Raw genomic sequence first — 217,920 nt, forward strand, 5'->3', positions numbered from 1 at the left:
ATGCCTCTCAAGTCGGTTATTTTTACACTAATTAAACACCCAGGGTATCTCACCCTTTTGAAAAACCAATCAGTTCTGCTGTTTTCAAAACTGTGGCTCCAGCCAGACGGGCACCCACAATAAACCTTTTATTGAACTCCGAATGATCCTTTGTTTTTCCCCCAAGTGATGAACACTGTTGACGATCATTGACCAGAAACATTCTTAAATAGTTCCGTAGAACACATCACTAAGTATTATGCATATATACTCTACGGAAGTGATTACGTATATCTGCATAAAGGTTTCTAATTCAGTGGTCAGTGTGTATATATTTCTCATAAAATATTGCTAGATTACAAAGGTAATATAGTAATGATAACTAAAAAAACCTGTAGTAACTCGTAACTCTCAAAATAACCTAGAACAGAGCAAAACTATGTCAGTCAGATAGCATATCTACATGTGTTAATTAACCTGTTGTCTGTACTTACTAAGACCTTGAAATTTCACAAGTATTAATAAATTATTATTATAAAATAAGTCATGTACTATAAATTCCCTATTATAAAGTAGCAACAAATCAGCTACTAAATAATAATAATAATAATAATATATTATTAAATATAATAATTAGATAATTAAATAAAATTAGAACATCTAATCAGTGCCTACAGCAAGATAGCCTAAACTGAGATCAAAATGCCAAAATTTTGATCTCAGTTTAGATCAAAATAATTGATCTAAACTGAGTGCCAAAATAATTCATTTGGCATGTATTGCAAAAAATATGATTTTCCTACTTCTGATAACTGGTGGCATCATAAAATAGAGACTATATTGGAAAACGAAACAGCAAAAATTCTCTGGCACTTTAGAATACAAACTGATTGGCATTTGGAACACAATAGACCTGATATCATAATTATTAAACATCAACAAGTTTGGATTATTGACATCGCGGTACCCAGTGATAACAATTGATATAAAAAATAATTGGAAGAAATGGCTAAATATCGAGATCTGGCAATTGAAGTTGGCCGGCTGTGGCTTAAACACACCAAAGTCATCCCAATTGTTATCGGTGCACTTGGTGCAATTTCAATTTGGAACAGTCCATATTTTACGACTCTGCCTGACAGATTATGCTTAGATTCTTGGGTAGAATCTGAATTGTTCTGTTTCACCAGTCAAATTTTGTTTATATGATATCTTGTTTTGACTGTGTATCAGTTGTATGAATAAAGTAATAATAATAATAATTGTTATTTATTTATTTATTTTTTAATAATTTGAATAATTTATTGATCTCTCAAATATTTACATATATACAATGATCATCTTGAGTAACATTAAGTATATTATTTTACAAGGTTCTGCACTAAGTGCTACATATAATGAGATTTCAATAATAATGATGATAACATAGTTTTTTTGCTATTTTTTAAAATAACAATTACAGTAATAATTTACAATTATATAGTTCAGAGTTACACAAGTTATATAATATTACATGTAGTTTACTATTATTATTATTTTTTTTCTTTCAAAGTTTGAGAAAGAGTCATTTTACAACAGTATTTACACATATGCAATAAAAATATTATATTTCCTATTTCTCACAAACATACAGTATAAACTCATTATTTACATAATTTTTTAATAATAAGAATAATTTATTGCATTATTTTTTTCATGTTACATAGTAATATTATATTAATGATATTATCACATGGTAATCAGTAACTTCAGAATCTTCTTTATTGTTATTTACTTTATCGACTGTTTTGTTACATTTCTGCATTTGATTATAAGGGTTACGTGTAATAATAATAATAATAATAATAATAATAATAATAATTTTTTTTTAACATTTATTATTTCTCAGATAAATTACATACATTATATGAACACAATTATGCATAACAAATACTTTCTCGTACATAAAGTTTTTTAAATAATAATAACAATAACTGTTTACAATGTATATTATTATAATATTCATAATGATGATCATTACAGATGTTTCTTTGCAATTTTACACTCTATATATACAATATCAATCGATATAATCACTCTATATTGCATACTTTTGTTACAGTTATTACATACATTTGCTTACATATGATACATTACTTACATTTGTTTACATATGATACTTACATTACATACATTGGTTTACAATTTGGTTACATATGATACAACTTGGAAGAGAACTAATTTCTCAGCTTTCATCCTCGAAGCTTATATGTAAGCTTATCTGAGGATGACACCAGTTGGTTATTATTTATTGGGAAGCTACTAAATCTATGATTGAGAAATTCGCGCGCGCGCAACCACGCACGCACGCGCGCGCACACACACACACACACTTACCGTAATATATACATATATATATATATATAGAAATACATACCGTATAACAGACCTGAGGTCTTGTTATACGGTATGTATTTCTAACTGTCCTGTAGTTGGCATCGAAATAATGTCTTAGCAAAGCTGCATAGTGACACAAAGGTTTTGCTGTCAGTATTTTGTGTTCTGACATTGCAATGTACATATGGTCGTTATTTTCTCTTTGTTCCCAAAAGATCAGTTTTATCATTTTGTACTGTAGCGACATTAATCTATTTAATTTGTAGGGTGCACAGAAAGCATACGTTGTTATAGCGTATCTTAGTATATTTTGACATGGTGCTTTGTATATTAGTGTTTTTAGGCGTATGGGAACTATGTCTTTTAACCTGTAGAGTTTGCCACTTATTGTTCGGAGTTTGTTGTGTAGATGGTTTATGTGGCTATTCCAGTTCATATCTGCATCGAAGTAAATTCCAAGGTATCGTATTGTTTCAACCTGAGTGATTGTAGTGGTTTTGCTGTTCTGTGTGTTTTTTATGTTGGAAAGTGGATGTTGGATGGTTATATAATTGTTATCAACTAGTCGAGTCAGTGGATTTCTGAATATCATTAATTTTGTCTTTTCTGGGTTTAGGTGTAATGAGTTTTTCGTGAGCCAGTCTATGATCAGATTTATGTCATGCTGCATATTTATTTGGGCTATGCTTGCGTTATTCTGGATGGATATTATTGATGTATCGTCTGCGTATTGGAATATCTTACCTTTGAGTGGTAGCTGATTAATATCGTGCGTGTAAATGTTGAATAGAGTTGGGGAGAGTACAGCTCCCTGTGGTACTCCACAGATTACTGGTAGCTCTCTGCTTCGGTTTGACCAGATACGTGTGAAGTGCTTTCTATTTTGAAAGTAGTTTGTAAACCACCTGTGAAGAGGCCCGTCTATTCCAACATACCTCAGCTTTTCTAACAAGGTTTGAAGGTTTGATGTGTGAATGTATCGAATGCTTTAGTTGGATCAATAAAGACTACCATGGAAATTTTGTTTTTGTCTAAGGCGGTATTAATTACGTCTGTAAAGTCTTCCAAGAGAGAGAGAGAGAGAGAGATGCTGTTCCCTTTTTCTGAAAACCATATTGTGTTTTGGAGATAATATGAAAGGTCGCTTTGTATACTGTGAGTTTCTTCAGTATGATCCGCTCCATAATTTGATTGATAATTGGTAATGTTGCTATGGGTCTGTAATTGCTGATTAAAATTTCTTTTTCCATGTTTGTATATGGGTGTGATTATGGCGGTCTTTAGCATACTTGGTATCTGTCCTGTTTTAAATATTTTATTTATTAATTTTAGTACTTAAACTAGTTGCATGTTGCTTTATATCTTTAGGTCTTATACCATCAATTCCTGGGCCTTTGTTTGGTTTGATTTGATGTATTGCAGAGAGAAGTTCTGCTTCTTTTATGGTTGGGAACCATAATGTCTGTTTTGATTGTGGTCCAAGTGGAGGGTCTCGTTTTGTGATTGGGGGAAAATTTCTGTGCAGTTCTTGGATGGAGTCTGCAAAGTATTTGTTAAAGTCATTTGCTAGTTGTTGGATAGGTTTTGCGTCTTTCATGAAGCTGTGTTTTATGGTTTCGGAGGCGGTGGTGTTGGGAATACAATTTAGCATCTCATTGATCAGATGCCAGGTTTGTTTCATATTGTTTTGTGCAGAGGTTAGTTTGTCTCTGTAGAAGCTTCTTTTTGCATTTCTGATTTGTGTTGTATGGCAATTTCTTGTTATCTTATATTCAGTTTTTAAAGCTGTGTTATTTGGATATCGCTTTAATTCTTTCCATAAAGCGTCCTTTCTGTGTATTTCTAGGATTAAGTTTTGTGTTATCCGAGGATTTTGTGTTGTTTTTGAACGAATTCTGACTTTCTTTGCAGCTTTCTTATATATTTCCTCCAGTGTGAGTATAATGTTGTTGTATAATATATCTGCTGAATCTGATGTCAGGTGTTCCCAATCTGTTTTTCTTATTTCGTGGTTGACTATTTCTTCGTCTATTATTGTTTTCTGTCGCTTTTATTCTGTGGGATATTGCATGGATATTGTCTTTGTGTGCAGGTTTAGAGCGATGAAGTAATGGTCTGCTACTTTGCACTTTATGACTGATGCAGTGTAACTGTTTGGTGGTGCTCGGACTTTTATATGGTCTAGACAGGAGGCAGTGATAGTATTTCCGAATATTTCTTCTCTAGTACATTATGTTATTGTTGGTATTAGATTATACATGGATAGCGTGTCTAGGTATTGTACAGTATTGTTCTGGTTTTCGTTTGCAATATTTATGTTTATGTCGCCAATTATCATTAGGTATTCGGTTGAGCATATTTCTTGGCCTGAAAGCCAGCAATTGAATTCGTGCAAGAATTTTATCATGTTTAGGTTTGGTGGCCTGCAAATAGCATTTAGTATTATGGGATGTTGTCTATTTGTGATATTAGTGATTTCGAGGCAAAGGGTTTCGGCATGCTGAAACTGATAGGCCGTTTCTTTTGCTATTGATTTTTTTTATTTATAAATTTTAATAATCCACCCCCTTTTTGTTTGGCAGCATGATCTATATTGTTGGAAGCCTGGAATTTGGAAAGCAGTCGCTTCGTCATTAGTTATGGATACTTCTGTTAGAATCAATATATCAATAATATCAGTGTAATTCCTCAGATAAGCCTGTAACAATAACCAATGTTTTCGGATGGTTCTGATGTTAATATTGAAGATTGAGAGACCTCTCGCATGTACTGTGTGTTGTTTTCATACATCAAGCGATTCGAAAGTACAATTACTGATGTATTCTGGTGTAATTACATCTATCTGATGGTTCACATTTATTTTTGTTGTGTTGAGATCTTCTTATTGAACTTAGTTGGAGTCTTTTGTTTCACTCTGGCAACCTATCTATATCTTCCGAGCTTTTTATTTGTATAGACTTTGAAGTCGGTGACTTTCTCAAGAATATTTTGCCGTCTTTGATCCATAATAAGTGATACTTTTTTTATGTTTTTTCTTTTCTTACTTGGTTCAAAACATTCTGATTGAAAGGTGTTAAATACTCAGATAGAAAGATTGGCGTATTGTCTTGCGATGCATTTAAATCCTTGACTACTGGTTTTTTCAGCCTGCTGGCTTTTATGAGATTGTCTCTTGTAGCCTTACTTGTCAGGCGGATTATTACTGGTGCGGGTCGTGGCAAGCCTTGTTTTTTTGTTCTTCCTGGGAATCCGATTTATGGTCTAAATATCATTATGCTGTAGGGGGATGTTAATTGCATGGCCTAACTTTAAAACTACGTCTCTGAGATTTTCTGTGGATTCAGTTTCTGGAAGACCGATTTATAATAATAATAATAATAATAATAATAATAATAATAATAATAATAATAATAATAATAATAAACCCATTAGGATTTTTATACGAGGACGCTAACTCCACCATAGGTGGAGTTAGTGTCCTAGTTAGTTGGAGTCCTAGTTAGCTTGAAGGCCTATTTATCATCAGTGAGAATATGCAAACAATTGCCGTCATCTCGTGCCCCTAAACCCCAGCACTCATATTACTGTCTGTAATAGTGTGAGTTCTATGGTCAATTCTGAAATGCAGGGTTAAAATTTTAATTTCCTGGAGGGAAAAACTTTACTTGCAGGTTATGCCAAAGACCTACTAACCAGGGATCCGGATGAAGAGGGTCCTAGAACAAATTCCTTTAGTCAGTGATTAAAATCGAGTCTATAATTTTTTGGGGGAGGGAGGGGAGAGGAGCCTTAGTTCTATGGTAGTAAACCATTTCCACACGGATACACAAGGGCCCTATATACTTATAGAAGAAGTAAATAAAATACTTGCACAAGCATCGTGGAATAGATATTTTCATTTATTTATGTATTATAAACATAATTCGAAAAAAAATCCTCTATATTGATAACCAGAAATATGGATTTACTTGGGAAAAAAGTAAAGTAAATTCGATCATTTCAAGTCATTCTAATAAGTGAGGTCATTTCTCTAGCCTATCTCAATTTGAACATTAAACACATGACTATATTGAATCAAGTTTTAATCATGTGAATATCCCTTAGCTCTTTATTATCTTCAGCCATTCTTTCGATTAGAAAAACCTGGCTACGAATTAGGATGTTGAATATGCTTTTCGACTGAAGGTGAGTTAGTCAGGATCATACGAAAGCGAACGGATCTCTCTCTCAGCAATACAGGTATACTAGTCGGATAATACACCCAATTAACAGATGTAATATCTGTACTCAGAGGCTTACTTGCTTCAGCTGTGTTTACAACCATACCAAATCGTCTGAAATTTTATAAAAGTGGAATTTGAATGTGTCTTAGGGATCATTCTAAATCCATGTTTATTAAGTTATTTTGCTTTTGAAGAAAACAACTCCACAAAAATTTTCAACTTATTTTCCATCGAAATATTCATGTCGAATTTTGATTATTGATAATGTGATGCTCAAAGTTCTGACGAATATGACAAAAACAGAACTACTTTTGTAAGATTTCTAAGATGGCTCGTGTTTATTTGATTAAAAATTCTCAATTTTCTTGCAATGTTGTTCTCGAATGTTCCGGTTGATAATAGTATTAGATTTTGACGGTGATAGGTATATTTGATCGAAACAGCTAAAATTAATTAATTAATTAATTAAACACGCAAATGCCTTCATCATTATTGCTGTATGTCTAAACGGATGTATCATTACTTGATAGTTCAATAGATTCGTATCTCATGGCCAATTCCCTATTATTAACTTTCTTCTTAACTGGTCCTTAATATGTAAGGTTTCTGATTTGAATGACTTTCGTTAGTTTTTGTAAAGAATCATTTACATGAAATGCTTTAGATCATAATTGTTCTCTAGATCTTTTTCCTGCTCTTCATCAAGGACTTATTCCTAATCTGTCATCTTCCATTCTATTTAAATGACCTTAGGTTAGCTCTGCTTACACATTCCAGAATATTAATAATGCCTATTTTATATATCCGTATATACACGTATACTTATATATACACGTAATCTTATATATACGCGTATATATAAGATTATACATGTATATACGTGTATATATACACATATAATCTTTTCAGACCACCTTCGTACATATGAAAGGGTGGTCTGATGACAAGCTCATATCTGTGGTTTCCAATCTTTGATCAATTGATTCATTTTTAACCTCAACTCATATATTAAAAATAGTTTAAACACTACTTTCTATACTGCTAGTATGATTTTCTCGCTGAGTTTTCTCTTATTCCCATACAACTTTATTTAGCAACTCCACCATACTAGCCTTACTTAATTTGTAATCTATTTCCATACGAAATTTGCTGTCCTCGCTGAAAATTATGCCTAAATACAAAAACAGAACAAGCACGCCTATTCGATAGCACCAATACCGAGGATGCAACTGATGTTGTCCATTTTACCTATTTTCATAGGCTTGTACCATATTTTCAAAACGACCATGGATGTTTACGTCTTAAGGGAAGATTGCACGTCCTCAAATGACTAATTTGAAATCATATCTAATTTCAAGATGACTTTATGTGTTTTTCTCCGTCGTTCTATGACTTGAAATTAAGAATGAGTTTCACGTGTGAGAAAAAAAAATAACTAAAACATTAGCATATATACAGGGAAAAAAAAAAGGTTTAAAATATCTACTATACTTGTCGCGTTCGTCCATGTGTGTGTGTGTGTGTGTGTGTGTGTGAGAGAGAGAGAGAGAGAGAGAGAGAGAGAGAGAGAGAGAGAGAGAGAGAGATTTGTTTGTTTTGTCCATTTGTCTGTTATTCTCCATTCTACAAATATTTATTAATAGGAAGTATTCTGATGGAGCAACAGTAGCTCAGAACGGTACTCCTCAGCTTCAAAGACCTGAGTTCCATTCCCATCTAGGACAAGAAGAACCTTTATCAGGGCTTTTCAATTGAAGCTCACTTGGCTGTGTTCATACGGAGATAGGTGTTTTTACTTTTCTTTCTTTTTCTCTCTTCCACCCGGAAACTCAAGTTTTTCGTCCATCAACCAGGTAATGTCAGGAAAAGGCATACAATTTACATTCAAACTTCAGTATACTTATAGACATATGGCTGACTATCTTATTCTCGAATCATGGTTACGAAATCCAAGGATACATGGAAGGTTTTGGCGCTTAAGTGCTTGTTACAATCACTGAAGATAATCAAGCATTCTAATGATCGACAAGAATTTACTAGGTTAGAAATGGAGTACTCTATTTCAGTCTAAAAATTTGGTATCTGCGAAGTTTATTCGTAAATTCCAAATTGGAACAAAAGAATGGTAGAGAAGTGATGACACGAGACAGGAAGCCAAATACGTGTATATTGCTTATTGAAAAGATGAAAATGATAATGAAATGCTCTAGTGGAACAATGGAAGAGTACAACTATTTTGTGGAAATAAATAGTTGTAATTTCTCCGTCACTTTTACTCGTATATTTGAAACTATTGAAATATTAAACTGTTGATTGGAAATTAGGATAATTCGTTTAGCATTTTCCTGTCATTTTAGTGTTCTTTACTTTAAACAGAGAAAGCACCTGTTTGCAATTTCTTTCTTTATTTCTGAATTAGTATAACGTTTAAACAAATATTGGTATTTAAAAATAAAAAAAATATATATATATATATATATATATATATTTATTTATTTATTTATTTATTTATTTTGCAGTAAACACCTTAGCCGGAAAATACTTTTACAGTCTTTGACATCACACGTATTTACGAGTAAAAGAAACTTCCCGAACGATTCTTCTTCTAAGAATACGACAAGATCCGCCCAGTGACCTAATTTGGTTCACACATTTAGAGATGCTTCATTAAACATAATGAGTTCACGACTATTTCATAACCCAACTGACGAAATCTAATTTCCATGTTGTAATTATCGTCACTGGTTTCAGGTAGTAAACAATGTTTGCTATAGCAAAACATGAGGGGGACAATTTATTTATTTATACCAGCGCAACACTGGAGTTGTCGAGTAAGGTAAGATCACTGGCATATTCGTGTGACATTCCTATATCTGTGAAATCCTATCAACAGTCCGAGCAAAAAAGAAAAGGATTCACAGAAACATAAGTTCCCTCACAGAACCTCAGGAAATCATCAACATAGGCTGTCTGTGGTTATAGGTAAATGTTAATCATTCATGTAGCACGTCGAGTTTAGTTAGCTTAAAAAAAAAAAAAGGCACATCTTCTGCACCAGGAAATGCAGTAATTTGTAAAGTATGAAGTAATCCAGAAGTGGGGATGCATCTGCGACCTCTGAATAATGAGTAGGTACTAGTTCTGCATAACTTGGGTATGAATCATCAATACGACAGAAATATGCAGTTCGGCTTTTAAGGTGCGGGTGTTATAAGAGTGATCGGTCAATTCCGATGGAATACGGAAGTAGTCTACAGGACGCTAGACGCCTGCTATTTGTCTTTTTTTTTCTACTCAGTTGTTCTTCCAAACTGAAGTCGGCTAAAGATTTTCAATTTGGACATACGATCTGGTTAATTATCCCATTGTGTAGTAACCCTTCAGTTATGAAGAAGATTTCACTGATTAGAAGACAGCTTTTCTTTCTCTTTTTATATTTCGAAGAAAGGAAAGAATTATATGTGGGAATATTCAGTGGAAACGTGGTAATCCGAAAAGTTTAAAAGACAAAATATGTTGGGTTAATGGATATTTCTACATACGGAAATGTCTTGTTTTCACACCATGCAAAAATCTTTTTTTCCCCCTTCAAACTTTGAGAAGAATAATCTTTATATGAATCCACACTAATCAAGGGCTTGAAGCTTGCATTTATTTGTATTAGTGCGTGGATGAACTAAATCAGATAATTCAGAAACTCCGCTTTAGGGACCAAACATGAAACTTCAGTGGCTCCAGTAATGAAGAAGATGGTGTTCTCACACGGTGCTGTGAATTTCAACTTCCATCTAAAGACATTGGTACCCATAGTGGGATTCGAACGCACAGCTTGTTGAGAGTGGATAAGCTGTGTACTCTGGCAATCAGTCCTGCAACAATCTAATGAAGTGCTTTATTTGTTTGTTTTTATTTATTTAATATAAATTATTTAAAAAACTTTTATTGTACTTTTGAAAAAAAATATTAGTTTGTTGCTATTTAAAAGTAACACTAAAACAGATATGCTCATGAGGCTAGTTTATTACAATTGCCATTTGGGTGTTTCCTTCGGAATGTTTGTTTGTAACCTTTCCGGATGGTAAAAAAAAAAAAATAATAATAGTAAATTCATACAGATTCTTAAGACTAATTTATCTTCTTTATTTATTATTATTTCAGACTCGAGTTATAATGTACGCCGTCAACAATCTGTCTGAGTTAGTAGTAATGCTTCCGCATACGTCTTTTGTGAAGGAAGTATTCCGTTTTCAAGTATCTAATATACAAATATTTCTCTCTCTTTTGTTTTTAATCTCAAACTTATGTTTTATAAACGAATGTCATTTAGAAGATCTGTTCAAGTAGTAGGCCGGCTTCGGGAATAACCTGCAAAAACCTTTCGCTTTTCCATCTACGGACAGACCATAGAAGATGAGGACGTCGGACATTAAACTGTGGAGTGTTGAATAGCCGCTGCTCATATTTTAAGACCCAGAGGGAAGTGGAAGAATTACAGATACCAGTCATGATGAACGATAATTATCGAAGTATTTGTTTAATATGCGACGAACAACAACAAAAAAAAAAAAACTGAATATCTCAGTGAATAAGTGTGAAATAAATTGACGAGAGGCGGGTCAATAATCAGCTTAATTATTCTGTTCTGTACGGAGTTAAGAATTACAGGAAGCTATTAGTAACACTAATATGAATATATATATAGTAGTTTTCAATTACTGCCGGTCTTGTAATTTGTATACAGTTAATACCTGTTCGAAAGCAAAGCAGTTTTTTGAGTGTAAAAAAAAAAAAAAAAAAAAAAAAAAAAAACTAATCTTTCGGATGCTGAGGCTGCGATACTTGTAATGTCCTTTGGCAAGAAACATTGCAGGTCATAATTATTCAAAGAAGAAAAGTCTCATCTTGTCTACAAAATTGCGTTGTCAAAAAAAAGAGACTGGAAAAAAAAATTATTTTTTGAGACATAAGGGTGGATTACATTTTACTAGCATTGAAATAATCAAAGTTATCAAAATCCGATTTATTTATTTATTCGTATGGAATTCCTGCCATTTTTCCACCGTCCCTTATGACTGTAGATCCGTGTGTGTGTTCACGGGATGGTTTGTCTGTTCTGAGGGGCGAAAAACCCGAGTTTCCAGGTGAACCCCCCCTACCCCCGTATGAGATCGGCTAACTCACCTTTAGGTAGAGACCAGAGAAAGGTTCCTCACTTCATGGACGGGAATATCGAACCCAGGTGTTTCCGACCAAAGGGCTTCGTCTAAACCGACCGAGCTACGGAGGCTCTACTCTATCAGAATCCGATTGAGAAAAAGTTTAGATATCAGAATTTACAGTTGCAAAAGTTGATGTCCTTGAGGTTTTGTTAATTTGTGTGGTGCAATAGTTGCCAAATGAGAAAGTGAGTGCTGTTTACTGTCATCAGAAAAATTAATAAAAAAAATAAATAAATTTGAAAATTCCTAAATATGACTTTAATGAATTTTTTTAGATTTAAAACACAAGCTTCAGGAGCTAAAGAAACTATACAAGTTTGTCCTGAGCAGGCAGTTACAGACATCCATATAGCCTCCGTAATTCAGTTAGTGTCGACGACACCCCTTAGTTTAAAAAATTTGAGTTTGAACCACGTCTATTTATTTATTTATTTTTCTCTTCATTTGGAGGTTAGTTATTTAGTTTTATACGGAGGTGAAAAGGTTCACCTTCCGAGAAAGTCGGATTTTACTTCTCCCAAAATAGGCAAATCGACCAGAAGAATTATATAATACGTGAAATGAATAGACATAATACATTGATTGACCTCATAGCCTAAGTTGCTACGACCGTAATTCAAAACAACAGATCTGTTTTACGTAGGTTCCACCCTGGGGTTTTGCAGTAAAACAGACAGTGATGCCAATTACTTTACTCTCTGCAGTTATTAATGTTACATGAAAAGTTTTTTCCCTTATTCTTCTAAATTGTTATTTATGAGTTTACTGGTGGAAAAATCCGGTAAAAAAGAGTGAATAAACTACCTGATAGGTTTAAACTGACCAATTCTTTTTTGATTACTGATATTCAACAAAACCTGAACCCAGTCAGTATTTGGGAGAATAAGTACGTGAACTCCCTCGACAAGCATTATGGCTGACCTAGCAGATGGCTCAATGAATAACTATTTCCTCTCTCTCTCTCTCTCCAACCTACAGATCGTCGTAAGTTGAAAACCCATTGTATGGTGGCTGAATATCTCTAAGTGACTGAGGATTTTCATCATCTTCGGTGAGACCTACCCTTTTTTTATCGGAAGCTTGAAGTGGATTGAGAAATGTTATGTTTGGTGTGAAGAGCATTATTTCCGATTTACCTACATGTTAGAACACCCACTTTTTCAAATGCGCTGTAGGTGTATTACTTTCCACGGATGGGAGTGTAAAAAAAAACTATTCCTTAAGGTCGATCGTTAAATATAAAATTATAATTAATATATTTTAATTAAATATTAAAACATTTTCATAAAATTGTCAATCTGATGCTCAAACATTAAAATGTTAGTAAATTTAGGTACTCCATCATAAAAATGCTGACCATACAGAATTGCAAGCCGAGACCACGCATATTCCTTGTTGGCATTTTCACCTAGATTAATTTTGATTTAAAAAAAAAATCAGCTAACACCTTTTTATTCCCGTATAGGGAGTAGGCGAGGCGTTTTAGCCCTATCTAACTTTTGGAGACTGAGTGGATAGTTCAATCTCCACTGGTACCCAATCACAAATAGCTGGCCCAAGTCTATCACTAATTAAGGGGCACGCAGTGAAGAGATGGCTAAACGAGTGCCGCTATCTCGTGGTCCCTAACCTTAACACAATATATTTAATGTCTGAAATAGTGTGAGTTCTACCCTGGAGTTTACGGGACGAAACATCCGAGTTTCCGGGAGAAAAAATCTGCTTGCTTGTGCCAGAGATCACTATCTCGGGATCTGGTCGAAAAAGGCTTAGAAAAAATTTTTCCTCTAGTCGCCGACTAGATTTTAAACCCAATCTTCCTTCGTGCGGCCAAGCGCTGTGGCATGCAAACGCCACATCCACTGAGTTGCACAGGCTCTAATTTATTTTTATTTCTTTATTGTTATTTTCTACAAAAGACGTGCATTATAGAAACGAAGGCAACATGCTGAGAATTAATTATGGTGTATGGTTAACTCATATCAATAGCGAAAGAGTTCCTGCAGGTTATCATTTATTCTACAGCGATTCTTCTAATCGGTTTTCTTAGGATTATCCTAATCCCCAAAGTCAACAACGACATGGACACCACTTACTATTGTCTGCAATATCTGTAGACTGTGGGTATTCTCAGGTTTACATGTTTTTCTGAGGACCAATATCCAGAGTTACGGGAGGGGAAAAAAAACAAACTCTATTTGATCTAAAGTCCAGTCCACATATCGATGCCGCCCCTGTTTACAAAATTATGCTTCTCCCTTTCGCCTTTAAGCCCGAAGCAAGTTCTGCAGTCGCCTCATTCTACTCCTATCGCTGTATGGAATCCAGGTTGGGTCCTTGTCTCACAAATAAATTTAAAAATGAAAAGAAAGAAAGAAATGCGAATGTAATACAAACCTCGAGCAGTAAGAGTGATTTCCTTGCACGGATATCCGGAATGTGTTTTAAAACCGAGCTTGTCAAAGACACTAATTAGTTCAGTTCCAGAATTTATGAGTACTTTGAACCTATACCTGACTAGACCACTCTCCTGATCATAATTGCACGCATATTCCAAGAAGTCTTTTAACAAGTACACTTTAATTCTATAAGTAGATATTAATGAAACGATAACTGTTGTATTTTGGGCCCTACGAATCATTTATTTATTACATTTTTTCACTTCGAAGGATTTTTTTTAAACTTTTATTAATTAATTTATTTGACACATTTGACGTTCCTATACTTAAACTCTTACATTTGCACGTGACAGGGCACTGTCCTAAGTAGGTACCGCTACGGGCAAACAAATCGACCCATGTCCTGTGGCGCTCTGAGCGGTACACGTTTTTCTAAAAAGGTTATTACGAAAACCTTGACGACTTGCACCCTTCGCGAGCCACCTCAGCTTAGCAGGCCTAGTCGGAGTAGTTCCGTAGGGAGTGGGAACACGCACCAGGAAATAACGTCGGCGAGTGAGTGAGAGAGAGAGAGAGAAGCAGCCCTTGAAACGCCTTAGAATGCTGATGAGACATGATAAACCAGACGTGAGGTTGAGAGTAGCCAGAGGAATTAAAAGAAACCAGGGCGCAGTATGTGCAAAGATCGGAACTGACGTTTATTAGGAATCTGGCTCACCTCTCGAGAAAACAACCAATTCAAACAGTCAGGAGAGTGTCTTCAGTTAAGTGCTCTTTGCTGTTACAGGTGTGCAAAACTATTTTGTTTATTTATTTATTTTTTTTTACACTTCTGTTTCACTGGAATATTTGAACGAGGTTGTCGTTAACATGATCGCTACACTTTTGATGTGAAGAATTTTTTTTTTTAGAAACCCACTATCCGGTAAGTCTTATTTCTCCAGTTATTCTTTTAGGGTGATCATCATTTTAAACGTGATGATTACTTTTAAAGTTAATGGTATAGTGAAAGTTATAATTCTGGAAATCAGTTAATATTTCTATTAAAAACAGAAGACATCCACCTCTTAGATGGCCTTCCCATTTCAAATTTTAAGGTATTTGGACTTTGCTATGAATTTTGAGATCGGAAACGTATGCAAATACTAATATGGTGAGACATTAAAACCGAATTAAATGTACTGTAATGATACTTTGATTAGAAATTACCTAGACGATATTTATTGGCATTCGGGAACTTTTATACTTGCATAAGAATGAGATGCAAAAAAGCACACTTACGTTGGCACTGGATAATAAAAAAAATACTCAAGTAATATTTGCTATTTTAACCTACATTTTGAGATGTATTATATTACATTAATCCATGTATTATATTAGAGCGATACATTTAGAGACCACCCAAGTTATGATCTTATCTGATGTGATATCGGCATACAGCTGAGTAGATGATGCAACTTATGAGTAGGCGATTTCGTTCCCACGGAATGCTCAAGCGTCCTTGGAATTATTTATAAACAATCGAGATATGTATATCGAATTATTGCGTACTTTGCAATCTTAGTTCTGTTTAAGTTATTCTTTTTATCTCTGATTCATGCAGTTTATTCTATTCTTTTTTCGACATACGTAAAAAAAAGAATCTCTCCCTTGAATATATCTGTTCTTTTCTGACGAATATTGCTTTATTTTGCCATTCATTTCTTTCATGTGTGAAAATAAACTCTTCTGCTATAGCGCTGTGGCAGAAACGTTATTCTCCTGTGTATGATTTGTAAAAAAAAAAAAAAAACAGCTGTAATTTGTTTCATTGAAAAATAAAAGTCAAATAAACTGCATCTTCTAAACAGGAAAGTCCCGATATTTGAATACGAAAATCCACATGAACATCCACAATCAACATGAACATCCACATCCACATCCTCCAATGTGGATGTGGATGTTCATGCCTTTAAGTGAATTTTCACCTATTAGGGATCTGAAGTAGCATTGACTTTTTCAGTATACATCAACAGCTTTCTGAGATCATGCAATGCTTTGTAACAAACTGGCAAGCAGTAGCTCTGAATTCACACTTTTATGAGATTCGGGTCCTCATTACTGTGAAATTTCAAGACCGGTTCATTCCAGATTCAACTGATTAATTACGAGCAGATTTTGTGCTTAATGACGTCTATTTATAAGTGGAACAAAACATGTATTCATTTATTTAGAAAAGGCTGAAAATGATCGTTCACTGATTCTCGAAATTTATATAGCGTCTTGTTGTTTAAAAAAATAAATGAATAAAACAAAGGAAGATTACAAGTCAGAAGCATAAAGTTAATTTTATCGATTGTGTGTGTTCACTACGAAAATTTCCAACTAGAACAAATGAAATCGTTTACGTTCAGAAATAGATAGTCTTTTTAATTGGATACGATCAACTGGATAAATAACTTTATGGCTTCCTATGAAGTATTTATTTTTTATTACGATAATTTACCGTTTCTCTTTCCTCACATGGATGTGTCTCTACGAATTATCGTAATTTAAATCTATTTCTTTCTTTCAGAAAGTTTTAATATTATTAAAATAATCAAAAACTGTTCAAAGCACATTTCTGGTATTAATAATGCTCATCTTCGATACAATACAATAATTCGATTTTGCTTTTTAATCCATTCATGTTACGCTTCATTCAAGCATGTACAGCATGTTTAAAGTAAGTTTATTGCCTATCATTCCGATAATGATATTATCGTGATTATTCGGTGATTCAATTAGGATCTATAGTAGACAATTTGTTTTTGATGTACGTTTGTTAGATTACCATAAGTAGTGTAGAAATAAATTCGAAGGAAATATTTAATACTCGTTAGCAATTGTTGAAGCATTTTTTTTTTCCATCTGAACAAATCTAATAAATTCTACACGTGCATGCGATATTTGGAAACGCACTAGGTGAATGGATGAAAACAAGACGAGGAGAGCTAAATTGGGTGTGGAGGAGGAATTTATTGCCCTAAATTACACGAATAGCTTGTCGATTATTGAATGACATTTTCAAAGCCTTCGAAAATGGATTTAATAACCGAATTCTGACAACAGCAAAACTAAAGTTTACCTGAGAACAATAATGTAAGCTTTCCAAGCACTAACAAAATTACAATACAATTACGGACTCAGTTAAGGACGCCAAACAACCTTTAAGGACTTTAATTGAAGGTCAAGTAGCCAGTCGCAAACAGAAATACACACAAATCGGTCAGAGAACACCCTCATACACAAATTAAGAGGCAAAAGTATATTTGTAAGGCAGATTATTGTGGAGAAGTGCACGAGGCAAATTGTGTAGCGCGGTCGTACGAAGTAAATCAGTATAGTGTGACATGGTGAACCAAGTTGTGGAATCATCACCTTCCCTGATGAGTCCTGGGACTTGATGGAAGTGTCCTGCAATAATAATAATAATAATAATAATAATAATAATAATAATAATAATAATACTGGAATGGAGTCGATATCGAAAACTTTTTAGCATGAAAGCTGATTGAGTTTGAGAATTTGAAGAGGTCTCTTGAATCCAACTTATCTCAGGAGGATTTATAAACCTTTCGGGGGGGGGTGAAGATGATTTTTATGAAATGAAGTTACACAAGCAGCGTTTTATACTTTATGTTACAAAAATTATTCTTCTGACTCCAAACTTTCCTCGAATACTGAGCATTAATGAAGTTGCACTGCAAAGTATAAAGGCAAGGAATGCACTAAAACGTTTTACTGTATTTATAATGAATAAAAATATGGATATTTTTACTCAATATAAACACCCACGCCTTTCACCAAGACGCATACTAATATGTCACCCGCAACACTGAAGTTTTGTGAGTATTTCATGAAATTAAGATTTTTTCCTTCTGTGTCATACTTCATATTTTCCTTCATATTTTCGTGCAAAATGTATTAGTATTTCATTACATAACTGACATAACGGTTTGCACATGTTTGTCATTTATTAGTGCTGTTTTTTGATAGTTTCGAACTATTGTATCTAATCACTGTCCCGAGCTCCTGGATTCTTCTTAAAATATGTTGATTATTAAAAATCTACATTCTACATCCCTATGACAATCCTCGAGCGGGAAAAGTAAGGAGGAGATACCATGTAATAGAATCCAAGGTCGATGAGCGATGTGGATGAGGAAAATGTTCTCTACTTTATACTAAGTACAGTACCGAACCTTTCACTCAACACAGAATAAAGGTTCTTTATTCTATACTGTATTACGCAGTTTGGTGCACCTACAAAAGCCATTTAAATGCAAATCATTGGACAATTCATAACTATGTTACTTTGAAAACGTGGAAACAGTGATATTTTATAGTGTGATAGGACTAATGCAAAAACTGCACACACACACACACACACACACACACACACACACACACACACACACACACACACACACACACACACACACACACACACACACACACACACACACACACACACACACTTTTTTTTTCTTTTCTCCTTTTAGTGACTCTTTCACGTGTTGAATAATAGCTAACAGCGTATTGAGAAACCGAAGAGAATGATATCCTCTTCGCATACATGAAATTATACAGCATATTTCAGTATTATAAATTATTATTAATAAGATCCTCTTGGGATCCACATTTATAACAGAGGTCAAGCTTAAATCTTATTATAAATATCAAGTCTATCCTTATTAAATAAATTCGGAATATCATCTGAATCAATCCAATTGACCACCCATTCATGGTCAATGTTTCCAAAAACGAACTATTGGAATTGGCGTTGTGGCTATCATGTTTTTATGTTCAAAACAGGCTTTTTTTCAAGATAGTATTTATTTACTTCTAATCTGAGTCCGTCCATAACAGTCGATAAGAGAACATTTCTGGCAAACCATCAATGAGTTCTTGCTAAAAAATAAAAGAAAAAAATCAGATAATTTCATCTTTTGTTGTATACGTGTATTGCTTGTCTTGTACTATTTCTTGTCGTTGGAAGAGTGTGAATTGCAATAATCACAACTGCGTATGATTACATTCAAGTTAAACAAATTAGTGACTCAAAGCGACGATCGTTGACTTTCCATGATGTATTTCTTTTGCTGGAATGTGTTGCTTTCCATGCAGTTTTAGAAAAGTTGCTGCGCACAAATATGTGGCCTTTAAAACGAAGGCCAGCAGTAAAGGATATTTTTGCTATTCCATCTAGCACACAATTCTATACTACGTAGTAGTCTGTACTACATTATTAGTATTATTTTTTATTTATTTTATTTTTTTACAATTAAAGTTCGTAATTGAAATTTTAACAGCCAGCATACTGCTTGCTAGCTATTAACGCTTGAATAATTGTGTGATAAAATATTATGATGATTTATTTAGTTCGCTGCTAAATAAACACATTTCTTATTATCCATTACCTTCTTTCAACCTAACATACTGGATATTAAAAAGAATTATTCAGTTCTATAAGATATCCCAGAATGGCATAAATGATTGAGCAAGAGACCCAATACTTCTCTCAAGGTAATGACAAGTACTTGCGTAGTGTATGTGTCGGCTTCTATCTACTACGGATGAAATGCAGCCATAGCCTGACCTACGCTTTCTACTTACATGTTTGTCGACACGCCTACTTACACAACGTTAACTAATTACCGCCCTTGTAAAGGTGAGTGTCGTATGACTTTCCCGCTGGCAAAATAAAAAAAAAAGGTATGTCCTGCTGTATTTCCTCATACTGTTTGTTCTTATAACAATTCATTTAAGAGATTTACATCTTTAGGCCTTGGCTAAAGAATTAAAACTGAGCTAATGAGGGATTTTATCATAACTTAGACTGGTTATATTATTCATTTCAATTAGCTAGAGTTGCTTAATCAAGATATCCGAAGTAGACAGACGCGAAACTTTACGTGTTTAGAAAGGGGTGGGAGAATGAATAAAATAGTGCATTTTATCATCGTAGGTCATAGGATAGCATTTCATAACAACTTTTGTCGGTTTGATTTAAAAGTCAACCTAATGTGTGTGTGTGTGTGTGTGTGTGTGTGTGTGTGTGTGTGTGTGTGTGTGTGTGTGTGTGTGTGTGTGTGTGTGTGTGTGTGTGTGTGTGTGTGTGTGTGTGTGTGTGTGTGTGTAATATATATATATATATATTACACACATAAACGTTTACAATGTTAATTTTAAACAATAATTTAATAGATCATACACTGCTTGGAAAGAAGCTAACGGACACCATAGAATAAAGCCCATCTCAATAAGTACTAGAATCTCCTTTCGCTGCGATGACTGCAGCAATCCTACGGGGGTATAATTTCCACAAGCGTACGATAACGACCAGTGGGGATTTTGGACCATTCCGTAGGCACGAAATGAGGTGTCCTGGACTGTTATGGGGTGGACGTCGCTTGACATCTCACGACGCTCCAATTCATCATACAGATGTTTAATAGGGTTGAGATGAGGCCTCTGTGGAAGCCAGTCCAGTGTGGTGTCCACATCTATAAACCACGCAGCTACAGCAGTCTTATGACACGCGGCATTCTCTTGCTGAAAGAGAATGGGCAGTTCCGTAGAAACGCCACAACAAACGTAGGAATCATTGCATTGGTCAGATACCTGTCGGAGTTCAATGTTCGTGGCACCTCCGAATTTCATAGTTAGGGTTACGCGCTCTGGTAAGAGACGTTCGCCGAGCATCCGCGACATCCACACTCGACCATCTGCTCGGAAAGGATGTAGCTTGATTCATCGTCCATAATACAGCTTTCCAAGCTTCCACGTCTCACTGTAACACACCGAATACGACGCTGCATGTTGGTCCAGGTAATGTGGAGCCTGCATATTGCGGTCCTACTATGCAAACCCGTATTGTCAGCGTCTCGTCTGGATGCTTTTGTACAGATTCGTGTTCCAGTCGATGCTGGACCTCCGCAATCAACCTTTCAGCCGACGAATGACAATGTTTACATATTATCCTTTGTAGCACCTTACGGTCATGTTTTTTTCGGTGAGAGTGGTGAGTCCAGTGCGGATAGCACTTGCAGTTGACTCCCTGCGTTTCCATCTCAGTATCGTATCACAGATTGTTGACCTTGGGTGGCCCAATTTGTCCCACAGATATGGCCTGCACATGGCATCCTATCACGACGTCCCTCTTTCAAACACTCTTGGATTCGCGCAAACATTATGTTAAATCGTGGCTTTATATATGTATACGATGAGTCACCTAACAATTCAACGTAGCTGTCTTGATACAGAGAATTATTTTCTTGAATGAAATGAGGACAAATATATTCAGCTTCCATATCTTTTCCTGCAACTCGTGCTAACAATTTTACTTTATTTTATTTTATTTTTTTTAACGCTGCTCTTCTCCAAGAATGCTGCTGATAAGCAAGATAAAAAGTTATCGCAGTAATTTTTTACAACTCTGTTTCATTTTGTTTAGCGTCATTACATACGAATATTACATTTTTTAAAACTCTTTGCGTGTAGAGGAAACTCGATAAAGTACAGAGATTAGAAACATTATTTCAGATAAGACTATCTGGCAATATTTAAATCCGTTTTGCAGACGTCATATGCCAGTCCGGTTAAGTAGTCCTTGTTTACCGTTACGGTGATGCATAGCATTGTTTGTTAAGAGCTTAGTATCGTTGCAAAACTTGGTTTCAGATATGTGATAAGCAAAATATTCTTAGCGGGTGACATGAAGAAACAGTCAATAACTTGGTTCAGCAATAAATCATTGTTTGTTTGTTCTTTATCATAATTCATTTATTCACAAATTAACCTTATCGCTTCATTAATATGAAAATTTCAATTTATGTCGTTGAAAATTGCGCCAACGTTATCACACCAGTCTTTCTGATACTGGAAAATTGTTTGGCAACGCATCATACGCTCATAAACAGTTCATTGATAATTTGTATTTTATTTGTAAGCTTCGATCATTTCTTAAATATTAAGGCATTTAATATTTTAGCCACTGATTTAAGTTATAGTCGGGATTTTAGCCGCTGCGGTGTGGACAAACCTTTGTTCGCTGTGCTGTACCAACCGTTAATATTACAAGGTTTGAGCAAAATCTTAAATGCCTTCTATTTAAATGCCTTGTCGTTTGAATATTTTAAAATATTTTTGAAAGGATTTGGTAATAATTACCCTAATTAGTGTTCACTAATCTGTCCTTGTCTAAATGGCAACGTTAAACTTATGTATGATTTATATAAGAAGTTAAAGAATTCAGTTTCATGTGTCAAACCTTTCTCGTTTCATGTTGCGAGGCATATTTGATATTTTGAATTAGTGCGTTGCTTATCCTTATGAAGGATAATGTTTACACGAATCTTCAAAGTTTTTTTAATGACAACATGCCATTACAAGATCATTGTACGTAAAATGATTTGATACAGCTGTGTTGCTAGCAAACACAGTTCACAAGAAATAAGATATGTGGGATCTCTGTAGCTCAGCAGTTAGAGCACTGGAAACAAAATTACGTACTGATTACTAAAACGATTATAAAATAGCTGTGGTAATTATTCTTAGCCATAAGTAATCCGTTTATTTTTTTTAATAACTTTGTCATTGACATACATTACAAGTATTTCCCTTACTTGGCCTCTCTCGCTAAATACTCGATAAATTTCATTCCTTCAGATGTGCAGCAATAACACATCAACGAAACCTTATAAAATATCTTTCACCAACATTTGAATGTGAACAGTCGCATGGCTTCGCTTTCCCCTAACTCGCGTGCCACGACTCACTGTGCAGTCGAGTAATACTTGAACTTTAATTTAGAACTAATTCAGCCGAAGAAAAACACGTCGATGTTTCAGCAAATTAATGCATCTGTTAGTATGTCATGTTGGCATTCCATTGTTCTTGGCGACAACGATACGAATGTGGATCGTATTGTCAAATGATGTCATTGTTCTTTACTTCGTCATAAGGATAATGAAACACGTACAATTCCTTTTTATTGTATTAGAAATGCCTACTTTAAAAAGCAGTGCAGACTAGGACATAAAAAGGCACACGATATTTTATTAATTGGTTAACTGTTTATTCTGCTTGAAAAAGGTGAACGCATGCATAATCACTGATATGAAATATTCTTTGTCGTTAGGATAATCTTATCCATAAAATGAACATTTTATGGATAAGATTCATATAGTGCTGTAGGTATGCTCGGGGGTTGGATACCTCGAGGTGATCCTGCTTTAGAAACTAAACATGAACCTTTGACAGGCTACTGCAAATCTCTAATAAATAACATGCTGGACTCACTCGGAGGGATGAAAATCATTTACTATCTAAAACTATCAAAAAGCAGACGCTTTTTTGAATGATCAGCATGACAACATGTCAACCTCTGAGCAAATTTTAGGAGGGAAGAAATCCAGCTGATATTTTGTCTTGAATTGGTAGAACACCTTGTGAGGAAATCTTTTCCTGAGAATAGACGCAAATGGAATGAAATAGGAGGAAAAGCCACAGGTTTGTCAGGTGAGCAGTTGTACTAAATGGATTGGACGGTTGCTGTTGCTGCTCGTGTTTTAAGAGGTTTAATGGAAAATGGAGGGATGGATCAGGATGCGAATTCAGTGGAACAGTGCCCACAGTAAGACAGAAACAGACTGTTTCTGGTATGCATAATCTTGTGAGAGAAAGAGCATCGATTTCGCGACGTTCAGAAAATAAACAAGTCGAAATAGCTGTGTGATGCAAATACCCATTAAAATGTGACAATTCAGCGTTGATACCCAGAAACAAATTACAGACGGATTGCGCTGTTCCAGAGCCAGATTCCAGGAATCCAGGTTGTTCATCGACCAGGTCTTGTCCGTACAAATGTCGGTTGGATTAATAATCCTTACATTATGAACTTCCATTTACAAAAACTGTTGCTGATTTGGTTTATGATGATGATTCCTGATAAATGAATGAATTCATCATTCAAAACTTTTGCAGTGTCCCTACCACAGTAGAAGTACTCTTTGCGATGACCTGGATAACTATCCGTTGTGTGCATCTAAATCTGTAGCATCTAAATTGCGTTTGGTATCTTTACTTGTATTAAATAATGTTTTACACCCACCACACCCACACGTCATACACTGGCCTCGTAGTCGCAGCTGCTTCAGCCATAATTCAAAGCAACCATGAAGTATTTAGAGATTGGAAAATCGGTATTCATTGAAATATTGTTAGTTTTTTTGTACCTTGCTATCTACCTGATAAATACTATAAACATAACAAGACCTTACATGAAGTTACTATGGCATATCATGAACACTCAGCAAATACCGTAGTTCTCCCTTATCCGCGGTCAACCCGCGTCCGAAAATATTAAATGGAAAATTCCAGAAATAAACAATTTACAATATTCCATCGGCAAAGTGGATATTAGATCCAACATTGTTTCAAAGCCGAATGTTTGGAGAAACTATGAAGGTTTCGTAAGTTGACCTGAGCGCTACGAGAATACAGTCGTCGGCATCCACGAGTTGCCTTAGCTTGCACTACTTGACTGAAGTAGCTAAGGCAACTCGGGGATGCTGAGAATTATATTCCGTAAGCTCTCTGGTCAACTTACGAAACTTTCATCGTTTCTACAACCATTCGGCTTTGAAACAATGTTGGATCTAATATCCACTTTGCCCATGTAATTTTACATCGCCGAAATGAAGCCGTGTGGCTCTTTCTTTTAGTAATAGACTTCATAAGTTTTAAACTGCGCGCGGTTCTGAGTAGTTCTCGGTTATCAGATGGACTATTGCCGGGTATCGCAGTGCTTGTGTTCAAGTAACCCTTATTTTATTCGAAGTGTAAGAGTAGTGATGCTGGCAATTCGGATATGTCAAAGAGAAGCCGTAAAGTGCTTCCTTTTAAGTAAAGAAAAAAGGTGAAAATTCTCCTTTTTTCTAATAATAACGTATGCTGAGGTTGCTAAGATTCCATTCACATTCAGATAACTTTTATTACAGTATGTTGTTATAATTGTTCTACTTTATTATTAGTTATTGTTGTTAATCTCTTACTGTGCCTGATTTATATATTAAACTTTATCATAGTTATGTATGTATACGGTTCGGTACTATCCGCGATTTCAGGTATTCTCGAGGTGTCTTGGAACGTATCCCCCCCCCCCCTGATCAGGGAGCACTACGGGTAGTTTATTCCAAAGCCTATACAGATGCGATTCTGTTATAAATAGAAAACGAAATAAAATAAAAAAATTCAGTTTATACCTGATTAGAATCATTTATAAATTGCATACCAGGATTATTTATTTTTTCTATTTATCCCTGAAAAAGCTGTCACATTGAATTTTTGTGGCGAAGAGAAGTAATAACGTATCCTAGATATGCTATTTTTAAAATAAATGAATATAATTAATAAAAATCATGCGCAATTATAAATGACTTTGACTCTTTTAAAATAATTATGATCTTTTTAAATTTTCTATCCTGTTTTTTTTTATTAATTTAGAGACACCAATAAAAAAATTATGTTAATTAGTCATAATTCTATACAAAGAGTACATTCTTGATTTCTTTTGTTAATGTTGACTTTGTCATATATTATTACTGTTACGTCATACCTCCAAGGATTCAATTTTGAAAAATATTTGCACGATTCATATTAATAATACCGCATCATTTTTGATGACACTATTATCAAAGGTGGTCCAACATCCTGGAAATCGAAATCTTTTGCTAAAGTTTCAAGAAACAAAAAACCAAGCAGCATCTGACGAATCGCACTTTCTTTCGCAGAAATATCTTTATGAACAACAAAGCTTCTTGCAAAGCTTGGTCCTTCAATCAATGCTCTGAAGGCAAATGTTTTTTCTGGCTGAGCCAAAATAATTACTGGAAATAGAGAAAATTACATTAATTTTTGAGAGAACAAATCAATTACTTTTCCATACTGATTGGGTGTTAACTTTAATTAGATCCCGAACAATAAACAGAATCTCGCTATAAAAGTTTTACTGTGGTTTTAAACAAATCACAGAATAATGTTTGTAAAAGGATTATCGTGTACACGGAACAGAACAGTTCGTAATGTATCCTTTCCGTATGGACAAGGAATACGATATAAAACAAAAGAAACGGTTTTAGATTTATTTTATATGAGAGCTAACTGGAGATATCGCAGTAAAAAAAATTCGAGGTTATTTTTCAAGTAGAGTAATCTAATTATAAATCTGATACCTGATGACAGTAATAATAATAACAATCCGAGGTCTTGCAGGCCTTTAAGCCCACGGCACCTGCCATTTAGTAACATATAAGTACGGTATTATGCAAAATAGGAAGAATTTTGTAAACATACGGTTAGTAATGTTCCAAAATTCCTTTCCTGCTAATAGCTACCACTTTAAGTTAAAAAGACTCCCAATATTACTATTAACTTTTTTTTTTTGTTATGGCGTACCAGCAGCATTATTAACAATGACACGTGACATGCGGTTTCGCAACGCAAGTCACGAGATACGGTATCGTTTTAATTTTCAACTTTTCCTGCTAGCAAAGGATGTATACCGATACTTATTGTATGACACACACACACACACACACACACACACACACACACACACACACACACACACACACACACACACACACACACACACACACACACACACACAAAAACGCGCAGACTGTTGGCGTGTAACAACTGGGATTCGTCGGACCAGATGATCTTTTCCCACTTCCCAGGTGGTCGAAGTATCCTCACTGTTACTCATAGGAGCTTATTTTTTCTCTCACAAAAGTGAAATTCGGTGAAATTTCGACTACACGACTCTTATAAGCCTCCATTAAACTTCGGATGTCAACAAACTGTCCACAGGCGCAAAACAGTCTAATTATGGTTTCTAGTTCGTAGGTCATTTTCTGTATTTTCTAGATAGTAAGTACACTTCTTGGAAAGAAGTTAACGGACTCCCGTCATGGGAAAGACGCATTGTGCCATGTAACGAGTCACGTGTTTATAGCCCTATAAATTGCAGGAATATGATGCTCCCAAGTCAGTGCATCTGTGTCCGCGTGAAATGGCCGCGAGAAGGGAACTGACGGAGTTTGAAAGAGACGTTGTAATAGGATGCCACGTTGCAGTCTCATCCTTTCTGAAAATTGTTGACAAATTGGACAATCCCACGTCAACAATCAATGATACCGTACTGAGATCGAAGCGCAGGGAGAACAACTGCAAGTGCTACCCGCAGTGAACGACTCACCGAACGTGATCTAACAAGAACTACGTGAACCCGTTAATTGAACATGTCCGCCGACCATTTGTTGGCCGACTTGAATGTTGATTTCCGGGAATTGACTGGAACACGAATCTGCACAAAAACATTCACTGAGGCTCACATGGGTTTCCCTGGTAGGACCTCAATATGCAAGCCGCACATTACCCGAATCAACATGCATCGTTGTCTTCCGTGGCGCAAAGAGCGTGTACAGTGGAACATGGAAGCTTTGAAAGCAGTGTCAATGAGCAACCAATCACGTATACTACTCCCTACTGAGCAGATGGATATGGCTATGGCGGATGCGCAGTTGGTCTTGCGTCTCTTACCCAGAGTGCGCAAGACCAACTATGAAATTCGGGAGTGGCGGTGTGATGGTATGGTTCTGTTTTTTCCTGCTTTGACTTCGGACTTTTGTTTGTGGTGCCACGAACATTGAATTCTTAGAGGTATCTGAACATTCGAGACAATGCAATGCTTCCTACTTTGTGGGTTTCTACGGAACTGACCATTCTTCCTTTCATCAAGACAATGCACCGTGTCATAAGGATGCTGCTATAACTGCATGGTTTGTGGACATGAACGTCACTATACTTAACCAACATCCACAGACCTCTAATCCCAATCCTATTGAACATTTGAGCGGAGGCCCCTTGACGGAGCGTCAAGGGGCCTCCGCTCCACAAGAGTCCAGAATCTCATTACATGCCTACAAGAAGAATGGTCCAAAATTCCCATTGATCGCTATCACACGTTTGTGGAAAGTATGCCCTGTAGGACTGCCTCAGTCATCGATAGCGAAAGATGTACTTTATCTTATTAATGTGGGCGTGTTTGTTCCTCGCACTATGGTGTCCGCTTATTTCTTTCCATAAACGTGTGATAGCGATCAATGGGAATTTTGGACCATTCTTCTTCAAAAAGGCATCAATATAAAATAAACGTCACTGCAAAATAGACAAAAATTCTTGTCCTTGTTCACATATTTCATAGTTGAACGAATATCAATATACTTCTGGCATAATTAATAACTAATTATTGTAGAGGAAAAAAGAATAAGCTAAATAAAACAAATCAATAGCTATGCGTTTAACTCCGCTCTGGGTGGATGGATTTCGTTCAAATTTTGGCATCTGGAAGTTTTAGCAAAATTTCTTTGTTTCTTTAACTCAGACTATCTGGAGGGAAAATTAGACCAAAAAAGTCTTTTTTTGAAACGATATTCCACTATAGCCAGATGAGTTTAATGAATTGTGGTAATGTGATGATAATAAATAAGATGTTTATAATATATTGCAGGAACCAAACATGGCTGTAGGTTCGATTACTGTAATAATGCACAGTGTCACTGTACAAGAACCGTATTGAGAAACTCATGTTTACGATACTATTGCTAATAGTATTTTTAACAGGATTAAGGATCGGTTTTGGAGACCGATCCTTAATCCTGTATTTTTATTTCAGCGAGAAAAATCTACAAATTCTACTTCGAACTTTATGAATAATTTCAGATAGCAGACAGACTGATACGGTGTCTCCATAAGGTATTGTCACTGCGAGCTTCGCTGTTATAAAGACCTAGGAAAGAAATAATAATAATAAAAGCTACCTTTTAATGTCCATGAAAAGTGGGTGTATTGAGAATTCGTTCTGGGCGCCATAACCTACATCCGCTTCGGGAGTTACTTACGGTTTTACGGAGACAGAATAAAGACAAGTGAATCTAATTAGAAGCGTGTTCTAATTCCCGTAAGATGTACAGGACAAGGGAGCTGTGAAAAAAAGCGAATAATTCTTTCCGAAATGCCGTGTCATCTCACGCATCGGTGCTCAACGCAGTATTGAGACACAGGATCAGTTCACAGGTACACAAATATTCTCCAGAATTCAGTAAACAGAGAGAGAGAGAAAGAGAGAGAGAGAGAGAGAGGCGAAGAAGGTAGGTTAGTGTTGGCTGGATGTACTTGCGTTTATGTAAGTTATATCTGATATTTCCTCTCATATGTATAAGAAATTATGAGCGTGAAGTATTCGGATTCATTCCCATTGGACTTGATACTCCAAGTATTCTTCGAATTATGCAGTGTGTGAGTTCCCCAAGAGTTAGGTACGTAGCTACAATTTTTTTCTATTAGCAATAGTATTGTAAACGAAGATTTGTTTAGCCAAACAATTACCCACTTTTTGTAGAGACTTCTGTCTCTCTTTCACTGTCTCTCTTTTTGATGCCCATTTCGCATTTTATACGAATATGTAATGACACCTGCGATACTGTTCATTTATTTAAATCAAAAATCTAAATGTTTCACTTGGCTATTTTTCTGACTGTGTGTGTGTGTGTGTGTGTGTGTGTGTGTGTGTGTGTGTGTGTGTGTGTGTGTGTGTGTGTGTGTGTGTGTGTGTGTGTGTGAATCAAGTCATGTTATATAAGAGCTAGGGAAGTAAATAGACGTGGCTGCATATGTCATGCAGCTCATTCTTCCGAATAGTTTGTTAGTATGCATTCGGTAAGAACTATTTGAAATAATTAAAAAGTTAGAAAGAAATACATTTACTATTGTTTTCACTTCAGTCCTAGATATTTTTATGTATCTAGGAGGGTATTAGCAAAGTGACATTCAAATTTAAAAGAACTGGTCTCCCTTCTTTCCATGTCAGTTAAAAGGTGATTGTGTTCGCACTTACAGGTAACTTTAACTGGGTGCATCTGACGTCATTACCGAATGACATCAGTCCCTAAGGTATTAATATCACATGCAGGCTAAAAATTGGTAGTCCTAAAAGGAGAAAATGTAAGCGTGAGAAAAAGGTATAAGTTTAAACAAAATCTTTTTATTTTTATTTTTTAACATTAGTGTTACTAGTAATGTAAAAATGAATCATATAAAATAGAAAAAAAGATGAAGAAATAGGAATCTTCCTTAAATGTTGTTGCCGTGGCAGATAGGCTGGTTAGTTGGTTGTAATTAGAAAATTTCAACTTAGTTGACGCTGCATAAGAAGATCAGCGTGCTATATATGTAATTTCGGATGTTCTTCTGGCCAGTTTATCTGTCTTGCGGGATGAAAATCCTTCCAGCTTCGTATGAAACTGACTAATTAGCCATCAGTATAAAGAACTTTAATAAAAGTTCCTTTGTTCGACATGGGATTTGAACTCAGATCTTTATAAGTATGCAGCATTATCTTTACCCCAAGCTAAAAAGCCTTGGCTGGAAGTGTGGGAGTGGAGAGGGGAGTTTACGGCAGTGTAACACTGTGTGAGAAGGAAGAGGTATATCTGGAATAATATTACAACCCATTTTCTTTTTCTTTTTCCTCTTCATCTTCTCTTCCGCTCATGGCGGATTCAATTTCTCAAAGACGAATTTTTGTTTCTTTCTGTCTGCTGTCTTTTTATGAAGTTCTATTATGGAGTTTAAGTGGGTGCTTTCTTTAATGCTGTCAATCCATTTCTTTCTTGGTCTTCCTCTGCTGGGCTGTTCTTCAATTCCACCATTTAATAGAATTCAATTTTACCATTTTCTTTTTAGATTTCTAAAAAACAGTATAAAAATACCGAATACAAATAGAATCCAGTTGCTTAAACTTCAATAGTTAAAATAATTTAATAATTCTATGAATATTCATATAATAATATAAACTTAATAATTCACTTATTGAATAAGTGAATTATTAAAATAAATAAATATATGCCCTGAAATTTTAAAGCAAAAGATTGTTTTTGATTTTTAATTTTTGACGTTATATAGAGTTCAGAAGGAAGGAATGTGAAACTATTTTGCAGCAAAGAGGGGTGGGGGGAAAGATTTGGAAAAAGTGTGACATCATTTGAGTATAACCATCTAATAGAATAAGTGGGAGGTTAATGTGGCAAAAGGACACTTAAATGATGATAAAGATTTTGAAAATACATTATTGAGAGAAAACTATGTTACTTTGTCCTGTATACACAATGAGCTCCCCCCCCCCCCTTCAATCCAGGGAACATAACGATTTACTCTCAAGTTCGCAGTGTCATGCAAAGGGTTCAAAGATCTTGCTATTTCCTCACGGCTGAGTTTATTTTTGTCTCTACGTGATTTTTACTTTCTCATAGAGTAATGTGTGTGTGTGTGTGTGTGTGTCCAGGGTGTTTCAAAAGAATATCATAAATTTTAAAGGCGTATTTCACACCTGAAAACTAACGAAACAGTCCCAAGTCTAAAAAATTTCGCATTTCCACAATACAGACTTTTAGTGATGAGAGCATGAATACCGAAAACCTCTAATGAAGATAAGGCAAAATGACAAGAAATAAACGAAAATCCCTCCGTAAGTAAGACGAAACACTATAGGATGAAATTATTTCACAGCAGGTGTTCAAAATGACCTCCGTTGCTAGCCACGTAGCCTTTGAATCGTCTGACTGTTGACATCATCAAAGACTTGAAATCCTGGCTTGAAATCTAGCTCCTGACTGATATCTCGTGCCAGCGCATACAAGTTCGACACGGTCCTGAAGTTCATCAACATTCTCCACTGGGGTAAGTATGTGGATGATTTCAAATTGTTCCACAAGGAAAAATCTATATTTAAGTCACGGAGGTCATGTAATTGGTCCAGCTAGACTAATCCGTCTTTCACGAAACCTTTGATCAAGATACCCTCTGGCCTCAAGACTGGAGTGTGTGGAGCTCCATCATTGATGACCCAAGTTTCTTCTCCAAGCCAAGAAAATTTATCTGGCTCAGCATGGAAGATGTTTTCTACCAGGTTTTGCAAGATTTCTACCACTTTGCAAAAAAAGTTGTCAACCTGTTTGGTCAAGACATATAACCCAGTTAATCTGCCTCTACTGATATCTATGCAAACGTGAGGGAATAATTGCTGAAGATGCGTTTGAATATGTGTGTGCGTGGATTTTGATATTTACTTGAGAATACCATTTCAAGTAAATATCGCCTCTTCTATGAAAAGAACACAAAAAAGAAATCTTTATTTTTTGTTATTTGTATATTATTATGTTTCAGTTCTGTACTGAAGATGCTTTTGATACATGGGCGAACATTTTACCATCATAGATTAAGTTATTTAACATGAGTTTTCCGTTTCTTTTATTTTTTAGTAGTACACCCACTTACGTTATCCCAATTTTAAAACCGTATGCCGATTATTACTACCGTGGTCCGACTATTCTGATATTCCTGATGCTTTCCTTTCCCTCTTCATAAGTTGTTATTTTGGAATTATGGCCGTAGCTATTAGATCCGCGAAAAAAACCTTGCCATATTCTTATAAGAATAACTAACTCACCTTCACCTGAAAAGTCCTTATAAAGTTCGTGACTTAGATGGCATTCGAACCAATCAAAGGGTATTGTCGATACTGACTGAGCCCATGGCTTCTGTGTTTGCTTTTTTTAGTCTTTATTTTTTTATATTTCACTAAAACAGAGCTAACTATCTATTAATTGTATACCTCGACGATTTTAATTATCTGTTAGTCGTATTTTTTATATAACGAAACCTGTGGTGAATTCATCACTAAAAACACACGTACTAACCACAGTAATGACTATTTAATTCGTCAATATTTGATCCCAAGTATCTTGGGACATCATCAGGACATCATCAGTACACTGTATTGATGATGTCCCAAGATACTTGGGATCAAATATTGACGAATTAAGTTGTCCTTACTGTGGGTTAGTACGTGTGTTTTTACTGTTAATCGTATAGCTTATACAATTAACAAAATAATAGGTATGTTAGCCAGTTTTAACCAGTATTATATTTCTAAACTCAATTTTTCCTTACTAAAACAGAAAAAAAAGTTGGAGAACACATGAAGGCAATATAAGTGGCTGTTAGTCACATTTCATAACACGAAAACAAACACGTTGTAACATTAAAATACTATTGTTCGTTGGAAAAGACGTCATCTAATTTTAACTTGAAATTTACTACAAAAAAAAAAATAAATAAATAAATAAAAATATATATATAAGCAACAAACCACGAGCAAGTTGACGTATCTTAAGGTGAGTTGAAAGAAAGGGAAATTTGCAAGAGATTTAGAGGCTACATAGTACAGTTACAAACCGGTGTTTACTGTCTTGCCTCGTGTTTAGATACAAGTAAATCAAGGACAACAAGAAGAAGAGGTTAACATAGAAACATTTCTCACGACCTCGTGTTTTCAATGCTGTGTGTAGTGAAATTATGCAAATTAAGCGAAGCGCGAGAAGAAAGTAAATCACTTTCTTTTCGAAAGCAACTTGAGACTTATCAAAGATAGTAACAACAGCTTTTATCTACCGAAGATCTACATCTTACTTTAAAAACTCGGTGCTTGGTCGAGGTTAATATTAAGAAGTGAAAGAACTGTTAGAAGCTGTTGTCACGTTAGAGCTTGAAGAATGCGTCATTGTACAGGGGTTATAAATAGTTGTTCAGCTTTCTGAAGCAGATAAGGTGGCTATTGTAAGGCTGTCAGTCAACTGAAATGAGCTGCTGTCAAAAAGAAAAGCTAGCAAGTTAAGAAGAAACACGAATTAGGGACAGTTAAAGAACTGTCTAGCCAAGATTCATTTCTTTTACAAGGAATGGTGATTTGTCTTGTAAAGAATACAGTGACATTAGAAATCATTTTAGAATACTTCTAATGGAAAAAAAAGATGATAGTGCAAATACTGTATTTGCTTTATTATTACTTTATTATTCTCATGTAATATTATTTGTTTTCTAATCCAATATTATTTCGAACTCCTTTATTACCATCATGTTTGTCTTGAATCATCTTCGATTAATATTTCATATATTTTTTTAAATGATTTAAATTGTTCTTTTTCATTTATGAATATAATATTCATAAGCTATTCAGAGAAAGTATTCAATTGATTATTTTAATTTTATGATTTATTATAATCATTTAAAATTATTATAAATTTTAAACTAAAATATTCTAAAAATGGAAAATTGATAATAAATCCATACTTATTTATAAATCATTTTTATTTATACGTTAATATGGATTTATCAGTTCTATAAAACCTAGTCATATCTTCGGTGGTTTCTATTTTTTGGGTTTGTTTGTGTGAACAGATCATTATCGATGATTTTCGAAACTTTGTATAGTTCCCAAGAGTATTCAAAAGGTTTTTTTTTTCCTTCTCACAAAAGTAACTCGAGTTTTTAATTATGTAATTCAGAAAAGTAGATCATAGAATCATACACGAGTACATAAAAAAAGAGCCTCCGTAGTTCAGTCGGAAAGAGCTGGATTCGATTCTCGTCAGTGACGTGAGAAACCTTTATCTGAACTCTTTCGATGAAAGGTGAGTTAGCCGGTCTCATACGGAAACTCGGGTTTTTCGTCCCCCAGAACAACACGAGGCAAACCGGCCCCGTGAACACACATGGATTACAGTCATGAATACGTCCCAGCCATATGCCAGTCTCGAGCCCGGATAAAATTGGGGGCGGGGGGAACGGATAAAAATAAATTGCAGTTTGTGACATCGTGTTCCATCTGGCGCTGCAGAACTGCACACTACATTTCGACATGATGAAAGAGGTATACCGGCTACCTACCGATTTCCTAAACTTTTGAACCAAAAGAATGCTACCTTTGAGAAATAAAATTTAAAATTTAAAATTTCGGTTAGGTTTTCGTAATCTCTCTTTTGTTTTATTTTATTTTTATTTACTTTTCGAGAACGCCAGTGTCGAACGTTTCGTAGTATTTGGAATAACTTCATAACATGCTATTCCGGTTATTCTCCCCTTCGCTCACTCACGGGCACATGCTCTTCCTCATTTACCTTCCCGTCTCAAGAAAGGTGCTACACCAGTGAAGGACGCAAAAACAATATTTCTGTTTGCGACAGGAAGTAGATGCTGGATGCGAGGTTAACTGTTAAATACCAAAGAACGGAACTAAGTAATTGTGATTGTCGTAAACATTGAGAGTGAAACACTTTACGATTAGAACAGGTTTGTCTCCATTGGTGATTTCGACGGTAAATGGAGGCAGCCAATCGAAATATCTCGAAAGCGCTGGAGGGGGAAGAGAGTGGAACGTAAGGAATGTTGCTGTGAAGTAAAAAAAAAAAGTCGTTTTGTACAACGAAACGAATGACCTCCATTGTCCCATGTTTGGCCCTGGGCAGCAAACATTTTTACCGGTTGGTGACAAGCAGTAACACGACACTTCCTACTGGTTTATTGGGTTCATATGACGAAGGGAAAAAAAATCGATCCTCGATGACTAAATAATAATAAAAGAAATACATTTTTAGCTGTGATTCACTAGATTTTACTGTTTGCAAAGGTTAGTAGGAAATTTAGAAATAAAAAAGGAGAGAATAACCTTGAACGGTTTGTATGCGTTACACTGCGTGCTTTAATACTAAGGCTGGAAGTTTCCCTTATAGTACAGGCGTATTTCTTGACACAAAAATAGAAGTGGATCATGGAGAATTTTTATATCTTTCGTTTTTCCTAATACAAGGTCATTCAATACAAAAAAGACCAATTTTCACTTGAAAACCGTATTCTTTGCTTTTGTTTTGGTATCTAATTTCTTTCTTTCCTCATTTCTATTTTCCCCATTTTTTTGTTCAAGGAAAATAACTAATAAATAATTATCTTTCGGAAAATATTCAATGATTTCTTTGGAAAAGCAACGTGACGTAATCGGTTGATAACTTGAACGAATTGCTTATTAATTTTAAAGCTACAGTAAGTGTAGAGCTTGATTCCGATTTACAAATCATGTACACGATGATTGGTTTTCATTTGATCGTAGCGAGATGTTTCTGTATGGTTAGGGGAATGTCGAATGCAGTGTTTCTCAACTCAAAAGCTGTTTTTATTTTATTTATTTTTATCGCAATTTGGCAATAATGTTAACATTAGATAGTTATGAATACAAATAACTTAGTCTATAATTCAAGCTGTTTGTTTATTCTCTTGGTTCTCTCCTGAAGTCCATACGACTATTATAACAATTACACATGATCATTCTAGGTTTCAAGGTAGGTGTACATGTCAATTATTCTTCCCCCCCCCCTCATTTATTGGTCGATTCTGAAATTGGAGGCGAAAAAAAAAATGTAATGCCGATGTGTTACAAAACTATAAAGAATAATAGAACGTGAAGCAACACGAATAGCGAAGTAATCTAAAAAGAATTTATTATTTGAATTATTCAAAAATGTTTACGATAAATTCATAACCTACAGAGAGGGACAATTGTATTCTCGTAGTAATGGAACTAGCGTTTTGCGTATTGAAGGATCATGTCATCTGCGCAGTACCACAAATACAATCCATGTCCACAATTATAGGCACATTATTAAGGTGAGCAATAAAGCCTAATATTCAGTTATCAAGGAGTATCCACTGGCTAGATGATTCGTACTTCTTCTGATCAATACATACATACATACAGAATTAATGGATGCAATACACGAACTTCTTGAATTGTTGGCTTTTATTACATTATAGCGGTTGTTTGAGAGGCACAAACTTCGATTGAATCGACATTAACCTACAAAAAAATACATTTTTACGGATTTTATATTTATAAAAGATTATTTGTATAAGATAATAATTTATATTCGAATTTCATTTTAATGTAAATTTAATTATAATTTAATTGCGATTATATTAAATTAACAAATATTAAATTAATATCTAAATTTCATCGGGTAGTTTGTAGAAACATGAAATTATTATAGTTCGTGATTCAATTAATTTCCAGGAAATAGCAAGCATCATCCACTGTAAAACGGCTCATTATGTTATAATAACTGCTTAATTTGAATGAATCAGATTTTATTTTTCCAATTTCCAGTGGGCTAATTTTAACTTGGTCAGTAGGTTGCAACTCTCTTGTAACTAATGGAAAATATTGCTGGGGAGAATAATTCATCAACCCACCAATTAGAGTTACTTTCTGATTGGTCGTTGTACTCCTTGCTCTCAATATTGTTGAATATATATTCGATGTTATTTTCATTGTATTAATAGTAATTGCCAGGCTAAAAAAATCCACTAAAAGAAACAATCCTTAAAGTATTGCTTGCAATAATTAACCTTAGTCTAGTATGTAGACTAAGGTTATACACCTGTTATATAAGGTTATATATAGAGTCATATACTACCTGTGATTCTGTGCTTCTCCACAAAAAATAAGATTCTGTAGCGAAATGAACGAGGACCGAACACTGCCCTCCTCTCTTTCCTAAGATCTAATTCATTGGCTCAATTAGCGTTTGTTTTTCCACCATCTTAATCCTGGTACCCTCTCCTCGGGCAGATTTCTAACATTCCACGACAGTCAATACTCCGGGAGATATTTATTCAAACCAAATGATGATTTTAATGATATTTGCTGCTGAAGGGCTTGAAATTATTCTTTTACTTCCTTGTTTTAACAGGGATAATTAATACTACGATAGCGAGCAAATTAATCCGAACACTCACATTATAAAGCAAAATTTTAATTTCTCCAGAAAATAAGTATAAAAATGAAACTCCAACTTTACCTAATAATTTATGGGAGCTCTTCTGTTCCTAATAAGTTCATTAATTCGCTTAGGCATTGACTCTACGAACGTAGAACACGTTTTTCTTATTTGTGCATCTCGAAACCATACTTTTATAATGGTTTGAAGTTATCTTTTGTATCACAATTTAATTTTCCAAGTCTCTTTTTCACTATGGCCCACAAATTTTCTATTGGGTTTATGTCAGGAGAGGAGAGTTACCTGGCCACTGAAGCAATCGGATGTGAATTTTGAGGAACCATTTCACTTCTTTTTTTTTTTTTTTTTTTGAAGTGTGGCGTGGAGTGAGATTTTGTTGAAAGATGAGTTCTTTGTCTTTCTGGATCTATGAGACCACTCTTTTCTCCAATATTTTTATGCTTTGGTGTTACTTTTCATCATACCATCAACAGACGCAAGCGATCCTGGATCGTCATGTGTAAAACAACCCCAGAACATATTTTTAACTGGGTGTTTAGGAGCTTGTTGAAGGTCTGCGTGAGAAGTCTACAGGGTACTCACTCTCCTTGGACAAAGAAATGGCTCTCTTCTGAGAATATAACCTTCTACTTCTCAACAGTCCAATTTTGGTACACTTTTTTCCACTGGAGCGTTTCTTTTTCTGCGTAGCCTAGTTTCTTTTTTGGTCTGTGGGCAGTCCTCCCTGCTTCCAACAATCTTCGACGGACTGTCATATCACAAACATTAATCCCATTAAACATTCAACTAGGGAGATCCATGAGGGTTGATTTATGAAACAGATTCATTGTAATCTGATTATGTGCACAGCAAGAAAAACCTGAAGACTAGCTGCCAAGTCTCTATTTAAGTCTACAGCAGACAATCCTGAATTTGTTTTGTTTTTCCTAACTAGTAAGTGTAGGTTTCCTTTTTTCGCCCACATTTTCCTTTACTGTCTGGAAAAAAAGTTACTTGTACCCCTAAACCTCTTTAAAATGGCATTAACAGCACCCGAACCCACAGTACACGGGTTGGTAATTTGTCTTTGAGTCATGAATGGGTGCTGAGAAAGAGTGCAGATTTTTGAACGCATTCTTGGAGATGTATCCATTTTATATTTACTCAAAATGAATAAACCACTATGAAGGTCAACTTATTGACACTATTAAAACGCACAATACTATTAATAAACATCGTAGAGTTTAAACAGTTTAAACACGCAGCACTCAACCAAAATAGTGAACTAAAACCAGAACTGAAACAAAAAAAAACTAAAACCTTGACAAAAATTCGGCTTGTTCGGATTAATTTGCTGGCTACTATAAGTTCTTTATTATCTGCGTTTGGTCCAAATAAAACTATTTCTTCTTCAAAGAAATAAGTTTTGTTTAGAAGAGTGTGCAAATGTTTTTTTATAGATTAGTTCTTTGTAAATTGGTAGTACAAAGACCCAATAGCAAATGAATATTTCTTTTTTAATTGGGGCTGTAATTTTGTGAATTTTTGTACCAAAATCAGAAACTCCCTAGTAGTAATTAGCACTTTCCTTATTTAAGGAATCAAAAAAAAAAAAAAAAAAGACTCCAAACTACCAAGAGTGGAACTTATACGCATGAACAGTTGTAAACAAACTAGGGAGATCCTTGAGGATTGATTTATGAAACGGATTCATAATAGCCGTGTAATCTGATTATGTGCACTGCAAGAAAACCTGTTCTCAATATCTTAATCTTCGGCTCTCTTCTTTGCTATTCAATATGCGATGTGATCGCAAATAATCCCTTGATGATTTCATTATTTATTAGAAAAACGGATTAAAGATCTTAAGATGGTTATGGCAGTTGTCTGTGAGAACGTTATTATCAGCATTATGTGAACGTTATTTGGGTCGATGTGGAACATCAATTAATTGATCTTTTTATTTCCATTTGAGATAAACCTACAAGAAACAAGTTCACTCTGCTGGGAAAGGAACATCACTGTGAATGTTATTATTTAGTTTTTCGCTCACTGGCGACCTGGTATTGTACTACTTGAAGGCTAATGCTCTCGTTCAGTGAAAACAAACGCCACTCAGAAAGCTATTGTGTCGAGCTATTGTGACACTTTTATTTTATTATTTTTATTGTATCCTTCGAATCGTGAAGTCAAAGAGAATTTTTTTTCCCCCACTGGCATATGTACCCAATTTCACTTATCCTTAACACAGTCAAGTTCTCCCATCTTGCAACTCATTTGGCTTAAGAAACCATGTCTGTTTTTGAGATTGTCATGAATCATAAAATTTTACTACAGAAGCAAAAACAAAAACATCTGCGTTGTGGTTATTATGTCGTCTTTTTCTGCTATTGTGAAAGGAAGAATAAAACACACACGAGAAGATCAAGCTCTAGGTGTATTGCTTACAATTAAAGTTTCGTCATGATTTTGGTTCAATATCACTGTCTCACCCTCTTCCGAATTCCAAATAGCGTTGAGTCATTTCGTTTTTCTAAGTTTTTGCTGTCATGTTTCGTAGAAATAAGTATGTGTTATCGTTATTCAAATACTGCTTTTGTTATCACTCAGAACCGTGTTTGATTTTAAAAAAACCTCAGAACCTTTAAGTTCAAAACAAAATGACATAATAAGGTTGTCTGATTTTGCTTATCGAAGAAATCACTTTTTTTTTTTTTTTTTTTTTTTACGGGTCTTATTGAAGGGGTAGCTTTTAAAATGCTTTTACAATCCCACTTTATAGCACTGCAGAGGCGGCAACATTGATAAGGTGGCATTTTATGTAGCTAATATCTAATTTGGATTATACAATGCAGTATTAGGGGCGACCGATAAAAGTTTACACCCGGGTGGCAAATACCCTTAGCGTTCCCCTGCTGCAGACAGAAAAAATTACTTTTCGATTTCCACATTTCATATATCTAATTGATGGAATATCTTCTTCTTCTTCTTCCTTTCCAGGCTTATAGGCCAAGTGGCCTGTTCCGGACTCAATTCCATCTTTTTAAGGGTCTTCCTCTGCATCGAGTACCTTTTGGGTGGTAATTTAGAATTTGTTTAGGTATTCTGCTTCTATTCATTCTTAGTATGTGTTCTTTCCATTTTTCTCTATAGCAAATAACTGTTTCATTTAGGGAGGTTGTAATTCTAAGTTTTTTTTCTGATTTCGCTGCTTTTCATTTTGTCCATTATTGTGACTCCTTCAGTTCTGCGCAGAAATTTCATTTCGGATGATTCAATTCTTCTTTCATTTGCTTTTTTCATTGTCCATATCTCACTGCCATAAAGTAAGGTTGGTTTAGCTACTCTATTGTAGATTCTAATTCGTGTGTGTTTTTGTACATAATTGGGTTTAAAAATTTTATTTATAATGCCTGGTACTTTTAAAAGTTTGATATCTTTGGTTCTATATCAGCTTCATTTTCAAATGACATTGTGCAACCTAAATATTTGAATGTATTTACTTGCTCTATTATTTTGTTATTTATTACTATTTTGCTTCTTATTGGATTAGTACCTTTGAAGGCCATGAGTTTTGTTTTGTTGGTTGATATTTCCATACCATATGTTTTTATCAGATTATTTAGACTCCATAATGATTTTTGTAGTTCATCTTCATTATTTCCAAGGATTGTTTGGTCATCAGCAAAAAGAAGAGTAGCTAATCTGTTGTTACGGTTTATCTTGAATCCTCCTTCATTAGTTATCTTCCATTATTTTATGATTTTATCTATGTATATATTAAATAAATTTGGTGAGAGAGGGTAACCCTGACGTACTCCTTGATTTATTGGTTTCCAGCTTGATGTTGAATTATTGTACTTCACAGATATTTTATTATCTTGATATATATTATATAAGGCTCTAAAGAGTTGGTTTGGTATTTCATATTCTTCTAGGATTTCCCATAGCTTTTCTCTGATAATTTTATCAAATGCTTTGGTGTAATCACTATTATTGAAGAAAAAGTAAAAAAATAATGAGTCGAGAATGCATAATTAAGCCTTGCGCATTTCTGAGTTCCGGCAGGATCTACCCAAGTAAAGGTGTCTTGCTGGCTAGCACTTGACACAAGTGACGAGGTAAAATCATTCGCCCGAAGATGACCTCATGGACTGAAGGTCACGTTCTATCACATAGGCATTAAAACTCTTGAAACGGCTGGACAAGTGTCTCAACCAGTTTGGAGTTATGTTGAAAAATACATTAAGGATTCCTCATTCATTTGCATATTCTGAATTGGTATTACAATATGACAAATAAAAACAAACAAAAGTTGACAAACATTTTTAGATTTAATCACACACACACACTTTTTCTTTTCTTTTTCTTTTTCTTTTTTTTTTTTTTTTTGAGAAAGAATAATCGCTTCTCAATCCAGTCGATCACTCTGTTGAATCTGTTCATGAAGATAATTCACTTATTGTATTCATGCTGTTAAAGTCTGCACTGAAATGAATTTACGATATTTGTTTAGAAAGACGCATGTCAGAGCAACTAAGCACCGTTACCCTGTCGATAAATAAGCCATTTGTCATTACTAAACACTTCCCTCAAAGATTCCTGACTTGAAAGTCATTTGAAAAAAGGAAGTAATTATACAGAAGATGTGTGTAAGAACTTATGTAGATAAGATTCCACGCCAGGCGGATGTTTTTGCTCTAATGGATTGTGAAACATTTTAGAATGTGACATTCTTGTACGGTACTCTTAATGGTAAACAACAACATTTGAAATGATGTGTGCAAGTGGCTAAGCCTGTCGCACGACAACTCATTCTGTAACTTCTTGTAAGGATGCGTCATAAGGAAGGCTACACGTGACCGACATGACTCATCTTTAACCTTCCTTCATTAAATGATCATAAAATAATCAATTACTTAAATACTATCAGAATGTGCTCCATCCTTTCGACTTACCTCGATAAATATTCCCGAGTATGTGGGGGAAGCACCCCCCACCTTTAAGAAATCAGAGCAAAAATAAATAAATAAACTGTTGTAAATTTTTATTATAATGGACGGGGAATTCCTGTCCAGGAATTCCACATTTCGAGACACAAAAATCCCTTTCTGAGTTATACGAATCAGCCACAATAAAGAAATTACAGGATATTTGCATGCTGTGCTGAGGTTGTACTTAAAGCGTGACCAGCAACCACTTCTTTCAGTCAAAATACGGTTACAAGTGTTCAATTAACCATCATCCCTTGTTAGGAGCGACTGTCCAGTCAACTACAATCTTCTTCTTAGGACTGTTGATGTCATAAAGACGTACAATTACTACAAGCTGTTAGGAGTGTATTTCACCGTGAACGAGTAGGCGGGCCGCATTCAACCGCCGAAGGTTATTTATACCAGTGCAGGTGATGTGATGAAAGACAGTCTGGAGCTGTAGGTGTGAGGATGTCTAACGAAACGACAGTCTAGAATCTTCTACTGTTTAGAACATGCGCCAATTAAAGATATAAGAAGCTAGCTTCGTGACCTTAGTTACCGGCTTGTCATTTCAGTCATAAAAGGACACAGAAGCAGTTCTCGATCAATTCACTTATCAGTTTGGATGTAACGGATCTATTTCTGGGTGGATAGTCACTGCGTACGCACAAGGAAAAACATTACACACCATAGCACAATATTTTTATATTCATGTTGGATATGTTGAAGAAACGTATGATAAAAACAAATAAGAACAAAAACTGTGTGTGTGGAAGGTTACTGGAAGGGCAAATATACATTGAATGCATTCGGGAAATCATCACTGCAGTTTTAGCTTTAATCAGAGGTATTGCTCTACAGTTGTAGAAGACCAGTACGATATACTGCAAATATATCATTGGTAAATATTCCACAATACAGTTTAATTTTACCGTTCACAAACCAACGACCAGACTTGTACAGATATCATGTTAAGTTTGCCTCTTTACAAGGTTTGATAAGACCGTGCCTACACTACACTACAGACTTGATTTTCAGGTTTCCGAAGGAATAAAGGCTACAAAAATAGAGTTACAAAGATGATATATCAGGATTATGGAATGTAGATTACGAGGATAGATTGAGAGTATGTGGACTGCAGACAGAAGAAAGAGGGGGGTGATATGATAGTCTATATACTTTTGAGAGGCCCTTATAGGAGAGCTGTTGATAAAAAATTTCATTATATGGAAGGTGAGATGAGGACAAAAGAGGGCATCTGTGGAAATTAAGTTTGTGTGAGGTTAAGAAATTCGAACCCAGGTCTATCCATGGAAAATGGCGATACTACGAGTGAAGAGGTCAAACAAAAATATCAGGCCTTATAATGGGTCTACCCTGTGTTTCCTGATTCAGGATGTTAGTTGGGTATCTAGATCTAAGGGACATGGGTCTGTGTTGAAGATTGCCTAAGTTATGGCTCGAATTAAATGACTAAAATAACGTGGTCTAGGAGGACAGAACAACGGAGATCTTCATCATCCTATGATATGCTACTATTCTACTTATTGTGGTGATTGAAAAAAAAAAAGTTCCGTTTTTGGTATTAGATCAAATTCCGGATTATCTTACTCTTATACCAGGATACTAACGTGCGATAGGCTTACAACCTTATCTTTATTCTATTAATCCAGATACAAAATTGTGCAATGGAGAAAACTATGTTTAATACATACATAATTAATACATAAGCGCCTCCGTAGAGAAAATTGGAAGAACGACGGTACGTTGCGCCCTTCGATAATAATCGAAGATAATAATTCGAAAAACCTAAGTTCGATTCTCGTCATGACAGGAGGAATCTTTATATGGACTGTTTTCAATCAAAGGTGAGTTAACCAATCTCATACGGAGGTAGCAGGGTTTTTTCTCCCTGAAACTTGGGTTTTTCATCCCGCATACAGACAAATCGGCCCTTCAGAACACACGCAATTTACAGACAAAAAAATACTAGTTGTGGTGGTGGTGGGCGGTAGATGGCGTTAATGTGGATGATTGGTAGTAGAGGTTCGGTGTAGTGGTGGAGACGGAGAGTTGTACAGTAGGTGTCCTCCCGCGATGAGGTGTCACGAATAATAATAATAATAATAATAATAATAATAATAATAATAATAATAATAATAATAATAATAATAATACATAGCAACTATTTCGACTGGTATTGGCAAGGACGAAGGTCTATCAATGCTGTTGTGTTGTGTTGTGTTGTGTTGTGTTGTGTTGTGTTGTGGTTTCCAACATATTTCATTTCTCCATTCGCCTAGAATTTGCTGTCAGTCAATAGCGTGTAATAGCAATCATTTACTGCCGACTTGAGATTTGATTGCTTTATCCATGGTCATCTCGTATGTGACGCTATGTCAGTTGTTAGCGTAGGAATTTGTTAATGCTTAAAAAATGTAAAATAACAGGTATAATGAATAATAAATAATAATAATTAATATACTAATAAATAAATAAAAAAAAACAAAATGTTGATGTACAGGCACTATTGTAACACAGATACGAACTTGGATATTAACTATGCTTAATATTCATGTTACAAATCAAACGCTTTGTTTTGTTGTATAAAAATCTTTTTTTTTTTTTCACTTTAATCTTGTATAAAACATTTAATAGTTATTTTTTTTATCCGAATCTTATTTTATTTTTTCCCGTAAAATTAGAAAATAAACAGAATTAAAGTGATAAAAATACGGATTTCAAAATAATCAAATACTTGGAATGTACGTTTCGAAATTTGAGGAATGAAGTTAAAAAAGAATTACTTCTTCGAAAATCGTCAGACTTTTCATTTAAAACCATAATAAATAAATAAATAAATAAACGAGAAACCCTGTCCAGTTTTGCTAGTTATGAATGCAACAATTATTGTTTTTTAAGCAATTTATCGGATTTATAATTTTATATATATATATATATATACATAGTTTTATGAAAAAAATTGAATGACTAGAACCGAGATTTAATTAAAAAGGTTTTAATGTAAACACACTACTAGTTTCGGCCTGTAACAGCCTTCTTCAGGTGACATTATAAAAGAAAAAACACTAAACATTGAGGGTTAAAAGACTATGAACAACATAGACAGTCATTTCCCTCTGCTGTTAGGTAGATTTCAGAGAAATATAATAACTTAAATAGGGTTAATGGATGGGATTTAAGTCTAGCGCAGACGTTTTGAGCACGACCAAGCGGAGAAATATCATCTAGACAAGGAGACTTATTAGCATCAAGCTTGAAATATATATTTTTTAAAGTCAGCTGATGATGTTTCAGTTATGCTTCATAGAATTCTCATATTTATGTTATGGAAGGGAGTTTGGTTTCGTTTGTTGAACTATTTGCTTTACAGCACAGTTTGTCTGGTCGAAGAAAGTTCAAAGTCTAGGATGATATTTCACTGCTTAAAGTAATCAAAATAATTCTAAACATCTACAAGCCGCCAATCCCAAAATCATTGTCCAATTTTTCAATGTAAAGTTCGTTAATATCGCTCTCAGTATCGTGTATTATTTAAGCTATTAATGTTACTTTGTGCTTATTAAAAAACAGTCACAATTTCTTCTTTCATTAAACCAAATAGAATTCGTTTTTCCCAATCTGTACCTGCACCCAACCCACGCAATGTACTATAGGCCCTACCTCTCGTGTACAGGATTGATATAAAAATCATATTTATTCTTTCCTTTTTCTGTTTCCTGTTGCCAGAATAAATCAGCTTATAATTATTATTTAGCAAGGACTAACCAATTCGGTCCTCTTCATCTCAGTAACACAATAATTATGTCAATAAGGAACTCGTACGATTTTTCTACATCATATCTTTCTTGTTATTACGTTACAACATCAAGAAAGATTAGATTATTCTCGAAGCTGACTTGTCACTACTGATCCACTTTCCTCTACGAAAAAAAACTTTCTTTAGCTCAATGAAGGCGTCACCAGCGACATTTTTTTTCTGATTAGTTTGTGCCATTACACTCAACATTCATGTTTGCCTCATTAAAGAATGCATTTCGGTTGGCCCAAAGTGTCACTGGTCCGCGTTCATTTAGTAACCAAGTGATTACCATGGGAAAATGAAGTCATAATTGGGATGAGAAATCTTGAGGCTTTTCATATTTTAAAAAGAAAATGCGATGTCCTTCAATTTACATTTGACTCTTAAGAGAGCTTTTATGAAATCGCAACTGACTGTAATTTTTATTGTATGGATCTTAAGATGACTAGAACTCAGCATCTCAAATTGTTTTAATTCAGCTGGTCATTTAAATTAAATTAATCAGCTGGTTGGTTAGATTACGACAAAGCAATTGAGGCGATAAGTCGAATATATCACATCTATATACCGAGTTTGTTCTCTGGCTTGTTTGTATATTAATAATTAATTTAAGGAAGTGATTTGTGTTATAGAAGCTACACGATCAGTTACGCGAAATTCCATCTTTTCACCTGATCAGTTTTATCATTTATAAAAATTAACTTATTAATAAAAGAAAAAGTAAATAAAAAGTTTAATGCATTTTTATTCCCAGATCTCAAGAAACATTTGGAAATCGGTGGGAAGCTGGCTATATTATATGAACTATCGATTTTTTTGTAAGTATGGACAATTGCAAACATCTGTGATCTTAAAACCTAACATTTGTATTGCCTGAAATATGTAAACTGAATGGGGTCCATTTTACAGAGATCAGGAGGTAAAAACCAAGCCGTTTCTGGAATTAAAAAAAGAGCTCTACTTGGCTGTGCCAGAGACAAAAAATTCTTCTAGAAGAGCCTATAATAGTTTTTCTGGTAATCTGCATTATAGTATACTATTAACTTTCTGATAGACCAGACTGCCATAATAGTACCATACTTCTATATGGTGTCAGAACTGCTACCACGAGACTACACGAATAATTTAAATTAACCTTGTTCGGAATAAATTAAGGTTCTAAGGTTCGCAACACGTCACCTTTGTTTTGTGGAGGATAATCCTACTGTTTCGATTCGAGAAGTTTAAGATTTGCTTTCCCTATTTTTAATAAAATTCTCGTTATGAGTTAAGGATAAAATTAATCAGAATACAAGCTTGAGAGAAACGGAGAAAAAGTTCGTCTCTCACACTAGATAAATATACACCGATGATAATTTGCTGTCTCGAATTTGTGATGCTGAAGCATTTATCTCACTGTAAAACAGGTTTTTGGATGACCTCAGTCATCTTCATACAATTATGGCGCAATTAAGTGAGTCATGCTCCATCCTCCGGCTTCATTATAAGAAATATCCCACAGACCATTAGGAAGGTTTGTCTTAGTTAATGCTCGCAAAACAGTAGAAATAAGATTAGATGATCCAAAGGAAACTACACATGATTTAACGTCAGGTGTTCATAAATATGATTCTTTTTAATCCACAATTTGTTGTGATGTTTGCAAATGACTTCCAAATAATAACTTATTCCTACATCATAAAATTGAAATTATCTCTGAACGTGGAGGTGAACATTAAAGAAACTATCTAATCTAGGACTGCCAGACGATAATTCTAAACTCCAGAAGCAATGGAGTATTTTGTATTCATGTCTGTAATTATCACATCCTTGGCACTCATTTATAAACGTGAATATAGTTTTGCTTGTAAACGCAATTAAGTGTCTGTATACAAGAGTAAATTGTAATTTCTTTAAATGTTTTGAAATTTTAATCGAGAAAATATATTTAATAAAAACTATATTTCTCTTCGCTTGTTCACTGCTTTTTTCTTTCGGTTCCCAATTTCGTGATCTCCTTAATATGAATAACAAAATTTCATTTCAGCTTGTATAGTTTTATGTGGCAACGCTTCCATAATATAGAACCACTAGACTGTTATAGTCACCATTAGAGAAACTTTTTCATAAGCATTTTTTTTTCGAATTAGTCGATCTTTGGCACAGACAAGAGTTAGGAATTATCCGGTGTTAAATCTCAGAAACATGATCCTGGAATTCACACATCTCAGCAGAAATCTTGAAATCGTCGGTAGTCCTGAACTCAACTACAGTGACGACGAGCGATAGAGATGAGCTGCCTACAGATTTCTAATAGTTACTTAGAGCTATAAGAGGTTCATCTATTCCCATTGGGAATAAAAGGGATAGAGGATTTAATTATTTATTGAATTGTATTTCATTAGCGCTATTAATTAATTGAATGCCTCTTGTAGTGCAGTTAAACGAATGTAGCTTCAGGTAGACTGAGAAAAATCTGGCGTCGAATCCCGTCTACGTTGAACAGAGTACCGTATTCATAATTGCTTTCCAACTGGATCTGAGCTAACCGGTCTCATGCGAAGGTGTATGATAAATTTTCTTCTCAATACTCTGATTTTTTTCCTCCTGAAAAACACGCATCAGCTGAATAACACACACGCAACTCAGAGCCGTTGTTCAATGCCTTAGCTACCTGGCATAACTTGTCAATCAACAAACCAACTGTCAATTAATTGATTTGTTGGGATTTCGCCCTTACCAATAATCCCATTTGGGTTTCTTTTGTTAGCGTGTGGCGTTATGGAAATGCCAACTCTATCAAGTGCTACTAGTAGTTTACAAAGTTGAGTGGTTGTTTGGTTTGCGGGATTACAGCAGTAACAACTACGGCTATTGCTGTAGTCGTAGCCGCTATAATTCCACTAAAGATTATGTCATAAAGGATTACGACAATAACAACTATTAATGTGTGTTCTTCTCGTCGGGTTGCATGTTTTTCTAAATTAAAACACTTGTTTTATAATGACACACCCGAGTTTCTGTGGAAAAAGCTACCAGTTCCATTCAGGTGAAAATCCTTTTGTTCTTTGCATACCACACAGGATTTCAACCCAGCTTACACAACTAGATTTAATAGTGGAGCTTCCTCTCACCACCTCCGAAATCGTAGGAAGTTTTCTATTTGCGTCTCCAAAATTACGAATATTTGCTTTTTATTAAGTAAGTCTCACAAATAACTACTACAATCAGTACTACATTAATATTCATTGAAAGTTTCATAAATTAGTAAGTACCGGATAATTAATTTCTTGACCATATCAAACATTGAATATTTAATAATTATATCAATAGTTATTAAACTTTAAAAAAAGTTTGTTAACTTTTTATAAACAAAAGTAATTTAGATAATTCTAATACATTTTGAGGTGATGACTAAAACTACAATCCGAAAAAATCCCATCACACAATATTTTTTGTTCAGATGTGTACAATTCAAAGATGATTGGAATATTTTATGTTGAATTAGTCAATAACAACAGCCTTCGTAGCAGTCGGTTTCCACAATGACCTACGGCTGAAAATGACCTTGGTTCGCGTCCAACACGGGAGGCAAAGTCTCGTGTTGGACGCGAAGTTTCTTTACACTGCGTGTGTTCTTCAAGCCAATTTTCCTGTTTTCGGGAAGTAGAAATACCAGAATTCTTCCTCAAGATAATAAGTGTGCTCTTCATTATTGCTGTACATCCTTTTAAAACTGGTTTGACTCAAGTGATTCAGGGAATTCAGAGAGAGTCTATAATTTTTGGAGTGCTATTAATTTGGAGAGAATTAAAAGATCGTGTAACAAACTGTTACTTCTATTTAAATCATATATCTGAATTGTTCAAAAAAAAAAAAGATTTGGCCAAAGCGTAGAATCTTCTTAACACCAATACGTCATTCTTTAAATTTCATCACTTACTCCAGCATTACCACACGATATTGCATCAAGCACGTGATGAACTTACTGTTTACAGTGCGAATGTCATTGCCATCGGTTGTACGCAATTACGAAGTTGTCAAAATACCTTGTAATCGAACAGAAAGAATAAAAAATATCGTGTCAAAGATCTGAATTTATCTAAAAAAAACAGTCTGAAGTATTTGAATAATCTCGGAACTTAGCAGCTCCAAGAACGACAATTTCTATTTTTAGAAGGAATAAAGAATATAAAACACAAGACCTTCCTAACCCCCGAGAAAATCCTTCAGTGGCGAGGGTGTTTGCAAGAGGGAACAAAATATTTTTAAGCACTTTTAAATTTTTTTGTATTTAAAAACAAACCTCAAGTTTAATGAGCAACTTACTTACTACTGTAGGTTGTAATCCTACCTACTGAAGTACGTAGGATTACAACGCATCCTACGTACTTCAGTCGGTCTTGACGATGCTCTTTGGTTGGAAATAACAATGTTCGAATCCCGTCTAGGATGCGAAGAACCTTTATCAGGACTTTTCAGCTGAAGGTAGATAAGCCGGTCTCATATGGAGGTGGAAAGGTTTTGACCAAAATGTTATGTAGATAACATAAGATGAGAATGGGATGTTTTATAATAATTTTAATATATTAATTTTAAATTTTAATATTTTAAAATTGATTTTAAAAATGAATGTGCCATTTTTAAAATCCCTGCGTCGAATCCTCCAATTCATCTATTTAATCCTAATTACAAAATCCTTGTTGACTAGTTAATCAACAAAATTTAATACAGTTATTAATAAATTGTTACTTAGATATTACATCTCTCGCCACCAGGGACACTTTCTCTGAAATTACTATTTTAGAAATACTCACCAAATCATGAAAGAGTGTGTGATAATTATCTTAAAAAAAAAAAAACAGTAGCCATTATTTTCAATTTCAAAGGAGATTAATTCAAAGAAAGGCATACTTTGAGACTGCTATAAATAAATATTTATAATAACTTTAACGGTTGAAATTTGAAGTTCGCATATGATCATTGATTGATCATATGCGAACTTCGGTTTGTTTGTTTTTAAAACAACCAAGAGGTTTTTTTTTTTGTCTAATTGCATGATTTTGAAAGCATTCGGGAAAGCCTAATCAAGTATATCATAGCATGATTTAACTTCTAGCACTGAATATTTTGACACAAGCAGTATAGCTGCACTTAAGTTCAAGCATTCTGTTTATCCGAGGATAACACTTAAAAAGAATGCACCAGGCGTTCCTAACATTCCTTATTAACGTGATCACACTTGGCACAATTTGTAAACAGGCTCCGAGAGGGATGTTGTTGCTACAGAATACAAATAACTTCATCCTCCCCTTCGTTTTTATAGGAGCATTTGGTTGCTGCTAGCAATAGCCTTGAAAGAAAGGACGCAGTCCCACATGATAACTCTGAGAGATGTTATCGAGTGTAATCTTATTAAAAGCCCGTGTTCAACACGAAAAGGAAATTGACAGATATAAAGGCATCCGGTACTGAAATAAAATATCTTCGCATACATTATATTTAATTAAACAGACATAAAAAAATGAGCAAGATACATGCCCATTTATTCACGACCACAGTGGACAAGTTCAATAAATTCTAAAATAAATAATAATAATAAAACGCAGTAAAAAAAAAAAAATATATATATATATATATATGACAGAATGATCATTGACTCGGTTAACATACATAGTTTTATGAAAAAAATTGAATGACTAGAACCGAGATTTAATTAAAAAGGTTTTAATATAAACACACTACTAGTTTCGGCCTGTAACAGCCTTCTTCAGGTGACATTATAAAAGAAAAAACACTAAACATTGAGGGTTAAAAGACTATGAACAACATAGACAGTCTTTATACATAATTAGCATGAAAACGTTGTAGTTGTATTTGAAGCTGTTCTTTCATTTGTTGCATTGTTGGGAGAGTGCGTGCTTGCTGCATCACGTGAACGCCAGTACATGATTACAGCTGAATGACTATCTGGGAGGTTGTAGCTTAAGTTGTTATTTAGATGAACAGGATTGAAGATGATTTCTCTCGATCCCACAATTTTTCTCTCTATTTCGTCACTGCAACGGAAGATGTTAGTAGATTTTTCCCAGCAGACTTTGTGACTTTGGTTATCATCATTAGGATTAGCCGAGAAGAGGATATGACTTGATAATGCACTTGCTCGCTGTCTCTTGTAAGTAATGTCTCTCATGTGTTCTTCCATACGCATTTCGACAGATTTGTCTGTCTGCCCGAAATAAGGAATATCGCAGTCACATAATATTTTATATACGCCAGGGTATTTGAGTTGATGATGACAAGGTTTTGGGTGGCTAATTAAGGAACGGATCTTTGGAAGTGGAGTGAACAAGGTTCTGATATTGTATTTTTTTAGAACTTTTGCTAATTTATGTGAAACAGTACTTATGTAAGGAATAGATATATTGCTTTTGAATCTATTTGTTTCTTCTGAGTGATGTCTAGGAGGATTAAGAAGGAATTTGTTAATGATATTCTTGGAATATCCATTAACTTCGAAAGAAGTTTTCAGATGGTTTATTTCTGTAAGCAGTTCATTTGGATCATCAAGAAGAGAACGGGCTCTATGTCCCAAGGTGGAAATTATTCCAAGCTTATGAGGAGGGAAATGATGGGACTGACTGTGCAGATATCTGTTGCACAGTCAGTCCCATCATTTCCCTCTGCCTGTATGTAGCCTACCCCAAATAGATTACTTCTTTCTCCCTAATCTTCACATGACACTTTTACGTTAGAGGTCTTGTGATCTCTTATGTCAGGGGTCAGTAAAAAGAAAAAAAAAACGTTCCTATAATGGACTGAACGATTATTGCATCAACGAACGACTAACTTCTACTCCTGCATCCAATTTAGAAAAAAGTTGAATTGATTACTTTCGATAACTGTGTCTTCCTGATAGGTAGTCAGTGAGTGATCGATTTAAACGTTTAGTAACTAGCATTGCGATGGCCGTTGAGAGGTGTTGACGCAATGTGATATCTGCCCAGGTGCTCTGAATGTCAAAGTGAAGAAATTCAATCAAGCGAGGGTAAACGGCGGGAATAACTATGACTCTCTCTCTTAACTCTCTGGGAATGAAGCCAAAGAACAGCAGTTTGTGATTAAAGCGTTGCATTGTTAAGGTATCATTTCGAATTAAGTGGCTTTCTTTTTTACTGTCTCTTGCTGTTTCGCTAATCGGTATGTATCCAGTTTACAGTTAATCCGATTTTTAATGTACACCTCATTGGCTCCTACTTTATTAAAAATGTACATCTTGATTCTCGCCACGCATGAGGTGCAGCTGACTGCCAAAGGTGTTAAAAACATTAACCAAACTCTGACCAAGGTTGTTCCTTCTCGGTCATTAGATGCCATTAAAAGTCATAGGCACAAAGCTGCATATAGGGGTCGAAGATCTTGCTGCTCAGATGTCATCTGGGGTGACGGGTAATATCTTTTTACCTCACGTTCCCTCCTTGTCATCTCCACCTCCATCTTCGAGCCTTTGTACAGCTGTTGAAGAAGTTGAAGTAATTGCTCGACTGACGTCATCATTAGAGCAACCACCGCATTCCGATTACCAGCATCACCGTCTCCAGTCTATAATCTTGTCCTTTTTGGGCAACTCAGATATTACTGATCAGTTGGACAACTATTTATATGCTGTATTTACAGAGGTTCGTCCGTCTCTTCAACGTGCTGTTACACCTAACTCTTCACAACCTGTGTCTCACAGGAAAGAAAGAAAGAAAGAATATGCAGCAATGCAGGCCCTCTTTCGCAAGAATAGAGGTGCTTACGCCAGACTCATCTTAGATGGTGCTTCTCCTCCACCTCCTGAAGAAAACCACCAAGACTTCGTGGAGTTTTGGAGTAAGGTCTTCTCCACTCCACCACCTGATTTTCTAGATGAAGATTTTTTTATACCAAGGAAGTTAATCTCCAATGCAGAACTATACAAACCAGTTTCAATCCAAGAAATTAAATCAGCTTTTCCTGCAGATTCCTCTGCCTTGGGGCCTGATGGTTTTCCAGCTTCTAGGCTTCGAAAAGTCCCTCTTCATCTACTTTGTGATCTAATGGACTCTTCTTAGCAGTAAGGTGATTCCCAGTTATCTACGAGTTTCTAAGACAATCTTTATTCCCAAGAAGGATAACTCAACTCATCCCTCTGACTTCCGTCCGATTACTATTTCCCCTCTCCTGCTCCGTCTGTATCACAAAATCCTGGTTAGAAGGCTTCAGAAATTTGTTGAACATGACCATAGGCAAAGTGCATTTGTCCCTTCGGATGGCTGCGCTGAGAATGTCTACCTTCTTTCCTCCCTTCTTTCTGATTCCCGATGCCATCTAAAGCCTCTATACATGGCATTCCTGGACCTCCAAAAGGCCTTTGATAGCGTCTCCCTTCCTGCTATCCGTAGAGCGCTATCTATTTTGTAGGATGTCCAGAATCTTTTCTTTCGTATATTATGGAGCTGTATTCAAATAGCTCCATTACTATTACAACAGGGTCTCGGGCGACCTCTATTCCTGCGGTGCGGGGTGTACGCCAAGGTGACCCTCTATCTCCCCTTTTCTTTAATTGCGTCATAGATGAGTTCCTTCACTCAATTCCTAAACATATAGGATACTCTATTGGTGCCTCGTTAGTTAATGCTATGGCCTTTGCCGACGACCTCATTCTTGTAGCCTCAACTGAAGTAGGCTTGCAGGAACTTCTCGCCCAAGCAGTTGACTTCTTCTCTGTTCGAGGCCTCTCTATTAATGTAGAGAAGTCCTGCTCCTTAGCTCTTGTCCCCTCTGGCCTTGACAAGAAACTTAAGGTTGAGGGTATACAGTTTTCCCTGCACGGAAGGCCCCTGCGTTCTTTGACCATCCTGGAGGAGCGGAGATACTTAGGTGTCATATTCACTCCAAAGGGGGAGGTCTTCTGTTCTTTCTACTTTAGATGCTGGGTTAGTTTCTTTGAGGAAAGCTCCTTTGAAACCCCAACAGAGATTATTTCTTCTTTCAAATTACCTCCTACCCCGCCTTTACCATAAGCTGGTGCTTGGTAGGACGTATCTCTCAGCGCTGTCCCGAATGGACAAAGCAGTCCGTGCAGCCGTGAGATTGTGGCTCCGAGTACCGCATGACACTCCTACATCATATTTTCATGCTGGTGTGAAGGAAGGTGGTCTCGGAATCTCATCGCTAAGGTGGTTGATCCCACGTGTCCGACTGTGCCGACTGCGTAAATTTGAAACATCTACCTCTCCTATTTGTAAAGAAGCCTTTTATAGTTCTCTAATTCAACAGGAATACAGACGTTGCAAGACGAGGGACTTGGATACTTATGTAGAAACAGCTGCATTAGAACGTAAAAGATGGGCATCCCTTCTACATAACTCCGTGGATGGTGCCTCTTTAAAGGAGTCATCTTCACTACCTCCCCAACACCAATGGGTGAGAGATGGTACCAGACTCCTCCCTGGATACGAATACATTGATCTCATAAAAACGAGAATAAATGCCCTGCCAACTAGGACACGTACAGCAAGGGGAGTGAGCGACGATAGGAACTGTAGAGCAGGATGCCAATATGTTGAGAATTTAGCACATGTTGCCCAATGTTGCTTCCGTACCCATAGAGTTCGGGTACGTAGACATGATGCCGTGATATCCATCCTTAATAACCGCTTTAAAAGCAAAGGATGGAGGACCGCGGTAGAGCCCCATTATCGGACTCATGTTGGGATTCGTAAGCCAGACCTCGTTATGGAAAAGAATGGCTAGGTCTGGGTTGTGGATGCCCAGATAGTTGACACAGGACGCCCACTCTCTTATTTCCATAGGAACAAAGTAAACTATTATCAGCAGAATGAAGATCTTGCAAGCCAGATTCAGAAAGAGTATGGAGTCGCTCCAAAATTTACTAGTGCAACTATTTCACTATATGGAGTCTGGAATGGTGAGACTTTTAGAGATCTACAGCAACTTGGACTATTATATAATGACATTAAAATACTCTCTTTAAGGGCCCTACAGGGCACACTTGTGGCGTTTCGATGTCACCAGAGAATGACGAATTCAATCGCGAGAACAGGCGTTGGATAAAACTTTCTGTACTAGGCTTTCGCCTACTATCTCATCCTTAGGGATTAGAATGAATAGCGTACTACTGCGCTGAATCAGTAAGAAGTTAAATAAATAAAAATAAAATAAAAATAAAAAACTATCTGGGAATGAAGCCAAAGAACAGCAGTTTGTGATTAAAGCGTTGCATTGTTGAAGCTGTTTCGCTAATCGGCATGTATCCACTTTACAGTTAATCCGATTTTTAATGTACACCTCATTGGCCCCTACTTTATTAATATAAATGCTAAGCACTGGGCAGTTGACCACACCTCATTAGACACGTTATATTTGACTATATATCGTTTTGTTCTCTTTTGAGATTTGAATGTTACAGCCATTGAACAGCTGGGTCATTCTTCGTACAGCTCAGTGAAACTTGCGTTCAGTTCAGTTGCACACAACTGGCTGACACCTAAGGCCTAAACATTTCATGCAGCACTGCCTGATCATCACGCCTCTTTTCCTCCCCCACCCTTAGGTTGTTACTTTAATGGAGACAGTTTATCTCATTACTAGCTTTGCTGTATGACATTCTATCTTAATATATCCACAATATTTCCTTTATTACAAGAATCGCCTTAATTCGAAGTTATTCGAATCTTTTTTGTCTCAATTCTCAATGTCTCGACTAGGCGGTTTTGACTTGGAAGAAGTTCCGCAACAGTTTAAGAATTATGAAGTATAAAACATTTATTTATTCGTAAGAACATCCATTTCATCCCAATGTCTTTTTGGTCATTTTCCGAATAATATTTCAAACATTACTGCATCCTCTGGTTTTCCACAATAGGCGCAAATCACGGATCCTAGTAAGATCATTTTTATAGTTCTGCTATCCTTTCATACGGTCTCGTAAAACAGCGTAAGAATACAAAACTGCCGGTGTGTATGGCAGAAAGGTTGCCATGCGTATGAGAACTGGAAGATTTCTTGACGTCAGACGGTAGTATTAACCTAAGTTTCTTTTACTTAACCGCTAGGTGAAAAGATTGGAATCGGTAGTGTAAGACGTGCCAAGAAAATCTTTTTTGCGCGTCAGTTGGGCACACGTGCTCATGATATGTGTATATGATATCTTTTTGATCTCAATCGGCATTTGGTTGTTTTTTAATATATGAATACGTGACGAAACATGAAACAGCTTTTTTAATTGTATTTTTCTATAAATTGTTACGTCCCCTCCTGTGCTGTACCGTAGGAGAACGCCCCTTGCTCCACCCTAGTTACTTCGCTATGTTTCTGCCTAGTATTCAAATTCTCTACATTCTTTTGCGAGGTAGGATGTGGGAGGAGGTTGCATTTGTTACTGAGAATAACGTCAACAACTCTCTCATATCCTTGTATATATTTACACAATTGGAAAGACGTTTAAATTCATACTCGTGCATCATTTTTACAGATCATCTTACACACACACACACATACTGTTTATGACGTTGCGTAATGTTATATAAATCTAATAAAGATATTTCATTTACTAATAAGGACGAGTATTTAAAATGAACTATACTAATACAAACACACCAGATGGCGTTGCTAATAAGCTCGGGGTGTGTATTTGGATGACCTGAATAAAAGTGAGTTATCACCGTGACAAACTATTTCCATTTCGTATTGAATTACTAACAACGAACGTTTACTCGGGGAAGTTTTTTCACTTAGCCGACATATTTAGGTTAAAATACCGCTCGTGCTAAATCTCTGCACGTCAATTTTGCCTTCGTCAAACGTACGTGATATTAATGGATGCTTGCCACATCGTAAGACGTCTCCGTTAGTTGAGTGATTATGATTGTTGGCGAACACTTCCCGCTTTTAATCCTTCTCTCTGTCGAAAACAAAATACCTCGTCATTGCTTATACATTCTTTTTTTTCGTTAAACTATGAATGTTTAACGAAATAAAACTTCATCTTGTGTCAACAAGATGAACCGTAGTAATGGTTGAAATACATATAACTTTCGCGTTGAAATCTGGGCGAAAATTGAAAATGTAAAGGTAATGTTCATATGAACATGTAGTAGGCCTAGTTACTGAGTAATAACATGCATGTGTTCTCCTTGCCATTTGCCTGTTTGCTGGTATAACAAGCAATAATTATATAAATTACAATAAATTCATAAAAATCTATGTACAGTTATTTTATGTATATATTCTATTGTCAATGATTTAGTAAGAATATTTTTTCAATAATAGGTTCATATCTTTCTTTTTCTTTCTAGCCAGCGCGCCTGTGAAATGATAAGGAAGAACTGCAAATCGTATCTCACTGGATAAAGCGAGAGAAATATTTGAAATAATCTTCCAGCACTCGTCCGTTAAGTGATCAAACGTTTCTATTTAACATGACCGATATAATGCAAATTAGTGTCGCCATGAACGTACAGCCTTCCGACGGAGACCCGAATTCAGTAATCCATTCAGAAAAAATTCTCTCCGAAGAATGCGCCGCTTTTGTGAAGCAGATGGTCGGAAGCAACGATCAGGAGGATGTGGTAAAAGAGGAGGGACTTTCTTCGGCACACGACCCGGAAAATACCGAAATACTTAATCCACCCAGTGACTCCATTCAAGATTCGGCTAGCGGAACATCAGCAGAGGCAGTCAAAGCAACCATTTCATCGAATATCGAGGAAATTGAAGTAGAACGGCGACGGGTCATCGACAGTCAGATCGTACGCAGCAAGAAGATTGACCGCTGGGCTTATTCCGAGGAAGTAGACTGTAGCGGTCTTGGCGGAAGTGGTGGCAGTGCATTCCAGCGCCTACGCCAGATGTCGCCACCTGAAGAACCTCCACCTCCTCCTCCAGCTGCTCATGAAAGCATGCAAAGGTACGCAGAACGCAAACGGCAACAGCACCACATCCCAGTCGAGATGTGTGAAAACGATGTGGATTTACGTGCTTCCTCGTCTTTACTGTCGACAGGTGAGATGCTTTAATCTGATAAGTCAGTGCTCTTAAGTCTTTCACTCATTTGTACGTTTGAAGAGTTGAAAATTATGAAGTAACAGTGAGAACTAGCTCATTGTACCTTAACCCCTTGCTCATTAAGGGAGACTTTTTTTATCATTAAAAAAATAGTTCACTTCAGTGAGCCCTTAGGAAGGTTAAATGGGGGGATGCGCATAGACTAGTTGACACGCGAGAGATAAAATCTAAAACAACTGGAAATCGTGTCAACGTTGTATTAACTATGTGTTAATGCATTTACAATATTGTTAACATATGAAGCGGTATTTTATTTAGTCTATAAAAATATATTGTTGTGCTTTGCTTCATTTTTGTATGTAAACGAATATAAGTTTCAGTCACTTTTTTTTTTTTTCAAAATATTGTTACTGTTTTTCTTATAATCACACAAGCTCTAGTTAATGAAGAAAGTGAAACTTTAAAACTAGAGCCATGTTCTTCCTTTACTAGTTTCATGAAAGAATTCTCTAAGGTAATTTTATCTTTTTCCAGTTATTATCATTTTCGAAAAGGATATATAAACGATCCAGCACATCAGACTTGAAGTTTCATAAATACTTATGAATCAACTCTTTTATGAAACTGATGAAAGGTCAAAGACTGGGTGCTGAATGATGTATTCAGATGTATTCTTGGATTTTAGTCTGCTGGGATCTGAAGCTGCTTTTCTGATAATTAAGTAGCTTTGCGGGCATCTAATCTGCTATTATTTTATGTTGCATGGTGCATTAAGCCTGACTTAGTACTGAATATCATGATGATGTTCTTCCATCCTTCTGATATCTTAATCCGCATATACCAGAGATTTTGTATGGGTAGAAGATCAACATCAACAGATCAGTTTTAAACCTATTTCTGCACCTTTTTATGTATATTATCAAGAGCGAATAAATATTTTGAATAAGAAATGTGAGAGGCGGTGCCATGTATTTATGATTAATCGAGAAAAAGTCAGTCCATTGTACTTATTATGGAAAAGCCGGATGATGATTTTGTTAGCTTCCAGAACATAACACAACACTTCAATCTCCAATTCTGTTTAAAACAAATCTTAAAAGAAAGTCATATGTGGAATACCGTTCCGATGTGCATGTATTTTGTTTTTTCTTCTCTGCTGAAAAATAAACCATGAACAAAGTCAAAATTTGTGTACATTGGTTTAAACCAGAATTCTGGTTTAAACCAATGACACAGCTTAAAATTCTGTAATTACAAGCAATTACATTGCCCTCTAGTGGCTAAACTAGTGGCGTGGAGTAGTCAGCTACATTTTGCATAGATGCACCGACACAATTAACGGTTTACTCAGTCGATCCGTTTAATTTCGGATTAATTTTAATCGCCTAGGATTATCACAATTTCCTAAAGTAATTTAAAATCACTTTCACATTTATAATGAAACAATTTGTTAACAAGGCGAAAAGTTTAATGCAGCTGCAAAAATTACTCCTTAATATGCGACATATTTAAATAATTTAACTGTACAAACGTACAGTTTGTACAGTTAATTTTAATTTAAACAGTTAAAAATTGTTACTGTTAATAGTACAACAGTAGCCATAAATGATTACGTTTGTTTTTCACTAACGTAAAACTTGTGTTACAAACTTGTGTACGTTTATCAAGATTCGAAAGATAGAAGTGATTTGTATATTCAAAAACAACGTGAAGATTGTATTTTTTTCGGAAGAATCCTCAATAATTTTGTTTCTTTTGTTTGGGAATCATCGCTTCTTATGTAACTTCAGAGAGAGAGAGAGAGAGATGCCGAGATAGGTACTGACCTAAAATGGTGATGTGTGTGTGATGTCAGAGATGCTTTTAAGGATAATTTTTCAGGACAGCCTTAGAAGAGGTAACGAGCACGGAGATAAAAATCTCCGCATTGAGAAGGCTACATTTAAGAATTAATCCTCGGCTCGAGAATAAAAAAGAAGCCCTTGCATCGCCAAACTTAGAAAAAGTAAGACGAAGGGTCCTGAGAAAGTTTTTTTTCATCAATGTCAATGTCATTGACATTGATGAAAAAGATAGAAATGTTCCATCTGATAGAACACTTGAATAGCTATAAGAAAAAAAAAGTTTTAAATGAGTTTAAGATTTTTACAGCTTTGAACATGTTTCCATGATGGCACTCAGTGGCCAAATACTTTCGGTGAAGCAAACATAATTCATTTCATTCCATTTAAGAAATTGGAGCCATCAAAGAATAAGGAGTTACTGATGAGAATTATTGTCGGAAGATTTTAAATGATGGTTCAATTTTTTTTTAAAATGGGTTTATTTAAAAAACGTCAAGTCACTTTAAGCATTAATTTAATTCTTTGGCGTGTACGGTCACATCTCGTGCTGTATTTAATCCTGTATAAGTGTTCAAGAAGGTTTTCATTTGCCTGTTTTAATACAAATTCTTCGCTTTCCAATAGAATTGGGTTTGTGAACAATTAAAAGTAGTCTGAAGTTCACTTTTTTTCTGAACGTAGTATAAAGTTCAGAAAAAAAATTCTAACAGAGATTAAAACTTTGAACTACGTATGTAGTGCAGTCTTCCTTTAACTTGTCAAATCTTGATTTAACACTTTCCTCTTTTTCTGATTTTTCCACAGAAATGATGAAACCTATCTATAAAATAACGGGGATTAACTTATCTAGGAATTAAGAAAAGATACAGTTTCTTAATCAGTTTATTCAGATAACAGTGCTTTTCCATTTTCAAGTTTCTATCGTTTTAAGATCGATTCTGGAATACGACTTTTGTGCTTAAGTCAAGTTGAAAACATACTTTCAGACCTTGTGACGTATGCCCGCTTTGCTTAACAAAGAGTCCTGAAAACGGTGACCTATCACAGTATTTTATTCCGCTACGATGGTCATTAACTCGATACACAGATCAACTTGCTTTATTTATTTCTAGAAAAAAATATATTAGCAACGGAAAAACTAAAAGTGAGGGGAGAAAAAAAAAGGAATATTTTTGTATAGCGCGCCTCATTTGAAACTCCTTCTCGCATCACCAGTGAGGCGTGCTTCACAGCTCGAGAGCACACCGTATAGGATTTCAGTCATCTAATGGAAATGTTTCTCAATCTCAACCCTATCGCGAACAGGTAAGAATTATAGTTTTTATTATAGACCGGTAGTTTCTAGGCTTCAATTTTTAGAAGCAAGCTCTCCTCAGCTCTAAACCAAGCCCGTTGCAACGTTTAAGATATCTTAGTTTAAGATAGCTAAGCTTTATAAATAAACAGTTTCTTAGCGTGTTTATAGAACACGTGATTCGCCCTTTAGTTAGAAAAAAGCCAAATAAGTCTTAAATGGTTTTTGTCACTGACTTAGGGGATATTTATGTGAAATTATGTTTCAGTAGAGGTCAGTTATCTAAGGAGATGAAAAGGTCTTCCCCCCCCCCAAGAATCCTCAGCTTGCAGCTTAAAGAATTGGAGAACTAAAGATACATTGGATTGCTCTCTAGGTATCTTAATTTAAAACTTCAAACACCTGAATAACTAGACAATACCTGGGCCGACTTGATGAGAGATCGGCTCTGCAGGCATTGTCTAGTTATACCTTTGGATATAGTAGTAAATATGGTTGAATCTTCATTTCAATTTAGGTGCGATGATGGACATATCTGTGGCATCTGGGATATATTATTACTATTTATTCGCACACATTTATTCAACTTTTAAAGATAAAAGTTGACTTTTTAAAAATATACTTCTCGGATGTCTTTTTCTTCTCTTCCGTTTACTAATTCTTCTGTAGTTTTATTTTATTTTTTTTTTAAATTATTCTATTTTATTTTTTATTTCATTTTTCTCCCCGAGAATTGTATGTTCAACTTTTGATGTATTTACGAACTACTTAAGAACATTCGTTCGAATGAATACTCTTTAAGACAAACTATCAAGTACGAATCAGCCATGATTCTGATTTATGTAACTATTTTATTTTTCTTCTTCTTCATTTTAAGTTAGCATAATATCCGTATTCTTTTTCACCGCTTGCAACTCCATTTAAGCATACAACAGAACACCAAGAAAAATTAAAGAAGAAAAAGAGGAAGTAACATTAGAGCTAATACTTGGCAGGAAACCATTTGTAATGTTTAATAATCATCACAGAGATACTGACAAATAGCAATACAAATTGTTTTCTTCTGTGTTTTCTTTTTACTTAGTTGTGGATCATTACAAAGGATGACTCTGTTTCCCACGCGAACTTGAAATTAGGACACTCAGGTTAATGGACCTTAATAATAATCTATTATAACAAAAACATTTCAGTTAAAGCCGTGTAGCCTATAGCCAAGGCTCTGGTGTAATTAATCCTTCATTACTTTACTTCGCCCATGGTCACAGTTTCAGTTAATAGTCTTAATAACCAACTACCGTTAATCAGCGTCATAGGAAAGGTTTCCATACCGTGCTACGAACAAAATAGAACTCCTTCGTTTAGTTGGGTCGATTACATGCTGTTTTTAAATGATTGTATTATTTCTTTGTTTTTAAGAGGTGCTCTGTAAGCTAAGAAAATGACTTCTGCTGTTCTTAATTACTGTGACTGTGTGAAAGCAAATACTGAACATGAAGCTGTGAATAAAACATTGTTAATTATGGTCCTCATCGTCATACTTTTGCACAGAGTTTAGTTGTGTTGAATATTAAATTTATAATCGACTTGTTTTGTAATCATTTCAATCATGGACTTATATGCGATAGCAGAGGGTCTGAACTTGAGGATTCAGAAGAAAGAACGAATTGAATGATATGGTGCTCATAAATTCGATATCTTCACGAAGGGTGGTCATTGCAGGTATTTGAGATTTGATATTTGATAAATGAAGAAAACGAACATCCAGTGCTTATTTCATTTCTCATTCTCACTTGAAAAACCTCCGGAATGAGTGAAATTCATTTGAATAATAAAAGGATAAGATTAGCGAAAATATAATCAATATTATATATATGGATTAGCAAGAAAGGAGATCATTAAGTAAAGGAATTTGCTCTTCTGATTCCTTCCAATAGACTGTCTGTGGCGTTTAATTCGTTTGAAGTGAGAATAAGGAAATTTTTTTTTTTCTTCAATAGTGTAACTACTAGTTTTAACTCGTTTAAGATTAAATAAATCACCAAGTAAATAAATTTACAGTATTTTATTTTTGTTGTTGTTTTTAATTCAAATTTTCGTTTTACAAGATTTAATTCCTTCATTATCACAATAAGTAATGTTAGAGATAAGCAGCAAATATCATTGCAGATCTTAAGGCAGTAAGTTATTTTCTATTTTTTTCTTGGAGTAACGGGGTAGATATTTCGCTGAAATATAATACTTTCATTGAATCTTATTCTGCACTTTCATACATCTGTGTGTCACCCTAGTCACTTCGGTAACCTTTCAAGGTTCCACCAATCTTCACAATAGAACTGAATTTGTTGAGAGAATCGCATTTTCACCATCATCACCACCACCACCACCACCGCCGTCTTGGTTGCATTTGACACGAACTAATGTCTTCTCAAATTTCAGTTTCGAGAAGAGACAAAAGTCACTCAGATGAAGTCAAGTCTGGGCTGTATGGTAAGTGGTCAACGACAGTGACACAATGGTGAAGCCACCACTGTGTCATATTAAGCTTTTGCTTGCCAGGATAAAGTACAATTTTTGCATTATTCCAAATGCAAAATCTGAGTACTGTTATTAATATACTATCAACTCAAGCGCTCAAAGAGATATTGATGATGCCAGAAGGCGCAAATTCTGAATGCATTACGTCACTAACCAGAAAATATTTCTATTTATCACACACAACTCATCGTTAAATAATACTGTTTTTACATTCTGTTTCTCGTCAACAACGGTAATCGTCAATCACTATCAATGACTCTTTCTGAGGTCAGAAATTCAATAGCTGTACATTGCTCCATCCACATTGTCTTCACTCTACTGTATTTCATTTTTAGTGCTATTCAGCGACGCCTAGTGGTAGAACTGTGAAATTTTACAACATAGTACAGGAAGGTCTAACAAATGAATGCCAGTTAGATTACACCCTCACATATTGTTTTGTAAAAAATAAGACAGACATTAGTATTTCAGCATTACGATATTTTTTCATCTTCGGTATTTAAATAATTCTTCCAGTGGTGCTCTAAATAATTTAGAATTAGTATTTTCTTGTTCTCTCTCTCTCTCTCTCTTAATAGGAAACCGATCACGTATAACACTGCAATGATGTGCACATACATGGATAAACTGTATTACAAAATCTTACGCCCAGATTCTTGAGTGTTTTTTTTTTTTTTTGAGAAAACATAAGAAAAGAATTTGAAAAACATTTGAGAAAAAGAGCTGGTTCTGGAGGTTGAAAAATATCAGGTTTATTGAAGTTAGTGACATATAGTTTGGTAGAATTTTCAAAGATAAATAATTTATACTCTTCTTCATTGAGTTCACAACATGTGTTGGATTGACAGAACCGGCGTGAATGGCCACTAGACTCACGGATACGCTAATCAGTGATGCCGTTTGGAAGATGATTAAAATGGTCACAGTTTGGCTCCCTAAAATCCTTTTGATTCTCCAAACTGCTAATATTCAAGACATGCATGATTCTGTTATTTTTAATAACCTCCTAAATTTTCTGCACTAGTGAATTAATCAATTGTGAATTCATCCATTAATTGGCCCGTGTAATTAATGGATTTGTGCGTGTGTGTGGCCAAATAACATATATTTACCAACAAGATTACCATTTGTTGCCTGGAGAAACTTGGAATTCTTCCATCCAGATTATGCGTTCTGATTACAGTGTAAACTGTAGAAAATTCGGTTTTATTTTTCATGCTGCTCTAAAGTGTTTTTCGCATTACTTTTTTCTTTTCCTTTCAGAGAACTGCTTATCTTTAGGGTGTGTCTCCATTACCTACATAAAGATATTTGTAAGCACACTACCATTTGTCAACTATACATTTTACGCTTCACTTCCCATAGAGGTTTTCGTTACGATAAGTGTGTGACATATTTCTTAGAGGCTTGAATATATCACAGTAAATTTCGCAATATGTTTGTCCATTATTCATGAATGTTTTCCTTAATTTAAGGTTTTCTCACTCTCATTATCCGTCTAGACGGGCTATTTGATACGCTACATTAGGACCCAGTACGCCAGGTGCACGTGATCACTTTAATGCGTTCCAACATCACGTCATAGACGTTAAGATCACCTTCATTTAAACCACGCTCTCCACTGATCTTTTCGAACTAATTTTTATGGAGTAGGTGAAAGGGAAATCGCCTTTACCCACAGCGGAATGCCAACTAGTCCACCTACTTCATCGCTTTGGCGAAGATGTTTTAATGTTCCACACTGATAATAAGCCGTACTGCGTGGAGCACAGACAGTTACTGCCGCCCTGTTCATCGCCTACCCTTTGTATCCCCATTGTGAAGGCTTTCTTGAAAAGGCATTCCGTTTTTCTTTTTAATTTTGTTTCGTTTTCTCCGTTTTTTTTTCGAATAAAACTATTGATGCAGGTTAGTTGAGCAGTTGCATTATGTATATTTCTCTAGCCGTACTGATGTTGTATATGTATTGGTTGAGATTCTGGCAAAATCAACTAAGATTGTGAGGCAAGTGTATTAAAACTGTTGTGTGTGTGGCAGGTATGGTTGGCCGAGTAGTTAGCGTATCCGCTCTCCAGCCAAAAGGCGGCGAGTTCCAATCCAACTATGCGTACAATCTTCCAATATGGAGTGTTATACAGAAGTAGATCCAACCCTTCCGCATGGAAGAGGCCTTTACCAGCAGTGGGTAAGATACATCTGAGTATCATCACTGCGTGTGTCTCTGACTGATTTGCTAGTTTCGCTGGATGGGGGAGAAAGAAATCGAGTGTCTGGAAGAACAATCATTTCTTTACTTATTAATTTATTATCAGTTAAAAAGCAATTATGAAGGTTCAATTATTCAAACATGGACGAGATTCGAACCATGTTTTCTCCATTGAAAGATTGGCTGTTTTGAGAAGATGATGAGCATGGTTTATCTCGTAATCCTCGTCTGTGTTAACAGTCTTAATCCTAAAATGAAAATGCAGAATTCATAGGTTTGCAAATAATTTATGCACGTTTACTCCCTTGATACTGATAGTTCCACGTTTGAATGCCAAATCTTATCCAAACATCGTTCCAACCATCCTCTGCTAATGTTTGTTTCAGAAGAAGAACACTGCGCAGCGTCACAAGGCACACATCATTCAAAATTATGCAGGAAGCACGAGGGAGAGCCACCGAATCCCAATCCATCTGAGCATCTGTGAGATTCGGCAGCTAGCTCTTCACGACAGGATCTGCGCAAGTCAGCATAGACTAATTTATCTGCGGAACGCTTTCAAAACGTCAGGGAGTCTCATGCTCGATGCATGTTTAATGAATTGGCCGCTCAGTGTTATAAGTTAATAAGATGGGTATTCAGTTGGCTGGAAGCCACGGTGCTGGTCATTCTTGCTTCTTTTTTTTTTTTTTTTCCACTGCGTTTTACTTTTATCCAGAGGTCTGGTTTCCTTCATTGCAATAGTGCTGCCACCTAGCGAAAATTAATTTCGATTATTATTTCTATTTTTTTTTTCCTCTAAATTTCTTCTTGCATCTAAGACGTTCACTATATTCATTGTTTTTAAAATATGCATGTAATTTTATCAAAACTTAGGCATAACATAAAACGAATAAAGAATTGATTGTCTTGATAGAAGTATATAAGGAATGAGATTTTTGTTGTTGTTGTTGTTGACAGCTAATGCACTGATTGTACCATGTTTCACTTCATGAAAGTTTCCTTCAGATCAAATCGTAAATCGTATTTGATTTTTCAAAAAGGGAACATAAGAAGGGTGACCGTCTCGATTGCAGAATGAAGGGGTTGCAGTTGGGGTGGGGGAATCAGGGAACGTAACAAATTCCTTTCTTAGTGATGTGCTAAGATTAAGTAATTAAAATACTAGAGGAAGACAATATTATAAAATAATAGTTTGTAGAACAGGAGGATGCAGCAGCAGAAACTTTAGATTTGTTAAAGTAGTTTAGCAGTGAGATTTCGTGATAGTCGTTTTGCTGTCTATAAAGGTACCGTACGAATTTCTAATTTAAAATCGAGACACTTCGAGTTATCTTTGATAACGTAAACTGTCTTAAAAGTATTTAAGCGATTAAAGTTTATTTTGCTTTGGAACAGGGTTGACATACTTTTTTGTACTTTTTCATACAAACCTGTTTTTTTTGTTTTTTTTTTGTTTGTTTTGTTTTGTTTCGAAAATGGTTCATATTTGCATCCGGCTTCATAAAGTGCGACGAACGACTAGCTATTAAAAAATTTATATAAAAAGACTTCGAAATAATTTTTGTCTTTTTCTTTTTATAGCAGCGATACTTTTTATACCTAATAATTTTTTAAGTATTAAAAAGTTTCAAAACCTATGCATTTAAAGTTGAACATTAATCGATGTACTAATCCGAATAATTTTTCACTGTATTCAGTAGAAACAAAATATTCAAATCCGTTAAATAAACCAGTTGGCAAATACACTGGCACATTTATGATTTAACAAAAGATCTCGGACGAACTACATTTCAGAATAGAAAACATCTCTAAGGTCACACGCCACTGCTTTTTCATTATGGAAGTCCACATGGTTTTAAGAACGTCTACATCAATTTTTAAAGGTCACATTACTACTAATCTCATAATTTTTTCCTAGTGTCACTTAGGCATTCCGATATTTATCATTGAAACCATACAAATCAGTGAGGGATGCGAACCAGTTCACTTCCTTGAGGCAAATATTTTCTCTTAGTTCGAGTAATTTTAGGACGTTAAACGCTCTGTTAGTAACATCCGGGGTTATTAGCATGATAACATTGAATAATTTTAGGCACATGCTTGAAAAAGTGGCATATTGCTGGCGGCAGACATGAACACCCTCTTATCTTTCCAATCCATCAAAAGCAAGGTAACATTACTCAGAGAGAGAGAGAGAGAGAGAGAGAGAGAGAGAGAGAGAGAAGATTTAAAATACCTTTCTAATTTAAGTTGATTACAATGTCAGAAATCACTGACGAGGATTCTTGAAGATATAAGACTGTGTCAAAGATTACGTCATATTTTTAGCGCTCTCCTTCAATCTGATGTAACTGTTTTTGAAATTATTATAAATCAGGTCTGGATTTAAAAAAAAAAGGCAACAATCTTTATTATGAATGTTTAAGGGCTTCCTTGGTGTGTGTATATATATATATATATGGTGGATGCGTTTCGCATCCACCATTTTTTATCTTTCCATCTGCATGCACATAACAACTCCGCTTTAATTCGGCATATTTTAACAAATAAAGTTTTGTCGAGTCATCTCAGTTTTAGTCTAACTCGGATGATCATCTTAGTGGCAAAATTATGCCAACTATTCAAAGTCATATCTTAGAAATGAAAACAAAAACCCGGTCTACAACGCATATGCCAAGAACGGCTTTAAATTTAATTGTGGTGATAATGAATGACGCCATTCTGAAAGAATACGATTCTGAAAGACACCTGTTCTTCTTCTTTGAGTATCATCTCCTATCCGGAGGTCGGCGACCACCTTAACAAATTTTGAGCGATCTTCAGCCGTTCTGAATACTCCCTCAGAGTTCATTGAGGTCCATTCTATTGTCTGCCAGCTAAGATGTTCTTCTTCTTTGTCTTCCTTGTCCTCTTCTTCCATTTATCATCCTTTTAATAATTATTAAAGGAGGATAATTAATCAATGAGTCTCCATAACTCAGTCGGTGTAGACGAAGCCCTTTGTTCAGGAAGACCTGGGTTCGATTCCCGTCCATGACGTCAGGAACCTTTATCTGGTCTCTTTCGATCTAAAGGTGAGTTAGCGGGTCTCATACGGAGGTAGAGGGTTTTTTCGTCCTGGAACTCGAGTTTTTCGTCCCTCAGAACAGACAAACCGGTCAGAAGAACACATTCAATGACAGACAAACAAAATACGTTATAAGCAATAGCTTCGTGTTGGTTTCATAAGATGATGCCATACTATCCATATAGGACTTACGGCCGCTGTATCATCATACGGTAATTAATTAATTATTAATAAATTGAAATATGGTATATTTTTCATTACGAAGTAGATGACCAAGATTTTTAAAGTTCCCGTGATTTCCCCATTTGTTCCAGTATTTCTTGATGACGTTTTTGCTGTTCATTGGATTTTTTAACATTCGTCTGTATAACCACATCTCAAAGGCTTCAAGTTTTTTTATTGATGTTGTTTTCAAGGTCCAAGTTTCTGCACTGTACAGCAGTGCAGACCATACACAGAATTTAACGATGCGTACTCTAAGCTCTAAATTTAAATTGCGTTTACGCAGTGTTGATTTCATCAGGAAAAAAATTTTTTTCTTGCATTTCAATTCTAGCTTTTATTTCCATTTCTGAGTTGCATCCTTCATTTAACCAGCATCCGAGATGTTTAAATTTTGTCACTTTTTCCTATTTGTTTCCCGTTTAAGGGAAGTATTGAATTATGAATTGGTTTCTTGCTTATGACCATGATTTTAATTTTGGTGATATTTATTCTTAATGTTATTTTTTTACTCTCTTCGTTCTGTAGTTCGAGAAGATTTTGAAGATCCTGAATATTGTCAGCCAGGAGAGCTGTGTTATCAGCATATCGGATGTTACTGACGATTTCATTTACACGAATGCCTTCCTCTCTTCCTTTTAAGGTTTTTTGAAATATGGCTTATTCGTATATATTAAAAAGGAGAGGCGACAGCACCCATCCTTGCCTTACTCCTCTTTTGATGTTAATGGAGTCTGTAATAAAGTCATCAACTTGAACAGATGTCGTTTGGTTTCAATATAAGTTTTCGATTAACCTGATGTCTTCATCATCTAATCCAATTCTTTTTTTTAAATAATTCAATCATTTTAGTGTTGGATTTGTCAAATGCTTTCTGGAAATAGATGAAGGAAATGAATCTTCCTTGTTTTTGATCATTGCGTTTTTAGAATAAGATTGAGAACAGAAAAGAGGTTCTCTCTCGTTCCCAAACCGCTTCTAAAACTAAGTTGAGTATCACATTTTCGCATTTTCTGTATATTCTTTCTTGAATTAAATTATTTTCAGAAACTCATTAACCTGATCATTCTATAGTCAATACAAGTTTTCGCATTTGCTTTTTTAGGTAGTATGATGTATGTCGACTGTAACCAGTCCTGGGGGATTATGCGTGTATCGTAGATCTTATTAAATAGTTTTACTAATATAGTACTGTTATCGCCTTCTAATAGCTTTGCTATTTCTGCTAGTATTCAATCAGGACCTAAAACTTTACCATTTTTAGCTGAGTTCAACTCACATCTTAGAATGCATGGGCCTTCTATCTGTTCACAAGTACATTCTGGTTTTGTCTGTTATCAGTAAAGAGTTCGTCTACATATTTCATCCATTCTTGTATTTTATCATCCTTTTCAGTTATTATTTCTCTCTTTTTGTTTCGAAGGATACATAGTTGTTTTTTCTTAAATATAACTGAGGGGTATTTCAGCTTTTTGTGTAGATTAAAATTGCCATGCTTTTTCTGTAGAAATTCAATTTCTTTACTTTTTTCATTCATCCAGATTTGTTTTGCTTCTTTGATGTTGTCTTTAATAATATTCTGAACCTCTTTATATTTTGTTGGAATATGATTTTAATAAAATAGTTTAACACTGATGCATGAGAGAAAGAATTTCGTCAGTTATCCAATCTTTCTTTTTTACTGCCCTATAAGGACACAAAATATTGGCACATTTCTCTATGAAGACAGGTTTTAATTTGTCCCATGATTCATCAACCCGCATGACATCATCATTCTTGATATGTGCTATTTCTTGATTCAGTTTTTTTTTTTTTTTTTTTTTGTATCTCTGGATTTTTGAACTCTCGTAGATCAAATCTTTTTTGTTGATGTTTCTTAAGTATAGCTTTCTGTCTGAGTTTTAACTCTATCACCATTAGATTAAGATCAGAAGCAATATCCGCACTAGGATAGGTTTTTGTGCGCTTTATGGAACTTCGAAATCGTTGATTAATTAGCAAGCAATCAGTTTGGTTTCTGACTGTATTTGAATCATTAACCTAGGTCATTGCCAAGTAAATAGCCTTCGGGGTTGTAGCTTAAACCATGTGTTTGTCATTATTAGAGAATAGAATAAGACGATCTCCTCTCTCATTTCTTGTTCCCAGTCCATGTTCACCAACTATATCTTCACTTTTACCTTTCCAAACTTTAGCATTGAAATCACCCATGACGATGCTAATATCATCTTTCTTTGTAATTTTCATTAGTTATTTTAAATGATCATAAAATTCTTCGATCTTGGTATCTTTCTTGTCAACAGTACGGGTGTAGACCTATATAAGATTGATATCTAATTGTTGATCTTTCAATTTTAATAACATCATCATCCTATTTGAGTAGGGGATGAAGGTCACCAGTGCCTTATTGGTATTTTTGTTTAATATTATTCCACCTCCGTTTTGATGGTTGTTTTCACTACTTCCAGAGTGGTACATTGTCATGTCATCAACTTGAGTGTTGCCTGATCCCGGCTACCTAATTTCGCACATTCCTAAAATCCCAATTCCTAGTCTTTTCATTTCTTGGATGGCGTTTCTTACAGCTTACCTGCTTCAAACAGGGTTCTGAACATTCCAGGTTCCTAGTTTTAGTAGACAAACCATTTTGAGCCTGGATATGCTTTGCACCCCTATCCCATTTAAGGTACGCCCGGCACTTTGTGTAGACTTGCTCACCATGCAAGAATACGATTCTGAAAGGCACCTGTTCATGATCGTCAACTTCATGTTCGTTATCACTCAGTTTCCTTACTGACTATAAAAGGTTTTAATATCACTGATATAATCCACATGAACACTGTGTATGATCCAAGTTTTAAAAAAGAAGCATTAAATGTGTATGTGTGTGTGTGTATATGTGTGTGTGGACACGCACGCACGCACGCACGCACGCACGCACACACACACACACACACACACACACACACACACACACACACACACACACACACACACACACACACACACACACACACACACACACACACACACACACACACACACACACACACAACACACACACACACACACACACACACACACACACACACACACACACATGGCCAAAAGTCCCGATAGTTAAATTTAATGAGTTTATTTTCAAGATATTTTATGGATATTTTGAAATGACTATATCTATGTGTGTATTATTAATACACACATAGATATAGTCATTTGAGTAGAAACTATTAAAAAATCTTCCAAGAAACGGATGAATGCAAATCCTAAGATACTAACACTGAAGAGTGAATAGAATAAGATTGATATTTACTCACTAAATTTTTATAAGAATTACAGTTTAAGCAACTAAAGCTAGGAGGTCAGTGTATTATATCCGCTAAATATATTGATTCTATTCATTCTTCTGCTCGGTTTGCTTGTTTTATGCAATGAAAAACCCTTTCACCACTGAATGAAACTGGTTAACTCGCCTTCAGTTGAAAATCCTCGAAAAAAAGTTCGTCGCATTCCATGAATTCGAACCCAGATTTTTTTTCCAGTCAAAGAGCATCGTCCTCGCCGATGCTCTTTGACTGAGCTACTAAGGTTATGCATATCGGCTGTTGGCGTTCGTTGTGGAACTGCATATGGAGATAATAATTATCTTTGCCTTTAAGGATATCATTCAGATCAAAATTAAATCAGTTTATAATTTTATCGCCAATGAAAATTGCTGCAAGATCCATTAAAGTTCGGTCATCAACATTTTGCGGAATTCAATTGCTCTATATTTCATGGGAAAATAATATGTAGGAAAAAATCTGGCACTGCTTTAAGCAGTTTGTTATCAGTAGTTTAATAAGCATTAATAAGGTATTTTTCCTTGAAAATAAAAAGATGGGTGAATGACTATACCTGATATCTGATCCGGTATTGCAATGAGCAGTTGGACTATATTTGGGGCCGTAAAAAATAGGACATTTGTAATTTTGAGTATTGAGCATGACCTATCCCAGAGGCTGAGAGAGTGGCAAATACACGGAGAATGAGTGCAGGGGATTTAAAGAACACCAAAACTGATGTGAGACTATCAGTTTTTTGAATAATTTGTAGAAGATGCGAGATTCCTTCTTTTTGCAGATGATGGCTGGATTCCATTGCACACAGAAATTTTAGATTTGAATCTTTTTAAACAAACATGTCCAAATGATATTATTATTATTATTATTATTATTATTATTATTATTATTATTATTATTATTATTATTATTATTATTATTATTATTACGTGACATCTGAAAAAAGATTAAGGTATTCATCGCAGGATGGCACTCTATTCCACTGTGCTACACATATCTCACTATCTTACTACTATTTAATTATCCAACAATATACGACACCACCACCATCGACGCCATCTACCGTCCATGACCATCAACAACAACAGTATCTTTTGTCTGTGAATTTCAAGTGTTCTCATGGACAATTTGTCTGTACGTCGGATGAAAAATCCGTATTTACGAGAGAAAGAACTCTACTACAACAAAATAAAAAAATAGTCTTTGAGCCTTACATTGAATTATTAATACCAAACGTCATCTAAGTATATTAAATTATATCATGAAACTATTTAATTATAAATTTTTAATCCTAAGATATCCAGATACTCTGTTTTGTTGTAACAGATTTAAAATAATTTCCACTTATATTCTTTGCTGGAAATCCATCCTAGATGGCAGCACAAACACATGAGATTTTATCGTTTATGTGATGGTCCACATGAAGTGGATTATCACAACACTAATTGCGCACATAAATCTTTTGATCGTTTCAGTTTCATTCTTTAATAGTAACTTTATATATATATATATATATATATATATATATATATATATATATATATATATATATATATATATATATATATATATATATATAAGCGCGAGCCTTTCGCGGATGTGAATGACATAAACAAAAAGTACAGATAGAATAGTTGTCACTTTTCCCTACATCAATATTATTATTAATATGTGATACTTCCAAGGAGTCCAAAGAACCCATTGCGGGAGGGCACTCCACACTATGCAGCCTACACCTGTCTACACTACGTAAACCTTCATCAACATACGCCAATATTCATCTACTTCTAACGCCATCTACCGCCCGCCATCAACAGTTTTATTTATTTATTTATCTGTAAATGTTTGTGTTTGCTGGCCGATTTGCCTGAACGCATGATGATAAACTTGAGTTTCCGGACGGAGGTAGCAGGGTTGAGTGGAAACCCTGCTACCTCCGTTGAAGATCGGCTATATATGTACTCTTTATTTCTAAAAAGATTATTGTGTTTTCATAAATTCATGCGAAGTTTGAGCAATGGAAGTGATGCAAAATGGATATGGAAATATGGGATATAATACAACCTTTTTTTTTTGTGTCTCTTAAGAGTAAAAGACTGTTGAATAGTATGCAAGCTCAACCCCGAGTTTGTTTTACATTTTCTTTTGCGTATGAAGTATTTTTGCGATAAGACATGCTTTAAATTATTGTTATTTCAATGTCGAAACTATTAATTGCAGATAAGCCTCTAATTATTGTGTTCAATAAACTCAGGATGACTGTAATTTTTGTTGGGTGGAGGGAGGATATGGCGATATTTAAAAAAAAATATTTAATAGAGATCTAATTCATTTTTAGGTCGGTTCATAATTACGAAAAACCAAGACTACTAATAGTTTACGAACGATTTAAATCAGATCCATTTTAAATCTAATATTATAAATTTTATGCAGTGTTTAAATCTTTTGACTTTTTATCAACATTTTTTTTTTTTTTTAAAGTGCGACCCTGTATAATTCAAACTAGATAATTTGACCTGCTTAAAATTTTCCTCGAAATAACTAGTCTTTGACCATGGGCAACCCGACATACTTATCTTTGTTGACGGAATTATAACTTAAAAAGTACGTGCGACCCAATATTTGTAATTTTTAGCCTTTATTTTTATTTATTTATTTATTTTTATTGTTATGAAATTGTTTACGAAATTTTTCGGTACACACACACGCGACAGTTATTTGATATAGGGCTTTTGGCCTTTCAATGTGTGGGAGTATTATATATATATATATATATATATATATATATATATATATATATATATATATATATATATATATATATATATATATATATATATATATATATATATATATATATATATATATATATATATATATATATATATATATAGATGCCTAAATTTTATCAATGTACATTAGTTACATTTGTACTGAATATGTCTGTAAAAGATAAGTGCATGTAATATAGAAAAGGTAGATTATTATTCTTCACCGAAATGAAGCCTATTGGCTCTTTATATTTAAGTAAAAAGGTAGATATTATTAAGATAATTCACGTTGTGGTCAAAAGATGGCGCCACGATTAGAATTTAATTTTTTCAAAATTCCATGCTGCTTTTGACTGTGATGATTACAAAATTGTTATTACAGAAAAGCACGTGTAGGAGGCGGATGTTGTTACATATGAATTTATTTTTGATTCACTCCGAGATCACATGCCATTTCTCGTTGGTTATTAGAATTATAATGTAGTGAAGATATAAACCTAGATCTTGGATTTTATGCTATATTTTTGGATTGAATCATATTATTAAATGTATTTATCTTCGAGATTAAAAAATTACTAATATCCAGTAGTTGACGCCTTTTGGGTAAATTATGTGTAAACATTTTATAGCGATATTTTTCCGACAACAGTTAACGTGAATGCATATCTGTGATACGATTTGGATGTGAGAGGTATTGCCCAATTTCTATTGTGAGTTTTGATAATTACTAGGGAAAAAATTCTGTACGCGTTCCAGAGTGGTCGTTAGGGTTTTTTTATCTGGAACGCAATCTATTTTATTTATGTATTTATTATTATTTTTTTCTCATTTATATCTCCAATAATCAGGTGCTGTATACGTCAGCTTAGGATGACATTAAATTCTCTTTAATTTTGCCCCTATTGCTCAGCTGAATTATTCAAAATAGAAGAGATTTCTTGCTACATTTACGGGTAACGATGACTGCGCTAATCTTTGTTAAAAATGATGTCTAAGTGGAAGTCGTAAGTTTTGTATAAAAATGTCTTTTGTTTGTTTGGAGAATTAAGAATGAATCAGTTCAGTGACTAAGAATATATTTATTTCAACGATTGGTTTACACAAGGGAAATTTTCATAAAAGTTTCCCGTGTGTAATTCTTCTCTCTGTATCAGAACTGTCGACGAATGCGTAATTCAATGAATATCATGCCAGTTTCTGGACGTATGAACATATGGCAGCCATATTCACCTCTCATAACTATATAAAATAAATAAATAAATATTAAATAAATGATAATAAATTAGTTTTTTTTTCTCCCTTTTTGTCAGCACGCACTGATGACAAAAGCATCTTCAGTTATCATGAAAAGTTGTTGTAATTAATAAAAAAAAAAGGCGTTTTGGTCTCGTTATGTAATAAAATAGTTTCGTTTTGTTGGTGACTAAAACGGATGTGACTCAAGACTTGCATGTGCGTATGCCACCAAGCCGAAATAGGTGAGCTGTCCATAGCTAAGTGGTAACGTGGTCGTTATTACTTCCAAATGTCCAGTTTTAGAATTCGACTTACGAAACTGATTGGGTGGGATTGTTCTGAATGAGTGCATTATGTCTGTAAACTGCGTTTGTTCTGATCGGTTTGCTTATTTTTTTTTACTTTTGAATGGGGGAGGGGGGGTAAAACGGATATAGGCGATTTTTTAGCGTCAATCTGATAGTACCGCATTTGTCTACTTATTCAGCTTTAAGAAATCCGTGTTGGGAGGGGGAGGGAATGTTACTTTTAATGTTTTATTATATTGTTATTAAATTGTCGCTGAGCAGCAAAAATATTTAATTTATATTTCTAATAAGTTTAAATTAAAAAAAAAAAATATTATATAAATAAATCCATTTTCGAACTTATAAAAATAAATTCATATTTAACAGGAAAAGGTGAAATTTCGTCATTGAAACTTAAGAATGCATTTCGCTGTTTACGTGATTGTTATTCGCATTATTATTCACGTGCTGAACTTTCCGAAGTTCATTTCGAAACAACATTAGGAAAGGTCGCCAAATATTTCAAAAACAAGTGATGTAAGTTAGCAAGTAAGAAAATCAGACGACACCTGATATCTTGAAGAGTCAACAATTGTTTGACTTGATCAAGCCAAGGCAATAAACATGATTACGAATTTTTACACGTTGAATAGACTAAATTTTCATTTAATTCTCAGTCATTCTTTACAATCTTTTTTTTTTTAAGGCACTGACAGAATATGTCGGTGAACCCATAAAATTCCTGTGCGTACAAGGAAGATAAATCGAAGATAGATAGTTTATATGCTAATTGGTTAAAGTAGGTTAATTATAGGACAGTCGAATGATTAATTATGTTCATTGGTTTCCGGTTTCCTTGAAAATGGCTACTTTTTTAATATTTGTCCAAGTCTAATAAACATTGGCATCTTTAAACCAATGGAAGTAAAATAAATGTTCGCACTAAGAACCCGAAGGTTGTGATAAAGCTTCAAGGTATCCGTAGACTCTTAAACACTTAAGTTCAACCCTTATCTCCGATGAAGGTCGAAATGGATCCCAAATGCTGTCATATTACAAAAACCTTAAAACGTGCTAATAAGAGGCGAAACGTGTTTTCAATGGTCGTCGTTGGCAGAGACATCTAGCGAGAAAAAAGGATGACAACAATGGAAGGAGGTTGGTTTGTTGTTATCAACAATGTTGTCAGAAAGTTTGGTTGCGTGCAAATATTTGATTCTCTTGTTTACACACAGATTACTTTTCGTTTCTTTTGTCTTCTTCTTCTTCCCCCCCCCTCCCCTAAAGATTATAATATTTACTAAAAACGAATTCTTCGTGGTGTCTCTACACATTATTTTTACTTTTGTGATATATTTATATAATTAACAACATATAAAACTTGCTATATACAGCATTGACCGAAGCATTTAATGAAGGCTGTTCCCGATCCATATCCCAATCCGAACTGTGCGCAGGGAATTGAAGAGGATTGATATTGGCAGTCGCAATGCCTAAACGAAAAGGAAAAGTTTCTAATTCAATGGCTTGTTTGTGTAGATATCCTTCACATTTAAGACATAAATGTTGTAGACAGTTGCTGAATCTGTTTACGGGTCACACTGCCATTCTTGTTACATAACAAGGTTTTTTCCTTTCACAATGGGGAAAGGAATGCAATGATAGTTCTCCCACGTATGTTCAGAATCTCCACAACTGGAAGTCCAATAGTCATTATGGTGATCGTGATGATTAGAAGACACATCTCCACCCTTGGTGGTGGGATGGAATGGTGCCTGCTGGTCCTTTGGTCACTGACAGTAGATAAACGTGGTGTTTTTCAATATACAACAAGCATAGGGGTAATTTCTCCCGCTATTTATTATCATTCCAGTTACATATAAGCAGTGTAATGCGTATTATCCATTTTATCAGAAAGAACACGAATGCCTCTTAAGGTGAGAGCAGTCGACTTCGTTATAAGTTGCTCTAAGCATCTATTACAGCCGACACGCGCCTTTGTAAACGATAGGTTGTCTTTCACAAACACGGTTCATCACTCACCCAATAGTATATTATAATTTTATAAGATACACTATAATATACTGCCGAACTAAGTGAAAAACTCTTCGCAGTTATCTTATACTCTAAAATTGTAACAGTTTCGCAATGGCAATAATAGACGAAATGCGATTGGAGATAGTTGAACGATTACAGTGTTTCGATATTGGAAAATGTTTCTTCTTAGTTAATGTTTGTCATATTTCCTAGAAAATGGCGACAACTACAATCTGTGTACGCAGAAAGAGGTAGACTAGTGATAAATGTTTTTATACTGTGAACTTCAATAATGTATTTAACTTCCAAAGATATCGCCTTTAATTTGAATTACAAGAATACTTATTTGGCTTAAATTCTTTAGTTAATTGAATAAAGGTTGAATTAAATTTAAAATAAATGTTGAAATGTTTGTGATTGTCTCCTTCATTCATACATAAATACGATTAGATATGCTCTTTGAAGATGGACCATGGGGGAAGTAAGCCCAATCATACGCACGGAGGAGCCTTCACACGCAGCAGATTTATAAGCTGAATATCTACCCTATATATATATATATATATAAAATGATAAGCCTTTTTATGTAACGTTTTTATGTCAGTTTTTTGTCAAGTTATTTGAAACGTTTTGAAACTCAGGGGCTACCCTGAGTGTCGGGTCTTCAAAATCCGAGTCATCAGAATTCAAGGAGAACCGGCCCACCAGTCCGGAACACAGGGGGTTGGGCGGTATGCGCCAGGGGGGTGTAGCCCCCCCTAGTATATAATATAATGTTCGAGATTGCTTCGAAACGTTCTGCATTCGAGTTTAATTACACCACAGATAAACAGACTTACTCACTACACTTACGCAATTAAAAACCCCAGTTTCCTGGGAAAATTAAAACTGTACAAACCCCGCATGAGATCACTTGAAAATACTTTATAAATATTCCTGAGTATTGCAATGGGAACTGAACCCAGGTCCTTCCAACTTTTGGCAACAAAAATCCTCATTTCTAATCCGAAAGTCTCATCTTGTGGACCACAATCTCTGCTAACACTTGGGAAGTAGCGCGATATAATGAAGCCCGATATTCGTTATGCTTCTGTGGATTGGCTGGCTAATGCTTGACACAACAAAGTTCGTAGTGGCTCTATGAAGGTAGTTTCCTTCGTCTTGCTCAATGTTAGCGATAAGTTAAGTCATAGATGGATGAAACCAGTCCTTTATTGACTAGCGGCAATAAATTGTTCCATTAAAAACGTCATCACCGTTTCCATGAAGTGCAATCGGACCACTAACGTGGAAATTTACTAAAACATAAAAGGATATAAAAGATGACTGGTGAACAATATGCTGAAGGTGAAGGAGAAGCTCACTCGTACCAAATAACCATAAATCTATGCAATAAGAAAGGTGTTTAGTTGCGATACTCAAAAAGATTTTATTATTAAAATTCCAATGAGTGCAGATGTCTATGTTTATTACTTCCTACTTCGTTAACTCATTAATATTTTAATGGCAACATAAAAAGTTTCAAATTATTTTCAGATCCAATGCTATAGATTAAATTTTCATTTTAAACGAAATTTTTAGCAATTCAATAATCGAAAAAATATGTAGCATACTCTAATATTCAGTTAATAATAATAATAATAATAATAATAATAATAATAATAATAATAATAATAATAATAATAATAATAATAATAATATAACATTATTATGCGTCACGAGCAACATAGAAACATTGCTAATACTAACCAAGAGGAAAAAATAAATAAATAAAATATTTCGCAGCTTGAAAGGAAATTATGTAAAATTAGTGACGTCAAATATTTCGCTTTCGTTTGTTTTGGGCGGAGCACTACCTTTTCAACTAAATACAGCCAGATATAGGTCGTTTGCTAGGGTGTGAAGTCAAAATGAATAGTTAATTCGTGCTGTTCTGTCTTGTTCAGCAAACTGGTAAGTCTAATTATGTCAGAATGCCGTCTATGTCGCTTTTCTTCATTGTCAAAAGTTTTCATTGTTTTATTCTTTCTGAAATTCTTCGAAGTTTCTTTATGTATTCTCCAAAATTTGGAACTAAGAATATGCATTTCAGTCATGATTTGGAAATCGCTTTTATAATTTAAGAAATACTCGAATTTCGTAATCCCAATATTTCGTAAATATCTGTCATGATTGCATTTCATTTCGTTTTGAAAACTGTCCATCGACTTCTGGAAGAGAATTTTCATTCTGACGTCTTTTACTTGGCTGCATTACCAATCATGTATGGGCGAGATATTACAAGATATAGAGCACGAATCCGTCCCCTCCCCTTTTTTTTTTAGATAGTTTGTTTTTCAGCAGAATCTAAATTGATTTATTATGATTTATGATTTATTATTCTGAGTACATTTGTTGAATACGATTTCTGTATGAAAAAGAAAAAAAAAAAAAGAAAAAAAAATTGGTTTTCGAAATGTTCTACTCTTATCAAAGCCACCATACTTGAAACTAGTACAACGAGTAGAACTATGGGAAACATAAAAAGTTACACGCGACTTAATGAATAGCATGGTCAGAATTTGAAAATATTTGCATTTCCTCAAATCTGTGGTCACTTCTAATATGTAAGATTATTACATGTTCAGCTGGGATCGGGTAGGAATGATTGGGATTAATATTCCTTCTGACGTTATCCATTACATTATTTCTTGTGACTATATCCATTACACAGTAAGATATTACACCTAAACACAGACTGCAACGCATTTTTCAGATGTCTCTTTAAAATGAAATGAATTTTTTTTTTTTTTTCCCCGCTCTAGGATGTTACTATGGCAATAATTAATTCTACTTATGTGGAAAAGTAGTGAGTGTATTTTCCATCTTAGGTAAGAAGATGTCGTCGTACAATAGTAAGATATGCGTTCTTACGTTCAAACTTTCTAAGCTGGAGTTCCATTTATTTTTTAAATATTCTTTGGAACTGGCAGTACACTTAAGGAAATAAATGTCTTTATATGTGTCAATAAAAAATTGACAGGTATTTTTAAAACTCTAAACGGCATTTTTTTCCCTTTTCTTTTGAAGGACTCTGACACCTGATTAAGAGTTTTAAATGTAATATTTCCCCTGTCAAACTGGTCTGCCTAGTTGTGTTGTTCATCGCAATCATATAAACTGGCCTTAAACTATACACATGCTGTTTAAAATTGAATGGATTTTTAGATATTTTTGAAGTACTAAAACGGTTAAAAATATAGTAATGAAAGAAAGATCGTTGTAAACATCCTTTCCTTTGGATAGCCTTTCATGGGAGGCAGAAAAAAGGAAGGGAAAATATTTGAGAAGCCTACAAACAGGAAAACTGCATCACGTACAGCAAGTCTGTTTCGAAATGCGCTCAGTACAGGTACAGCCATTAAAATTCAAAGGAAGACAATTGTGAATCTTGGTTTGCAAAAGATGCTCTGATTAAGTTTTTCAAAAACATCTGAAATTCCAGGAGAAATAAAGAAGAGGAAATTATTGAGTTATTATTTTTCAAGGAGCAAGTAATCAAGAATTACGCAATTAAAGTAATTATTATCCATTATCAAGGTCCATACATTTTTATAAATGCATAAATATTTCCTCATTCCAGATTTTGTGGACAGAATTTCAATTCAAGTGCACAGTTAGATGTATAATCAAGTTGTTTTGATAGGAATCCTACAACTACCTGTGAAGTCACTCAAGTTATATATTTATATTATTACGTAAGTTTGTCTCGTGTATTCTGCACTTAAAATCGTTAGGGGTTATCAAAGGTTTATAAAATGGCCGATATTCAGTTCCATTTAATGATGTTACAGGAAAAAAAAATTTTATGGAAGATGGAGAAAAGAGAAAAAAATATGGAAATGCAGAGAGAAAAGTTTTTTAATTTATTTTTTATTTTTTTTTATGAAAGACAAATAAAAAAAAAACTAACTAAAGGAATGAGGTCATATAAGTGGGCGGTGTGTGTGGAAGTCTCATGTTTATTTAAACGTGTAACACAAAGGTGAATACCTAATTAAGACAGGGAAAGCTCTTTAGCACGTGCGTGAATAGTGAACTACTTTTAAGCTATTGTTTAAAAAAATCTGAAGTGATAGTTGGGATAGCCGAGAAATACTAATCAAAACAACAACATTACAGTAATGCTGTAAACATCCTTTCTTAACTATTTCTTAGCTGTTTCTTAACTATCACCAGTTAAGAAACAGCGTTTCTTAACTGGTGATAGTTAAGAAACGTATACATTGCAAATATTTTAAGTTGCATTCTATAAATTGTACCTGTATTACAGCATTATCTAACTGTATTGGGACAATGACTCGAACTCGAGCAACAGCCTGGCGCACCCTCTGCTTGATGACTGAGAGGGAAAAACAACCTGATCACCGATATTTATCATTTGTCTTTGAATCGTGCTTTCAGAGAATAATCGTGTTCGAAGAAAGAATTTTTAAAAAAATAATCTCAAGGTTAATAAATGCATCAAGACATCATGTAGGGGGTTAATTGACACAATCATTTCATGGCTAAGACCGGATTTTCCAGTAATAAACCTTTTCCTGGAACTTGATGTAAATAAATCCATTCTGTTTCCTTCGATGTGAGCTCGACACAACGGAGAGTGGGACGATGATGTTTCACTAAGTTGATGTTCACAGTGTTTCGGTGCTAGAGTAAGGAAAATATTTCATGCCGACTCTTTCATGTATAAATAATGCAACATCCCACGTGTCCCACAAGAAGTGGAAGTAAATCATGTAAGAGCATGACTTACTTCGACGTAAATCATAGGATGGTTTCCCCTCAGTAGTCTTACGACTTAGAAAGAAGTCTGGTCGTTGAGATGTGTATAGGAAGATTAGCTATGATTAGTTCAATAGAACAATCTAGTAAGACGCAGGCTCAATCTATCAAGTATAGCAGCTGCTCATTATGGTTGGTTGATCACAGATATTAAATTTGGATAAATGCGCTAATGTTTTAAATTCTCTTTAGAGCATACAGTATATGAAACTATTGTCGTGAGGTGCTATGTGAATGAAAGCAAAACTATTACATCGAGTGAAGATGGGACTATTACATAAAAGTAAGGCAATATGGAGATGTTGCATCTCTCCACCTATTATGAGAATAAAAGTAAAAATTTCCCATCTTTGGGAAATTTTTCCTTTTAAAACTATTGTCGTGAGGTGCTATATGAATGAAAGCAAAACTATTACATCTAGTGAAGATGGGACTATTACATGAAAGTAAGGCAATATGGAGGTGTCGCATGGCTTTCCACCTATTATGAGAATAAAAGTAAAAATTTCTCATCTTTGTTAGTAGGTTGGGGGTATAGAAAAAGTGTCTCCAAGCGATGGTTGGCTGGAAGTAGTTTCATTAATGTGTGTCATCATTCCACGGTCTACAGAACGACAATTCTTTCACCTATCTCACGGGGTTGTTGAACATAACGTGTACGTTTATTGTGTGTATGTGTGTGTGTGTGTACTGGTACATTGTCCGAGTGGCGACCCACTATTTAGCCTCTGGTGACTTTTCTTACACGGAGAGACCTACACTGTGTTAAACACAATGGTGACCACTCTAATTGGTTGAAAACAGGTTTGACCATTGAAAATACTTTGATGGGGGGGGGGACGTACAAAACTTCTATAATGTTTTAATGATTTTTTTTCTTTAAAAATTCGTAACAAAATTATTTATATGCAAGTATTTGTAATGAAATCAAAATAACTGGACGAATATTTCTGTGTTTATTTTTGTAAGAAACACAGAAGTTTTATATCATCATCATCATCATCATCATCAAATTTCTGCCATGTACCCTCAAGGGGTGTACAGGATATGACAGTACTACATGAAAAATTTACATCATTACTAACTTCCTATCTACAATTTTCCTCCAAATCAGTCTGTTACTTCTCAAGGTTCCAACATTATCAGATCTTATATTTCTATCGTCTAAGGCACTTTGTACCGTATCAATCCACCTATATCTTGGTCTTCCTCTGGGTCGTTTTCCTGCCAAACTGGCAGAGAACACTTGTTTTGCTAATCTTTCCTCTCCCATTCTATTTAAGTGACCATACCACCTGAGATTAGCTCTGCTAACGCATTCCTGGATGCTGACAATGTCAAGTTCTTTCCTAATATCCTCATTTTTAATATGATATTGCCATTGATGCCATCTGTTCACGCCTGTAATCTTTCTCAGGACTCTCATATCTGCGGTCTCTAGTATTTGGTCAAGTGTTTTACTTCTGACCCAGCTCTCTGATCAATAAGTTAAAACTGGTTTGAACGCTGTCTTGTATACAGCTAATTTAGTGTTCTGACTAATTTCTCTCTTATTGCATATGAATTTATTCAATTGACTTCCCACCATACCAGCTTTGCTGATTCTGTTGTCTATTTCTATATTTAATTTACCATCTTCAGTAAAAATCGTGCCTAAGTAACTGAAATGTTTTGCTTGTTCCACAGGTTCTCCATTCACAACACAGTTGACATTTTCAATGATTCTGCCTATTTTCATTGTCTTTGTCTTTTTATTGCTGACCTTCATACCATATCTATTACAACAGCTATTCAATTTAGTCAGAGAATCTTGCAGACTTGTAGCGGATTTATTTAGAAGTATAACATCATCTGCTTAAAGCAAAGAGCTGACATTAACATCTCCAATTTTGATATCAGGTTTAATACCACATTCCTTCATAATGTGATCCATATAGATAATGAATAACAGAGTGGATAATGTACATCCTTGTCTCACACCAGATTTAACATTAAACCATCTTCCTGTACTTCCTTCAATTCTAACTGCTGACTTACAACTCAAATAAAGACTAAGTATTGCTTGATATAATGCCCCATTGACACCATATAACTGCAGCGTATTGAATAGCTTCTCTCTTGGCACCTTGTCATATGCCTTTTCCAAATCGACAAAAATTAAATACAGATCTTTGTTATATTCCCATGCTTTTTCAACTATTTGTCGTAAAGTGAAGATCTGATCCTGACAGCCTCTATTTGGCCTGAATCCAGCTTGTTCTTCACCAAGCTTTTCTTCCACAATTCTTCTCAACCGTTTCTCAAGTATACTTGCATAGATCTTCCCAGGAACACTCAGTAGGGAAATACCTCTGTAATTCTCACATTCAGTTTTATTTCCCTTTTTATATATGGGTACTATGAGAGCTCTAATCCAATCATCGGGAATTCGTCCCTCAGTTCAGGCTTTCTGAACTATGCAGTGCAGACACTGTAAGACTTTTATACCACCATACTTCAGCATTTCTGGTCGAATATCATCTACTCCTGCTGCCTTTCCACACTTCAAGCCTTTGATGGCTTTTTCTACTTCAAGTATGAATATGTATTCCTGACTGCATGCCTGGTCAGTGTTTTTTTATCACTGTACTGTCATCACTGCTTGTTTCATTTAGCAGTTTTTCAAAGTAATTACTCCATACTTCAAATATATCTTTTTCTCCTGTTTTCATGTCACCTTTATCATCTCTAACTCCTTTTACAGCACTCTTTCCTCCATTCCTAAGCTTCTTCAACAACCTCCAGAATATTTTGCCACCTTCTTGATATTTATTTTCTATATTCTTGCCAAAGTCCTCCCATGACTTTTGTTTAGCTAGTTTTACACACTGTTTAGCTTTCTTACATTTGTCTCTGTATTCTGTAAGAGTAAAAGCTGACTTATTTGCCATGAACTTTGATATGCTTTCTTCTTTTCCTTCACTGCCTCTTTAACTTCCTGTGTCCACCAGGGAGTTCTGATTTCTTTATCCTTGCAGACAACCTCGCCACATGCCTCTCTGGCAGAATCAATCAATGTTTTCTTCAGAGTTTGCCACTGAATCTCCAAGATTTGATTCCTGTTCTCAAATTCTTTCATTTTCTTTTCAATAATCTTTCTGTATTTTAGCCTACAGTTCACATCTGAGAGCTGCTCAACTTTTATTCGCTTTAAAACTTTCTTACATGTTATTCTTTTCAATATGAAATTCAATTTTATCCTGCTCAAGACTAAATAGTGATCGCTTCCAATTTCAAATCATCTGTATACTCTGGTGTCCTGCACCAGGGAGAAAACATCACTATCAACAATAACATAGTCAATGAGACTTTTCTTATTCCTAGCCTCTTCTCTCCATGTGAATTTGTGCACATTTTTATGTTGGAACATGATGTTAGTAATAACCAGCCCATGTCCTGAGCAGAAATCCAACAGATATTTGCCATTATTATTAGCTTTGCTCTTTTCTCCAAATTTTCCCAAAATATTTTTATATGTCTCACAATCATTTCCTACTCTGCTATTTAGATCCCCAACAAGGACCAACTTTTCCTTTTTCATTGTGTCAGTTGCTTTTTCTAAAGCGTCAAAAAATTCCTCCACTTCTACCTTAATAGAACCTTCTGTGGGACCATAGGCACAAATAAATCTCATTGTCCAGTTCCCCATTCTCATATTTGCCCACATTACTCTACTTGAGACTGACTGCCATTCAAGAAGATTGGCCTCATATTTTGTGTTGAATACTATGGCTACTCCTTCTTTTGCTCGATTGTCATTACCTGAATATAACATTTTGTATTTATTGCTCAGAAAGATCTCACCAGTTTTGGTCTTTTTTGTTTCAGTCACCCCTATTATGTCGATCTGGTACTTATCTAATTCCTCAGCTAGCTCCATTTCTTTGCCATTCAGGCTTCTTATGTTGATAGTACCGATCTTTAACTCTGGTGATGTTGAGTTGGGGTTTGTTTTCAGATTTGTTCCAGTAGCTGATTTTTCACTGTTCGCCCTGGTTCCCTGGCGAAAACAACGGGGGCCTTGTTTAACCGGGCGACGCCCCAGCCGGCATGAAATTTTGTCATGTTGTACCATAATTTTTTATTTTGGTTTAACTAATAAGAATACAATTTGGTCGGCTAAATCCCAAATTGCCAGCCCATCCTCGTTCGTTCAGTATCAAAGTAGATACCCAACAGGGTGCACCACGAGAAGGTGAGGATTGGACATCAGGTCAGAAGCCCTGGTCGGTTCTCCGCATTCCTTTAAAGGCTATGTGGAGGTCTCCTCTCAGTTATACAGCTTTGACCCTTAATCACCCCGAAGTTTTATATGGATGTGGTAAATCCTTAAGTACCTTTAAAAAAATCACTCGTTAGTTCGGGATATCCCAACTGTAATTTTTTTTAGCTGCTTTCGATTATTCATTCAATCTTGATGTAAATTTAAGGGGATGGGGGTTGAGCCGACCTTATATATAATGAGTAGAGGGGCCCTATTTTGTGGCTTCCTCTTACAAGAGGGTTGCAGCTGGTTTCAGCTGCAAGAGGGTTGTGATGATTATGAGCAAAGTGGTTCCCCGTTGCCTTCCTTGCCGTAAGTATACTTATATAGCCGTGTGTGTTCGGAGGACTAGCCTTTTTGAGGAATAAAAAAAACCCGAGTTACCGGGAGAAAAAACTCTCCACCACCTCATGAGACCGGTTAACTCACCTTTAGTCGAAAGAGACCACGTCATGGATGAGAAAATTAAAATAAACATATCTTTAATATTTTATTTACGATAATAATTTTGTTAACAATTCATTATTATTGTAAATAAAACACAATATCGTCTATATTAAAACGATTTTTTAAAATAATATAAAATTGATAATTAAAACATGCACAGTTGTCTACGCGTACCCGGATGTGTCATTGTTGAATATTATTATTCTATAGGATAACTATGATGATATTGACTTTTGTTTGGGCGGGGGGATTGAAGTCTACTAGAAGTGGTAGAGTCACAGTTTCCTTTTCACAAAAATTTAGTAAGACAACACACCCATAAACAACCATACCCACAGCGGTTTTCGAACTTGCAGCCTGTTGCAAGTTCGTTATGCTATTATTGACATAATGCCATTCTTTTAAGATATGTTCTACTAGTAGATAACTTTTTACACTTTTGGTTGCTATAATTAATACGGTTAACTTCGAAATTTGATTTTATAGAAATGTCGATTTTATGCAATGCCATTTTCATTTGTTTTGAGATGAGTACCTATCCATACATTACCAAGTCTGTTTTCCACCATCTTCTGCTTATTCTGGATACTTTTAGTTCAGAATACGTAAGAAAAACTTATAAATAATACCAAGCGAAAGAATGACGCTTATTTTTTAACATCCGTTGATAATTTGCATCTGAGCTGTTTTCTTTATAAATGATAAAATTTTAAGTGACTGATTGCTTGGAAATTTCCTTAAGTAGTCAGATAGATATGCTTCTTCAACTCATTCGTCCCTTAGGACAGATAGCACCCTCATTAGGGGTCACGACAAATTAATGCTACCTGCACGTCATTCTTCTAATGCATTTCCTAAGGGAAAGTATTTATGCCTATACTGTAGATCTGTGTGTTCACAGGGCCAGTTTTTTTGTTTTTTTTTAGGATCGAAAAACTCAATTTTCAGGGGAGAAAACCTTCCATCAATTTGTGACACCCGCTAACTCACTATTTGGCTGAAAAGATCCGATAAAGGTTCCTGATGTAGATAGGATTCGAACCGGGATGTTTCTAATCGAAAGCTTGTATCTACCATCTGAGACTCTCAGTTAATACTGACATTCTGCCATAGTCAGGCTGAAGTCTCTAAAACCGCACATGCAACTGTAACGTCATCAGTAATTTATTATCCTGATGTTGTATGTGTGTGTGTGTGTGTGCACAATTAGGATAACACACACACACACACACACACACACACACACACACACACACACACACACACACACACACACACACACACACACACACACACACACACACATTCAGAAACTGTTTAGGTTTTTTTTTTTTTTTAGTTTGTATGACCATAAAAAAAAAAACAAGAGGCATGAAGCCAGCAGGCATTACAGCCAGCAGTGTTTTGTGATGTGATCCGTATCCACCTACACATGCAACTATGGATAGAAGCCTCATTGTGGAAGATGGTACTAATAGTAGTATTTTTTTTTTTTTTCATTTTGATGATGACAGTATAAATAATATTAGTGTTGAAACCTCCGTGACCCTTACAATATAAAAGCAACTGAGACAATTTCACTATATGAGTCTGTTATATTTTTAAGAGGGAATGGGGAAAGGTTAATATTATTAGAAAATAATTCACTGAATGATTATTAATAGGCGTGTTTATTAAAAATAAACATAATTAAAGAAAAATATTAGAAATAATTTGTAAATAAAAAATAAACTTGGCAGAGGTCAGTGTTGGCGTCTTCTGCCGAAAATCATTCACCATAAATGAGGAGCATTAACAGGTTTATTACACACACACACACACACACACACACACACACACACACACACACACACACACACACACACACACACACACACACACACACACACACACACACTACGGAAGTCCAGCTAATGTCTCTTAATTGGTGATGCAGTTACTCTGCGATTATTTTTGTAGAGAATTAACGTCTATGACTCAGCTGCCCATTGCGATTTTGAAATTTTATATTTATTGACGTTGTTCATTCCCTTGTGTCAGTTTTACTGACATTACAGGTCAATGCTGCGGCTCTCCAGTTACACAATCCTCCGGTTGTATAAAAATGTCCATCATTTGAGTTCTTGCTTGCTCACGACCGGTCCGTATAAATAAAGCCTATTAGCCTAGTTCTGCTTTTCACTGTTTGTTTCTTCTCCATTATTTCCATGTGTCTGTCGCCAAGTGATGCGAGACTGTCTGTCCTCGTTCATTGTCACAGACTGATGATATTTCTCACAGGGGGAGGGGGAAGAGAATTTAAATCTAAGAAAAAAAAAAGGCCTACTTTGGTGATTCTCCTTATTTTGTGTTTCCATTTCGATTTGATATCCTGTAGTCGATGTCTATGAACATCGTTGAAATTAAAGAGGACGCAAAAGGGACAGAGCAAGGTGCAGCGGAATCCCTTTAATCATTATCTCTCATCAAACAAATTAGTGTCGGATGCTCTGTAACGTCCGTTGCTTTGTAGCGTTATGTGTAACCAATTCCTTTACATTTAGTGCGCGGCATTCGTCGCCTGATTGAATCTTTCACCAATTCTTATGGCTATTTTCGTAATAGGCTCTTCGCATCGCTGTACTTTTGTCTCTCTGATTGCGTGGTATTTTAAGAATCCATGGTCATTGTCCTTGATATTATAGTCTTTGTAGTCTCTATTCTTTGCTTATCTGCTATAAGGTAAATAATTGCCATAAGGGTCTGATCTTGTCACCTACTTTCTCTGTTATTACCCTTGTCTCGTGAACTAATTTTGTGCTTTTGGGGACTCCTCCTGGCAAGGCTTAGTTTAACATTTCATATTGTCAATGCTCGGATTGATTTAAACTGATGCAGATGCAAGCCATCAAATGATGTTTCTGAAATTCATATGTTACTGGTCCATTTTTATAATGAAATTTCATCCAAATGGCACTCAGGAGTTCTAACAGGCCTTTAAGTGCCCACAGTCTTCACAATTATTGTTACGAAGTCCAAGAATACCCGGATTTGTTAAATCCATCCCTGCTTCTTCATATATAGGGAACATGTTCGCAATAGTAGCTTTTCACACTTTTCCATTAAGTATGCAATCATACCTTCACAAAGAAAGAAGCATCTCTCTCTCTCTCTCTCTCTCTCTCTCTCTCTCTCTCTCTCTCTCTCTCTCTCTCTCTCTCTCTCTCTCTCTCTCTCTCTCTATATATATATATATATATATATATATATATATATATATATATATATATATATATATATATATATATATATATATATATATATATATATATATATATATATATATATATATGCCTATTCATTGCAAACCACCTTGCTGAACTGGTTTTAATCGCTTAACAGGTTTTAATGTCTCTTTACAGCCGTTTCATTCCAGGGGCGTCCGTAAGCTAGCGGAGGTTTCTTCTTCGGTTTTTACTCTCTAGTAAATCTGTTTTTAGTATACATCTCTGTGCACAACAATTGGAGCCTATGTTGCACGTTGGCTCATCCTGATCCTTTTTAGGAATTCTAATGCACGTCGATCAATCTAGGCATAAACATTTTCATTTATGTTTGCTGACATCATATCACTGTAATGTTGCTGAATTCCTAAATTAGGGTTAAAATTTTGGTTCTCTTTTCAAGGGCTATATGTTTATCCATGTTTATAATAAGCACATAATTACGAAGAAAATCAGCATTAAAGAGTCGTGTAATCATGATATCCGTTAACACTCTAAGGGTAAGTTACGTGTGAGGAGCGAGCCTTATTTGGTTCCCAACCTTTTTCCGCTTGTGTACCCCTTTTAAACCCATTTCTATAAATTGTACCCGTTGTTTTTAAAATAGCTGTTGAATTCTGACACTTTTGTTCAGTGTTTATCTTAATGTAAAATAGTGGAAATGAGGTTTTTCCGCCATTACTGATTATTTTTCTTGTGGCCCAGAACGTACCCCCGGGGGTACACGTACTACCAGTTGGGAACCGATGGCTTAGAGCAATAATGCACAGACTGTGAGATACGTTCTCCATGAGGAGAGGAAACGAGGGAAGAGAGGTTTTTTTTGGTCCTTATATCGAAATCTACACAGAGCCGGCGGAAGCGAGCATGCAGAGCATGCGGTACATGCGGGCGTCGCCGCCAGGGAACGGTTCATAAGTTAATTTTTAAGAAACAAAATTTTTATCATCAAAACAAAATAATTTTTAGAATGATCAATATTAAAATAAATGAGGCCGTATACACTGAATAAAAATTTTAAAAAAAAATGTATATTGCCGCCTCTTTGATCAGCCGGCTGTTTACAATTTTGCAGCTAGAGCAGGCTAAATGCTTGCCTGCAGAATGTTGTGTCTACTGCAGTCTATCTAAAGTGAAATGGTGAACAGTTTTTATGCGCAGAAACGAATTTTCGTACAAAACATTTGTTGCTAGTTAACCATCCATATGGTATGCATCTCAGTAGGCTACTGAGCGCAGTGTGGACTATTATTTCGTCTCTGTGTCGTGTTGTGTAATAATTTCTTGTGAGTATAAATTAGAAATGGAATCAAAAATTTAAAAAAAAGTTATCCGGTGCACAAAATCATAAGCGTCATGCTGCGAAAGAAGCAGATATTAAGAAACAAACTGGGGCTCTTAATAAATTTTTAAAATATTAAAATATTCTGATGCAGATTGTAACCAACTCGATACATCAGAAATCAGAGTTGAAGAATCGTGCACATCATCCAGTTTGCATGAAGGTATTATTGCAACTATTGAACAAGATAATTGAACATGATTTAAGTTTAAAATAGTTAGGATTTAGTAAACTACAACAAGATTTAGTTGTAATTGACCACGAAACTAACACATTGTTAGTCTCTGTGAATTTAGAAGATCCAGTGAACGGGGAAATATTGATGAAAAATTACGAGTTGTTTTAATTGAAATGGGGCCTGCTCAAAATAAAAATATAATATATCCCAGAGATACATATGGTCGTAAATTTGGCGACACGTATTATAATAGAAAAATGGAAAACAGGAGCTCGTGCCAAGAACATGGCTCATTTATTCCGAAACTTTAAATTCTGTTTTTTGGTTTTGTTGCAAATTGTCGCACCTACTGAATCAACTGAATCACCCACTGAGTCTTGTAGAAGGTTATAACGATTGGAGAAATGTAAGTACAACTTTACATAGACATGAGACTAGTTTAACTCACATGAAAAATTTATTAAAATGGAAGGAACTTGATAAAAATTTAAAAAAACAAAACTACTATTGATTTCCAGACTCAAAGCATGTATGAAATGGAAAAGAAACATTGGACGAGTGTTTTAGAACGCTTGATTGAAATTATAAAATTCGTTGGTAGCCGAAATTTAGCTTTTCGCGGAACATCTGATAAATTATATGAAAGAAATAACGGCAATTTTTTAAAATTAGTCGAACTGTTTGGGAAGTTTGATCCCGTCATGGAAAATCATGTTGAAAGGGTCCTACAACGAAACAATAGAGTACACTGTTTGAGTAAAGACAGTCAAAATGAAATATTGGAAACTTTAAGTAACGCAATCATGGATACAATTTTATTATCAATTCTGAAATCTAAATATTATTCCATAATTTTAGACTGCACACCTGATGCAAGTAAAACAGAATAAATGACCATTATTATTCGCTTTGTTTCCTGTGACAATGGAATTGTCAAAATCAGGGAAAACGTTTTAGGTTTTGCAGATATATCAGATTCCACAGGACGTGGTTTGTGTGCAACAATAATGGAACAACTGGAAAAATAGAACATTCCCATTGAAGACATGCGAGGTCAAGGGTATGGCAATGGGGCAAATATGGGCTCCAAAATTTGCTTTTCAACAAAAATCCTCTAGCTTTTTACGTGCCATATGCTTCTCATTAACGATGCAGCCAAAGTGAATGCAGATACAATTAGTTTCTTTGCAATTATTCGAGAAATATACAATTCTTTTCATTCTCTTACAAACGTTGGGCAATCCTTTTAAAGTTCGTAAAAAAAAATAACATTGAAACAGCCATCAGAAACGCGATAGGAAAGTAAAATTAATGCAATCCGCCCTCTACGATATCAGTTAGGAGAAATTTATGATGCACTTTTTGAAATTTTAAATTATGAAAATTTTAATAAAGAAACTCAGCATGAAGCACAAACATTATGTGCTAAAATAAAGGACTACAAATTTATTTGATGTCTTATAACTTGGTATGATTTACTTAACAGAATAAACCCTGTGAGTAAAATGCTTCAAGACAAAAATATGAACATTACATTTGCTTTAGAATCTATCGAAAACTTAAAAATATTCTTACAAGAGTATCGATCAGATACAAATTTTAAAGAAGTTCTAAAAACTGCAAAATAACTGAGTGAAGAGGTGGATGGAGAACAAGAATTTAAAACTGGTACGGAAGTTCAACGACGAAAGAAGAAACGGCAATTTGACTACGAGCTCCATGACGAAACGCCACAATCGCCAGAAGACAAATTTAGAGTGAATGTGTTTTATACACTTCTAGACGTTGCAATGTGTTCGTTAATAGAACGTTTTGAACAACTAAAAGATATGATAATTTCGATTTCTTGTATAGATTACTACAAATTAATAACGAAGATTTACGAAAAATTTGTGACGATTTAGAGATTCTCTTGAAGGACTGCGACAATAAAAACGTAAATGCAATAGAAACTATATGAAGTGTTATGTGCTTTCCGGGATATTTATCGGAAGGATAATTTAAATATTGAAAAGCCCTTTCGATATTCTTAATTTTATTGTGTCCAATAATTTATCTTTCCCTAACTTTTCAATTCCTTTAAGAATACTATTAACCTTAACTGTTAGTGTAGCGAGCGGTGAACGTTCCTTTTCCAAGTTGAAATTGATTAAAACCCACTTAAGAACAAGTATGTTACAAAAAAGGCTTGTTAGTTTGGCGTTAATAGCTATTGAAAATGATGTATGTGCGGAATTAGACGTTAAGATCATTATTTCTAATTTTGTGAATATGAAATCAAAAACCTTAAAATTTTAATTAAAAAAATGTCAAGTATATTTATGTAATTTAATTTATTTTCTGTTATTCTGTAAAGATATTATTTTTTGAATACTTATTAAATGTTCTAATTATTTCTGAATTCTTTTATTATTTTCTCATCTATCTTGAGTTTCTTTTAATTTCCTGAAAGATAGTTCCACTTATAAAAATTATTACAAGTTACTAAGAATTTAGTAACTTGTAAAATGCAAGAATTTTTTAAACTTTAGTTCAAATAAATTTTAACTTTAATTAAAATTCATTTTACTTTTGTTAGCGATTCGGGTCGGTGAGAAGGCTATAATCCCTGTATCATTATATTCAGCGATTAAAGTGAAGTGGCTTTATCAAAATTTGCTTTAACTTTTGAGAATTTTTTGAATATACGGGTTTTTAACGATTTTCCTGCCTAGTCAACACCCCCGGTTCGTTACATTTAGCGAACCAACGTGTGGCTGTTCTGTCAAAATTTATTTAAGAAATTTCAAATAATTTAAATTTTTATTATCGTAAAAGAACAACACACTCCCGGGTCGTTACAGGGGCGCTTAGATAGAAATTGCATGTGGGCGTCAAAGACCCCGCGCCGGCCATTAGGGAAATTGGTTTGAAAGCTATTTACTTATTTGTTTACAGAATATGGAATAACAAACTGTTTTAGTTTTCTACTATATCTCCTTTCTCCTGTCGAGATTCACATATACGTAAATAAAAATAATGGAGGAGCCTGACTATCTGCGAGTATCTAGATGAGAAAACTAAGTTAGAAGTAAGTTAAAATTATAAAAGTAACTCGATGTTTTAGCTTACATTTGAGATTTAGGAACTCTGAGCTGAAGCCTTTTACCAGTGTCACTGGTAAAATTCTACTTTTAGTGGTGTTTTTACTTGTGTGATAATTTTTAATATGATTTGTTTTCACTATATAAAGTTATTTATAGCTCTGGACGCTATCTACAGATTATCAATTACTTGCTCTTGTCTTTTAGTTTTGGTTCTGAGGCAAGTACGCTTCCGTGTTCCACTACTGTAGCCCAGATTCTTTGGTAAAAGAATATAATCCGTCTGATGCAGAAATATCATGCATTTGCGTTTCCGCTGGCTTAGTATTTCTTGATTTTTACATTTACATTTATTAGGAGGAAGTAAATAATATCTATTCCCTTGTTTTGTATTCTGTAATTTTTTTTTTTATTGATCTTTCAAACAGATTTTTTTTTTTTTTTTTTTTTTTTTTTTTTTTACAAGAAACATCCTTTCATTAATAATTATTGGCATACAGTCCGCGCGGTTAGCCTAGTGGCTATGCGCTTCGCAACTATATGCTTGGAGAAGGAGCGTCCTAGGTTCGATTCCCGTCGACGACGTGAGGAGCTTAAGGATTTTCCTCAGCCATAGCCAAGTTAGCCGGTCTTGGGCGTGGACAGCGGGATTTTTTCCATCAGTTTGTCTGGTGTTTTTCATCCCGCAAACCGGCCCCGTGAACACACACGGATCTACAGTCATAAATACTTTACCCCCCATGGGGAACTCAACTTTCCCCAGTTGGGACAAGGGAGAAATAGGGAGGAAACTCCATACGAATAAATAAATTGGCATACAGAAGCATATCTTGTTGACTATATTAAAACTTTTCGAACAGCTACTCAAGTGAGCTCAACCAAAACGGAGAGAACCAAACAAAAATCTTAACAGAAAGTTTGCTGTCTGTGTGGGGGTGGGGGAAAGCAATCATCCTTAGGCCAACATTGCTAGTATTGTTGGCCTAAGGATGATTTTAATTCATCACTATTCGGCACCAATATAGGAAAATACTGACTGTCTTTAGTATTGGGTTAAGACATTTTTCTACCGTTTGTAAGATTTCAGCTCATTAATATACAGAGAACATTAAGCGACTAAACCTAACTTAACGCTGATAATACAGCAAATCTTATTGAGTTATAGAGTTACCTATTTTTTGCTATTGTTTTGCTTAGGAAATTTCTATATTAAATCAGATTTGCTACGTCATAGTGTCTTAGTCAATTTGTTGATATGTTTATTCGTACAACAGCAATAAGATGATGCACTTTGCGAAAACATTAACTTATACGGTTCAGTGGATCTATTTTAGAAATGCTTTCTGATAATAATAATAAAATGTCCTTTCTGTTTATTTCTACAGTCCCTTGACTATTTGTGTCCGCATTCAGTTTTCATTATAATAGAGTTTAGAAATATATCAGGCTGTTTGACTGAGGCAGACTTCCAATATTTGAACGGGAAAGGCTAATGCTTTCGAAGCTTGGTCGATTACATACTTCAAATGATAGGAAACATTTGTTTCTTGAACCTTATTAGTATTTATGTATCTTAGAACGAGAAAGGTTTTCCTGTCAGCTTATATGCAACAGTAGTCTATAAGATCCTAATAAGACGTTATGGACTACTCTGTAACATTACGTAATTGTCACAAGAAACCAGCAGAAACCCAAAACAGTATTTTTATGAGTATGTCTGGGAAAAAAAAAGCTACAGTTGATACTTTGGGTGTGTTTGATTGCAAGCACTAGAAAGACAGATGTCCGAATACTTGGATGATTTCTATTAGTATTTCTATCAGTGCAAAATAGAGCTCAGTTCGGACCTTTGCTTGAAAAAAACCTGGGTTCGAATTCTATCCGAGGCTCGAAGAACCTTTATGATCATCTTTTCATCTCAAAGTGAGCTAGCCTGCCTTATACAAAGGTCACAGAGTTTTTTTTTTTCTTTCTTTCTTCCAGAAACTGGAAATTTTCATTCCCGAAATAGACGAAGATCCAGCATGCACAATTCATATACAGAGTACAGAATTCATAACCTTAAGTGCTTCGGTCATAAGTCCAAACAGTTCATTACAGCCAAAAGAGAGAAAAAGTATCTCCAAAACTAAAACTGAAAAAAAAATCGCCTGACTCAAAAAACATGGCTTCCCTTTCTACGTTGTTAGAAGAACCAGGATACGTAGGTTGTTATTGTTGTTGTCATTGTATGAATTTTGTTATGAGAATTATAGCCAAAGCAATTAAGGGCATGGGGGCTAAATACCATTCTTTAACTGCTTGTATTCCTGACCGGTTTGTCAGATTTGCAGTACGAAAAATTCTCATAAAAGTTCTTCGCGTGAGTTCGAGTCTCAGACGGGACACACGTTGATACCGAGCCACAAAGATATTTAGAAAGCACCACTGGGATCTGTGGTCTGTTGGGTGACTGTTATTTATTTAAACGATATCAAAGGAATTATTGTTTTAATGTGATTGCAACTCACAAAAAGCTTATAGTACATTAGTACCGTGAGTGAGCAAAGGTTTATTTCCTATTTTTAATTAATTTTATATTTTTTAAAAAGTTTTTTTTATTTTTACATAGTTCGGAAACCATCCTTTAGAGGGCAAACATGGAGTTTTTCAAGATACTTTAGCCCTCCAATGAACGAAGAAGTGGTCTCACATCGGGCAGCGCAATTCATCTCCCACCTAAACACAAACATCCATGCCCAAGGCGGAATTCGACACCTGCGTTGGTTGAAGAGCGGACACGCTAACCTCTCGGCCAACCAAACAAGCAAAATTAAAACTATGGAGGTGTGTAAATAAATGTTTTTAAATTGTGCATGCGCGCATTTTTTTATTTATTTTTTATTTTTTTTCATATGATACCGAATAACTGATTTCCCTTGAAACGTTTCTCTTTTATTAAAATTCCTCATGTCTTAAACGAGATTAGAAGCCCGATCTTCCCCCCAAAGCGCATTGTCACTCCCCGCTACAAAAAGTGCCTATAGATCCATAACGTATAGGAGAACATTGTAGACTGCGATATTCTAATGGTGTGGTGTGGTGTGGTGTACTGTTTTCCTGGAATGCATTTAATCCCTTGGCACCAGTCTGTCTCCAATATCCTACATAAACATTGTTGAAACCCAGGTGCATCTGTTTACTGACTGACACTGACTGTTTACTCGTCTCGTGATGGTTTGCTTCCAACCTGATAACGCGTCATGCCACAGGGCATCCTGTAGTGTGCAGGAGTGGTGCGAAGAATTCGAGAGTGGCTTCTTTCCGCTTCAGTGGGCTGCTTTTAGTTACCTGATCTGAACCAAGTTGACATCCTCCACTGGAAAACGTCATTAATTAACAACGAGAAGCCAATGAGTAGCATATTTTAAAGTTATTCAGTTAATGATATTAATATACTATTCAGTGAACGAATTATAAACCGGATGATATCATGGGAAGACTGCTATGTGACTCGTAACAGGAGAACTATTCAGAAGTTGTGGCGACTTTTATTCAGCTATAAATGCGGTACTCATTGCTTCAATTCAGATATTTTGGAAATGCACGAACACTTATTAGATTGATTGTTCTTCTGTCCGTTATAGATATAAAATATTCTACTTCTGATGGATGAATTTTCTCGAAATTTAATATTTATAAACCGAAATCGTTTCTAAGATCAATTGTTGTGATAATAATGTCGCTGTTCAAGAATGATATTACGAAAAGCTCCAAAAGGAGTTTTTACAATCCAAAAGGATTGTCTGGAGTCAGTTTGATACTTGTTATTTCTTTCTGAAGTCAAGTATGCCATATTGTGTGATTCAATCTCGTTCTTATCAATCCTCTTGACCTGTAAATATCTTAATCGGTATATTACTCCATAAGATTCATCCATGTGGATAATTATTTATTAATGATCTGACAGTCCAATTTTACACTTCGAACATCTTAAATTTCTGCAAGAAATTTTCAAATTTCAAATTTTCAGGAAAACGTAGATTAGTTATGAAATTACTTGAGAACATACGCAGTTGAGAAACATCACACATAAATGATTCTGCGGCTTTAGTTAATTCAGAACTAATCGTTCGCTAATTACTCGGAACGATTCACAGCTCCAAAAAAATGTAACTAATATCATTTAGACTGCTGCAGTCCAAGGGATTGAACCATCACTCTTTAATTGTATTAGCAAAGTGGATATTAGATCCAGCATTATTTCAAATCCGAATGTAAAAACTATGAAAATTTCGTAAGATAAGTTGACCAGAGAGTTTACGGGAATACACTCACCGGCATTCATGAGTTGCCTTAGTGTAGACTACTTAGAAGACATAGGCGCCGCCCAAGCGTCCATCCATTCGCCTTTTATTACTCCATTTTGATAAGGGCAGCTCTTATGTCTTCTAAGTAGTCTACGCTAAGGCAACTTGTGAATGCCTGGTGAGTATATTCGCGTAAGCTCTCTGGTCAACTTACTAAACTTTCATAGTTTCTACATTCGGCTTTTAAATAATGCCGGATCTAATATCCACTTTGCTTATATGATTTTGCATCGCCGAACTGAAGTTAATTACTCTTTAACTGATTATATTTAGAGGGACTGGTTCAAATGGAAGAATACATTTTTAAAGTAAATGAAATTTTTTTTTTAATTTGTATTTGTGTATTTTAGTTATTTTCAGTAAAACTAAACTTATTTTAATTACCTTATAAAGTCTCTGGTCAACAGGAGAGAATGCTGGTCTTGAAATTCACGCTTGCTCTTGTTATCATTCAGGGAGTGAGAGGTGTGATTGAAGTCTGATTAGCGGAATAATGAATTACTGACCATTTAAAACTATATATTTAGACATTTATGTACATTTAATCATACAAATACAACATTTATTTTACAAATGATATTCTATCTTTTTCAATTTAGCTACGTGAATACAAATTCTACCCTACGGTAGAATTTGTATTCAAGTTCTTCTTTATGAACTTGAATACAAATTCTACGGTTCTTCTTTATGAACTGGTCAATAACATCGTCATAAAAAGTTGGTTGTAACTTAATTTTCCCAAGCAACACGCACACTTGTAAAGGCTGGCTGAAGCTCACCGGTTAGAGCTACCTTTGACTGCGTATGGCCTTGTGTTTAAGACAACGTCAAGGAAGCGAAAATGGCCATGCGCGCGCATGAAATCACAGTGCTGCAGCGAGGACCTGGAAGCTCCTACAATCGAGCAAGCCAGGGTAGCTTTGACTAGACAAGCAAGCATCGGCCTTCGATGCACAACGCAAAGCTCAATTTTTACCTCGCAAGCTTAAGATGTCTTCTGTCTACAAAAATAAAAGCCTAAATGGAATGCTTATAAATGCATGCGTTTATTAACAAATAAATATTACTTCTTTCTCAATTAATGAGCTTGCGCAGCAAGCATAGCAAGAATGGAGAATTCGTCCCTGTTGGTCAATAATATCCTCTTCTAGATAAGTTGTTAGAAGCAAATAGCATGTTGACAAAAAATACATGACGAACTAATGAAGTGCAGTCTTTTAAAGGTGTTTTCAAAAACAATCTTGAGGAAATTGAAAAGATTTAGACGATTTTTTTTCCTTGCGTAGACAGGTAAATGGATAAGGAAACAAAAAGATGAAAATGTACTGATGACATTGGAATGTCCTAAAAGCTTTCATTTTGCGCAACATTTGGCACATCATCCCAATAACAGACAATCATTTCTAAAACCTGCTTTTGTAGCTTTTAAACTTTAACTTGAAAAAAAAAATAGTTCGAAACAATTTTCTTTTTTCTTTCAGTTTACTTTCCTCTTGATTTCTTATTTCTTTACTTAAAATCGCAGATTACTTGTAAATGCATTTCTGTAAATACAGAAATGTTCATGATTATGATTTTATTAAATGTAATAACGAATAAAAATCAGTATAATTTAATATTTTGGGAATTTTTTGATGTTGCATTTGAATAGAAGGAGCAATTATTTCTGATAATTCTCTTATTGCTTTTCAAATAGACTCTTGATTTCTGAAATGAATTTCGTACTAATTAATTGATTTGAATCATTTTAACATAGAATTCGATCAAACCTTTAATAATATACGTTCAGTGTATCCAAAAATAAAAAAGGATTAAACGAAAGATTCCCCGTACCCTAATTCCTGTCCACCTCAGACGTGTTGAGAAAAGTGGGTTTTATGTAGCTGATTCGACATTACTCTTCTAAGGGAAAGACCTTTTAAACCAGAGGGTTTCGTCAATACCGACTGAGTTACTTTTAAACTAAAGATTGTTGTTGTGGTTATAGCCTTTCGGCTGTTTAGGGTCAACTATATACACGCCACTATTTAGGGAAGTGACTATGAACAAGGTGGTTTCCTGTTGCCTTCCTTGCCGCACTACATCCTATGACTGTAGCCTGTGTGTTCGCGGGGTCGGTTTGTCTGCTTGCGGGATGAAAAACCCAGCAGATAAACTGGCGGAAAAAACACTGCTGTCCACGATCAAGACCGGCTAACTTGGCTATGGCTGAGGAAGATTCTTAAGCTCCACACGTCGTCGACGGGAATCGAACCTAGGCCACTCCTTTCCCAGGTATATGGTTGCGAAGCGCATAGCCACTAGGCTAACCGCGCCTGACAAACAAAAGATTAACCAACTCAATTAAACTTAGTTAATTTCAAAAACTCCGGGAGAATCTTAGTAGCGTAATGAAGAATGGCTGCATTCTTCCGTTGGAAACATCCTGGTTCGAACTCGTTTAGCACTCGAATGTCTCTTAAAGGACTTTCCAACTCAAGCTGAGTTAGCCGCTCTGATACAGATGTAGGAGAGTGTTTCCTTCTTCGAAAAAAATATTTTTAATGCCCCAAAACAGAGATACCGAATAGAAACACGTGCACTTAATAGAGATAAATACATCGTCTTACTTCCCTATAACATAACACGCCATAGTTTCAAACAACGACGATTTTTTAAAGGCTTCAGTTTTTCCTTCTACAAAAGAGACACACTGGCTTTAGAACATACAATTCTTCCCTCATAACCCTTAGTCTGACTTCCTCAAGGCCGTGAAGGTCAGACTGAAAATTAGTGGTTACATCACTGGAAGAACTTATGTTCGAAATCTGAGACCGCCAGTTATTAAAAGTTTAATAAGGGACCGTTTCAGATTTTGCTAAGAATAACAGGAAGTACTAGAACGTCACAACTGGTTAAAACATTGTAAGTAAAGAGCGTTGCTTCCTTGATTATTCTCTGTCTCTCTCACACACACACACACACAAAGCTGTCGTTAGTGATCACCACACACACATTTGTGTATCCGGGAGGAAAGCTGCAGTTCTGATTGATGTTTCACTTTGCATAGGAACCACCATCATTTTCATTGCTTCCGTCCGAACTCCAGCTGTTGCGTACATTCCTTTTCTACTTACTTGTTCTAGTAATCAAAATGTATCAAAGCAGCACCAGCTCCAATTCACAATTTTTTTCCCTGAAATCATTCTGCAAAATCCACACTTACACTTCATAAAATAAGACTGAATATTACAATAAACGATATCACCGATTTATCCGTTTGTTTTGAGGGAGAAAAAAAAAAATGAAGGTGTGAGAGGAAGAAATATCTCTTGGTGTTGATGGGGGAGGGAGGAATTGAGAAGAAAATAACCTCGTCACGCATGTAGGGTTGTGTATTACATTTCTTAACTGAAGACCCACAGGTTGCCGACTACGAAGACGTTAACTGACCTACTCTAGCACAGTGAAGGTTGTTCTCGAAGCACGAGGTACGGGTTATTTGAAGGTAAACAGCTCCGACCGAACGTTACGGCATGCTACACCAATGACGAAGTCAGAAAGTGCGTGCCTTAAGGTAGGAGGAGGTGGGGTAGACAGCTCTCAAACCCTCCCTACCTCACTTGCATGACATGTAAGAAGCAGTCGTGTAGGATTCGCCACAAACAGTTTTTAAGTCTTGAACAGAAGTCGGCCGCTTTTCATCGGCGTTTAGATCGGTAAGATTTCTGTTTGTTTTTATTTGTTGCGTCTGTTGATTCGAGTGTTGCGCAGTGTATACTTTTGAATTAATTAATAATAATCAGTGATGCGCAATCTTTTAGTTTGTTCTCGATTAAATTGCTCTATTAAATGCTTCAAGTAATTGCGAACTTCGCATTAGCTTGGACACATAGTATTTACTTCCGATATGGATGTTTTTTTTTTTTTGTTTTCTATCCCCTATTTATTCTTAAAAATAAATAAGTAGAAATCAAATAATATACAAGCTGGAAAACGAACTGAATAAATATAATATCTTCCTCATTAGCTTTATAGCATTGCGTGTACCAGGAAAAAAAGTCAAACAACTAAAAACCAAGAAAAAGTCAAAGAGAGAGAAAGATTACATTGCATGTAATCTTTCTCTTTTTGACTTTTTCTCCGTGTTTAATTATTTTTCGCCCTGATCTGTAACACCATCTTGTTAAGAAGTGCTGAAATATGTTAGAAAAGGATTACAGTAAAAGCGACGATTGAAATTCAACTAACTGATGAACAAAAATCTATCAACTGCTTCATTTAATGCGCATCTTGGACGAAATCTTAACGGGAAACGCTTCCTGTCAAGTAATAATACTAATAATGATAGTAAAGATAATCTTTGGAAACGTTATTGTTATTTCTGTTTCCTACACTACTCTGGATGCTGATTCACAGACTCCCGAGGGCTGGGTTATATCGGAAGCCACTTAGGTCATGCAAAACATTCCTTAGGGTGTGGTATTGAATATCTGGTGTTGCGTTGCATTGTCCAGTTGCCGTCGGGTTAAAAATCCTGATTGGAGACCCGGAACCTTCTGTCCTTGACATTATGACATGCTAAAAATAGGTCGTTAAATAATTTTAAAATTTACCGATCACAATGTCAAGTTAGGAGAAGTGCAGTTGTTATTATAATATTATTATAGCTTAACTAAGTATTATATTGTAGTTGGACTTCTAATATTTATTTATTTTTATGGAATACATGACCTACAATATGTAATCAGTATAATGACGATGTATAAACTATTGTATTAATGAACTGTTTGAAACTGGATTGGTTGTAATTATGTGCTTGCAATTCGAATTCAGAGTTCACTTCGATAGGAGATGATGTGCCATACTTGCACGAGCCTCGATCACAGTTAAGTTACAGTGATATGTAATTCTGAAAGAAATGTCTTCCTGTTTGAAACAGCTCGCTTCACTGAGTGATATAATCAACCTGTCATCGTAGTATTCTTTCATTTGTTTCGAAATAGTTTGCGGATGTCTCTTTGTAACGAGATAGAAGTATATTATTACAGGATTATACCGCATGGCCTAACAGAAAAGAAAGCTTATTACCTTGAATTTATGCCCAAAATAACTCTTGGGTCTTTTACTCACGAAAGTTAATGGGGAATTACCGAAGATGTCTCTCTTATTGGGAAAGTTTTGTCCGTTAAAAATCTGAAGGATTATCGATATTTTGTGCTTAATATCTTCTTCGTATTCGAAAAAAAAAAAAAACTTGAAACCTCCTGACACGGCCTTTTAATGAATATTTTACACTAGGAGAACTAGTGTAAAAGATGATTGTATTTCTGCGTGATAATTTTTTTTTTTCGTTTGTTCAGAGGAAGTTGCCATGACAACAACAGGTTCTGCCTAAGTTATAAAGAATAAAGAAGAGTGTTTTTCATTCTTTTGTGCAATAGTTTTTCTTTTGAACTTAAAAAAAAAAATCGTGGGTAAGAGGAACGAAATAAAAATTCTTTTAAGACTAAGGAAACGTTTAAAACTGTTTCACATCTTGCTTTTTTTCGTGCATCCTACTTTTAATCGGAGCTCTGTGCTTACAATTAGTAAAATAAACTAGTAGTTAATTCCGAATTCTAGACGAGAAGACTTTCTCATGGTCATCTTGTTGGTTTACGGTTTGTTTATAGTGAATAGGACACGTGTGGATTCGTTGAAATATGCTAATTTTCAATGAGGTAACTAGACAGAAAATTCTGAGTATTTTAGGAGGAGACAGAAGGTCACCACTTCTCAGATGAGACGACAATAAAATTACAACATACGAACAATAGGGATAGCTTTAATATGACGAGAATGTCCTTCATTGAAAAAATATACATCTTTTCCCCTTTCCAGGCAGAAAATTGAAAGAACGAAGAAGAAGAAAAGTATAGAAATAATACGATAGAGTAAAAAATGTTCGTTTCCCAAAAGTGACGTCATTAACTATCACAACAATTGAATCCACAAACGTTTGGTTTATGCATTGTAAGCAATGATTTTGATAATATTTTGATAATATGCAGTTTTGTATCATTTTTCCAGAATTTGTCACTGAAAATTGTCTACAAAAATAAGTACGTCATAAACTGAATGTCTGTTATAGTAATACAATTTCTTTGAATACTGTAGTTTTTTTTTTTTTTTTTTATTAATACAACGCAACATTTGATTCAGTTGAAACATCAGCTAAATCCTTGAAGTTAGATTAAAGAATATATATATTATTTTTTATCCTTCTGAGTATAATTTTCCGTGTGGGTTTTTGATTTTCGCTTAGGTGACCCTGAAAATGTTAAAATTACCACCTCGTCATTGCTGATTTTCCGACTGGCATGATTTCCTTATTTTTTAGACTTGCTCTGATGCCTGTTCGTTCGTTCAGAAATGTTTTTCACGTCACTGTGTTAAGTGTTCTGTTTAGGTAAATCTAAGGCGCAGTTCCGGTACTATATTCTTCTTTCCTTTTCCCATTCACAAGAATGAACTCCTTCCACCCCCCCCCATCTCACCCTACTAACTACTAGAAGGTTGTTGTGTGATGTATTCATATTGTACAGCATATTATATTTAAATTATTCATTTATTTGTTTCCATTCCGAAAAATGAGGCTGTTCTTCTTCACTACCTGCAGTATTTATTTAGTTGGGAAACTGAGCAAAGTAATAAAACATCAATAAATTTTCCCTTAGAATTTGCAGGGGGGGGGAAAGAACATTTTTGTTTATTGCAGTATACTAAACTTTAAATATTTTATGCTGCAGACTAAAGCTCCAAGGACTATTAAGCATCGCTTTATTCATTTCATTTCATTATTAAATTTAATTATACATAATTAAATTTAATTCAGGCTGAATAATTTAATCTACAGTTTTAATATATATTTTTTTCCCCATTCGCTGTTTCTTCTGCGATCGTTGTGCGTCTACCTTTCTTCTGGCATTATGCCAATAATAAAACATACAAGGCTTGCATCACGTGATTAATGTTCAATCAGTGATCAAAATTTTCGTCTGCTTTAATTAAATATTTGAACGTTGTAATTTGTGTACTTACATTCAAATATTACGTTAGGTGAAAATCGGTATCTTTAAGAGCTGTTTAAACTGAAATATTTTATTTATTGTGAGTGGCTGTTAATATTATTGTGCAGTACAGAAGGTTTTTCTTGGAAATTGCCTTTTAAAGGTGTGGTGCATGAAAGAATGCGGCATGACTTTATTTTTTTTTTGCACGGAGAGTGGTTGGTCAGTGGAATGTCGGATAAGGTAGTTAGTGCACAGGCATTGAATCAATTTAAGTTGAGTATGACAGATATTGTCCCTGTTAGATTGCTTCATACGGTTTACCTCTATTTCCTTTTTGGAGAACGACGCCTTGTTTTTGAATGTTTTATGGGTGAAGGAGAGAGTTTTTAAGTTATGAAAACTTGGCAAGCAGCTTTCCCTTTGCGCTTATATCATGTTGTGCCATTGTTAAGTACAAAGTCGCCAAAAGTGGTGAAACATAAAAAAAATGTCTAAATGCCGCTTTAAACCATTTTGAAGATGCAATGTATAACTAACTGGACGCATAATTTAGCGATAAAAATATTCATTAGGATTGCTGAAACCCATGATTAACTGAAAGTTTCCTAAAGATTTACGCATAAACTTGAAGGATGCAATATTTACGTTTTCAGTTAGGCTGAGGCAAGATTTACATCTCGTGGAATACAACGAAACATGAAATGCATACAACTAGGCAAATGATGCTAGATTAGAGGGAGTTCAAGCTATGCTAAGGTAAACATTAAAATATATCCTGTTAAAATGATTTAGATTTTACATTAAAGAAAGTGGTATTTAACGAATGTAACATAATGTAGTACTTATGCTTTTAATATTTTATAGAAATAATTTTCTGCAGTGCAATATGTATATTTAGCAACGTGCTAATTGTGTTCATATTTAGGAATTTTGCCACAAAACTTAAACCGGTTTTACCGTACTTAAAAATAGTTGGCCAGTTCTTCAGTCCATGAACTGACCAGTTCTTTATCTCCATCCCTCGCTTTCTTCCCTCTTATCTTCTCGATATCCTTCAAGTTATTTACGAGCAGGCATGTTGGCCTGCTAATGCATGTGCTTTGTCCGCCTCTGGATTTGAACGTGACTTTTGTTACCCGCGCCTTGACCATTGCACTACTTCGAAGAGATGTTTATTCGTTTTGGTAATGCGATTTGCATCCATTGAAGGATATTTCATCGTGGAATGATTCACCAAAATATTTCAATGACAAATCTATTATCAGGTTCGAACGATTAAGCTTTTATCATAGAAGCCGAAATAAAATGTTCACTACACGCATTAAGTTAACTATATTCCCTTGTTTTTCATGGAACGAATTGGTTAATGTGTCAAATTATAACAAAGTGTCTACTAAAAAAATAAATCATTTAAAAATCACCTTTCTGCGCTAACAAGAATGCATGATGTCTCTTTCCAATACAAAGAATAGAGACTGGTTCTCAGTGATTTGTTTCATAAGGAAAAAAAATGGACCCAAGTGATCATTGAGAATTACTGATCTCCACTGATAGCGAATATTGAAAATGCAATCTGTAATCCAAAGAAAATGTTTTATATTATAGTTTATCCTCGATTTAAAGGACTGTTACTGTGTAGAGGGCATATGTAAACTCAAAGAGTCTGTTAAATCTAAATCTCCATCAAAAATTTTTTTCATGAAGCCAGATGTTCGTTAAATAATCATTACATAGTTTGAAAAACAGCGCCAACCTTGTTCATGTGCAAAACAATAATTTCATTGAAAATATATAATACAAGCTTATTGCAATTGTCTTTAGATTATTTATTATTCTATTAGTAGCTGCTTCAACAGACTATACATATCAATTAAGTTACTCGCATACTTTTAACTTTTTATGTTAGGATCGTCAGCTTTGCTGAAGATCCTAACATAAAATTTGTTTTGTACTGATAATGTAAAATGACGGATGCTCCACATTTTACATGATCAGTCAGTACTAATTTTTATTTTACAGTCAGATGTGTTCTTTTTATCCATCTTAGATGGATTTAAAATAAAAATGTGACACGTAACAAACTTAAAAAAAAGCTTTAAATCCGCTATATGCATTACGATTGCCGTATCGTGCTCAATGGCAGCCATACATTCCGACATACGTAATAGAGAAAGAAGTATATAGAAGTAGTGCCAACCTATACGTGTTGCTCACTTCCGGTTTGCGAGTTCTCACAGTATTTCTTGTATTTTTATGATTCCTTTAAGCCAAAAAAAGCATAACTGTTCGCCTGATAACGTCCAACGGAAAATATCGTTCATTAAATCCAAAGTTGCGTTAATTTGGGGTCAGTTAGATCGAGGATATACTACTTTTCGGGGAGAGAAAAAAAAAAACACTCAAATAATTAATGATGTTGAACATAGGCATTTACACCTTCGTAACTCAGTTGGTAGTGATGACTTCCTATTGGTAGGATGGCCTAGGTTCGATTCTGTTGTAGCACTAGAGGAATAGAGAAATATGAAGTAAACAAAACGCTAAGTAGCGGGTCTATTAGAACGGTAGAGTTTCCCTCTTGGAAACAAAACAAGCAAACCTACCAGAAAATACCAGGAATTTATGGACGCAACATACTCGACTCATAGGCTAAGATGATCTATACAAACGAGGAAATTAGTCAGCGTTTTATTGAGAGAAATATAAAATCGCATTTGTGATGTTCTGTGGAGTTTCCATTACTAGCGAATATTTACTGCAGACCTACCATTTGAACTACATAAGAGCTCTTCATCTAAAGGTAAGCTTCCTCTCTCAAACAGAGATGGTAGGGTTTTTCCCTCCGAGAAACTTGACTTTTCAACACAGGCAGACCTGCCGAAAGAACACACAATTTAACAGATATACTGACATCATAGCTTTATTTGCTTTGGCCAGAATTTTAAACAACCAACTACTTGAAGTCATCTACTGCTATAGTCAGTGATTGTCCAGCTTCCATATCCTCTATCGCTCTCTAGTTGAAAAAGTAAGATTATGACGGCCTCTGGAACATCTTCAAGTTCTACACTATGGATTAAGTGCCAGTTGTCTGGGAATATTAATTGAAATTTGACATATCCTTGAAAGATTTCTAATGATGACTGCCTTTTTTGGGTTTAGTCGCATACGAAATAGCACTGATGTTTTCAACATCTTACTGAACTGTGAGATGGATTTAGATTACATTTAAATTAAAAAATATTAAAAAAATCAAAAACACCTAAACAAATCAATATGACATCAACTCAAGCAAACAAACTATTAAGCCTTGTCCATTTAGAATTAAAAATGTTGGTTATCCCCTCACCTCTAGCTGCAATATGTAAGATTCACGATTCATGTATTAAATAATCATTTCAAGAAGAGGCGTGTTCGAGGGCTTTTTTCTGTTTGTAGAAAATTTTCTTACCCAACGCGCGACCTTCATACTCTTCGGGTGTTCCGTTGACCCAATGCCTGGTTCTTTTACGCTTATTATGACATCATTTGCATACTTTTGTGTTTACGTATTCAAAATTGCATTCTTCAGTGATTTTCTGGAATTCATGACCGTGTTCGCTGCTGAAAATTGCATTACGAGGTTAACGCTGAGCGTTTGACAAACGGTTTCTATTTTTTTTTTTCAAAGAAACACTCGAATGCGTTGTAGATGTATTAATGTTTATAATGCTTAAAAGATTCTCGTTTCCGCTTCAGACACCAGTGTAATTGAGAAAACGATCATATAGGATGGCTTTAGTTATGTCGTTAACGAAACATTATTAATCTCCCTCGGGCTACTTTCCTTTCTGAGCAGCTTTATCGATGCAAAGGATCTATATTAATAGATTGCCCTTTTTCTGTGTCCCTAATATGTCACACAGTAGTGCACTTATTAGGAAACGGATAACAGTTAAATACGAAGCTACTAAGTAGTCAAGTTGTCGTTATTTAAAGTAACTTAGAGGTACGTGACAAAATTGACAGGAGATCCTGGCCCTGAAAGAATCACCTCTTTAAGCGCTGACACTCGCGAATCATATCTGTTAGCGCAGACAGTGTAATGTCTTAATTTACTTTCAGTTAGCAAACTTCAACAAGCCACTAAAATAAAATCTTTGGTATGACAGCAGAATCATATTGATTACCGTGCGCAGCAGAACTTTTTGTTACCATAGAAACATGAAGGTATGGCGTGAGGACAACCGAAGCTCTTTTATTATACAGAGAGAGCTTCCCATAGTGGCTGAAATTGGATATGAAGAGTTGTTTTTATGGTCCAGAAGAAAAGCAACAATTCATCGCGAGGTCAGAAAAACATTTTCTGTCCAAATTGAGAGCTACAATGTCCACCTACGTATCCTTACCATATTTTTCTCTTTAAATAAACTTATAACAAGAGAATATCTTTGATATTCTCTTGTTATAAGCCACAGAATGAAATTGCGCGATTCTTTTTGTGGCACTGTTTTCTGATGAGAAGTGTGTGTGTGTGTGTGTGTGTGTGTGTGTGTGTGTGTGTGTGTGTGTGTGTGTGTGTGTGTGTGTGTGTGTGTGTGTTCCAGTTATCCCCTTGCCATCCATTTAAAATTCTACAAGTGGATTTCCATCTGTCTTCTGGAAAGTGTTTTTATAAACATCTATGTCATAGTTATTTTTTGAAGCTCTGGACGTGAATAAACTATGAGTTAGTGCTCAGCGTGTTAAAAATAATAATAATAAACGGAAATGAAGCATGATGGAATCGCGTTTTAAGACAAAGTACTCTTTTTTTTGGGGGGGGGTCTCTGACGAGTAAGTTGCCCTGACTTTATGACCAAAAGAGTTGTAAATCTCAAAAAGGTAAATGCGTTCGAATTTTGAAAAGGAATGGATTGTTTGAGAATCTTCTTTGGATTCCTTAATTCAGTCAGATCACAAACCGAGTACTGTACTTTGGTTATGCGAGCTGTTGTGATTCCGCTGGTGAACTTGAGCCGCGTGAAAAGACTGGAGGAGGATGACATATTCCAAGTTTTGTGGTACAAAGATTCAGGAATGACATACTTTCAACATTTTCAAGCTATTACATAATTTTCGATTGTACACTTCAAGAATAGCATTCTTATTTCATTTTCCAGATATTTATCAAAACATACTTCTTTTCTCGAGAAATTTCACCCTACCATATGTTTCTAGAGTGGAGTTCGTGGTCATTCCCATCATTGTAAGCACCTACCCGGAAAAATGTGGAAACAGCCTTCACTGTAGCTAATCCTTGGAGGTGTTACATGTTGTCTGTTGGGTTGCTACTTCATGGACGACCAGTATACACGGGAAACTATGCCGTGCAGTGGTGTGTGCGTGTATATATATATATATATATATATATATATATATATATATATATATATATATATATATATATATATATATATATATATATATATATATATATATATATATATATACAGACGGACACTCCTGCAAAAGAGTAACAATAACTCGAAGATTAAGTACGCTTTCTTTAAGTGGTAGTACAAGTGCATTCCAAGAATCCTTCCAAGTGTGAAGTTGTTCGTTTCCTGGTGGTGATACGCAGCATAAGATGTTTTCACACTGTATTCTGTTCACGTCACCATAACTGTATATTTTCGCGTCTCCTTTCTTACCCTGCTAAGAAGTATGAGGGGATTTTTTTATTTCCTTAAAGTGGCTTCTGTAATGAGGTGTGTGAATGGGCAACAAGTAGTAAGTTTTTTTAGCAGTTCTGTTCTCTGAGTATCTTCACTGGTTCCAAGAAGTGCGGGATAGAATACAAAACTAGCCTTGTAATCACGTGATTCGGTCACGGAAGTCACGGAACGCCTATTAACCTACAAAGAGATGCTTGACGTGTTTTCTGTATATACTGATGAGGGATTTGGTCGGTAACCCCCTTCCCTCCCACCACGAGTATGCTATTGTTGGGGAAGGAGGAGGGGAGGGGGAGTATCGTCTTGGTCACTGTACTTTAATCACACTGAACGCTGTCCTACTCTCCTTACATTCACTCCTGTTTCGAATCATTTTCGCCAAGTGTTGATAGACTCTTCATACAAGTGTTTCTCGGGGTAAAAGCCAGTTCACGGAGAACTGACAAAAGATACTCAATATGGAAATATAATCAAGACCAGGGTCAGTCGTTTAAGATGCGTTTTGATTGAAATTGTGGCAATAATTAAAAATCTGCATCTTTAACTATCCACATGTATTAATTGAAGAAAGATATACGATTTGAGAAGTTTCAAATAATTTTTTTTCCGCAAGAATTACGAAAAGTTTTCTCGTTAAATAATAACAAAGCATAATTCGATTAATTATTGACACTATCATTTTAGTGTCATCAATAATGTGAATGCTTTGTGAACGACTTCACATAATGTTCACGCCCACGGTAAGGTTCGAATCTACAGCTCCTTAATTTGAAAGAGCAGAGAGGCTGACGAATATCCCTCGAATTTAGCTGTTTCATTATATTTTAACAGCTAACACTTTTATTTCTGCGTAAATGATACATTAGCAAGTACATATATTGTAGAAGTTTGTTTTAGACTGAAATAAGGTGTTGACCGTTGATTGACACAAAATAAGAACTCATATATATCGTGTTTGTTTTGAACTTTCTCTTTTTCGAATTAGTCTTTGACTGTGTCAAAAAGTAGAATAACAGTAATAAATAGAAATGCGTTCACGTATGTCTCTAGTATGTACTGTATATTATTCACTCTAATACATTCGAAGTACGCAGACCAAGTGACATAAGCCTCTTTTTTTGACAAAAAGAATGACATAAATAAGTGACATAAGTCTCTATGTTTTGATAAATCGAGCGTAAATTGCTAATAAGATAAATACGTTGTTTAATTAATGTTAATTTAGTTAATGGATAACAATTTCTTCTTTTTTATCCCAATCATCCTCTAATGCTGATGTACTAGACGATGGATGACCTCGTGTATACGATTACTGTTAAAGGAAAAGAATGAAAAACTTAATTACTCTATTTGGTGAAAGAAAAAGCTCTCTTTCCATATGTTCAATGAGAGTTGCAAGAAGCATGTATTATATCGACATTTTCTCTAACATGAAAATGAGATAAGATAAATAACATGAAGTTTATCCTCCTTCGTTGGTTTCTTTAACTGAATGTGATATTGTATCTCATGCGATTCATCTTTGCATAACTCAAATATTTAATTTCCAGCATTAAAGAGAATCACTGATTAAGAGCTAATTGGGTAATCTCAGAGTATGGATTGGATTATCTCGGTATAAGAATTGGCGGAGGAATGATAACATATATGGATTCCAGTAATAATAAGAATAACATGACCATCGATATTTCAGCAGGATAATGTTCTTCCATTGTTTGACATCTAAATGCAGAAGACTGCATTTGATCCAATCTGACTTTCTGCATAATCATCACTTAAGTAGATTTCTGTATGTGCTGGTTGGTCGTTCATGGTTGACTCGAAGATACCAATTTTACGTGTAGAGGTATAAAATGTCATAGCAATCATTGTAGTCTTTTTCCTGTAATTCTCCCATCTTTCGGAATGCAGGAAAAAAGATATAAATGCCTTAATTTACTGTTTACTGACAGATACATATGATAAGAGTTAATTATGAATATATGCATTGTTAGCTAGTACAAGGATATCCCCGTCAGATCTCTGATGAAGGTCATGCAGTTGTACATCTCAAGAGATTAGAGGTGATGTGTTATTTAAGTTTTTTTTTTTATATAAATAAGCAAATATAATTGGAATTAACTGAGTAGCAGTATTAATATATGTGTCTGATCATTTCAGTTGGCGTCAAGGAGTTTGCATTTAGAAGTGATTTTAAAATTTGAAAAAAAAATCATCAAAAATTTAGCTAATATTATTATTATTGATTTAATCACACTGTATGTATCTGATCATCATCATTGGTGTATACTTAATATCAAGAAGAAGGCGTCTTAAGCGCACATATAAGTATTACAATTTTCTTCTGTTTATCAACCCGATTTATTTAATAAAATTCAGCAAAAACAGAACACAACAAATGGAGCAATTTATGAAAAACAGGAACTTCTTTCTTTCTCGTTGAGTAAATGCTAAATTTTGTAGAACAGGTCGCAGGTCTCACCTTAATATGCAGGTCGGAAGTTCTGCACGTCTGAGGTTGAAATCCTACGCCACAAAGTACGTGGGTAGCACCTTAAGAGAACGACTGATCAGTCTTGTATTCGGATTACAAAGAGTAGTGATAATGGAGTTGGGGGGGGGACACTATCATTATCAATTAAGGACTGGAAAAAATCTAAATTTTCCTTGCATATGATCCGCCCATTGAACTCTGAGCAAAATAAGAGGTGTTTTACACAGAAACAATCAACGACCTCGTAAGGGAATAGTGAATGAAGGCCAAATTTTGGTTGTATTTTGCTTACTTTGCAAAATACAACTTAAAAGTAATAATCGTATATTAGTTTATATTCTATTGATATACTAATATTAATTAATTTAAATTACATTAATATACTATGATTCATTTCACCGTTTACTATATATATATATAATCAAGTACAACAGTGGCGAATTCTCCATGCTTGCTATGCTTGCTGCGCAAGCTCATTAATTGAGAAAGAAGTACTATTTATTTGTTAATAAATGCATGCATTTATAAGCATTTCATTTAGGCTTTTATTTTTGTAGACAGAAGACGTCTTAAGCTTGCGCGGCAATAATTGAGCTTTGCGTTGTGTATCGAAGACCGATGCTTGCTCGTCTAGTCAAAGCTACCTTGGCTTGCTCGGCTGTAGGAGCTTCTAGGTCCTCGCAGCAGCACTGTGTTTTCATGCGCGCGCATAACCATTTCACGTCGTCTCACTCTGTTGCTTAAACCACAGGCTATACGCAGTCAACATAGCTCTAGCCTGTGAGCTTCAGCCAGCCTTTAGTGTGCGTGTTGCTTGGGAAAATTAACTTACAACCAACTTTTTATGACGATCTCATTGACCAGTTCATAAAGAAGAACCGTAGGATAGAATTTGTATTCAAGTAACTAAATTGAAAAAGATACAACATTTATTTTACAAATGATATTCTATTTGTATGATTAAATGTACATAAATGTCTAAATATATAGTTTTAAATGGTCAGTACAAGTAACCCTCGTATAACGCGGTACTTATACAACGCGATTTCAATATAACGCGGTCTACAAATTGTAGTAACCCTTATTCAACGCTGTTTTGACAAAAACACAGTCTAGAAATTGTGCTAACCCTTTATCTTTTCATATATTTTTCATCACTCGGCTTAAAAATCAAATTTATCTTCGTTAAATTTGTGTCTGCCGTATCGCGCAGGTAGTAATATAAATTCGCTTATATTAATAATTTCCCATAATTTATATTAATGGAAACACCCTTTAGCACGCATGTACGTCAATTGTATACCGTATAAAGTGTTTATTGTTGAAAATTGTCTTCGTTTTCTGCCAGGAAAGCGCATTAAAAATCATAAGTGTGTTATCTCAAGCTGAGCACTTTATTTTTGGTGAGTTACATACATAATTAATATGGAATACTTTTTTATGTAAAAAAAATATTTTTATAGTAATGGCCACAAATTGCACTGAAAGGGGGGAAAATGAATATTGAGAAGAAAATTCGTCTCGAAGAAAAAAAATTAAAATCATGGATCGGTTGAAAAATGGAGAAAAACTAGTTGTTGTAAGGACTTTGAATTTAAATGAATTAACAATTCAAACAATCAAACACAATGAACATAAAATCCGAGAAAGTGTTTATTGCTGGGTCAACGGTAAGTGCAAAGCTCGTTGCTCGTGTAGGCAATTTTCTAAGAGAAAAATGAAGAAATCTCTAATGATTTGGAAAGAAGATGCACTCAAAAGAAAATTCCTTTGGCTGGAAATCTTATTAAACAAAAAACTCTCAACGTTTATAAACATTTATAATGCAGACCAGGTGTTCAATGCTGATGAATCCGGGTTATATTGGAAAAAAATGCCAAAACGCACCTATGTTTCGAAAAATGAAAGATCAGCTCATGGATTCAAAGTTTCCAAAGACAGAATTATTCTACTGTTTTGTAGTAATGCATCAGGTGATTACACGACAAAACTAATGTTTATTAACCGATCCTCAAATCCTCGTGCTATGAAAGATTAAAATATGCACTCATTTTTATTTTGCCTAAAACATTTATGCATTACGTGCAACGAAGCTTAATTACAATTTGTAATTTTTATAATTTTATACTATGTATTTGTGTCATAGTTTATATGTTTTCTTAACTTACATGAATTACCTGAATTAAATAAAAATATTTTTTTGTTGGATATGTCATTGTTTATATATATATATATTTAAAAAACCGATTTCGGAACATAAACCTACTTTTTGTAGGTGATCTGAGTCTCGTATTAACGCGATTTATATAACGCGGCATTTCTATGGAAACCTAACATCCGCGTTATATAGAGGGTTACCTGTAATTCATTATTCCGATAATCAGATTTCAATCGCACCTCTCACTCCCAGAATGATAACAAGAGCAAGCGTGAATTTCAACACCAGCATTCGCCCCTGAAGTACAAGTTCAACTCTGTACTACGTTTACTATTTCTGCATATCTTCGCAAGGTAGCAGCACTGTACTGTGTCCAATGCTAGTGATGTAATGAAACATCTGAAGATAGCAGCACTTACAAACCACAATAAGGTTGGTCGATTGGTAGAACCTCTGCTACTAATGGCTCACGCAAAAAAGTTAAGCAAGTTTGAGAGCGGTTAATAGTTGGACGGGTTCAATCGTTCGATGCTGTTGGCACACTCTCCGTCGATGAATCTCTGGACTCCCTGGAGGTGTCACATAATAATAATAATTATTATTATAACAATGCTGCCTTGGAATAATTGCATCTACATGGTGTCAGCAGCCTTATATCAATACTACACGATCTTATGAGGGGAAATACTGCCAACGAGATCCTATCTCTCCGATTATTCTCGGCCAGCAATATCATACGAATATGGCTTCCGTTCAACGGTTACTGAAGTTGTAAATTGGTGAGCACATATCCAATTATCATTTGTAAAGGCCGTACCTACAGCATTTCAGCTAGCAAACAGTTCACTCGAACGTATTGTATTAAAAGTAACTACGAATATGTCGTTTAGATTTTCCAATGAGGAATACTATGTGCATTTTGGATACTTGTTTAGTAACCGCAAACTCACAAGCTGCCGACGATTTACAACTAATCGCAGATTAGAATTTGTTCAGCAGTGGTCACCGACAGTCGCAAGAAAGATATCTTTAAAGGAAGATGTTATTAAAGTGATTCAGCAAATCCACTCGTTTCTCAAAAATTTCCTCCTACCTACGTATGGCAGGCTAGGAAGCGCCATAGCCAACACATTTAATATCTTTGGACCAAGTAGATACGGAAAGGCTGCTGGAATTCTAGTATTCCTTCTCTTAAGAGGGAACCAACAATATGAGTAATAGCTTTTTTAATGGCTTTATAACAATACACACAGAACAGTAGAAAGAATTTCCTGCATAGTTATCCGTAAACCCGTGATTTGGTTTTGCTAATGGCCAACTGATTAAATACTTCCTTCTGCAATCTGACAGGTGACACCTTGGATTTTTGAAAAATGAACTATCGGACCCCTTAGAGAATGGTCCTGGCGAACACGCTCTTTTTTTACACCAGGAATGGTCCTGCTGTACAATCAGTATCGATAATGCTTTTTGGTTAGTGGGCAAGAGTCAAATTTTTAAGTAGCTTGAAAGTCGAATGACTAGCAAATTTTCGATGAAAATAATGAGCGAGGCATTTGGAAACCAACTAAGATAGGAGGTGGTTCACCAGATTGTGATGAAGGATTAGGTGAGGTCGATCCATAAAGAGAAACAATGTCTTTTAATTCATAGGCCCGTAATTATAAGTATAAACAATTAACACCTTTAAAGTAATTTGAAATTGCCCGAGAGAGAGAGAGAGAGAGAGAGAGAGAGAGAGAGAGAGAGAGATTTATAAATCATATACAGTGTATCAAAGATGCAGTTCAGTGGCATAACTACCACACCGTGAAACCTCGAAGGAAGTGTAAAGCTAAGGTTGGCCCAACATAGGTTCTAACTTACGCCATCGATGTCCAGCCAGTTTCACCAGAAGACACTTTCTTTGTTTAAACGAAAGAAATAAACAGAAAATCGGGCTTATTCATCTTTTGCTTCATTTCTGGGGGGGATAGTGGTCATGTGATTCCCATTAATGGCCGAAATTCAACCCAAGTATAACGATTAACTTGCTTCCTTGCATCGACCAAATATCCACCTTTTGCTAAATGTAGAAAGATGCTATCGGCTGTAAAGAACTATTTATGCTCGTAATAGCATTACTGAAACTATGTTTTAGTAGATCAACAACGGCAATGCGTAGAAAAAAGGAAGTTTTTTTTTTTCCCAACTAGATGCTTAGATGAGAGATATGACTATAAGAATGTTAGTATCAATGTACTGTCGATATTTACTTTTATTTTTGAAACCGGAAAAGAATTTTGTTGAATTTTTATCTGTATTATCCTTATAGACCTAGTTCTGAGATTATCTCTGCATATTGGGAGGAGGAGGGGGGAGGAAAAACGCTGGTGTAGATGTACATAATATCACAAAACATAGTGGAGAATGTGTGTGTGTGTGTGTGTGTGTGTGTGTGTGTGTGTGTGTGTGTGTGTGTGTGTGTGTATATATATATATATATATATATATAGTACCAACTCCAAATCGTATTCTTCTTTCCCTCATGGCCAAAGGTGTTACAGCTTTATATATATATATATATATATATATATATATATATAAGGAAATTCTATGAAACCTTTTTTAAATTTAAAATTTTAATGGACTATACAGCCTATGCCATCACAATCTTCCGTAGTTAGTTTCGTACCCCCAAAAGTGTGATATCATTTAACAATGACGCATCGATATGGAAACATGATGTAATTCCAAAATAATGATATTAAAACAGGCTCATGTGACCTGTTAGTCCTACACTATATGGTAACTTCTATCAGAAATTAAGCTTCTCCTTCCCTCTTTTTGGCACTTTTAGACGCTTTAAAATATTGGCACGTAAAGCTAAGGGAGAAATTATACACATTTGAAACTGGCCTTGCTGGAATATTTGACCATAATTAAGGGTTTGGAGTACTTGGCTGAAGTGTAACCCAGAATGTTATATTGCTTCTGCTCCCCCTCCCCCCCATCCCGAAGGCGGACAGAAGAAAAAGAAGAATCAGAAAATCTCAGTACTCGTAAATTATACGTGCTAAGTTCCATCTTTTTACAGCTAGCATTTGTCACTATTACTGTTAACATATCTACTAATTTACTGCTTTCCATATAGAAACACAGATGCCTTTTTACATTTTGTGTTTTATTTACGACCATGCAATGAATGCCAGTTGAGTTTGTAATGTCTGATAACAAGTAAGGCATCTGATATAAGTTGCACTGTGACCTTTGGCCGTTAACCGCTTTCCTACTTGTTTTATTTTATTCATTCCTTCCCCCCCTTTTATTTTTTTTCCTTACCTGTACGTGTTGATTACATAAATTGCTTCTTCTACTTCCTAGCTATTTCTAGATGCACCTGTTAGATCTAATGGGTGAAACAAAACAGGATATTCACTCAACTGTGAATATATACACTAACTACCTATGACAGTACTTTATTTTTATACCTTGAGGGCAGTTTGAGGAGTAAGTGGCAGTGGAATTTTAAGTACTGGACAAAATGTGTTCTCGACTTGTTTTTGATGTTGTATAGCTGAAGATCACAAAATGACATTGTCGTTTTTCAGTATGGATACATAATCGGACAGAAATTCAACCCACAATCTCCTCGTCTTTCCATTTATAAGGTTGGTCGATCGCGCGTAACAGAACACCAAACTTGTATGGTATAAAAACAAAAGCAAAAATAAAATAAAATGAAAACTATCCTTGTTCCTTATGATATTATTATTTTATAGCTTGTAGCAAGTATTCGACTGCAGATGGCAGTAAGAGCATCATATCAGCTTTGTGATTTAGCCGCTTTTTTTTTTTATAGCGATTCGAGTTAAATGTTATTTAAAGACAGAAGACATGAATAGTGACAAAAGTCTCTCTAACCTACTATTTATTGTAAGCATTACAGGAAACGAAGTTTTAACTTGAACAGGAATTATCTGCGAGACATAACAAAGGCTGACTTCTTTCACTAATTGCTCCTTTGTGCATTCTTGACTTCCAGTGCACTTTATGATGGTGATTGTAATCTCTTAATTATCCTATTATTATAACTCCCCCTTGTCTATTATTTACTATTCCTACCACGCACTTTATCATTGATCATTTTTAGCAGCGCACACACATTGTTTAATTTTTTCGTAGTCGTTAACTAACCACGTCATGTTCTCTGTACTATTGTTCCGGCGGAAATTGCAAGAACCTGGCTAGACATGCAAGAATGCGAATGATAGCTAATAAACTCGCGATAGTTGAGTTACCGGACAAATTCCCACAGTTATTCATAGGACACGGTTTCACTTGGAAAAAAAAAAAAAAAAACGTGACATGTATAGAACAAAACCGTTTTATTACTCAAATACTTTAAAATAACTTAATTCAAGTATATTTTGTATTTTTAACATATAAAATAGATGGCACCTCTCGTTCTTCCTTTTCAGAATTCAAAATTTATACTTAGGCTTTCTTGGAGGCACATATTCTGCATATAGCATCTGTATATTAAATTTTTTGTTTATTGAGCGCGTGCTTGGATCTATTCTTCTGTCGTCTAGCTGCGAAAGTTTTTTTTTTTTTTGATGGACTCCTGGCTTATGTTTTTTTGACTTCTGCCCATAAAAGGTTGCACATGTATAGTAATTAGTATCATGGGTGGGCTAAGGACTTCTTATTTTATTATTTATTTTTCACATAATCCAGAAATCTTGCTCTAAAGATCAAATATGGAACTTTTAAGCCACTTCCGACCTCCAGTAATCAGAGAAGTAGTCTTACATCAGCCGAAATTCATCTGTCACTTGTAGACACTCACAAACATCCACGTCTGCGACGGAATTAACCTACAGCGTGTTGGTTGCAAAGCGAATACGATAACCACTCGGAGGTTAGCGTACTTCCTCTGCAAATACAGTATATACATATATCCCAATAAAACTGAGTACTTTCTTATGCAAACTGCATTTTGGTTTTTTTGGCTCTTACTTCGATGAATAATTTATCTACTCTTATATTTCATGTTACCAAGCAAACCTTCTTTAGGCTTTTAAAATACATCCTAAATTCTTACATCATTCTATAGTTCGTATAAATTTCCGAAGTATTTCCCTATGTGTTTCAAGTTCCTTGCTTCCAAATAAAGGTCAGGAACTTCGACATCTTTAAAAATTTGAAGTTTTTCTTCTGTGAAAATATTTTTCACAGAAGTTCTTGTGAAAAATATTTCTTGTGGTTCTTGAAACTCTGATAGTGTCTTCTGAACGCTAATAAAGTTCTTTTGACGTCATTGTTAGTTCTTCTGGTCAACTTTCGAGGATCTCATTAAATGACAATTTATGGGCGCTGTCAGAAAAATGTCTTATAAGTAGTGTGATATTTTAGCACCGTAAAGTGTTGCCGACCAGATTGGCCCAGTGGATAGTGCAAACGCTCTTTAAATAATGTGCTGTGAGTTCGAATCCAGGCATGGATGTTTGCGAGTCTTACTTATTCTGCATGAAAAGAGCTTCCACCACACTACTACTTCATCTAGCAGAAACTTCGCTCCCAAACTCCTATGAAGTACGGGAGTGGCCATACAGAATCCGATGACGTCAAATGTGATAAACTTTGCCCTATAATTCATTGAATCTCTGGATTTTCTTATGTAAATTCAGTCTGCTTTTATAACTCATCCTTGGATAGAGAGTTTATCTGCTTTTTCCCCTCTCTGATATAATAAAGTAAGAATTGGCATGAATTATTATGTCAGTGCAATGGATTGTGTGATTTCGTCATACTGATCATACTATTAATATTAAAATATCTCACGTCCAACACTTGAGTATAGAATTTAAGTTTTGTCGCAAGCAACGAGCATTTAGTTGCAATAGTTACTGTGAATCGTGGTGGCCTGAAATACGGAAGCACTCGTTTGACCTCCCTCTGCCGGATTAGTCTTCTCATCCTTTCTGTCAACTTTTCCCTCGCGTCTTATAGGATTCCAAGTAAGCTGATGTGATTTATGATCTTGTAATCTTGTAAACCCGATGAGAATTTATCACTAGACAGGGATAGGAATCCTAGTGAAACGTGATACTTAGCATCTTGACTGCAGTGGCGAAAGTAACAATAGATTTTCTTTCTCTTTCTCTCTTTTTTTTTTTTTTCTTTGATCGTAAAGAACTTAGATCCGCAAAGAATGTGTTCATAATCTGAGCTTGCTAATATAGAAGGACGAAGGACCTTAAACTTAGTTTAAGGTCCTTCGTTCTTTTTTTTTTTTTTTTAGTTTTATTACCACCACTCGATAAATCCACTGTTTCTTAATCGGTAATTAGTTATTAAAATTTTTATAAATTAGTGGATATTAAATCCAACATTATTTCAAAGCCGAATACAGAAACTATGAAAGTTATAAAAACTATACAAGGAAACTTTTATAGTTTCTGTATTCGGCTTTGAAATAATGTTGGATTTAATATCTACTTAATTTATATAATTTTGCATCGCCGAAGTGAAGCCTTTTGGCGCTTTATTTTAGTAAATACTAAAATTCTTGCTTGTGATGAGGAAGCTGATTTCCATTAGGCATTCAATATTGTTTTACTACGTTACAAAGAAATAAAATTACCTACGTTTACTATTTTTCTAAACTTTCAAGTAACATAAATAGCAAATAACGAATTAGTATTCCTCCAATTAATTTGACATCATTTCTTTTCTATAAAGCAATACTTTTTTTTTTTTTTTTTAAAAAATCACTTCATAAAAGTTTGCTATACTTAGATATCATTAAAAAAATAAAGCAGTGGAGAAAATTCGGTGCGACAGGTTGAAAAAAAAAAGGTCACTTAGGATGGATAGTAATGTTTTTGAGAAGGCTGGAAAAGAACTTTGCTTTAATCAGGAAAACCAGATAAAATGTATGCGAAGGGTGAACTAAGAACTTCATGCATTTAGTTCATCCCCATCCTTGAACCAAGAATTATCATTTCTACTGAAACCGAATTCTGCTAACGTACGTTGGGTTCACACCTGTACGTAATCTTCTTACAATTCTAATCTTACAGATGAATAATACTTTCAACAAGTAATGGTATTTCATTTTATTATCTTGAGCTTATCTTTCACCATCATTTACATTTTTAACTTCGCTTCTTTGTATTTTCCATTGGCTGAAATTTTGAAAAGGATAACTTCGCTACTTATTTTTTTTAATGTTTTCGCAAATAGCATGGTTGACACTGTTGTTTCTAAAATTATATTCGATATATATATATATATATATCGCCTATCATTTCAAAAATCAGGTTTATATATACTCCATGATTAGATCTAACGGACATGTTTTTGTATTTTTTCCTCAAGCCTTGCTTGTTAATTTATCAGCTAGCTGAACATATCTTTTGAGATTAATGTCTCACACGATTGCTATATAAAGATGTAGTTTCAAGCATGAATATGAACATAAAAGTCTAAATGATTTTTTGTATATAAAATATAGCAAATAATTAACACCAAAGAAGATTTTTGATGATACCAGGTGATGATATGTTTGGAGTGGCAGCTGCTGAAGCGAATTCAGTGAACTTATGTTAATATCAAATTAAAGCAACTAAAACCACTTAAGAAAATAACAGATCTTATCACAATTTACAAAATATTATGACATAACTACAGGGCAAACGTTGTAAAAGGGTTAATTTAGAAGAGTTGAATATGTCAATGGACAAATTCCATAATGATGAATTGGATTTATTGACTGAGTTCCAATTTACTCAATTGGATGCACAAAGAAAGTGATATTAATACCGCCAGCAGAATTTAAACATTTGTGAAAGCATACCTAATTGTGATTAAGCTATACTACCCTCATTTGGCACGGATGAGTTGATAAATTTTTATTAATTTTATATTTTTTTGGTATTTTTATTTTTATTTTTACAATAATCCGGAAATCCTGCTCTACAGGATTCTACAGACCGAACATGAAGTTTCTTTAAGCCACTTCAGGTCTCCAGTAAGCGGTGGTCTCATACGGTGACGAAATTCATCCCCTATCTAAAGCGAATCAGAAACATAAATGCTCATGGCGGGATTCAAATCCGCCATGAGTGGATATACGAGTATTAACTACGCGACCAACTAAGCCAACAAATGTGGTATAGATCTTGCGACTTTTCGTGTGCGAGTGTGATATATAAATACGGTGACAGTGTGATATATACGGATGTATATATATATATATATATATATATATATATATATATATATATAATTGCGTGTGGTCGGTGTGCAAGGCTGTTTTTGTGAAGATGCGGATACGTCTGCCTGTAAAGGGTAGCTTCCTGTAAGCACAAATTTAACATTACCCACAGAGTTTCGACACAGTAAAGTATCCAAAAAGGGAATGCTGTTTTTAAATTCACTTTCAGTATTGAACTTAATACGAATTAATTTTATTCAGAAACGGAAGTAGTTCTGTTTCAGAGTGAGACCAGATTGCGAAGATATCATCACAAAACGTAGCCAAATGCGAGTTCGAGGAGAAATGGTGTTAGAAATCTAATCCTCTAAATGCTCCATAAAATAATTCATAAAAATCTTTAACCTATCCTCATAAGATTCATTCCATAAACTTTCCACCACCTTAGTCTTTCGCCTCTGGATCCTCATCACCTCCTCCTCATCCCCAAAAAACTCAGGTGACCAGATCTGTGCACAGTAATAGATGGGAGTCTTTCAAGACCTTATAAAAAGTTACAATAACCTGCTGATCCCTGCTCCTCGGAATGTTCTTCAGTAACCAAGTAATCAGATGATTTGCTTAGCTTACTTTTGCAATATGCCTTCTTAACTTCAACTCACTGTCCACGAACAGCCCAAATCCATGGCTTCATCAATTTCCTGGAGTATAGTTCTATCAATATGGTACATAGCTAGCAATGTTTTTCCCCCGAAAATGCATAACCTTAAGCTTTGCTGTATTAACCTGATATCTGTTCTTCTTTATCCATACTACCAGTCTATTTAAATCATCCAAACAAGGTATAATATAATAATGTTCCTCCCATATAATATAAGGAGGAACAGAGAATTGAACTAGTCTGGAAATCAATCTACGAATCTCACAAAAAACTGTATGTAGAGAATAACTCAAGGAATCATTAAACTACTTAAACAAATGATGGATCGTAAAAAAATGAAAATAGCCGATATTATATAGCATATAAAATATTAATATTAATATGGCACTGAACAAACATGTTGACGTACCGAAGTTAGAAAAAAAATATTAGACTGAACCAAAGTATAAAGAAGAACTCCCCCCCCCCCCGTGGTTAATTTTGGAAAGTTTTGATAAGATTTGAGAGAGATCGAAATTTGAAATCTTTTACACTGAGTATCCAATGGGTAGATCAATGCTGATGACGCTTAGCAACTGGAAATGTCTCAAAACACGAAATGAACTCTGATAAATGGTCAAAATAGACCTGCTTCACTTTACTTAAAGTGAAGGACAGTTCATCACCACACACACACACACACACGCTGATTAATTACCAGTAATTTTTCTCCTTTCATTATTAAATTGTAGAAAACTTTAATCTCACGTAGTTGTTTATACTTATGAAATAGTAAAACTCTTCTTACACTAGAGATATATAAACAGGATATATAAATTAGAAAGCTCCATGCAGTCTCTCTCTCTCTCCTCCCACCTTCTCCTAATGCAACACTATATTTGCTAAGTTGAAGTGGCATGAACTGCCAAGAGCCACTTGTGAACTACATTTGATGAATTGCATCAAAATGAGGCCGTTCATTGCAGTTTGTGATGTATATCGCAGCTGTAATGGGTCAAATGCCTTCTGGAAGATGGCGGAGGGGATCTTATTCTCACGGACATGCAAAACCTTATGAGCTGACATATCCCACTGCTTATATAGAAATTGATTGATAGCTTATTTCTATACAGTATACAAGCTCGTCGTCAACAATCCTTCATTAAATTATGTTTTTGTTTTTTTTTGTAGAGTTTCTAGTATTTCTCTTCGAGAAGTAGAATTTATTGAGGTTAGAAACATCAAGAGCAATAATAGTTCTGTTTTTTTCCCCTTTTTTCTTTTTTTGAAGTATTACACTGGTCAAAACAATTAGGGGGATATTTTAATTTCTGTCGGATAAATATAAATTTCTGCAAATAATTATAACTATTGGGTACTTTATACATGAATAAATATTTCTTACTTATAGATAGGGTGTAATTCATGAGATATTGTTTAAATAATCGATATTTATTACAAATTGTGTTACATTTGTAAATTATTTTTATAACTTTATAATTTACAAGAAAATCAAAATATCCCCTAATTGTTTTGAGAAATTAGGGGATATATTGTATGATAGTTCGAGTGTGAATGAATTTTGTACATACGTTGGTATTTACAGGTGGCTATTGCACTGAGTGTAAGATTTAAATGTAACTACAAGTCAACGAGTACTATCGATAGAAAAGGAAGGAAGTGTCGAAGAAAATGTAAACTTGCCATCACTCAGCAGATGCCGCTCCTCGTCTTTACGATATTTGAACTCATCATACAAGGAGCGGCATCTGCTGAGTGATGTCAGGTTTACACTTTCTTGATTTAGTGTTTGTCAGTCTAATGAAGCCAAGTGGGAAGTGGATATTTTAGCAATATTTTAAGTTTACTGTAAACCTACGGGAGCGATTAAAGTATTAGATGATAGTAAACTCAATCCGTATAGCCTATGAACTTTAACCAGGATCATAAATGTAGTTCGGGTGGTGATGATGGCCTTGCTGAGCTTGCTCTCTACACCGTAATTAACTAGAGAGCCTTCGTCTCCTTCATTCAAGGGTAGAGCAGTATAGCGGTTTCCGAAAGATAGATACTTTATAGAACACAAGATCGGATCTGTCTAGAGCTTTAAGAGGCTTCCTGATCAGCTAGTGAATAATCCCATTGCGGATTACTCCAAGATCTGTAGGGTGTTACAGTATAACAGTTTTCAGGACCACTGTCACGCCTACCCATAGAGTCTGGGCACTCCGTGTATGGGAGTCGTGTCCACAAGTCCTTCACCTCTTCTGTATGCTGTTTTGTACTGATTTTCCCAATATTCCACAACTATGAAAACTAGCATAAGAAATAATAGAATCGCTATGGTTAAAATCTCCGAAAAAAAAAACAAAAAACAACAACAACAAATTCAAAAAATATAAAAATGCAACAAAAAATATAAAAACAATAAAATATTCAACAAACTGCTGCGTAAAAATTTTCCACAAAGACTGTACCAACATCCAGGTATCTTTTCTAAACACTGATAGAGTGCAGCACTCATAGTCATCCAAAACCAATCTGTTCATCACTGAACCTCAACTGGCATCCTCTACGACTACTGCTTACTTCAACTTTCCACTAAATATCACCCATATTTCCGTAAAAAGTGAAAGTATATGGTTTTATTATGTCTGATATCCCAATGCAAAAGGTTATCAGACCTTGAATTTCCTTTATATTACCTGCTTTGGTTCAAGATTTCCTCGTCTCATTTTCTAACCTTTATTTGATGCCTTTACCTTTCTCTTAATTATGATGAATTTACAGACCATTTTGATTACTTATCTTTGAAAATTGATCACATACATCCATTACCTAAATAGGGAGAGAATCTTTCTTGGAGATTCCAACGATCATAATTTATACTAATTGCCCTTGACCTTCACAGACCAAGTAGAAGAAAAGCAGAATTGTCACCAATCTACCAGTTACCAGATAATTCTAATTATTCTCCAGCATCCTAAACCATTTTTTCTTAGCCAGCTCTTCTAAATACACTATTGAAGAATGTTAGCTTTCCTCTTGTCAACTATGACCATTTTTCTAAAACAAAAATTATATTCAAGTTAAAACCTTAGTTTATATTAAAACACAAAACAATTTTAAGAAATCATCAACCAATCCAAAGCAGACTTTGTAAGTGTCAAATGCATTAAGTTTATCTCATTCTCGAATGGTACTCTGGCCTTCTAGTCTGGTCCCCTGCCAAAGCTGTTAGGAAAACTTTGCTGTAACAGGTTTCCTCCTATCTCTTATCTTGATGGAACAATGATAACACCTAAAGAAAAGACACTTCTTAGTATCATCCTTTTCCTCCAACTCTTGTTTAGACGACCACTATTCCACGAACTACGTACAGTATTCCTCTTTTGATATTTTGTCAAAAGAACATCACAAACATGCTCAATAGCTTTGATATTATTAAATCTTCTGGTCCAGTGTTTTCGACCCAGTTGTGCTAAAACCTTGTGCTCAAATTAATACCCATCCTGTGTCGCCTATATTAGCTATCATACTCATCAAACCTAAAGCACACCTTTATCTATCTAGTCTTTCCCTGAAATGAAAGATAAACTAGCCATAAAACTTTCCCATTGTCTTCACCTGAATACTCTCGACAGTGATGGAGAGGGTCCACAACAACAAGCTTCTTTAGTACCTGAAGACGCATCAGTTAGATAGGACCACAAAACGGTAGCTTGGTAAGAAGACATTGACGCCAGACACGATCAAATATTGTAAAAATATCGAGTCTGACATCTAGGACTTTTTACCAAGCTAATTTTATGGTTTCCCTCCTATCCTTTGTGAATGTATTGCTAATTTCCTCTCTGGTCGTTCATGGTGGATGAATTCCTCTTATCTTTTATTCCTTCTTTCTCTTAAACGACTTTCACACACACACACACACACACAAACTCTTGTACTGTTTTTTTTTTTTTTTGCCTCTATGAGGTTAATTTTTTTTCTTTTTGTTTAAATTATTTTGAAGAATATCGATGATCACAAATTTATCGACAGGTTTTTGCAGTTCCAAAGAATAAAGGTAAGATGGAATGATTAATAATGGATTAATCATTCCATTAATAATAATAATCATTAATAATAATAATCATTCCGAGTGATCAAACACAAGGATGCTTTCTGTACTTTCTGTTGATTACACTTCGTTTTGACACGTATAGAATATCAGTCTATCGCGCCACTTCATTACGTTAAGGACAACAAATATTTTGCAATGTGAAATGAATAACGAGAAGTTTAAGTTGATCAGAATGGATTATATGAGGAAAAATCTAAATAACCAATAATGTAAAGCAATTCTAACTGAGAATCTTCAGTCATTATCCAGAAATAGTTCAAGATCAGACGTAACTATTTTAGCATTTTAAACCTTATCGGGATGAAAGCAAATTAGGAATAAATACTTTGAGTGAAAGAACGGAACTGATCATCATGTGAATGGCTAGATGTTATGCACAGGTCTAGCAGAGCAAGAGGCCGATGAACTAGACTTACTAGGCAGAGCGAGAAATGAAAAGGTTATTAAGATTTTAGATTGAATTGATCATCATTTGATAAGAGAATATTACGCACGCATTCACGGACTATTACCCAGCACCCAGTTGAAAAGAAAATCACCTTGTAGAATATAACTTAGCACTAATCCCTGTGCCCTCTTCGCAGCAATTGGTGACTCTGTGAACTTGGCGCAATATCAAACTTGTTTTCTGCAGCTTTATTTATGCTAATTTAATAAGGAGTAAACCGATATCCGGTTAACTCTTGGTAAGTACAGGAAGATAAGAAATGCAATGAGAGAGAGAGAGAGAGAGAGAGAGAGAGAGAGAGAGAGAGAGAGAGAGGAAAGACACCATTAAACAGGATGTGAAGTGACCAGTTCACATATACGACTAGTATATAATATTAATATTATATTAATATTAATTAATATTAATATTAGCCGACAGAACTTGATGTTGGTTAAAAAATGAACTAGTTTGTGTTTGTCAAACTTAGTGAAATAAACAAAAATGACAACTGCATTTTTGATCGATTGTTTTTCCCTGGTTATAGAGGGCGATCTTGTTTCACGTAGCCGACAAGTTTCCTAAACGTATAATAATTCTTCCATTTTTATTTTTTCTTATTTCAGTAGATCACGATGGGATATTTTTCTTCTTTTGGATGCTTAAGTTTTCACTTTAGTCAAACTGGCTTCAAGAATAAAAAAATAAAAATTAGGACAGCTTTCAAAAGCAGTTTTATATGCAGTTCTTTTTCTTATTATTTTTGTTTGCATTAGATATTCAGAATTAAGATCTTTGCTAATAATTCTACCACTGCTTACTTAGAGAGAATGTGCTTGTTGCTATAACATGATTCGGTTCAAGTCTACTTTATTCAAAACTAACTTGTATTCAAATTTAAGTGTAAAAACGCGGAGATGAAACACTTTCTTGCTAAAATGAATTTAAAATATTTTCTTCGTTCTCTTGTTATTCTAAAACCAACTTGATTTTCTCTTTCTTCTCTTATATATACATGCATTTACATAGAATATTACACAAATATAAATGCTTATAAAGTACTGACTATTCTTTGTGTGTAGATAACCAAACATTACATCATATTCTTCTATTTTTAATAACAAAACATCACATAAATCGATAAATTAAAGGGTTTAGCGTTGAAGAATGGACACCTTTAAATGAAAATAATATCAAACCCAGCGATGCTCACCGGAGCAAGCATTATTTTTCATTTCCTTTTCGTGTATTTCGCTGCATTTCCTTCCATTAGTGAAGCCGATATAACATTAGTCAGGTCCAGTGAGTACTCATTCATGCTAACTGCCAGGAAATGAAATCGTTTAATGGATTAGATGAGATTAAAACTGGAAACGAACCTCTTTTTGCACCCTGGGGCGTAAAAGGGAAAATCCAAAACTTCTGTTTGCTCTTGGAAGAGAGAGAGAGAGAGAGAGAGAGAGAGAGGGGGGGGGGGATTTTACACGTTCTCAGTCATAAACACAAAAATCAAGTTCATTCCAATCCTTACCTTCGCCCTTTAAACGCAGGTGTATGGAAAAGATATATCGTCACTAAGAGATAGTTAGTTTAGTATTTTAATCAGCCTTATTAATATATCCCCCAGAAAAATCGCACAATATCTACTCTACGTAACTTTTGACTTATATGAGGCATTTACATTAAAACGAGTGCTGCCGTTATTTACAGGTATAAAAAAAATCTTTCATGATGTTGAAATGAACAATATTTCATGATCGATAGGTTTTTTCCACCATGATTGGTATATTTGTGTTTGTAGTCGAATAGTTTTTAAGATACTGTCTAAATTTTCGCATTTAATAATTGAATGCACGATTTTTAGCAGGATTCCTCTAGAGTGAGTTTCAGTTCTCTCTCTCTCTCTCTCTCATGCTTATAAGAATTTGTTTTGCATCAGTGTATAAAGTGAGTCCTGTGTTTAGTTTTACTAGTCTGTATTACTTTTATTTCCTCCCCCACATCTTGCTAACTTTTGTAATGTTTATTTTCTAGTGTGTGTGTGTGTGTGTGTGTGTGTGCTCCAGCTTTATAAGACCAGATGGTCAAAAAGACAAGTTGGAGATCAATTCCTTCTTTATCTTTCATGCGCCTTTGCTGTAAACCAGCTGTGCCCCTAAATTTCAATAGCGGAAGATCTTGCACAATCTAGAATGGTCAGGCCAGAACTCAGAAATTGAGAAACAGAAAATATATTTTCTGTTTCTCAATTTCTCAACACGTATCATCTCAACACGTATCATCCAAAACTGTACACGTACATTTTTGGATGATACGTGTACAGTGGATCCAAGTTGTAACGCCGCTACATATAATGCGGATTATGAACTAATGTGGGTGTTGGAATGCCCTCCTCCTCCTCGTATTAATCATCGAAGGTGAATAGGTTAGCTGCCAACTTCTGCATGAGTGAATAATCTTTCCCGCCTGTTACGGTGAGAATAATCTTCAGTTTGTTTCTAGACAGCATGTCTGTAAACGTGGGTGGGTGTTATTCTCATTGTATATGAGTCTCTTTCATCCAATGCGTTATCATAAAACGCGAAAAAAATTTTCTAAAGCAAGAAATCCATCTCTTTTATAAAAACGCATGCTGGTCTACATAAGGTACCTCATGTGTATTGAACTAATCCTGTATTTTAGCTCTAACTCGTCCCTCCTAATATCTTAACGACAACTGCTGATATGCGCTATTTCTTGGTTGGATGAGTAGATCGTATCTCCACTCTTCAACCGACAGGCTGAGTTTGAATCCGTTGTGGCACATGGATATTTGTGAATGTCTCTAATTTGTAACTTATTTTAGGTATCCGGTGTCAGACCACCACTATTCTACTTATCAGAGGCCTGGAATAGTTTTTTTTTTTTTCTTCAAAAAAAAAAGTTCCATGGTTTAATCATCAGGGCCATTTTCTAGATTAGCCCATCTCCAGTATTAAATGCATTATATGTTTATAACATTACATGAAAAAGTAACATATATAATCCGTTGCTCCATAGTTTTTACAGTTTTATTTGTTTGGTTATTTTTCAGTAAATTTGGGTAAAGAAAGGTCGAGAATATAAGCACTTGGGGTTGTATGACTTAACTATGATTAATGATATAGTAGGTGAAGACATTGTACATCAAAATCGATAGCAATTCATTGCCATTGACTTTAATGTACAATGGTGTAAAATTTGCAGTACGTAGGACACATTATTTAGTTGTTTTAGTTCATAGGAGATGCTGGGAACTTGGAAATATTGAGTAATTGAGTATCGGAGGAGAAGAAGATACGGCAGATCATGTGCTATGAGAAGCAGATAGCAATGCGCGAGAATATAAAGTATAGGAAAGAAAAATGACAGGTGTAATTAAGGAAAGAGAAAATAAAATATGAAAATATATAGAAATAACAGTTCAAACATAATTCCAAAGCAAGTAGAAAGAAGCTAGGGTAATCAGGAGAGAAAGATGACACGCCGAATTGTTAATGAATCGAGTGTTTTAGATATTAAGTAAGCTTGGTGTTAAGCAGGCAGAACTGAATGGAATGTCTGCGCCTGTATTAATAATTCATTTTAGATCCTGTGATCTCTGAATATACTCAGCTTTTATTTTAAACACAAATAGTTTGGTGTTACGACAACCCGTGTTGAAAGTCGTAAGCATCAGTGACCTAAAAGTTGCAGAGTAGAGTAGAGCCGTCATTTTTAAATTTAAGCTTTGCATTTCAAGGTCAAAGCGAGATATAGTGATAGAAGACTGCGAGATCTAAAATGAAATATATGATACTATTTATTTTAGCATGTAATTTTTGCCTTATTAGGATAATCAATCACATGCATTAAGATTAAGGAATGTGCGAAGGAACAAACAGTTCACTTGATCGATTGCACGTTGAGATCACATCAGGGAAAGTTTCTGTGAATTTGGAAGACGGGAAAGATTCAAAGTGGATAAGTTTCGTTCTTTTGCTCCAACTTTCCACGATACCACTGCTGCACTGCACGGCACTATATTTCAAAAAACCTCTCGTATTAGTTGAGTGGCCTCCTAACCTGTTGTGTCTGTGGGTTCGAATTCCACTATGACTTGGATATTTGTAAATGACCTTGAGTAACAGATGAATTTTATTATCCGGCGTATCCTACTATCACTATCATGCTTACTGTAGGTCTGGTGCCTTAACAAATTTCTGTTTGATTTCGAGAGCAGGCTTTCAAATTATCAATTTCCATTAATGGTAGATTGGATTCACTTTAAAAGTAAAAAGTGTAAAGTCCATTTTAGAGATGGAATGGTTAATTGAAATGCGGGTTATGAGTGAGCGGATACTAAAAGAATTCAAGGTGATACGTGATTGGAATTATGTCTAAAATTTCTCATCTCTTGTGGTCCATCTAAAATGGATGGACCACAAGAGATGAGTTTAGTGGAATTAGTAGAGTCTAAAATAATAACAAGAATAATAATCAAAAATCAAAAATCAACTAACGCCTTTTTATTCCCGTATACGGGAGTAGGCGAGGCCATTTAGCCCTATCTAACTTTTGGAGACTGAGTGGGCAGTTCAATCTCCACTGGTACCCAATCAGAGACAGATGGCCCAAGGCTATCACTAATTAAGCGGTACGCAGTGAAGAGAGACGGCTCAAATGTGCCGCCATCTCGTGGTCCCTAACCCTAACACAATATATTTAATGTCTGAAATAATGTGGGTTCTACGGTCGATTTTCTTGAGTTTACAGGACGAAAAACCCGAGTTTCCGGGAGGAAAAACCTGCTTGCCCGTGCCAGAGATCGACTAACTCGGGAACCGGTCGAAAAAAGGCTTAGAAAAATTTCCTCTAGTCGCCGACTAGACTCGAAACCAAGTCTTCCTTCGTGCGGCCAAGCGCGGCGGTGTGCAAACGCCACATCCGCTGAGCTACACAGTACACTGGATATAAAAATTAAACTGAAAATGAACACTGTTAGGTATTACACATCGCTCTTGAGAGCCTGACCTCTTTTATATTCATTATAATGAGAGAGTCTGTAGGTCGTCTCACACGACGGACATTATAATCGGGACTCTTGTATTACATCAAGCCAGATGCTCATCAATGGGAGGTCCTCCCTCGGTCCTTGCCTTGGAATAATTATTTTTATTGCATTGACATATATAGAAACTGATTAACATGAAAATTAACTGATTGATTTGGCTCTGTTGCAGTACCATATCAGTCAGTGACCTTTCTTAATAGATCTCATACCTATCTATACAGATCACGTCTTTTATCTTCTTTCTCTTCCCCATCTCCTTCCTGTTTGAAATCATAACTTTGATATCTTCTTATAAGCCGATTGCAACTTAAGTCACTAGATAGTTATCAGCTATTTAGGAACCTCTTTTATGAAGTAATCGAAATGCCAGTCAGATTAGCAATGTTAAACGAGTCAACAATGTAGGCCATTGAGGCTCAACTAAAATTCAAATACCTTGATTGGATTTGAGTTATGTCAATTGAGCTGAGAGTTTTTACTTGAACTCAAACCGATTTTCAGATCTCTGTCCGAAGTAAATACACTTTTAAAAAAATAGGTACAGCTTGTAAAAATAACGTCAAATCTGCACATAAACTTGGCTGTATTAATTAGTGTGTAACCTATTTGATATGATGCTTACCCATTCAGTGCCACTGCTTTTTTAATTTCTTTTTAAATGTTTGCATGCCTCCCTGAGTAATTCATCATTCCAGTAATGAGATGATTGGAGTTATAGCGTAATCGTAAAAAATTCGACTACAGAATAAATGGTAAGTTAGACAAAGAATCGGAGAGATTTTGAATGCAGAGGTTTCTAGGATATATCCCGGCCAGATGAAGAATAAGGGAACACGGAACTGTAATAAGTAGTCTACTTATTACATTTCAGCCATTGTTCTTTAATTGGGAGCTTTACATTTCGTGAAACGAACTATCCATCACCTTGCTGTTGTCAGTCAGTAACCACTTTTCTTTCACAACGTGTCATCCTCTATAAACAATTAGTTTTTCTTACACACGGACGTCGTTAATCTCAAGGAATCATGAAACGCTCGAACTCTCAGCCATAAGCCAATTAAAAAACTATATGAACAAATACACTAAACATTACATCGCGTTGCTTTTGTCAAGAAAACTTGGCGGCTTGACACGGATCAGTGAACACACTCTGGTCAGCTCTAGTTGTGAGAACTCAACATTGTAACAGTAAAGTATTTCGGGTTACAGAATTGTCTGATGTCCTCAATTTAGAAGCAATTTTTAGAGCAATGTGTGCTTGGGATTTCTCTTCTAATCTTAAAATAAATCTAGAGGTGTTATGTCTTGAGAGTCATTATGTCATGTATTATGGAACCGAATGCATCTCGCCTATAGTGAGGGGAGGGAAGAAAGATATAATAGATAGAGAGAGAGAAAAACTTAAGATGACATTGCATAAGATTCGAAATGCATTATTGTCCTTCAAAATGCATGTTATTTAATTACTCCTTAATATACAATACGCTGCACATTAAAATATGCAGCTCATTTTGGGCTACAGAAAAAAGAAGCTTTGTGTGATATAAAACTTTCGCCTGTTGCTCAATTGTCCTTATCACATGACTCACATTCATCAACAGCAGCCTGATAAAAATTATTGACACAGAAGACCGAAAGTCTTCTTTATCTGAAAACTAAACTGAGGCAAGTAAGAAAGTTTTCGTTTTAACATTCTCGTATTTTCTTTCGAGTTTAGTTTTTAATATTTTGGGTACTAACGATGATCTTTGTGTGTGTGTGTGTGTGCGTGTGCGTGCAGGAAGTGGAGGTGCAGTATCGACCAGTTCAGTGGAGCAGCATCCATGGAAATGCTCATAGAAAAGACATAATGCAGAAACAGAACGTCTGTGGAAAAGCCATTTGAAGGAAGTCAGTGAAAAAAAAGCCATCTATAAACAAATGAGGGAAATTTTTGGCGCGCCACTCCAGATGTGAGAACAATATTCGAACGTTGGGTGGATTTGTGATTTATAAAGTGTTATGAATTGAGTAGAATGAGAGTAACATTTAGAACAAAAAAGAATACCAAACGTTTTGGTAAATTAAAAAGTTATGGAGGTGATGTGATCGATGCATGTTGGTTAGTGAATGAAGTGTATCAGAAGTGAGGGAGAACGAGGCATGGTCTTTCTTCAAGGAAATGAATGAGCGGAGAGGAAGCTACCAATCCACTTACAAGGAGTAGGGTAGGAGGGGGATCATAAGATGGCAAAAAGAAGGCCGTGCCAAATTCGATCAAATTCCAGGAAAATATCAATTATTTGAGTATTTTTATGTCAATCTGGCGAAAGATTAGAGGAGGCATTCTGAAAGTGGTTTATGAAATAGTAAGGAAAGGTAAGTTAAACAAAAGTTAAAGGATAAGACTGACGAAGAGGTCTGCTTCATATTTCGGAGATGTTTCCATTGTCCCACCAGGATGTGTATGTGTGTGTGTGTGTGTGAGAGAGAGAGAGAGAGAGAGAGAGAGAGAGAGAGAGAGAGAGATGAGTATGATATATAGATAACTGACGATTTTGATCTCCCTGTGCAAGATATCTACCACCTTGTTTATACAAGGTTTGTAAACCCTTTTGCAAACCACTTTACTTTTATGTTTAGTCTTTAAAGAAAGGTTTTGGGATAATGTGATACTCGTGTTACCCATGCTGCTAAACGTACGATAAGTTTACGACCTTTCATGATTGTATGATTCAAATTTTAAAAAAAAGTATCCATTCCATTCGCAGTTATGTGATGCGTAATCCACGCTTTGTTTTGTTCCCTTTTGGCATAATATCGCAAAACTTCTATATCACAAGAATGATAAAGCTGCAACTGTATTACATAAGTAGTTTCGTATCGTTTTATTTTACAATGTCCAATGACAGGTAAGTTTGTTTAACCTGGATCTAAACAAAAAGCGGTGGATGTATTTCGCAACGAATCGTACGCCAAATTTCATCTCCACCCATCAGTCGGTTTAAGAGATAAAGTCGAGACTCGAACTTAATCATTTCTGATAATTTTTTAAAATTTTTTCTGGTATTTTATGTATACATAAATATGCCAGACAAATATTTCTACAGAAATAAATATTTTGATAATTCACACCGTTATCACATTTCTATTGCGAGATGTAATCGAGTTGCTCTGACGTTACAGATTTTGATTTGATAATTCATTTTAGCTGGAATGATAAGATTATTACACGTGCTTTACACAGAATCAAGCGCAGTGAACAATATTTGTAAGCAGGAGTGCTTTCATTTCCCTAACATTTTAGTAATGCTAAGAATGAAGTTGGATGACCTATATATCATCCTCTTGTGCTGGTAACCTCGTAGTCATCCGACACACTTATAGATGTCTGGTTTGGAACGTAAGTACACGTCTTGTGGGGATTTTCAGATTTAAGTTTTATTTATTTTTTGTGAGCTTAAAATAAGTACAGTGGTGCATAGAAGCACGAAATCTGAGTTGTAGACGCAAGCAATCGCCCCCCCCCCCCCCACACACACAATTGAGAATTTGCCATTGATTCGGAAAAAAAAAACATTGAAGGTGCAATGTGATCACTGTATAACTTGTCAACACACACTTGTCACAAGTGTTTTATTTTTATTTTATATTTCTTGAACATTTTTGAAATCGGAAACAAGATGGTACAAGTGTGAGGTGAAAATGGGGCAACGAAGAAAACTGACAAACAGTTTTCTTACTATAAAGGAAGGCAATCCTTAGACTTTTACCTCATCTCCATTCGTAGCGAATGTAATATTCACAACAAAAAATGTTTAATCATTAAACCAAACTAAATGTGAAGATCTCGAATAGGTTGTTGCCTTCCAAGTTGTAATAATCTCGAAATAAGACAAGACCCTAAAAACATGTTATTTTATATTCGTACTGACTGTCCTCTATTGAGCTGCTCTAGGCAGTTGTAAGATATTTATAAATGAAGAGTTCAAAATTTCAGGGACTATAATGGAAACCGAAAGAATCTATTTAATTCTGCATGTCATATGAATACAGTAAACCCTCGATTTAACGGACTTATAGGGGTGTTCGTTAAATCGAAACTCTGTTAAATCGCGAATTTTTTAAAAATAAAAATATCTGTAACATTATACTGCAATTTTATCAAATAAAAAATTGTTTTACACACAATTTTCACACTTTTAGATAAGTTAATGTGAAGTTAATGTTCGATGTTGAGGCGCTTGGTTTAGGTAACCTGCTTTGAAAAAACTATCAAGTTTTTTTTTTTGAACTTTTGAATTCTGCTGTTTTTTTTTATAATTAACTTCCTAAAATTCCGAAAATGTGTGTAATAAAACTGCCGCAGAAGGTCACGCCACGCGACCAAAGAACCAATTACAGTGCGATTGGAGTGATCACGTCCTAATCATTCTCCGAACATGTTTTATGAGCGGCGACTCATTTATGTCGGCTAAATTACTACGGTGTTTTTCCAACATATGATGGCCTATTCGCCAAAATTTGTTAAAAATAACAGGAAATTAATAACAAAAATAACCTGTTAATTTAATTATAAGCAAATCTTGGTTAAAAGCATTTTAAAATTAACAGGGTGTTAATTTTCACATGTGACATACGGACTGGAAATTTTGTCAGTTAAATCCGAAGTCCGTTAAATCGAGGGTTTACTGTATTTTCTTAACGAAGTAGTGCAGCATGTAAGGACGCCTACTGTCTTCCTTGGCTAACTTATTTCCATTTTGATGTTCTGTGGCATAGCACGTTATTGCCGCAAGGTCTTCAACGATACTTATGCTAATAGGCCATATCTGTTTGTGTGTGTGTGTGTGTGTGTGTGCGCGTGCGTGCAAGGCTTGCAAAGTAGCCCCAAACAAGTTGTACAATGCTCCGAGCAGAGATCTAAGATAGCACCTCAGAGATTTTTATTTTATTTTATATTTTTATTTTATTTTTCTGTGGTTATTATTTCGGCCTTGTTGATGGAGTGTTTTTTTCCTACAACTAATAGGTTCGAATCCTACCATAGACATAAATATTGTTTAGGGATTGTCTTTAGATGGTCGATGATTTTCATCGCCCTGTGTGAAACCACCACGGAACTTATTGGGGTGCTGAAGTGGCTCGCAAACGTGCAGTTTCGCCTTTGGTTTCTAGAGTAGGATTTGCAGATTATTTAGCCTTTGCCCGTCCACGCTTCTAATGCTAATGTACTTTAGGCTAACAGCCTTTCGTGAATGGATTTCACATAAAAACGGTTAGTAAATAAATTATTTGCAAAATTAAAATTTCAGTGTTTAACATTCATTTGGTGTGAAAATAAATATTTCTTTAAAAAAAAACTTTCTGAAAACAGACAAGTAACAATTTACGAATTCTTTAGCTAAGATTATTTTTACTTCAGAGGAAGCCCTTCCTCACTAACTGTTTAACACAAACAATAAAGCCAAGGCCGGTTTTAAGAGTTGTTGTAACTCCTAAGCTATAAGTTCTAGGTCCTCTCTCCTACTGAGAATATCTTAGGTAATCTATACTGAGAGGCCCTTGCAGTGTAAAATCCGAAGCTGTATCTTGCTTAAATTCGGTCCTGGATAAACTAAATTCCACAGTAACTGGTATTTATCACGGTTTTTGTCAATCACATAGGATATGATAACATTAATTGGCCAACATTGTGCATATTATCCAAGTTGTTTTTTTTTTTGAATATTTTGAATATTTAGAAAAAATGAACATCGCTTGGAGTTATATTATTACATTACAGTAGTAACCCTCAACTTCTGCAATCAAATACAAGTCATTTGGCTACAGAATATAAGCTTTAGAGAAGTAATTAAAGTTTATTATCTCTAATAAAAGTTGCGATATCGTTTCCAGTTTACTGTTTGCATCAATGCATTTCGAAAATATTTAACGATCATTATTATTATTATTATACTAAAGTTGTAGTCCTTTTGGCACGATCATGATCTGCTAGGGGCTGCCTGGGATTCTTAAGCAGCTATCGACTGATAGCTTGTTTAACAGTTTTTTTTTTTTTTTTTTTTTTGTTGCTGTTGAAGACAGATGGCAAAAAGTGATGAAATCCAGAAGCCTTGAGTATGTTCGCATTAGCTATTAAGTAGCATTCCTGTGCTGCTTATTGTTACTATATTGACAGTCATAAGAAAGTTGTTGGAGATCAAGAAAAGTCTACAGTGAGGCCAGATTGTTCCACATCACAGGTTCATAGTCAATAGGTATTCGGAAATAACGGAAGACAGAAACAAGGTCACCACAATCGTGAGTCAAAAGTTGCCTCCGCTCTCCCTGCACGAAAACTAATGATTAATATGCTAGTCACGTATCAATCGACTCAGTGATACGGAAAGTGCGCGGAGACGGTGGTAGTGGGAAGAACAAGTTTAGATTCGATCAATTTCCGTTTGGACATCAACTAGAAACTTGTTCCTCGAGTCTAGTATTAGTTTCGGCTATCTAATGCTTCGCTGATTAAACAGAAAGGCGCTACTATTCTACAAGGAGTTGTTTGCCTCGTCTTCGACGCTGCCTGTCTTGAATGAATATTGGTTATCAGTAAGTTTATTAATTCGTAATTGTATTTACTTTTCGAAAATTATATTAGACGTCAGTTAGGGGTTCTTTCTTTCATTATGACGAAAATCAACTTAATTTCGAGTTATTAAAACAGTTACAGTAGTGAGTTTATCTCGATTTTTTTTTTTTCATGGTTTCCTTTATGGTTCTTGAACAGTTTTTAAAGATGTGTTCGATTTCACGAAAGGTTTTTAAAACTCATTTAAAATTCTTAAACTTTCTGTAGTCATTTCTCCGTAAAGACATTAACCGTTTGTCTTAGCCAAGCAAAAAAAAAAAAAGAAAGGAACCTCGGACTTCCTGGTATTTAATATTATTGTTATGCATTTTTGTTGTATGAAACTTCGTATGAATACTATCGGGAAGTTTATATTCGTGTTCTAGAAATCACACATGCACCTTGCGGACCAGAGCACTAACATCTTAGCCTTCTCAGTACAAGGAAAAAAATTATGACATACGATGGGAATGATCACAGGCATTCCCTTAGCCTTTTAATGCATCCCTATGATAGTTAAATACTCTCTGCACCATTATGTAACCATTGAACATTTTTCTGTTTCTATTTGGGATTGTAAGTTCTTTGAACGCCATTGCCCCACGTGCATATACTTACATCAGATCTTTCCATATTTTGTTGCGTGTACTTTTTATTCTTGAAATAAATCTTTATTTTGCTTTCATAACCATCACAGCATAACTCCATTGAGTCAAATCACAGTTTAACTTGGAAACAGATAACAAGTTTTTTCTTTTCAATTTTATTTTTCATATAATAGCAGATTTTTCTTAATGTCTATTGGTGCGCGGAACAGACTTCAAAAGGTTGCAAAGAGGGCATGGATAGCACTCTATTAGTTTTTTTTTTGTTTTGTTTTTTTTAAATCGGTCGACAGCCGGTCTTACCATCGTCGAGGTTGAGTGGGTTCTTGGGGCGTGCTAGATGATAAGAAATATTCTAAAATCGATTTTACTGACTTACGGGATTAAAAACATGATTGTCAATTTTAAGAAGACCAGAACTTTATCACGTGTCACTGAGATAGAAATAATTTCAGAACATTATTATTGAGAACACACACAATATGCTATTCCCTGTTTAGTGCACGGATGAAACATATTATTGCTGCGAAACCATAGCATTGCATCAGTTGCAATCTGCATCGGCAACACACGCTGACTACTGCCATCTGGTATGCAAGTAGCTATAGTAACCATGGAAACATAAGGTCACATCTTAGTCAAACAAACGAAACTATTTTATTATACAGAGACAAGATATAACATTTTAAATCCCCCCTTTTTTTTTTTTTACATTTTTGTCCACAATAAAATGTAAATAAATATGACCACCTTATATGCGTCTTAGTATTAAAAAATGATTTAATGAAGGAAACTGTAAATAATAAATGTAGAGAATGAAATAAATGTAAGTAAATACAAGGTAAAATTTAAAGACATCTAAATAAAAGGAAATAAATGACGAAAACGAAAATAAATATACTTTTAAAAATATCGTTTATTTAAAAGACTATAGTTTATTATGGCGCTGAACTGAATCCAAATCATTTAGCTCTTTAATAATAAATTTTCCAAGGAATAAACTCTTTGTAAGAAAAGTGTTTGTTGATTTATATGTTCGTCCTTTATTTTTTGAAAGACGAGTTTGTCATCTTAATTTCCGATAGACGGAAAATAAAATTAGCCATTCTATCTTTCTATGTGAAATTGGCGATATTGGAAAGCAAAGAATCGACTTTCAATCTCTATGCTCAACTATTTTATCGCTTTATGCACAAAAAGCAGAAGAGTTTTTATGTTGAATTCGTTAACCTGCTTAACTTCTTACATTGGAGATGTAACCTACAAAATAAAAAAAAGGTAATCGGAAAATCATAAAATAGCTGAACTATTATTACTAAAATATAAAAGGGAATACACCCTGATGTTTGTCATATCTCTAATTTGGTGGAACTGATGTTGAAAGATTAGTGGGAAGCGAGACTTGGATTGGAAATTCAAATCTTGCCTCCCGCTATGCCAGACTATTCCACCCAAACTATGGCATGCTATTAATTGATATCCAGCCCATAAAGTTATGACATTTTAAAATATTGTAGATACATAAATGAGTTTTGTGATCTGCTGTACATTAATCAAATCAAAAATACTTCGCTGTTTTTGAAAGTCTGGACTGATTTAAATGTTAGGGACAAGTCGTTCTAATCTATTCTTCACCAGTTAGGTATTTCATGTCATAAAATATCTCGTTTTTGATCAAACTGAAAAATATTTGCGATTAGGAATATATTACGTTGGATTTGCGCAAGCTTGTATAATAAAATTGAAAAAAAAATAGACTTCTTAAATTAGAATAAACATAAATAAATCTTTTAATACATTTTCATTCCCCAAAGTTGGCGTTCTTTTAAAGTTCCATCTGTTTTGGAAATACGGTAGGCAGTCATTCCCTACCTCTCGCCAAGACTGAGTATATTTCCAGCAACATGCTAGATATAAGAGCTTAGTTCATAATTTTAAAATTATTCTTTTGTGTATATCTGTGTTCAAATGTGAGTTTTGTTTTTGGAAATCTCCATCTCGAAACAAGAATTCTCGCTTTGAAGGTTTTTGGTCAAAATGTGTTAACTTTCTATTTCATTCGGAATGAGATCGCCCAGCAAGTTAAATGATCTTTTCATTTCATCCTTGAATCCCATAAAAAAAATGTTAGCTGGTGAGAGGCTTCAGATGGCCACTGAAACTTTTCTGTATCACATTCTCTATTGGCTAGAACAGAAATTGCAATTAAGCTTCTACAGAAAAAAAAAAAAAATTAAACCTAACTTGAGATATAACATCTACGTCATCTGAAAGATCCATGATTTTGAACTCTATTCCCCCATCCGAAAAGTAGTTTCGATATATGAAATAAGATGCCGGAACATTGTCCTATTACACTCAGAAAACATTGTAGCGTATTAACTTCAGTTGTTGTTGTTTTTCTTCTCCAAGTGATGTACATCATAAAATCAGATCATGTGATTTTAAAGTATCTTTTAAACCGCGATAACCTTGAGCCTTTTCTATAAATATGGCGATTAGCCAAAGATACAATACAGTCATGTTTTTCCCTGTATCAGCATGTGTGTTCAGGTGTAGCGGTTCCTTGTAATACACAGTAGAGGGAACCAAGAGATAATTTTAAGTTACGTCCATCTAGCTTTTGGTTATTATATTACTGTCCGTATATGTGGAAATTCTTATTGGTCTCTTAACGTGACAACAGTTAAGTTGGGAGAGTATTTGTCGTGTTAGTGACTTGTTTCGAACTTTCCAGAAATGCTTTCTCTCCTATAGTTTAGACGAAAAAAAAAAAAAAAGCTCTTTCAGATAATGTGAAAATTCGAAGTCATTGTGGACTAGCCTAGCAGATTGAATTTTACATTCCTACTGTAGCATCATTATGAACAGAATTTTTGTTGCGGGATTCAACAAGGTTAGTCAAAACACTTATTTATCACTACTCATTATTTTGAACTGATTCGGTTTTTGGAATAAATAAGAATTAATTTGAACTGACCAATTATTTCAACAATAAAAATTGCAAATAATTCTAGAAATATAAAAATTATTCCACAATAATAATAAAAAAAAACGGTTAAGTCAAAAGAACTGAAAATTTCTCGGTGAGTCCTATCGCCAATTGTAAACGCATAAATGCAACCGAAGTTAAATCCAACAGGAATATTTAGTAATGGCAAACGTCTTGTCACTGAGGTACTGAGATTCACGTATATGTACGTTAACACCTACTGATTTTTGCCATGGGAACGTGTAAGCATAACGTCATATTGGTCTTAAGTCAAACAAACGAAACTATTTTATAAAAAAACGGAAGACTGAGGGCCTCACTAAAAAAACTGAGCATTCAAATACTTTTGACTGACAGGTATTTAGCTTGTGCCAAGTTTTGGTGTTTTTATTCGAATACTCCGTATTCGAATAGTAAAACTGCTTAAGAATACAGGTATCCATTCGTAAATCATACCTTGCATTTACTGTACCAAAGATGTAATTATTTTTTCGTTATGCATGACATCTGTCAGATGTCTCCCATCCACTTACGTGAAACTGTGCTATCAAAACCTTTTTACTGTGGAATTAAAACAGTTGCTATTAATCACTGTATTCCTTATTATTTATTACTTTTGGCATTTGTGCAGTCAATTATTATTTATTCAAGAACATTTTCATTTGAAATATGATATATATAGCCAAAGAACGAGAACTTCGACTTTCGATAAACTATCCATATATCCAACTTGTGAGCTGCATGAGGAAATATAAATCGCAAATAAAAAATTCCATTTGTAGGAAGGCTGAATATCCTGTTTTCCCAAAGTCATAAAGAGAATGGCCTTAAAAAAACATAAATCTATTGATTATTAAACGGAACTAATAAGCTGTTCTGCTACTAATGAAAAAGTGCGCAATAGATTAGACTTTATTACACAATACATAATAGATTATTCTTTTTTTTTACTTTATTATTCTGATTATATAACTGTTCATTAACATTGATATTCCATAATAATAATACGAAATAAGTCATCCACAGTGGCACTATATACTCGTAATATAAGAGCAGGCGTACTATCTAATTCTTTTGCTTATTTGTATAGTCTATTTCTTCCTTCTCCAATATTTCCCCAACTATTATTATTATATATTTCTTCAATAGCCTAAATTATTTTATTTCCAACTGAATAATATCTTAAATATTTTAGAATACTTTTTACATGAATTTTGTAATGCACTTTAGCTCAATATAGCATAAATACACTTTTACTTACTCTTTTAGATTTTCTGTCAATTATTTCAGGACAAATATTACATCATAACATGATTTGACCTTGTTGTGCATTTCTTACATTATTATATGCGTATTTAAAAATGTGGCAGACAATGTTCTTTGACCAACGAGACCGCCACGATGTCTACTGGAGATTTGAAGTGGCTTTAAAACGTATCTATGATTAAATTTGCAGAAATTACCCCAGAATGTTTATCACATTGAGTTTAACTCAGTGTGCTAAACGGCACGATAGGCTTAAAACCTTTCGTAAGCTTTCGTATAAAAAAAAAAAATAAGAAATAAATAAATAAAAACGTCATACTTCACGGTAAAATTCACGACGTAGACTGGTAGGAAAATATGCTCCATTCTAGTCACAAACTAAAGAAACAGAGAAAATTTTCTTTTCTTTTTTCTTTTCATCGGATCTAGAATAGCGATCATTGTACAGGAACATGGAATTACGGCCTGTCTGCTTTAGTGTTATTAAAGCCGACTTGAACTCTATGGCACTTCCATAGAGTTCAACGACTTCTCACAAGAGGCACTGTACACCATACAACCCACCATCAACACACTGCACAGTTTGCGCACTACTACTATCTACCGTCTACTAATAGTATTTTCGTTTGATAAACGCGTCTTCGCTAGACGATTTGCCTGTATACGGAATGAAAAATCCGAGTTTTCAGGAGGGGGGGGGACTCCGGTGCCTTCATATGCGATTGGGTAACTCACTTTCAATTGCAAAAATCATGCTGACTAGAGTTCTTAACTTGCTGGGATGATGAAGGGCAGAAACTACCGCCAATCGATTTAAAAAAAAAAATTGAAAAAGTACCTACCTACGTTTGACTTTACAGAAATTATTCAGAGCAGGGGTCTATCTGTTTAACTAACCCTTACTGTACCCAACAAAAGCATATTGTGAACCTATCTACTTTTCAGTATGCTTTTCCGGGCAGGTTTCATTAAAAAAAAAAAAAAAAACTACTTCACTGTAAATTTTATGACGCTAGATTGGCAGAAACAACAATATCCAAATAATAATAATAATAATAAGTAATATAATAAATAGTAATCATACTACTAATAATAATTAACTGATCTATTTTGTAGATAAGGGGGGCGATTCACGTTAACCGATAAAGTGTACACATTACATGATGGCTTGACTGCAAGAATTAAAAGAAAAATTAGATACTGTAGCTGGTCGCTCAGGAAATGGTGGAATTCACATGGCAAAAAAAAAACTGAATTAGGGTTGGATAGATGCCGAGCTACACACGGCACTCACATTGAGGTAATCCACTCAAATAAACAACATATAATAATAATAATTACACTTCAAACTTTCATTCGTAATATTTGTTACTTATTTTTCTAACTTTTACGTCCATGTGTCTTGCTTTTCCCAACAAATGTTGGAATTTTAAGTGCCATTTTTGTGTGTGTCGAAACTTTTCGTTTGTGAAACATCCTCACCCAAAGATCTCATTTTTAAAAGTATTATAAGCTATCCAAATTAAAAACAAGCCAATTCCACAAGTTTCAGTTTTCAGGCCTGTCTAATTTATTCCCATACATAACATAACACACACACACACACACACACACACACACGATTGCTGCAGCTTGAACTGGTAGCTATGATATTTCCAGCTGATATGCAATGATAGCGAAATTCTATTATCGGCTTCATTGTGATTGAATACTGATCTTCATGCGTTAATCGTTCTCTATTAAAGATTAGGGTGAAATATTTTTTTAGTGTTTTTAACGACCGTGTAGTTTTTCATGAGTGATAATCATAGGTTCCGGGGAAACCCCATCAACTTAATATTAGGTTGCTGACTAGGTACTAGTGAGCAACCTAGGTACTAGTGAAGTGCATAAATACCTCAAATTTTTGAACCTACTGTACGATGGGGATCTGGAATTTTTTTATTTATTTATTTATTTTTACATTTTGCGAATACTATAAACATGTAAACATAATACGAAAGTTGATTCTGAACGTAATTTGCATAATCTATCCATTAAATGAAATACTGTTCAGTTGCTTTTAGTGTTTTTTATTTTTATTTGTCTCGTTTATTTTATATGAAATTTTAAAATATCGCACGCTACATTTATCGTTAGCACTTGAGAAAAAATATTTTTTTTTTCCTGCAAGGAAAACCAGAATACCGTTGAACACTTCCTGGCCTGTTTTCTGAACTGAGTGGGAAACGGAAGACTATGAGACAGTTTTATGTAGCATTGGTTGAAAGCTCGAGGCATTTAAGAAGTCTTTGAGATTTCTCAGACGCATACCATATCTCATCCGTACATGCAGGGCAGGTTGCAAGATTCAGGATTATTTCTGGGTCATCAGGTCGTCCTTCTCTACAAACGCCTAAAGTTAAATTCGCATCCCCATGTTTTTTACAATACCGAGTGCTTCTGAAACTATTTTGTGCTTTTTTTTTTGTTGTTGTTGTTTAATTCTTCATAAATGTTATACTTTCTTGGCGCTACTGACATGAGGCTTATGTGGATATCCCTGATATATATAAAACAGAATGTGAGCGGATTCAAAGGATATTAATTGGAAGATTCTTCAAGAAAACGCTGTCTTCACTTCACATTTCAGACAGTAGCCAATATTTTGATATTAATTCGAATAATAAACTTTTAGAAGCTGGTATAAATAGGTAATGTTTGTACCGAATACTAAAGTACCATCCATTTTCAGTAATCAAATATGATTTCATTTCTATCATGCTGTCTTGAATGGAATTTCGAACTGTCTGAAACAATCGTATGAGTTAGCTAATCAATTGAGAATCTCGTTTAGATCATTCATTCCAAAGCTTTTGACATAAGGTCTGAACATTTGACGGATTGAAATAATACTCTTTTGTTTGTACAGGAATTTCGGACCCAAACTGCACGACTGTTATTCCACATCCTTCATTCTCAAAATAAAAAGAAAAATATAAATAAATAAAAAGTCTCACCATGCGACTTTTTTCTTTTACCAAACTTGTTACCGAATTGGAAAAGATTTCAATCTCTAAAGAAAAAAAAAAAATGCACTTGATTTGCTGAGTTCAAAACACATGACTACAATCACAAAGAGCTAGTTCGAAGAAGGAAGAATGCGGTATGTAATAGGGCGAAAATAAATTCGGAAACAATGACGCCTCGTAAATGCATTATCAAAATTTATATAAAAATGCATAATTTTGATTCTTATACATATTAAATGCATTGAAATTTATTCTCTTATACAGGGTGCAATCTCTAAAAATAGGGGGAATACAAACGTAAGTAACGCTTCCTATTTTTTTTTTTTTTTTTATCTCAGAAAATATAATTTAGGGATTTATTTATTTATTCGTATGGAGTTTCCTCCCTTTTTCTTCCCCGTCCCTATTGGGGCGAGTTGAGCTCCCCCTCATGGGTGGTTGTAGATCCGTGTGTGTTCAAGGGGCCGGTTTGCCTGCTTGCGGGATAAAAAACGCCAGATAAACTGGCGGAAAAAACCCTACTGCCCGCGCCCAAGACCGGCTAACTTGGCTATGGCTGAGGAAGATCCTTAAATTCTTCACGTCTTCGACGGGAATCGAACCTGGGACACTCCTTCCCCAGTCATATGGTGGCGAAGCGCACAGCCACTAGGCTAACCGTGCGGACATTCAGGGATTAATCCTCCGTCTTTCGCGAGTATTCTTTCATTTTTCAGCCATAATTCTCTATACACTTTCGCCATTGCAGAGTGAGGGACTGTATACCGCCCTTAAAGTCCACAAGAAAGATCAGTTGTACGTGCACCTATAACAGCCGCCATTTTTAACTACTTATGTACTGCTTGCAATATTTTCACTCGCTTACCGTTATCACAACTGGTTGCATACGAGGGGCGTTACGAATGGAATGCGTCTTATATTTTTACCATCTTCTATCTTAAAACTTATTAGATTAGGTACTGTCTGTAGATAACACTATCATGATTTTGCTTCTACAGAACGCGATATTTTCACTAACAGTTATCAAGATTGATGAGGTTGCAAGACGACGGTACGAAGTTATTTTTTTTTCTCTTTTTCTTTTCTCTGTCTATTCAAATGCGGCAGACAGCTTTATAAGTCACGAGTAGATACTAGAGAGACAACTACTACTCGCTAGTTGTCTCTCTAGTACTACAACTACAACTCTACTCAGTGACTTATAAAGCTTTCTGCCGCATTTGAATAGACAGAGAAAAGAAAAAAGAGAAAAAAAAATAACTTCGTACCGTCGTCTTGCAACCTCATCAATCTTGATAACTGTTAGTGAAAATATCGCGTTCTGTAGAAGCAAAATCATGATAGTGTTATCTACAGACAGTACCTAATCTAATAAGTTTTAAGATAGAAGATGGTAAAAATATAAGACGCATTCCATTCGTACCGCCCCTCGTATGCAACCAGTTTTGATAACGGTAAGCGAGTGAAAATATTGCATTCGTAGAAGCAATCATACTTCTACGTAGTAGTCTCCAGATAGTACATAATAAAATGGATTTCAGAAAGGAATGGGGTAACCCCCTCCGTCCAGGGATATGAATATTAATACATACTAGTGCACTCATGTTACTTACTAGTGGTATACATAATGAGGAACGCTCTGCAATAGCTATTACTGTAAAGATTTTTTTTTTTTCAGGTCCTACGCAGCTAGACATTTGCTAAGATTTTAGAATACATAAGGCACGCTTCAATCATGCTATGGCCGAATTTTTTCACTCAGTGCTGTGTATGTCAGGCTGGTTTATCTGTTTTTATATGAATCCCACCCACAAATATATGTGAACCCGCTTTACAGTATCACCGTGAATGGGAGAAGCGTTAGATAATCCAGAAACCCTGCTCTGGAAACTAAACACGAAACTTTTATTCACGTCACATCAAGCCTCCAATAAGAGCGGTAATGTCTGACTTTGGACCACTTCTACTACCTAAAGACTGTCACAAACATCGATGCCACGTGTGGGATAATTCGAATCGATAGCCTGTGGAAAGAGGAGGCACTGTCCACTCAGTCGACAAGACCAGCAGTTTGCGGGGGGGGGCACTCTGTTTAAGACTCAAGTATGTAGTTCGAAAATAGGGTTTCTAAAGCAAATCTTTTGGTGACTAAATGACTACCTTATGGAAGTGTCAGTTATATACTTGAAAATAAACAATGGAAAAATCAACGACAGTAGGTAAGAAGCCTGTCAAGTCATGGGGGAAAAAATAAATAAAGTTGAAATGACACGGACGATATTTTGAATAAAATTTTGACTTGATTTACTCTGCTCCAGAACTTGGAGTGGGAGAGGGTACTGTTAACAGTCTTTTCATTCCGGAATGAATGAATAAATGAATGGTATGTGTTTCAATTTCTGACTTCTTAGCAACGATACAGTGTAAGAAAATTTACTACTAATAATATTCTCTAATTTATGCATAATGTGTTTAGATGGCAGTGAGCAAAACTTAACTACTGTTTTAGTTGAACAGACTGCGTAATCCTAATCCTGGGGCCTCCTCTCTTTGAGAGGGTTGCAACTTGATTATTGGGGAAATATGACTCAAGGTGATTTCCCGTTGTCTTCCTTGCCGTAAGTATATATGACTGTAGCCGTGTGTGTTCACAGGACCGGTTTTCCCCTTTTTAGGGATGAAGAACCGAGTTACTGGGAGGACTTCCCCCCCCCTTACCTGGGCTCGATCTTTCCGAACCCACCAGGTCTTTCCGACCAAAGGACTTCGTCTATACTGACTGAGCTACGGAGGCTCCAAACAGGCTGCCACTCTACTATTTTTGCATGTAAAACTGTGTCAGGATGTGTGATAAGCCTTGCTTGACAATGTTTTCTAGAATCGGGGGAACAAACTTTAATCAGTCAGGCTTTATTTCTCATCTATTTGCCCATTATATGGAGCATCTGTCCTTATATCTTTATTTTGTATCACTCAACAAAGAAATTTGCTGTGTAATTTTCCACCGATGGCCACTTTGCCAATGTAGCAAAAAAATTCAGTCAATTTGTGTGAAATCTGTATAGTCATGGTAGTGAATCCAGTAATTCAGTGCAAACTGTTGTCCTCTGTAAGCTCAGAGTCCGAAATAATCCAATTATTAAAGTTATATCAAAATGTAATCTCTTTTAATAATGCCTACACAAAGATGGGTAACCTTTTCTCCACATGAAAAACCTGCAAGACAGATTTCTTTTTGCTTCTTGATCTAATGTATAACGCATCGCAGTTAGTTTCAAAAGAACAATAACAGAATGGTGAATAAAATGGTAGTATATATAAAATGGTAAAATTCTGCGATAAAGTAAATTGATAAAACGGATTTCCAGAAGTATAGTCAGGTGGAAGTATGGTGGTTTAATACAAAATAAAACTTTCTTTCTACTAAACTTACGGCATATAATTAATTTGCTGGATGGGTGGTCGATTGGATTGCGTCTCCTCTTTGCGATCAAAACTGTCGGTTTGCATTCCATGCCATAGATGCTTGTTAAAGTCTTTATGTCACAAATGATTTTCATCGCGAGTGAGATTACCACCTTGCTTACCGAATGAGTTGTTTGAAAAAGTAGTATATTTGGTCAGAGTTCCAGATTGTCTGATCCTTAGATTTCCCCCCTCCCTTTCATAAAACAATGTATTTTCTATACTATTAGAAACTTGGGGAATCACACTATGAAGCCCTGGTAGATTTTGGCGAGATATGGTCGTTCGAATATCTAGAATGAACCCACGAACATGACGTCTGATATCCTTGGGAACTTGAACAGGTAGTTCTTGAAAATCATCGACAAGTTGCAGTAAATGGAATTATAAGCGACATGGGAATCTCAAGGACTGTGTATATCCGGTATAATCTATAATTATTTGAAACGAAATAAAAATAAACCTCAGCACTAAGGTTTTTTTCATCTTTGAATGATGAAACCTTCTTTGTTATTAACCTTTCATACTCATAAAAGTCAAAAGAAGGAATTGTTCATCGTGGTCAATTGGTGACAAGTACAGCACTCTAAGTGATTATAGGACGTCCTCTTTTAAATAGTTGTAGGTATTAGTGGATCGGACATACAAACCTTATTAATCAAAATATTAAACTTCTCTGTTTGGTAAGCGTCAGCTTTTTTATTTTTATTTATTTATTTTTCTAAATAATATGTGGATTTTTCTTTGAACCTTCTGCGATGATTCGAATACTGATAAACCTAATACAGCATCGTATAGGTTTTACTATCCTTGGAAAAATTTGGTCTATCCAACCATGTCAAAATCAAAATAAAATGCCATCATTATGTACTCCTCACAGTGAGCATTCTCTCGAATGCAAGAAAAAAGTAATTTAGTATGAGGTTTGTATGTCTTCGTCGCTGCGGTATTTGTTTTGTGCGTAGGTTTCAAAAACAGATAGTGTATCAAAATCTGACAAGAGTCCATTGTGTGGGTGCATGTAGATGATGTAAAAGTGTAGCAATTCACTTCTTATATAAAAGTGTGTCTGAAGAATAACTTGGCTGTCAAACGTAAATTACTCTCCCTGCTTTTTTTATGCCATTCCCAAATAGTTGTAAACTTACACACCCTGTTTGGACTAAAGAATTAAATAAACCTGGAACCACTCTGTATAAATTAAATGATATGTCTACAAGCCACTTCAGGTTGCAGTAAGAAGGCTGGAGATCTCGCACCAGGCGACAGAAATCATGTGTAACCTAAAATCATTCAAACATCTATGCCCATAGTGGGATTCGAATCCATTCCTGTAGATAGCAAAGTAGAGACGCCACCTATTCTGTCAACTAGAATGGTGTACTAGTAGCCATTCTTAAAGAGTATCACTATTTATTTTTTACCTGCTGTCAATCCTTGTATTACGATATATAACCTATATTTTCCCTTCTCATTTAGTACCAACAAAGGATTGCATCACTTAACAAAATTATAATTTCCCAGATTTGATTAATTAAAAAATAAAATAAATCCTCCATCATATTTTATTTTCTAAGTAGGTAGAACTTCTTTAGACCTAACGAGCATTTGAAAGACAGTCGACAGCCAGTCTCCATTTTTCACTCACTGATAGTAAGCTCTGGCTATCAGTGAACCAAGTTTCGGGACATAGTATGATACACAACTGCCACCTCATGGCCAGAATCTCTAGAGTTCTACGGTCGATTTTTTTGATTTGCGGGATTAAAAACTCGAATTTCTGTAGGAGGAACCCTACTTTCCTGTGTCAAAGATCGACTTGGCGAACTACCGAAGAAAAGACCTGCAAAACGTTCCTCTAGTTCGGCGATTAGAATCGAACCTATAACGGTCTTTCTTCGGGGGGAGCCATTTCCAGAAACCAACTGTTGGGTCACAAGCTCTGGGATGATCCTCCAGGTTCACGGAGTTCATGCTGTTTCCCATCCTACACACGCTTATATATATATATATATATATATATATATATATATATATATATATATATATATATATATATATATATATATATATATCTTTCTTCTGGTGGAAATGGTATTAATAATAATCGCATTGCATTCAGATGGCGCTATGCGTCGATGGTGGTAGTGTTGTCTGGTTGAAGGATTAAGTAAGAGTGAGTTTTGGTGGAATAGTGTGTTCTCCCACGATGAGTCCTTGGAGGATTATTACAGAGGAAATTTTTCAATATATGACAAGTGAGGAGAGAGGGAGAACTAGGGATCCTTTGTGAAAATTGAGTAACAGCGTGATTAGCAAGGGTGTAAAGAATAGATTTTTTGCTTGGAGAGTGACAAATAAGAATCCGGATTAATACAGCGGAATTTGTTTTTTACATAGAGGCTGTAGGCAGTTGAGTGGAATGTATTGGTAGAATGTGCTGAGAATGCAAGGAGTATGTACAGGTTTAAGGTTCAATATGATAGTTATGTTGCTTGCTGAGTGTGGCCTCTTACAATGAGTCAGTTGATTCCATGAAAGTTGTTATGATTATAACAATTCTGTACTGTACAGTATAGTATAGGAGTACTTGAAAGAATCACATTTTCTAGCCCTCTGTCACAGGTCTTCTGCAAGATACATCTGACATATCCCACATATAATGAAGTTTTAAAAAATTATCCTTTCATAGCAAAAATCAACAAAGTGTGGATGATGGAGCATCGGCTATCTCTGAGTTCTACTTGTTATATACTTAAATAAATCAAAAATAAAAGAAACATTCTAGAAAGCGATCTACCATTGTGCTGAACATCAACTTCATAAATCGAGGGTGCATTGCGCCCTTCGATTGGAATAGGCCTAAGTTCGATTCTCGTCGCGACGGGAGGAATCTTTATCTGGACGATTTCAATCGAAGGTGAGTTAGCCGATCTCATACGGAGGTAGCAGGGTTTTTTTTCCAGGAAACTCGGGTTTTTCATCCCGCATACAGACAAATCGGCCCTTCAGAACACACGCAATTTACAGACAAAAAATACTAGTTGTGGTAGTGGTGGAGGTGGGCGGTAGATGGCGTTGATTCGTAGTAGAGGTTCGGTGTAGTAGTTGAGACAGTTGTAGGTGTCCTCCCGCGATGAGTCTTCGGACTCCTTGGAGGTGTCACGAATAATAATAATAAATCTAAATACCATTTTATTCATCGGCATAACTGCTATACCATGGAGGCCTGCAATGTAGAAGACTTGAGAGTTCAAGGATCTCATCAAGTTTTTTTTTTTTTTTTTGCACTGAGCTCAGAAAGCATAGTTGTGCAATTTATTTTATTACATAGTGCTAGTTCATTTAGTCCTTTTAAGCCATTCATCGTTAACTACATGATTAGTTTAATTCATTATTATTTATTAGAATTGGTAGTAAAATAACCCTTAATTCCTGTTTATGTCTTTTTCTCACTCTTTCTTGTTTACTATTTCATTAATTACTTGTTATTTTTTTCCTTCTTAGATTTGGTAGACTGTGCTTCCATTTTGGAACAAAAACAGCATCTAAAAACATTTTGGGAGAAAAGAATGATGGCAGAACTATCATCACCACCAGTGAATGAGAACGGTAAATATAGTAATGGATACATTAAGGTGAATACCAGTAAAGATATTAAAAATGTAGGGAAAGATGAAGAAATTGAAAATAAATATTCAGACATTTCTGTCAATTGTACAGTGAATGAGAGCACACATTTAGAAAATGGAGACTCAGATATTAATAATATGCTGGTTGAGAGTGACAAGGAAGATGGACAGAATGGAATCATGCCTCTACAGGAAACTGAGCATTGTGTGGATAATGGAGAAAAAAGTTCTGAGGATGAATGTAAGAGAGCAGAAGACGCCAGAACAGATACAGAAAATGGAGCAATAAATCATAAAAGTACACAGGAATTATTCTTAGACCATGAGTTATTAAATGGAAATAATCAGGTATCAAATAATTCAATTCAAGAACATTCCACTATGGTTTCTGAAGTGCCCCAAGATCATGAAAGGAATCAAGATTCTCAAATACAAGAAAGTTCAGCTGAAGTTGTATTTTCATCTGAAACGAATTCTGCACCACCAGATAATGAACTGTGCCATGAACAGGCAAAGGTAACCGAAGAAGAAACTTCAACTGTCATCACAGACAATAGTTGTTTAGAACATGTAATGGCAGAGAATATTCAGACAAACAGTAACACAGAAAATGAAAGTGTTCCAACCGAGTTGGTTAATGATAATGACAACCTAGATGATAAAAGGGTAGAAGTGACAACCACATTGTTAGAAATTAAAAACACATCTACAGAGACATTAAATTCTGATGGTGATCTTAAAACTGCAGATAAGGAAAGTGTGAATGTACTAATCACTGACACTGCTCTTAATAGTGCACAGTCTGTCAAGCCTCAAACAACACAGTCTTCTTCTCATTCTCCTACCCAACGTCTTGTAACACTATCCAATATTGAAACACCTTACGTCAATTATACTACAGAAACTAAAATTGCAATGGAAATAAGAGAAATGAGAGAAAGGGAAGATGAGCTAAAAAAAATGAGAGAACAAATAAAGCTTTCTGTTCCTACTTCACAAAAATCAGAACAAAAAAATGAAGAGAATTCTGATGATCACATAGAAGACAAGTGCAATGGTCAGCTTTCACCAGAAAATCGTTCCTCCATGAACCGAACAGTGTCATTAGACTCTGTTTATTTAGGGCGCATTTCTCCATCTGGTTATGTACCTTACAGACGCAAGGAGCACATCACGGTTCGCCCTCTAGACACTCAAGAAGATAGCGGAAGTCCAACATACAGGTCGCTTGATGAATCGCCCATTGAAAGAGAAATTCGGTTAGCTAAAGAAAGAGAAGAAGCTTTGAAACGAGAAAAGGGAGAGAATCACACCACAACTAACCTACCTGCAAATAGTGGTACTGCAAAGGCTAATTTAGGTCGGAGTGGAATAACTAAGCCTTTTAGTACAGCAATTTATTCTGGAAATACACAGCGAATCTTAGCTACTTCCAGAATTCAACAGGAGATAGAAGAGCAGACTCGTCGTGAGATGGCTCTTCGGGAATCAGGTCAAATTAAAACCATCTCACAAGAACGAACGGACTCCAAGGTAGCTCGACTTGGAGAGAATGTGAATGAACAACTTCAGGTGACAGAAAAATTAATATCTTCACCATCCTCGCCTTCTGAATTGGATGCTCCTCTGCTACTTGCTAATGGAAACACAAAAAGTAGCAACACAATGAAGGGACTTTCCTCTCCCACCAGTTCAACAAGCTCTTCAACCTCTGCTATTCCCCCAGTACGAAAACTCTATAAGCAGGCTCCAGGAAGATCAATAAGTATGCAGAGGTTTATTTCTAGCAGAGGAAAAGATATCACATTTACTTCTCACTGGAGCGAGAAGAATGAACAGTCAACAGAAAAAACTGCAACTGGTGAACCGAACAAAAACACAGAAACGATACCTTCCGAATTTCGACGTCAAAATGGAACTAGCCATCTCCCCGTGAGTAATCGCAAATCATTACCTGCAGAATCTCGGATACAACAAGAACTTCTAGAAATGAAAGCCAGGGAAGAAGAACTAAGGTGAATAAATGCTATTTCTTAATAAATATGTTTTATGGTTTTTGTTATTCTAATAATTTTAATATTTCTTATCAACTCGAAAATGATCTCGTTTCATTGCATTGTGCAGGCAAATTCGATGCTGCCCTTTGCATTTTTGACTATCTGAACGTGCCACTCACACAGTTATTGGAAAAGTTCTAATACACATTATTTACCTAAACGTCCTACCGCTGATATAACTGACTTCTTTGCACAGTAAAAGAAAAAAAAAAAATGAATCTCTTCTCATTCAGAGTATTTTAATATTATTGTGATACACCATTTTCCAACTTTGAAAGGAAATATTAGCATTGATTCAGCCCTCCGTTTCTCAAAGGTTTAACTACTGCCAATGAAGGTTTGGGTCTACCTCCATGTGCTGGATATGAGAGGCTCTGCTTGGGATAAGTTTTTGCCTGTCTCTGAGTAGAGCCACCGCTGAGATTATGGTTCTGTCTGGTGGTGAGGTGAGCCTGACACTGGGTAGAGCCAACGCTGAGAAGTTATTGATGGGGTGAGCCTGTCACTTAGTGGAACAAAGCTGAGTTGGGCGATCTTTCGGGATCGTCTAATTTTTAGAGAGGTCTTTACTTAACTACACCTCAATATAAGGTTTAACCCAGTCTGGGTAGTGACGATTCTCATAATACATGACAATCTGCTGGGCATATGAGATGTTACGATTTGATACGACGTCATCTGCCTCCGCATACGGTAGCCTATTGTGTAGTTACTAAGTGTTCATGTTCGGGTAAAAGAAAAAAAATGAACATAATTTATTTAAATTGTGTGGATATGCAGTACTGGCAAAGTAGCGTTAAATGTTATTTTTAAAATAATGCTATCAACAGTATAGAGCCTGAGACATTAAATATATTGTGTTAGGGACCACGAGATGGCGGCACATTTGAGCCGTCTCTCTTCACTGAGTACCGCTTAATTAGTGATAGCCTTGGGCCATCTATCTCTGATTGGTACCAGTGGAGATTGAACTGCCCACTCAGTCTCCAAAAGTTAGATAGGACTAAATGGCCTCGCCTACTCCCGTATACGGGAATAAAAAAGGCGTTAGCTGATTTTTTTTTTTTTATCAGTATAGAGCCTGTGTAGCCCAGTGGGTGTGGCGTTTGCATACCACGGTGCTTGGCCGCACGAAGGAAGACTTGGTTTCGAGTCTAGTCGGCGACTAGAGGAAATTTTTCTAAGCCTTTTTTCGACCGGTTCCCGAGTTAGTCGATCTCTGGCACGGGCAAGCGGATTTTTCGTCCCGTAAACTCAAGAAAATCGACCGTAGAATCCACATTATTTCAGACATTAAATATATTGTGTTCGGGTTAGGGACCAAGAGATGGCGGCACATTTGAGCCGTCTCTCTTCGCTGTGTACTGCTTAATTAGTGATAACCTTGGGCCATCTATCTCTGATTGGTACCAGTGGAGATTGAACTGCCCACTCAGTCTCCAAAGTTAGATAGGGCTAAATGGTCTCGCCTACTCCCGTATACGGGAATAAAAAGGCGTTAGCTGATTTTTGCTATCAAAAGAACCGCTTTATGCTGTTATTTATTATCACTTTATAGAACTCCGAAGTTTTGTTATTTTTTAATCTCTTTAATCATTATTAGATAGGGGCTAAATAACTATCCCTAACCTCACTTGACTAATAATAATAATAACAATGTACTTTTTTAATTATCATAATTAGAAATACTAAAAGGAGGTAAGTGAAACATTTATAAAATCGCTACTTTTTAATATGATAGAAAGAAATTATAAAAGAAAAAATGACTGCTGAAAGAAAAATTATTATTACATATGAGCATCTCCATGGAGTCCATAGACTCATTGCAGGAAATCCATTTCAAAAACAGTAATTATCAATACCTGTACAATACCATGTACAGGTATTATACAGGTATAGTACAGGACATGCACATGTACAGTTGTGTGTGTTGGTTAATGATTTCAAGGCAAGATATTATTATTATTATTTGACACCTCCAGGGAGTCCAAAGACTTATCGAGGGAGAGTGTGCCAACAGCATTGAACAATTGTTTCCAACTACTAACCGCGCTCAAACTTGCTAACTTTTTTCGTGCGCTATTAGTAGCAGAGGCTCTACCAAAGTAGGGGTTAAATGGATGAATCACACCATTAAGCTTGAGCTGCAAAAAAAGAAACAACTGTGGAGGTAATTTAAGGAGAAAGGTAACCTGCAGGCCCATCAACAGTATAAAGTACAGGCCAGAAGGGTAACGAGTGTGGTAAGAAAAGCAAAAGCGGATTATGAAAGGAAATTAGCCACGCAAGCTAAAGAGAATCCCAAACAGTTTTTTCAATATGCTGCAAGTAAAAGAAAAAATGTATATGACAGAATGTTTTTAAGGAATGCCGATAGTAGGGAGGTAACTGAATCAGTTGATATAGTGGAATTACTGAGCAAGCACTTTTCAAGAGTATATCATCCAGGTGGTGATATTGCAGGTGAAGGAACCAATAGCTTATATGGGAATTGAGGTGAATGAAATGGAGGTGAATAGTATATTACAAAAACCTTAATGTGAATACATCTGTGGGATTAGATGGCATACCAGCTCGGGTCTTATGTGAAGCGGCTAAAGAATTGTCAGTGCCCTTGACCATTTTGTTTGAGTCTCGGCTCTGGGTTAGTCCTGAGGGGGTGGAAAGAGGGGAAAATAGTTCCACTGCATAAAGAAGGTTACAAGTTTAGTTACAGTTTAGTTCTCTGGACCCTTTACAGTGTGATCAAGGCCTTATAGTGTCAGTACAACCTCTTCATTTCTGTATGAGGTGTCAGTGTGTTCCTCGTCATGGCCATAATTGAGCCTCTGTAGCTCAGTTGGTTTAAATGAGTAATATACCAATTAATTAACTAAAGAATTGTCAGTGCCCTTGACCATTTTGTTTGAGTCTCGGCTCTGGGTTAGTCCTGAGGGGGTGGAAAGAGGGGAAAATAGTTCCACTGCATAAAGAAGGTTACAAGTTTAGTTACAGTTTAGTTCTCTGGACCCTTTACAGTGTGATCAAGGCCTTATAGTGTCAGTACAACCTCTTCATTTCTGTATGAGGTGTCAGTGTGTTCCTCGTCATGGCCATAATTGAGCCTCTGTAGCTCAGTTGGTTTAAATGAGTAATATACCAATTAATTAACAGCCATAATCTGTTTTGTCATCTTCAGAGAGCTCTTGCAATATGGCTCCTGCATTTCAGGTTCTTGTCTATTACCACCTCCATGTACTTTACACCTACATTTCTCTATTTTGCTTGAGAATTTTGACTCTGCATATGAAGCAATTGGCATGGATTAGAAAATTAAATAGCTGAATATTACTGGGGGGGGGGGGGGTGGACTTTTGCTTTAAGCTTTAGTGTACCTTATACATGAACATTCAAGTTTCTGAACAGTGATGTTGTATTAAAGTTGCTATAACATCATCACTGTTTAAACCCAAATATTTTACTTAGGAAATAAAATCAGTTGTATTTTTGATGAGGGAGAACTGTTTTTCATATTAATCTTCACATTTTAATATTCACATATTAATTTTCACATGCAAGAGTTTGTGAAACCTGCAATATATTCATACAGTGTGTGTGTGCACGAGGGGGGCATGTCTATCATTATTATTATTATTTTCCTGACCTTCATGGAGTCATAAGACTCATCATGGGAGGTCAACACAAACTCTATCACCACTCCTTAAACTCATCTACTGTCTTCACGTTCACCACCCTTTCAGGCTATGTATTCCATGCTCCTACCACTCTCTATGCAAAAACTTACTTCTTAAGCTTTTATTCACACTCCCTTTTGAATCTTCGAAGGATGGCCCCTTGACCTTGTTCCCCTTGTTCTACCATTTGAAAAATCTCCTCAGTGTTAACATGATAATTACCCTTCAATAGCTTAAATGTCTTGATCATATTCCCCCTTTGTCTTCAATCCACCAAGCTCTGTAGTCTACATGCCCTCAGTCTGTCCTCATAATCAACATTGTACAGTACTGATATCATTTTTTTTTAATCTATTTCTGCACCCTCTCCAAGCTTCATCCTGTTCAAATCCTGGTGACAAGATCTGAGCATAGAAATCCAGATGTGGTCTGATCAAAGCTTTATACAATGGGACCACCACCACACTTTTATCTCTTGAAATCAATGTCCTCCACAGCATTGTGGCAATTCTCCGAGATGTCTTCACAGCTTTTGCAATATGTCCTTGGAACTTCAAATCTTTATCCACAATCACCCTAAGATTCCTTGCTTCCTACACTTCTTCTAGTATCCAATCTGTGGATCCCAAATTTTAAAACCTTACATTTAATTGCATTAAACTGACATCCCCCATTCATTTGTTCACCTTTCCAGACTATTCAATCCCCTTGAGGAGCCAAAACATCACCACTATTGCTAATAACCCTTTCAAGCTTCACATCCTCTGTGAAGCCTGAAAGGGATATCACTGACATGAAGATTGAAGAACAGCAGTGGTCCCAGTATTGAACCCTTTGGAACTCCACTTGTAACCTTCCTACTCCCTGATACTGCTCTTCCATATACAACTCTCTGATATCTGCCAGAGAGATAATTGCCAATCCACTAACTTGATATCCAAGTCCATATGTTGCACTTAAAAATCAACTTGTCATGTCACACCCTGTTGAATTCCTTGGAAAAATCCAAAAAAATGACAGTGTATGTATGCCTTACCCTCAATCTATCCTCATACTCAATATTCCAGTCCTGAGGCATTTTTATTTACAGCAATCCCTTGATTAGTGTGCCTAGTGAGTTCTTTAAAACAGGCACATTATTCGAAAATGCACTAATCGAATATAATAACCTATGGGAAAATGTATAATTCGTTCCTCAGATTTTTTTTTTGACCCTTAAGTTTTTTTTTATAAAAGAATTAGGGTATGTCTCAGGGCCTGGTTAAAGGAAAACCATGAAGCTGAAAGACAATAAAATATATTCAGAATATAAATTTTATTATTCTACTTCTTAACAAAGAATTGAGCTAACATAGTTTAGCGGGCATTTTGTTTCTTTTTTTCATACAACCGACGGTATGACCCTATTGCCTCTTCTAGTCTTCTGCAAATTTTACTACTTCTCTCTTCATCAGGGTCAGCCTCTAAGCATTGCTGCTTAAAAACTTCGATTGTACGAAAAATATTTTCAAATTGTTTCTGTGAAATCTCTTTAGGATGACTATCAGTGGCTAAATTTTCTTCATATTCTTCAGGATCTTCCCGCTGTACATCTAATATTTAGCAGGTCGGAATCACTCAGTTTTATATATTCTGATGTCATGTGTCTTTATTATGCCATATGCTAAATAAATAAAATAACTCAGTTCTTCAGAATGAGATTTAATTAACTCTTGGACGTTATCATTGAAAGGGAGAAAGAAATGAAGGACGTATGAATTAGTCGCCAACACGCGAAATCACGTGCTTTATAGATTAAATTTCCCAACTGTTATACAAACAAAATAGTTAACACTTTAAAAACTACAATGATCATAAAAGAGAAGTTAATTTACCAACTTGATGGGTGAAGCATAAATGCTTTTCATATTCCCTCCATCTGAAAAGGAAAGTTCTTTGGGTGGAGTTTTATTGAGCTTTAAGCTCGCCCTGAAAGGGCAGTGAGATCAACTGTGTTCAGCTGAGCATAGAATTGATTTGGGTCTCTTGTATTTGCAGAAATCTGCTTCATTATAGTCTGAAGCTTGCTTGATCAGTGGGTTCATAATTAATTGATTTGTTGAAGAACTTTTCAGCTAGGTCGTGAAGGAGAGATGTCGAAGTCTCTGTGAATTTGGGAGTTTCACGGAGCAACCAAACTCATTCTGAAACATTTGTTCTGTATTCTCTGCAGCTTTTGAATATTTGTTTTCGAAGTATGACTCCATGCAGGAGATGCATAAGTGATCACCGGACGTATTACCATCTTGTATACGAGCAGTTTGTTCTGAGTATCGAATTTACATTTTCTGTTGATCATGGGGTAGAGCGGTGCTATTACTTTGGATGTCTTTGAACTTATGTGTTCTATATGATTGGTGAATTGTAGTTTTTTTATCGAGAATTACTCCAAGATATTTGACTGTATTCTGCCATGGGATTTTAACACCTAGTAAATGTATATCTTCCTTGATTTGAGGCTTTTTTTTTTTTTTTTTCCTAGTGAACAGTATGGCTGAACTCTTCTGTGAATTGGATTGGATTCTCCAGTCCATCAACCATTTCTCTAATGTGTGGATACTGTTTTGGAGTCTTTTGACAGCTAGTTTGGGGCTGAGAGATCTTGCTAATAATGCAGTGTCATCAGCATATAATGTGTGTTGTTGAGCTTGGGTTTTGAGGGATATCAGCAATATAGATAAAAAACAGCAAGGGGGCCAAGAGTGAGCCCTGTGGCACTCCCGCCAGAACCTTGCACCTGGTTGATACAGTTTCATTTATTTTGACTTGCATGTATCTGTCTCTGAGGTAAGAGTAATTATTTTAACTAGATTAGTAGATATATTGAATGTGATGAGCTTGTAGAGGAGACCCTGATGCCACACCTTATCAAAATCCTTTGCAGCATCTATAAAGACTGCAGCTGTATGAAGGTTCCGGTTGAAACCTTCGGAGATATATTCGATCAGCCTGTGGATCTGCTGAACGGTGGAGTGATATTTTCTAAATCCAAATTGCCCATTTGGGATTATACGCAGTTGGTCTGTTTGTGATTGAAGTCTAGTAAGGACTATTTTTTCTGCGATCTTTCCAAGGTTAGACAGAAGACTGATAGGCCTGTAGCTTTCAGGGAGTTGGGCGTTTTTTCCAATCTTTTTGATTGGTGTGACATCTGCTATTTTTCATGTTAAAGGGAAATACTTGAGTCTGAGGATGGCATTAATTATGTTGACTAGATGTACAATGGCTTTTCTGGGGAGTAGTTTAATTATTTTGTTTGTAATTCCATCTGAACCTTTATTGTTGTTCAGGTGAGTTATAATGTTTATAACTTCTGTTGGAAAAGTGGGTGTGAGAGGTTCTAGGTCATCTTTTTGTTGTGTTATGGCCTGTCTAACTCGGCGGTGAATCTTGTAGATGAGATTGATGTTCAAATTTTCATATGAGGGGTTGCATTGAGTTTCCAAGCTGTCGGCCAGAGCCTCTGCCTTTTCCTTGTCAGTATGAGCTATTCCTTTCATGGTCTGAACTGGGGGTAAAAGTTGTCTTTTAGTGCGGAAGGTTCTCAGAAACTTCCAAATAGAGTTGGCTTCTGGGTTTAATTTCGTTAGCTTAGATTCCCATTCTTGGTTTCGATGTTTTTGGAGGGCTTCACGGACTTGTCTGTTTTATTTATTCAAATTTGATTTATCTTGAATGGCTCTTGTGTTATGATACCTCTTTCTGGTTTTGTTTTTCAGTCTAATTAAATCCATGATTTCCTCGGGGATCCGACCACTTGGATGAAAGACTGTAGTTTGGGTGATTGACTTTATTGCATTTTTGATTTGACTGGTAAGGTTGTTTGCAGCCAATTCTATCTCCTCTTTAGTGTGAATAGTAGGGACTGAGCCAATGTGATCAGATAGGATTCTGGAAAGTTTGTCCCAAGATATGAAAGAGTGGGGAGTGGAGAATTGTTCTTGTGTACCAAGTTGAAGCAGAATAGGGTTGTGAACGGACGAAAGTTCATTTATTGTTTCCAGCTGATATTGGTATCTGATTTTTTTTGAGGACGACTATGTCCAGTACATCTGAACTTCCAGTTGAGCTGTGATGGGTGGGCTCTGTGGGTCCTGTTACAACAATAAAATGTTGCATTGAGTAATGGTTTAGAGTTCAACCTTTGTCATTGATTGTGGAGCTATGCCAGGCTGTATGTTTGGCGTTAAAGTCACCAGCCATGATGATGGAGTCTGTGAAGCCGAGAATGGAGTCCAAGTCAGATACCAGCAATGGAATGCTGGATGAATTATATACAGCATAGATTTTGATATTACCAGCATTGTTGGTATGAACTTTAATGCCTGTTATCTCTAGGTTCTTGGTTTGGGGATTGGTCAGAACATTGTGGCTTAGGTAGTTTTTAATGTATATAGCTGTTCCTCCTCTGCTGCTGGTGAGTCTATCTGTTTTGTACATAATATAGTTCCGTAATTTGGGATTATTAGCTGGCCTGAGATGAATTTCATTTACCAGTATTATGTCAGGATTGTGTCTGTGAGAGAACTCTTGCAGCTCCAGAATTTTGTTATTGAGTCCGTTGGCATTCCATGCAGTGATCATGAGAGAGTTGGGAGGAATTTTCTTTTATTCATTATTGAGGGCTGTCAGAATTGAGTGGGTACCTTGTAGGAATCTTTTTGTAGAGGATGACAAAGGATTCATCGAACTGAATTCTTGTAACATGGTAGCTAGTGAGGCAGTTAGCACTGATGTTAGATTTGAGCCTGAGATGAGTTTCATTTACCAGTATTATGTCAGGATTGTGTCTGTGAGAGAACTCTTGCAGCTCCAGAATTTTGTTATTGAGTCCATTGGCATTCCATGCAGTGATCATGAGAGAGTTGGGAGGAATTTTCTTTTATTCATTATTGAGGGCTGTCAGAATTGAGTGGGTACCTTGTAGGAATCTTTTTGTGGAGGACGGCAAAGGATTCGTCAAACTGAATTCTTGCAACATGGTAGCTAGTGAGGCAGTTAGCACTGATGTTAGATTTGAGCTTATATGGTAATGAGATGGAGTAGCCTTTGTTCGTGCTGCCTCTGCATAAATTTTAGGCATTTGTTTCCTTTCTTGAGTTGTCGAGCTGGAGATAATTTGGACTGGGGTATGACTTGCACGGCTGTCTTGAGCATCGCTGAAATGTGTTGGAAGGGTAGTTTTTCCTGACCCTCTGTTATTTGGGTGTGTAATGCATTTCTTGCAGTTAGCAGGGTGAGGTCCTCCACAATTGCCGCATTTAGCTGGAGTGGATCTTGGTTTTGTACACATGACCGTCTGGTGGCCCTCGCCACAGTTTAAACACCTGTAATGTGCCTTGCAAAGTTTTTGGGCATGGCCAAACCTTTGCCACCTATGGCACTGCCCAGCTGTCAACTTCTTCCTTAGTGGTTCAGTAGAAATCCTGAGGCCACATATCGTTGTCGGTTCGTAAATCTCTTTCTGTGTTTTATCAATTTCTCCGAGTACCAGTGGCATTAGTCGTTTATCTGCCCTGAGCATCCTGCTCACTTTCACTGGTGTTAGGTTCCGACTCATAAGATCAGCAGTGATTTCTTCACAGGTGACACCCTCGGTCACTCCGCGAAGCACTACCTTGAGATTCTTCTCACTGGGTAAAGCAAAAGTGTGATATGGAAGACTTTTGTTGTCCATTAATCTTGTCAGCTGTCTGTAGTCAGTGACTAAGGCTGGCTGGATTTTGACTCCTTCATCTTGATTTTTAGCCCAGGAATATGTGATTTTATGTTCCCTAAAATGTCTTCATCCATCTGTTCTTCTATAGTTCTTCTTCTTTTGTTGGAATGCTCCCCTTGAGAGATGTTTTGACAGGGGGATTTTGGTGACAGAGCAGCAATGAGTTCATCTTGTGAGATCTCATTCTCTTCCTCCTCTCCATCCTGATCATTAGAGTGAATATATTGTTTTATAAATCCTGGTCAGTCAGATTCTAACTTGCCTATTATGAGTTTGAGTACCTCTAGGGACTGCTCCTTATTAAGAATCTGGATCTGTTCTTTGATGTTTTCCATGTCAAACTGGCGATTTCCTGCGAGTAGAAATTGGTTAATAGCAGTATAAATAATCCCGCAGGGCCAGGGGGCTGCCAGCAAAGTATCCTGTAGACCTAGACGGACTACTAGCAGTGTATAATCCCGCAGGGCTTGAAACCTGCCAGCAAGTGTCCTGTAGACTGAGTTGGTCTACTAGAAAGTCTTGTTAGAACCTACTAATTGGGGAAAAGGAGTATCAATATCTCACTTAGCCACAGTTTAGAAACCTACCTCCCTATAAAACCTTAATTCCACCACTGGTCCTCATTGCGAGTGGGGCCTGCCGGCCATTTGACCTCTTGCACATTTTGTGCAGAGGGGGGAGACAGTAGGAATCACACCGTGTTAGCACCAGTGCAATGTGAGATTACTGAGAAACCGTGTATGCAATGTAATCAGGCTCAGTCTAAAATAACACGTCCGTTCTCATCAAAATCCTCATTCATTCTCCAAAACTCACTTGTCGAAGGGTCTCGAATCTGTGGGCGTATTATAGCAGATTACATAAATTTTGGCGGTAAAAATGTGAAACATAGTGTACATGGAAGTAGTGTAGTATGCCATGAAAAATAACTTTGTAAAATGTTTTAAAAATCAGTAACTAAATTATTTCATTCTGGTGAGTGATTTTTAAAATAGCCATAAATATGTATTATTATTATTATTATTACGGCAAATCCAAGAAGTCCATAGACTCATCGAGGGAGGCCCTAACATTATGTCAAGAACAACTATTCGACATTCACACAGTATCTATCATACTTCGCCTTGAACTCATTTACAGTCATGGCACCCACAACAGACTCTGGCAGCTTATTCCACTCATTCACCACTCTCCAAGTAAAAAACCTAGCTATAACACCCTTGCTAACCACACTCTTGCCCAGCTTCCGTATATGGCCCCCTAGTCTGTGGTGTAGCTAGAGCTTTTGCTACCTGGGGAGGTCCCTGAGTTTGCCGCCCTTCTCAATACACACCAAAAATACTACAAAAAGTCAAAACAACGTATAGGGAAATAAATTAAAACAGTATGTTTATTTTTGAAGTGCAACCTGAATTTCAACAATCTAAAATGTTATTTTTCTTGCTTTTCTGTTAGCAAAATCGTCGATGACATTTTTGAAGTCTATTTCATAGTAATGTAGGTAATTCATAATCAATTTTAATTTAGAAAAACTCCTCTCACAACTAGCAACACTTGCAGCAATTGTGAGGAAAATTCGCAGTAGTATTACAATATTTGGAAATGAGTTCTTGAGACTGTATTTTAGAATTAACTGCAAAAGTTCAAAGTGTCTCCTGGGGTGGACCACCCCTTCTGCCTCTCCCTAGCTATGCCTCCGCCCCTAGTCCTCCCGCCATCAGTCCTATTCTCAAAAATATCTTCTGAATTAATCTTAAAGAAACCCTTCAGTAATTTGAATTTCTCAATCATATCACCCCTTTTCTGCCTATCAACCAATTTCTGCAACCCACAAATCTTCAACCTGTTCTCATAAGGTTCATTCCATAGACCTGCTATCATCTTGGTCACTCGTCTCTGGATCCTCTCTACCTCCTCCCCATCCAGAAGAAACCCTGGTGCCCATATCTTGGCACAGTAGTCTAGACGGGGTCTTATCAAGGCTTGATACAGAGGAACAATAACCTGTTTGTCTCTGCTTGTTAAAGTATTTTTCAGCAACGAAGTGATTTGATGAGCTGATTTAGCCACTTTTGCGATGTGCCCCCTAAACTTCAACTCCCTATCCGCCAACACTCCCAAATCCCTGGCCTCGTCAATCTCCTGGAGTACAGTTCGACCAATGTGATGTACTGCTGATAATCTTTTCACCCCAAAATGCATAACCTTACATTTTGCCACATTAAATTGACATCCATTCTCCTTAGCACAGTCCTCCAAACTATCCAAATCATCCTGCAAAATTTTGAAATCCTGTGCACTCACTATTGCTCTACCCAACTTTGCATCATCAGCAAACAAATGAACAGTTCCTCTCAGATCCTTTCCTATATCTTTAATGAACAAATTGAACAGTAATGGTCCAAGAACAGAACCCTGCGGCACACCATTAGTCACAGGCCGTCTTTTGGACTCTACTCCTGAATAAACCACTCTCTGATATCTCTCCATCAACCACCTTCCTATACATCTCACCAAACCTATATCCATCCCGATATGCTGCAGTTTACTGATTACAATTCCATGTGGTATCCTGTCAAAGGCCATAGCAAGGTCCAGTAGAATCACTGTAAACCCATTACCCTTATCCAGCTCAGCCATCACTGTATTTATAAAACGTGAGCAAGTCAGTGAGGCATGATCTATCCTTCACAAAACCATGCTGTCCTCCATACAGTAACCCATTTTCATCTATCCAATTCTGTATTTTCCTGTTGACTATTTTCTCCAAGACCCTGACATGATTCCTGATATGCCAATTGATGGGTAATTTAAAACAGCAGTCTTGGAACCTCCTTTATGCTGTGGAACCATTTTCCCCTCTTTCCACCCCCCCACCCCCGGGACTAACCCAGACCCGAGACTCAAATTAAACAAAATGGTCAAGGGCATTGACAATTCTTTAGCCGCTTCACATATGACACAAGCTGGTATACTATCCAATCCCACAGATGTATTGACATTGAGGTTTTGGAATAGACTATTCACCTCCACTTCATTCACTACAATTCCTGTATAAGCTGTTGGTTCTTTCATTCCTACAATGTCACCACCTGGATGATATACTCTTGCAAAGTGCTCGCTCAGTAATTCCACTATATCAACTGATTCGGTTACCTCCCTACCATCAGCATTCTTTAAAATCATTCTGCCATATACATTTTTTCTTTTACTTGCAACATATCGTAAAAACTCTTTAGCCTGCATGGCTAATGTTCTTTCATAATCTGCTTTTGCTTTTCTTACCACACTCGTTACCCTTCTGGCCTGTGCGTTATACCATTCATGTGCCTGCCGGTCACCTTTTTCCTTAAATTCCCTCCACAGTTTTTTTTTTTTTTTTTTTTTTTTTTTGCAGCTCAAGCTTAATGGTGTTATTCATCCATTTAACCCCTACTTGATTTATTATTCAGATTCTAGGTATACAGTCAGCCATTGCCTCCTGCAAACACTTCTTAACCGCCTCCCATGCACTATCAACATCCAGCCCTTGCAGTTTTACATGCCATGGCACTGAACCAATCAAACTCCTAAGCTTGTCATACTTACCAGTCCAATAATTCCACATATACCCTGTCTTAATTGTAAATTACACACCTTTAGCCACCTCCCAAGTCAAGACCCTATGATCACTCTCACCAATTGGTGGCAACGTGGTCATATTCGTTACAGCCAAATTCTCAGATGCAATTACTAGGTCAAGCACTCTCTGACCCCTAGTATTTTCCATTACATGCTGTCGCAGATAGTTATCCCTTAACTATCTGCGACATTAGATAATTATCCCTTAACATACCAATTAAAAATCAGAAAGCAGTAGTTTTTCTGCCAATTTTTTGGGCGAGGGTGATTTCCTGGATCAAATTCATCATTCTTTTGAAAAATAATGATGAATTTGTGGAAACAAAATAGCCGATACATGCCGTTGGCAACTTTTCTTGGCTGAAAGGAAATAGGCACAAGATTGTCTAGCATCTAGATTCGGTTGCATTTATATGTGAAACCAAAATTCAAAATCAATTTTGGTGCAATAAAAAAAAGACATGTCACAGACGTCTTTGTATGTTAATTGGTTAATAACCGCATAAAATCCAATTCATTCCTCCCATGTGTACTCTCCTCCTTCCAATCAATGTTACCGTAGTTGAAATCTCCTATAATAATTACCCTCCTTCCACTCATTTCTTCTATTTACTTATGCATACTATCTCCACCATCTATTCCATCACCTGGTCTATAGCAGGACCCAATTGTATATTTTTTTTCTGCTAGCCTCAATCTCACACCAAATAGCCTCAAATGTGCTCTTTTCTCTATCCCACAGTTCAACTTCTATTCTCCTTGGTTGCAGCTCACCAGCTATCATCAATAACACTCCCCCTTCCCATTTTATTCTCCCTATCCCTCCTGAATGGATAGACGATATAAAAGACTGGTGTGGAATGGGTGCACAAAAACTGTGACACTATGCACTGGACAAAGAAAAGTGGAAGAAGATAGTGAAACAGGCATCAGACATCAATGGGCAGTGAGCCCATGGTTCACGATTATGATGATGATGATGATGATGTCCCTCCTGAACACACTATACCCCTCACATTCAATCTCACTAGCTATATCATCTTCTGTCAGCCATTGGTGCACCTGGGGAGGGTCCAAGGGACCTTAGCCCCCCCAAAAGAAAAAGGGAAAAAACACTAGAAAAATTTCCAAAAATCTTTTCCTAATTAAAATTTTCATGAAGTAGCAGTCACATGCCGGCAAAGGTTGGTCGATTGGTAGAGCCTCTGCTACTAATGGCTCAGTTAAGTACGTTTGAGTACAGTTAGTAGTTGGAAGGGGACCAATCATTCGATGCTGTTGGCACACTCTCCCTCGATGAGTCTTTGGACTCCTTGGAGGTGTCAAATAATAATAATAAGTTGGGAATACCCTATAGCTCTCGGCAATCCTGGCCGCTGTGAACGTAAGGCGAATGAGCTTGTATGCAATGCGTAGTGTGTATTCTCAAATCGTCTACTCAACTCGTACCCCCAAGATTAAATCATGAGTGCCCCCCCCCCCCTCCAAGATTAAATCCTGAGTGCGCCACTGCTGTCAGCCATGTTTCACTAATGCCAATAACCTGTGGCCTGGAAGTGCCAACCAAGGTCAAAAATTCTTCCTTCTTGTTCTTAATACTTCTGGCATTAGTATACATGAATTGCAGAAACCCATTTGTCCCATCCCTATTTCAATGCCTTATACTAACTATCCCATTCTTGTCCTTCATACTCGCTCGGGCATACTACACACACATTCATAGACTCAACTGTCTCCCTAAAGTCTGCATATCTACCCCCCCCCCCAAAAAAAATAACTGTAGTTTTCCTGATTCTGCACATCCACTTCCACTTATTTCAATAACACCTTTTCAAGTCTCCATACACCAAATCTATTCAAAGATGGATCTTATATAAATCCTTTTGCCCATCGAACTCATCCACACATCCACAAATTCCACACCACTCCTCCTGCATAATCTGCACATAAAGTCATTAGCAAGATGGAAAATTTTAAAATCTGCAACATTTATTTTTAAGATGTATATAGGTGCATTAATCGAATTTAGATATCGAAAAAAATGACGCACTTATCAAAAATGCACTAATCGGGGGTGCATTAATCAAGGGATTACTGTATTCACCTTTCCAGTGTTTCCTTATCACCAGATATTGATATCTATGCAGAGAAATTCAAATGAGGCAAGATTAGTATTAGTGCCGCATACATAGGAGTTAACACCTCCTTTTTCCTACCCACATACCCACATTAACACCTCATTTTCCTACCCACCAAGTTCCCCAGATACCTCATCTTATCCACCTCCTGAAGCAAAGTTCTTCCAATATTGGAAAACCTCATTACGTCGTCTCTGGACAAAGTGCATAACTCCACAGTTAGCAACATTGAAATGGTATCTTCATTCTTCAGCACAAAGCACCAACCTATTCAAATCCTCTGGTCTCAATAGGATTTGAATAGGTTGGTGTCCCCCCCCCCCCCTTTCCTTATTCTCCAAAGAAAGTAAGTAGGTAGGCAGAGATCTTTTAACCTAACATTTGAAAATTGGAAGCAGGAAAGACAATCTCAACCCTCAGCTGTCATTGAAAGATGAGCTCATGGCTATCAGTGATTTTAGAAACATAGGAATCGAGAGAGTATGACAACTTCTACCATCTTGTAATCCTCAACTTTAATACTCATACTAATGTCTGTTGCCTGTAATAGTGTGAATTCAATAATCAGTTTTCCCAAGATGTGGGTTACAAACCCAAGTTTCTTGGAGGAAAAAAAAAACTTAAATGGAAATTCCCACGATGAAAATTCCTTGGAAGTGTCACATAATAATGATAATAATTCTAATAATTATGACATCCTTAAGCATAAGGTAACTCATTAATAAATATAGCTACCTGTCTTAATTTTTACAGACAACAACGGGCTCGAGTTCATGGTCTTTCACAGCCAGATTTACGTCTTCTGGTAAACGGAGATAAACTAATAGAAAGTGATGCTCCTGTAGCAGAAACATCAGTGCCAAAAGTTGAAAATTCTAAGGTAATTTTTTGGAATAATAATAAGTAAATAATTTTTTATATAAATAAATAATTAAATTAGTTTTTCACATACCAAATGAATTATATAAATAAATAATTAAATTAGTTTTTCACATACCAAATGAATTATATAAATAAATAATTAAATTAGTTTTTCACATACCAAATGAATTATATGTAATTCAGAAGCTCCTGTCATTTTTTAATTATAACTTAGTACCTTAATTTTTAACCTTTAACATTGCATTTAAATAGAAGTTTTGTTTTACTAAAATTGTTTCTATCATCAAAATGTTAACAGGATGAACATTTAAAATAATGTGAATGAGGATAGCCATTATTTTGTTAAGAGCAATTATTGCTTGATACTAGTTTTTATATCATGATGCATAAAGAATTAAGTCAGTGTTCCAAAAACTGCCACTGCAACTAGACTATGCATATTTCATTTTGCTTAATATAAATTAGGGATGCCAAGAAATTATATTCTTGGTTTAATCCTTTATTCAGGTGTAAGCAAATGAAGTTTGCACATGAAGTATCTGCATGACTGGGCTACATTACAGGATAATGAATTAACAATTGCCTTAGGATCCCAAAATAAAAATTATTTTATGCACAGTCCCAATCTCCAACTAATTCAGGAAAACACTTCAGGAAAATTTAAATGTATAGGCCAGGTTAATGCAGCTAACAAGTATATGGTCTTTGATAAAGTGTGATACTTTTTGACTACTTGTATATAGAAATATGACTTCTGCATTACTTCAACCTTGGTATCGCTTCTGGGTCTGGCTCCCACTTATGAGACCTCAATAAAGTCAAACCGGTCTGGGTACTGGTCCTTATCATAATGCTTAGCATTATACACACTCAAAAGGATGGGTGCTTTGCATTATGGGATACTAAAGCAATTGATGTGAAATCATTAGTTTCTATATACAAGTAGCCCAGTCGTGAAGTTACTTCACATGCAATTGCTTACACTTGGATAAAGGATTAAACCAAGAATATAATTTCTTGGCATCTTTAGTTTATATTATAATCAAGTGAAAAAAACTTTCAACATCTGCTTAATATGTTTTCCTCTGAGTTACCTCTTGCGTCATACTCATTCTCACTCCTTCTCAAGATACTACAATAAATGGACTCTCGCAAGCAATTTACACACTTGAAACACTGCACACAGCTGCAATTATCCTAAAACATGAAATTCAACTCTAACATATGCAATATTGTGTATATGTTAGTTATTCAAGTCAAATGTCTTAATTTAGAAAGAGTTTATGACATAGTTTGATTATCATTATGTTTGATAATGAGGATTGAGTGAATCAAGAATTTCAGTTTGCTCACAAGTAACTTACACAACAGCTCGATCAGATACCATGTACCTGTCACAACCATTTAAAAAAAAAAATCTTTGTAGATTGCAAAGGAGATTAATATAGAAGAAAGTTTTCATATAATGGAGGAGAGCAAGATACCACTAAGTTTTATAAGGAGGGATGAACAAGGGATTCAGACATAGTTTTTTTTTTCTTGAAAAGGGGTTAGTGAATAGAATGCATTGCCTGCAAGTGTTGAGTGCAGAAACAGTGAATGAGATTTAGTGATAATTTGACCAGCATTGCATTTAATAATGAATACTCAGTTTTCAGAAGGATGAAGGGATGTTAGAAAGGGTCCAAAGAGTCCAAAGGTGACTGACTAAGGTAGTTTCTGACTTCTGGAATGTCGAGTATGAGGAAAGATTGAGGAGATGCAATTTGCAGTCTGGTGGACAGGAGGAAGAGGAGAGATATGATAGAGACCTACAAGTTGGTAAGGGATTGTTATAGGATCAATGCTGGAGAAGTTCTACAGAAAATAGTGGGAGATCGGGCGAGAACCAGAGGTCATCCCTGGAAACTATATAAATAAGGTGCGAGTAGGGGAGTGAGAGGCAGGTTTTTTTTGTGCAGTTGTAAATGATTGGAATGGCTTGTCTGAGAGTGTGGTGTCTGCAGGGAGTTTGAATGTGTTCAAAGCATGGTATGATGAGCTGTGTGTGTGTGTGTGTGTGTGATAAAAGGACCTCCCAGATGAGTCTCTGACTCCATGAGGTCTTGTGTAGTAATAATAATAATAATTCTGTCTGTACCTGCCACATTTTTTTTTTTTGCAGATGTTTCTTCCATTTCTATGATCTTCAGTATATCTATTCCTAGCTTCTGTTTCTTTTATCCTAAGTATTGGATTAATCCAGAGTTCCCTGTAATGTTTACATTCTTCTTTTGTGATGCCCAACTATTATCATCGTCAACAGACCTCTAGGGAGTCAAGAGACTCACGGGAAGTCCTACTCTCACATGCACAGCTCATCATACCTCCACAAGTTTTGAAACTTTTCATTTTCAAAAACCCTAATTTTTCCAATATAACTTACACCTTTTACCCAAACAAAGAATCAAAACAGAAGATATAGATTATTTTTTTTAAATTAAATTTTTGTCCACTACTATCAATAGCAAATCAAGTATTTGCAAAAATTATTCTTCCTGGTTAAAGATCATTCTTGAACATACTTCAGTGTTGAATTTATAAGGAGGGATGAACATATGCTGTTTCTTTTTTATTTTTAATTGAATGATATGCTCTGTTTTGATGTCTGCATAGATAATTTCAAACATTAAAAAACAAATAATCTAATGGGTCTTACTGTATTTTTTGGAATATTTCTTTTATCATTAAATTCTAGCATTAAAAATATTTTATATTTTAGCATTTTTATTAGAAAAATGATATCATTTTCCAAGAAGAAAGAAAAAGAGGTATGTATGTATGTATGTGGGAGATGGGCATCTTACTGATGCTATGTTTCTCTAAGTGGAGAATCAAAAAAGAAAGAAATATTGGCTTTGAAGCCATTGAATATTGGATATTCAGCAGGGATTTGATTTACCTGGGAAATTATTATTATTACCCCAAGACCTCATGGTGTCAAAGACTCATCTGGGAGGTCCTTTTATCACACACACACAGCTCATTATAACATGCCTTGAACACATTCAAACTCCTTGTAGACAACACACTCTCAGGCAAGGCATTCCAATCATTTACAAATCTGCATAAAAAAACCTACCTCTCACTCCCTTGCTCACACCCTCTTTATACAGTTTCCAGGGATGATCTCTGGTTCTCCCCCAATCTCCCACTATTTTCTGTAGAACTTCTCCAGCATTGATTCTATAACAACCCCTTACCAACTAGGTCTCTATCATATCTCCCCTCTTCCTCCTGTTCATCAGACTCTGCAAATTACATCTTCTCAATCTTTCCTCATACTCGACATTCCAGAGGTCAGAAACTACCGTAGTAACAATGGAACAAAAAATCACCCTTCTTCTACACGTCAGTGTCCTCTGCATCATTCCCAGAAGCCTTTGGTTATGTGTCCATAGCCAAAATTGCCTTGACAATTTTGGATATGTGTCCCTTAAATTTCAGATCCTTATCCACTATCACCCCCCCCCCCCCAGATCTCTTATTTCTTCCACCTCCAACAATATATCCTCACCAAGCATAAATTCTGCATCCCATCTTTGTTTTCCAAATTTTAAAACCTTACATTTTGCAACATTAAACTCACATCCCCATTTTTATGCCCAATCACTCAATTTATTCAAGTCTTCTTGTAAGGCCACAACATCTTCATTACTCTTCATGGTTTGTCCCAACTTTGCATCATCTGCAAACAACTGAATATCTCCATCCAAATCTTCACCTATATCGTTAATATACGAATTAAACAGTAATGGCCCCAAAACAGATCCCCGAGGCACTCCACTAGTGACTTTCCTTTCCCTGGATATCGCTCCCCCATACACAAGTTGTTGATACCTATCAGATAGCCAGTCTCCAATCCAATGCACTAATCTAATATCCAACCCCCATCTAGTTTAACTATCATTTTATCATGAGGTACTCTATCAAAAGCCTTTACAAAATCTAAGTACATTACTGTGTATCCTTCTCCTCTGTCATAGGAAGCAGTCACTTTATTGTAATAAGTAAGTAGATTACTAAAACATGATCTCTCTTTAGCAAATCCATGCTTTCCGTCAAAGATAATACCATCGTTGTCAACCCAACTCTGGATCCTAGTTCTCACAAGCTTCTCCAACAACTTAACCACAACACCTGACACACAGATAGGCCTATAGTTTGATACTTGAGTTTGATCACCTCCTTTATGAAGTGGCACAATCTTGCCCTCCTTCCACTCCTTAGGGACTTGAAAGAGTGCAAGACTCATATTAAAAAAATATGTCAAGACAGGTGTCAACTCCCTGGCACATTCCTTCAGAATATGTGGTGATATATTATCAAGTCACACAGCCTTATTAACATCTAGTTTACTCAACTCCTCATACACCTCTTGCTCACTTACCGTCAGTCTCTCCTCCCCATCATCTACTGCTCTCAATCTCTCCATGAAGTCACATTCACAAGATTGAAAGACCTTTATGAATTGCTCATTAAGTATCTCCACCATACATTCTGCAACAGCTGTCTTTATACTATTTTCTCCTATCAGTGTCATCCTTCCATAATCATTCTTTCTTTTGCTGGCTGCACATTGAAAGAACTCCATAGGATTCTTTTTGGCTTCATTGGCTAACTGCTGTTCATATCTCTCTTTACCAACTTACCAACCCTTACCAACCAAGTCACCCTCCTTGCCTGGTCTTTGTAGACTTCATGGAATTTGTTATTGCCACTTCTCTTATGCTGCCTCCACAATGCCCTCTTTCTCTGTATCGCTTGTTTAATCTCTTTATTCATCCATCTCACACCTACCTTATTTAACCTTCTCACTCTTGGAATACACTTAGACATTGCATCTACTAGATAGTTTTTGAAAATCCCCCAGGCTGCATTGATCTCTTTTCCAGCTAACTCCTCATTCCATGCTACACACACAAGCTGTCTCCTGAGCTCTTCATAATTCCCCCCCCCCCCTGTAGTTCCACATATACCCATTTCCCAAAGAGATCCTCACACTGCTGGGAACCACCCAGGTAATCACCTCATGGTCACTCTCACCAATTGGTGGATGATTTGACACCTCATTTATAATTACATCATCTGATGAGATGACCAAATCAAAGACCCTCAATCCTCGCATGCCCTCTGTTACATATTGTCTGAGGTAGTTATCCCTCAAAAACTCAACTCATTTTTTTTACTTCCAGTTGCTATGTCATCCTTCCAGTCTATATTGCCATAACTAAAATCACCCATAATGATCACCCTTTTCTTATTTGCTCGACTAATTTGATTATACATTTCATTATCACCACCATCCACATTACCTGGTCTATAATAACATCCAACCAAGTATTTGATTCCATTCAAATACCTCTATCTCACACCATACTGCCTCAAAACCACTGTCACTATTTCCCTCTTGCATCTCTACTTTGTATGGACATAACTCTTTCTCTATCATCAATAGCACCCCCCCTCCCTTTTTACCCCTTCTATTCTCACGAAACACATCATACCTTCCATCTCTATTCCTGTCAGGATGTCGTCCTGTTCCAACCATGTCTCACTTATTCCAACAATCTTTGGGTGAACAGATGCAATTAATGCAACCATTTCATCTGTCTTGTTTCTTATAGCATTTGTATACAAACACAACAGCTCATTTCTGGATCTACAGCTAGTTCCACTGATACCACTCACTTGATGTGATCTCTCCATGCTCAACTGGGGCCATTTCTCTTTCTGCTTCTTCATTTTAGAACCCCCTTCAATTCCATCTGTTTTCCCCTGATCCCAGGTCGTCCCATTCCTTTCCTGTCTACACATGCTCTCACCTCCTCTCAGAGCATCCACCTTTCTCATGCTGTGTACCCCTGTCCACTCTGAGCCTTCCTGTTTCCCTGCTCCTCTTGCACATTCATTCTCTCATTTTCTATACTCATGCCACTCACTTCCTCATTCATAACCACCTCTTCAATTTCTCCTGCTCCACCACATCACTTCCTGCTTGATCTGATTCATTCTCTCTCACTCTCCTCACTCACCTTCCAGCAGCAGTCTCTCCAAGCGACTCACACTATAACCTCTCAAATGCAGTCCATTGCTCCCATACAGCTCACTTCTTCCTTCAAACTCATTCCATACATTAACAAACTGTACTCCTGTCTCCTCACACATTTCAGCCAGCATATCATTCATAATCCTTGCTCTCTGCCTCATCTCACCACAGTCATACCTAAGCAATACGTTGACTACCCTTCCTGTCACACTATTCTCTTTTATTCTACTAAGCATGCCTCCTGATATCCATTCTGACTTTGTCCTCTGTCAAATCATTCATGCCGATTAAAACCATTAATTCCTTTGCTCACTCCCTCCTCGTATCCAATGCCTCAATCACTCTACTCATTTTACTACCATACCTTGTGCATTCTATCATCCAGCACATCTTTAATAATGGAGTCGCCATATAACGCCACTCGCATGTAAAGTCACATGATGTCATTCTGAAATGTTCATTCAGATAAGATTGGAGAGTGACAGACATAATAATGAACAACTTTTAATTATGGATGCACTGATTGGAAGCAGGAAACAACTGTAAGGAGAATGAGTTCCTCGAGTTGTTTAGGGACAACATAACTTCTTAATGTAATATATTGTATAAGCAATACAAGGGACATGAATGTTGGATTATGTCAAAATTTAAAATAACTGAATAAATCACCACTTTAACACAATGAAGGTTGCCAAGTAGGTGCATTGCTTCACTGAAGATAACTACAGTGAAAAGAACAAACTTCCATAGTTCAACCAATATGAATATTGTTCTTTGGCTTGAATCCTGTCTAGGATGTGAAGAACCTCTGTAAAGGTTTCTTTCATTTCTGAAATCAAGTCATATAATATTATACAGAGGTGGCAAAGTTTTCTCATTGCTTTAATTATTTTGGTTGTAGTTCAACACAACAACAGCGTAAGATACTAGGACAAGGATGCTGATTGAGTGACCTACTGTGGTATGATCAGTTTAAGGAAATGGAGATCAGCAGTGACTTTGAGATCATATACTGACTGAAAATTGTATATACTGTATTTCTAAATCTATTTATTCTTCTAATTTACCAAAAGAAGAGTAAATGGAGTTAGGGTGAAACGGATGAATTATGAAATTTTTATGTTCCTTAGACTTCTGTGGCTAGTACACATCTTTATCTTATGATTGGTTTATTTACCACATAGAGACTATTAGTTTTAAAACATTACTAATTTATTAGTTTAACACTCTGCTCTGTAGTACACTTACACCTCTTCAGGAGAGCTACGTTAAAAAAACTGCTTAAGATTACAATACTACATACATGTCAAGGATTTTAGAAACAAACCATTAAATAGATTAACAGTACACAGATTCAAGATGCATCAAAATGTATTGGCTGGTATTATAATTCATGTCATATCGAAGAACCATCTTTAGTCACTCTATTGTTAATCTATTTAACTATTTGTTTCTACTACTGTTGTTTTTTTATGGAGACTATTTTTTTAAATTCTAATTTATTAGTTTTATAAAAATGTTATTAGAAAAAATTATAAAATATTAGAAGTGGGGGGAATGATTGAAACATATAAGTGAGTTAGAGGTTGTTATCAGATTGATATGGAAAAGATTTTTCATAGAATGGGAGAGGGGGGTTAGAACAAGAGGCCATCCCTGGAAACTGTATAAGGAGGGTGTGAACAGAAGAACACGAAGAAGGTTCTTTGCATGGAGAGTGGTTCATGAGTGGAATGCATTGCCTGAGTGAGTTGTGAATGTAGACACATTGATTCAGTTTAAGGCATGGTTGGATGAGCTTTTTATGTGATAGTGTGTATTTCCCACGATGAGTCTCTGACTTCATGGAGGTTGGATGTCAAAAAAAAAAATCAGCTAACGCCTTTTTATTCCCGTATATACGGGAGTAGGCGAGGCCATTTAGCCCTATCTAACTTTTGGAGACTGAGTGGGCAGTTCAATCTCCACTGGTACCAATCAGAGACAGATGGCCCAAGGCTATCACCAATTAAGCAGTACGCAGTGAAGAGAGACGGCTCAAATGTGCCGCCATCTCGTGGTCTCTAACCCTAACACAATATATTTAATGTCTGAAATAATGTGGGTTCTACGGTCGATTTTCTTGAGTTTACAGGACGAAAAACCCGAGTTTCCGGGAGGAAAAACCTGCTTGCCCGTGCCAGAGATCGACTAACTCGGGAACCGGTCGAAAAAAGGCTTAGAAAAATTTCCTCTAGTCGCCGACTAGACTCGAAACCAAGACTTCCTTCGTGCGGCCTAGCGCTGTGGTATGCAAACGCCACATCCACTGAGCTACACAGGCTCGAGGTTGGATGTTAATAATAATAATGATAACAGTTTAACTTTCTATTCCTCATAGCCGGCCTGGTTGGCCGAGTGGTTAGCGTTCAAATCCTGCCATGGGCATGGATGCTTGTGAGTCTGTGGAAATACTAGTGATGATGGTGGGCAGTAGATGGCATTGGTGGAGACGGAGAGTTGTGGGGTAGATGCCCTCCCTCGATGAGTCTTTGGACTCCCTGGAGGTATCACATAATAATAATAAGGTCCTCATCATCTGAGCACATTGCTGTGTGGTCTTTGCAATATACCATGTACTCTGTGCAGCAAATGCTGTAATACTAAGTAGTTTTTTTTTTTATATTAATTCTCCTGAGGAAGCATACTACATAGTACATTAAACTAGGATAGTTAAAATAATTACTTTTTTTTTTAATTATTAGTCTGTATGGTAACTAAACTGGTCACTAGATTATGAATCATCAAATTATTCAGGAGCTGCAGAAGAAAGGGGTATTATGGATGAGGTACAGTATTGAATCTTCAGCTGCATGACACATATAAAGTGATGAGTGTAGTCAGGTAGGAGGAATTATTATTATTATGTGACACCTCCAAGGAGTCCAAAGACTCATCGAGGGAGGACATCTACTCTACAGCTCTCTGTCTCCACTACTTAATCCACCAACTACAGGGAACCACAACTACCATCATGATCTACACCAATGATATCTACTAACCGCTATCACCAGTAGTATTTTTTTGTCTTTAAATTGCTTGTTTACCAAAAAATGGTCTGGTCAGTAAGCCATAATTACTCTACTGTTGCATCTCTTGCTTGTAGTAAATGCTTTTTTGTTAATATTTATGTTTATTATTGATATCATTTCCAGGATTTTGCTATTTTCAAATCATTTTATGATGTGAAATTTCTCAGCTTACTGCCATTTTAGTTATATGTTGTTTTCTAAATTTGCCTACAATCTGTGTCATATTATTATTATTATGCAATTATTATTATGTAGGCTCTTCCATGGAGTTGAGGACTCATAGAGCTTTCTCCCCTCCTCCCCCTCTCTGAGTCCTCAACTCACATTCCTTTGTTTCTTTAATGTTCATGTTTCTTTGAGCACATTCAATGAAGATGCACTCCCGACTGATCATAAGAGGAACCTGGCCCTCACATGCTTTTTCTAAGTATTCCTTTTCTCAGTTTCTAGAGATGAATCTGAATCCTCCTTCAACCTGCCATTAGCTATAAAATCTCACCTGTGTCTATACAATAATTTCCATTATGAACTTATATGCATCTATCTTATCATTAACAATCATCAAATAATCATTTTTACTATTTCATTAACTTTAATTTTTCATTAATGTTTTTCAACTTTTTTAAATCACTGTAAAAATGTTTTGTTTTCTAGTATCTTTTTTTCTTGTTGCATTATTGTGAAATAGTTTCAGATTTCGATCTTACAATTACTGTTATTTTATTAATGAAAGTAACTCTTAATTCTAGTCTTTCACTTTCATTATAGCTATAACTTTGTTTGGAAATTAGTTTAAAATTAAAGTAATGAATCATGATTAGCAAAATTAATTTTAAAAAATAGGCACACAATGATAAAGCATAAGAATGTTCATTATTATGCATTAAAATATTCAATGTTTTTGACACCATCACTTTTTTCTGTAGGTCAAAGTAGTTCGATGCCCACGCCGTCGCAGCACTTTAATTGCACAGTGGGAACAAATAATCCAGAGTGCAGAAGGAAGATCATAATGAACTGAAACTTTTCTAGCATGCACATATCAGAAACCATAAACACTGGCATATAGTTGGTTTTTCTTCATACCATCTCATATGGTATGAAGAAAAAAATTGAGCTATTTTTATTTACTTAACAGTTTAGACATCTGCCTGAAGATGAGATCTTATGAAATGTCCTACTCCAGTCTTAATCTAAATATTAATAACTCCGTGGATCAATCAGACATGTAACTTGTATTTACAAGGAAATATAGGATCAATTCTTATAAAAAAAAAAATTGATTGCATCAGAGATTGTATTCAGGATTGTCATTCAGGAAGTAATCAACTTAATAAAACTTTCCACACCAGTTCAGCAAAGGTTTACAATTTAAAGACAGTAGAGTGTGCATATTTTAATACCAGTGTTTTAAACTTTCAGTGTGTTTACTCTGTATACTTTCTGTATATACAATACCAGCAGTTGGATTTCCTTGTATACCAGATATATTATAAAATAAGTTGTTATTTTTTTCTTGAAAATTTATCAGGGCTTCAAAATGAGTTTTAGTTATGTATAAATATGAACTTACACTACTAGTATTTGCAGATTAAATACATAAATTAGTAAATTGTTTGTTACTATTAACCTTGTATATGAAACAGAACTGAAGATATTTAAGCATTAAAGTGTATTATTTCTCATATACACTATTATATTATGTAAATGCAGTGTTGTAAATTTTTGAAATTAATGTGATGATGGGTGAAGTTGTTGGAATTAAAAAATATATTTTTAACATATGTATGTATGTATATATTTAAGCAGAAAAAGTCAAGCAGGTAAACTGTTTTTTTTTATAGAATTAATTGAAATATAGACTATAATTACATAATCATCATCAGTTATATTTCTGTTTGCAATTTACTACACATTTTTAAGTATTGTAACATTTCAAGGAGGGCGGTTGATTTGTTATTTATATTTTGCAAAATTAACTAAGTCAGTGATGCACGTATTAAGTTTGTAAACAGCATTTATCCCAGATGCCAATTGTCTGTTTTATTTGGGGTAAAACATTTTTATTTGTCACTCTGAGACAGTACAGTAACGAGGGTATGAAGTGCCTGTGGCAAGTGTCTAACTTGCACCCCCCCACACTGCAGAGTTGCAGTGTGTTGTAGAATTTGTGTGTCTAAAGCGCCGTATTACCAAAATTTAAAAATACAGTATAAAATAGCAGACTTTTATATCTATTTATTTATTTTTATTTTTTACATTTTGCACCCCAAACCTAGTTGCGGACATGGCGGGCACTTCTTTCGCCATGTCCTCATTATGGCACTGCTCTGAGAGAGCATAATTTAAACTTCATTTGAAAAGTCTTTATGAAAGTTCCATATATCCAAAACGGAATTCAAACTCCCATTTATCCAACCAAAATTGCAGACTGGATGATGAGGAATGGATTACTACACAGTATATCTGTGGATGTAAATCATCCAGATGTATGCTCTTTACTTTATAAACAAGTGGAAAAGTATCAGAAACAAGATAGCAGGGGGGGGGGGGAATTAGAGTTTGTGGACTTAAATGATTTAGTGTTATCAATTCTCCAAAATCAATGGCATCCTTGAAGTATAGTTTTGGCCAAGAATGATATCCTGAAGGAAATATTCTGAGAGGATCAAAGAAATTTAACAGGAAGAATGGAGAGTGGAATACTGCTTAAGAAAACAGAGAAATTATATCCAGTCAGAAATTGTATCCAGAAAATGAATGAATGGATTCATTCATTTTCAGTAGTGGATGGAAGTAAAAGAGACAAAATATTTTGTGGCATGTGATAATGGTAATGAATTACTTAAGGTGAATAAGTTAATCTAGAATGAAGAGAGTAATTATGAGAGGAATTATGAAAATATACATTGAAGGGAAGAAGTATTATGAGAGAGAATACATTCTAAAAATTTTGAGAGGTAACTAACTTAACAGTATGTGATTGCGTTTTATAACATGAGCATAGGCACTGTGATCAGTTGAAGATAACAGAATTTGCATAAGTGTTAAAATTTCAAGAGTATATTAAAATAAGAGGATGATAATATGATACTGTGGTAGAGTAACGATAATGGGTAAGAAGACAGTGGTTCTAAAGGCTGCAGCAAGATTAGTTAAATTTTTATATTTATTGTGTGGTGATAGTAATATGTTGGTGTCCAAAAGCTAAGGACAAATTACATTTTTAACTGTATATGAAAAAATTTTCATCACTACAGCCATATGTGGACATAAATTTATTGCCAGCATACTAATTACTATCATTATTACTACTACATTACACCTCAAGGGAGTCCAAAGACTCATCGAGGGAGGGCACCTACTCTACAACTCTCTGTCTCCACCACTCAAATCCACCAACTGCAACTACACCAATTCTATCTACCGTCTATCACTACCACCCATGCCACAGTGAGATTCGAACCTGCAGCCTTTTGGCTGGAGAGCCGATATGCTAACAACTTGGTCAACCAGGCTTGCCTAATAAATTATATTACTCAAAAAAATGTTTTATAAATTTCATACAAATTAAATTGCAATATGATTTTGGCAAAAGTTACAAATTTCCTAAGGATGTAGTTAAAGAATTAATGTATAGTGCTTACAGAAAACTATGCAGAGAGACATTTCAATATGGAATATGTCCATCCCAAACTGTGATGCAGCTCACACAATGTCATACTATGCTTAGCAGTAAGTGATTTAGAAGTTCTTGAGGCAAACTGGCCCACTCCTTCAGATCAAGGATAAGGCCTTGTGTTTGTTTTCTGGAGAGGGAATTTCGAGCAGCAATGCATCTTCCTATTGCATCCCAAATGTGTTCTATGGGGTTAAGATCTGGGAAACATACTGGCCACTCGATTTGATTAATATTCTCAGTCTGCAGAGGCATCTTCACTGCTCATGTATGATGTAGTGTGGCATTGTCATCCGTAAAAATGAATTCTTTGTCTACAGCACCACAGAACAATTGAACATAATGTTGAAGAACTGCTTGCAATATTCTTCACCAGTCCTAGTCCCGTTTTCCAGCACTTATAGTTAGTTCATTGCATCCATTAAGCATAATGCCTCCCCACACCAAAACTCAGAACTACCATATCTATCCCTTTCAAGAATGTCCTTGTGATGGTAAGCAGTACCACTTTCATGCCAGATCAAATGTCATCTAGAGTCGGAGGAAAAACTAAGATGACTCTCATCTGTAAAGAGTACATTAGCTCATTGGTATCTTGTCCAATTTTTATGGATACAACACCACTGAAAACATGCTCTATGATGAGCTGTGGATAAAGGGACACCCTTTGGGTGTATAGACCTACTTGTTGCAGATATTTTGCTGCAGTTGTTGAGATATCCATGTACCTGTGCTTGAATGGGACTGATTTGCAAGCTGACCTGCTGTGGTGCATCAATTACATTTTATTGTTATAACCAAAAATCTGTTTTCATGCTCCATAGTAGAGGAAGGGCAACCTCTCAGCAAACATCTGGGACACATTCCATTGGTTTGAAATGCTACCAAGAGCCTGAATACAATGCTATGTGAGATTCCTAACTCTCTGGCAATATCAGTAATTCTGAGGCCTTCAAGCTTTCCAGTAATTCTTTCCCATGTGAAGTCATCTTAGATCATGTCTTTGAGACATTACAAGACATCCAAGTTTGTAACTTTATTCCTTCACGAAAAGAGCATCTTTTTTTTTTAGTGCAGCCTTTTATCCTGTTGAGTGCTACCATGTAATTCCTCCTCTGCATGTGATTTGAAAATTTGAATGTGTACCTGCTTTCTACTCATAATCATCAGTTATACAATTGCCAAAAGCAGATTCATCTGAATTTGTTTTGGTTTAGGTCCTTTGGTTTTGGACACCAGTGTAGTTTTAATTGAATTTCATTGTGCATCCAATGGTAATTGGTTGAGTTTTAGAATGTGTGTAGATTAATTTCTCTGTTTCTTTGTTCACTGATCATATACCAAAGGGCAGTGAGAATAAATCAGTACATATATTGCTTTGAAAGACAAATAATGTATTATGGATAAAAAAAATGATATGGTGCTGCAAATTTAATATGTATGTGTTGGGGGGGGGGGGTTAACGATGCATGTGTGGAGAGGATGAACAAGAGAAGCGAAAGAGTTTGGTTATGCAGGAAGTGCGACATGCATGCTCATGGACTTAGTCTTTGAATGTGATTGTAGCAGGAAAAAGGAAGAATGAGAGATCCTGAGTTTAGTACTGAAGCAAGACTGACAGTGAGAAACAGTGCAATGGATTGTAAGATAACTTGCAAAATTGATAGCAAGAAATTGAGTGAAACTAATGGCAAAGTAGCAAGCATGAATGGTAACAAAAAAGTGTGAATGCCAGTGAGAAAGTGAATCAAGGCATGAAATCAGAGTTAGTGAAGATGAGGCATGAAATGAAGCATATGCAGAGTGAAATGAAGATGGTTGTAGATAAGCATGGAAGAATGAAATGAAAGATTATTATATTAAAGAGGTGACAGATGATTTGAGATTTGATTTAGAGTTGTGGTGAATGAGAAGGCACACAAGGTTTATTTTCCTGGAGGTAAAATGAGCACAGTGATTGATGTGTTGTATATGAGGAGTAAGCAAGCTAAAGGTTTGGCTGGGAATGAGAATGTGAGAATGGATATCAGTAGATTGTTGACGAGAATAAAAGATAACAGTGTACTAGGAAGGGTAGTCAGTTTATTGCTCAGGTACAATAGTAATGAATTGAAATGGTGAGTAAAGATCATGAATAGTATGCCAATAGGATTATGTAAGGAGGAATGGAGTACAGTTTATCAATGTGCAGGATGAATTTGAGGGAAGGGTGGAATTGTATGAGAGAGAGAGAGGGGGAGAGGAACAGAATTGTATAACAGATGGTTTTGCTATGATTTGTCTGGATAGACAAATCATAGCAGGGAGAGTAATAACCATAGATGATTGAGGAAATAAAAAGTGATGAAGAGCAGAAAAGTGATTGAATGGAGAGATGAGTAAAGGGAATAAGAGAACAGGTTTGATTTTTCATAGAATATCTGGAGATGGGGAGAACAAGAGGCCATCTCTAAAAGCTGTATAAGGTGAGTGTGAGAAAAGGAGTGAGGAGTAGATTTTTTGCTTGGAGAGTGGTGGATGATTGGAATGCATTGCCTAAGAGTGCAGTGATGCATTTAAGTTGAGGTATGATGAGCTGTGTATGTGAGAGTGGGACCTCCCACAATGAGTCTCTTGACTCCATGGAGGTGTGTTGATGATAATAATAATGTTGCAAAGTATAAGTTTTCAAAATTTGGAAAGTAAGAATACAGAGTCTATAGTTGGGAGATATCTTAGAGGAAGTGAAGGAGATAAGGAATCCAGGAGCAACCGTCAGGAAAGGATCTAAAATTTGAGGGATTTGCTAAAACTTTGAGGACAGCACAATTGATAAAGGAAGTGATACAGAGGACACTAACATGTGATGCAATATAACCTGTTCAACAGGGGCAAGGAGAGCATGGTGAATGCAGAAACAGTGACTGCATATAAGGCATAATATGTGTGATAGTGAGATATCTCATGATGAATCTTGTAATTCCATGGTGGTCTGATGATGATATAATAAAGTAAAAAAAAACATGCTTCATACAAGGCATGATTTGATGAACTGTGTATGGAAGAGTGCAACCTCTGGAAGTCTGGATGATGTTTTTTTTATCTATCTCATGATGGTAAAGCAGGAATTAATGATGATGACATATGGCTGCACTATCAGTTTGCAAGAAGCAGGACAACTGGAAACATGGTGATTCACACTGGTGTACAGTGTGAACCAGATCTATTCACTGTAAAGTTTCTGGGTTGAAGCATGAATGCTTCATTTCTTCATTCAGTCCCTCTCCATTTGTTGCATTATAATCATTTTCATGATGTTAATTTGGAAAACCTTGGTCATCTGCTGATTTTTATCTTTTAGGATCACAGATGGACTGCACTGCCAGACTGTTAAACTACTTGCAACTAACATTCTTAATTCTTAGTTAATACTTGATATCAGTTTTCTATGCCATATCTTGAGATATAATGAAGAACTGATAGGACAAATGAATAAGAATCTTTGTCAACTATGTGGCAAAGTAATGTATACCAAAATGATGTGTCAATTATTATTATCTGAGACTTCCAGAGTCTAGGACTTATCGCGGGAGACTATAAATCACCCAAACCAGCTGCCATACCTTCCCTTAAATTCATTCATGCTAGATGCATTCATACCCCTAAAGACAAACTATTCCACTCACTCACAGCTCTGTGAGAGAAAAACGCAGCTCTTACCCCCTTTCTTGACTGTGAACAAACTTAACTTCCATGGATGTTAGGGGCATCCATGGAAAATACAATTTTGTTACAATGTGGAAATCCAGTGCTAAGATAATTAGTCAACGACAGACAAGATTGAATTACCATGTCAGATTATTAGTGAATAACAAAGACATTATCATCATACTGATCTCCATGCAGTTAGTAGATTCATTGTGGAAGGTTCACTCAAGCAGCAACATATTTTTCACATTGAACCTTAAAATCTTCAATACTCCCTGCATTCATAGAGCCTGGTATGAGAATAATTCATAATTAAGTTTACATTATTAATAACTGCTTCAACAATTTTTCTTTCAATTGTCAAGTTTACAATATTGTAAGGTCATATATTACAATTTTCTGATGCACGTCTAATTACATCAATCTGCATAGATCTTACTCTGGGCATTTTTACTCTTATTCTGAATGTCATGATGGTATTAATTTTTTTTCCCAAGTGGTTAGCATATCTGCTCTCCAACCAACAGGTCATGGGTTCAAATCCCATTGTGGGAATGGATGTTTGTGATTTCTTTAGGTAGGAGGTGAATTTCATCATCCAGTGTGAGACCACTGCTCTACTTATTGCAACTTTTAGACATGAAGAAGTTCCATGTCTGATGTCTAAAACAGGGTTTTTGGACCAGGTAAAACTTGAATAAAAAAATGCAAAAATTAATCATCATCATCATCATCATCAAATTCCTGCCATGTACCCTCAAGGGGTGTACAGAATATGACAGTACTACATGAAAAAATTACATCATTACTAACTTTCTATCTACAATTTTCCTCCAAATCAGTCTGTTACGTGTAAAGACTCCAACATTATCAGATCTTATATTTCTATCGTCTAAGGCACTTTGTACCGTATCAATCCACCTATATCTTGGTCTTCCTCTGGGTCGTTTTCCTGCCAACCTGGCAGAGAACACTTGTTTTGCTAATCTTTCCTCTCCCATTCTATTTAAGTGACCATACCACCTGAGATTAGCTCTGCTAACGCATTCCTGGATGCTGACAATGTCAAGTTCTTTCCTAATATCCTCATTTTTAATATGTATGATATTGCCATTGATGCCATCTGTTCACGCCTATAATCTTTCTCAGGACTCTCATATCTGCGGTCTCTAGTCTTTAGTCAAGTGTTTTACTTCTGACCCAGCTCTCAGATCCATAAGTTAAAACTGGTTTGAACACTGTCTTGTATACAGCTAATTTAGTGTTCCGACTAATTTCTTTCTTATTCCATATGAATTTATTCAATTGACTTCCCACCATACCAGCTTTGCTGATTCTGTTGTCTATTTCTATATTTAATTTACCATCTTTAGTAAAAATCATGCCTAAGTAGCTGAAATGTTTTACTTGTTCCACAGGTTCTCCATTCACAACACAGTTGTTTCAATGATTCTGCCTATTTTCATTGTCTTTGTCTTTTTATTGCTGACCTTCATACCATATCTATTACAACAGCTATTCAATTTAGTCAGAGAATCTTGCAGACTTGTAGCGGATTTATTTAGAAGTATAACATCATCCGCATAAAGCAAAGAGCTGACATTAACATCTCCAATTTTGATATCAGGTTTAATACCACATTCCTTCATAATGTGATCCATATAGATAATGAATAACAGAGGGGATAATGTACATCCTTGTCTCACACCAGATTTAACATTAAACCATCTTCCTGTACTTCCTTCAATTCTAACTGCTGACTTACAACTCAAATAAAGACTAAGTATTGCTTGATATAATGCCCCATTGACACCATATAACTGCAGCGTATTGAATAGCTTCTCTCTTGGCACCTTGTCATATGCCTTTTCCAAATCGACAAAACTTAAATACAGATCTTTGTTATATTCCCATACTTTCTCAACTATCTGTCGTAAAGTGAAGATCTGATCCTGACAGCCTCTCTTTGGCCTGAATCCAGCTTGTTCTTCACCAAGCTTTTCTTCCACAATTCTTCTCAACCGTTTCTCAAGTATACTTGCATAGATCTTGCCAAGAACACTCAGTAGGGAAATACCTCTGTAATTCTCACATTCAGTTTTATTTCCCTTTTTATATATGGGTACTATGAGAGCTCTACTGCAATCATCGGGAATTCGTCCATCTGTCCAGGCTTTCTGAACTATGCAGTGCAGCCACTGTAAGACTCTTATACCACCATACTTCAATATTTCTGGTCAAATATCATCTACTCCTGCTGCCTTTCCACATTTCAAGCCTTTGATGGCTTTTTCTACTTCTAGTATGGATATGTATTCCTGACTGCATGCCTGGTCAGTGTTTTTTACTACTGTGCTGTCATCACTGCTTGTTTCATTTAGCAGTTTTTCAAAGTAATTACTCCATACTTCAAGGATATCTTTTTCTCCCGTTTTCATGTCACCTTTATCATCTCTAATTCCTTATACAGCACTCTTTCCTCCATTCTTAAGCTTCAACAACCTCCAGAATATTTTGCCACCTTCTTGATATTTATTTTCTATATTCTTTCCAAAGTCCTCCCATGACTTTTGTTTAGCTAGTTTTACACACTGTTTAGCTTTCTTACATTTGTCTCTGTATTCTGTAAGAGTAAAAGCTGACTTATTTGCCAGGAACTTTTGATATGCTTTCTTCTTTTCCTTCACTGCCTCTTTAACTTCCTGTGTCCACCAGGGAGTTCTGATTTTTTTATCCTTGCAGCCTCACCACATGCCTTTCTGGCAGAATCAATCAATGTTTTCTTCAGAGTTTGCCACTGAATCTCCAAAGTTTGATTCCTGTTCTCAAACTCTTTCATTTTTTCTTCAATAATCTTTCTGTATTTTAGCCTACAGTTCACATCTGAGAGCTGCTCAACTTTTATTCGCTTTAAAACTTTCTTACATGTTATTCTTTTCAATATGAAATTCAATTTTATCCTGCTCAAGACTAAATAGTGATCACTTCCAATTTCAAATCCTCTGTACACTCTGGTGTCCTGCACCAGAGAGAAAACATCACTATCAACAATAACATAGTCAATTAGACTTTTCTTATTCCTAGCCTCTTCTCTCCATGTGAATTTGTGCACATTTTTATGTTGGAACATGGTGTTAGTAATAACCAGTCCATGTCCTGAGCAGAAATCCAACAGATATTTGCCATTATTATTAGCTTTGCTCTTTTCTCCAAATTTTCCCAAAATATTTTTGTATGTCTCACAATCATTTTCTACTCTGCTATTTAGAACCCCAACAAGGACCAACTTTGGTCCTTGTTGGGGATCTATTACAAAAATTAATAAAATTAGAAAACAAAATCCTTAGTCCACTAATAGTACTAATGTACTATAGATTTACAAAAAAACTTTTCATGGGTGGGAGCCACATAAAAAAAAATATATCACTGCTTGTTCTCCATGTAAAAAATTAACTACTGACATCCTTCTTCACACAACTTACACAAATTCCAGGGATGGCCTCTTGTTCTTCCCTTCTCACCTTTTACTCTTTTTATAATCCCTTCTATATTAATCTGATAAAATGCCTTCTCTAACTTAAATGTCTCTATTATATCCCCTCTTTTACAATATCAGAATGGTCTTACTCTGAGTCTTTTTGAACTGTTACAACAGGCTTAAATGACCCAAACAGGATCAATTAATTGGTGGATCTGCCAGCATGGGTCAACAGCTTTGTAGTAAATCTCCTTTCCCATATCTGAGGGACAGCTCTATGACTTGTTGTGATGCTAGTTTGGCATCGAGATAGCCCCTGGCATTCCATTTCTGAGCATAGTCTTTGCTTGCTGAATAGTGGATGACTACATGTGACTCCTTACTGGTTCTTTTATTTCCACACCATCCAATAGCAAGAACAAAAACAGCATATACGATGCTTGCTAATCTCATCTTTTATATACATTTTTTAGATGAATGTCCTATTGGGAAAATGCCACTCTTCTTTATACAGAAGGGTTGGCAAACTACTCAAACTCTGTTAAGAGACTGTTTAGGCAATATTTTAGTTAAAACATTTTGTCAGAAACTCTTAGAGTAACTCCTCTTGTGCAACATCAATGGGTAATATCAACTGTCCACTGTGAACTTTTCTAAATGAGAAATAATAGTGTGGAACCTCCTTGTTGTTCCTGATGAGATGTGCTCTTAAAAGCTCAAATGACTGATAGTCAAAGAATTTCCATGTGAAGGAATAGAGCCTTGATACCAACCAGATCATAGTACAGATTTTGCAAATGCCTTCGATAGATTGCCACATGATAAGTTGGTGACTAAATTGGAACATATTGGGTAAGATACTAGATTAGAGTTGGATAGGTGATTGTATATATCAGATAGGTATCAGCAAGTGGGATGCAGTAACCCAAAAGAGAAAAATCACTAGTGGTATGTCACAGGGATCAGTTTTGGATTACTGTTTAATTTGCATATTAATGATAATGCGATGAGTTTAACTGGAAATATGCAGCTGTTTTGCTGATGATGCAAAGTTGAAGAGAATGAAGAGTCAAGCAGATGTTGTGCCATACAGGAGGATCTCAATGGGTTGTATGCATAGAGCTATTAGTTCAGAGTGGCAAAAAGCAAAGTTTTAAAATTTGGTAGGCAAGAATGAGGTGCCAAGTATAAAATTGGTGGAGAAAGTTTAAAGGATATGGAGGAGAGCTGAAAGTTGTGGTCAACTGAGACCTGATGTTTAGGGTCATATTGTTCAAGCTGTGAAATGATCACATCTAATTATGACAATGACGAGGCGGATCTTGACGAAAGTTATGGTTCTATTGTATAGAGCCTTAATCAGGGCTTGTATTGTTTGTGCATCGATTTGGTCACTTGTTCCCACATGGATCAACATATTTTAGAAAGGGTCCAGAGAAGATTGAGTCAGGTAGTTTCCAGTTGTGGAATGCAGAGTAAGTATAGACTGAAGGAACACCATTTACAGGGCCTTGTGAATAAGAGAAAGAGGGGGGGTGTGTGGAAATGATTAGTACATATAAGTTTGTAATAGGTTGTTACCAGGTTGCTGTGGAAGAGATTTTTCATGGAGCAAGGAGATAAAGATAAAGCAAGGAGAGTAGAAAAGTTTAATGAGCTGAGGCAGGATTTGATGAAGTTTGTATGTGACAGTGGAAATCTCCTGCAATGATTCTTTTTGCCTCTGCAGAAGTTTGGTGCTAATAATTACAGGGCCTTGTGAATAAGAGAAAGAGGGGGGGTGTGTGGAAATGATTAGTACATATAAGTTTGTAATAGGTTGTTACCAGGTTGCTGTGGAAGAGATTTTTCATGGAGCAAGGAGATAAAGATAAAGCAAGGAGAGTAGAAAAGTTTAATGAGCTGAGGCAGGATTTGATGAAGTTTGTATGTGACAGTGGAAATCTCCTGCAATGATTCTTTTTGCCTCTGCAGAAGTTTGGTGCTAATAATAACAATAATAATAATCAGAGGATACTGATGTGCAGAATTAAGTAGGTTATATTCAGAATTAGCAGGTTCTATTTGGATTATGATGAGCTGGTTTTCAAAGGAGATGAGGATATATTAGAAAGGAGCCAGGAAGATTCACTAACTCAGTATTAGGTCTCTGGTATGTGAAGACAGAACTGAAGGCATACAAATTGTAGAGCCTTGTGAGTAGAAGGAAAAGAGAGGATATGATTGAGATATATAAGTTGGTAGGGAAAGGGAGGTGTTATCAGAAGGTGAGTGAAATACAATTCTTGAGAGTGTGGTGAGTGCAGAAACTGTGAATGGGTTTAAGGCACAATAAGTTCAATGATCTTTTTGCATGAACGGATGGGCCTCCTGCAATGTCTTTTGAACTTTATGACTGAATGTTAGGTATGAAGAAAGATTGAGAAAATGCAATTTATAGAATTTCATCAGCAGGAGAAGGATGGGATGGATATGATTGCAATATATAAGTTGGTAATGAATCATTACTGTGTGTTTGGAAGAGTTTTTTTATAGAATGGGTACCGAGTGTGGTGAATGCAGAAATGAGGAATGAATTTAAGTAAGGTTCAATGAACTTTGTGCATGAATGTGTGTGTGTGTGTGTGAGAGAATGAGAAATAGGACCACACATCCATAGTGGGTCTTTTGACTACAGGGAGATCTGATGATATTTATGCCAATAATTTTGATATTTTTTTATCAAAACCAGATCAAAAATTTTATATTTTTGATCTGGTTTTGAAGTGAGAGCATTGGATGATGTTAATTGTTGATGGTGTCTTGCTTTTCTTTCTTTCTTATTTTTTTAACCTTCTTATTGTAAGAGAGTTTTCAACTAATTTTTTTTTATGGTATACTTGCTCTTCATCTCCTGATATGTAATATTCATAATCAAAGATGTTATTCACGTTTTAAATCTTTTAGTGACTTATAGGACACCCTGTAGTTTGCTGTTAATGGTAGGACAAATAAGATAAACTTCCATACTGTAATCCAGGGTGGCTCATAAGTCACGAAGGGGGTTTAAAATTATTATTATTATTATTACATCTCCAGGGAGTCCAAGGACTCATTGTGGGAGGGCACTCTACTCTACTTCACTAAATACATCTCACTCTCTCCGCTATTACTTAATTCTCCTACTACGACACTACTACCATCAATGCCATCTACCACTCATCATCACCAACAACAGTATTTTTTGTCTGTAAATTGTGTGTGTTCTGAAGGCCGATTTGTCTGTACGTGGGATAAAAACCTGATTTACGGGAGAAAAAGCTCTGCTACCTCCCTATGAGATTGACTAACTTACCTTCAATTGAAAAAGCCCATTTAAGGATTCTCCTCGTCACGACATGAATCGAATCCCAGGTCTTTTCTAATCGAAGGGCGCAATGTTCCGCTGCTCCAATTGCTCTACAGAGGGTGTAAGACAGACATCCAGAGTCAGGAATGCAAAGAGCTTTTTTTGATTATTAAAAAAAAAGCTCCAGGTTCTGTATTTCATTATAAGAAAAAAAGAGCAAAGATAATAAATAAATAAATCATTAAAGCGCCTGACTGGCTCAGTGGAAGTGCTGTGTGCCATCTACCGCACTAAGAAGCGTCATATATTCTAGTCGCTGAATAGAGGGACTTTTACTAAACCTTTTGCGACTGGTACCCCAAGTTACTAACTTGCACTGGCAAGCGGGTTTTTTGTCCCGAAACTCTGGTTTTTCATCCAGTAAACTTTAGAATATTGAGTAGAACCCACACTATTTTCAGACAGTAAAACATAGTGTTAGGATTAGGGACCATGAGATAGCGGCACTTATCAGCCACCTCTCTTCACCGAAGCCACGTGTGATTAGTGATGGCTATCCCTGACTAGCCACAGGTGTAGAATGCATCCCCCCCCCAGTCTCCAGGAAGTTGGATAGGGCTAAAATGGCCTCGCTTGCTCCCTATGAGAATAAAAGATGTTAGCTGATTTTTTTAAAAGTCATCAAAGTTTAACCCCCCCCTCTTGACTTATGGAGCACCCTGTGTATTATAGTTATAGATATTAAATTTTAGTAAAAAAATTAAAAGCGGTAGAAACATTTGTTCAGTATAAACCTGTGTGTATGTACACATACCAACCGCTGAATTTGACGGAAGAGGACTTTGTTCCTGAATCCGTTTTTCCAATATACCCCATGCACATTCTCAATGGGGGTTCAGATTGGGCTTTGTGATAGAAATCGCTGTTATGCTCACTGAACCACTGCAGAACAATTTTTGCTCGATGGACAGTAGCATTGTCACCCACAAAACAACTGTCACCTGATGGATAAAAAGTCAAAATTGCAGGATGGAAACTTATTTAATATACATCAGCAACAATGTTCAGATGTTCCTTGGAGGACATCCGACCTTCCAGCAATATCAGGAGACCTGTTCTGTACCAACAGAACATGCCCCACACCATGATACCTTAAGTTGTGTTTACAAGGCAAGTTGGGTTCATTGCTTAATGAGGGCTCCTGCCAAGCTATCTGACTATCGTCGTTACAGAACAAAGTGTACTGTGACCACGTACACGTTGTTCTGTAACGACTTGTGGGACCATGACTTGTTTTCCATTGTCCAGTCACGATGTTTCTGAAACTACTGTAGACCAACTTTCTAGTTCTTCGTAGAAATCAGCAGTCTCCATACCGGCGTGCAAACGTCAGTACCGATCCTCTTCCCTGTGCATAGTTCAGTGAGATATGGGTCGGGAACAACCTTCATTAAATGCTTGGGTCAATTGCTGCACACAGGAAGTTCTGTTTGTCTGTACAAGCCTTTTCAAACGACAGCCATCTAGTTCCTGATGGGCTGTCTTAGGACCACAGTTATGCCTCTTAGACAAGCAACATGGGGTATTTTCCCACTGATTAAACACCTGGATTATCTCACCATTTGAGAAACCAATCAGCTCTGCTGTTTTCAAAATTGTGGTTCCAGCCAGACAGGCACTCACAATAACCCCTTTATCAACTCTGAATGATCCTTTGTTTCTCCATTGTGATCAACACTGGTGACTATTACTGATCAACAGCATTCGGGCGAAAAGTGGTGACACACATGACCAAGTATTTTGCATATACGCTGCGTAAGTTACGTTTATGTGCATCTGCATAAAGGTTTCTAAATTAGTGACTGGTATGTATACAAGGCTCAGACGAATTGTGAATGTTGAAAATAATTACTGAGATCAATCTTGAAATGAGGGCAGTTAACACGACTGATGGTTAATCCGGTATTACAAAACCCGCACAGGAATATGTCAACATGTCATCACCTCACAATAAGAAGCAGCGTGTGTGAGAGATGATGACCGATGTGGAGCTGAGCAAGAACAACTTCCTCGTTCCAATCCTATGCAGATTAAAACTGCCATAATTTAATTTCAGGCTTCATTTGGCAGACCTTATTATTAGTCTCTTGTGCCCAGAAAAGTGCCATTTGAATAGACGTTTTTATCAGATAATGTGTCAGTAATCTGTGTATGGTACAAGCAGGTGATGGGTGTTTGAGAAACGAACTGATCTAGCTTCAGTATCTGTAGCCTAGTTTCCCTTAATCCCAATGGCTTGGAATCCAACAGAAGCATACATCTAGGTATAGATTCTAGAACTGAGAGAGTAGGTGTTGGATTCGAAAGAGCCCTGGATGTTTCTGTAGCTCTAAATTTTTTATTGCCAAGAGAATTTTGTTAGTCTTAATATATTATGCATCTTCGGTAGCAATGTAGTTTCATGCATTTACAATGCAAGCTCTATTGCATACAGATCAGATAAAGCTGTTACAATCTAGTATTCCACTAAAGTTTTATTTTCTCCTATGTGTATAGCAGCTTTGCATCTGAGCAGATATAATGATAACTGAAAAGATAGCAGAAGACCACACTATGTGTTCTGATTTTGAACTGTCAGGCACAAAATCAGAGTATTCCCTACTAACAGCTCGTTCAAACTGTTAGTAGACAACTGGAGGGGTGGAAAACTTGGGTAACCTGCAAAAAGAAAAGCTTCATGGTGGTATATGTGTTCACAGTGGTAACGTGTATAGTAGTGTCTGGGGGCAAAATAGTTGGTCACCTGGCTGGTCTGTCAGGGATTTTATTTTCATCATATATAACAGAGACAACTGTTGATGTAGAAGCGACAAAGATGTTTCATTTTCTCTTTTAGGTTCAAACCATCACTGGGTACCTTCTCTGGCTGAAGACATAAAAGGCATAAATTTGGAATCCATAAACAAGTTTTGATATGATAGGTGGTCTGTATAGTCGAAGCAAGGACCATCTGCCAGCATTTCAACAAGTAGAAGATAAAGTGAAGTATGTTCATTGCTTTCACACAGCAGCTTTATGTGAGGGAGAAAGCTACTGTTTATTGTCAAATATACGAAACCCAAGGTCTTGACTTCTTTTGCAAGAGGAAATGAAGTTTTTCCTAGTCTGAGTTCTGGTTCAGTGTCAAGTGTATGCTATATTAATGACTTTCTGCCATTCATATAATATGGGAGTCATGGAAAGAGCTGCAAAGCCATTGACCTCTCTCAAAATTGTGCTTGCAAATGGTTTCAGATATTCACAGCAGAAGACAGTTTGTGTGTGTATATCTGAAACCATTTGCAAGCACAATTTTGAGAGATGGTCAATGGCTTTGCAGCTCTTTCCATGACTCCCATATTATATGAATGGCAGAAAGTCATTAATATAGAGGGCATTACTTAGGGTTAAAGGAAGTAATTCGGTTTTCAAATTAACCTTCATTGCAAATAAAAGAGTGACACTTCTTTATAAAAAGAGGGAGATTGCCTCTGAGACTAAAGGTGTGTAGTTATTTCAATATTCCGAATTTCCAAGCAGTGTCGTATGCTTTTACCACATCAATGAAAAACAATGCAAAATGCTCTCTTTTTTAGGAAGGCGTCTCTAATAGATGTTCCCAGCCGAACTTTTGCTCAGTAGTAGAATGGTATTTCCAGAAGCCAGATTGTGTTCTGGAAAAAAAGATTGTTGCTCTCTAGAACTATAAAAGATGACAATTAACCATTTTTTCCAGGATCTTGTGCAAACAGCTGATCAGAGTGACTGGACAAATGATAATTGTCTGTTGCTGGGCACCTGAAAATATGCTCTTACAGAAAATTCCATTGTAAAGGTGCAACTGTTGATCCATGGATGCTAGTGACAGATGATTAACTATCTCATAATGGATATTATCTGGTCCAATAGTAGTAGTAGCATGGCACTTAAAGAAAGTAGCTTTCATTTCTTTTTCAAACGACCTGTTGTATTCTTCAGTGCAGTTCGAAGGAAAGAGAATTTTGTCTTTTTGCTTTGATTTCTTGGGTAAGAAACTCAAGGGGGATAAGATACTACTGATGCTTTTGCAAAAATCTCCTCAAGAGGGTCGGCAACTGCTACTGGATCGATAAGTGTGCAACCATTGTGTTCGACAGAGAGCTGATGGGTGGTATACCTACCTTTCATTTTCCGAATTTTGTCCTAGACTTCTTAACTGTTGGCAGTTCTTATTATGGAAGATGTGCATTGGATCTAGCATTCCTTTTTGGCTCTGACAACGAATGTCTTACTCAGGTTTGGACATGTTTGAAAGCTATGAAGTCTGTTATTGAGGGATATCTACGGAAAGTGCACAAAGCCTTCTGAATTTTTTTGGTTACAGTAAAATCACCATTCCACCATAGCTTAAAGAAACATGAAAAGCGACTTGATTTGGCTGCAATTGTGGCAGAATGTGTAATACATTGTCATGTGGTTCACTACATCATTAATAGATGATAAGCTGATCACAGACTCAAACTGTGCTAACTGGTCTGAGAAAACAGACCAGTTAGCACATGCCACCTTTGACAGTCCACCAATTAAAGGGTCTGGAAGAATGTCTTTGCCAATCTGCAGTGTACGACCCATTATGATTTATTAGTGGATTTTCACACAGTGGGACCAACTTTTGCATGTCCTTAGAAGTGAATCTATATCTATTATTTTTTCTTGATTCGCTCGAAGGAGATGACAAGCAAGTCATATAATTCAGGAATGTAGCTGTAAGAAGGCATGATTTAGATCCCTGTTGACATTTTTTTACATCTGCCTTTCCAGCAAAAGAGGGTTTACAAGAAGTTGCTGCCACTTTCGTGATATCAAACTAGATTCTGCTCCTCCTAGATATGGAGGAGCAGAATCTAGGTGAAAGCAAGTGACTAGTGGTGTGGCACAAGGATCACTACTGTTCAATTTGTACATAAATGATACAGGAAATATTCAGTTGTTTGCTGATGATGCAAAATTAGGTAGAGTAATACTTAATCAAGGCGATGTGGAGAGCTTGCAGGATGATTTAAATAGGCTGTCAGTATGGGCAAAAGATGAGTATCACTGTAATGTGGAGAAATGTCAAATTACACATTTTGGGATAAACAAATTACAAGATGTGTACCACATTGATGGAACTGTACTCCAGGAAACATATGAAGCGAAGGGTTTAGGGGAAGTGGTAGATAGAGTTGAAGTTTAGCGTACATATTGCTAAGGTAGCTCATAAGATTACTTGGCTGTTGAAGAACACACTAGCAAATAACATTGTTATTCATCTTTATAATGCCTTGATAGATACAAAACTGGATTACTGTGCTCATCTCTGGTCTCCCTGGGGAATGAGGAAGTGATGGAGAGGATTCAGAGGTAAGCGACCAAGATGGTATGTGTTGTAGAATGTTCCCCATGAGCATAGATTGTGGACTGCCAAAGTTGGTTGTTAGGCAAAAGAAAAAAAAAAAAAAAAAAAAACAATAAAGGCGTTAGCTGATTTAGTTTTTTTTTTGTTTTTTTTTTCTGATTTAAGTTATTTAAAGGATTTTATAGAATTGATGCAGGGGTAATGTTTCTGCACTTGGTTAGAGGGTGCAGAACAAGAAATCTCTGAACGATGTCAAGTCATGGTTGGTAGGTATAAGGACTATATTTTTCGCTTGGAGTTGTGAATGTTGAAATGGATCACTGTCAGTTACAAGTGCATTGTCTATTAATGGGTCTCCCACAATGAGTCTTCAGACACTATCGAGGTGCCTGTATAATAATAATAATATAGCTGCTTTGCCTTCTGATAAGTGACACATTGTCATTTTTATTTATTGGATTTCCTCATTCTTCCATCTTTGGCATGCTCAGGAGCAAACTGGATGGTCTCCCTCACAATTAGAGCAGTTGGGTGTTTTGCTTTTGCAAGATTGGTTTTTTTATCTTTACTGCTGCATCAGGCACAGATGGCTGAGCCACGACCTGCAGTTTGAGAATTGCCATACTTCTGACATTTAGAGCAGTGCACAGGGTTCAAGGATATAGAGCAGGTGTGTTAAACCCGTCGATCGTGATCGACCGCAGAGCGATTTTTGGTCGATCTCTTGTGTATTCCTCCTTACTTACAAATTTAATTAAAACTGAAAACATAATATTTTATTTATCATTATTTTGTATTATTTTTAATTCGCTTTAAGTGTATTGCTATTGTTTATTTATTTTTCATTAAAACTGTCAAATCAGTAAGTCCGGGTATATTTGGATCAGTGGAAGTCAAACAGCGAGCCGAGCGAATACGATTATAAGCAAAGTGTAAAAACTCGATTGTAACTTAAATATTCCAAAGCACATTACATCGATTTTTTACTTAGGTTAAGTCCCATGTGAATATTATAAAAAAATAAACTTTGTTTGTCTCGGTATAGTTTGTATTAGATGTTTTTGTAAATAACTCTTTTGAAGTTAACTGTGTATACTGCTTTAATAAGAATATGTGAGTGTTAAAAACAAAGGCAATGTTTTTGTCGCTATTGTTTAGCGAAGCATTACATGGCAGCATTAGAAAGATTGTTATTGATATGTATGAGAAAGGCTTGCAGGCTCTAGTGTAAACATCTCCGAAGTCAGTCAGAAACAGTTCAAACAACTTTCCGATAGCTGGTAACTTACAAACAAAAGAAAGCGGAGGAGAACAAAAAGGCATGCCGAACTTGAAACTTAAGATGAAAGACTCATACCGATTCTTTGGGGGTTGCCAAATTTCATGTGAGGTCTCAGAGGAGGCCTAATAAAAAGGGACTGAAACAAGCAGAAGGGGTCCCGGTTCCAGAATTGCTGTCAGAGAGGAGGCCGCCCAGTCCAAAGTCGCCAGCAGAGAGACTGCCCGGATCCACACTGCTTGAGAGAGGAGTTTCCCGCTTCCAGAAAGGAGCTTCTCAGTTCGAGACGTCGCTAGAAAGAGACTACTTCTAGGCTGCAGACAAGGTTTCAAATTGCCGAAAGGAAGAGTTCCAATTGCTGGAGAAACGTTTCCAGGCCAGGTTAATGTCAGACATTCACCAGTGTGTTGCATTTTCATTACAATTTGATGAATCAAACGACTTCACTGATATTTGCTCAGTTAATGGTATTTATTCGCATGGTATTTCAAGATTATTCAAGTAAAGAAGAACTTTTGAAACCCTAGTCCTTCCCAATACCATTATTGGGAAGGACTAGGGGGAGAAGACATTTTTTCGGCATTTGATGAATTTGTGAAACAACACAAACTTCCACTTTTTAAACTTGTGTCTGTTACTACTAATGGTGCTCCTGCAATGATAGGTAATAAATCAGGCTTCATTTCGTTATGTAAAAACAATGACAAATATCCAGATTTTTTAACGTACCACTGTATTATTCACCAACAAGTACTGTGTAGTAAAAGATTAAACACAAAAGATGTTTTGGATATTACATTTAAAATTGTAAATTCTGTTCGAGGATAAGCTCTGCAACTGCGGTTATTTAAATTACAGGCAGATGATGATAGGGAACTTCTGTTGTACAATAATATTCACTGGCTCAACAGAAGTCAATTTTTAGAAAGAAAGATTTCTTGTATTAATTAATGATATAAAAATTTTTCTTGACGAAAAAGGAGATATTTATCCACAATTGAGTGATAAAAGATGGTTGTTATTACACTTATCATTTTTAGTAGATTTCTGTACGAAATTAAGCAATTTAAATTTAGAGTTACAAGGCAGAGATAAAAATTTAATTGACATGTTAAGTTCAATAAAAACTTTCCAACAATACTTACTTTTATTAAAGAAAAATATAAATGACCGCAAATTTAGACATCTCCCATATTTATTAAAATTTTTTGAACAAAATCAAGAAATGCCTTGCTATGATTTAAAAGAATTTATTCATGAAATAGAATTAGTAAAGGAAGAAATAAATTCAAGATTTAAAGATTTTAATAAAACTGAGATGATCGTATCTTTTATCAATAATCCATTTCAAGAAAACTTGAACATCACAGAAATTTCAAATAAAATTAGTGGGCTGTTTGATATAAAACAAGCTGATGTAGAATGTGAGATAATAAACATTCAGAATAGTTTACATTTAAAATCAATAAACAATGAAGTATGCACATGAAAAATTCCCAATATTAACTGATATTGCGCGAAAAATTCTGTTGTGTTTCAGATCGACATATTTATCAGAATCTGCTTTTTCAAATATGACCGTCAAAAAAAAAATCAATTAAGAAACCAAATGACAAATGATCATTTGGATGATTGTCTGTGATTGTCCACTTCTTCATATTAACTTGACTATGAAAATATTGCGAGGTCCAAACAATGCCAAATTTCACATTAACTTTTTTTTTTTAATCAACCAGCATTTCATGTAACTTGTGAGTTTGTAATCAAACTGTGGTTTTTTTTTCTAACTTTGGTTTTCCAAAATAGAGAAATAAATATTTTATTCCAATATATATATATATATATATATATATTTGTTGTATTAAAATAATTAAAAGTGATAAATAACTTTTTAAATACACAAATAAAGTTTTTAGTTGTGTATTTTTTTTTAGTTGTTTATTTGTGTGTAATCAGATATTAGGTTGGGGGGGGGGGATGTGATCTATATAAGAGAGTAGATCGCCGACTAACTTTTTATAGAAAAGTAGCCCACGTAGTAAAAAAAGTTGAGCCTTACTGGGCAGTTGAAATAGTGTGCTTTGACAGATGTTGGTTTTGGTGTATTGAATGTAAGGAAGCTGTTCCTGGTGGCCATCCCTATGTATAAGCATTGACCACATGGCAGTCACTCCTAGATCTTTCATTTTGGAGATCCCACTCTAATATTATGCCTCTGGGAAGTTTTGTGTGTGTGTGGGGGGGGGGAGGTAACCATAATTAGTATTCTCCTGATAGATGTTGCATGATGTACCTTTTCTGATTGAGTCTCAGTTTGATGCTTCAATAATATATCTCCTGCATGTAGCTTCTTTACAGACCTTGGAGATCCAACCAACCCTTCTGAATGAAGAAGGGTGACATTTTTCCAAGAGGATGTTCTCCTGTTGAATGTATTATCCAAAAAGAAGTGTGTACTAATTACAGCTGCTGATGTTTTCTGCTTCTGATTCTCTTTTGGTATTTCTATGGCTTAATGTCATGGTTAGGGCTTGTTGGAGGCTCCTGATAAGAAAGAGAATGAAGTGTTCATTCTCAGGAGAAGTTTAGCTAAGTGTCACAGCTCCCCACTGAGCAACTTATAAATGCTCAATGTTTGGCAAACAATGTCTGTGCTCATTAGTAGAATGCTATGCGCTACTCCAGATACTATATGGATAACATAACTCTTGGATACTGTCTCTGAACCATGAAGGAGACTTACTGTAACACTCTTGATCCTTACAGGCAAGCCCACTAGGTGAATGATCCTGGCTGAGCCATCTAGGACTGCCCATCTTGCCAAAGAAGCAGCGGCTAAAGTTGTGTAATACTACCAGGATCACCTTTTCAGATATTCACAGGTCACACCACAAGCAAGATATTGGATCCCAGCAATGGTGATTTGGAAGACAGGATAGTAAAAAAGACTCAGGAGAATTGGCAAAGAATATAGGAAGAAAAGCATAGAAATAGAATAAGGATAAAAAGGGCCAGTAGTATTACTAAGGTCCTCCCTACAGATAGGTCTCTCACGGCGATGGGACAATTTCAATGTTTTGCACTTGTAATGTTTGTTTTCATCTCTTTATTCAAACAGATGGCAGAGACATTACAAGAAGTTTGGGCATGACCATATTTCTAGCACTCAAAGTAATGGAAAGAATTCAGGATGAAGATTCTAACACATGCAGCTGAGATAACCCCTACTTTCACTACTGTTGGAATGTTTGGTGAATGCTAAATGCAAGGATGATATTTGCAATTGGTTCCAGGACACCAATCCCTATGAACAAAATTCTTCTGGACTGTCTCTCCTTGATCATTTAATTCAGAGTAAATCTCATCTCGAAACTTGAAGTGGTCCCACTCTATAATACTTCTTGAAATCAGTTTAAGATTCTATGGGGATTTAATAAATTTAGTTTAATCCTTTATCCAAGTGTGAGCAAACAAAGTTTGCACCTGAAAGTATCTTCAGGACTGGGATAAGGTGGTGCAACACCAGGGGCGACTCCTTGCAAAGGTGGAGCAAGCTGTAGATAGGAGTGTTGGTAGCTTGCTCCACCTTTGCAAGGAGTCACCCTGGTGTTGCACCACCTTAACCCAGTCCTAAAGATACTTTCAGGTGCAAACTTTGTTTGTTCACACTTGGATAAAGGATTAAACTAAATTTATTATATTCTATGGGGATTACCATAAGTGGCATCTTCCCAACTGATGCTGCACAGAGGAACTGGTCTGTGTGTTTCTGGCAAGAAATTTCAACAAAAATTTCTCCTGAACAGTTTTTAGTGGATTGTGGAGATTCTGCCCTTTCTGAATAACAGGAGGCTTTTCACAACAGGATGTGTCACGTTATGAACCTGTTAATATAAGAAATGGTGTGTTTGTGTCCCAGATGTTTTTTGTTTCTTACTCTGTGTCTGCTAATATATATGTTTCAGATCGTATCTGGATGAAGGAATCATTCTCAAAAGGAAATTTGTTTCAGTGCCAGAACTCCCTACTCACTGTAGAGCCACAGATGGATGTCCACCATCCAGCACCACAGAAAGCCTTGGTCCCTGTCCGCAGACCATGAGAAAGCAGACATTTCTCACCTGAAAGGTCTCCTTTCAGATTGCTTACCTTGCAGGTAAGTAATTCTGGCCAGACTATATAAAATCATCCACCTTACTAAAGTATGGGTCAAAGCAGTATTCACACTACCAGTTCTCCCTTTCCAGATGTCCATGGGTTGCACCATATGCAAGGACTGTGTTGGATCCATGAGAGTAGTCTGTAAAAACTCAGTAGATGTTGAAGAATATGGAAAGAACAGAAACTATAGAACCAAAAAGGGCCAGTACTATCACCGTAAGATACCCTCCCTCACAAACAGCTGCCCTCCATGCAGGGATGGATAAAAGAAAAACAAGGTTTAATGAAATTATATCATGATTGAAACAGGAGCAAGATATATGAATTCCAGATAATAAATGATCAAATACTAAATTCAGTGGTAAAAGATGCTTGCTTGCTTTAGCAATTGTTCCAACAGAAACCATCAAGGTCAGGTGAATCAAATTTCTTTCTGTCCTCCCAAATTCTCTCTTCATGAACAATGTACCAGTTCAAGGTTTTCTTTTTGCTAGATCCTCTTATCTTGTCTCTCTACCATCTCTGTGGTCTTCCTCTTCCCCTCAAATTTCATTTCATACATTTTTCTTGGTATTCTAAATGTATTCTCATTAGATATCCACACCACTTCAAGCAAGAATTCATAAGCAATTCTTCAACATTTTTAGTCCTAAACTATTCCTAATGTTCACATTTTTATTCTATCTTTCCTCATTTTTGCCAACATTATCCTTAAAATTTTCATTTCCATTGCTTGTATTCTATTCATGTCTCTTTTTGTTAAATGATGTCTCTGCTGCATAAGAGCCCATTTTGAATATGCAAAATGCACCCATTTTGCATATTCAAAATGGGCAAAAAAGTAATTTTTGTTAATCAAAAGCTTGCACTTCAGACTAAATAGACTAATTACACTGTTATAAAAACGTTTGACCTAGTGAAATCCTCATTATCTCCTGGTCTAAATTTCCATGATTAGAACGTATACTTTTGATATTTGAAGTTTTCACCACTCTTCAAATCTTGCTCATTAAGTCTAACACCATTAATGTTTACATTTCCACTATGATTTAAAAATCATGCTCTCACACTATCTGCTATTAATATGTAACTCATAGTTCTCTGTCCAGTTTCTTCTGAATGTGCCCAAATCACCATATCATTTGACCGAGCTTTTTCTTGTTTTTGGTCATTAATTGTATCTAAGACACTATTCATCACCACAGTGAACAGCAATGGTAAAAGATGAATGCCACAAAAAGCATGATGCATTAAGTTATGTATATATAAATAGGCCAGTGAAAATACTAGACAGGCTATATGTTATTTTTTTTTAACAGATTGATTATTGATTATGTTTATCATTCTGTGAGAAAATTAGAACTACGAGAACTTTTTATATACAATTTATTTTACAACTATCTGCATTAAATTAAATGCCTTAATTTATAAGGCAGTTCTGTACATTATAATATATGTTCTCCTTACTTCCTTTGTATTCACACATATACAAAAAATAAGAATTATAGTAGTTGCCAATGAAATATACATTTATGTACCAAATTTATACAATTGTTCAATTGGAAACACTATTTTGCAATTCAGATCTAGAATATGGTCCTGAATACTGCTGAAAGTGTTACTTTTTTTTTTAAATTTTATTATAAAAACTTAAAAAAAAATCAACCACACTGGTTATCTAGATCTCTAAATTCATTATTATAATGGTTAGGTATAGTCCATGTTATCAATTAGTGAATTATCACAGTGAAAATAAATTCTCAACAGCTTTAGGTTTTTGGTAGCACAGCTGTTTAAATATCACTTCTCAGTTATGGGTAGTTTACAATTAAAGCATTCTGTTACTTCTCTCTCCCTCTTATATGGCATTCTTTAGTCAAAAATTCTGTACACTTGGCTTTATGCTAATCCAGGAAATATAACACTGTAATATCTAAACAATAATTATCACTAAAAGAAACATTACAGCTTTAGCAACAGTAACCATCAATTAGAAAACAGTAATTTGAGTAGAGATTTTGTTTATTTGTGTTAACATGGTATGAAACAGGAAATAAAAGAATTTTCATCTAAGCCATTTTGTTTCTGAAAACAAACTGTCATTATTAGTGAAAACACTTTCATCTCAAAGAAGTAACTTGAAAAATTCAGAGGACATATAGGAGTACAAGAGTAATTTTTTATGCTACTATGAAGAATTTTAGGTAATGAACATTTATTAAATGCAAAAGATAAATATGAACATTCACATTTAATCATAAAGAAATAGAAGCCGAATGAAGATATATATTTTTAAGAGCAAATCCAAATTAAGAGATACATTAGTCAAAATTTATGGGTATAATATAATTATATATTATATCAAGATTAGTTAATATATAATTATTATTAAATTAAAATATAGTATAATTACTTAATTATACTAATTTTTTGATACTCATATCAGGATATGTTGGAATGCATATATACTAAACAGTATCTGAAAGATTAGTAACATTATATCTAAGTATGCATTCCCAGAGGAAGAAGAATAAATAATCTGAAGTTAAAATGGATGAGTAATCTCATAAGGAAGAGATCTACAAAAAGAAAATGATTCTGAAGGATTAATGGAAGGAGGGATGACTATATGAATAAGAAGTATAAAGCAAAAGCTAGAAAAGTGACAAACATGCAAAAGAAAGTAAAATCTGATTCATGAGAAGCAATTTGTTGAACAACCTAAAGGAAATCCAAAAGAGTTCTACTGTTATATAGTGAGTAAAAGAAAAAATTGTGGAAAAATAAAAGCAAAGGTTAATGTATATGGAGACAAAATCCTTTGCATGCTGAAAAAGCATTACAACACTGATATTGATACAAATCAAGATATACAAATCAAGATATAAAAAAATAATTTGATATATGAAATTTTTAGGTTAAAACAATTTATTAAACAACCAACCCAGAAGTTAGAAAACACTGAGAAATGTTAAAAAAAACCCCCACTTATACAGGATAAGAAAAAGCAGAAAAATAAGAGACAGCAAAGAACAGAAGTTTACCAAGATATGACAGTATTGGGTTAAGAAGGATGGCTATGATTCAATGAACAAGCTGTTCAGAAGAAATAAGTGTGATTTTGGAATGTGGAGTGATTTAGAAGGTAGAATAAAAACAATATTATGGATAGTTTAGACTTGGTTGAATTAAGAATTTTGCGGCATTAAAAGCACAGAGTGCAAATTATGTGATTGTATTTATAAATTTATGTATTTCTTAATTTCTTATGTATATATGATCCAAAATTATTTTGTTATACATATAATTATATACTTTACTTTTCATATGTGATTTCCTTGTTTTGTGCGATTACTCGTGTATGCTGTAATAAATATATATTATAATTATAAAAATGTTTCATTTTTTAATTGCTTTCATTGACTTTCAAGGGGGCAGGGTTTAAAGTTTGCACAAAAGACAGCTCATATGCACCCAGCAGCCCTGTGAACATAACATACAAAGGATAAGAAATCACTTGAGTTCTTTACAAGGCCATGACAGCACCTGGACTATTGTGCTCAGATTTGGTCTTCTGGGTTTCTAAGGGAACAAAGAAGCTGTGGAGAGTATGTGCAAAGAGTTACAAACATAAGATTATGGAATTTTATGTGGCTTCCACCGATGAAAGGTTTGTAACCCTATAGTATATTTGTACTGTGGGTGGGTTAAGGATTTTTTTTTCTCTCCCTATTTTCATTGATTTTGGTATGTGTGTATGTGTGTGTGCAATTTTATTCATTTTTTTAACCAGGTCTGGAAACCCTACTCCAAAACCAAACACGAAACTTTTTCAAGACACTTCAGTCTTCCAATAAGCAGGATGGTTGTCTCACACCAGGGCAGTGAATTTCATCTTAAGAAAGATGAAATTCACTGCCCTTGGGCTGCTGAACTCAGAATATAGATTATGGGTATATGGGAATATAGATTATGAGTACAGATTTGAGAGTATACAGACACTGGTAGAGAGGAGAAAGAGGGGATGATATGACAGTGGCCTATAAACTTCTGGAAGGGTGTTATAGGATGTTGGTTTATGGAATTTTTTGATACATGCATGGTGTGTGTGTGTGGGGGGGGGTCGGGATGAGCTGGAAGCTGAATTTGTTTGTGGTTAAGAAAGGGGCGAAAGCTAGAATTTTCTCTCACAAACTAGTGAGTGGTAAGTGCATTTAGTGTGAATCATGTACAGAATCCCTTGATGACAACACTAGTCATAATAATAACTTAACTATGCACAGATGAGAGGAGGTGGTATCTGAGTGTAGAAAAATTATTACTGAGTGACCACAATTAGAGTACCGAATTGTACGGAGCATTTGTTGCTCTTAGATATCTGAGATCTAACTCAATAAGCATGAAAATTATGTTAGATATATATCCACTGAATAGCTGCTACAGAACCAATCAGTAAGGCATCAAATTTTCTCTACTTGAAAGATGTTTTGATAAAGCAGTGCAACCGGGAGCTTTAGGTCCTTACTGTAATGTCTTAGCACTAAGGACCTATGTGTAATAAGGTATTCCTAGTTCATTAGCATTCTTTATTTACCAATGCGATCCAATATTTGAATAATAATCATGGTATACTTAAATAGATATTACAGACTAGTGGTTGAAGATGCTTTTTATAGAGGATTGGTGGATGCATAGACTGGTACATCTACCAACGTGACTGGTCTTGTTTCTTTAGCCAGAAGTTTTTTACTTGCACATTAACTTGAAGATGTATCTAAGTGATGTCACTCATCAAGTTTACTGATGTAGAAATCATCAATGTCAACAAAGTAATCTAACCTACCAATAGTCCAAGTTATGAAGTGAAAGATGGCTGAACCATAATGTGAAGACAAATTTGTCAGTCATATGAGGATTATGACATGTGCCTGGGAGAATCATTAAAGGCATGAAATGCTAGGACATATGAGGGAAAGTAAATTCCATAATATATACAGGAATGCTAAACATGCAACATATGTGGAATGGGAGACATGATGAATAGAAGTTCCTCTACTGCTGAGAAAGGAAGATGGCAATTCATCTTTCAACAATAGGGAAAGCAAAAAAAGCAACACAGCCTTCGGCAGCAAGTAACAGTCAATGCAGTTAAAAGATGAAATGTATAACAACAGAAATGCAGAACTAGCAAGTCCTTAGTCAAAATGTTATGGTTAGATGAGTAACCTGCTTTTCCTAATTTATATCCTGGCTTGTGCCTTAAGGTTTATGTAAAACTAGCACGTCCTTAGTCAAAATGCTATGGTTGGATGAGTAATCTGTTTTTCCTAATTTATTTAGTGGCTTGTGTCTTGAGATTTATGTAGAACTATGAAGTCCCCAGTCAATAGATTGGATTGGTAAAGGATTAAACTAAATTTATTATAGTCTAACCAAGGGGAAAATAAACTTCCAACACTGGATTGGTAACTGGCTTTCTGATAGATATGAGAGAGTTGTATATGGGAGGAACAGTTTCAGGAGGTAGGAAAATTGCAAGTGGAGTTTCAGAGGGTTCAGTACTGGGACCATGACTGTTCTATCTTTATGTCACTGATGCTTTCACAGGATGAGAAGAAGATATTCAGTTTTTTTCAGATGAAGTGACGTTTGGAAGGGTTATTAGCAGGGCTAATGCTTTGGCTCTTCTAAAGAATTTGAATATGCTGGAAAAGTGAGCAAATGAATATGAACATCAGTTTAATACAACTAAATGTAAGATTTTGAAATTTGGGAT

At 35.6% G+C, this 217,920-nt stretch overlaps 1 protein-coding gene across 5 annotated transcripts; it reads left to right on the top strand.

Annotated features, from left to right (window-relative positions):
• The first annotated feature begins 14,714 nt into the window (after positions 1-14,714).
• LOC150108542 (uncharacterized) lies at positions 14,715-188,900 on the top strand. Of its 5 annotated transcripts, none has more exons than XM_090390830.1 (5): positions 14,715-14,983; positions 59,072-59,777; positions 159,703-161,842; positions 177,829-177,955; positions 188,043-188,900. In XM_090390830.1, exons 2-5 carry the CDS (start codon positions 59,195-59,197, stop codon positions 188,127-188,129), a joined length of 2,937 nt encoding a protein of 978 aa, XP_090246956.1. In that variant the 5' UTR covers positions 14,715-14,983; positions 59,072-59,194; the 3' UTR covers positions 188,130-188,900. The 5 variants fall into 5 exon arrangements, with proteins under 5 accessions (XP_090246956.1, XP_090246957.1, XP_090246958.1 ...); XM_090390831.1 differs by lacking the exon at positions 14,715-14,983 and adding an exon at positions 14,990-15,121; XM_090390832.1 differs by lacking the exon at positions 14,715-14,983 and adding an exon at positions 47,550-47,566.
• Positions 188,901-217,920: the final 29,020 nt, after the last annotated feature.

Source organism: Typopeltis vanoorti, chromosome 3, assembly GCF_054136105.1.
Source record: "Typopeltis vanoorti isolate ZY-2024b chromosome 3, IOZ_Tvanoo_1.0, whole genome shotgun sequence".
In the NCBI taxonomy this organism is placed as follows: domain Eukaryota; kingdom Metazoa; phylum Arthropoda; class Arachnida; order Uropygi; family Thelyphonidae; genus Typopeltis; species Typopeltis vanoorti.

Coding starts and splice junctions, on each gene's coding strand:
- LOC150108542 (XM_090390830.1), top strand. CDS start 59,195: ATGACCGATATAATGCAAATTAGTGTCGCCATGAACGTACAGCCTTCC. Junction 59,778..159,702: donor CTCGTCTTTACTGTCGACAG/GTGAGATGCTTT, acceptor TTTCCTTCTTAG/ATTTGGTAGACTGTGCTTCC. Junction 177,956..188,042: donor CAAAAGTTGAAAATTCTAAG/GTAATTTTTTGG, acceptor TTTTTTCTGTAG/GTCAAAGTAGTTCGATGCCC.